General features: G+C 45.5%; 13 protein-coding genes and 5 pseudogenes across 21 annotated transcripts; 9 read left to right on the top strand and 9 right to left on the bottom strand.

Annotated features, from left to right (window-relative positions):
• Positions 1-4,804: 4,804 nt before the first annotated feature.
• LOC123424394 (nicotianamine synthase-like 5 protein) lies at positions 4,805-8,629 on the top strand. 4 transcript variants are annotated; one of them, XR_006621672.1, is made up of 4 exons: positions 4,809-5,098; positions 7,068-7,123; positions 7,806-8,088; positions 8,195-8,629. XR_006621672.1 is itself a non-coding variant. In XM_045107998.1 (2 exons), the coding sequence occupies exon 2, from the start codon at positions 5,680-5,682 to the stop codon at positions 6,526-6,528; it is 849 nt and encodes a 282-aa protein (XP_044963933.1). In that variant the 5' UTR covers positions 4,814-5,098; positions 5,635-5,679; the 3' UTR covers positions 6,529-6,697. The 4 variants fall into 4 exon arrangements, 1 of the variants encoding a protein (XP_044963933.1); XR_006621671.1 differs by having other exon boundaries at positions 4,805-5,098; positions 7,068-8,088; XR_006621673.1 differs by lacking the exon at positions 7,068-7,123 and having other exon boundaries at positions 4,811-5,098.
• Positions 8,630-8,841: 212 nt separating this feature from the next.
• LOC123424393 lies at positions 8,842-11,847 on the top strand. The gene is made up of 9 exons (XM_045107997.1): positions 8,842-9,048; positions 9,345-9,460; positions 9,620-9,792; positions 10,215-10,308; positions 10,538-10,648; positions 10,761-10,850; positions 11,069-11,154; positions 11,284-11,348; positions 11,438-11,847. Exons 1-9 carry the CDS (start codon positions 8,880-8,882, stop codon positions 11,545-11,547), a joined length of 1,014 nt encoding a protein of 337 aa, XP_044963932.1. The 5' UTR covers positions 8,842-8,879; the 3' UTR covers positions 11,548-11,847.
• A 3,003-nt stretch (positions 11,848-14,850) lies between these two features.
• On the bottom strand, positions 14,851-18,294 carry LOC123429133 (annotated as a pseudogene). The gene is made up of 5 exons (XR_006622622.1): positions 18,144-18,294; positions 17,696-17,838; positions 17,435-17,564; positions 15,612-15,803; positions 14,851-15,332 (listed from the first exon to the last, which is right to left on the bottom strand). The product of XR_006622622.1 is annotated as a protein usf-like (transcript).
• A 37,733-nt stretch (positions 18,295-56,027) lies between these two features.
• Positions 56,028-57,043, bottom strand: LOC123429132. Its single transcript, XM_045113195.1, has one exon. It carries the CDS (start codon positions 56,829-56,831, stop codon positions 56,232-56,234), a length of 600 nt encoding a protein of 199 aa, XP_044969130.1. The 5' UTR covers positions 56,832-57,043; the 3' UTR covers positions 56,028-56,231.
• A 5,276-nt stretch (positions 57,044-62,319) lies between these two features.
• On the top strand, positions 62,320-63,809 carry LOC123429131 (putative serpin-Z5). The gene is made up of 3 exons (XM_045113194.1): positions 62,320-62,390; positions 62,550-62,934; positions 63,015-63,809. Exons 1-3 carry the CDS (start codon positions 62,320-62,322, stop codon positions 63,807-63,809), a joined length of 1,251 nt encoding a protein of 416 aa, XP_044969129.1.
• Positions 63,810-70,779: 6,970 nt separating this feature from the next.
• On the top strand, positions 70,780-74,164 carry LOC123424392 (probable carbohydrate esterase At4g34215). The gene is made up of 2 exons (XM_045107996.1): positions 70,780-71,502; positions 73,696-74,164. The coding sequence occupies exons 1-2, from the start codon at positions 70,801-70,803 to the stop codon at positions 73,906-73,908; spliced, it is 915 nt and encodes a 304-aa protein (XP_044963931.1). The 5' UTR covers positions 70,780-70,800; the 3' UTR covers positions 73,909-74,164.
• A 4,535-nt stretch (positions 74,165-78,699) lies between these two features.
• Positions 78,700-84,119, bottom strand: LOC123424391 (asparagine-rich protein). Of its 2 annotated transcripts, none has more exons than XM_045107994.1 (7): positions 83,773-84,119; positions 82,470-82,834; positions 81,809-81,887; positions 80,903-80,994; positions 80,673-80,815; positions 79,929-80,006; positions 78,700-79,130 (listed from the first exon to the last, which is right to left on the bottom strand). In XM_045107994.1, the coding sequence occupies exons 1-7, from the start codon at positions 83,975-83,977 to the stop codon at positions 79,085-79,087; spliced, it is 1,008 nt and encodes a 335-aa protein (XP_044963929.1). In that variant the 5' UTR covers positions 83,978-84,119; the 3' UTR covers positions 78,700-79,084. The 2 variants fall into 2 exon arrangements, with proteins under 2 accessions (XP_044963929.1, XP_044963930.1); XM_045107995.1 differs by having other exon boundaries at positions 82,470-82,806; positions 83,773-83,856.
• Positions 84,120-84,885: 766 nt separating this feature from the next.
• Positions 84,886-89,961, bottom strand: LOC123424390 (ATP sulfurylase 2-like). Its single transcript, XM_045107992.1, has 5 exons — positions 89,313-89,961; positions 87,059-87,464; positions 86,721-86,981; positions 85,638-85,724; positions 84,886-85,535 (listed from the first exon to the last, which is right to left on the bottom strand). Exons 1-5 carry the CDS (start codon positions 89,867-89,869, stop codon positions 85,401-85,403), a joined length of 1,446 nt encoding a protein of 481 aa, XP_044963927.1. The 5' UTR covers positions 89,870-89,961; the 3' UTR covers positions 84,886-85,400.
• Positions 89,962-92,248: 2,287 nt separating this feature from the next.
• On the bottom strand, positions 92,249-93,265 carry LOC123424895 (annotated as a pseudogene).
• Positions 93,266-96,767: 3,502 nt separating this feature from the next.
• On the top strand, positions 96,768-102,166 carry LOC123424894 (annotated as a pseudogene).
• Positions 102,167-102,777: 611 nt separating this feature from the next.
• On the bottom strand, positions 102,778-112,529 carry LOC123424389 (annotated as a pseudogene).
• Positions 112,530-115,137: 2,608 nt separating this feature from the next.
• Positions 115,138-118,704, top strand: LOC123424388 (annotated as a pseudogene).
• Positions 118,705-119,441: 737 nt separating this feature from the next.
• Positions 119,442-123,954, bottom strand: LOC123424891 (transcription factor E2FC-like). Its single transcript, XM_045108582.1, has 13 exons — positions 123,592-123,954; positions 122,378-122,519; positions 122,157-122,195; positions 121,994-122,079; positions 121,780-121,868; positions 121,648-121,702; positions 121,018-121,070; positions 120,886-120,936; positions 120,760-120,808; positions 120,613-120,678; positions 120,435-120,529; positions 120,140-120,359; positions 119,442-120,056 (listed from the first exon to the last, which is right to left on the bottom strand). Exons 1-13 carry the CDS (start codon positions 123,952-123,954, stop codon positions 119,991-119,993), a joined length of 1,374 nt encoding a protein of 457 aa, XP_044964517.1. The 3' UTR covers positions 119,442-119,990.
• A 5,471-nt stretch (positions 123,955-129,425) lies between these two features.
• LOC123424386 (7-deoxyloganetin glucosyltransferase-like) lies at positions 129,426-172,724 on the top strand. Of its 3 annotated transcripts, XM_045107988.1 has the most exons (4): positions 129,426-129,518; positions 129,603-129,676; positions 170,833-171,358; positions 171,533-172,724. In XM_045107988.1, the coding sequence occupies exons 2-4, from the start codon at positions 129,674-129,676 to the stop codon at positions 172,495-172,497; spliced, it is 1,494 nt and encodes a 497-aa protein (XP_044963923.1). In that variant the 5' UTR covers positions 129,426-129,518; positions 129,603-129,673; the 3' UTR covers positions 172,498-172,724. The 3 variants fall into 3 exon arrangements, with proteins under 3 accessions (XP_044963923.1, XP_044963924.1, XP_044963921.1); XM_045107989.1 differs by lacking the exon at positions 129,426-129,518 and having other exon boundaries at positions 129,527-129,676; XM_045107986.1 differs by lacking the exons at positions 129,426-129,518; positions 129,603-129,676 and having other exon boundaries at positions 169,091-171,358.
• A 1,378-nt stretch (positions 172,725-174,102) lies between these two features.
• LOC123424385 (ABC transporter B family member 25, mitochondrial-like) lies at positions 174,103-191,806 on the top strand. The gene is made up of 20 exons (XM_045107985.1): positions 174,103-174,483; positions 175,337-175,546; positions 176,210-176,396; positions 176,564-176,625; positions 177,177-177,220; positions 177,497-177,599; positions 177,744-177,851; positions 177,996-178,079; positions 178,190-178,250; positions 178,630-178,775; positions 179,067-179,183; positions 179,295-179,380; positions 188,856-188,944; positions 189,157-189,212; positions 189,342-189,422; positions 190,324-190,389; positions 190,482-190,574; positions 190,680-190,744; positions 190,973-191,108; positions 191,340-191,806. The coding sequence occupies exons 1-20, from the start codon at positions 174,118-174,120 to the stop codon at positions 191,454-191,456; spliced, it is 2,277 nt and encodes a 758-aa protein (XP_044963920.1). The 5' UTR covers positions 174,103-174,117; the 3' UTR covers positions 191,457-191,806.
• A 421-nt stretch (positions 191,807-192,227) lies between these two features.
• LOC123424387 (7-deoxyloganetin glucosyltransferase-like) lies at positions 192,228-194,318 on the bottom strand. Of its 2 annotated transcripts, none has more exons than XM_045107990.1 (2): positions 193,569-194,318; positions 192,228-193,489 (listed from the first exon to the last, which is right to left on the bottom strand). In XM_045107990.1, the coding sequence occupies exons 1-2, from the start codon at positions 194,080-194,082 to the stop codon at positions 192,537-192,539; spliced, it is 1,467 nt and encodes a 488-aa protein (XP_044963925.1). In that variant the 5' UTR covers positions 194,083-194,318; the 3' UTR covers positions 192,228-192,536. The 2 variants fall into 2 exon arrangements, with proteins under 2 accessions (XP_044963925.1, XP_044963926.1); XM_045107991.1 differs by having other exon boundaries at positions 192,228-193,481; positions 193,543-194,169.
• An 18,199-nt stretch (positions 194,319-212,517) lies between these two features.
• On the bottom strand, positions 212,518-214,347 carry LOC123424384 (acetylserotonin O-methyltransferase 1-like). The gene is made up of 2 exons (XM_045107984.1): positions 213,492-214,347; positions 212,518-213,132 (listed from the first exon to the last, which is right to left on the bottom strand). Exons 1-2 carry the CDS (start codon positions 214,287-214,289, stop codon positions 212,830-212,832), a joined length of 1,101 nt encoding a protein of 366 aa, XP_044963919.1. The 5' UTR covers positions 214,290-214,347; the 3' UTR covers positions 212,518-212,829.
• Positions 214,348-236,738: 22,391 nt separating this feature from the next.
• On the top strand, positions 236,739-238,469 carry LOC123429130 (bisdemethoxycurcumin synthase-like). Its single transcript, XM_045113193.1, has 2 exons — positions 236,739-236,989; positions 237,369-238,469. Exons 1-2 carry the CDS (start codon positions 236,830-236,832, stop codon positions 238,340-238,342), a joined length of 1,134 nt encoding a protein of 377 aa, XP_044969128.1. The 5' UTR covers positions 236,739-236,829; the 3' UTR covers positions 238,343-238,469.
• The last annotated feature ends 49,889 nt before the right edge of the window (positions 238,470-288,358 follow it).

Genomic DNA, 288,358 nt, shown 5'->3' with positions numbered 1-288,358 from the left:
TGCCTTTCTAGCTCTTCCTAGTTTTATTTTGTTGGGCATCAACTTGAACTCTCTCTGCACTTTATTCCTAAATGTAGTGAGATCCATTTTTTGGTTGTCTCTAAACTCGTCAATGAATTTCTGTGTAAGCATCTTAACTGTCAGACACTTAGAATCAAAGTGTTTTTGACATGTGTGATTGCCATTGTACTATTTTATTACAATGCTTCCAGTCCTATTGTCTTTTGAAGCTTTAAGTACCCAAGGGCATCGCTGAGAACAAACAACATTAAGCCTCTCACTCTCATTTCTTACTTTGGAAATTTTAACTCTGTTCCTCACAGTGTAGGCATCAAGTGCCATCCTCAACTCCTTCATCTCACCAAACACAAGCCCTACCCTGAACACTGGATTGTTCATGTCAACTTCTGGATTGTAGGCCCTAAATCTGTAGTTGAGCTTCTCAAGTTCTGCTTTAGACAGGTTGAGACCATCATCATCCAAAAGGTCATCCTCTGGTATATATCCTTCATGCTCATTGTTATCACCAAGTGCTGCATCTATATTCTCAATGAATATATCATCATCCATGTCTTCCACGTCATAGTCACTCTCATCAAAATCAGAATCAGTTTCCTCTACATGCTCCCCTTCCTCTCTCTCCTCTCCTTGCTCTACATGTTCATCTTCATCTCTCTCCTCTCCTTGCTCTACATTTGCATCTGCTATTCCCTCTCCATGCTCTTCTTCACTTCTGCCCTCTCCATTCTCTTCTTCACTTCTACCATCTCCATGCCCTCCTTCCTCTCCCCCTTCAGCTCCTCCTGAAATAATTACATCTGGCAGAGGGGGGCCATCTTTGATCACATCTTCATAAAATCTTCTGATCTTGTTCTCCTCATCAACTATCACCAGCAGAGTCTTAGCTTCCTTACTTGCATTGACCATAGCAGCAATAACCTCTTCACTATTTACACAAACAAGACCATCAACAATGTCCTTGTCTGGCAAGCACCAGCATACTTGCAAATCAGGAAAACCATGCGAGTAATCCAACCTGTCCAAACAGTACTTCACCATTGAGAGTGACCATGTGTTTGCATGACAGTAATCAAAGGTTGCAATCGTGTTGTAAAGGTAGGATCTATTCATTCCTTCACCAATGAATATGCCATTATGCTCAAACTCTACTGAGAACAAAAGACTTTCTTCTCCTGAGGTAACTGAAAAAATGAAAAGCAATATTCAGACAGGAAACAGAGCACATATGTAGGAAAAAATGAAAAGCAATATTCAGACTTAGACAAGAAACATAGCACATATGTAGGAAAAAATGAAAAGCAATATTCCATTTCCATGAAGCAAACTAAGTTAAACCAAGAATAAATTACTGTGATATATTTCCCCTGTTCAAAACTGAGAGGCAAATGGAGCACTTCTAATCACAGTAATTTAGACAGAAACAGGGTCAGAACAGGGGTCAATATTCAGACTTAGACAGTAATTTAGACAGAAACAGGGTCTGTTTGTTATGACCCCTGTTTCTCTGCCCTCTCCAAGCACTTCTAATCACAGAAACAGGGTCAGAACAGGGCCTGTTGCTATCTTGATCAGAACAACAAAAAGATCAAAACAACAACAAAACTCTACCTACAAAACCAGGGGTCATAACAGGGGTCAATATTCAGACTTAGACAGAAACTTAGACAGAAACAGGGTCAGTTAAAACTGAACATGTTCAGACAGAAACAGGGGTGAGCTAAAAACTGTAAATTTGTTGGCCGATTGTTGTCAAACAGTTCAAATATCATATATTTGAATCATTTTACACACTTGGATCAGAAGCAATAATAAATCCCCCACTAATTTTACCCTAAAGCGACCCCAACCCTTGATCTTGATCACCACCTCGTAAAGCCAAAATCCGTCCTTCCTTCAACCTCCTACAACAATAATCCATCCTGCGCAGCTAATCTACCACCAAAAACAACAAACTTTTCGGCCTAAAATCGGTTCCACCCCCGTGTGCAAGAGGTCTGCCGCCGTGTGCAAGAGGGGAGGGAGATCAAGATCCATACCATACTCTCGAGGGAACAGCCCCGGTTCCCGGAGGAGCGGCTCCATGCCGCGTCGACCGACGGTGCCGACACCAATGCCGCCGACGGAGAAGGAGACCGAGGCAGCAGCGTCGGAGGCAGCAATGTCGGAACGGAGGGTTTTTGGGGCAGCTGCGAAATAGACCGAGACAGAGGAACGGGGGGGGGGGGATCTATGGAACGAGACAGAAGAAGAGGGGGGGTTTTGAAAAATGCGATTGTGGGCCTCCTTCCGACATTGCTGCCGCCGCGGCGCGTTTCGGACACTGTTGTCCATAAATGGTACGACGTCTTAATTACTGTACCATTTTTCTGGGGTTTTTTTGTTTTTGTATGAATCCGTTAACAAGCCGAAAGTTTATGCACTGGAGCTGTAATTATCTCCTAAAGAAACTCAGCAAATGACCACGTAAGTGAGGGTGCACGCAACGAGCGATTTTTCTTAGGCAACATGCGTGTGGCATGCAGTTTCTCCTTTTTTTTCTTGATATTGCTCACACGTGTGAGCGTTAAATGAGTCTTGTCACACGTTTCGTGTGGTGTGTAAGAGAAAAAACCATATGTCTATGTGTGAGCAAAACAGTTTACGCCTACACGTCTGGCCTCTTGCCTCGTGGTCCGCATGTCCGGCCTGCCACCTCGCAGTTCCGCGTGCTCCGTGTGGCAGTTGTCATGATTGTTGAACCGTGGCAACTGTTTGTTTAACTGCAGTTGTCATGTCTAAACAACTACAGTTGCCATGGCTGCTCAACTGCACTCGTCATATCTGAACAACTGCATTGTCATTTCAAACTAAAAAGACATGGCAACTGACAGATGTGTGAGCACGCGACGGCAGTTTCACTCAATTGCCACGTAACACTGGAAAAGACATAGCAACTGACAGATGTGTGAACGCGCGACGACAGTTCCACTCAGTTATCATATAACACTAAAAAGGCATGACAACTGACACACGTGCGGGCGTGTGGACGCAACACTAGTTTCGCCGCATGTTGGGTTGACACCAAAAATTATGAAGGTTCGTACAAACACGCATTTGATGCACTAGTAGAAGTTTTAGGCCCTTTCCCCTTCTCTTCTCTTAATCTTATTTTATTTTATTTTATCTTCTACTTTTTTGTTTCTTTTTTCCTTACTTTGTCACGTTTCATGATTTTCCTTTCCTTTTTGCTTTCTTGAGTTTCTATTGGAGGTTTCCTTTATTTCTTTCAGTTTTCTACGTGAACATCTTATGAAATACGTAAGTAACTTATTTCAACAATATGATAAACATTTTCAGAATACATGATGAAACTATTTTCAATATGACTTACATTTTATAATACACACGGACCATTTTAATGAACAATAAACATGTTTTCATACATCAAAAGCATTAGTTAAATTCATGAAAAACGTAAGACATGACGAACACATTATAAGTTCATGATGAAGATTTTTAACACGCCATTGAAATGCGTTCTTTAAGACACCGTGGATTTTTTTAATACACGTGTCAACATTTGTTAAGACATGATGAGATGACATTTTTTACGAGAACATCTTTTTAAATTATAGTATGCATTTTAAAATACACAAAGTTTATCCTACTGACACAAATTTCTTTCTAAAATGTAAACATATTTTAAAAATGGGTTAACATTGTCAAAACACTTGAAGAATTTAAAATGTGTTAAAATCTAAAATTACATGAACACTTTTACAAGTACATGAATATATATAGGCGTTTTTTTTAAGTTACACGTGTAATATTTAAGATGGGTGTACACTTTTTAAAATGTGTATATCTTTGAATAAACAAGTTTGTACCAATAAATATAGGAATACAAGCAATGCTAGAAACAAAAACGGAAACCACCGCTAGTGAAATGCGTCGCAATCCATTAGATCAATGTGCCTCAAGTCGCTGAGCCTGGGATGTGAACATCGACTCCTCCTCCACTCAGACAATGATCATCGTCAATCGGTATTGGGACCCAATTGAAAAATTCGTTTCCTCTCCTCCTCGATGGTCACGCAATGATTCTAGTGGCTAGCTTGAGTTGGGTCCTCTTTGCAACACATGTTGTTCTCCCCACTATTGCATGCAACATGCGCAACCCATATACCGACCGACTCCTCCTCCACTCACGCAACGATCATCGTCGAATCGATACTAGGTCCCAATTGAAAATTTTGATTCCTCTCCTCCTCGATGGTCAAGCCATGATCCCAATGGCCAGCTTGAGTTTGGTTCTCTCTGCAACGCATGCCATTCTCACCACTATTGCTTGCAACATGCATAAATCCTATACCAACGATGACTCGCTCCTCCCATCATTTGAGCCCATACTTGGATCCACGACAAAGCGTTGAATCCTCGCCAAACACGATTGCACAACGTTCAGACCTATCATAGGGGAACCAAGCTTGAGAACGCCGACGTGCTCCCATGCTCGGAGAGGGGCTCATCGGAGATGGATGATCGACAAGTAGGGGTGTGCCGGTGGAAGGGAGGTGGAGTCACGAGAGTCTCGGGAACTGTTCGTATAAAATTATGAGTTATTAAATTGTCTATATGTCGTAAAAATAGAGCATGTTTTTTTTTCAAGTCTGAAAAACTAGAGTACATACTGTCACTTTTTTTCCGGGCGTTCGTGTCCATCCAGCTCCAGCTCAACTCTGATGGACGATTCCTGTTTTCAATAAAAAAAATTAAGAAAAATGGACGATTCCACGTGCACGAGGCCTTTCGTCGAGCTCGGTTTCTTTCTCCTGTCCCAATTCCTTTCTCCAGTCTCCGTCTCTACCAGTCAAAGAAGTCTCCCCGATCTGAACTCCGGCCACCACCTGCAGCGCGAGGGAGCTCCGGCCGCCCCCCTGCCCCGGCCGCGACGCAGCCGGTGGCCTTCTCCGCTTCGGGGGCCCGGGAACGTCGCCGTCCTCCTCCCCACGCCGGAGAGAAACTCGTGCGGCCGCGGACGGCTGAAGGGGGGCTCGCGGTGGAGCTGGAGCAGACGCCGGCCGGCCGGCTGCCACAGGTAAGGCCGGTGCTACCGAAGCCTTTTTCAGTGCCCGCATCCATTTCCAGTTCAGTCGGTTTTCCACCATCCATTTCCATTGTCTCTATATGCAGATTCACATAGAGACTGGCTTAGATCTACCGGCTTAGACAAAGGAAAATCACATTCAACTTAGGCAGCAGAGTAGATCCTAAGAATTTATTTTGTGAAGAACAAATATATTCCCAGTGCTACCCCCGACTCAGTATTCAATGCCCGAGACTAAATTTTTTATCTACCTATGTCCCAAATTTAGTATTGTGAAGCTACCTACAAAATCATGAGCTGGTCAACAGACGCATGTCGGAAATTGGACGCATGAAACAGGCCATCATGTCTCCGCAAGCATGAAGCGCGCCACGCATAGGATTTCCTTGCTATAGTACATACTGACCCCTCGCCCTCCAGAGCGCATCAAACTGCTCAATCAATTGCAATTCCATTGATTTTTCCCTCATATTATATCAAGCATCAGCTCCATCATACCACTACAGTCTACATTTCTTTCCTTCTAGAAAAGCACTACAACACCAGCCATACCTACTTGGCAATCAAGTGACATGGAGGCCGAAAACGGCGAGGTGGCTGCTCTGGTCGAGAAGATCACCGGTCTCCACGCCGCCATCTCCAAGCTCCCGTCACTAAGCCCGTCTCCTCAAGTCGACGCGCTCTTCACCGAGCTGGTCGCGGCGTGCGTCCCATCAAGCCCGGTGGACGTGACCAAGCTCGGCCCGGAGGCGCAGGAGATGCGGCAGGACCTCATCCGCCTCTGCTCGGCCGCCGAGGGGCTGCTCGAGGCGCACTACTCCGACATGCTCACCGCGTTGGACAGCCCGCTCGACCACCTCGGCCGCTTCCCTTACTTTGACAACTACGTCAACCTCAGCAAGCTCGAGCACGATCTTCTGGCAGGTCACGTGGCGGCCCCGGCCCGCGTGGCGTTCATCGGGTCGGGGCCACTGCCGTTCAGCTCGCTCTTCCTCGCGACGTACCACCTGCGGGACACCCGGTTCGACAACTACGACCGGTGCAGCGTGGCGAACGGCCGGGCGATGAAGTTGGTCGGCGCGGCGGACGAGGGCGTGCGATCACGCATGGCGTTCCACACGGCCGAAGTCACGAACCTCACGGCTGAGCTCGGCACTTACGACGTGGTTTTCCTGGCCGCGCTCGTGGGAATGACGTCCGAGGAGAAGGCCGACGCCATAGCGCACTTGGGGAAGCACATGGCAGATGGGGCGGTGCTCGTGGCGCGAAGCGCGCACGGGGCGCGAGCGTTCCTGTATCCTGTAGTGGAGCTGGACGATGTCGGGCGTGGCGGGTTCCAAGTGCTGGCGGTGCACCACCCTGCAGGCGATGAGGTGTTCAACTCATTCATAGTTGCCCGGAAGGTGAAAATGAGTGCTTAAATTAAGAAAAGGGTGAGCCTGTCTGCTTGTGCAAATGGTGTCTCACATTGATAATAACCAGATGATACCCTGCACATTGATGGGGGTACTTGCAGTATGTTTCAATGAGGTCTGGTTGTATCAAATATGAGTATTCGGCTTAATAATATCAGCGAATATGTTTCGGTTATTGGTATTGTCATCTATCTGTCAGCCTACCCAGATTATGTTTTTCTTTCCTACTCGGTGAATAAGATTATTAGCGATTGAAGTTTAAAGGATAAATTCTGCACCATACCAGATTCAAGCCAATATTTGCCTTGCATTAGCAACTCTCCACATAACTTGGTATTTTAGTGAGAAAATTGATATTCAGCTTTATTACGAACACTTGAATATAATGCAAATGAATACAAGGTCTAGTTTTCGTAAATAATGGAATGAGGACATGGAAATCCACCAAGAAACTGTACTTCGTTCATGACATGAACCTGAACTTCTGGCAAGGTTAGTGTCAACTGTGGCAACACATTTTCTTTTGATGATGTGCAATTGTGCAGACAGGGAGGAGATGTCATTCATGTAAGACAGGGAGGTGTCAACCTGCTGCTGAGTGGTAGGTACCTTAATACCCTCTACAACCCTGTGGTTGGCCTCGTCGAAGTCCATGAGAAGTATCAGCAAGGCACAAGTAACCGTTGATGAAAATCTCTGTTAAAATAAATAAATCAAAACTGCAATGATTCAAGAACAGCTCAATCACCTGGTGAAGGTCAAGTTTTTCAGTTCTTTAAAACTCATGCAACTTCTATTTTTGAAAACGTGCACATCTCCCTCATATAAGAGTTTTTGGTAGACATAGAGTTGAAAAGAATCATTGGATCAACAGACAGATACGCAGAACAGAACAAGGCATGGCTGAGTTAGTTTGTTCTAAAAATGATTGCTCTTGTGAGTTGAATAATTGTTCAGGAGAAGTTTTTTGCTAGCTGGACCAGTCAATAAAGTTAAAAAGGAAGAGAAAAAAAAACTGATTGTCTATCCTCCCTGCATAAATGTCTTGTGCTGTTGAGGATTACAGTTTTTTTTTTTGCTGTTGCATGGTGAATCATGAAGGAATCTATAGCTCGGTGTGTTGAGAAGGTTCTGTTTAGTTTGTTTTTGCCGGGTTGTGGGTTTTGATCTGCCGTGTGCTATTCTTAGACTCTATGGAATTGGTGGATGCTTGTGAGTATTATAACTGTTCCTAATTTTACTTGTCACTATTGCTTGAACGCTTTCATATTATGATCCTTAAGGGCTTGTTGGGTTGCAAGGGGCTTGAAGAGGGTTGGAGTGGATTGGAGAGGATTAAATTCCCCCTCAAGCCCCTCCCAACCTCTTCAATCCTCTTCAAGGGAGGTTTAACCGAACAAGGCCTAAATGTGAGTTGCTGTGATGAATCGGCAACTCAGTTGATGGATCGGGTTGCCCCTTGCTGCTTCAGAAGGGGGTATATAAAAGAGTGGAAGACACTCTGTATATATCGTTTGCTCGAAAGGATGCTAAGAATGGCAAATCCATCTTCTGGAATTTAACATTGTAAGACTTCTTCACCTCTAGCTGATCTATCTTTTCCATGCCTTACTCCATTTGCTTCTGTATATGATTATGTATTCATGTATTCCAGCTGTCTATTTTCCTGCAGGTGACTTGTTGCGGCTCCGTGCTCTTCTGAAGCCGGGGAAGATGCACACCAAGAAGGAACGCCCGGTGGAAAACAAACAGCAGAATCTGAGTCGACGAAAAAAAATGTTCTGTGGCAATGCGGAGGACGTTAAGGCGGTCGATTCTTCCCGAGCCGCGCAAATCTCTTCTTGCACGGAATGCTGCCTCTCCTCGCGAGCACGGCCGCGATTTTTACCGGGGGTACTAGCAGCTATGATGTTGGTTCCCTGTATTGAAATGCTGTCCTTAGTTCCTGGCAGTAGTAGTTCCTGGTAGCTAGAGGGGAAAATGCTGAATTCCATGCCTACTTGTACTTGTATCTCGCTGCAACCTGTCCTGGCATGTGTGTAAAATATTATTACTTTTTTTTCAGAAATACATATAATGCAATCAAAAGTGACACCACCCTTTTGTACATGCTGATCTGGCTGAATGTTTTTGTTTTCGGAAATGCTAAAAATTTGACATCAATCAAACTTTTTTGATGGCAAATTCTTGGCAAACAAAAAAAGAATGAATGTGGGCTGTAATTGTTAGTCTCTGGTTAACATCTGGGCAAAACTTGGCCCGGCCTGGCCCAACCAAAGTAGCCACCTTTATCCATCCTTGTCGACCGATCCAATTTCCTTCCAGCCCCCATCCCAGCTCCCAACCGCCGGCGACATATGGATGCCGCCGCCGCCTCCGCCCTGGTCCCCTCCAGGACCCCAAGCCCCCGTCTCCCGGCGTCCACCACTGCCTCCCGCCCCTCCTCCGTCAGACCCTTTGCCGCTCGCCTTCCAGCTCGGCCCCTCTCCCTCCCCCGCCGCGCGGCCGTCGCCGCCGCCTCCCTCGGTAACCTCCTCACCGGACCTTGCCTCTTCTACATAAGCTAGTAGCAAATTCACCTGTATGTGCCAATTTACGGTCTTGAGTTATGGCGGAGTGATTTGTCGAGGGTAATGGAACAGATTTAGCTGGTAAATTAAGTTACTACTGTACTTAGCTTCCGCTTGCTCAAGGTTATAGTAGTATAACTAATGGATGCTGGTCTTGTGTCGCCGTCTTTATCTCCAAGTGTTAAAATCTTTCCATGGTGATGCTTGCAACTAATTGACCTTGTACATTTCGTTCTTCGTTGCTGCTGCTAGGGGTGTCTAACGATACAGGTGTCATGACGCCCGGCACCAACGTTGTTACCCAGAACGATCTACTGATCGTCGGCCCAGGTGTGCTTGGCCGGCTGGTAGCTGAGAAGTGGCTGAAGGTACTATCAATAATCAATAACTGTGGTTGATAACATCTCTTACATGAATATTTTTCCTCCTTGGGTGTTTTTTGTAAGGCTATATTTCTAGGTGAAGATGGAAAACTGAAGCCGCATTGTCCGTTCCTCTAATTAAGTGATCAACTTTGTCTTCTATAGGAACATCCAGGTTGCAAAGTTTTTGGCCAGACTGCAAGCACGGATCATCACAGCGAGCTAACTGATATCGGCATCATTCCCTCCTTGAAGGGATCCACTATTCCTCAAAAGGCCCCATATGTTATTTTCTGCGCTCCTCCATCTCGCTCTGATGATTACCCCGGCGATTTGAGGTAAGCGAGTGCGATTGTAATGATGACTCCATGCAGTAGATTTGGTGCCAATTTCCAGTTTGTGGACACTGCCTGATGTCTGGGCTGTTTGGGTTGAGGTCTCACATCCGTGTAGAAACTAAATTCTGTTCCATGGATTATTGGATAGTTTCTTGCACGCACTTTGTAAAGATCTGTTATTACTAGTATTATATGCAGATGGGTGCCACCAACCTTTTTCTGATGTCAGCACACCCCTGTGCATCATCAATTTGGTTAGTAGGATTTTTTCATTGTTCATGAACTGCACTAGCTTTGTAAGAAAAATGCTAAGTTGTGCATCTCTATGAACTGATAGAAAGTAACTAGACTAGTTTCATTATGCTAAATAAATTTCATATCATGGATATGTGATGTATCCTCATTTCAGAAAATTCATGCAGAACGGCTGCCTCAAATTGGAGCGGTGAAGGTTCTTTCTTGTTTACATCGAGTACTGCTCTCTATGACTGTAGTGACAACAGATTGTGCAACGAGGTATTGCTGCTAGACTGCATATTCTGCGGAGACCATATTTGCCTACTACTAGCTTTGGGTCTTTTGGTTGATAAGAGTTCCAGTAAATGATAGAATAAATCCACAAGTCATTGTAATGTAGTGTACAACTTCAGATTTGTTACAGCTTACAGCAGAAGCATTTCTTGTTTTATTTTGCAAGTAGAAGCATTTCACTGTTTTGACCACATTTTTTCTCTTCCTTGTTCAGGATTGTCCATCTATTCCAGTTGGCAGGGGTCCTCGTACTGATGTTCTTCTTAGAGCAGAAAATGTTGTTCTGGAGGCAGGAGGCTGTGTTCTCAGGCTAGCAGGACTTTATATATCCTCCACTTATGAATATTGGCTATTTAAAAGTGCAAACATGAACACAGAGCTTTTATACAATATAAGATGAATATAACTCGTACAGTATCTCCTTGACTTGGACACACAAAATAGATAGAGGTGCTCATTATTTCTGGTTGAGGAAGGGAACACTGGACTCACGACCAGATCATATTATCAATCAGATCCATTATGAGGTTAAATGAGCACAGAAATTTATTCCAGATTTATCATTAAATACCTATTTTTGTCGATCATATCATAGCAATAATCTGAATTTATTGATTTGTTAAGCAAAGTATGACAGATGAAACTAACTGGAACAATCTGACTTTATTGATTAATTAAGCAAAGTACGTCAGATCAATCAGCATCGTGTGTCGTTGTAATGTAATGTTATGTTATGTATGTTCAGGATGCTGCGTCCCTTGCAATTGCCATCATGAAAAAGAAACCTCGGGGTCGTGTCTTTCTGGGCTGTGACAATAAGCCTCTTTCCAGGTTAGTGCTAAGCCCCTTACATCAACTGGTAGTGATCTAGCTCGATTCTGTCGGCGTGTCATGGCTGTACTGATAGCTGAACGGGCAACTCGTTCTTTCAATTAAAATACATGAATTTGGACTTTGCAGGCAAGAGATAATGGACGCTGTTAACAAAAGTGGGAAGTTCGACACGGAGTTCCAAGGTTTCACCGGTTAGTTTCCTTCCTGCTCCAGTGTGACATGTTTCGGTTCATATACATCACCGTTTCTGGCAGTAATCTTCAACCGATCTTTACCTCAGGTACCGACGGTCCATTGGGGAAGAGGATGGAGAATTCGAAAACCCGGGCCGATATCGGGTGGGAGCCCAAATACCCGAGCTTCACAGAGTTCCTCGGCGTCGACAGTTAGTACCCAGTCGCACATGTTGAGCAATTTTCCTTCTTGGCCTGAGTGAATCGGAATGCCAAGGGGATCGTAGGGATGTGTTTGTTGCACCACTGGTTTTGTTGCCCCAGCACAGCAGTTTTAGAAACTTTGCAAACGCTGCACAATAGTGTTGTAGCGCGGTGTATATCTGTTCTGTTAGGTGGTCATCCTCTGTTTGATTTTCCGATCACTCGGTTCTGAACTTAACTCGCGTTCGTATGTTTGTTTTTCTTCCGGTTTGATGCTCGTTTATCCACATTTCCGAGTACGCTTGTTCTGAAAGTCGTGCCCACTGATTTTGCTTTCGCATTGCATCATTGCCGGAACTTTGTTTTGAAGCGCATTTTATAGGTTTTCATCGTTTTGAAATAAAATCATATGGTCGATTTCAATGTTTTTTTTTTGTCAAACCGGTACCACTCTTACTGATTTTACGTTTTGGCCGAAACCATGTAAAGTTGAGTTGCAGCGCTTTCAGACAGTGACATCCCACCAACACAATGAGAAAAACTTGTCCCGCAAAAAAGAAAAAGAAAAAAAGACTGTGAGAAAAACTTGAAAAAAAAAGTATTTTGTGCATGAGCACTTGCAAGGTTGCAACAGGGATGTGATGACAACCTTTGCTGATTTCTCCCAACATTTTCAAGTTGCAACATGAGTGTGGTCAAACCCTCTGGTTTTTTCTTCTGTTATTAGTACTATCTAATTGCTGGCATGTGGGTCCCATTCGCCATAGCGCCTGCCGACTGCCGCCCAGCTCGCTAGCCGTGTTGGACCCGTGCGCCTGGATGTCAGTGCTGCTGCTGCTGCTAGTAAACAACAAAGTGCTCTGCTTCCACCCCTCTTCCGCTTTCTCCATAGTGGAAGCAACAGAAGAGACGCACACATCTCAATAAGTTGAGAGAATCACCTCACTTTCTCTGCTCAAGGGAAAGGGGGCCGTCGCCACTCGCCATGGGGTCGGGATCTTGCTGCTGCATCGGCTGCGGCAACGGTGGCCACGACGACGGCGGCGGCGGCGATGGTGGCGGCGTCGGGCTGGACCCCAAGGGGTTCCTTCTGGCCATGCTGATCGCCCTCGTCCTCTTCATGCTCTGCCACCGCCCCCAGCCCCGCCGCAACAACTACCTCGTCTACCGCTGCTAGCCAGATGAGAGTCACCTCCGGCGGTGGTCCGGTGGATGCTCATGCTCGAGGTTTGACCGTGGATCGATGATGCCCAAGTGAGAAAAAAAGGTCCCTTTCCTCTCCCTCACCCCTGCTCTGCTTCCAAGTCCCAACGTTGCTCAATCCTTTGTAATAATATAGTGGAAACGTAATTAGCTGGGATTTACTACCGCTTTCAAGTTTGGTCATCAACCACCATGTCACACAAGTGTGCATGTAGCACGAGAAGCAAGTGCAGGTCGACGATATAAATGCTGAAAGATTTTGGACTCGTGCTTGTTTCCCTGCCCCTTTTTCTTCTAGTTGCACTTCTTTGTGCACAAGAGAGAACCTTTGTCTCTGAATTCGTGGTTGCACCTTCCTTCAGAAACTATTGATGGTCTAGTTTGATTCAGGCTGCAACTTTTTTGTGTGCTTGATGATCTAGTTTACAGTTGTTCACCCAGCTTAGGAACGAAGGACTGAATCGTCAAGCAAGTAAAAATATGTGTTAATTAAATGAGCCAACGCACCCCATTCCTCATGTGCTTGTACGTTTCGATAAATTCCAATAACTCCTATTTTATGCTGTAAATAAACTCTGGCTCATGTTGGTCAGCTTGATCGCGCTCCTTCCTTTTTTTTAGCCTCCACATCGTGCTCCTTCCTGGCCAAAGAAATGGATGTTGATGCTTTTGTTCTACGCTAAATTAAATGGCTTGGGAATTGCCTGGGAATTTGTTTTGTTCGGCAAACAAATTCTTGTTTCCACGATCGAACCGAACTACACATTCCTGGCCGCTTTCACACGCACGCCTGAAGGAAAAAAGAGAATGGAGGCTGCGAAACGGCGACGACGACGTGTGTTACTCTGTCCACACCATACGTACTGCCTGCCGTTGGCAAAAAGTTGGAAGAAGCAAATGCAACTCATTATCGATTCAGCCGCCATTCCTGACACGTTAATCAACTGTTGCATGTGCACCATCTTCTTCTTTTTTTTGTGGAGATTTTTCCGAGTAAAACAATGCAGACTACGCATGTTATCATCGGGATGAGCGTCGCCTTCCACCAAAAGAATATTTCATCTTGATAATAAGACACACATACGTACGTACGTCAGACCTTGCAAACCAATCATAATCATAGGTCGCTGTTGTGCGGACGCATTTCCGGATGCCGCGCGCGCGCACGCGAGCTAATAAGCAAGCTGGATGGCACGCACATAGCGAGCAGGGCCGATGAGATTCATGGCGCCTCGCCGTGCACGTCGAGCTGCCGGACGTGCCGACCTGCCTGCCGACGTGCGCGGCAACGTGGAGACTGGAGACCGGCCGCCGCTTTTGCTCCTCCGGGAACCGGGAAACATCTCGTCGCCGGCCGCCGGCCCACGAGGAGGGGCCTCGGGATTCGGTTCGCCGGGGCCGATCAGGTTTGAGAAAGCTAAAGAATCTTCGGTCACGATCTGAGCCGAGCAAAGTGAGCCTTCTCTGCATCTTCTGGGATCCAGCAGACCGAAGGGTGTAAAAAGAGAAAAGAATGTATCGCCTGCGTGGCATGCACGAATCAGCAGTAATAAAATCGGAGGAAAGACTAGACGGGGTAAAACGTGTCACAAACTAACTGCTCTAAATGGAGTGCAAATTTAGGATTTTCGCTGAATCGGGTAATATCTGTTTCTAACGGGAATCTTGGGGGCGAATGGAATTCACTAGAAAAATTGTGTTGATAGATTTTGTTCCAAGTTTTAAAACATAATGCACGCAGAATCTGTCTCGTTTTAACTTTGACCAAATTTATAGAAAGAAAAAACAAATCAACATCTTCGATACCATTTTGGGATTATTTGTGTTTTGTATCTAAAATAAGTGATTCAAGTTTGCACTAGCTTAATACAAAGTTAGTATAAAATTTAGTCATTTATTTTAAATTGGAGAAAGTATATATATATATATATATATATATATATATATATATATATATATATATATATATATATATTTGCTATATAAACCTGGTCAAAATTACAATGTTTGACTTATGACCGCAAAATGCTTTGCAAGAATAATGGAAGCCGCGAGACTCTTGAAGATCCAAAAACACGACAACCATGAATTTTGGAAAAGAAACTCTCAGAACCACGATCCAAAATGCTTTCCAAGGAAAACTGAAGGCCGAGAAACTCTCAGAACCATCCAAAAACATGTAGCCTACAATCACAAGAATAAACAGGACAAATTCACACCGAGTTAGCTCAGCATCCACAAAATCGTAACGATGACGATCGAGTTCGCATAGCATAACACAAGCAAACTTCTCTGAACTGGAGGATGACTGCATGTTGTATCGTACGTACGTACTGAACATCTTATTCTGGTGAGTCGTGCCTCGAGTCCATGTACACAATCAGATTCAGACTGTGTGGTAATACGGCTCAGATATATATATCACAGGAAACGACCCATCCAAGTAGCGAAGCGGGACCATGCCAGGTCAATGGCGCCCTGATTCTCGAGAGCCTCAGGTGATGCGTTCATGAAGGCATGAGAGCATCCAGGGTATATGTGCACTTCATGTGGCACCCCACAAGACTTGAGCTTCTCCTCCAACGACTTGGCCGCCTGATACATCACCATAGCAATTGTTATCTATTGTTATTACGTAGTGTTATATATATGCACATAAACTTTGAATTGACAAATTATTTTTTACTCCCTCGGTTTCGAAATAAGTGTCTTAACTTTATATTAGCTCTAGTAAAACATTATACTATGTCTGAAACACTTATTTTGAGACAGAAGGAGTAGTTTCTGACTCCCTATGGAAAACAAATAAGCCAGCATGGCTCCATATTGACTTATTAAAGATGACCTAGAAATCAGTTAAAGAGAAGGTCTTACGGTCACATCAGCAAACCCGACATAAGTGTCAAGCTCCGCAAAATGAGCCTGGATTGGAGCGAGAGCCTTGGAAGGATCAGCAAGCTCTGACGATGGCGTCCCGTAGAAAGCAACAACACAATCGACCTCTCGGACCAAAACTCCACTCGCAATTGCCAGAGCACCCCCCATGCAGTAACCAGTAACGCCAACCTAATTAAATACAATAGACAAAATATATATATAAATGGCACGATATAATTAAGCTACCAAAATAAAACTCATCTGCAGATGCCTTGTTTTCAACGAAACAAAAACATGACATATACGTGTGTTGCCATTGCATCGTAAGCGGCCTCCTCCTCCTGTGGCAAGACCTCTGGGGGCGACGAGGGAACGGCGTGGTTGACGTGCACGTCGTGGCGGCGCTCTTCCTCGTGCTCTAACGCAATCCAACGCTTTCAGTTGGGGGAGTTTGGCGCCCAGCCACGCATCGCGCTGCTCTGGCGTAAGGAGCTCGCGATGCCGACAAACCTCCTTGGTGTGCACGGCACCGTTGGAATGGGAATGCGTTGCGGGTCCAGATGTTAGCCGTGCGGCATGCTGACATCTGGATATTGGAGCCGCCAGCATTACTGCGTGCCACCGCGTCTCATGGACTAGGATGTACAACCATTACCGCTCACGTGGTGGCCCACCACGTTGAGCTGGCAGTGGCGGAGGAGGCGCGCTGGAAGAGCTTGCACCGCCGTTGAACTTTTGCTTCCCCTTCCCGTCAAAGAAGCCCATGGTGCGCTTGGGTTTCTGATCACTGACAAGGGAGCACACAGATGTGGACGGGGGATGGAAGTGGATGAGGCCGCTCCTCCTCTCCGGCACGCTTGCATTAAAAAGGACGGCTACACTGCACTTCTACCCACTGCGAGGCGGGCCTGAGGTAGGTGACCGTGTTTAATATGACCGGCGGGCGGTAGTTGGGCGGTCGATGGATGGGCCCCCGACGGACAGTGAGAGGGCGTGCATCGTGTCCGTGTGGACGTAAATCAAACACAAATTTGGGTTTAAAATGCATCTAGACGGACACCGAGCAGACATTGTTTGGATTTGGATCCGTGTGTTAGGCTGACACATTTGTCCGTTTCGATCCAAACAGACACGTGCGGACGAATTGGGTCGCTGCGTTGGAATTGCCCTTCATGCTTTTTTCCATCAAAATTGCCACTCATACACTCACAGTTAATACCATAAGAGGCTCAGTCAACATATGTGTCCTTCTGTTGGCTTTTCGCCCTCAGGATCGAACACACGATCACCCAGCGCTCACGCAAACACCGGGACCAGAACACACGCACGCGAACGCAGCAACACAAAGATGGCCAGAGGCACGTGTCGTGCCTCGTAATAATCTCTTTATTGCTTTTCACGTTTTTCTGGTGTTACAAAACTGAGCGTATACACGCATATATATATACCTATAGCCCTACAACTAACAAACCGACTCAACCTGGACTTTCAAATACAATACGGACACACACCTAAAAAACCTACCAGGACACGGACTACTACTCTTGCCTAAGCAAAACTTACTAAGACTAGGGCTAGCACTCCTATCCGGACACAACATGCAAGACTCCAATAATGTTTGGATTACCCAACACCTTTAACATGAGAAGCATAGGGTGGGCAAAATCAGATATCAAACAGGCAAAATATACTCACGCTTTCTACCTCTAGCACTTACCAAGATGATCTGCATGTCACCCAGAATCATACAATTTGTGCAAATATAACATACAAACAAAACATTGAAACGAGAGCAAAGGGGGAAAACAAAGTAAACCTACCTTAGATGATCCATTTTGCTTGAGCCATTTAACTGAAGCCTGAATGTCCTTGATCGCGCCCTGCCAGTCTAGCCCTTCCACCAGATGCCGAGCCTCGGCAGCATCCAAAGCGACCTTCCCACGGTACAAACTGAAAAGAGACGTGTAAACAACAACGCCGATTTGGCCAAGCGATGACCTTCCTAGACGATCGATAAAATGGTGCAAAGAAAGAAGCAGCTAGCAGACATAATCATCATATATATATATATATATATATACTCTGGAATAAGTGCTCTGTATCCACCGCCGATTTGGGAGGCGTGGATGGCGTGATTCTTGATATCATTGTTGACCCCCCACCACTCTTGCAACACTACAACTCCAGGGGCATTCTGCTTGCCGACAACATAGGCGTCGAAGGTCTGCAGCAGAGAGCAGATGTACAATACAGCATCACACATCAGTTCAGCAGTAAGATACAGAGCAGAAGCACCATGAAATCCAAGACCAGTCATGCACTCATGCTATAGCTCAAGCTTATAATCCTATTTCCTTGGCAAACAATGGATGAACAAAGCAATTTACAGCACACAAGCATGCATACACAGCTAGCCAGGTCGCTGGATGGAGTAAGCTGATATATATGTAGCTGGACGAACCATCAGATCAGATGAGGGCAGGTGAAGGATGGCCTGAGGAGGCTGGAGGGAGGCCCGGGGTTGCTCACCGTGTTCTCGCGCTGGATCTGGAATTTCTGGAACTGGCCGGCGTCGTTGGCGGCGGCCATGGCGGCTCGGGGCTGGACACGGGCCGGGGTGGTCGGGTCGGGAGGCGCTCCGGAGCAGTAGCCGCGCTGTGGCCATCGCGACGCCAACTTTGCTCCTCTCTTTCAATGGGCGCGAGTGGGAGTCGGCACCACCTGGATCCTGGACCACGACATAGCAGGCTTTGTTGGTTGGTCCACCCAGCTATCATGCATCAACAAAACCTGCAGCGTAGCGTTGAAGGGAGACGATGTGAACGTCACAACAGCGGCTACTATTCTCCAACAGCTAGCAGCCTCCTAAGTGAAAGCGGTTGAAAAGCAAAAATGCCGAATGGAGAACGAGCTCCATGGAGGCCTTACTTTGAAAACACCAAACTTCAAACTTTTCTGTTTCCAAAAAGCCTGGAAAAAGTACACATATACCTGGATACATAATGTATATGTGTGCAAATTTTCAGGTCAAAATACGTTCAAATGATGGCTAGACAAAAAAAGTCAAATATGTAGCTTTTTAGCATATCGGTAATCCATCTCTGAGCACGGGCTCATATGAACCCGATGAACAGTACCACGTTTTGTACTACAAAAAATGTTTTTTTTTTGTGGTGCAAGATGCTCCTATGTGTGAAGTCCCTGCAAAATTTTATGAAGTTTGGACATTCGAGGAGCTCGCGGCAAAAAAGACAAAATCAATTTTCTAAAGTTTCTCACACATTCGAAATTTGTCGATTTTACCGCGAGCTCCATAATTGTCCGAACTTCACAAAAATTTGCAGGAAGTTCATACATAGTAGCATCTTGCATAAATGTGTATTTATTTTCAGATTTTTTTGAAACCGAATAGTTTGAATTTTGATTTTTTTAAATAAAGGCCTTCATGAAGCTCGGTCTTCAAAGCGCCCTACTCGTTGAAAAGGATGAACATATAATGTTTCATATATAGTACTTCCTTCGTAAAGAAATATAAAAACATTTATAGATCACTATAGTAATCTTCATGAAGATTCGAAAGTGGTACAAGGGGCAGCTGTGCAGGAATACGATCTCCCACAAAAATCCGAAGTACAAAGTACAAATGGTAAATGCATGAATAATGATCTAACCCTTGATCCAGTTTTGGGAACCTTTTAGAAGGTTCTAGACCGTTTTGCACTTTATTGTTTTTTTTCAGCGCTCCCTTTTTAAAAACATGTTTGGAATTTAAAAAAATTCTCACAGATTTCATAATTTGTTCTTGCTTTCCAAAATTGTTTGAGATTTTCAAATATGTGTTTGAAATTTCACTAATTATTCCCGTTTTTAAAAATTGTGTACAATTCAAAAAATATTTGTGCCTAACAAAAATATTTGTAATTTTAAAAATGCTCCTGTCTTTCTAAAAGCATAATTGTTTTTGCGGGTACTAAAAGCATAATTTGAAACTTGAATGACACTGGAAGAACCTTCCACTGATTTTATATTAATACACCCAAAAAATTATTTTTTACGTGATTGAGCGGGGAACTGAGGGAACTCTCGACCAACAAGAAGGAACAAGGTTCATTCGAAGATCCGACATGTCATTGTTACTGATGGCAACTATGTGTGCTTGCCGAAACTGTTGAACATTTGTTATTTCACTGCCCCTTCAGCATGGACATTGGGGATTAATTGGCCATCAATGGGAACAGACTGAATTTGTTGCATGGTGGCAGAAATTCTTGGACGAGGCCCATGTTCATGTATATATTTTTCTCACTCCTACCACACATAACCAGTTAGGGGCTTGTGCCCTTCATTACCTCTTTTGTAGGTTGAGTCCTCTGTCATTTTTCAAATTTTTGTTCACAAGTTCAAAAAATGTTCTTGTTTTGAAATTTTGTTTGGGAATTTTCAAAAAATATTCAGTTTTTTCAAGATGTGTGGAGTAAATTCAAATTTTCACTCTTTATTATAAATACATTTTTATTTTTTCGAATAAAATAGAAAAGATAACTAAAACCGGTAGAAAATAAATAAAAAACATAATGACACACTTGCTAGGATCCCACTTGCTCACTTAGGAAAACAGGAAAATTTGGTCGCTTAGAACCTCCTTGCCTGCACAGGGAAGTGGCACAGTGATCCTGCTCATTAGCGGTCGCTCCTATGCGTCAATGCGTTGTTTGACGCGGCGAGCATCGTACAAGAGCTCCCATAACCTAGAGTCACCAAATACCTCACTTGGGGCGTGTTCAGAGCTCCTCCAATTTCTGACTCCACTAACTCTACTGATGAAAATGACCCAAACAGATGTGCCTCTAGAAGCCAAATTCTAAAAGCTAAGCCCAGGAGCAGTGCAAAAATGAGAAACTCGCTTGACCCAAGTCCACCGAAATGTGAATGTGGAGTTTTCTCAATTTATGACCAACTGCTACTCAGGATGGGAATGGGCTGGGTCGGCCCGTTGGGTCACTGACCCGATCCAAAAAATCAAGGCCAATAGGTTAAGTGGGTCGGCCTCAAAACATATATGGTCCGATGTAACCAACACCGTGCAACCCAATGGGTCACATGGGTCGACCCAGTCAGGTTATCTATGTGCCCTAGCCCCTGTCGATCTCTCCGGCTTCAGCCGCCCCCCGGGTCCCCCCGACCATCTCCGTCGCCGCCCTCGATCATCTCTGTCGTCGTCCTCTCGCGGTGGTCACACTCGACCATCGCTGTCGCTGCTGAACGCCCCCGACCATCTCTGGTGACTGCTGCAGCCGGACGCCCCCGAGCATCTGTGTCGCCGTCGTCGTCGGACGCCCCGGAGTATATCTGCTGTCGCCGGCGTTTCGCCTCGAGTAACTTCTATTTATTTTGTATTATCATGCATGTTTAGGTAATTATTTGATGTCTTGTTATAATATCAATTAGAAAATGATCTATGTGTATACATAGCTAAAAAACCGTGAAACTATAGATGACTTTTGGGTCAGTCCCGATGTATCTAATGGGCCAACAATGCCACATAATTTTGTTAGAATTGGTCGACCCATGGCCCCCTGAAACTGACTTTGAGGCCACGGGGTCAGGTCCAAGGCCAGGTCCGGACCGGCCTATTCCCAATTTGAACTGCTACCGCCAGACGTACCGATTGGTTGCCTTTATTAACAAAAGCAATCCCTTGAATCGTACAGTCCTCCGCCTCGACTGAATCGATACCCCCCTCCTCTCTCGACATCATTCCTCTCTTCTTCTTGTCCCGAGCGCTAACCCTATCTAATGTCGTGATCCACGCGGCAGTACGTCGCCGACAACAGTTCCTACCGGACGAAAGAACTAGCTGTTCTAAGCCCATCCCCGCTAGATCCCGTCGATGCACCCCAAAGACGCAACATCCAAGACGAGGATAGGCTTTGGTAGTACACACCCCCAAGGGCCCAACCGTGAGGCCATTGACACCGGTGGTCACATCACTGGATCAGTGGCGAAGCCAGATTTGGATATGGCCGTTGATGGAAACTCGGGACAAATACATACATACTCCCGCTAGCCAAATCCAAGGTGCCTTGGGCTGGTCCAGCCGGCCCATTATGCTGCCAGCTATGGTGGTGATGGGAGACGCTAGCCGCACCCACTATTTTTCGCATTAAGCGAGACCGTAGGATTGCTCGCTAAACCATGTACAGTAATTGGACCAGCCCATTTTACGCGCACATTTAAATGAAAAAGGGTATGAAAATGGGAGAGGCGGGGTCGACGATGGTATTCTGACAAATTGCTCACTCTACCAGTCACTGCCCCCACACCTCAAAAAAGAAAATGCTAGTCACTTCTCCCGTGTCTTGCACATGATCACCAATAGGCGCTTTGTGTACTTGAGGCTAATGAAGCCAGTTTTCCTTTATTTTTTTTTGTTTTTGACATGGTTTTCTTCATTTTTTCTTTTTTATTCTCCATTTTATTTGGTATTATTTTTTCTTCTCCATTTTTTTCTTTTTTTCTTCTCCATTTTGTAAGGGTTTATTTTTTCTTCTCCATTTTTCTTCTTATATTTGTTTTAGTTTTCACAATACATTTTTTTTATGTCGGACATATTTTTCTAATACAAAATTTATATTTTTAATACACGTTCAACATTTTTTTTTGCGTCGAAATTTCAGAGCTTTATTGATGAAAGGTGTTTATTTTTTCTATACACCAACGGAAATAATGGGCTCAGTATACATGGACATACTCGGCTGAGCTGGGCCCACTTCCGAACCTTCCATCCATGTCGACATCCGCACCTCATCTCGTGGCAAGCTTTTCTTCAGAAAAAAAAATCTCGTGGCAAGCTTTTCTCAAAAAAAAATAAAAAAATCTCGTGGCAAGCGTACCAACGACCAAACAGTCGCCGCAGAGTCAACCGAACCGAAGCAGTGCCGCCGGCCTCTCCATCACCGCGTCATCCTCGCGAAATAGTCTCGGTAGCATTGCTGCACCTCCATGTCCACCGCGCGGCGCCTGGCCACCACGAGGTACACCATCACGGACACAACAACGGCGGCGACTGCCGCCACTGGCCCGAGCACCGCGAGCAGTATAACCAGCCACGATGACGACGACGACGTGCTGTGCCGCCGTGGCCCGTCGCCAACGACATCGCCGTCAGCTAAACTGTCCACGGTCAGCTCCCAGTCATGGACTCCCACGACGAGGTCCCGGACCGTGGAGGCGTAGAACCCCACCAGCGCGGCCTGGGCGGGCAGGCGGCCGGCGAGGTCGAGCGGCGCGTCGAAGAGGAGGGCCGCTGTGTCGTTGACTGGCGAGTCTTCGGCGGCCGTGTCGTGGGCGTAGACCGATAGGCGGTGCGCGGCGGCGTTGTACTCGATCCGCACGGCGAGCTGGCTGGTGTTGGCACCGGAGGACGAACGGTTGGGCGTGACGGTGACGTTCAGGCCGACGCCCGGCGGTGGCCGCGGCCCGTACGAGCTCACGGAGCCGACCTCAACGGTGGCGATGCCGTTGGTGGCGTTCGTCACTGCAGCGGCGGCGACGGGCACGGCCGTGCCGTTCGTGCCGCGGCGTGGCCCGTGCCTGTCGTTCCTGATGTTGAGCGGCGGGAAGCTGTCGAGGAGCACCACGAACGACACGGCGTCGGAGCCGCCGTCGTCCAGGTCCACCGTGAAGCTCGTGTTGAAGGACGCCTCCTCGCGGACGCCGTCAGCGTCGGCGGCTACACGCCAGAGCGCGACGGGGCGCGAGAGGAGCACGAAGCCCTCGGACTGGTTGAATTCCGGGAAGAGCTGCGCGTCGAAGAGGAACGTGGCCGGCGCCAGCATGGAGGAGTTTGTGGCCACCACGACGCCGTCCGTGGTCGCCTTGCCGTCGAACACCGGGAAGCTGTAGTAACTGTAGCCGGAGAAGGACGACGCCACGGCGGCGGAGAGCTGTGCCAGCAGAAGCAGAAGCAGGGGAGCTTGTCGGGAGCGTGGCGCCATGCATGCATGCATCCACGTCTTCGATGTGCTAAGTAGGTCTACGCATGCAGTGGCCATGGCCCATGGACTCATTTTTTATAGCCACATCCATTCGCCATGGGTAGGTGTTAGAGATCGCTACCGAAGTGTCAAACTTGAGCGAGCGCGGGTGCGTTAGGCCGTAGGCGCGAATCCATGCAACCCGTAGTATGTACAACTTGCCGTGGGCTCGTGCCTCTACTTTCCATCGTGGAAATGAATGGAGGAGGCGATGGCAGTGGCGTGCACTTGGACACGCGACAAGAGCATATCCTTTGGCCCAGGACAAACATAGTGTTAGCACGTACGCACAAGATGATATGCTCATTATGTAGGTGGTCAGGTCAGATCACACCTGATTCAGGCTCTAGCTTCGCAGAGTCGACTGCCTGAATATTCGTGGAATCATCGACTGGACATGATCCGATCCACACCATGCATTGGCACCGGCAGTCCTACTAGTCTCGGCCGCGACCGGCCAACCAATCTTGCCATGACACGAGATACGACTAGCAAGCCGGGAAATGAAAAACTATATCCCTAGCTTCATGGTACGGCTAATTTCATGCGTGTCATTTTCAACGCCCGCTAGCTAGTTGATTAGCTTCGAGTGACTATCTCTCACCACCAACCACAACTGTACTACGTACCAATGTCGTTGTTCCAGTACCACTATCTTTCGTCTCCACAGCCACCTTTCGGCTACGGCCAACAGCGTCGTCAACGCTGTCCAACATCGCCAACTCCATATACTTTCATAACAGGAGAGCCGTAGCACCATCAGAACGCCATGCATCGACGTCGATATGCTGAACGTTCCAGTGCACCCGGTGGCCATGGATTTGAGTAGCTGATGTGTAGGTGGCGTAGCCAGGGGGGAAGGTGTCAAACCCGGGCGAGAGAGAACATATGCGCGAGTCAGCGGCAAGTGCGTTAGGCCGTAGTACGTTGCAAATTATATAACACGTAAATGTCAACGACGCGAACCCAGTACCACTTCCCCACTAGTAGAAAAAGGTCCTTTTATCCCGCTTTATAAGGGCCTTCTGTCTCGGTTTTGGAACCGGGACAAAAAGATCTTTACTAATGCCCTTTGCCTTTAGTCCCGGTTCTTACACGAACCGGAACAGTTGGGCCTCCACGTGGCCGCTGCGGCCAGGCCAGGCAGTGAGGCCTTTAGTCCCGGTTAATGACACCAACCGGGACCAAAAGGCATCCACGCGTCAGCACCTTGCTGGAGTTGAGGTTTTTTTAAAGGGGCTGGTTTAGGGGGTTAATTTAGGTTGTTATTAGCTAGCTAATAGAGAAAAGTGTCATCTCTTATATATCTCCGTGTTTGGTCATCCGTCGTGCTTTGTCGAACATATTTACAAAATGTAGACACGAGTTACATGCACATATATGCATCTTTTTTACACTATATCATTTCATATCATTTTCGTCGAATGGCAATAGTATTCTAATCGATCATCTAACAACTCATCATCAACTTAATCATATACCAAGTTATCATATGATACACATAAAATAAAACAGAAACATCATAATATATATATAGTCATCATATGCATCATGCATCGTAATTAATCGATCATGTCAAGTAATAATATAAATTAGAATAACTTGTCTCTCATAAGACTTAGTCCTTGCTCTTAGATATAATGTCATAAAACAGAATAACACATATGGCTCCATGATGAATCACAGAGATCCAACGGTCTCCAGCTTGTGGCTTGCGAACCTTCTTTATTTCTCTCCATGCTTCAATTTGGAGTCTTTTTGATCTTGATTTCAAGTTAATCAAGTATGGAGCATATAACTCAGCCCTCAGTGGGCTTCTAATTCTCATTTGACCTTGTGGGTCCATTAACGGAGGCACTACATCATGTGGCAGTTGCTGTTGAAGAACATAATAATAATCTAGTTAACAATGTAATCAACACCATTTATGCAATAGTGGAGCGTACTTAATTAGGAAACTCTTACCAAGACATTTCGGCGAATGTCATCTGGACTTAACCTATGCACTAGTGGCATGTAAAATGAATAATTTTGGCCAATTCCAAAATGATACGGGAAGGTATCCCTAGAAGCCAGAACACTAGCAACAAGAAAGTGGAGAAGATGGTCCTTTTCCTCCCAAGTTAGATGTGATCCATACGTGTAGTGTGTCGTGTCAATTAATTTTCGTAATTCAGTCGAAACAACGAAATAAGCTGTAAATTATAATTTAACAAATTTAGTATATAGATGAACACCAACTATTTCTAAATATAAATGCAAATTACTTCACATGGAGGTAAAACAGGAAGCATATCATCGACAACCACCCAAATTTTGTAATAATTTAATGTTTCAAAAATACTTAGAAATTTTGTAATTGTCCACAAGATGTGGGCATTATATAAACCATTCAAAACGACCACATGTGCTACGATCATTGAAAGTACAATTTGGGTTGTTGTTGTTATTTGTACAACATGTAACATGATATAATTATAGCTATGCCCAATAACTAGGAACCTGCAACGTGTGGCCAAAGTTTTAATAGACGATGAACATCACATGACATGTAAATTGCGAGAGGAAAACAGGTTGACTACACCAACTATTTATAAATATAAATGCAAATTACTTGACAAATATGGTTGAGAAACTCACATGGGGGTAAAACAGGAAGCATATCATCGACAACCACCCAAATGTCGATGTTGTCTGGCATATTATCTTCAGGATCAAGATCGAAGGTGATTTCCATTCCCTTCTGAAATCCATATGCCTTGCAAAGATCTTCCCACTTTGGCACCCAAATTATGTTTGAAAAACTGAATTAAATACTTGGATAACAAATGTGTGACCATGTATAGTCCTCAGCTTAACGCTACTCGTCTCAATTCTCTCGTGGTCTTCGAAACCGAGCATCTCCAACACATATCTTCTTGCATGGCAAGGGAGGTACATATCGCCGTTCTCGTCAAGCTTCATGCTGAAGAACCTATCGTCTCGCAGGTGAGGCATGTCGCACATACCACGAGAGTCGCCGCAATATTCACACTCGCAATATCCATCGTCAGACATTTCTTGTTTTAATGTGGTAAATGTGTGTAAACAACAATATAATTGTGACACACTATATATATCGAAAAAATTGAACATCTATATATAATAACTCTTCATGCTCGCATCATGCATCATCATATATAACAACAAGTCCTACTAATTAATCGTCATCATACATAGTTAAATAAAGTGTCACGATTATATATAACAACAAGTCGACGTCGATGCGGGAACTACTTCTATATATAGTTAAATAAAGTAGTTTTATTAATTAAATCAACTAGTTCAACTACTAAGCACGAGTGCGGACGTTTGGAGCTCGGCCTCCATGGAGGCCAAAATTTTTGAATAATTCAAAATTCAAATTTTTCGTTTCAAAAAAATCTGAATAAAAATATGGAAGTAAAGAAAGATGTTATGTGTATGTGTGCAAAAATTTAGGATAAAATACCTTGAAATACGATCTGCACAAAAAAGACAAATTCATGGCCTGAAACGATGAATAGTGTCATGTGTAAAAAAGCCACAGATTTGTCTTTTTTGCACAGCCCTCATTTCAATGTATTTTTTTCTGAAAATTTACACACATGTGTGTTACGCCTTCACTTATCCCTGTATTTGTTTTTTCAGAATTTGTTGAAATATAAAAATACGAATTTTCTTGAAATTTGAGTTTCAAATTTAAAGCCTCCATGGAGCTCGGGAGCCAAAAGAAAATTCCGACCAAGCACTTATTATAAATAAATAAAGTAGTAATTACTAAAAAACAAACTACTTCTATATATAGTAAAATAAATTAGTTTATTAAATCAACTATCTAGTTCAACTATATATGAAGCACTTACTATAAATAAAATAAAGTAGTACTTACTAAAAATAAACAAGTTTAACTATAGTTCTATTATTTTTCTAACTAATTATATTAAACACTTTCTCTTCTTATTTTTTCCTTTTTCCTTTATTCTAAATATGAACATATTTATAAATGACTTTGATCATGCACAATTTTTCTATACATACATAATATGAACATATACATAAATTGAAAAAGAAAATACTATCAACAAAAAAACATTAAAATTCTATGAACAAAATTACAACAGAAAAAAAATCATAAAAATTCTATGAACAGAAAAAAATCATAAGTCCATATAACAAGGTTTGAGATTGAAATTGAGATTGAGATTGAGATTGAGATTGAAATGTTTGTGGCCAACAGTATTCTCAAGTATACATTGGCTATCACACACAAGTCCATATAACATGTTCTGTTTGCATATTTTTTGTCTTTTTTCGTGATAGTTGTATATGCATCAGTTTTCTTCAACATTTAGTATTTGTTGCATGTCTATTTCCGAGAAGTGTTCATGAAGCCGATGAACACTCCATCCACCAGGTTCATTCAAGATGTTCGGTACTCGGTTGAACTGACATTTTTTCTTTTCTGGTGATCAAACCAGTCCACATGCGGATCAAAGAACTATCAGCGTTCAAAATATGAACATATACATAAATTGACAAAAAAAATACTGTCGTGGTTTTGTCACGGCAGATGTCCTCGTGAAAGGACTTAGTATGGGGACCATCGCCTTTGGTGGCGACTCAAAGGGGTTGAACTGGAGGAACGCGGCGGGTTACCCAGGTTCGGCCCCTCGCGTGGAGGTAATAGCCTACGTCCTGCTTGGCGTGTATTGATGTGGATTTAATTACAAGAAAGGCGTAACTCGCCTAACCTAGCACTCGATGATTTCTAACCTATCTATCCCCCTCCAAACTCGCCTTTATATAGAGGTCGAGGCTTTAGGGTTTTACAAGAGTCCCTTCCTCTTTACAAATCATGACCACCGCGGTCTCTGAGTCGCCGTCTTGCAAAACCCAGAGACCTTCCATAAATCATAACCATCCTGCGGCCTTGAACCGCCCAGGCTGAGGCCCAACTAGCCCCAAAGGATGAATCGCCTTACTAGTAACCCGGCCCATATTGGCGGGTCACTTAATAAGCAATATCCCCAACATTAGGCCCCAAATTGACTTGAATCTTCATGCCAATGCTTCTGTTTTAGTTGAAGGTGATTCACTCCTTCGTGTTCCTCCATATGCCAGAAATTTTAACTCGCCAGCCGGTACCGGAAAAAATCTTTGAGCCGCCAATGCATTTCCCGTCAGCACCTTCCTTAGCCCTCGATTTTCGGGAGATTCAACACAATCCCAACGGATCTTTTAGTGCATCATTATCCCAAAATTTTCGGACGTTATCATGACGAATCTTTTATTCCCAAACGGTTCCCGCTCACGGCGCCTCGATTCCAGCGCCCGTCCTGATAAATAGGCGGAAGGGACAGGGCTGACACTGGCCACCTACCAGTCTCGTCAGTCCCCCCCATTATCGCAACAGAAGACCGCACCGCTTCCCGAGGGTTTCGCCGCCGGCCGCAACCTCCGCCCCCGTTCGAGGAGCTCCAGCGCCGCCCGCAAGCCGTCGCCGTCGTCAAGCTTCACACCTTGGTCAATCCGTCCGCCGTTATTGTCCATCGCACCATCACCGACAACCTCGCCGTTTGCCCCGAGCTCCGCCGCCGCCGAAGGCCTCTTCGTTCGTCGGGACCCCCACGCTTCCCCGGCAATCTTCGTCACCGCCGGTCTTCTTCGACCGAGAGCATCAGGTTAGGTCCTCATTCCCCCTCTTAGGAGTAGGTTTATTCTTTGCTCGTATCTTCGCCATTGCCGTAGCTTTGAAGCTTTCCGCTCGTAGTCGTTTATCTCCCTCGAATCCATGAGTCCGAGCGCCGCTAGGGTAGCCAGTGCTTCGAATAATTTTAACCATTCGCTGTTCTTGCGATTTTCTGAATACAATACCTTCTCCAAACGAGGGGCATTACCTGATAATATATTGTTCATGCTCAGCCATATTCGTAGGTCTTATATCTGTTCGGCAGATCCATTCCTCATTCACTGTTTGTAAAAAACTGTTTGTAACCTTCGTCCCCCCCTTAGTGCTTCAGAACGAGTAGACCTTACCATCCATAGTAATATTGCCTTTGGAAATAGCCCTGCTTCGATAAGTCGCCACATCAACCCAACCCGGCCTCTTAGTCTGACGGGTTAATATGAACTGATCCCGATTCACACAGTAGATGTTCGAGACATGTAATACCATACTTCTACCTACTTGTAGCATGGGCGCCGTTTTCAAGAGCGATTGGCTTCCTACCAAAGTTGATGACGCTGTTCTAGCTAATTATGTGAAAGCCGGCTGTTTGGATCCTCAAGATGTCATTGGATGGCGCACCGGGTTGGGAGAATATCTCCCCAACCCCAAAGAAGGGGAAATAGTAGTCTTTGTGGAACACTTGGAACGGGGTTTTAAGCCGCCCGGATCCAAATTTCTTAGGGACGCTTTGACCTTCATGAATGTCCGACTCCAGGATTTGGGACCCAATTCCATAAGCAACCTAAGTCAGTTCCAAGTCCTTTGCGAAGCTTATCTACGGATCGAGCCTTCCGTTCCCCTATTCTGGCACTTTTTCCATCTGAATCGCCAGACGGAATTCCACAACGACCCCAGTTTGGAACTCGGCGGTGTCAACGTCCAGCGCCGTAGGGACAGTCCGTTTCCTTCACTCACCATGCCTAGCCATCCCAAGGGCTGGGGTGAATCTTGGTTTTATTGTAAAGAAACGTCCCCTGCTAGTGAGAACAAACTTCTAGGCTACAGGCCAACCCGCCTTCCAGTTAACTTCAAGCTCCTCGACAAGCTCACCGAGGAAGAAGAATCGGAGTTCATCCCAATTTTGTGTGAACTGAGATCCCTGACGAACAATGGTCTTACCGGGGTTGACCTGATCCGCTGCTGGGTCGAATGGCGGATTCTTCCTCTGAGCCGCCGAGATGGTCTAATGTGTGAATTTGACGGCACTCTGGATCATCCCCAATGCTACTTTCACACAACATTAACGGAGAAAGACATCGTCGCCATCATCAAAAAACTGACCGGCGAGCCCGCAGGAAAGTGCGGCCAAATCGGCCTTAAGCCTTTCTGCAAGATCAACCCGGCGCCCAAGGTAACCAAAGCTAACCCGCCCTTGATTTTTATTCCTTCTGTTTTATTGTCATTATAACTTCATGGCATATATCTTTCCAGAAAGGCGACAAGTTCTGGTCTAGGAGACCCAAAAAGCAAGCCATGAAGACTGCTAAGCCGCCCTCCAAGAAAAACAAGGGCAAAGGTAAATCTGCCGCGGCCGAGCCATCTGAAGTCGACGAATCTCAAGCCGGCGACGCACTTTCAGAGGTACAAATCCGTCCCCTTTTCACTCGCCACTTATTACTTTTGACCTCTTATTCATATCTCCCATTCTTCTTGTAACAGAATGAAGATAACGAAAGCCAAGAGGACTCCGTCGAGGTAATTTCTGTTTCCTCCGATTCATCTCCTTCCCCGCCTAAGCCGGCCCGGCGAATATGTGGGAAAGTCCCCTTCTCACATCCAGATGCCCATTTAGACCCAAATTTCTTATTGAAGAGAACACAGCACGCCTCAAACCGGAAGACACGAAGCCACTCCGGCGATCTAATATCTGGCTTGCCAGCAACAAACAAAAGAAAACCAAGCGAGGTACCCTTTTTTATATAAGAACAACCATTGTTCGTGCTGCTTTCGATTACATCTGCAACCCGCCTGCATTATTAATGTATAATTCCTGCAGAATTCTCCCCCCTCTTCCGGCGACTCAGCAATGTCAACACTTCCACCAATGATTCGAGTTCCGGGGTAAGTCTTTTGCCTTGAATTTTTGAGAGTAATGATCTTTTTCAATTCCTTAACTCCCTTATCTCCTTTGGTTAGGGCACAAGCCAAAAAAAGGAAAACCAGTGGATCAATCCCTGACGCAACTTCCGAACTTCCAAGGAAATCAACTCCGACTCAAGAGGATCCGGGTCAAGCTGAGCCGGCCATGCAAGTGGATCTTCCTGAGTCGCCGAAAGGAACAGCGGAAGCCCCTGAATCGCCAAACATATTGACAACAGCGGATGACCCAGACGTTGTAGTCATTACTGGTTCTGGTTTTTCCAAGCCGACGGCGACAGTTCTGTCCAAACACGTCGCATCCTCCTCTCAAGCAATCCCCGAGTCTGGGCTCTCCAAGGCGAAGCTTTCCGACTATGCAAATCTGGAGTTTAAAGAACTCTGTTCTGGCTTCACAAGTCGCCTGGAAGCGAGCTATGAGATGGAGAAAAATCTGCTGAAGATGTTAAACGATAAACATGAGGTGAACTTTATACTCTATATCATTCCCAGTAACCCCCAAGGGTCGGGTCATCAGTAAAAGATGAGCCGGGTCTTTTTTTTAAAAAAAACTTCGCGACCAGTAACCCCCAAGGGCCGGGTCATCAGTAAAATGATGAGCCGGGTCTCGATTTCTGTATAATTTTCCTTGAGAAATTATACATTAGCCCCCAAGTGCCAGGGGTATTGCCTTGCAATAATTCTGAGACTTGTCTTTGTTTTAAACTTTTAAATAGGAAAACCTTGCCCAGACCGAACTAGCGCTGGGCGACTTAAGGAAAAACTTAGCTGATCAACAAGATGCCCGAACTCAGTCGGAAAATAAGTATAAATTGGCTCTGGTTGAACTGGAAAAGCTCAAAGCCGAGTTAGAAAAAACTCAAGCTGACCAAAACACGGCTTTGAAGAGAGCAGAAAAAGCTGAAGCAAAGCTGGCGACTGTCCAACAGGAGTTGTCCGGCTTAAAACGTCATATCTCTAACATGACGCAAGCCATCTTCGGTAAGCCTTACCTAAATCTCCAATCTTATCCCCTCCTTTGGGCCAAATTCCTGACGTTAAGTTACCGGTTTATCAAATTCCAGGTCCAAGAGTCGCCAACCTGCAAGAAGACTGTGTGTTGATGCTGAAGGCGATCTATACGCTGACAGAGCAACTGTACACAGGCAGTGTGTTGACAGTCAAAGCTGTAATGGGCGCAAAAGAGCCGATTACTTCCATCAAGAAAGTACTAGGATGTCTATCCACACTTCCTCCCCAGATTGGCGAGTTAACTCGGTCAGCCGCCCGGAAGGGCGTCCTGACGGCCCTGAGTCGCTGCTTAGCGTATGCTCCGGAGATTAATTTGGAAGAAGTAGCCGCCGGCTTCCCTCAGCTCAAAGACGATGGCTCGGAATTCGTGGAAGAGGATTACCAGAAAGTTGTCAAGGATTCTAGGTTGGCTGCAACCCAACTCGCCGCCAGTCTTGATTTAACGAAGTATCAGGCGGCTTATGACGGTAAGAATAAGAAAATCAGCCCGCCAACCTTCGTGGTGACCAACCTAATTCCTCGGCGACCCAAGAATCCCTTCGACTGGGAAGCAGACCTGGCATCAATCTTGACCGATGAAGACGATTTTGCTTCTTTGTCCAGGTGCAATTGGGTCTTGGGCGATTTACAAATCGAAGCTGGTCAGAGCTCACGCCAGGACTTAGCGGAGTAGACTTTTCTTGAATTTGGCCCGCGAGCCATGTAATAGTCAGTACTATCTTTTGATGACATCTTCTGCAAGAAAAACACTTATACCGCTTTTGAGGCGGTTTGAAATATTTGGTCCGCCCTTATAAGAATCTTCTGCAATGCTTAATCCGCCAAGGATAAAACCTTGAACACATCATCTGTGAAAATTTCCAAGATTAAACCATAACACGAGTAATTTTGTCGGCTCATACGATCGCGACAGGGGGAGGCGAGTCAGAAGGCTCGTGCACCCACCCTAAATGCGGGTTTCGTCGGCTCATACGGTCGCGACAGGGGGAGGCGAGTCAGAAGGCTCGTGCACCCATCCTAAATGCGGGTTTCGTCGGCTCATACGGTCGCGACAGGGGGAGGCGAGTCAGAAGGCTCGTGCACCCACCCTAAATGCAGGTTTCGTCGGCTCATACGGTCGCGACAGGGGGAGGCGAGTCAGAAGGCTCGTGCACCCACCCTAAATGCAGGTTTCGTCGGCTCATACGGTCGCGACAGGGGGAGGCGAGTCAGAAAGCTCGTGCACCCACCCTAAATGCAGGTTTCGTCGGCTCATACGGTCGCGACAAGGGGAGGCGAGTCAGAAAGCTCGTGCACCCACCCTAAATGCAGGTTTCGTCGGCTCATACGGTCGCGACAGGGGGAGGCGAGTCAGAAAGCTCGTGCACCCACCCTAAATGCAGGTTTCGTCCGCTCATACGGTCGCGACAGGGGGAGGCGAGTCAGAAAGCTCGTGCACCCACCCTAAATGCAGGTTTCGTCGGCTCATACGGTCGCGACAGGGGGAGGCGAGTCAGAAAGCTCGTGCACCCACCCTAAATGCAGGTTTCGTCGGCTCATACGGTCGTGACAGGGGGAGGCGAGTCAGAAAGCTCGTGCACCCACCCTAAATGCAAGTTTCGTCAGCTCATACGGTCGCGACAAGGGGAGGCGAGTCAGAAAGCTCGTGCACCCACCCTAAATGCATGTTCTGTCGGCTCATAAGGTCGCAACAGGATGACACAAATTGCTCTTTTTAAGGAAGAAGCCCCCAAGTCCGAGAACATTTTATTACTTCATAATGAAACTGAAAAACTTACAAAGCATGGAGTTTTTAAGAACTCAAGTGTAGTAAGGCCGCAAATGGGCAATATTCCAAGGGCGAGTTGACTCAGCCTCTGTAGTCGGTCGATCAGGCCGAAGATCCATCAAGTAGTAAGAGCCATTGCGGAGGTTCTTGCTGACGACGAAAGGCCCTTCCCAAGGGGGCGAAAGCTTGTGCATGCCTGCCCGATCCTGTATCATACGAAGTACCAAGTCGCCCTCCTGGAAAGCCCGACTCTTAACCCGGCGACTATGATAACGCCGCAGATCTTGCTGATAGATGGCCGATCGAGCCGCCGCTAAGTCACGCGCCTCTTCCAAGGCATCCAAGGAGTCCTGACGTGCCAACTCGTTATCCTGCTCCACATATGCGGCGACTCTAAGAGAATCATGTCTTATGTCGGTAGGAAGGACAACTTCTGCTCCATAGACCAAAAAGAAAGGGGTGAACCCTGTGGACCGATTCGGGGTCGTCCGGATGCTCCATAATACCGAAGGTAGTTCCTCAACCCAACACCCTGGGGTCCTTTCCAGGAGGACCATGAGGCGAGGTTTAATCCCTCGTAGGACTTCCTGATTCGCCCGCTCTGCTTGCCCGTTTGACTGCGGGTGAGCAAGTGCAGAAATATCAAGTCGGATATGTTCACGGCGACAGAAATCCAGCATCGCTCCTTGGGACAAGTTAGTACCATTGTCCGTGATAATACTGTGTGGATATCCAAAACGGAAAATCAGCTTTTTCAGAAATTTGACCGCAGTCTCCGCATCGCAAGCTCCAACAGGTTCCGCCTCAACCCATTTAGTGAACTTATCAACCGCCACCAATAAGTGAGTTTTCTTGTTAGAGGACATCTTAAAGGGACCGACCATGTCCAGCCCCCAGACCGCGAAAGGCCAAGTAATGGGAATCATCCTCAATTCTTGAGCCGGCACATGAGCCTGTTTCCCATATCGTTGGCACCCCTCACACCGCCGTACTATATCTTCTGCATCTGCATGAGCCGTCAACCAGAAGAAACCATGTCGAAAAGCTTTTGATACCAAAGAACGTGACCCGGCGTGATGCCCGCAGTCTCCAGAATGAATGTCATTTAGGATTACGCATCCTTCCTTGGAAGAAACGCACCGCTGAAAGACCCCTGAAGCACTTCGTTTATATAGCTCGCCATTAATGATGACCATGGACTTGCTACGTCGAACGATCTGGCGGGCCAAAACTTCGTCGGTGGGTAACTCGCCACGAGCGAGATAAGCCAGATAAGGAAGAGCCCAATCCGGAGTGGCATGGAGAGCCGCCACAAGCTGAGACTCGGGATCTGGTATCGCCAATTCCTCCTCCATGGGTACAGTCACCGACGGTTTATGCAAAACATCCAAGAAAACATTAGGGGGGACCGGTTTTCTCTGTGAGCCGAGTCGCGAGAGGGCATCGGCTGCTTCGTTGAGTCGCCGATCAACGTGATCAACCTGGTACCCATGAAAATAGCCCGCCACGTCAGATACAGCTCGCCTGTAAGCCGCCATCATAGGATCCCGAGAGTCCCAGGTACCCGAAACCTGTTGCGCCACCAAATCTGAATCCCCAAAGCATCTGACTTGGGTTAGGTTCATCTCTTTTGCCAGTCGCAAACCGTGAAGCAGGGCTTCATATTCTGCCGCATTATTTGTGCAAGGGAACATGAGGCGGAGAACATAGCAGAACTTATCTCCTTGAGGGGATATCAACACCACACCAGCCCCCGAGCCCTCCAACTGCCTGGATCCATCAAAGTAAATAGTCCAATAGGTAAGGTCAGGCCGATCTTCCGGAGCCTGAAGCTCCGTCCAATCGTTAACGAAATCAACTAGTGCCTGGGACTTGATGGCCGTGCGGGGGGCATATTGTATGTGATGCGACCTAAGCTCTATCGCCCATTTGGCGATTCGCCCTGTTGCCTCCCGATTTTGGATGACGTCACCGAGGGGCGCGGAACTGACCACGGTGATCGGGTGCTCCTGGAAATAATGTTTAAGCTTTCGACTCGCCATGAACACCCCATAGACCAGTTTCTGCCAATGTGGGTATCGCTGTTTGGAAAGAGTTAACACCTCACTGATAAAGTACACCGGGCGTTGCACCGGGTATTCCTTTCCTTCCTCCTTTCTTTCGACGACCACAGCCACGCTGACCGCTTTGGAATTCGCGGCGATATACAGGGGCATGGGCTCCTTTTCAGTGGGAACCGCCAGGACCGGCGGGTTAACCAATTGATGCTTCAAGGCCTGAAGCACCTCGTCTGCCTCCTCTGTCCATACGAATCGGTCGGACTTCCTCAACAATTGATAAAGAGGAATCGCCTTTTCTCCGAGGCGGCTCACGAAACGACTTAGAGCCGCAATGCGACCCGCCAATCGCTGAACTTGATTAACATTCGTCGGCTTGCCGAGGGAAGTAACCGCTTCAATTTTGTCCGGGTTAGCCTCGATGCCGCGCTCCGATACCAAGAAACCCAGTAGTTTTCCCGCAGGTACGCCGAAAACGCATTTGGTAGGATTTAGCTTCATCTGATATACCCGTAAATTATCAAACGTTTCCTTAAGGTCTTCTAGAAGTGTTTCCTCCCGGCGGGTCTTGATCACAATGTCGTCAACATAAGCATGGACGTTGCGGCCGATTTGGTTATGAAGACAATTCTGGATGCAGCGTTGATAAGTCGCCCCTGCGCTCTTGAGCCCGAACGGTATGGACACATAGCAAAAGGCCCCGAAGGGGGTTATGAAGGCCGTCTTCTCCTGATCTTCCACAGCCATTTTAATCTGATGATAACCTGAATAAGCGTCCAAAAAGCACAATCGTTCGCATCCCGCCACCGAGTCAATGATTTGGTCGATGCGGGGAAGAGCGAAAGGATCCTTGGGACAAGCTCTGTTGAGGTCCGTATAGTCAATACACATACGGAACGTGCCATTCTTCTTGAGTACTAACACCGGGTTAGCCAGCCATTTGGGATGAAAGACTTCCGCGATGAACCCGGCGGCTAAAAGACGGGCGACTTCCTCTCCAATCGCCTTCCGTCGCTCCTCGTTAAACCTGCGAAGGTATTGTTGGACAGGTTTGCATTTTGGGTCAATATTAAGATGGTGCTCAGCGAATTCTCTCGGTACACCCGGCATGTCAGAGGGTTTCCATGTGAAGATGTCCCGATTCTCACGGATGAATTCGATGAGCGCGCTTTCCTATTTGGGATCCAGACCCGTCCCAATGGTGAACTGCTTGGATGAATCGCCAGGAATGAAGTCTATTGTCTTAGTATCCTTCGTCGGCTTGAATTTGAGGGGCGACTCAGAATCTGTAGTCGGCTTCTTAAGTGGTGACATGTCTGCCGGGTCAACATTGGCCCGATGGTGTTTGAGCTCTTCCGCCGCACAGGCGACCTCCGCATAATCCGCGTCCCCTTCCTCGCACTCCTTTGCGATTCTTCTATCTCCATCGATCGTGATGGGTCCTTTGGGACCCGGCATTTTTAGTTTGAGGTAGACGTAGCACGGGCGGGCCATGAAACGGGCGTAAGCCGGTCGCTCGAACAACGCGTGGTATGGGCTTTTCAGTTTGACCACCTCGAAGATTAGGGATTCCGACCTGTAATTCTGTGCAGTCCCAAATGCCACTGAGAGCCTGACCCGGCCTATGGGATAAGCCGACTTGCCCGGGACAATGCCATGGAAAACCGTGGTTGAAGGCATCAAGTCTTTTTCCGATAGATTCATCCTCCGAAAGGTGTCGAAGTATAGGATATTAATGCTGCTTCCACCATCCATCAATACCTTTGACAAGGTGTAACCCCCCACTTGGGGAGCCACGACTAATGCCAGGTCACCCGGGTTATCTATTCTTGGCGGGTGATCCTCTCTGCTCCACGATATGGTCTGCTCGGACCAATGGAGATACCTGGGAATCGTCGGCTCAGTTACGCTATACGCCCGGTGATTTACCTTTTTATCACGCCTGCAAGCATTAGTGGTGAAAACGTGGTACTGCCCATTACTTAGCTGTTTGGGATTGCTGCGGAAGCCCCCGTTGTCATCCTGGTCCTGTGGAGCCCCCTGTGGGGGCGGCTGTTGGAAAACTCCCGGCGGGTTGTACCGCCGTTGGTGGCGCACCGGGTACTGGCCGCCGCCCGGGTGCGGGCCTCCCTGAGCCTCCTGTTCGGGAAAGCTGCCGAAGGGGTTGTGCCTTTGGTTGGGCGTGGCGAGTTTGTCCTGGCGACGGTTCGGATCTTTGCTTTGGCTCTTCTTGATTGCCTCGGCCCGAAATTCTCGCATCACGAAACAGTTCTCCCACGAGTGGCCCGCCGGGCCGTCGGCCGTGGCGTGGTGCGGGCAAGGGCCTTTGAGCAGCTCTTCATAATTACGCGGCCTTTTCCCACTGAAGCCTCGATTCTTCTTTTTGCCGTCGTTGGCGTTGGTGTTGGTAACCAAATCCGAGGGCTCCTCTTGTGACCTACGCTTGCCGTTGGTCCCCTGGTTGTGACGGTTGCGGCCTTGGTGGCGGGTGTTGTTTTTGGTCGAATCGCCCTTCTTGGGCGAGTTACTCTTTCCATCCTTGCCGGGATCCTTGGTATCATCGGCCTCGGCGTACCTAGTGAGGGTGTCCATCAGTTCGCCCATATCCTGAACTTTCCGTTTGAGTCGCCCCAATTTCTGGACCAGCGGTTCATAGTGGCAGTTGTGCTCGAGGATAAGCACAGCTTACGCTGCCGTGATGCCATCCGATGAATGGATAATTTCCGCGACTCGCCGCGACCAATGGTGCGCCGACTCATCCGGGCGTTGTACGCAGTGTTGTAAGTCGACGATCGTCATCGGCCGTTTACAGGTTCCCCGGAAGTTTCTGATGAAACGCTCTTTCAGCTCGGCCCAGGACTGGATAGAATTGGGGGGTAAGTTTTTCAACCAAGTGCGCGCTGATCCCTCGAGCATCATGGTGAAGTACCTGGCACAAACCGCCTCGTTTACGTCGAGCATGTCCATGGCGATCTCATAGCCCTCGATCCATGATGTTGGTTCGAGATCTGGTGTGTAATTAGGCACCTTTCTTGGTCCTTTGAAATCCTTGGGCATTCTTTTGTTTCGAAGGGCTAGGGACAAGCAGGGCACCCCAACTCGCCCTCCGGTCCCTGCGAGGGGAGTCTGGGCCTCTTGAATGTTGGGTGGATCCCTGCCCGGCGGGTTCCGCTCGGGCGGGTTGTCCTGCGGGAAGTGTCGCGGGGCACTGTTTACGGCTGGCTGATCCTCCGGCCTACTCCTCGTGTAGCTCGCCTGGGGGGTGGAGTGCAATCTCTCAGGGCTGTGCGAGAACTGCGCGTTTTGGACCACCGCCGTTTTCAACATCTCGATGGCGTTCCTTGCTTCAATCTCAGCTGGGGTGTTGCCGTGGATCGGAAGAGACTCCAAATGGCGAGTTGCGGCAAGCACGTTATCCACCGGGTTAGAGAAGTGGCCTCAAGGGGTACGGAAACGAGGAATTTGACCCTCAGTCGGCTGAATCGGCGGGTTAGGAGGGCGGCCCGGTCCTCCTGCTGGGGCGGCTCCCATCCCGGGTGTTTGGGGAGTGTCGAACAGGCGAGTCGGATTGAGGTCATGGGGCAGGCGGCCCTGGTGTCTCCGCTGATGGACGGCGTCGGACGCGCGCTGCTGTCTTTCAAGTCGCCAGTTGTCGGTGTTCAATCGCATCCTTTCGGCCGTAATCTGGGCTTGTCGAGTTTCCATCCTGGCGGACTCCGTCTCAGCATCCTGATGGGCCTTTGCCACCGCCTCCCTCAACTTTGCTAACTCTGCGTTTATCTCTTCTTGGTTCTCTGGCGTGAGGGGGGTTGACATTAGTCTCGTGATTTCCGCCGCTAAATCCACCAGGACTGCTGACGCACTCCTGGATGTCCCGCCGGTTCCATCGCCTCCGGCAGGGTTCTGTGCGGGTTGAGTCGCCCCGGCCATGTAGATGGCGATCTGGCGGCGGGTTCGATCGAGGATTTCTGGATCCATGGCCAATGACAAGCCTCCGAGACCGTCTCCGTGGAGGGACTGGATGGAATCTGAATCGCCCATGGATGATTCATCGTCAGAGTTGACCGGGGTGACCTCCTGAGCCGCCGCGCGCTCTGGCTCCTCCGATCCCTGCGTGAACCCCACAAAGACCTGGTGGGTCAGATTCCGTGTTATGACTGGATGGAAGTACCTGGCCGGCTCAACGATGTCGGAGGAGATGTCCGGCTCAGGAACAGATGACCCGATCATGCCGATGAAGACATTGATCTTGCCGAAGGGGACCCTGTAGCCTGATTCGAGAGAATTCGCTTCAGGTCCCCATCGTTGGTTGTCGATGTAGGCTATGCCGCGTCGGCTCCAAGTCATGAGCGCTGTCGCATAACTCCCAAACCCTGGTAGGGCTCCCTTTGAGAACTCAACTCCACCGTGCGTAGGCCCCAAGGTGGGCGCCAACTGTCGTGGTTTTGTCACGGCAGATGTCCTCGTGAAAGGACTTAGTATGGGGACCATCGCCTTTGGTGGCGACTCAAAGGGGTTGAACTGGAGGAACGCGGCGGGTTACCCAGGTTCGGCCCCTCGCGTGGAGGTAATAGCCTACGTCCTGCTTGGCATGTATTGATGTGGATTTGATTACAAGAAAGGCGTAACTCGCCTAACCTAGCACTCGATGATTTCTAACCTATCTATCCCCCTCCAAACTCGCCTTTATATAGAGGTCGAGGCTTTAGGGTTTTACAAGAGTCCCTTCCTCTTTACAAATCGTGACCACCGCGGTCTCTGAGTCGCCGTTTTGCAAAACCCAAAGACCTTCCATAAATCATAACCATCCTGCGGCCTTGAACCGCCCAGGCTGAGGCCCAACTAGCCCCAAAGGATGAATCGCCTTACTAGTAACCCGACCCATATTGGGCGGGTCACTTAATAAGCAATATCCCCAACAAATACTATGAACAAAAAAATCATTAAAATTCTATGAACAAAATTACAACAGAAAAAAATCATAAAAATTCTATGAACAGAAAAAATCATAAAAATTTGACATATTCGATCTTTGCATATATATGAACATACAAACATGCATATTCAACAATAATATCACCAAAAAAAATCTTTTAACAGAAAAAAAATCTTTGCTCACGGCGACGGCGAGGTGCGGCGCAGGGCGGGGCGGCGCGGCGACGGTCGACGGTGAGGTGGGGCGCGGGCCGGGGCGGGGCGGCGACGGGTAGGGGGCGGCGGCGTTGCGGGGCACGGGGCGCGGGGCGGGGGGCGGCGACGGCGTCGGGGCGGTGCGGGACGGCGCGGGGCGACGACGACGATGGCGACGCGGCGAGACGGGCAGCCTGACGGCGTCGGGATCGAATGGAGAGAGGGGGAGAGATCAAAATTTCTAAACTGTCGCTTATATAGCTCCACCTTTAGTCCCGGTTGGTGGCACCAACCGGGACCAAAGGTCTCTTTTCAGCAACCCAAAGGGCGGGAAACAGAGGCATTGGTACCGGTTGGTGGCTCAAATCGGGACCAAAGGTCTCTTTTCAGCAGCCCAAAGGGCGGGAAGCAGAGGCATTGGTACCGGTTGGTGGCACCAACCGGGACTAAAGGGTGGCTCAAACCGGGACCAAAGGCCTTGCGCGGTGCGGTGCTATGTTTAGTCCCACCTCGCTAGTCGAGAAGGGCTCGGAGTGGTTTATAAGCCGTGCCGAACCAACCACTTCGAGCTCCTCTCTACTGCAGGCTTACGGGCCTAAATTCACTCTCTGTGCTTGTGAGTCTATTGGGCCTACTGCGGGCCTGCATCCTCACCCTAGTAATGGGTTTCTAGTCGTATGTAGGCCGTGTAGGTGGCACTGTTTTTATTTTTTTTTTCCTGTTTTTTGCATTCTTTTTTGTTTCTAATTACTTATTTATTTTATTTTACAATAATTCTTTTTGCTATTAAAGTTTGTAACAAAATTATAATTACTTATTTATTTTCTTTTATGATAATTCTTTTTGCTTTTAATGTTTTGAACAAAATTCTAATTACTTATTTATTTTCTTTTATGATAATTCTTTTTGCGATGAAACTTTGTAGCAAAATTCTATACAATTTTAGTTTCAATAATACAAGAGGCAAAAACTGGATGCACTTCGTGTACAAAACGGACAATTTCTTTGGAAGTATCAGGGTTTCATACAGAAACTCGTGTGTTACAATGGGATTTCATTTTTTAAAACTTATTTGAACTTTATAGTTTTTCTGTGTTCAAAATGCACCGTTCAAAGCCACATCATCAATTTACAACCCTTTCTGATTTCATTTGTTATTTTTCATGCATTTAGTGATTATTTTGAGCTATAAGACCATGAAATTGAAAAGCATTTGAAATGAACTCTGAAAAGGTTCCAAGTTGGCATGGTATCATCATTTCACCCACATAGCATGTGCGAGAAAGTTGAGAGGGTTACGGCAAAAACTGGATGCACTTCGTGTACAAAACAGACAATCTCTTTGGAAGTATCACGGTTTCATACGGAAACTCGTCTCTTACAAAGAGATTTCATTTTCTTGAACTTATTTGAACTCCATAGTTTTTCTGTGTTCAAAATGCACCATTCAAAGCCACATCATCAATTTACAACCCATTCTGACTTCATTTGTTATTTTTCATGCATTTACTGATTATTTTGAGCTATAAGACCATGAAATTGAAAAGCATTTGAAATAAACTCTGAAAAGGTTCCAAGTTGGCATGGTATCATCATTTCACCCACATATCATGTGCGAGAAAGTTGAGAGGGTTACGGCAAAAACTGGATGCACTTCGTGTACAAAATGGACAATCTCTTTGGAAGTATCACGGTTTCATACAGAAACTCGTGTGTTACAAAGGGATTTCATTTTTTTGAACTTATCTGAACTCCATAGATTTTCTGTGTTCAAAATGCACCATTCAAATGCACATCATCAATTTACAACCCTTTCTGACTTCATTTGTTATTTTTCATTCATTTACTGATTATTTTGAGCTATAAGACCATGAAATTGAAAAGCATTTGAAATAAACTCTGAAAAGGTTCCAAGTTGGCATGGTATCATCATTTCACCCACATAGCATGTGCGAGAAAGTTGAGAGGGTTACGGCAAAAACTGGATGCACTTCGTGTACAAAACAGACAATCTCTTTGGAAGTATCAGGGTTTCATAGAGAAACTCGTCTGTTATAAAGGGATTTCATTTTTTTGAACTTATTTGAAATCCAAAGTTTGTCTGTGTTCAAAATGCACCATTCAAAGGCACATCATCAATTTACAACCCTTTCTGACTTCATTTGTTATTTTTCATGCATTTACTGATTATTTTGAGCTATAAGACCATGAAATTGAAAAGCATTTGAAATGAACTCTGAAAAGGTTCCAAGTTTGCATGGTATCACCATTTCACCCACATAGCATGTGCGAGAAAGTTGAGAGGGTTACGGCAAAAACTGGATGCACTTCGTGTACATAACGGACAATCTCTTTGGAAGTATCAGGGTTTCATACGGAAACTCGTCTGTTACAAAGGGATTTCATTTTTTAAAACTTATTTGAAATCCAAAGTTTTTCTGTGTTCAAAATGCACCATTCAAAGGCACATCATCAATTTACAACCCTTTCTGACTTCATTTGTTATTTTTCATGCATTTACTGATTATTTTGAGCTATAAGACCATGAAATTGAAAAGCATTTGAAATAAACTCTGAAAAGGTTCCAAGTTGGCATGGTATCATCATTTCACCCCCATAGCATGTGCGAGAAAGTTGAGAGGGTTACGGCAAAAACTGGATGCACTTCGTGTACAAAACAAACAATCTCTCTCAAAGTATGAGGGTTTCAAACGAGAACTCATCCGTTAGAATGGGATTTCATTTTTTTTGAACTTAATTAACTCCATACATTTTGTGTGTTCAAAATGCACCATTCAAAGGCACATAACAAATATCTAGCACAAGGAGAAAAAGGAGAAGCGACCCCACAACAAGAGACGACATTCTTCTTCTCTCATATATGGTGGACACTAGCTCACCTGATTTTTCAACCGTCCATGATGGTCGCTACTCCTACTTCTCCTAGTGCATAACAAATATCTAGCACAAGGAGATGAAGGAGAAACGACCCCACAGCAACAGTCGACATTCTTCTTCTCTCATATATGGTGGACACTCTCTCACCTGATTTTTCGACCGTCGATGATGGTCGCTACTCCTTCTTCCCCTAGTGCATAACAAATATCTAGCACAAAGAGAAGAAGGAGAAGCGATCCCCACAACAACAGTCGGCATTCTTCTTCTCTCATGTATGGTGGACACTCCCTCACTTGATTTTTCGACCGTCGATGATGGTCGCTATTCCTTCTTTCCCTAATGCATAACAAATATCTAGCACAAGGAGAAGAAGGAAAAGCGACCCCCACAACAAAAGTGGTTCCGCGGCACGCCATGTGGTTCCGCTGCATGCCACGTGGTTCCACTGCACGCCACGTGTGACTAATGGTCTTTCATTTTTAAATGACTGTTTTAATCAAAAACAGATCTGTTACAAAAGGGATTTCATTCTTTGAACTTATTTGAACTGAAGACTTTTTGTATATATATGTGGTCGAAATGCATGATACCATGAAGTTAGAAAGGGCTAAACCATTCAAAAGTAGCAAAAGAAGTTAGGAAGATCTAAACCATTCAAATTTGGAAACTATAATGACACAAACAGAAACTAGACATATATAAATTGGTCCAAGCAGTACATGATACTAGTCCAAACAATACATAATAATAGCTACCATAGATATATATACAAGTGTTCGACGTTGAGAACACTACTCGTCTGAATCGTCTGAATCAGAATGTCCACCTTATTCGAGGTGACGCTGGCCATAGTTGACGACTCGAATCTTGCGGTACAACTCGTATGAAATGTATGCATCTTTTGCTGCATACTCAATGTTGATACGATCAAGTGGGGCCTTCTCCCAAAGTTTGTGCTGAGACTTTGGGAAATTGGTCTTCATATTACCATACTCCTCTCGATCAAGGCAACTTCCATATGAGCCATCAAAGTCCTGGCATGTCGAAGCCTGAATACCGTTTGGAGATCAATGAGGCAACCAGTTGGTATCTCAATACCGAAGTTGTACCTCATATTCATCTTATCGTTCGTTATGTCAACGGTAGCAAAAGTGATGCCGCTGCAAAGGAAGTCCATGAGTTCTGGACAATGCTTGTCACTACTGCAACAGAAACAAATTAAAATGGAACAAATGTTACATACTGCTGCAATAAGGAAACACGTATCACTACAACTGAAGATAACATTATCTTTAGGATTCAAATGGAACATATTGCTATCCTATGCAATTCGCATACCTATGAATTGATCAAGAAACCGTAAATTAACTATGACATATATATATATTCTCCCATGGTTTTGCAAATATTCAATAAACTAGACATATTGCATATTGCTATCCAATGGAACCTAGAGAGATCACTATAGCTATCCAATGGAACCTAGAGAGATCACTAGCTATATGCAATTTTCATGACTATGACATATCATATTGCTATCCAATGGAACCTAGAGAGATCACTAGCTATATGCAATTTTCATAACCTTGGATCAAAGAACGCTGCATAAAATTGTATCACTACAACTATGATTTCAATGGAACATATTGAACCGATCAGATTTTTCTGATTGTGGAACACTATTCCAATCAGATTGTGTTCCCTTCAACTAATCAAAATTGTTTCACTACAACTATTTGAAGCAAACCAACTATGATTCCAATGGAACATATTAAACACTAGTTGATTCTAATAAGATTTTTCAGATTATGGAACACTATTCCAATCAGATTGTGTTCCCCTTCAACTAATCAAAATTGTTTCACTACAACTATTTGAAGGGAACCAACTATGATTGAAACAAATAAACTTACAATGTCATTACCTTGGATCAAAGAAAGCCTCAAAACTTACCTCGCCCATTGGAAGATCAAGACATGGTGTTTGAAACATAGTTGGATGATGGAAACACCGCGTTGATCGGCCGTGTACTCCAGATCAAGCCCCAAGAACTTCTCATGATCCACTGCGGCGTCAAGCCATCGTTCCTTCAACTGTCCAAGAAAATGCGACACCTCCCTGCTCTTGTTCGTGTACACGACATCGAGCTTGGTCTTGCCATGTGCGAGCACTTCTCCAAAGCGAGTTGGAATGCTGGAAGAAGAGAAGGGAAGAAGAGAGGGGAAGAACAGAGCAAGAGCGAGAGAGGAAGAAGAACAGAGAAATGGCTACGCGACAGAGACTCTGCTTCGGTTCTGGTTTTGGGAAGCGGGATGCAAACCGTTTGGGCCTTTAGTCCCAGGTTGAGCCACCAACCGGGACTAAAGAGGGATACCAACGGTTGCCACCACTACGGCAGGCCACGTGTCAGACCTTTAGTCCCGGGTTGAGCCACCAACCGGGACTAAAGGGGGATACGAACGGTTGCCACCATCGCGGAACACCATGTGTCAGTCGCAATATCTTTAGTCCCAGTTTTTGGCGCGAACCGGGGCTAATGCATTGAACCGAACCGGGGCTATTAGCCCGCTAGGGCCTGGCAGCTAGAACCGGGACCAATGCCTGGCATTGGTCCCGGTTTTAGTTTGAACCAGGGCTAATATGGTTTTGGGCTTCGACCGAAAGACCTATTTTATACTAGTGCCCATGGGCTCGTCACCTAGTTGCCTCCGTCGCGAGCATCTACACTCTTACTCTGCAGGGTCACTAACCGAACAAAAAAAGGAAATAGACAGGAGAGACAAGGATGATCTAATCAGACTCTTCAAATCCTCCTAACGGCATCTACAACCTTGCGTCTCAAACCGTTTTCATACGCTTAGACGGTCCGTCCGGTCGCAAAAAATTGATCCGGATGGGTGTCTCAAACGATCCTCAAACGTCCAGACTGACCGACATCCCTCATGATTATGGGATGCTCGGGCGCGCCTGTCTCACGCAGAATCGTCCGGAAACCCAATGGTACGATATGCACCTTCTCCGTCGCGTGGTATGAACATCGCGTCGCGTCGCTCCGGCTCATCGCCCGAGACCAAATCCGGCTATTTAAGCTGGCCGACGTCCCCCGACCCTAGCCCATCCACCTCCTTCCGCTCTGTGCCACCACCCGAGCCCGTTGAAAGATCATCACCTATGTGATGCTCACATGGGAGCGCCGGAGCCAGATCCGATGAGGAGATTCAGGCTAGGTGCGCTACCCGCATTGTTGTCGAACTGCCTCCGGACTCGCCGGAGTCGGGCGAGGAGTAGCAGCCGGAGGACTGGGAGGGAGAGAGCAGTCGGAGGCGATTTAGATGGCTGATCCGGAGGAGGACAAGGCGGACCAACCTGCTTTGGGGTTAAACATGGCTGAGGCGAAGGCAAAGTTCGCCGTCGCCCAAGCCGAGGAGACGGCGAAGTAGCATGCCATCCTGAAGTCCATCCAGGATGAGCCCTATGTGGAAGTCAACCAACAAATTCTCCGGCAGAAGCAGGCGGAGGCCGACGAACTCGAGTCAGATATGGAGGAGGAGGAGGCCGAAGCGGAGCAGCCGAAGGCGCCGGAGAGGGGCCCATATACCTGCCGAAGGGCACGAAGATAGTCCACATCTTCGACGAGGATTAGCTTGGTGATCTACATATCATGTAGGTTGTTTTTTTTTACGTTTGCACGCTTTTATATGGATTTAAGAATATAGTATGAGGTGTCCGCATGCAGTTGTGCTAATGTAAGGCGTGCTCGGTCACTCCACGTAGATGCGCCCAGCGCATCCGCGGACGTTTGAGGGATCATATTTGTTATGTGCGGTTGTAGATGGTCTTAGATGTTCATGTTATCTCGCACTTCTTATAGTCTGTCCATATATGTGGACGATATGAGGGGTCGCGGGTGTCTCGGGCAATGCGTCATGTAGGATTTGGCCCATGCTGAACCACATGTTTTATTTCTATATTCTTTCTCTCTGTTAGTTCCAACCCAAACATGGATATGCACAACTACAAATCTCTTCAAACTCGAAACAACTTTTTTGGGGATTTTCTAAAAAAATAAATATTACAAGAAAAAAAGCTTCATATTCACCATTCAACATAAAAATAACTAAAAAGGAGAGTGTGGAAACACTAAACTAAAAAATATCTATTAAAAATAGTTCAACTAATCAGGTAGTCACCCTCAACTAGAAATTTCTGAAATTTGAAACACAAATTCGAGTTCAAACATTATTAATCAAAATACTCTCACCATAATTTGCACCACAAGTGTTGCAAACTTGCAATAAAACATTGGCAACACGTTGAACTTCACAAGTAAGGAAAGAAATACAAAATCTGGTGAACATTACGAACATTGACAACAAAACTAAATGCTCTAAGCCTAAAATTGCACCCAAAGATACAAACCTTGCAGCATAACAGTGGCAACAAGTAATGGTTAGTCTAACATCGCAAATATATGAACTGGTGAACTAGTAAATATTATAAAGACATGGTTATAAAGATAAACTACAAGTTATATACACGAATAGTACAACTAATAAAAAAGAATTCTATGATTTATATATAAAGCAGATATTAAAATTGGTACTAAACACAAACTAAGGACTTATTAGGGTTTAATTAGATACAGAACACAAATTAAAATGGATTAAGAGAAAGAAAAAGAGGGCCTTTTAGGGTTTACTCAACAGTAAAAACCAATAGATTTAAAATTAGTAGGACCTACAAACTCACTATCACAACAACAATCTCAAAAAATTAGACCTAAACAACTAGCATTATAGATGACTATGGGAGAGATAAGAGGACGAGACGACCATAGCGAGGCAGAGTAACGCAGAGAGGAGAAGCAATTAGGATAGGAGGGGAAGTGACGGAACCGGGGAGAGAAACAAATAACTATGGAAGCGATGAGGAGACGGTCCAGCTCCGAGATGCGGGTTGGGCTCTACCGATAAGAGCATCTCTAGCAGATCCCGTATATCGTCGACCTACAAAAGTCGTTTCCAGTTTGCAGCAAAACGTTTTTGCGGGCCGGTGTGGGCGGCGGCCGAGCAGACCCCTATACGGGTCCGTTTTGCGGGGTCTGTTCGGCTGTCGCCCACGCCGGTCCGCAAATCTATTATTTAAATTTCAATTTCGAGCATGAAAACACATTTATTTGCTTCATTATTTTCTTTCAAGGCATTGGATACATAATAATTCACCAAATCTTTGCTAAATAGTAAGACCAAAGAAAACAAGAATCACAATTAGGCCTTTTAGAAGATATCCAACTCACATAACTCCTCCCACTAGTTGGCCCAACATCTTCTTCATGCATACGTTGTTGATCTGTGGATTCTTGATCTTACATTCTTCATTCTTCGACTTTAATTCTAAAGAATTAGACGGTGTTTCTCCTCTAATTTCTTTTCTAATTGCACATGCAGCCGCATCGTTAGCCTCAATTATACTAAGGAGTGCAGGAACATCTATTAAGTTTCTTCTATCAATAAATTGATGTATTCTTTTTCCCAATGCCAAAATGAGCATCCTGTTGGGTAACGTAGCATAAATTCAAAATTTTCCTACGCATATTCAGATCTTCCTATGGAGAGACCAGGAACGAGAGAGGGGTAAGAGCATCTTCATACCTTTGAAGATCGCTAAGCGGAAGCGTTGCTAGAACGCGGTTGATGGAGTCGTACTCGCAGCGATTCCGATCTAGTGCCGAACTATGACACCTCCGCGTTCAACACACGTGCAGCCCGGTGACGTCTCCCGCACCTTGATCCAGCAAGGAGGAGGGAGAGGTTGGGGAAGAACTCTAGCAGCACGACGGCGTGGTATCGATGGAGAGACGAGGTCTTCCGGCAGGGCTTCGCCAAGCACCGGCAGAGAGGAGGAGGAAGAAGGGCAGGGCTGCGCCGAGGGAGAGGGAGAAGTCTGTCTCCCAAGGGACAAAGCCCCTCTCTATTTATAGGAGGAGGGGGAGGGGGTGCGCCACCCCTAGGGTTCCCCCCTAGGTGGTGCGGCAGCCACCAGATGGGAAAGGGGGGCGGCGGCTAGGGTGGGAGGGGGTGGCGCACCACCTGGTGGGCCTAAGGCCCACCTATGCCTAGGGTTGCCCCCTCTCCCCACCACTTGCGCATTGGGCTGGGTGTGGGAGGCGCACCAGCCCACCTAGGGGCTGGTTCCCTCCCGCACTTGGCCCATCTAGCCTCTTGGGGTCGTTTCCCCCTTTCGGTGGACCCCCGGGGCCACCTCCGGTGGTCCCGGTGGTCCCGGTACGTTACCGGTGACGCCCGAAACACTTCCGGTGTCCAAAACCATCCGTCCTATATATCAATCTTTACCTCCGGACCATTCTGGAGCTCCTCGTGACGTCCGGGATCTCATCCGGGACTCCAAACAACTTTCGGTAACCTCGTATAACAATCTTATAACCCTAGCGTCATCGAACCTTAAGTGTGTAGACCCTACGGGTTCGGGAGACAGGCAGACATGACCGAGACGCCTCTCCGGACAATAACCATCAGCGGGGTCTGGATAGGCATGGTGGCTCCCACTTGCTCCACGATGATCTCATCGGATGAACCACAATGTCAAGGATTCAATCAATCCCATATATGATTCCCTTTGTCTGTCGGTATAGAACTTGCCCGAGATTCGATCGTCGGTATACCTATACCTTGTTCAATCTCGTTACCGATAAGTCTCTTTACTCGTTCCGTAGCATGTAATCGTGTGACTAACTCCTTAGTCACATTGAGCTCATGATGATGTTCTACCGAGTGGGTCCAGAGATACCTCTCCGTCACACGGAGTGACAAATCCCGATCTCGATTCGTACCAACCCAACAGACACTATCAGAGATACCCGTAGTGCACCTTTATAGTCACCCAGTTACGTTGTGACGTTTCATACACCCAAAGCACTCCTACGGCATCCGGGAGTTGCACAATCTCACGGTCGAAGGAAAAGACACTTGACATTAGAAAAGCTTTAGCATACGAACAATACGATCTAGTGCTATGCTTAGGATTGGGTCTTGTCCATCACATCATTCTCCCAATGATGTGATCCCGTTATCAATGACATGTAATGCCCATGATGAGGAAACCATGATCATCTATTGACTAACGAGCTAGCCAACTAGAGACTTGCTAGGGACACATTGTGATCTATTTATTCACACATGTATTACTGTTTCCTGTTAATACAATTATAGCATGAACAATAGACTATTATCATGAACAAGGAAATATTATAATAACCATTTTATTATTGCCTCTAGGGCATATTTCCAACACATCCACCTTCCTACACACATGAACACCTCAATAAGCTACCGAAACTTAACCAAATAAGTGGACAAAGCCGAACAGAAAGAAGAACATACCCCTTCGTTACTGCATTTAAAGAATACCCATCCGAGGTGTTGTCGCGTGCTAGATGCGAGCCGCAACACTGTTTGTGTGCAGTCGTCGCACTCTATGAGCGGCATAGGCAAGCCGGCGAGCCGTTGCGCGAGAACCAAGCCCGGGCGACTGCCGGAAGAGTCTTTGCCGGCAAACTGACAACGACGACTAGAGGTTGAACCAGTACCTGCATGCGGCGCTGGCGCTTTGCCGGGGCTGTGATGCCAATCCATGGCTTGGCGCATCCTCCTGTGGCTGGACATGCCAAATTCGGTGGCTGCGACAAACAAGCCGTTGATCTACAGCTTTTCGGTCAGCCGAGGCACGAGGGAGAGGCGGAGGTCAATCTCGGGCGTGTGGTGGCCCGCCGGCGTGATCCCGGCGGCTGATATGGCCGGAATTGAAGGCGACAGCCAGGCGGGGGAAAGCGGGAGCTAAAATGTCCCACCAACCAACCGCTCCGGATATATATAGGGCACCGACGGGGCGAGAGGGAGAACCTGTGTTTTCGCGGGTTGGGGTGGGTAATTTGCCGCCCCCGCAAAAAAAATTACGGGTCGGATGCGTTTGCAGGGTCTGGTCGGGTAGTTTTTTCCTGTATTTTGACGGTTATTTTTTGTGTCAAGGCATTATACGGGATGTGCTAGAGATACTCTAATGGGCGACACAACCGATCCCAACAAGTGATTCGAGTGACCAAAAATTGGGTTAAGTCGATTAGAAAAAAAGCAAAACAAAAGACACCATAGCAAGAGAAATAATAATAATAATGCACGAATCTCAAAGCAGCATGGAACTGACAGAAAATCGATTGGGCCAAATATAAAGGTCAGGTGTCTTAGATATAGCTAAAGCGGGTGTGTCTAATAGTTAGTCAGCGAGGCCGAACTGAGCCACTCACGCAAAGCTCTCAAAACTATGCTAAAACACGCCCTTAGGGCTCAGGGCTCCTTTGATACAAAGGAATTTCATTGAATTTTTGAAGAATTTGGATCCTTAGGATTTTTTCCTACGATGGTCATTTGATTCGTAGGATTGAAACCCTTTGAAATTTTTTCATAGGATTCATTTAAACTACATTTTGGAGGAAAAGTTTCATCCACTCAAACGTCCTTGTAGAATTTCTTTGTTTTTCCTGTGCTATCAAACACACTTCCAAATTCTATATTGTAGAAAAGAACATGTCACTTTATTCCTACGTTTTTCCTATTCATGCATTTTGAGAATCCTACGAATCAAAGAGGCCCTTAAAGTTACTCCGACTGATTACAAAGGAATTTCATTGAATTTTTAGAGGATTTGGATCCTTAGGATTTTTTTCTACGATGGTTGTTTGATTCGTAGGATTGAAATTTTTTCATAGAATTCATTTGTACAACATTTTGAAGAAAAAGTTTCATCCACTCAAACCTTGTTGTAGAATTTTTTTTGTTTTTCCTGTGCCATCAAACACATTTTCAAATTCTATATTGTAGAAAAGGACGTGCCACTCTATTTCTATGTTTTTTCTATTCCTGCATTTTGAGAATCCTACGAATCAGAAAGGCCCTTAAAGTTACTCCGACTGATTACAAAACCAAAGCAGATCCCATTTTACAATCTGTGCAATACCTGGATCTACCGAAGCAGATCTCACCTACAGTAGTACGGAGTAGTAAGTTATCGCATACACACGCAAGCAAGCACGCATGTGCACTGTTTAGTTGCACGTCGGCCACGTCTCAGGGATGTATCACGGATTCTTTTGGGTCCAGTGCGGCCGGCAGTGTAGGGCGGAAAAAGTTTATTTTAAACGTGAATTCGTAGAGACCCGCCGAAACGAATCCTGAAGTCGAAATTTCGATCGATTGCATCCTAAACTATGCAATCCCAGTCTAAATTAAACTCTTACGTCGTTTGGCAAGGATTGCCAAAAGATGACCCGGATTGATGCCATTTGTACTATTTCTCGTTGGACCAGCCCACTTTCATTTTCTTCTTCAAAACGTGTATTTTTTTCTTGTTTAAAACTGCAAAAAATAAACACCCGCGGCGACCTGAACCTGAAACCTGGCCGACGTAAGCAACCATAAGTACGTACACGCGCCACTGTACGTACGAATTAAAAAAAAATTTGAAAAAAATCATGCCTTAAATAAGAAAATGGGCAAAAGAAATAAGAAAAGAAACAAATTAAAAAAAATCACGCCTTAAAAAAATGAATTGAAAAAAATCTTGCCTTGAAAAAGCAAATTGAACAAAACTTCACGCCTTTAAAAAACGATTTGAAAAAGTTCACGCCTTACATGTACTTAAATTTTTTTAATACATTGTATACATTTTTTAATGTTCCAGACATTATTTTGAAATATATGAACATTTCTCAAATGCAACGTACATTTTTTTTCTTGTTACTGTTTATTTTCTCTTATATTATAAATGTTTTATTGCGTGTTGCCAAATTATTTCGAAATTAAAATTCACGGATTTTCGAAAACATGTGAAGTCCGCTGGTTATTTTATATGTAGGAAGCACTTCAAATAAAAATGAAAAAATAATTCTTTGTACAGTACGGATCAAATGCGGCGTATTGTGCAGCGCGTGCACAAGCTATCAAGGCTAAAATCGATCCAGTTGCTTCTTGTATTTGCACGCATCAGCTTATCTAAATTAATTAGCTTTGCTCATATGTCGTGTGTTCCGGTGGAACCAAGTTTACTTACATGCAATCCCGTACAGCTGAAAAGTACTCGACCAAGTCACTGCGTACAGGACCTGTGCCAATAATGCATTTTTTTTAACGAAACAAAACCGAAGTGAGCCGGTTCAGCGGGAAAGGATGTGTGCCCTTTGAAAAAAAAGAAAAAAATAAAACGGGCCGACCCACCAGACGAACCCCGCTTGACACAGTCTGAGGGTTCGATTTAGACCGGGATTGCATAGTTCAGGGTGCAATCGTCCGGGATTTTGAATTTGCGGTTCATTTCGTTCGACCAATATAAGTTCAAGGTTTAAATTGGACTTTTTCCATGTAGGGCTGAAGTGGGTGGACACGACGCGCGAGTCGAGCATGTTCACGATGGACAGGCGCGTGACGCAACGGGGACCGGAACTGCGGCGCCGCTTGTGGTTCCAATGGACACGGATGTATATAAACATATTTTAGAGTGTAGATTACTCATTTTGCTTCGTATGTACACTTCTAGTAAAATATCTTAAAAGACTTATATTTAGGAACGAAGAGCATATATATATATGCATGGAGCTACGTTCTTGTTTAATATTTTTCAAATACTTTTACAAAAAATTTTAATTTATTTTTGTAGAGTGTTTTTCGTAATACAAATATTTTGAATATTTTCAAGTATAAATAGAAGTACAAAAAATGCAAAAAATGAATATAGAAAGCGTAAAAATAACAGAGAAAAGAGGCTATGCCCTACCGAACGCGTGGGCCGGTCCATCTCACCCGCCCCTTCAGCGACTCAGAAGCTAGACTCGCTAAAAACGAGATATTGGGGTGGGAAGTGCATGGATGTACCCGTGTACTCCCTCCGTTCCAAAATATAAGACCTTTTAAAGATTTCATTAAAAGACTACATACGAAGCAAAATGAGTGAATCTATACTCTAAAATATGTCTATGTACATCCGTATGTAGTTTATAGTGCAATCTCTAAAAGGTCTTATATTTAGGAACAGAGGGAGTACATATGAACCCATTTCAAAAATATATTTCTAAATGCTTAAAAAACCTAAAAAAAGTTACACAGGCTCCTCTCCATGTTTTATATGCGTGCATAAAGTTCATGAAAAAATAACTCTGTGTGGCCTGAGTAAAAAAAGACAAAAAATTATGTCGCAAAACGCCATATAAAAGCACTGAAAATTGTCTTTTTTTGCATAGACAAAGCAAATGACATTTTTTCATAAAACTCTGTGCCGCGCACACACATCTGCGGACATGTATGCTTGAAATTTTCTATTGAATTTTCTAACATTTTAAAACATGCTTAAAATGCTTCAATGTTGATAGTTACTTCATCTAAAGTTTCTTAAAACCTTAAAATGCTTCAATGTTGATGTAACCAGCGACGGATCTGGGGGGGGGGGGGGGGGGTGGTTTCAATATTGATAATTACTTCATCTAAAGTTTCTTAAAACATGAAAGCTTTGCCTCCTTCATGCATTCATTACGGCTCCGTCCCTGTAGCGTTAGCGTGCTTAATTAGTACTAATCTTATGGATCTTGACTCTCGATGCAAGAAATTTCTTGAAATGCACTCCTTACTTTCTCGGAACCGAATGATACCACCCCTTCCAATAAAATTTGTACCACTAGTCTTATACTTAAACTAAGAGAAAACTAATCCAAGAATATATATCAATCGCGCACTGTAAAAGTGAAAAAGGAGACTGTAAAGAGAAGAAGAGAAGAGTTAGGTGGGTGGGAAAGCGGGTGAGCGGTCGCGGTCACGGCAGGTAGTTGTAGAGCGCGTATCCGACGGTGCACCCGTAGAAGAGCAGGCCGGAGACGGCGAGGACGGAGAGCGCGAAGGTGGCGCCGACGGCGAGCGGGATGTTGCAGGAGAGGATCCCGAACTTGAGCTGGATGGCGTCGATCATGGAGAGCAGCAGGAAGAAGGTGCCCATGATGGAGCAGGCGGCGGCCAGCAGCATCATGGGCCGCGCGTACCGCAGCACGGCGCGGCGGCGCTCCCTCGGCCCGGCCGCGCGCCACGCCGGCATCTCCTCGCAGTCGTCGGTCATGACCGGCTTCTGCTCGCCGTCCCCGTAGAAGTCGTCGCCGGCGGCCAGCAGCGTGACGGACAGCTTCATGCCCTGCGCCACCAGGCTGGACAGCAGGTAGAAGCCGAAGGAGAGGATCTCGAAGAGGAAGAAGTTGCGGGCGATGTCGTCCCCGGCGACGCAGTTGGGCGGCACGGTGGAGGACGGCGTGATGGTCCCCGTGATGCCGATGAAGACGGCGACGGTGAGGAAGGTGTTGGCCGACACGATGCCCTCCAGCGCCTTCACGTGCACGTCCGGGTTCCGCCGCCGCACCGTCGGCATCTTCTCCTTGGCTTCTCCTCGATCGGCACGGCGCCGCCGGTGCCTAGCTAGCTCAGCAGCTGTTCCCCAGTTGCTAGCTGCTACCTTCCAAGCTATGCATACAGTGGACGCGTGTAGAAGATGAGGTGAGAGAGAGGAGCTATAGCGGTGCACGTACGAGTGTGGGTGTGAGTGAGTGAGCTGGACGAGCCTCTTCAGCTCATGGGTGGCTCAACTACTCCGGGTTAATTGATCAATTATATACAATTTATTTCACCTAAAAGAAATAATCAAATGTAATACTGGACGTTGCTGGATCTACTTTTGAGAGTCGTACATCTTGCGTAAATTGAACGGAAATGCCACTACACCTGTAATGCACTTGCTAGGATTATTATTTAAGCTCCACAGAACGTGCAACTGCTACTACTGGTGTGTGGGTGTGGCAAACCTGAAAGGCGCAAAGGATCGATTTAGGACAGCACGCATGGACGGAGTGGACATCCAATCGAGTCGAGTTGATAGCGGCATTCTACCCACCCGACCGGCCATGCTGCGGGTGGCATGCATGCATGCATGTAGCCCTGGTAGCTCCGGCTAGCTAGCTAGCTGCTCGTCCTCTACTCACAGGATTGTTCCTGCAGCTCATGCATGCATGATTGCGCCGGAGTCCAGCCACGCCTCACTTTGCAGTAGGTGATTGGAAAACTAACAAGAGCATTTCTAACAGACTTCGTATAATCGTTGAAACTGTAAAATTTCAATGATTATATGAATTTGAATCTTTTTTCATGTCAGAGTGGATATTGTAAACGCGTTCCGATCCGTAAATGTTTGCGGTGATCCGTAAACGCGCCCCTCAACCGCTATATCTGCGGGTTCGGCCGCTGCATTCGGATCGAAACCCTACCCCTCTGCCGTCGTGAAAAATCCTCACACCTCACCGCTGGCGCCTCAGATTCACCGCCGCGCGTCTTCATTCCGTCGCCTAGCCGCTCCAATCCACCGTCCAAGATGGCCAACTCCGGCGGCCGTGGCAACAACGACCTCGAGAGGGTTTGTCCCGTCAGATCCGACGTCGCGCGGAAGCGCGTCGCCCGCCGTTACACATAGTGGGGCCCGCCGCCGCTACTCTGTCGCGAGACAGAGGAGTACGACCGCACACGCGGCTGCCACTTCTCCGGCAGCTCGTTCGAGGCATCGAGCTCGCGCTCCTCCCCCCTCCCGGTGAAGAGGGTACTAGAGGAGCTCCCGTCGGTGAAGATGGAGCCGGAGGCCGAGGCGGGCCCGGACAGACGTGCCGGGGGCTTCGTCGGACCGGAGGACTTCCTCCCCCCGACGGAGGCGAACAACCTTTTGCCCGCGCTGCTAGCGCGTAGCGCGCGGGTAACGGAAGAGGACCGTCAGCGCCGCCGAAGAGACAAGGAGATTGATACCGTGCTCTACGAGCAGGGTGTCGCATGGGCTCTTGCCTTGGGCGATAAGGTCGAGGAGTGGTGCCGTAAAGCCACTGTGCAGGAGCGTATCTACGTCGAGCTTTCCGACGACGACAACGACTGAGCGCTGCCGCATCTACTACTGCATCATTGGATTGGGCGCACAAAGAATCGCGTGCCACGATGGCTTCAGGTTCAGGTGCTCCAGCTGCGTTACAAGCAAGGCACGAAGCGAGGCCGCCCCTTGCCCGTGCAGCAGGAGCGGCAGCCGGTGCCGATCTACTCCATGTGCGTCTTCCTCCATGACACGCGGGACGGGCTGTGGCGGCTCATCGACATGATCGCTCGCGACCCTGAATTTGTGCGCAAGCACCTGCCGAGGAGCGACATCGAGGTCGGCGACTTCCTGCTGCCTGAATTCAAGGTCACCTTCACCATGACGATGAACGGCATTCTCCGGGCCATGGGCCTCAAGGAGGCTTTTGAGCAGGCGAAGGCCGATCTATCCGCCAAGACGGAGGATGGCATGGAAGAAAGGATGAGGCTGGAGCAGGTGGTCCATAGGGCCACAACTGAGGTGAATGAGGAAGGCACCGAGGCCACGGCTGCCACCATGGTGAACACTTGCTTGTCTAGTCAAGACACACACCTCCACCACCATGGTGAACCATTGAGGTGAATGAGGAGTTTTCTGTTTCTGTTTCTGTTGTTGATCATGTAAGTCCTGCAGGTTCTAAAGAGTCTTGGCTGCATTTGCCTATGTTTGTTCAATAGAGACATAGAGAGTTCAGTTCAGAGAATCATTTAGACCTTGATAAACACTAGTGCTAAAATGTCCAGAAATAGAGATTTCATAGATTTCATTTATTCTTGAGGATAAATTGTTCACAGATATAGAGTTGAGAGATTCATTTAGACTTTGATAAATCACTAGTTTTTAAAATGTTCAGGGCAAGAGAGTTGAGAGATTTCATTTAGACTAAGAGAAATGCTAGTGCTAAAATCTTCAGAAACAGAGAGTTCGGAGATTTCGTTTAGACTAAGAGAAACACTAGTGCTAAAATATTCAGAAATAGAGAGTTCGGAGATATCATTTAGACTAGGAGAAACACTAGTGCTAAATTGTTTGGAGATTCATTTGAACTTAGAGAAAATACTAGTTTAAAAATGTTCAGAGGTAGAGAGTTCAGAGATTCATTGTTACTGTCGAATATGCTAAAACAAATTCAGTTTTTGTGTATGCATTTGTTTTCCCAGATTCCCCCCTACACATTTTTTAATGGACAGATTCACACATTAGATGGAGGAAGTACTAGTTTGAGAGGCTGTGACTTGTGAGAGTTGGGAGCGAGCAGAGATGTTTTACCATGTAGTTCGACTTACAGAAAACCACACTCTTGAGTATGAGAGTTCAGAGTTTTTGCAAGAGTTGGGAGTAGAAATATTAAGAAATTTCTTAATATTCCTAGATAGTAGTGGGCTTAATAGTAGTGTCGTTCCTAGGCCTTGAGATTTATTAAGAAATGAGTTTTCATAATACCAAATTTGCATAGAAATATATCAAATCATTATATTAAATTGGTTTAATTAGATTTATCATGAAATGATTTCCCATTCCTTTTATATCATGGATGTCGATATATTTGGTCTAGACTTTATCAAAATTAGAGAAATTTGACTTATAATAAAACTAATACTCCTTATATTTTGGATCTGATGAAATATTTAATTTGGCAGGTAGGTGAGATGATAGAGTATGTTTTATTCTCATTTATAAGTAGGTGATTTGGTGGGCCTTTTGTGGTGTAATTCTATCTGAAGAAATTTCTGTATCGTTGACCGTGTGTATTATATTGGTACTACAGTACCTGATGTTAGGGTATCTTGGTGCCATTTAAAAAAAATAAAGTTTCAAGGAAAAAAATATGTGGAAACTTGTATGCATTCACTAAGAAACCATGACATTTGGTTTTGAAAAAAATCAAAAAATAATGTAATTTGTAAGTTGTACAAAAATAGCAAAATTCCAGCCAAAAAAGAAGCCCTTTTGAAATACATATTTGTCTTTTTTAACGCCATGTGTGAATATTGCAGATATGTACTATGCATGCGTGTGTTTAAAAAATCAGCTTTTTGCATTGTACAAAAATGATTTTTGGAAATGGGGCACAAAGGTGCCTGTGCACCATTGCTAATTATGGCTTGCGCCACCGGCTACTAAGAGCACCGTCTTGCTCCCACAAGTATTATCTCTAGGGCATCTCGAAAACGAACCCTCAAATCGCTTGTAATAGTCTGGATAACACAATCCAGACATGTTTGGTCATCTAACGCGGGTCTGTATCGCTTCGTCAACCTGTTTAGACATTTTTTTGGCGAAGTCAAAATAAATTTGGAGGGCTTTGCGGGAGTTCATACAGCTGTCACATAGGACTAGGACACCCCCGCCAACCCCAAACCCCTCCCAATACCACTCTCGGACCCGTGCTTCCATCCTTCCATCTTTCTTTGCATCTGTTTCCGTTAACATGTAAATCTCAGTAAGAATGTAAGGTCCTCATGTCTCTGATTACTTTGTTAATTTCAAATGTACATTGTTTAGTGAAATGAATACATTTTTTATTGACGTTTAAATGGATGATGAGCATAGTTTCGTAGCCGAATATCTACACTTCAGTTACGACTGAATGAATCATTGGAAGACGTATAATTCAAAAAATCCATGAATTATACGTGTTTAGATTGGAATTTCAAAGCGAAACAATTTTTTAACACAACTTTCGTAAGTGTGATTTCGTGATGAAATTTTACATGCACAAAAAAATGTTTCTTAAAGTATGCCACAATAAAAATTCAGAATTTCTTGGAATGTTTTTCTATTTCTTTAATTTTACTGTACACACCAGTAAAATTTGTGCCCAGTGTAGAAACTCAACGTTCGTCTGAAGTAATTGGTACCAGGAAGTGGCGCTGCTGCATGCGGCTGGTTCTATATATCTCCCTGGTTCCGCAGTGGTGATGTCGTTGTTGACGTGGAATGAGGTCTTCCTGCGTCGCCCTCGTTCCTGTGATGCTTTGTTTCTGTATCACCGGGAGGTGTGAGAAATAATTGTGTGTCATCAGATCTGGTTCCCCGGGTATGACTGTTTTTCTCCAAGTTTGCCACGGTTGTGTTGTCCCACAGGGTCAACGACCTATTGTGCATATTGGTTCTCCAATTTTATCTGAAAGGAACTCTCCGAGACTGTTTTTCTCCCCGTAGTTGCTTCTACAAGCTCCCAGATTAAGCCGAGTTTGCTTCATTGAGACGGAGGCCCGGAAAAGCAACGAGAGATTTCCTCATTGCGCGTCACCAATAGATGCAAGTGGAGTAGACTTTCGCATTCTCAGTGACTTCGATGTATTTCTCTACCAAAGAGCAATGCTACATCTACGTAAATGTTTACGTATGTTTACGTGATAGTCTGACTTGGCAATAACTGATTGGATTAAAAGGAGCGAGAATGAGGCCCACCCACCCTTGAAAATCAGGGAGGGCATGTTTAGATTAGTTGGAAGGTTTAGTAAACTTATGTAGGCTTTAGTAGGTCTAGCATTTTCGGCTGTAAAAATGTCTTTGGTTTTTTCAAAAGGAAAAAATGGTATCAGGACTGGGATGTCAGAACATCTCCTCCTGTAAAGAAATATAAGTATCTTAATTATTACTAATACCAAGATAGGTCAACAAGACCCTGTTAGAAGAATGCACAACAGTTATGGCAGGTGGGTGAGACCGGGAGACGACGGTGGAGATAGAGAGAGGTAGAGACAACACCAGTATGATAGTAGGCAGTTAGCACCGAATTATCATCATGTGTGAACTGCGCTTGCTCCTCCAGTGTGAAGCTGCCTTCATTAACTCCCTCCCGTGTGCGTGGAATACGCGTTAAGCAAACCCAGACTTATATTGATCTCTAAAAAAGAAAACAAACTCCCGTGTGAACGTCCAAGGCAAGAGTGGTGATCAGATGGGTATAAAACGAGTAGCACTAGTGCATGACCTGATCAAAACGCAGATAACACGGCAAGACAAGATGGAACCTGTCAAGGAGTTCGCGGTCCGCTGCTTGACGGTGCTGGCCCGATGGCTGTGCCCGGGGGCCGACGACGATCACGCCGCCATGGCCCGGAGGCTCGGCATGTTGCCCGAGGGCGAGGTTGATCACGACGAGTACGTCGACCTGTTCCAAGCCCGATGGTTCGGGGCCGAGAGCGCCCCCATAGACCGATGTGCCGAGGCTGACCACGCCGCCATAGCCCGATGTGCCGAGGCCGACCGCGCCGCCGCCGGCGACAGCCTGCATGCGTTCACCCTCCGCCTGAGCAAGCGCCTCGCCGACGGCGTCGGCAGGAGCGGCAACTTGGTCTTCTCGCCGCTGTCCGTCTACGTGGCGCTGTCGCTATGGGCCAGCGGCGCGCGCGAGCGCACCCTTGCCGAGCTGCTCGGCGTCCTCGGAGCGCCTTCGCTGGACGTCCTCATCGGGCACGTCTGCACGCTGGCCGAGCAGGCCCTCGCCGACCGGCCTCAGACCGGCGACTCGCGCGTCAGCTTCGCGTGCGGGGTGTGGCACGACATCACCGCGCCCCTCTGCCCGGCCTACCGCGACGTCGCCACCCAGTGGTACAAGGCCGTCAACTTCCATCAACAGGTCAGTGAATCTGGGAGGATTCGCCACCTATACGATTGATCTGTGGCATGTAGATATATGATTGTTGTTTGCACGTGCAGCCGGAGGAGGCAAGGGAGCGGATCAACGCATGGGTGGCAGCGTTGACGAACGACCTCATCCCCTCCATGATCGGCCGGGACGCGCCGTCCAGCCTCACCGACCTGATGCTCGTCAACGCCATGTACTTAAAGGGCAAGTGGAACAAGCCATTCGACGAGGAACGCCATCTGTTTCACCGCCTCGACCGCACCGCCGTCGACGCGCCCTTCATGCGCGGCTTCGGCATGCATAGAATCGCTTGCCACAACGGCTTCAAGGTTCTCCAGCTGCGCTACAAGCAACAAGGCCGCCCCTTGCCCGCACAGCTGCAACCGGCACCGATCTACTCGATGTGCGTCTTCCTCCCCGACGCGCGCGACGGGCTGCGTTGGTTGGCCGGCCAGATCGCATGCGACCCTGGCTTTTTCCGCAAGCACCTGCCGAGGAGCGACGTCGAGGTCGACGACTTCCGGTTGCCTACATTCAAGGTCAGCTTCGGCATGACGATGAACGACATTCTTCGGGACATGGGGCTCAAGGAGGCTTTTGAGCCGGGGAAGGCCGACGACGGCGCAGGGGTGAGAAGGAGGCTGGCATTGCAGCAGGTGATCCACCGGTCCGTCATCGAGGTGAACGCGGAAGGCACCGAGGCCGCGGATGCCACCGTGATGGTAAAGTGCAGCACGACTGGTGCCCTGCCTTCGCCGCGGCGTGTGGACTTCGTCGCTAACCATCCTTTTGCCTTCTTTGTGATTGAGGAGGTTTGTGGTGCGATCCTCTATGCGGGTCACGTTGTTGACCCCACGATCAAGTGAAGGAGGGAGGGAGGCCTATTTCATTCACAAAATTACTACTCCATGTTCCCCTTTTTGCCACAATACTTCATTTTCCATGTTAAATGCCGGTTTCATTCACAGGAATTTCAAAATGTAGGAATAGAGGGACATGTTAAACCCCGAATATTGCAGGATGGTAAGGGTGTTTGATTGTGCACGGGCAGGACCCACTGGTCATCACTAGTGGAAAACGGGCCTTTGGCCTGGACCCTTTAGTCCCGGCCTGCCTCTGGGCCGGGACTAAAGGCCCTGCCACTTCGCCCCAATTCTCAATGCCTCCCTCGAGGCTTTAGTCCCGGCCCGTAAGGAGCCTTTAGTCCCGGTTCGTGTCTTAAACTGGGACTAAAGGGCTACGCGGTGGGCAGCCCGCATGTGCGCCACCTTTAGTCCTATTTAAATTATATGAAAACTAATTCCCGAACACCAAACGAGGCATCACGTTAATCTCCCGAACACCTAAACCCTAAAACCCTAAAACCCAAAAATAATTTCATTAAAAAAAACCCGAAAATAAGCAAAATCTGAAAATCTTTAATCCCGGCCCGTGTAACGAACCGGGACTAAAGGTCCTGCCCGTGGAGCGCTACGAGGCGCCCACGTGGAGCACCTTTAGACCCGGCTTGTAAAAAGGCCGGGACTAAAGGTTAGGCCTTTAGTCCCGTTCCTTTAGTCCCGGTTGGTGAACCGGGACTAAAGCCCCTTACGGGCCGGGACTAAAGGCCCCGTCCCCACTAGTGCATAGATGTGAAAAAAATATATGAAATGACACCTCTCCCACGTCTTTTTTATAGAAAATAAAGGGGGGTTTCGCCAAATAATAAGCCACATACCCTCGTCTCCGTCGTCCGGTCGCTAACAGCAGCACACCTAGTCAGCCGCACGCGCATACACACAACCGTGATTTTCATCGTATTTACACACCCGACCAACTTGTTGCCCATTTTAATATATACCGTAAATTTTAGCACAAAAGTGGCCATTTGTAACAAGTTTTAGCATCAGTTGGTGTAATGGATTCCTAAAAAACATAAGATTATTTTCAAACAGGTTGGAGTGGATGAAAAATTACCTACAAAATGTAACGAAAATAAATCGTAAGAAAAATTCGCATAGTTTGCAATCCTATTTTGCACCAACATGTTGGTGGGCCCGACTCATGATTCCCCAAACATGTTTTTTCAATACTATTTTGCAAATCTGAGGCATGTTGATAAACTAGATTTCAGATCCGAATACAAGTCGAAGACACTGAAGCGGAAGAAGCCATTTCGAGGAGGGAGTCATAGAGCTCGGCTTTAAAGAGCAATTCAGGAGCTACTGACGACGTACTAGACTAAGGGGTGTTAACCTTGACGGCTTGTTGTCCATGGACCGGGCTGATGAACCGCAAACTACTAAAAGGAAGGACTACCAAAGCTATGATCCTCTGCGTAAGAAAGATGGAAACTTCTGAAGACTTCATGTACTCCTCAAGGAGTGTTTTAGTAGTTGGCATGTTTATCCTTACACCACTGTAAAAAGGTTCCTAAGACAACATATGTATAAGAGACCCTTTGATAAAACTGTGTGCGATGTACATCAATCTGTGTGCCATATAACATAAAAAAAGCGTGTGCAATTGTGTGCGATGTCACGCAAACAGTTGTTGCAAAAATTATGTGTGTGATGTTGCCTACTATTGCACACGGTTTAACAAAACATAAACGTGTGTGATGTTTTCCACACCGTTTTTACAAATGATTTGTGTGTGATGTAGTCTATCATTGCACACAGTTATTATCATTCAACCGTATGTGATGACATGCACACAATTTTTTGCAAAAAGTGTGTGTATGACTCATTGCACACGATATTAGAAAAGTAAATGTGTGTGATGTCTTATACACATTTTTTGCATACATTATGTGTGATGTAGTCTATCATCGCACACACTTTCGTAAATGGTATGGGGTGTGACCTAAAGTTATTATTTTCTCAAGAATAATGGTTTTTGCAATAAGTTTGAAGGTGAACTGACATTTCTTCTCGTTCGACTTTTTTCTACACTTAACATGCACCATAGAATCCCTCATGTTAAAATTTGGCACTTTTCAGAGCTCATGGGCTATATTTTAGTCATTAACTGCATTTCTAGTCATTCAATGGATATAATTTAAATTTGAACTATGAGTGCATGAAACAATACACAAAAATGATTTGAGTATATTTGTATGCCTCATACAAGATTTTTATGCCTCATACAAGAAATATATATATATATATTTATAAGATATATGTTGCAAGAATCAACAAAGAATATGGAGTTTATTGGTATTTAAATTATAGAAATTATAAATGAAGCCTGAAAAATATGAAACTTGGCATATTGTCATATGACCTCAGTATGATGTGGTAAAAAATTGAGAAGGTTTCACTTTTATTATGTACATCCTTTAAAATCACTATCTCCGAGGAACGATCATGGTTTCGAAAGTGAATGCACCAAGTTGGTGATGAACTAATATTTTCCTTCATCATTTTACCTTGATTTTTTATATAGATAAAACTTTATATATTTGAATTTACTAAGACACACCATAGAATTCTCTATATTAGAATTTGGCACTTTTCTGAGCTTATTTTATATAGTTGAGTCATTAACTACATTTCTTATCATTTAAGGCATACATTCAAGTTTGAACTACGAGTACAGAAAACGATATTCAAAAATGATTTGAAAAATCATATTTAGGGCATTGAGTATATGTGTATGCCTCATACAAGAAATAAATATAAAATTTAAATATCTACGTGGCAAGAATCAATCGTGAACTTGAAATTTATTGGTATTTTCATTCTAGAAAATGTAAATGATGTTCAATAATATGAAACTTGATATGTTATCACTATATGACCTGAGTATACTGTAGTAAAAAAATGAAAAGGTTTTCACATATTTTTATGTGTAAAAAAAAGTCAAATGCTAAGAAAGCACACATGTGTGTACTGAATTATTATTGGTGAAAAGATTGAAGCCTTGGATCGATGACATGGCATCAATCCATCCTTCCATACTTCACACCAAAGACAAATATCTAGCCTTATCTCATCCTTATCTCTTCACCACGTACTCTACCGCATCCACACATATATCTAGATAGCATCAATCCAACCTCTTGTAAAATATGGACATGACGCACACTTCAATCATGACATGGTTGGCGGGGCGGACGACGCCTCCTACAAGCTCTGACTGAGAGCAGGACACAACAAGGCAGGGAGCACTCGGCGCCGGGCAGCCATGCATGAAGTAGATGCCCTGAACGTCATGTGGCTCATCGTCGAGCGTAGACGCGACCACGAGCACGAAGTGGCCATCCATCTCCGGGAGCTCTGTCCAGCATCACAACTGCTTCAACGGGTTATGCGGCCCGGAAGATAGCGTCATGTAGGCGCAGTTAGTGGCCATATAAGCTAGCTTCCCGTGCGTCTTTTCTCCAAGAATCCATCCACTAGGTTGTCCCCTACCTAGTTTGTCGATAGTACTAATTTAATCTTGTTTTTGTATGTTTAAGTATGATGTCTCTAGCCATCTAATCTATTCTTCATTCTCCTCATCCATCGACATTCCCTAAGGCATCAAACTTCCTCTTCTAATAATTTTTGAGAAAAAATATGCATAGTTAGTGTAAGAACTAGTTTCAAGTAGGACAATTGAGTATGTAGTATAAAAAAATTCATAACAAATAGAATTGTTTTTCAAAAAATATCAACTTTTTTGCATGGTAGATAATTTAGTGTGTGAGGTACGCATCAAATTTCAAATTATTTGGACATATGAGTAGCTGTTAACAAAAAAGGATAAATTGGGTAAGAACTATACATGAATAGTAAATTTTTACCGACCCCAAATTTGTCTCTTTCGCCAAGGGCTACTAAAATGTCCAAATGATCTGAAATTTGGAGCGCACCTCATGCACCAAATTCTCTAACATGCAATTTTTTTGTAAAATTTTGAATTTCTCTAGTGTTTGTTTTGAATGTTTTATGCATCATAGGTGCAAATAAGCATGGTCATCGAATTACTACTCTGTGTAGTCATGTATTTTTTGACCTTGTCACGTTTTTGTCTTGACTTTGAGGATGATATAAAATAAGAAATCTTAGCAGGTTTGAGAGTTGATGTCATCGATGAACAAGAGACTGAAGAAACTTTACGACATAATTAGATGTGATTGCTTGTTGTATGTGTTGGCTATTTGTGTGATGTGAGATAGTACGTTTGTACTTGTTTATGTTGTATGACAAAGTTTGGAAAGAAATCATATAGTAAATTTTGAATGTGCATGTTTTGTGTTATGTTTCTTTAAGAAAAGGTGACAATAGTAAATTAATTCGTGTCTGACTGATTTTAGAACTAATTAACGCATCCTTAAGATCACACATTACACCCATTTTGGGTAGTATGAATGTGAGCAATGACCCCCCAATATTGCACATAATTTCTTGGATTCAATTGTGTGTGATGACATTTACATCACACACAGTTTTTTTATTTTTAATCATGTGCAATGACTCATGCATTACATATAATTTTTGTAAAATAACGATGTGCGATGCTAATCCAAATTACACACAGTTTTTATGTTGAATTGTGTGGGATGTATCCCCCAATCAGAAACAGCTTTCGTATCGTGTGCGATGGACCCCCTCCCTATCACACACACAAGCAAGGTGACGATTTGAAAATGCGTCACTGAAAGGGGTTAAAACTCGTTTGAATAGGACATCGCTGCACCAGTCCTAGATGGAAAACGATCATATGTGTAACCTAGGTACCCCCGGTGCATATATAAGCCCGAGTTTTGTCTTTAGAGGCACATAGACCGGCTTTAGGGTTTAGAACACAATCATCCGATCTCAAGGTAGATCATCTTGCACTTTGTACCTAATCCAATCAATACAATGGAAGCGTGTCATAGGATTTTATCTCCCCGAGAGGGCCCGAACCTAAGTAAAACATTGTCCCCTTTGTCTCATGTTCACCATCGTTCCTAGATCACCTGCCCCCCCCCCTCCCGAGATACATTGGTTTTATCACCAACGGAGCCCAAATGGTTTTTCTTCTTCGTTGTGATGTAACTAAATTGGTAGGGAATCAATAAATGTTAGATTGTAAGAATATATTAATACTAACGCTGAAAATTTTGGTGGTCTTCTTCACATTTTTACAATGTTACAAGTAACTATTGAATTCAAGTTTGTCTAGAAGTATGCCATGGATACTTACTGGTAATGGCATGGATGTGGAATTATGGTTATGAGAGAAAGTAATAAAGTTACCAATTAAAGGAAGGGGCCTTGTTTTGAAGTCTAGATAAAACCTATCTACATAGGAATACATTGGAGATAAAAGTACCGAGCTACCAATACGGTTGTTAATGGTCCATGAAAGCTTAAGATGGTTAGTTTTTGAATTGTCTAGTGGTATTAGCCAATACGCTTGTTTGATACTGTGAATTAGTTGTGTGATCCATGTTTGTATTCAATCTCAGGTTTTGGTTGCTTGGGTTTGATGTCGTCCGTTTTGGTAAGTCAAACTATAACAGGTTCTGTTCAACAATTATCTTCTAATGGGAAGCCATTAGAGGCAAAGGTTGCTCATGGGAATGTCACAAAACATTTCAGGTGACATCAGACGGGATTATAAGATGAGAACCAATAACAATACCTTTTATATTTTGTTGGACTCTAGAGCATAGGTAATCAAAATAGTATTGATTTTACACTTGAATTCGAAGTCTATCATAATCTTCTTTTGCTTTTGTTCCTAATCAGTTCCAAGTGTCTTCACATTCTTCCATACCTGCCTATGTACTGATAACTTGTTTCTCTGTTTAGACCAAAGTTGGATAAACTTGATAGGATAGTAGACTTCATACATAAGCTTGAATGAGCTTGTATTGAAATGATGGAGTATCGGAAATTCCGGAAGGATTTTGCACTTCTTAGCATCAAGGGACATACATGATCCCCTCCTCGACGACCTTGGCCCGCTTGTACGGCTCCCCTACTTGCGTCCCAATTTTTTTGTTCAACTCTACCAACCTTCCCTCTTAGATCTTATTAATTCTTGGTGCTTTTTTCCATTCCCGAATCTCGTCCTTAGGCATGTGAATTTTTTCTTAGAAGTTTGAATTGTCAAATATTTGACAACGCCAAAATTGTGCGGAGATGTATCGTGTGTAGGACAGAAATGACTAGAACCGTGACAGTAGATTAAGCTTTGCATGATCAACTATTTTTTGGACGTACAGAGAGTTCAACCACACATATGGATCTTGTCAATTTCTGAGAATGTTCTCTCATGCGCCAAGGAAGTGCTATGCCTTATGCTGAAAACCCAAAACCGTGATGTCACATTAATACCGTCAATACCGTGATATTTGTTTTTATTAAGAACTTTTTTGTTGCGTCATAGAGAAATACGATGTATCCCTGTGTAAACCAATACTCTGTAAGACGTTTCAGATCACTAAAGTACCCACTGGGTCCCATAATATAAAAACAACTTATATTGTGAGACAATATTATGACATGTGACAAAGGGAGTAGTTTACATAGGGATACTCTTTTTAAAAATATTATTACTAGGAGTATGTTTTATTGGAATGCAAAAAATACCACTCCCTTCATTTCAAAATAAGTATTTTAACTTTATATTAATTCTAGTATAAAATTATACTATTAAATTTGAGACAGTTATTTTGGGACGGAGAGAGTATTAGTATGTTTGATTGGAATTTGGAATGCAAAACCTCTTAAAGGCATCCATGAGCAGAGCAAAGCAGAGTGTCGAGAGAGAGGAGCGAAACCCAAAGGAAAGAAACGTCCGATCCGAGTCAACCAACCAACCACCACCGTGCATGTGCTCCCAACAAAAACCCGCCCAACCCGTCCACCTCGGCCCGGCAATCCCCGATAAACAATAATGAAGCCGCCGGCGCGGCGGCCGCTGCTGGGCGCGCTGGCGGCGGCGGCGGCGTTCTCCTGCCTGCTCCTCCTCGCCCCGCCGCCCCTCCTCTTCCCCTCCTCCTCCTCCTCCACCAACCACGCCCCCACCTCGCCCTACGCGCACCGCCCCAAGCTGCTCTTCCTCCTGGCGGGGCAGTCCAACATGGCCGGCCGGGGCGCGCCCACCTCGCCCCTCCCTCCCCCATACCTCCCCCACCCACGCCTGCTCCGCCTCGCCGCCGACCGCCGCTGGGTCGCCGCGTCCCCGCCGCTCCACGCCGACATCGACACCCACAAGACCTGCGGCCTCGGCCCCGCCATGCCCTTCGCGCACCGCCTCCTCCTCTCCTCCCCCTCCTCCGCCAACCCCGCGCCCTCCTCCGTCTCGGGGCCCGCCGGCGAGGAAGATGGCCGGCTGGTGCTCGGCCTCGTCCCCTGCGCCGTCGGCGGCACCAGGATCTGGATGTGGGCCAGGGGGGAACCTCTCTACGAGGCCGCCGTCGCCAGGACGCGCGCCGCGGTGGCTGGCGGCGGCGGGGAGCTCGGCGCCGTGCTGTGGTTCCAGGGCGAGAGCGACACCATCGAGGTCGACGACGCCCGCGCCTACGGCGGCAAGATGGAGCGCCTCGTCGCCGATCTCAGGGAAGATCTCGGCTTGCCCAATCTGCTCGTCATCCAGGTCAGCGCAAACACTTTCCATGTGCTGGCGTTAGCTGAAATTCAGCTCACGCATTAAAGTTAGCTCCTTTTTCACCAACACGCCACTGCAAAATTAACGTTTTGGTATGAAGAAATGTTAAACTTGTCAAGCAGTGTAAGATGGTGTTCTTACTACACTGTTTCATTACACATTCATGACGACTCTGGCTTGGTAAATCACTTACAGAACTTACACTAGCTGGGAGAAGTAACCTTTCAGGATTACTTACTAACTAATGAACCCAATCACCATAAAAGTACCGCAACTTTCCTAGGAATTCTCGTACACAATGTCCACCTCATTGGCCATCATTGTTGTACCACTGGTCCTCTGTATATTGTTTCTAGTCGCTACGTATATGGAAATCAGTCAGCGGCACATCGAGACTCTGAAATCACTATGACATGGACATAGAACTAAGTTAGCACTTAGCAGTACCTCATATCTCACATGTTTGAGTAAATCAACTAGAGGATTACTAGTGGATTGTTATATTAACTAAAGAAACATCGCCAAAATCTATTAGAATTGATTAAATGAAAGCTTCTTGAGTTCCACATGGCCATCAATGAAATGACTTATATATTAACTGAAGATAGAGACTTGGGTTGAAACATCACCAAGATCTATTACAAATGATTAAATCGAAGCTTCTTGAGTTCCACATGGGCATTAATGGGAATGCTTCAACCACTCAAACTAATATTGTGACAGTCTTAAGTATGATGAGGGAATGACAAGTTATTGATTCCCTGGAGTCAGTTAGCTTGCACCGTGGAATTTGATCTCAGTCATGCTGTGTCCAATCCAACGATTCGAAGTTGTGCTAGGATTTTGGACCGCTGCGGGATACGTGACTTATGACCTACTCTGCCTCATCTCAGTGATGAGCCTGCCAGGTAGACTGGCCCATGCTCCATCAGAATTGGGAAAGACAATAGCTTTTAAGCTACCAGTCCTTCCACAAACAATATCTCATGTGGTCCTACCTAAAGTCGGCAGCTCGCTGCATTTAAAATGGCACTATATCATAGTGCCAAACACCACCAAATTAGTGCTACCACTCATGGAAGAAAAGAAAAATCAGATGTACATAGAGATAGAATTGTTGTGTCTACATTGCCCATAACTTGAAGCATTGTGCACCAATCTATCTTGCCAAACTATTTTTGGATATGCATTCCCCCAAAGCGACAGCATACCACCTTGTGCCAACATGTCTTTTATATTGCCATCGATTTTCTTGCCTTTGACTCCATGTGGTTATCTGTATGGTCTTTCAGAGCAGATAACATGACTCCTGACTAGTTCAATATGTTTCTGATAATACCATATATGATAGACAATTTATATTATAGCCCTGATCCGAACATCTAACATTATAAACAAGGGCATGTTACCAGCAAGTACCAGGTAGTGATTTTTCACTCCATTGCTTGTCTAGAATCTGTGAGCCTGATGTTTATTTGTGAATGTCAAGTCGGCATCTAGTATCGGAGAATGCTCTCATTTTCACTACACAACACCGAAACATAACAGAACTAGATGGTGCAAGACAAGATTTATATTTGTTTCCAAAAGGCCAAATAATGGCCTGCACTGCACATTCGTGCACACTAATTTATGTGCTTGAAAAGTCTGTCAGTTGTACTAGCATAGTTTCACAAAGCATGAACAGAAGTAATTCTTTTTTACAGCTATACAAAAGTGATCTTGATTCTACACTCTTCAATTCACTTGTAAAGAAACATTTTAGAAACATATTAGTGCATTTTTTCTTTGTTAGTCCATAGTAAGAAATAAGAATCTCGTATAATGTTTATTTGTGAATGTCGAGTTGGTCGCATCTAGTATCGGAGATCGATGCTCTCATTTTCACAATACAAAATCGAAACATAACAGAACTAGATGGTGCAAGGCAATATTTATATTTGTTTCCACAAGGCATAATAATGGTCTGCGCATTCATGCACACTAATTATGTGCTTGAAAAGTCTGTCAGTTATATACTAGCATAGTTTCACAAAGCTTGTACAGAAGTGATCTTGATTCTACACTCCTCAATTCACTTACAAAATATTTTACAAACATATTAGATTATTCGTGCATTTTTTCTTTGTTAGTCCATAGTAAGAAACAAGAATCTCGTATAATGATTCTTCTTCGTTCCAGGTTGGTCTTGCATCAGGGGAGGGGAATTACACAGACATCGTAAGGGATGCTCAGAAAAGTATCAATCTTCCCAATGTGATTCTTGTCGATGCCATGGGCCTGCCGCTCAGCGACGATCAGCTGCACCTCTCCACAGAAGCTCAACTCCGGCTCGGTGAAATGTTAGCGCAAGCCTATCTTGAATTCGAGTCATCCAGAGATCCCAGGCTATAGCATCAATAACATTGCTTGATTTGTTAGTTATAGATACAATTATTCTTTGAGAACATCCTGTTGTAGAGTGTAGATGAATGTACAAACAAGGGAAGATGTGCCCACCAGCGCTCTGTCGCTCACTATACTGCAATAAAAGGATTCTGGTAGAAATTTAGCTCAAACTGTTGTTCAAGTGGTGTACATTGGGGAGAAGAGAACAAAGCCGTGTGTGTTGGAATAAAGCTGAAGAGCATTTGTGGTGGGATTCAGATAACATCCGCATTTCAATTTTATCATGTTCGCTATTTTTTGTCATTCAGCAGTTCCGAGGCAGGGTATAAAATTCCTTATGAAAGCACTGTGCATACATTTGACACCAGTGAAAAACCGTCAAATTCAATTCAGAAATTTCATCCGTACTTTCTGAAACCAAATTGCAACTTCCTTTCAGAGCCTCCTTACAGACATGATGATCTTTTTGTGATATAAGACTGCTTGTGAATACCTTAATTTTACATTCAAAATTCAAGCATCTAAAAAAGATTCCCCTGTGATTGTTTGAATAGTTACTTACTGCTCTGATATGACATGTTAGCCTTTATAAACACTACAAGGTCGGTAACTAAACAGACACCTTGTATGTTTTAGAACATGTCTGAAACTAGTCACAGGTTTCATAATTTTCTAAAATTACGATCTATCAACGGGACAAAAGTTACGAACTAGGATTACGCACTACTGGGAAAAGACTTATAGGAGGGTGTTGGCTTCCTTGCTTCTCCCACACTAAGGCCAGTTTAATAGAGGGAGGATGAGTAGCCAATGTAGGCGAGGTTGTCGGTGGCGGAGCACAAGGATGGGGACCGGCTCCGGCTGGATCTCGTGGAATGGGGGTGGAGCTCCTTCCCCTTGGACGGGCTGGGTATAGCGCTGAAGAGCAACATCTCCTTGGGGACAAAGCCAGCGACTGCCCTATAAGTGCTCTTGAGCCTGTAAACAGTAATTCAATGCACACCAAAACCATTTTAGAAGCTCAAGTTACTGTGGATCTACTAGAGTTGCACTTAAATTGAGTTCAAACCAGCGAGCTAATGATGTTGTACGTTTTAGGGCTCTAACATTGGTATATTTATCAGGCTAGCTGTTCATTGCGGTACTACTATAGTTCTACTAACATGGCTGCGAATAACAGTTACATATGAATAGTGGCTTCAAATATCGGAAATGAATGTCTGCACATTGTTTCCTGCTTGCAATTCGTCCATATTAACTTCTGTACAAACTATGAACCACATGTTGCCAACAATTATTAACATATTTGTTTGAAGAAAAAACACATTAAAATGAGCAAGACATTTATCCCTGTAATTTCTCCATTTCTTACAATCTCCACACACACACACACGCACGCACACACACACATGCGCGCGCGCGCGCACACACACACAAAAAGCCTATCCGGGTGAAAAAGTACAGGAATCAACTTCTGGTGCATCCAGCAACCAAACGGTAGTAGGGCTGATGGATTCTACCTCATGCATCACATGATCGAGTTCAGAAGGGATAGAAAACGCTTTCGCATGTCATCTAATTCCAGTGATGTCGAGATTCTCAGCTGGGCCACAAGCATAGGAAGCACATCGGATCATCGAATCCGAGCTGAGTTTTATCACATCCAGTGTGAACTTGCCCAGGTGATCATGAATCAGATTATCAAACAAGGAGGGATGTTCTACCATGGGCCAATGAGGCGGGAGACTGTCCGAGATGTGCTAGTCGCTCAGGGTCTGGACATGAATCCTTTCAAGAAGCTCGGGTGCTTCATCCCTAAATATGAAGATTCGAACTTCGACATGGAATAGTATTTGACGATGACAATGTGTGTGTTCAATTATAATTAATACTACTAGTCTTTATATGAACTACCGTACATCGCTCTAGTTAATTAGTTTGTGTACGAGGAACTTTGTTATTTATATATGTTTATTGCTTGTGTTTATATTAATATGATGATGATGATGATGTTGATCATGATTATCATGATGATTTGTTATTATGATCATGATTGGTTATTATATCATTGGGGGAAGGAAAGCGGATTAGATTCATGTGTGGATGAATCTTCGACGTTGGGTTCATTAGCCCAGATGTTGTAAATGAATGGTCGGTACGCCACAATACCTAAGAGACCGATGATAACTTGCTAAAGTCGTTACTTCTACATCACGGAGAAAGAGAGGACACTTCTCTCTATTAGCTAGCTAACACAATATGAAACCCCTATATTAACCCTCCAAAAACCCCAACACCCCCTCCCCCCCCCCCCCCCATTCAAAAAAAAACCACCTCCTGGTCCCGGTTGGTATTACCAACCGGGACTATAGGCTCTCCTGCCTGGGCTCCCTGTAGAGGCGACGTGAAGGCCCTTCTGTCCCGGTTGGTAAAGGAACCGGGACTAAAGGTTTTGGGCTTTATTCCCGACCCTTTAGTCCCGGTTCCGGAACCGAGGCTAATGGGCCTCTAGAACCGGGACAAATGGGTCATTTTCTACTAGTGACTGATGACTTCCCGATTAAAATAGGACTACATCAAGGGTCAACTTTGAGCCCTTATATTTTTGCCTTGGTGATGGATGAGTTCACAAGGGATATATAAGGAGATATCCCGTGGTGTATGCTCTTTGCGGACGATGTGGTGCTAGTCGATGATAGTCGAACGGGGTCATGAGGAAGTTAGAGTTATGGAGATAAGCCTTGGAATCGAAAGGTTTTAGACTTAGTAGAACTAAACCCGAGTACATGAGGTGCGGTTTGAGTACTACTAGGCACGAGGAGGAGGAAAGCTTTTGTGGGCAGGTGGTGCCGTAGCATTGACTCCGCAGCATTGACCACATGAAAGCTTTTGTCCACATAAAATCACATGAAACAAGTTCTTGTCACTTTAATTGATGACTCATGCAGCATATTTGTATTTTCTTATGCAACTGATTACATGTATCATCGTCCCTTTAGCTGGCTATTATGACACAACTTCAAGACAGAGCACCAGACCTGCTGCTCTCTGCACTCCCCTATTTCTCTCACATGCTCATGCTCCTTGCCCTTCACGTGGACACCACAACTTCCACCAAGTAGGGGATCCCAACAATGCAAGATTCTTTCATAGAAAACAAATGTCAGATGTGCATATTTTGCTATCTCAACCATTTACAATCCTTCAAATGATTCTCTATATTTCTCCTACAGCCTACGTTGCCAAACTTCAACATGGTTCAAATCTTAGAAGAACTAAACCATGATCACCTTCTCACTGTATTTGCTTGATTCTTTGATACACACATAAAACAATTAAAATCTCTGCTGGTGAGATTCTTTGTATTTATCATAACACGGTCAATCAAGAAGAACTATGATCACCTTCTCACCGTAATAAGGAACAAAATGCAGTGCCACACCGTCGGTGGCAACGAATGCAACCTCGGCTTGCAACCATTGATGCAAACCCCACAATCCAAGGAAGAACCATGATGTCATGAAAGAAATCACAATAAGTATTTTCTTGCCATATAAAAAGAATTCTTTAGTTTTTTCTTAGTTTTGGCTTTAGTTGAATGCCCATCCATTACTACGGTCATCTAAGTTTTTATTTGCCATACGTAAAAACATAATGCATGTTAAATCTCACATGTGTAAAAAAAGATAGATACTGATGTTAAAAAAACATAAAACCCACGTCACTTCAAATGCATTTCCATAAAAAGTGTAATTCAACGATGTATGAACTAACTACCTCTTAGGCTCTTATAAAATAAGAGTACTTTTGACACTAATGTAGTGTTATAATCGTTTTTATATTATGAGACGAAGGGAGTAGCTGCTTTTTTTTTTGGAAGGGATCAGAAAAAATGGCAACTTGGATACTTATTCTGATGTAAATATATATGTCGTTAAAAACTGAAATGTGATCATGTTGGATATTTTTCTCATCAGTAGTTCTGAAGCAGGGTATGAACTTCCTTACTGAAAGCACCGTGCATACATTGGGCACCAGGGAAAAACATCTAAATCAGTTCAGAAATTTCATCCATAATTTCTTAAACCAATTTTCAATATCCTTTCAAAGCCTGCTACCATACCGGACAACATGAGTTCTTTTGTAATATCAAGACTGCTTGTGAATACCCCTTAATTTCACTCAAAATTCAAGCATGGAAAATAGATCAGCCAGCTACGAGATTCCCTGCATACGCTCGAATCTTTACTTTGATATGGCATGTTAGCCTTCATAAACACTACAGGGTGGGTAACTAAGCAGATGACGTATATGTTTTAGAACAGGTTCAAAAGCCAGTCACATGCTTCATATAATTTTCTAAGATGACTAATATCACGGAACGACGATATACGAGAGAGACTTGGGGTAGCACCGATTGAAGAGAAGCTGGTCCAGCATCGTCTCAGATGGTTTGGACATAATATATTCAGCGGAGGCCATCGGAAGCGCCGGTGCATAGCAGACGGATAAAGCGTGCTGAGAATGTTAAGAGGGGTCGTGGTAGACCAAACTTGACATGGGAAGAGTCCGTTAAGAGAGACCTGAAGGTTTGAAATATCGATAAAGACTTAGCCATGAACAAGGGTGCATGAAAGTTAGCTATCCACGTTCCAGAGCCATGACTTGGTTTCAAGATCTTATGGGTTTCAACTCTAGCCTACCCCAACTTGTTTGGGACTGAAAGGCTTGGTTGTTGTTGTTGTTTGTTGTTGACTAACATCACGGAAAGAAAACTGCGAGCCAGAATAACAGATCTTCACAGGGCGAAGCGATTCAGAATACAATAAAATCCAGCATTGCTGCTTGAAATAGATCCAGCATTACATTCCATCATAGCTGCCAAATGTAGCAAAGAAACCAATCAATTGTTCCCACACACACACACCAAAAAAAAAAAATTGGTACACTTCAACATACAGGAAACATTTTATTCTAGTGTTCGGCGTAAACAAAAGCAAACTCACACAAACAATATTAGACTGAGACAAAACATCTTTAACAGCAAAGTAAGCACTGCAGGGCCAAACCACAAACATAACAACAATCCTGGTGGCGGCAGCAGACGGTCAGCTGGGGCACAACCAGGAGACTCCACACCACTTGAATAACTTGAGTCGCAAAAGTACAAGCAAAGCTATTATTATAGCGCACCCGGATGAACCGAAGACTCTTTCGGAGTTTTGCATCTGAAACACAGGAGATTTATTCTCCGGTCAAAACCAGCTTCCGTGAAACAGAGAAAGTAGGCATTGAGAATGGTTAAAATGATAAAAACGGGATTGATGCTGAACCATCATTACATGGAAAACATAAATCTATATTTAATCGGAGTCCTAGCAAATTTCTTTCTACACATGGCACAGATTTCGGTTGAGTTAGATGTTAATCAGACTTGATATGGCTAAGATTATTGGGTCTAACTTGACCAAATGACACCTATGCTGCTGACATGGAGGATGTGCGGCTATGTTGTTCGAACGATCCATGCAGCAAGATAGACAATGACAGGAGGAGCGCACATTGCTGATGCGGCCAAGTGGTTTTTTTAATACAAGATATGACTTTCTATATGTGGTTACGAGAAATGAGAAGTCCAATGTATAGTTTTGTGATATTTTAGCCATTACAGCGGTTTTGTAAAAAATAGCTCTACCTCAAATTAGGAATTATTAGGATTATATTAGTGACCATATATCCACTATCAAATTAAGCAACGAATTAACCGATCTATCTTTGCTTCCCCTTCTCTTGAGGTGCGGCTGCCAGCAAGGCACCACCCTCCATCTTGAGTCCAGGATAAACTCAAACAGTAGGACCTACACAACCCCTATCTACCCCACCACTTAGCAAATGCATTATATCAAGAGGAAGAAATGAATCTAAGGGCTACCCCACAAGAAAATTCAGCAATTTGATGTCCATTGAAGCAAAGAGGCGAGGACCTGAGCCACAAAGTTGAACAAAAAAGAGGATAAACATAGTACCTGTTACAAAATGCACGAGATGCGTAATTATGATTGCTGCAGTTGTTGCACAACCAGTCTCCTTCACGCCATTTTGCTCTGATAAAGTGCAAAAACATATGTACTCAGCTAGCTTATTCATGTCCAGTACAAGATTAATAATAAATACTACTTGCAAAAGGAGCAACACTTTTCAGCATGTATCCATTTGTGAATGAATAGTCAACCAAGATTGTGATGTGGGACTGCATATAGTTCAACTAAACAGTTGGTCCAAAACAACTAGAGAGTATCCGGTACCCATTTCACTTTTATTGTACTACCAACATAAAAGTGACATGCAAATAGCAAGAAAATACGGAGAGAGAAAAGTAAACTGACTTAATTTTTTTAACCACTCCCAAAAATTTTTTTTGAACACAGCCTATCTTTTTAACAACCGCCATTTCTCAAAATTTCTGAACCACATATATGTATGTATAATTTCCTTTCACCTGCCACCTATAATTTTATATTTAACAGCCACGGATTCACAATATTTTCTCTCCAGTTCTCATAAAAAAAGTGTGACTATCTTCAAACATGCAACCCTATTCCAAATTCAAATTAGCTATGTTTAATTATAGGGGCTCATATTTGAACTGCCCTCCATTTGCCATTACACTGTAGGTTATTGTACCAATTAAGATAGCATTCATTCTAAGACAAGTATGGTAACCTACTACATGTGTAATATGAGCATCTATGATTTATGAGAAGTATTACCCTTTCCCAACTACACCAGACATCCCTGGAACTTGTCCAGAGGGTAATGCCATTGAGTTTCCATTGTCATATGCAGAATAAGTTGTCTGGCCATTATTGTTTCCAGCTCCTTGACCCATAAATAAATTATCTGAGCCTGCTGTCTTCAATCAGATTGGAAATTAATCAATGCCATATGATAATTAGGCAAACAAGCAATGACAAATAAAAAAAGGCCCACAAGTACATACTGAAAGTGGATAATTAGCATTTCCTGGGTTCAGCCTTTTATTATCCCAGTCATTAGCAAGCTCCTCTGATGCCAACCGCTTATTACCTAATGCTGAAACAAGAAAAAATTTCAGTATAACTATTAGATTACATGTTGATCCCAGTTACGAAATGTAATAAGAGAGTTATCACTGTGAGACTGCATGAAGCACAAGAAAGAATGTGTAATGTAGTTGAGTACAAATAAATGATAAACTAAGTTACATAAATCATTAATGCTGCAATAAAAGAAGAGATTTCAGGATAACTATTGGACTTCATGTTGTCAATCACAAAATGTAACAACAGAGCCACTGTGATACTACATGAAGCACAAGAAAGAATACAGAATGGGGTTAAGCAAATAACGATAGAACTAAGTTAGATAAATCACTATGGCAGCCAAGCCAACAAATCCAGAAAATAATAACAAAAACTAAGTTAGATAAATCACTATAGCAGCCAAGCCAACAAATCCAGGAAATGATAACAAAAACCAAGTTAGATAAATCACTCTGGCAGCCAAGCCAACAAATCCAGAAAATAATAACAAAAAAACAGAATATGGCTATTATCAACTTCTTTTTCGAGAGTATTACCAACTTATGTTGAACGCAGAGAAATTGTAGAAAGAAACATCTGCCTACAGTCACCCGTTAATCAGCAGATCATAGATGTATCACATGTGAAAAATAGTACTTTTGAATGTGCATGTACTACTAGACTAATTAACCTATTTCTGGTGGCAAAGAATAACACAAACTTTTGAAAAGGCAAGTATATAAGATAGTTCCCTGCTCACTGGAATTCGGGAGGAGTAAATTTTTTTCATCAGTTAAGAGTACAAGTTCAAAAAAAATTAGGAAATTAGAACAGAGATGTCTTACTTGAAGAACTATCTGCTCCTGTGGATTTCATGGTTGTAGAGGCCATGCCTGATGGGACAGGTGCATTACACTCTTTACACTGGAAAAGATAGAATAGCAAGGAATACGGTCAATCACATTGTACACTCACTATGAAAAGGCATACTGCAGAGAAACCTAAACTAGAGTTCATGTCTAAGTTCAGTTTGAGGTTGCTGTACTATGTTGTTGCTTAACTAATTTTGTAATCTACTGCAGAAAAACTGGCCACAAAGCAGAAAAAAGGTGGTTAATCAAACAGTGAAATACGCAAAAGCGAGTTCGAAAAGCTAGATTATCATAACCCACTGCAATGCCAAACGAGCCTAAATAGGCAGCGAACAACAGGGGAGGAAAGTTATCTGTGTAATATGCAAGTAAACAAAGAACAATTTTAAGAATAAATGCAGAAGTCAGTGAAGGAACTTAGATGATAAGAAAAGCAACAAGATCGGACATATTAAAGGCTCTAATGATGACCTGAGAAGTGGCAGTATCAGGGCTAAACTAGAGTTAGCCACAATCAGCATAATACATAAAGCATATTCTTATTACAGTTCAGAAGGCAGGACAACATTTACCAACAACCATTATGATTGAGAATTAAGATATGACATTCAAGTAATATTTAACAGGTGATCACCTGAGCACGAGATGAGTAGTTATGGAATCCACAGCTGCAGAGCCAGTCACCACTACGCCAGTCCTTTGGAACACCTTGAAACTGATTAGTGCTGTTGCCGGCGAACTGCCAAAGAGACGATTGCATACCATATCTAGCAGCCACCCCATAAGGCCAGTTTGCGTTTGCAAGTAGCTGCTGCTGCATAGCTGGATTGCCAAAGTTCATCTTATAGCCAGCATTGGCAATCTCCTGTACCCTGGCCATATAATCTGCATACGCTGGCATCATTCCTCCCATTGATAATTGTGGCATGGCTGCTTCCTCCTTGGGCAGGTTGCACTTCTTGCAGTTCTTTCTGGATGCATAATTATTGTTACTGCAACCTATTCATCCATTTGCCGCATAAACCGACCACCACCACACCAGGCAGCACGACAACGCACATCCGAAGTACACGCACACCACCAACCAGCCATCCCGCACAACACCCAAAAAAAGAAATAAGCACACACACACTAGTCATTTACTCAGTAAAACTGATGGTACTTGTCTAATATCATCTACAAACATACACATTCAACGAGTAAAATGAACAGAATCAGTAATCACAAGTTATATAAAACACGAAAGGTAAGCAATTACTCCCTACAGACGTTCCAGGCTCGCCCCATGACAAATGATGTGCTCTGTACCCGAGCCACAAGAAGCAAAACAGCACCGATAAAAATGCATTCGCCCTTCAGTACGAACCTCTTACCCAGGTCCTCCAAACCATTACATGTAAATACGCTACGCTAAAGCCTTGTTAGTAATGCAGCAGTTACTGTGATCATAGGTTGTAACAAGGACAAACCCGCCTAAACAAGATAATTCAAAGTGGAACATACACAAATGCTACATCCATTAAACCTCCAACCGAGGGAGATCGCCACATGCTTAAATTAAGCAGGCACCCCCGAGAGGCATTGGCGCCCATCTCGTACCGCACCCTATGACATGATACAATACATCTCGTACCACACCCTATGACATGATACAATACATCTCGAGCCTACACCGTCGCCCCCAGGCGAGCTCCACCAGCCTGGCTGGTTTCCCTTTGCACTTGATTCTCAGCTCTGCATAATAAGCCTAGAAGGGGAAGAAGGAAAGCTAGGGACACCGGTCAGATCACTAGGCGCAACCTACCGTTACAGGTACGGCGGTGATTTTATTTTTTTTGTTCGCCTAAGACCATTGGAACAGCGACGAAGGAAGGAAGGAAGAAGAGAGGATGTGCTTGTACCTAGCTAGCTATAGCTACAGGGGGGGTGAGGCGTACCGTTGCAGATCCAGTCGCCGGCGCGTGGGAGCCACTTGGAGTCGCGCGGGGTGTTGGGGTCGACGAGGAGGCGCGACTGCTTGCAGCGGTTGCAGAGGGAGCGGAAGGCGTAGTTGCGGTTGCCGCACCCGCCGCAGTACCAGTCGCCCTCCCTCCCCCCGCCGCCGCCGCCCGACCCGCCCGACGAGGACCCCGCGCCGGCCATCGCTCCCCAGGCTCCCGGCGGCGGTGGCGGATTTGATTTGGGATTTGGGAGTGGGGAGGAGATTTGGGGGTGGCACGGAACGGAAGGGATCCGGGGAGGTGGGAGAGGGGTATATTCTCTTCTTTTCTCTCTGTCCCTCTCCGCTCCGGCCTCGCCACGCCACTGTGTACTCTCTACTCTGTAGGGTTCAAAATTTATTTATTTTTCTTTTAACCAAATCAGTATTTTATTTTATTTATTAGTCCCTCTGTAATGGAATTACTTGATCCAGACGTATTTTAGTTTTAGATACATTCATTCTTTTTTATTTTAACGACGACGAGTAATTTCGGACGGAAGGAGTAGTTTATTTTGACGCCTCCCCTTGATTTTTGCATCCATACAAAAAACATGCTGTATTTTAGACCTAATTAGTGTTTTAAACTAGAGGTTAGCCCCTCCACTATTTTTACAAGAAGAATTTATAATTATATATCTTCGTGTCGTTTTGTCTCCCGGACCGGTTGTGGTTGATGATCCATTTTAACCTCCATATCCGCATGGAGATCCTTTAAAGTAAATATCAAGATAATATTCTGCAACCTTTTTTTGGCCGCACAACTTGCAGCCACCACTGGAGGACATGTTTGGTTGCCCTACTCACTTTGCCACACTTTTTATGCTACAAGTTTTGTGGTGGCCTTCTCTCTCTCAACCAAAAAAAAACACAAGTTTTATGGTGTTCAAATTGGTCGCCACACTTACGGCAAAAGTTGGTTAGCAACGGAGTCTATGATAAACGGTGTATGTGAGCACGAAAGTGTGGCATATGCTATGTGGTAGTAAAGTGTGACAAAGTGTGGATGCCGACCAAACATGTCCTTGGTTACACTCCAACACACTTTCCGGTAATAGTCCGATGCCATCACTTACTAAAAACTCAACATATTCGCAGGTTCTTTGATAATCAGGAGTTTTTTTTTACATACTGGATCTTGAGGCTTCGTCGAATATAGTACAAAAACTAATTTGATAAGTTGGATTATCATCATCTAATCCATCGCCATGCCAACTCTGCCACTCCGGTGTGTCATAATATGGAGATTAATTGTAGTCTGATCTTGGATGAGCTCCCACAATTGCAATGAACTTCTTTATTGGCTAGTTCGACTGTCAGAGTCGTCACACGATAATGATAAAATTCACACGGTTACAGCTCAACCTGTCAACAGTTTTGAGTTCCGGTGCCAAGCTTCAAAATCTCTCTTTCTATTTTGAAAGAAAAAATTTGAACAATGGAGGATCTGATGGCATCGACAAACTAACAACCTACAAAAAAAAACTGAAAAGAAAGGGCGGAAAAAAAGGAACGGTTTAAAAATCCCCTGCGTTCACCATTTCTGACTGGTGAACAAATGATCGCAAAGCCATGTATCAGATTGTCTCATACAGTAGCGGCGGCGGGGGCGGTAGCACCTTCGGTTTGCAAGCTATTGTAGTAGTCAACAAGAACCTTCCACCCACCAGGGCACATGAAACCATCAGGAGGGTTCTCTCCAGTTTTGGCGAAAGTGCGCATCTGATTGATTTGCAGGTCAAATTGTTAGCAGCAGATAATTACCTTCAGTTTGAAAGCATAAAGCATTGGTTCCTTGACAATAAATTTGATAGAAGCGCGTACCTTGGTTCCTGAGATGAACAGAAAATCTTGACTGCGTGAAGGTTCGAAGAAAGCCATCTTCTTTGCCACCGTATCGTATGCTGCTACCTGTAGCAAATCAAATTTATGTAAGAATCTAACAGAAAGTAGCAAGAGGCACAAATGACTAATACACCCAAGAGCTGATAAAACGCTGAAGATAGGCCTTCAGGCCGGGCATTACAGTTAAAAGTTGGAAAAGTTTAATGAATTATAAGCACGGGACTTGATCAACAACAACAACAACAACCAAGCCTTTCAGTCCCAAACAAGTTGGGGTAGGCTAGAGTTGAAACCCATAAGATCTCGAAGCCAAGTCATGGCTCTGGAACGTGGATAGCTAACTTCCACGCACCCCTGTCCATGGCTAAGTCTTTGTCGATATTCCAAACCTTCAGGTCTCTCTTAACGGACTCCTCCCATGTCAAGTTTGGTCTACCACGACCCCTCTTAACATTCTCAGCACGCTTTATCCGTCCGCTATGCACCGGCGCTTCCGGTGGCCTCCGTTGAATATGTCCAAACCATCTGAGACGATGCTGGACCAGCTTCTCTTCAATCGGTACTACCCCAAGTCTCTCTCGTATATCGTCATTCCGTACCCGATCCTTCCTTGTGTGGCCACATATCCATCTCAACATGTGCATCTCTGCTACACCTAACTGTTGGATATGTCGTCTCTTGGTTGGCCAACACTCCGCGCCATACAACATCGCAGGTTGGATAGCTGTCCTATAAAACCTGCCTTTTAGCTTTTGTGGCACTCTCTTGTCACAGAGTACGCCAGAAGCTTGGCGCCACTTCATCCACCCAGCCTTGATTTGATGGCCCACGTCTTCATCGATATCGCCATCCTTCTGCAACATGGACCCCAAATATCGAAACGTGTCTCTCTCCGGTACCACCTGCCCACCAAGGCTAACCTCTCCATCCTCGTGCCTAGTAGCACTAAAACTGCACCTCATGTATTCAGTTTTAGTTCTACTAAGCACGGGACTTGATCAAACAAAATAAAATCAGGATGACTTTAATAAATCTGGAAGTAGGCCTCTGTGCATCAAATACCTTGAAGGGCAATATGTTGAGTTTCTCCAAACCGGGAGCCATGCTTAGGACCTTCTTCCCATGGTCTGGGTTGTACAGATCTCTCTTCTCTGTTGGATGGCCCATCCCAGCTGGATCACGACCCACTATGTAGAAATTAGCACCGGCATTAATGCGTGCCTTTGCATGCCACTGCACTTCTGTTGGGCCAGCATAATGCATTGGAGAGGGAAATATAGACACAATAGTGGTTTCAGGGTCAAGGACTCCATCTTCTAAGACCTGTCATGCAGTAGGACTTAAGGTTTGCATTTTGCATTACCCAAACTGACAACAATCTTTGTAAACAAAATCATTACCTTGCTGTGTTGTTCCATTCTAACAGGCAGTGGGACATCATCAGCTTTTGTGAAACCACCCAAGGGGTGTAGCAATAGAATGGGGTTCTTGAAACCCATTTCCAAGAGACGTCTTCTAGTGTCATTCATTAACAATGCGTGCCCATTGTGGACTGGATTTCTCAATTGGAATGCAAATACAGCATCAGCCCCACGCTTGTCGAATTCATCCCTAAGTTGCTGGGGTGAAAGCCTGTAATGGTCGAGGCCATCGTTATATTTAATGGGTTGCAACACCTCCAGATCACCACCAATCAGCCAGTTCCCAGCTGGTGCTATCGCCTCATCGACATAAGGTAAACCAGGCGCAGTTGTCCCCCATGTTCTTGCAATCCTTTCTTCTTTATTGTGAGGGTATATTTCAACACTGATAAAATGATAATGTAAATATCAGTAAATAACCTCATTAGAACCGGACGCAAAAGCAATGCCACAACGAACAATTTTCACTAGTCATGAAAGTGCTGTCACAACGTTAGTTAAGTTTCATCATGGTATATGATCATATATATGATTGGCGGCTACTACCATACCAGTTAAAGCAACTTCAAAAGGGAACTGTTCTAAAGTGGAATCATAAAGGAGAACAGAGGGTAACAATAACATGGATTTGTAAACTAAATCTAAAAAAAGCTCATCATGATTACTACTTCATGATCCACAAGTAAATCCAAACAAAAAGCTTCTTATGGATGTGAGGAAAATGCACATAAATGTGTTTTTGTACAATCAGATTTATTATAAAGTTTTTTGGTTAGATAGCCCAAAATATTTATGTGTTGAAGTTAATCAAAAAGGTTATGATGGTGTGCTTAGGCATATTCATCGCTAGCATGTCAGAGACAGAAATGTCTTGGGCATAACATCACTTCAGGAGGATCAAAGCAGGAAGTGACTTAACTTCACTCGATATTTACCCTAAAGTAAAGCTATGCTGAGCTTAATTCAATCAAACCATATAGAAGCTATTTGTACAAGGTCCAGGAAGCGGTGCCCACTGCCCAGCTCCCTGGCCAGTGGCTGTTTTTTGTCCAAAATTCAGAACTCGAACTTTTTATTGTTTTGGTATGATTTTTGAACTACACGACGGGATAAATGTAACTACAATGGTAATTCAGAGGTACTGCAAAGAAATGACTACTTAGGATTCAGATATGTTTAGATGGTCTGGAACAGAAATAGTTCAGATTACAGTTCAATGGGTTGACTTAACAGTGCTGATGGGATTTTTTCGTTCTCAAGAGAAGGGCAAAAAAAAATTGTCACAAGGAGAACATCACATGTGTCAATTTGTACTTTTGTATTCAGCGCACAAAAAAAAAATGCTCCCATAATCACCTAATAATGAATAAGCACAGACACCTTTAACTTTAAAATCAACAGTTATTTCATTTCTACTTTATAAAAAGAAGAAGAATTGGCCAGACACATCATGTTACATCCAAAACAGTGAACAAAGAAATGCTGTAGCAATTGATGACTGATCGCATAGGTAACATGGGGCTACTAAAATATAGTTGTTAATTAACCACGAGGTCAAATACACATCACAAGGCAATCCTTATGCAATCACTATGAGAGTGACATGAAAGCGACAGCACCGTCAAGGATAGCAACAACTTTTTGTTCAAACATTCTCATCCACTGAGGTTTTGCTAAGATGCTATGGTCCCCAAACCTGCTAAAATGTGGACTAAAACGAACAGACAGCAAAGCTAAGATGCTTCTTTAAATTTTTCCCACAATGATAAGATGCTAAATTCCCCCACAATGGAAGGACAGGAGAGTTTTGGGGCGACGAAAAAGACAACAGAGGGATCATATTCACTGGTTGTGAACTTGCGATAAAGTTTCGTAAGTGAAAAGATAATTAGCTGAGCAGACATTCCATCCTACATTCTCTTAATTATAGGAATATATCGAATCATCCTACATTCTCTTAATTATAGGAATATATCGAATCATCAAAACTGGCGTTTACGAGGCCACAAAGTACACGCCCATCGTAAGAATCATCGGATTGTCAATTTGTGCACCATCGGTAAACATGAAGGAATTCTGCCATGTTTTCTTTGTTATTTTTACAGGAAAGCTGCAGCAAATGTTTTCGGTCGAACCAAGAACCATGAAAATGGGCAACCGTAACGTAATCCACACAATAATAACAGCAGAAGGAACTGAGAGGCAGAGATGAGAGGAGGAGGCAGGAGCGGACCTGCGGAGGACGGCGAGGAGCTCGCCGTCGGGCCCGGCGAGCGCGACGTCGGGCGCCGCGCCGATGCGGTCCTTGTCGGCGTCGTCGACGGCGAGCACGATGGGGAGCGACATGTTGGCGAAGCCGCCGGATGGGAGGCGGAGCGAGTTAAAGTGGAGGCACTGGAGGTACTCGTGCTCGCGCATGAAGCCGCGCAGCGGGGACGCCCAGCCCTCGGCGAGCACGTGCGCCCACTCCACGTCGACGGGCGCGAGCCGCACCCGCGGCAGCGCCTCGGCCTCGGCCCGCAGCGCCGCGCGGCGCTCGGGCGGGGCCACGAGGTTCACCAGCGCGCCGCCGTCCGGGTCGATGAGGGAGCTGCGGATGGCCGACATGCTGCGGCGGGGCCCGGTGCGCGGCGGGGATGCGGTGGCGAGGCGGAGGCGGGGGTGGGGGTGGAGACGGAGTGGGTGCGTGAGTGAGGCTGTGGCGGAGGCGGAGGCGGAGGCGCGGCGGCGCGGGATGGGGGTGGAGGAGGGGTGGTGGAGGTGGGTGGGAGTGAGGAGGTGGACGGCCATGGCTGCCCGCTAGGTGTTCGACCGACGGTGCGGGTGCGGGCGCGGCCTCCGAGCGCGCACGGGTAAGTTGATTTCTTTTTGTCTAGTCTATCTATCTATCTATTGGCCATGTGGAGTATTTATATTGTGTGGGCATGACATGGGTTGGATTTGATTTTGACCACACCATGTTGTGTTTGACCCCCAAATTGTTTGGAAATGTTTTTTATGGGATTATTAAAGAAGGGGCAGGATTCAAGGGCCTGCCAAGATCAAGGGGGTGTGATTGAGGATTTGGCATCTTTGACCCTGGTTCTTTTGGAAATGAGTTAATTGAGTATTCGACCCTGCATTTCTAGTTGTCACTAGTAATCGTGCACGTGCAACGCACGTATAATCTTAAAAAAAAGGTTTACAACACACGAAAGATTAACATGAGATACGTGTAATCTTAGAAAAAAGGTTTGCAGCACACGAAAGATTATCATGAGATAGTAGAATACTTAGTTTTGAGCAACACATAGCCACATAAGTTACATGTTGAGAGAAAATACAAATTACTAAGCTGGTAGTACATAATTTATTTCCACACCTTTGGCTAGTGAGCACTCTATCATACAAGGGGAAAACAGAGAAAATTCAGTGACATGCATGTTGCTTCTTGCTTGTACACATAAATCATAGTTCCTCGGAATGTTCAGCAGCAACTTTTTTGTTAACATGTAACATAATCTTAAGATTGTTACGAGTGTTCTTTGAAATGAGGATCATTGTGTTTTATGCTCATCAAAGTGTCGTGAAGTCACGGCTATCAGCAAATAGATTAAACTTATCTGTGTCTAGGTCAGATCTAGAGTGTCACATGTATCCACAGGGTAGACATATCGTCTATTGAATGCCGTGACAATAGCAATTTCCATTTTTTCATCCCATAACCCCAAGAACGCATGGATAGTTGTACCATCCGAACGACGGACTTGAACCTGTAGTGAGAAAGGCTCAGTACATACAATGATCAATCACCATCATATCATAACAGATGAAAACATACACCGAGTTTCACTAACCACAAAATTATCATCTCTGATTCTGTTATTCTCAAATTCCACTACAAAATCTCTAATGTGCATGAAGCAGCAGAAATATATACAGTGCAAACCTTCAACTTCAGGTATGACAATGTTCCGACGGAGATTAACCGACTAAGATGCAGAGTTAATTATCACGCCTTAAAGCTCGTACCTGATATTGAAGAAATGGCTAATAAGCTGGCAACAAAGATGAGGAACCGAACTGGCAGCGGGAATCCATACATGTAAGCTGCAGTGAATACAACAAAGAGGGCATGTGATCTGAAAGTTTGTTTGACATTACGCACTCACCTTTGCAACGTCAGGTGCGGGTCGGCGATATGGCAGTGACACCCGGCTCTGGAAATATATATACATCAGGGTGATTTCCTCTCATTACATCTATCAAAAGGGTCAAGTCTTTAGATACGTGCCTACAAACATGCCAGAGTACAAGCAGTATATTTCCCTAATGAAATATGAAATACTTACACATATGATTCTGCTCCCAGGTTTATTCTCTAATGAATAACTTGAACATAGGGGGGGAGAGGTCGTCACCTTACTTGGTAGAAAACAGGGGGAACCAAATTAAACCCAAGCAACCGGAAGAGCTTGGCAACTTCACATACCGCACAAATTCCATGCCATCATCTCTGCCAATATCTTCAAAGGAGGATACTAAACCTATCAAAGGAAATATAGAACCTGAGATTAATGTGGGGTCAAGCCGAAACTTGTTGAATCTTAACAATTATGCAACAATTTCAAATGATGCCCTTAAGTGTGCCTTTTTGTCCATTGATCCAAGAACAAGGCTTGCCTATCAGTGAAATTACATAAATAATTTAACATATTCATATACAGATCACCGGACTAAGGACCTTCTAGATTGTAACTTGTAAGAATAGATTAAGGCTGGAACATATCATGGACCCTTGGAATACATTTTTTTAATGTTTAAATGGACTATTATTGACACAAGTAGATTTAGTCCATTAAAATTGAAATCGGTGAATTTAAAATAAAGAACATCACATAAGATTGGATCTCATCAGTGCAAGTTTGGTAAGCAGAACTCAGGACAACTTTCTCAGTAAGGATAGGAAGCATGGCGCCATTCCATGAATCAATCGGGGATGTGGATGTAAATAGTGTCCGTTCCATCCCCTAATAGACATTAATCCTGCTGGTCCTCGACATCTTCATTTTGTCATGCTACCGTCAGGATACTTTTTTCATGTTTATTAATGGAAGTGAGCCAGGAAAGACCCTGCACATCAAATGTCTTGAAAACTGACTGCTACCTTCACGTTTAACTGCAGTGCCTGAAGATAAATCCTGTGAACTGACGGGAAATACAGTCACAATGTCCAATAAAGATATCCCTGGGGCAGAGGTCCAGGCTTACAACGATGAAATCCCCATTAAGTTAGGTCAACTTGACGGTGATCGCATTGGCTCCCTTGCCAGTGTCCTTACTGAACCACTTCAACATGAAGATTCTTGTTCTGGGGATTCGAGAAGACTAACCAATAGTAGTAAGTTGTTGCTACTGAAAGAAAACATAGCCAGGAAGCTTGAAAAGACTGAGCTTGAGATTGATTCTGTGGTCGGCATGTGCATCCAATATCTCCTGTCATCCATGGCAGTTATGACCAGAGCTTTGGAGGATAGCGCCATACAAACCCTACCTTTGCTCTTCTCTAGCCAAAATTCCTGCAATTACAAAGCACACAAAATATAAGCCATTTAGCACTAAAAATAGTCCTAGCCCCTGAAGATAAAAAGGGAACCAAGATAGTTTTCGGTGCTGAAATTGTTTCAAATTTCAGAGAATAATTAAATCAGGCATTCAGGCTCCAATTTGTGACGTATTGTTGCACTAATTAACTTTGAAACGACTCATATGTCAATATTTGGCTAGGATAAACAGATATGTGGATTAAGACATCAGACTCGGTAAATAACAATGATTCAAGCACAAAACTAATTGGCCAAAATCATATAGACAAGCTCATGAGGGGTCTTGTTTGCGTTGCCAAAAAAATTCATAGACAAGCACATGGAAAGGGACCTATATTTATGTAGAAGAATATCTGACCTTGATGCCGTCGTCGAAAGAGACAGGCCTGGAGAGCCTCGCGTAGATCTCCTTGGTGCCGGCCCGGTGGCGACGGCGCCTGCCCTCCTCGCCCCCGCCCTCTACGTACCGATGAGGTGGCGGTAGTTCTCCGACAGCTTGGCCTCCCACACGAAGTCTGCCCCCCGCAGCGCCGCGGAACGCGTGGTTGAGCCGCGCGAGGCGGCATATCTCCGGCGCGTCGAGCCGGAGCAGCACCTGCATTGCCCAAGCTCCCAGTTGGCATGGCTCTGTCGGGCGCGTCCAAGCTGCCTGCCGGCTCGTTGCACCTCCGCCTTGCGTCGCCTGCTTATTCCTTGGACGGCTCCCCGCACCTCCGTCTCGCCTCCTTCGGCCCCGGTCGGCTAGGCCCTGCACCTCCGCCTCGCCTACTTTCACCTAGAGCCGGACTCAGTTCACCCCGCTTGCCAATCCGCCGACGACGGCGGGGATGGATGCGCGGGGCCGGCGCAGGGGCCGGCGGCGGCGGGGATGGATGCACGAGGGGGGGCGCAGGGGCCGGCGGCGGCGGGGATGGATGCGCGGGGCGGGCGCAGGGGCCGGCGGCGGCGGGGATGGATGCGCGGGGGCGGGCGCAGGGGCTGGCGGCGGCGGGGATGATGGGCAACGTTGGAACAGCGGGGTGGGGCGGTGGGCCGGCGGCGGCGGGGACGCTGCAGGCCAGGGGAGGGGGAGGAGGAGGAGGCGGACGGGGAGGGGGAGGAGGAGGCTGATTCTGTGGGATTAGATAGGCACTCGTGATTACAGTTTCCTAATTGACCATGCATTCATTTTCCTTTGAGGAGGAGGTGGAGCACGGTCAGCCTTACTTTAATTGGTAAATGCACACGGTGGTGCTGCGTGGATGGTGGAAGGCCGTTAGATTTTTATTTGTTGTCTAATTGTGTGGTGGTGATTGGTATTTGTTTTTGTGGGGTAATAGGTGTGTATACCTAGTGAAGTTTACGTTTGATCTTTTATTAGTAGTATAGATACCTCGGGTGATTGGTTTGTGATCGAAATCAATCTTATCTGTCATTCGGTCATGATTTACAAAAACGTCGTTTGAGTGTGACATTTGGTTGGTCGGTCGGTCGGAAATGCACAAAATGTTGATTGTACTGCTATGATGGGTAGGGTCACACTTGAAACGGAAGCACGCGTCCATCAATTCGGGACGTGCGTGTCAGTCTCAATACGATGAGCAAAACATGAAACCATAATGTCACCATAAAAGAATAATGGAATGTTTGAATCAACGGAAGATTTGCAGATCTTTAATTTCACGAGGAAGGTGGCCTTCTTCTTCTTGAACAAATTTATTTGTTTATCTTTTCTACACATATGGTGATTGATATGTGTACATGAACGCACCAAACTCACTACTTGTACAAATAGAATTAGGATTCTTGATCCCTCTCAATCCGTATTTCAGTTCAATGATCTAGGGAGGTGTTTTCAGAGTCGTCTCTGAATCGTTGCCCTCTCAGGATATTTTCGGATTCATTTTTTATGATGTGTCTTTCTATATGAAATTGGTTATTTTGGATGTGTGATGACCCTTGTTTAACATCCATGTTTGAATGGTCAAGGCACCCAACTTATAGCTAGTAAATTTGCGGGTTCTATTCCTGCTGGAAGTACACGAATGCGAAAACATGAACCACAAAGGAAAAACATGGTAATGTTATAATTCATCGGGGCATAATTAAAACCACGCCTACAATGGGAGTCTCTATCTAATTTCGATTCATTTCTTATTAGTGTTGTTAAAACATCATACTGATTTTGACAAACAACACAGAGTAATCCACCATGTGTTTGGTTGGAGGCACCCCTGATTTAATCGTTTGTTTTTAGCCGATGATGTAAGAGTTATTTGAAATATTAAAGCTAGCGATGATCTTCTTTTCGTAAAAAAAAGGAAAGATAAAGAGCCACGATTGAGGTTGACACAACTGGAAGATAAGAGAATAGCATATGTATGATTTGCACATCCCTAAACTAAGACGCAAATACACGAGAAGAATATGGAAATAGATACTCCAAGTCCTTTATAATTTGCAAAAAGATCATTCATAGCTCCTTCAAAAAAGGAAAATGATCCATCTGCATCCAACTTGAAGTGGTGTTTTCATTTTGTTCATATCAGCTAAAAATGCAAGTTGCATTTTTCACCGGACTAAATTACACTTTATGGATCTGCCAGGTATAAGAGCTGAGGAGCAAGGGGCAACATTAGAAAAAACGAAGTTCCTAAGAGCTAAGAGCAAGTATAGTAGGATGACATAAACAGGTGAGTTGCCACATAAATTTGTGACGAGGTTGATGGGGGAGAAGGGGGGCAAGAAAAGGGACGGGTAGCAAATTTATATTGTATCGAGTGTAGCAGAGAATTCATCACACTTTGTAAGAGAAAGTGGGGCCAAGCATTAATGGCATGATAGTTCATATAACTAGCAACAATTGCATGAGTGGGATTTTAGATTGGTTATAGATGATGCGGCACAAAGCGAAAGTACCTTTTTCAATTCGAGCTCAAATGCTCCTAGTATGAACAATTAAATTAAAAGCTCTAACTTCTTATTGGAAAACATTAAAGAATGTGTAGAGTGTTTGCCAAGTTTCATCATGGAATTACATCTGTGCAAATCATGGCAAAAAAGTCAAAACCAGAGCTAAATATACGTTTGAAAGTACCATTTTAGAGCATTGTTTTTTTTGGAGCTGGGAGTTTTTGGAGCATACGTTTGAAAGTCAACATTGGTGAACAGAGGCATGAGTACTTCATGGAGCAAGACCAAGATCAACAACAAATTGAGCAACTGATGGAGCATAAGAGGAATGAAGAGATTGACAAGTTCAGGAAAAATAGGGAAAAAGGAGAGAAATACAAGACAACTAAAAGGAAACTTCTAGAGCTAATGGCTCAAGATTTCACTGACACTCACAGTGACACAGATTTACTAGCAGATGAGGATATAATTGCTAGGCTTGAGGTAATGAAGAAGCAGGGCCGGCCCTGGCGTATGGCCGGCGGGGCGACGGCCTAGGGCCCATAGAGGAGGGGGGCCCATAATATAGTATGTATATCATCACATGCTAGGCCCAGCCAAAAAATTCACGTGAGAAACCTGTTCGTCAGTCCGTCAGAATCCCTGCCTCGACGCACGTCAGTCCGCCTTGGTCATACGGCGCCTCGGCCAGTTGGCCGGCTTGTCGCCGGCTCGCCGCCGCGCGCCGCACGTGCGTCTGCGGCTCGGCGGCTCAGCAGTCAGGTTAGTCAGGTACTACGGCAGTCAGGTTAATCTCCCACACTCCCACCCAGACTCGATCGATCTATCAGGCCCTGTCTACAATCAACTGATCAACTGAGAATTTCATGCTACTTTATTAGGTTGCTTCTTTGATCAGCCCTGGGTGAGAATCACTGAATCAGGTGCTACAATCGATCAGGCCTGCAACCGATTTTCTGGACAGTCAAAAAACAGGAACGAGTTCTTTGGCTTGGACCTGCATCCATTCATCCAAATTCTGAAATTTAGTATTAGAAGAGTAATCAACATCGGAATTCAACACTAGTACGTAGTCTATCCATCACCTTTATTTAGTAAATAGTAATTCAAGTACTTTTCCATGTATGTCTAGGGTTTCAATCATTTGATGTATAAATTTCTAATTCTTTGTATTCTCTATTTTTCTTTTCTTCATAATTGTAGGGTCTGTCATGTTGCCTAAGAAGCAATTATCGGGTGCTGAAAAAAGAAAAAAAAGAAAGAAAGTGATCTGAAAATTCAACCATTGAAGGGTTCTTTGAATAGGTACTTTACATCCTCTAGCAACGTTGATGCGAGTGAACAACAAGGGCAAATAAGTAATCCCGAGCATGTCGATTCACATATTGAGGTCAATGAAGATGGCGCAAATAGAGGGGAGCAAACAGATTTTGAAGTTGATGCTGACAGTACAATGCAGGAAAATTTGCAGTCTTCTGCTAATAATGAACATGAAGATTCCCTTTCGTTTATTTTTGATCCAAGAACATGGGAAATTCTTGACAATACCAAAAGGGATATTTTAATTGAGAAGGGACCTATTAGAGAACCAAATCTGGAGTTTGAGAAGGACATCATTGGTAGACATTTTTCATATGCTTTCTACTCCAGAAAATTAAGTAATGGTGAGTTTGTTGACAGAAAGTGGTTGGTTTATCATAAAGCTGCGAACAAAGTATATTGTTTTTGTTGCAAGTTGTTCAAATCAAAGCAGAGCAAGTCTATGCTAGCATGTGATGGATTGAATGACTGGAAGCGTTTGAGTGTGCGACTCAAAGAACATGAGAACAGCGTTGAGCATTTAACAAACATGAATACATGGAATGAAGTTACGTTGAGACTAAGCAAAAACAAGACAATTGATGATGATATGCAAAGGGAGATTGCAAAGGAGAAGGAGCGTTGGAGACAAGTATTGGTAAGAATAGTTTCTGCTGTGAAGTTTCTTGCAAAACATACTTTGGCATTTCGTGGATGAAATGAGAAGTTATATCAAGATAATAATGGTAATTTTTTGGGCACGATTGAAATGATTGCTGAATTTGATCCTGTTTTGCAAGAACATATTCGGCGCATTCAAAGTAATGAAATTCATCATCACTATCTTGGCCACAAAATCCAGAATGAGTTGATCTCAGTTCTTGCCGATGTTGTGAGAAAGGTTAGTTTAAAGATCATTAAAGATGCCAAGTATTTCTCGGTTATCTTGGATTGTACCCCGGATGTGAGCCATGAAGAACAAATGACTCTCATTGTGCGTTGTGTCAATATGTCAAGCAACATTCCGAGAGTGGAGGAGTTTTTCCTAGAGTTCCTAAAGGTTGAGGACACATCGGGATTGGGGCTTTTGAATGTATTATTGGATACATTGAGTTCCTTTGATTTGAATGTTGCTGATGTGAGGGGTCAAGGTTATGACAATGGTTCCAATATGAGGGACAATACCAAGGTGTGCAGAGTCGCTTGCTTAAAGAAAACCCCAAAGCGTTGTATATGCCATGTGCTTGTCATAGTTTGAATCTCACTCTTTGTGATATGGCAAAATATTGCAAACAAGCTATTACATTCTTTGGTATTATACAACGAATATATGTATTGTTTTCACGTTTTACTAAAAGGTGGAAGATTTTGCTTGACAATCTTCAAAAAGGAACAAAACTAACTCTCAAGCCTTTGTCCAATACTCGTTGGGAAAGTCGAATAAAGAGTGTGCAACCTATTAGGTACCAAACTATCCATGTAAGATCAGCTTTGAAGGAACTGGAGGAGACTTCTACTGATGACCCAGCTGCTGTAAGTGATGCTCAATCTTTGGTCAGTGCACTTGAGAATTTTGAAACTTTACTTGGCATGGTTATTTTGCATGATGTTTTGTTCTCTGTAAATATGGTGAGCCAAAAGTTGCAGGAAAAGATGGTATGCATTGATGCTACTATAAAACACATTCAAGGTGTCATATCATATTTTCAGAAGTACAGAAATGAAGGATTTCAATCTAGTATTGAGATAGCAAAAGCCATTGCATCTGATATGGACATAGAGCCAGAATTTCCTACAAAACGTCAAAGGAAAAGAAAGAGGCATTATGATGAAACCAATGATCAAGATGAGGAAATACAGTTGTCAGCTATGGAATCCTTCAGAGTTACTTACTTTCTAGTCATCGTTGACAAGGAAATTCTATCATTGACCACTCGCTTTGATCAGTTGAAGAAATTTGAAAATTTATTTGGTTTCTTGTTCAATTCAAAAAATATGAAGTCCTTGGATGATACCAATTTACGGGAATGTTGCACTACTTTTGCAAAAGCTTTTTCAGATGATAACTCATGTGATGTTGATCTTGATGATTTTGTCTCCGAGTTAAAAGTGTTGCAGGCAACTTTGCCAGATGGTTTGATGTCAGCTCTTGAGATTCTTCAATTTGTTATGGCTGTAGATTGCTATCCAAATGTCTCTATTGCATATCGGATCCTCTTAACAGTGCTCGTGACTGTAACCTCCGCTGAAAGAAGTTTCTCTAAATTGAAACTACTAAAAAATTATTTGAGGTCTACTATGTTGCAAGATAGATTGAATGGCTTGGCTATGTGCTGCATTGAGAAGGATATCTTGGACAATGTTGATCTTGATTGTGCCCTTAATTACTTTGCATCAAGAAACGCCCGAAGAAACTTTTTCTAAAGAAACTTTTTCCGAAGAATTAAATTCTTATTTGAGGTAATCATGTTATTTTAGTTTCATTTCTCTATCTTCTATTATTATTGTTGATTAAGTAAGTTGAAATTTTATTATTATTATTATTGATAGAATCAGTCAATTATTATAGTTAAATTTTAAAGTAAAAATATATGATTTTAGAATATAGGGGCCCATGTTGTGGAGTTCGCCTAGGGCATCCTGAAACACAGGGCCGGCCCTGTGAAGAAGCATAGAGATGATCCACTTCGTCACATTGAAGGGGACACTGATGTGGATGAACCTTATGAAGCAGATGAGGAGGAGGAGGAGGCAGCAGAGGAGGATGAGGAGGAAGGGAGCAACATAAGTAGTAGAGGAAGAAAAAGAAAGGGGCCAACCACAAGATCACATACTAGTTTAGATGAAATTGTTGAGGCACATTGGTTGCCTTCATTTGATGAGGAGAGCAATCCTGGTGATCTATGTGAGGAGGACAACGATTGGGCTAAAAAACCATGTGTTAAGCTTCCAGATGATAGGAAGAGCAGGGCTAAAAACAAGAAGCCCAGAGTTTGGTATGATGATCAAAGGGAGAACCCAAAAGATCAATTTATGAAGAAACTTTGTTTCCTATATGTGACCCAGTTCAGGAGGGCGCTTCTTTTCACATCTCACAGAATAGGGATTATGCCTTTCACATGAGCTATTCGGACAGGATTATAGTCGTCTGCACATTTGAGGGTTGTCCATTTTTTTAGTGCAGCTTCTCAGATTACACTTGAGAGGACTTTCTATATAAAGAAACTAAACTTGCACCATAGTTTCCCAGTGGTAGGAGAAAGCACAAAAGTGACTGCTAAGTGGTTGGCACCTGAATGTGAGCAACAGCTGAGGACAGACCCTAGCACACTTGTCGAGACTATAATTTCAAACTTGAAGCAAAAGCATGGAATAGAAGTATCTATACATATGGCCTATAGAGAAAGAAAGATAGCTAAAAATGTAGTCCTATGAGATCAGAAGGCACAATACCACAGGATAAGGGATTACCTAGATGTTGTGCTAGAAACCAATCCAGGTAGTAGATGCATTGTGATAACAAAGCATCTGAAACAACACCCTAGCAATAACCCAAGATTCCATGGCTTCTTCATGTGCCTCAATGCTTGCAAAGAGGGTTTCCTTAATGGATGCGGGCCATTTATAGGTATTACCCACTACTTTGTTTGTAATTAACATGTGCATACCCACTAGTTTGTTTATAATTAACTCGTGATGTGGTGTGATAGGTGTTGATGGTTGCTTTATAAAGTTGACAAGAGGGCAACAAATCTCGGCTGCCACTGGAAGAGATGGAAATAATAACATATTTCCCATTGCGTTTGCAATAGTGGACAAGGAAAACACTTCAATCTAGTCTTGGTTTGTTACTCAATTAAAATATGCCATTGGTGGTGACTCGGGCAAATATGGCTACTACACAAGCTAGTCTTGGTTTCTTACTCAATTAAAATTTGCAATTTCTTATCATTTCATACACGGCACTGTGGTAGTATTCTCAAATTGTAGTTCGTTCAAACATGGCCTTCTTGCAGTCGTAAACATTGTATTCCCCAATTACCCACAAAGATTCCGCCTTAGACATATTTATCAGAATTTTCAAACAGTTGGGTTTAGAGGGGAGAGTTGAAGAAATACATGTATCATGCAAGTTATTCCTATACCGAGCATGGTTATGTAACAACAATGGAAGGCATGAAAAAGGAGTGTGATCCAGCTTGGAAATGGCTTTCTAGGATACCAAAATAGGCATGCAATGGACAACAACTGCAAAACTGACTTGGTAGTCAACAACATAAGTGAAGTTTTTAACAAGATGATACTTGATGTCAGAGGCAAACCCATTAGAACTATAGTAGATGGGATCAGAACAATGTTGTTAGTGAAGTTCAATGCAAATAGGATAAAGACTAAGACTGCTAAGTTACAGATAGGCCCAACATATGCTGAGAAGTTAGAGGAATCAAAACATCCTTCTAAGGTTTTGTGAGTCTATCAAAGCTGGACCTGATCTCTTTCAAGTGACAAGTGGAGAAAGCACATATGCAGTTAACTTGTTGTTGCATACATGTGGTTGTAGGAAGTGAGACATGTGTGGAGTTCCTTGCAATCATGTTGTTTCCGTGATCAACAATTCAAAACTACACCCAGAAGATTTTGTTAATGATTTCTTCAAGAAACCCATGTATAAGGCAGCATACAATCCAATAGTTTTCCCTGTGCCTGGGCCTGATTTGTGGCCAAAGACTAAAACCCCTGACATTAAACCACCAGTTTTCAAAGAGAAGTCGAAAACAAAGAGACAAAGAGGAGAAAGAGCACGTTTGAAAAGCCAGCTCCAAAGGATACATCTAGGATGGGCACTATCACTTGTAGCATAGATACACTAGTTGCAACCACGCTCTTAAACCAGCCCCAGCAATGAGAATTAACCAACATCAGGTAATTGTTTTTCCAGCTTTCTCTATATTAATCTCAAATAGCAGTTTCAAACATTTCTATGTTGTAATTGCAGGAAAACAGAGGAGCTAATACACCAACAAATGTTTCTTCTCCTGCTGCTGCTCTCAGGACACCCAGGAGAAGAGCTCCTTCTTCTGCTGCTGCTCCAACTACAGCTCCTGCTCCAAGGCCAGCTAGGACAGCTCCTGCTGCTGCTCCAACTACATCTCCTGCTCCAAGGCCACCTAGGACAGCTCTTGTTGTTGCTCCCATGCCAGCTAGGACAACTCCTACTGTTGTTGCTACTGCTCACAGGGCAGCAAGGAGAGCTCCTTCTGCTCCTACTGCAGTCCAGCTCTTCCTGCTACAAGAGCAACAAAAAAGCTAAAATAACAATGGCATCAACAGGGACTTCTACTTCTATTGCTGATGTTGGTCCAAGTTCCTCCACTGCTGCTGGGTCAAGAGGAAGAACACAAGTTCATGCCCCCAAAAGCTTCAGGTAGTGGAAGAGTGAGGAAGCCATCCTATAAGATGTCTGAATGGTTCAACTGTTCTAATTAAGGGAATCAAGTGAGGTTGTGTTAATTTGTGTTGGGCTGTGATCAAAAGTGTATGTTGCTTGTAGTCAGCTCATGATGTTGAAAACATCTATATTTTGGTCACTACTTGTGTTTGGTTGTTCATGTTGAAACCTGCTTGTTTTGGTTGTCATGAGACCTTTGATGTAAGGTATCTAGTGGATTTGATGGTTACTTTGATGCTTCTGCCTTGCTTATGTGTGACTATTGTTTTGTTACTGTTTGGTAATATGTGTGCCTCCAATTCATCACATAATTCATCACATAACACTACAAACTGACTTAACAAACAACATACAAGCCATGCTTCATAGCTACAAAAGTAACCTATGATGGGATTCAAAGTTCACACATTGCAAGCCATAGTTCAAAAGCTTAAATAAAGATAATGACCCACATGGTCATGTCACATGAAAAATTACTCTTCATCACAAATATACTTGATCTCCTTAAGCTTGTTCTTGTTATTTTCACCTGCTTTCTTCAGGTCAGCAATGCAGCACTCCATAGCACTCTTCTCAATGCTCCACTCCTCCTTATCTTTCATCATCTCAGCAATGCATCCATCCAGCTTCTCCTTCTCTTTCTTCAGGTCAGCCCAGCACCACTTCAGAGACCTGTTATCAGTGCTCATCTTTTCCTTCTCTTTAAGATGATTGTGCTTCATATTTCTAATGCAATTGCCTTGAGCAACATGAATGAACTTCAACTGGTCAACATCAGCACTCAATTTAGTGATATCAGCATCCTTTACAACAAGTTGTTCATTCATGTTTCCCATGTTGCTGTCCACACTGATTGTAATGTTCTCAACATGCTTCTGATGATCTGGTTGTGGTAGTTTATCATGTGAATTAAGGAGGTTGTTCACATCTTCCATAAGCTTCTCATAAGTCTCCTACAACTCGTTTTTCTGCTCTGTGAGATTGTGGACAGTAGATGAGATCCAGTCATGCCATCCTATTATCATGCTTGCTTTGCTCATACATAAGCCAAAGTTTGTGAAGATTATTCTGCAAGTGCTCTGGCTGTTGGGGAACGTCGCATGGGAAACAAAAATTTTCCTACGCGCACGAAGACCTATCATGGTGATGTCCATCTACGAGAGGGGATGAGTGATCTACGTACCCTTGTAGATCGTACAGCAGAAGCGATTAGAGATCGCGGTTGATGTAGTGGAACGTCCTCACGTCCCTCGATCCGCCCCGCGAACAATCCCGCGATCAGTCCCACGATCTAGTACCGAACGGACGGCACCTCCGCGTTCAGCACACGTACAGCTCGACGATGATCTCGGCCTTCTTGATCCAGCAAGAGAGACGGAGAGGTAGAAGAGTTCTCCGGCAGCGTGACGGCGCTCCGGAGGTTGGTGATGATCTTGTCTCAGCAGGGCTCCGCCCGAGCTCCGCAGAAACACGATCTAGAGGAAAAACTATGGAGGTATGTGGTCGGGCAGCCGTGAGAAAGTCGTCTCAAATCAGCCCTAAAACCTCCGTATATATAGGTGGGAGGGAGGGGAGGAGGCAGCCTCAAAACCTAAAGGTTTGGCCGAAATTGGAGGTGGAGGAGTCCTACTCCAATCCTACTTGGAGTAGGATTCCACCTTCCCACTTGGAAACTCTTTCCACCTTGTGTTTTTTCCTTCTCAAACCTTATGGGCCTTAGTGGGAACTTATTCCAGCCCACTAGGGGCTGGTTTATCTCTTCCCATAGCCCATGAGACCCCTTGGGGCGTGACACCCCTCCCGATGGTCCCCGGCACCCCTCCCGGCACTCCCGTACACTACCGATGAGCCCGAAACTTTTCCGGTAATGCCCGGAAACTTTCCGGTAACCAAATGAGGTCATCCTATATATCAATCTTCGTCTCCGGACCATTCCGGAAACCCTCGTGACGTCCGTGATCCCATCCGGGACTCCGAACAACATTCGGTAACCAACCATATAACTCAAATACGCATAAAACATCGTCGAACCTTAAGTGTGCAGACCCTGCGGGTTCGAGAACTATGTAGACATGACCCGAGTGACTCCTCGGTCAATATCCAATAGCGGGACCTGGATGCCCATATTGAATCCTACATATTCTACGAAGATCTTATCGTTTGAACCTCAGTGCCAAGGATTCATATAATCCCGTATGTCATTCCCTTTGTCCTTCGGTATGTTACTTGCCCGAGATTCGATCGTCAGTATCCGCATACCTATTTCAATCTCGTTTACTGGCAAGTCTCTTTACTCGTTCCGTAATACAAGATCCCGCAACTTACACTAAGTCACATTGCTTGCAAGGCTTGTGTGTGATGTTGTATTACCGAGTGGGCCCCGAGATACCTCTCCGTCACACGGAGTGACAAATCCCAGTCTTGATCCATACTAACTCAACTAACACCTTCGGAGATACCTGTAGAGCATCTTTATAGTCACCCAGTTACGTTGCGACGTTTGATACACACAAAGCATTCCTCCGGTGTCAGTGAGTTATATGATCTCATGGTCATAGGAATAAATACTTGACACGCAGAAAACAGTAGCAACAAAATGACACGATCAACATGCTACGTCTATTAGTTTGGGTCTAGTCCATCACATGATTCTCCTAATGATGTGATCCCGTTATCAAGTGACAACACTTGCCTATGGCCAGGAAACCTTGACCATCTTTGATCAACGAGCTAGTCAACTAGAGGCTTACTAGGGACAGTGTTTTGTCTATGTATCCACACAAGTATTGTGTTTCCAATCAATACAATTATAGCATGGATAATAAACGATTATCATGAACTAAGAAATATAATAATAACTAATTTATTATTGCCTCTAGGGCATATTTCCAACAGTCTCCCACTTGCACTAGAGTCAATAATCTAGTTCACATCACCATGTGATTCCAACGAATCCAACACCCATATAGTTATGGGGTCTGATCATGTCTTGCTTGTGAGAGAGGTTTTAGTCAACGGTTCTGAAACTTTCAGATCCGTGCGTTCTTTACAAATCTTTATGTCATCTTATAGATTCTGCTACTACGTGCTATTCGGAAATGCTCCAAATATCTACTCTACTATACGAATCCGTTTCACTACTCATAGTTATTCGGATTAGTGTCAAAGCTTGCATTGACGTAACCCTTTACGACAAACTCTTTAACCACCTCCCTAATCGAGAAAAATTCCTTAGCCCATTAGTTACTAAGGATAAATTTCGACCACTGCTAGTGATTCAATCATGGATCACTCTCTGTACCTCTCAACATACTTTGAGTCAAGGCACACATCGGGTGCGGTACACAGCATGGCATACTTTAGATTCTACGGCTAAGGCATAGAAGACGACCTTCGTCTATTCTCTTTATTCTGCCGTGGTCGGGTTTTGAGTCTTACACAAATTCACACCTTACAACGCAACCAAGAACTCCTTCTTTGCTGATCTATTTTGAACTCCTTCAAAACTTGTCAAGGAATGCTTCTTGTTGAAACTTCCATTAAGCGCTTTCGATCTATCTCCATAGATCTTTGATGCTCAACGTTCAAGTAGCTCAATCCAGGTATTCCTTTGAAAATTCCTTTCAAACAACCTTGTATGCTTTACAGAAATTCTACATTACTTCTGATCCACAATATGTCAACCACATATACTTATCAGAAATTCTATAGTGCTCCCACTCACTTCTTTGGAAATACAAGTTTCTCATAAACCTTGTACAAACCCAAAATCTTTGACCATCTCATCAAAGTGTATATTCCAACTCCGAGATGCTTGCACCAGTCCATTGAAGGATCACTGGAGCTTGCATACTTGCTAGTATCTTTAGGATCGACAAAACCTTCTGGTTGTATCACATACAATGTTTTCTCAAGGAAACCGTCGAGAAAACAATGTTTTGACATCCTACGTGCAATATTTCATAAATAATGCATCAACAACTAACATAATTCTAACAGACCTTTAGCATCGCTACGAGTGAGAAAGTCTCATCATAGTCAACTGTTTGATCTTGTCGAAAACATCTTTGCGACAAGTCGAGCTTTTTCTTAATAGTGACTTATCACCATCATCGTCTGTCTTCTTTTAAAGATCCATCTTTACTCAATAGTCTTATGACCATCAAGTAGTTCTTTCAAAGTCTACACTTTGTTTTCATACATGGATCCTCTCTCGGATTTCTTGGCTTCCAGCCATTTGTCAGAATCTGGGCCCACCATCGCTTTCTCCATAACTCGTAGGTTCACTGTTGCTCAGCAACATGACCTCCAAGACAGGGTTACCGTACTACTCTGCAGCAGTACGCGACCTTGTCGACCTACGAGGTTTGTAGTAACTTTATTCGAAGCTCAATGATCATCATCATCAGCTTCCACTTCAATTGGTGTAGGCGCCACATGAACAACTTCTTGCGCCCTGCTACACACTGGTTGAAGTGATGGTTCAATAACCTCATCAAGTTCTACTACCCTCCCACTCAATTCTTTCGAGAGAAACCTTTCCTCGAGAAAGGATCCATTTCTAGAAACAAACACTTTGCTTTTGGATCTGAGATAGGAGATGTACCCAACTGTTTTGGATATCCTATGAAGATGCATTTATCCGCTTTGGGTTCGAGCTTATCAGACTGAAACTTTTTCACATAAGTGTCGAAGCCCCAAACTTTCAAGAAACGACAGTTTAGATTTCTCTAAACCTCAGTCTATACTGTGTCATCTCAACGGAAATACGCGGTGCCCTATTTAAAGTGAGTGCGGTTGTCTCTAATGCATAACCCATAAACGATAGTGGTAATTCGATAAGAGACATCATAGTATGCACCATACCAAATAGTGTGTGGCTATGACGTTCAGACACATCATCACACTATGATGTTCCAGGTGGCATGAACTGCGAAACAATGTCCACATTGTCTTAACTGCGTACCAAAACTCGTAACTGAGATATTCATTTCCATGATCATATCGTAGACAGTTTATCCTCTTGTTACGATGAACTTCACTCTGAAACGGAATTGAACTTTTCAACATTTCACACTTGTGATTCATTAAGTAAATACTCCTGTATCTACTCAAATCGTCAGTGAAGTAAGAACATAATGATATCCACTACGTGCCTCAGCACCCATTGGACTGCATACATCAAAATGTATCACTTCCAACAAGTTACTATCTTATTTCATCTCAATGAAAACAAGGCCTTGCTCATGTGGTATGATTTGCATGTCACTAGTGATTCGAAATCAGGTGAGTACAAAGATCCATCAGCATGGAGCCTCTTCATGCAATTTATACTAACATGACTCAAGCGGCAGTGCCACAAGTAAGTGGTACTATCATCATTTAACTCGTATCTTTTGGCACCAATGTGTAACACTACAATCGAGATTCAATAAACCATTGAAGGTGATTATTCAAGCAAATAGAGTAACCATTATTCCTTTTGAATGAATAATCCTATTGCAATAAACACGATCCAATCATGTTCATGCTTAACGCAAGCACCAAATAACAATTATTTAGGTTCAACACCAATCCCGATGGTAAAGGGGGCGTGTGACGTTTGATCATATCAACCTTGGAAACACTTCCAACACGTATCGTCACCTCGCCTTTAGCTAGTCTCCGTTTATGCTGTAGCTTTCATTTCGCGTTACTAATCACTTAGCAACCGAACCAGTATCCAATACCCTCGTGCTACTAGGAGTACTAGTAAAGTACACATCAACATTATGTATATCAAATATACTTCTCTCGACTTTTGCCAGCCTTCTTATCTACCAAGTATCTAGAGTTGCTCCGCCTCAGTGAATGTTCCCCTTATTACAGAAGCACTTAGTCTCGGGTTTGGGTTTAATCTTGGGTCTCTTCATTAGTGCAGCAACTGTTTTGCCGTTTCACGAAGTATCCCTTCTAGCCCTCGCCTTTCTTGAAACTTAGTGGTTTTTCAAACCATCAACTATTGATGCTCCTTCTTGATTTCTACTTTCGCAGTGTCAAACGTCGCGAATCTCTCAAAGATCATTGTATCTATCCTTGATATGTTATAGTTCATCACGAAGCTCTCAAAGCTTGGTGGCAGTGACTTTAGGAGAACCATCACTATCTCATCTGGAAGATTAGCTCCCACTTGATTCAAGTGATTGTCGTACTCAGACAATCTGAGCACACGCTCAACGATTGAGCTTTTCTCCTTTACTTTGTGGTCAAAGAATTTTGTTGGAGGTCTCGTACCTCTTAACAAGGGCACAAGCATGAAATCACAATTTCATCTCTTTAGAACATCACTTATGTTCCGTGACGTTTAAAACGTTTTCGGTGCCTTGCTTCTAAGCCATTAAGTACTTTGCACTGAACTATCGTGTAGTCATCAGAAACGTGTATGTCGGATGCTCACAGCATCCACAGACGACGCTCGAGGTGCAGCACACCGAGTGGTGCATTAAGGACATAAGCCTTCTACGCAGCAACGAGGACAATCCTCGGTTTTACAGACTCAGTCTGCAAAGTTTGCTACTATCAATTTTCAACTAAATTTTCTCTAGGAACATAAAAAAACAGTAGAGCTATAGCGCAAGCTACATCGTAATTCGCAAAGACCATTAGACTATGTTCATGACAATTAGTTCAATTAATCATATTACTTAAGAACTCCCACTCAAAAAGTACATCTCTCTAGTCATTTGAGTGGTACATGATCCAAATCCACTATCTCAAGTCCGATCATCACGTGAGTCGAGAATAGTTTCAGTGGTAAGCATCCCTATGCTAATCATATCAACTATACGATTCATGCTCGACCTTTCGGTCTCATGTGTTCCGAGGCCATGTCTGCACATGCTAGGCTCGTCAAGCTTAACCCGAGTGTTCTGCGTGTGCAACTGTTTTGCACCCGTTGTATGTGAACGTTGAGTCTATCACACCCGATCATCACGTGGTGTCTCGAAACGAAGAACTGTCGCAACGGTGCACAGTCGGGGAGAACACAATTTCGTCTTGAAATTTTAGTGAGAGATCACCTCATAATGCTACCGTCGTTCTAAGCAAAATAAGGTGCATAAAAGGATTAACATCACATGCAATTCATAAGTGACATGATATGGCCATCATCACGTGCTTCTTGATCTCCATCACCAAAGCACCGACACGATCTTCTTGTCACCGGCGCCACACCATGATCATCCATCAACGTGTTGCCATCGGGGTTGTCGTGCTACTTATGCTATTACTACTAAAGCTACATCCTAGCAAAATAGTAAACGCATCTGCAAGCACAAACGTTAGTATAAAGACAACCCTATGGCTCCTGCCGGTTGCCGTACCATCGACGTGCAAGTCGATATTTCTATTACAACATGATCATCTCATACATCCAATATATCACATCACATCGTTGGCCATATCACATCACAATCATACCCTGCAAAAACAAGTTAGACGTCCTCTAATTTTGTTGTTGCATGTTTTACGTGGTGACCGAGGGTATCTAGTAGGATCGCATCTTACTTACGCAAACACCACAACGGAGATATATGAGTTGCTATTTAACCTCATCCAAGGACCTCCTCGGTCAAATCCGATTCAACTAAAGTTGGAGAAACAGTCACTTGCCAGTCATCTTTGAGCAAAGGGGGTTACTCGTAACGATGAAACCAGTCTCTCGTAAGCGTACGAGTAATGTCGGTCCAAGCCGCTTCAATCCAACAATACCGCGGAATCAAGAAAAGACTAAGGAGGGCAGCAAAACGCACATCACCGCCCACAAAAACTTTTGTGTTCTACTCGAGAAGACATCTACGCATGAACCTAGCTCTGATACCACTGTTGGGGAACGTCGCATGGGAAACAAAAATTTTCCTACGCGCACGAAGACCTATCATGGTGATGTCCATCTACGAGAGGGGATGAGTGATCTACGTACCCTTGTAGATCGTACAGCAGAAGCGATTAGAGATCGCGGTTGATGTAGTGGAACGTCCTCACGTCCCTCGATCCGCCCCGCGAACAATCCCGCGATCAGTCCCACGATCTAGTACCGAACGGACGGCACCTCCGCGTTCAGCACACGTACAGCTCGACGATGATCTCGGCCTTCTTGATCCAGCAAGAGAGACGGAGAGGTAGAAGAGTTCTCCGGCAGCGTGACGGCGCTCCGGAGGTTGGTGATGATCTTGTCTCAGCAGGGCTCCGCCCGAGCTCCGCAGAAACACGATCTAGAGGAAAAACTATGGAGGTATGTGGTCGGGCAGCCGTGAGAAAGTCGTCTCAAATCAGCCCTAAAACCTCCGTATATATAGGTGGGAGGGAGGGGAGGAGGCAGCCTCAAAACCTAAAGGTTTGGCCGAAATTGGAGGTGGAGGAGTCCTACTCCAATCCTACTTGGAGTAGGATTCCACCTTCCCACTTGGAAACTCTTTCCACCTTGTGTTTTTTCCTTCTCAAACCTTATGGGCCTTAGTGGGAACTTATTCCAGCCCACTAGGGGCTGGTTTATCTCTTCCCATAGCCCATGAGACCCCTTGGGGCGTGACACCCCTCCCGATGGTCCCCGGCACCCCTCCCGGCACTCCCGTACACTACCGATGAGCCCGAAACTTTTCCGGTAATGCCCGGAAACTTTCCGGTAACCAAATGAGGTCATCCTATATATCAATCTTCGTCTCCGGACCATTCCGGAAACCCTCGTGACGTCCGTGATCCCATCCGGGACTCCGAACAACATTCGGTAACCAACCATATAACTCAAATACGCATAAAACATCGTCGAACCTTAAGTGTGCAGACCCTGCGGGTTCGAGAACTATGTAGACATGACCCGAGTGACTCCTCGGTCAATATCCAATAGCGGGACCTGGATGCCCATATTGAATCCTACATATTCTACGAAGATCTTATCGTTTGAACCTCAGTGCCAAGGATTCATATAATCCCGTATGTCATTCCCTTTGTCCTTCGGTATGTTACTTGCCCGAGATTCGATCGTCAGTATCCGCATACCTATTTCAATCTCGTTTACTGGCAAGTCTCTTTACTCGTTCCGTAATACAAGATCCCGCAACTTACACTAAGTCACATTGCTTGCAAGGCTTGTGTGTGATGTTGTATTACCGAGTGGGCCCCGAGATACCTCTCCGTCACACGGAGTGACAAATCCCAGTCTTGATCCATACTAACTCAACTAACACCTTCGGAGATACCTGTAGAGCATCTTTATAGTCACCCAGTTACGTTGCGACGTTTGATACACACAAAGCATTCCTCCGGTGTCAGTGAGTTATATGATCTCATGGTCATAGGAATAAATACTTGACACGCAGAAAACAGTAGCAACAAAATGACACGATCAACATGCTACGTCTATTAGTTTGGGTCTAGTCCATCACATGATTCTCCTAATGATGTGATCCCGTTATCAAGTGACAACACTTGCCTATGGCCAGGAAACCTTGACCATCTTTGATCAACGAGCTAGTCAACTAGAGGCTTACTAGGGACAGTGTTTTGTCTATGTATCCACACAAGTATTGTGTTTCCAATCAATACAATTATAGCATGGATAATAAACGATTATCATGAACTAAGAAATATAATAATAACTAATTTATTATTGCCTCTAGGGCATATTTCCAACACTGGCCACTCCTCATCTACCCACTGAACTACACCACAATCGCTTGCTTGCTGCAAAACAATCAGTAGGAATATATTTACTCTAAAGATGAACACTGAACAACAAAGATGAACAATGAAGAGTGAAGATGAACAATGAACAATGAAGATGAACACTGAACAGTCCAGATGAACAATCCAACTGTTCTGCTAAAATATTGGCTATTAACTAAAAAAGTAAAACTTGCTCCAACTTACATCAAGTGAACAAGCGAGGAACCTCCTCCCAGTGCTAATCCCTTCGAATGCAACCAACTTCTCGGCCGACTTGCCATGCTCACACATCACCATCAAATCATCGTCAACACCAGCACAGTTAGGGTCCTCGATTGTACTTGGAATCTAGATTCAACATGCAAGTTCAAATCGAGCCAGACCAAAAAAAAGCCCCCATTCGAAACCCTAGAGCGAACAGAGTTTAACCCTAGACATCACTGACCTTGATAGGGGATCCACATGAGGAGATGTACTGGGCGGCGAACTCGTCGCTGCTGTCGATGTCGTTCCACGAAACCATGGCGGCCGGTGGCCGGCGGTGAGCAGGGGCGAGTGAGGAGAGGGGCTCAGAGTGAGAGTCAGGGGAGCTGGAGAGGGGGGGGGCTGTCTGACCAGGAGCGACCGGTGCGGCGTCCCGACTGTTTTGGTTCAAAGGGCGTCGTCTGTCAAGCCGTTAGGCCATGTCGGCATTTTCGGGGCCCACCTGTCGGAGAAGAGCTCAAACGAAGCTAATCGACCAATCAGTGTATTTTGCAACGGCTTAAGAGATTTTCCGTGTTTTTTGCAACAGATTAACGAGTTGGTAGTTTCCCGCAAAGTAGCTAGACGCAAATGTGGTGGTTCTTTACAATTGACTCTTTCAATTTAGTGTCAATTGTATATAGAGCATCCCTATTCTGCATAATTAAATTGAACTGAAATTAAATTAAATTAACTTCATCTGAAAATCATTGTGTATTTGAATGCACATTCAGAAAGCTGAATTTGCATTAGTTAGTACTCCCTCCGATTGAATGGTTTTAGTTTAAGTATGAACTAAAACTGCGTCATTTCTTTTGGTTCGGAGGGAGTATTATTTTGCCACCTTTTCTTCCGTTGAACCAGAAAAACCCAATTCCTCTCCTTTGAACTCTCATGCACTCCCCTCACCCTTTCACCGTCATTGTAATGCTATTGGTGTGCATGCCTACCACAATTGCAGGACCGGGCCGATAAAATTCGAGGCCCTGTGCGAAACTAAAAGATAGGGCCCCACCGCACTAAAAAAAATTACTCACAAGCAATTATAATGTATACGTACCTTGTAAAAAATGACTAATTATAATTTATATGTATCTCGCAAAAAATGACTATTGGCTACCTGTTTTGAAGTCGTGAAGCACCTGAGGGATGGAAGCCATGAAGCAGCCGTTGTCATGAAAGTCATGAGGCAGTCAATCCTCTCGTGAGGAACAACTGTTGATGTAAAACACTCTCGCTAGGAACTGTCACCGTGTGCCCGTGTCGTCCGTCGCCGATCGATCTAATGATCTTAAAGACTGTCGTCGATCGATGTGACGATCCCGTTTTCTATAGGTTGTAGCCAGAGGCGGAGTCAGGGTTTCGATATAAAGGGATGTGTCGGAAAACAACATTCATGGAAGAAATTTTTATATAAAATGAACAAATAGTTTTCATCTATAGAATGCGCAAACGGCAGGATGGATTAAACCAATGACTACCTAAACTTATGGTAAATTAGCGCATTCGTGAAACTTCTGTTTGTTTTTTTATATAAAAACTTTTAACAACGTTGATTGAGGAAACAAAATGCATTATAGTAGAAATTAATTATTTCCGAACCAACAAACTGAAGATCAAAAAAGATTGAATGGCTAACCCAAGAAATTAGAGGCTCTTCGCGTATGTCAATCGGATGGGGAATGAATTTGGAAAACTGAGATGGCGACGTGAGCGCGCAGCCGCACGCTGCCATCGAATTTCTCCAGCCCTGGATGTAGCGACGGGGAACCAAGTGCTTTTGCCTTTTCCGATTGATCCAAGTCCAGAGCCATGTTCAAAAAAGAAAAAGTCCAGAGCCCCGATGACCCCCTTTCTGATCGATCCGGCAGCAGCCTGGCTCGACGCCTCGACTCATGCGCACACCAGCGGCCCGGGAACATGCGAGGCCTAGCGAAAGGAAGACCATTTAAAAACAAAATACATACCAGGCCTATATAAAAATTCGGGGGCCCAAAATTTATGGGCCCTGTGCGGGCCGCACATCCTGCACAACTATAGGCCCGGCCCTGCACAATTGAGCAAGCATCCCATGTGTTGGCGCATCTCTAGGTTCACAAGGCAACTAGTAGTTCAGTAACTTTGTATTGTTCATTCCAACATCGACGGTCCCCGCAAAGCAAAGAAAAATCCAATATGCACGGAGTTGAGTGGTTCATGAATCTAGAATTTCTCCGGAGAATTCTAGGTGGTGAAGAAGTTGATGTCAAGAGACTAAGTAAGGTTCTAGAACACAGGAGCCGAGCGATTCAAGAATGAAATAATTTTAACTGGCGAATCGCAGTATAGAAACTTGGTTTTCAACTTACCGGCCGGATGAGAAGTATGTTGCTAACCTGGTAAGTTGTGACGTGGCGAGGAAGAGAAAAACGTTCAGTCTGCAGGCGAACACGGTAAAGAAACACCTAGCTTGTTCGTTGGTCGTACATTTGCGTTAGGTCTGACCATGCAACAACTAGAATTACTGCTACATGGATCCAACCACGATTGAGCTGGTTAATTTTATCGGCATAAATGCTTAATGTTTTGGCAGTCAATAGTGTGTCTAGTCAGCAGTGACGGTGGCATCCCAACTCCGACGTGGACAGCTGAAATGTAAATTCGGAATGTCCAATACACTACCAGCTTCCAAACTAACCTGCTAGCTAGAATTCCAAAGATTTGCATTACTCAGTCATCTGCCTCTTCCACGGACGAAAATGCCAGGATGCTGCATGTGCTTCATCTTCGTCAAAGCTTTTATGTAGACCACGGCTCAATGGGTGCAAGTATATATCCACTTACTCTACTCAGTTACCCCTACTTTGTAGACTAGTTTTGTACCAAGATTTTTGTGGCTTGGTTGATCTATGGATTGCCTGGCTCTCACCTGCCGCGCCGCGGTGTTGATCTTCCTGTTCCTGCCGTTTGGTGCATCCGACGACCAGCTTGTCCACGGCAAGCCGCTCTTTCCCGGCAATACCATCGTCTCCGATGGCGGTGCTTTTGCCTTGGGCTTCTTCTCCCCAAACAACTCCACCAGTGCTCCGTCCAAGTTGTACCTTGGCATATGGTACAACGACATCCCAGAGCTCACCGTGGTGTGGGTCGCCAACCGAGAAACCCCGGCCATCAACATCACTTCCTCTTCACAGGTGCTCTCACTCACCAACACCTCAAATCTTATTCTCTCTAATGGAGATGGCAGCGGCCGTGTCCTTTGGACGACTAACGTGACCTCTGCCATAGGTTCATCTGCCCCTGTGGCGGTGCTTTTGAACACCGGCAACCTCGTTATCCGGTCATCAAACGGCACCACGTTGTGGCAGAGCTTCGACCACCACACCGACACGTACCTCCCTGGTATGAAGCTCCGGGTCAAGTACAATGCCCGTGATGGCGGTGACCGCCTCGTATCCTGGAAAGGCCCCGGCGACCCCTCGCCGGGCCGCTTCTCTTATGGATTTGATCCCAGCACATTCCTCCAGATATTCGTCTGGGACGGGAAGCGCCCGGTGTTGCGCAGCGCCCCATGGACAGGGGACCTTGTGATGAGCGAGGGCCGATACCAATTGGCGAACGCCAGCACAAGGATCATCATGTACCATGCCGTCGTTGACAACGATGAGGAGATCTACGTCACATATAGCCTCTCCGATGGAGCTCCGCACACAAGGTTTGTGCTGACCTACTCCGGCGAGGTCCAAATCCAGAGCTGGAACAACGGGATGTTGGCGTGGGAAGTCCTCGTGAAGTGGCCCTCCGTTGAATGCAGCCTATACGGCTATTGCGGTTCGTACGGCTACTGTGATCTGACGGCAACGCCTATCCCAACGTGCAAGTGCCTAGATGGTTTCGAGCCGACTAGCACTGAGGAGTGGGCCGGTGGTAGGTTCTCTATGCATGGGATGCCGGCGGAAGGAGCCGTTGGGCAGGTGTGGTGATAGTTTCTTGGCCTTGCCGGGGATGAAGCCGCCCGACAAGTTCACACTCGTTGGCGGGGGTAAGAGTACATTCGAGGAGTGCGCGGCAGAATGCAGCCGCAACTGCTCCTGTGTGGCATACGCACACGCTAACATGATCAGTAGCAGGTCTGGAGGAAACGTGACAAGGTGCTTGGTTTGGGGTGGAGAGTTGGTTGACACAGAAAAGCTTGGCCAAGTGTTTGGTGGAAACATGCTCTATCTCCGACTTGCTGGCCTAGATGTGGCAGATGGTACCAATTCTCTCCCTGTACTACGTTTGTTACAAAAGTACTTCTGCTGTTTGCCATGTTTATGCTATGTATGTATTGCACAGGTAAAAGGACAGAGACCAATGCGGTGAGGATTGCGCTACCAGTTTTAGCAACTGTCATGGTACTCCTATGCATAGCCTTTGCATGGTTCAAATTTAAAGGTGCATTTAACCCCTAACACCCCCCCCCCCCCCCCCCTCCAAAAAAATGAGATATTCCAGCTGACTTTGCAATTCATATTTACTAATGTGTTGTACCATTGGACTACAAAATCTTGACATCATTTGGACGCGTAGAACTAGAGCAAATAACCCTTATACGAGTTTAGTTTACTTAACCAAATGATGTAATCACAATGAATTTATAAAACAAAGAATGATTATGTATTACTTACCATGCTAAGAATTCAAGGTATCGATGATATAGGGGATCCTAATTGAGTGCACATGCACTATGGGGTTGCAGGGGTAGGGTTGAGAGGAGGATTCTAAGGAAACTATGTGTATTTTTCTAACTCCCCCACCCCCACCACCCGCGGGCGCCGCGCGTGCGTCGGGTTTATTACTTTTCATAGCAACGGAAGTGCCTCATGAGTTTTGTTTGTTTGGTTTTGTAAGTTCATAAGGGGGGTATTAGTCGAACATCAGCGGTTCCAAGGATCAAAAATAATATTTCATTCCCTTATTATTTCTATTTCCATGATATACTCATCAAGAATAAATTATTATAATATTGTGGAAGCAGGTAAGAGCGAAGAGTGGAGAAAACGCAAAAAATTATCATTGGGTAAACTTGATGAAGGATACACTCCCCATGATCATGAATTTCCGTTTGTAAGATTTGAGGAAATTGCCATAGCAACTCACAACTTTTGTGAAACATGTAAGATTGGACATGGAGGCTTTGGCAAAGTTTACAAGGTAACATATTAAAAAAACTATATTATTCATTGTAATATCAACATAATTTAGTGCTTCATGCATCTAGGATTTTACCTTCAAATTTTCTAGGGAATGTTAGGTGGTCAAGAAGTTGCTATCAAAAGGCTTAGTAAGGATTCTCAACAAGGAACAAAGGAATTCAGCAATGAAGTAATTCTAATTGCCAAATTGCAACATAGAAACTTGGTTCAACTCCTCGGGTGTTGCGCGGATGGAGATGAAAAGTTATTGATTTATGAGTATATGCCTAACAAGAGCTTGGATGCTACCCTATTTGGTACATATTAGCAACACACCATCATATCCTATAACAACTCGAAACATTAATTTTCTTACGTTCCCTCTATTGATAGATGACTCAAGAAAATTGTTATTGGATTGGTCAACACGGTTTAATATAATCAAAGGGATAGCAAGGGGGATTCTTTATCTCCACCAAGATTCAAGACTGACAATAATTCACAGAGACTTGAAAGCTGGAAATATTTTGCTAGATGCAGAGATGAAACCCAAGATAGCGGATTTTGGTATGGCGAGGATCTTTGGCGATAACCAACAAAATGCAAATACTCAACGCGTAGTTGGGACCTAGTGAGTATCCATTGAAAGAAATATCATACTAACTTATTCTATTGTAAAAAATACTGTCAATTTAGTAACTCTTGCAACTAAACTGACTAAGCAGTGGATACATGGCTCCTGAGTATGCAATGGAAGGCCTCTTCTCTACCAAGTCTGATGTATACAGCTTCGGTGTGTTACTATTAGAAGTTGTAACTGGCATTAGAAGAAACTCTAATAGTCAAACCATGGGTTTCCCTAGCCTCATAGTCTATGTGAGTACACACAACACTTCTCACAAGTTTCATTTTGAAAAGTGGATTTAGTTTTGCGAACATTTTTTATTTGGATTAACGAAAACAAAAAAATTATGACCTTCTTGGTTGTTTCAGTCATGGAATATGTGGAAAGAAGGGCGGACAGAGGAGTTACCAGACTCATCTATCATGGATACATGTTCACTAGATGAAGTTGTACTTTGCATCCATCTAGCACTCTTGTGTGTCGAGGAGAACCCAGATGACAGGCCACTTATGTCATATGTTGTGTTCATCATAGAGAATGGAAGCACCACACTTCCAGACCCCAATCGTCCGGCCGCCTACTTCGCGCGACGAAGAACTGAAATTCAGCAAATTGGTGAAGATATTCAGACTTCCGCAAACAGTTTTACTATTACCGAAATAGAGGGACGTTGAAATAACAATTCTTTTGTTTCCATAGATGTATCGAGCATTGCCGAAAGAATGTATGTCTCTGTCAAAATGGCCATGCATTGTGTGTTGTTCAGAAGTCGTTATTTTTTAATGGATTTTTTATTCCATTTTGGGCCTGATAGCAGTCTCAGTAAAAATAGTACTCCCTCCTTTCCGGTTTATAGGGCTACTCATCAATCATCAGGAGCGACTATGCAAACATAGCAAATTGTTCTCATTATGTTCCTTCTATAGGAATTGGATTTCCTCATAAATTTCTCTAGAAAAGTCAAAATACCTCTTAAACTCAAGGTGCTTATACGATCCGATAAATAGTATTCTAACCAAAGACAAGTTATGGAGTTATCTCCGAAAAGGTGACAAGAGTTGCCATATTGACCATCTCTTCCTGAAATGTTTTACAGGTAAAGCTGATTTGGAATGTTTTAAAATGTGCCTTAAATCTAGTACGTAGTACTTCATCATTTTCCTTTCTTTCGAGAAATGGCCAAGATCATGCATGGTGTACCCTTGTGCATACTGATATCTCAACACATGAAAACAAAAATACAACCTGCACATATTGCTAGTATGAGAGATCAGACTGTAGGCGTCGAGAAGATGTCGTGTCAAGATATGGCAACAGGCAAGGAGACGCAGGTGGAACACACACCAATGAACGGCGCAACATGAGCTACGCGGGAGCCCACCGCGACCGAAAGAAAGGCTGGAACAGAATCTAAGATAATGGTTCATGATGAATCATATCAACCAACACAGCTCAACCAATGATCAGTATGAAGAATCGACCTTTGTTGATATGCTACCAGCAATCTAGGTTGCCAGTCAGGATATACATCCGATGCCGCTCTTCAATGGGGGAGAAGACCAGATAACAACACAACACAACACACACCGACTGATGGATGCTGGCCTTCCTCTGAACTGTGTTGCCTTCCTATCTTGGTATACACACACACAGTCCCTCTAAGGAAGGTCGGTATAATGGATGGCTCAGTTACTGAGACTATCCCATGTATAGATGTACCAGGAAGAGGTACCATCCTGCCAATGTACAACATCTACTGCCTACAGTATACTCTCTCTGCTTTGCCAGTCAGCCGAAAGTCCGGAACAGAGCATGCGCCTGGGGGAATGGAATCTGCGGTTACCCAATGGAAGACTCCGTTGAAGGTGGGCCTACTGATCCAGGCTCCAGTTCCTTCATCAATGCGAATGTGCATTGTGTGGAATCATTGCTATTTCGCCACGTAAGAGGCGGACCAAGTCTAAGTGGCCCATGTTTCAGTCATGGTAGCATCAACGTCAGAAGCGAGCCAGTAATCAGCATCAATCTGCAAAAAAGAAAAAAGTACGGTGATTATCGAGCAGCCTTGATTAGTTGGGTCTGTGATATTGTTTTAATAGCATTCCTTACATCAGTATCTGGCGGTACGATTCTCAGAATGCCAGACATCAGTTCATGTGTACTGGATGGTTCCGATGTATCCTTGCCGATTGTGTCCCCCTCTCCCTTTTCAGGAGCTTGACTTGGATGACCATCCACCGGCCGTGGAGCATCAGAACCTCCAGCTGCGGATGCATGATCCAAATTGTCTTGTGCCACCTGCTCTGGGTTGGATACCTCCTGATGGTCACTGGCAGAAAATAGCAGCTTTCATTAGTACTATTGAGCGTGAGTTCTACAATAAGCGATTTGCGGCAGTTTATACCTTAACAAATAGCAATCAATGGGACCCATTGAACTTCTCAAGAGAAGCCGGTAATGCTTTTCTTGAGATTCCAGGTCCTTGCAGATGTCCATATCCTGGTAAAATGAAGTAGTGTCAACAACCAGACAGATCGATCAGCTATAACCACAGAGCTGAAAGGTAACTATAGATTGCTTACCGCATTAGGATCTGGAACCTCAACACATGTTCCATGAGGAGCATTTATTGCAATAAGAGTGGATCCCTGCAATCAGTGTGGCAGTTGTTGAAATGCCTTTGTGATTACAAGAAGAAGAAACAGACATGAAGCAAGGAACTTTCTTACCTGTAAGTGAGGAATCTTACAAATATCTTCCTTGGAAAGATACAACCACCTAAACAGAAATACATAAGGACTCGGTTGACTGTAGCAACAAATATTATTTGTGAACATAAGAGACGACAATCTTACTTTTTTTTGTCCCTATTTAGTCTGAGCGCCCGCAGCTTCTCTTGTGCTTCCCTGCAGAATCAGTAACTATTCATCAAAAAAGAGAGCAGCGATCAGGTATTTTTGTTGTTTCGGTGAAAAGAAGAAACTTACTGTATTTCCTCATCTAACCTGCATTCTTCATCGCGTGATGAGTGTAGTTCCTCCTGTAATATAATCAAATGAAACTTCATACAAAAGTTTAGGCCAGTAATGCTAATGTTCAGGTCGACTGGCTTGCTGTCAGAAGATGGGCCTGCTAATTTGCATTTTGTTTCATCAGGGAAAAAAGGGGCATTGCATTTTGCAGACAATACAGTGAACTTTGAGAAAGGCAGAAGCCATCAGCCAAACGAAGTGTGCTTAAGATAGATTAATGGAATTCTGATATATGCTTTATTCCTTCTGGTTATCTTCGATATATTCATATTGATTTGGATATTTCCTAGAACTTTAATATGTCTACAAGACAGCAGGCTTGCATCCACTAAATCATCGGTACATACTATTCACTACAGAAACACTTTGTTGCTACACACATGGTCTGATTAGTCATAGAGTAATTTACGATTAGGAAACTAAATGCAACTGTAGAAAAATGAGCAAACAAACGTCCCTCTATAATAATGAAAAATAAACTAATGCATAATAATGCACGCACAGTGTATGTATATAAAGCATGAATATAGCAACCAAAACATAAAAACAGAAATGAAGATCATACAGTTGAATAGTATAGTGTACCTTCAATGCAGAAGTTTGGCGCTCCACCTCCTTAGGCAGTAACATGTCAAATCCCCTTTCAATGTATTTATTTCATCAGTAAAAAGCTACGACAGGGGAAATGAATTAAAAGCAGAAACATGTGACACTTACTTCCAACGAATCATATTCTTCAGACCCTTTTCAATTAAATCTACACCTTCTAGGACATTTGTTATATCATATATCCTCCGCTTTTGCACCTACAGAAATTAATGAAACTAAAAGACATTAAGGCACGAAACTCCAGACAATGAAAAAAGAACAGACACCAGCGAGGCTGAGACGGTACAAAGCAAATTTCATTTTGCTATATACTAAACCAGACCTCCAGTATCTCAACTGCTTTATTTAAATCAAGGGATCCATCTTCTGCTCCTTTAAGCAGGTTGATGAATTTCTTTGTCAGCAGACCTGGCAAGAAGAAGATAATAAGCACCAAACATACATCATCACTTTTTTAACTTTGGAAGAACAACAGCATACTTCACCTAGTGAACTGTCATAGCGGCAGTTGTTTGCTGCATCTCCTGAAAGTAAAATTGGTGCCGTCAATAATAAACTATTATAGTAACCAACTTGGTTGAATAATAAATGACTATTATAGTAACCAACTTGGTTGAATAATAAACTGGAATTATTATCATCAAATCACCAAAGTGACGCACATCGAATATTATGTAAACTGGCTTAAGTGTAACCAAGAGCGCACCTTCAATTAATCCATGTGGTTTTCTTGCTCGCTTTATACCTTTTGTTGGTCCAGTGGTACTCTCCTTATGATGCCCTTGACTAATCTCTCCCTTCCCAGCTTCAGACTGGGCATTTTCTATTTTAATTTCCTGCTCATTTTCCTAAATCATGTGAAGAAGATACATGAAGATGTTGGTAACACTTATAGTATCATAGTAGAACACTAACTCGCTAACATTCTGCAGCTAATTGCCTAACCATATTGGAACACTGTGTCATTTCTAAGGATGAATTATGACATCCATGAGTCTTGAAATGGACGGCATGCTGTGCTAACTTGCTAAATTTTTTAGAATGAGGATATAATCAAAGGAATTCAGCAAGCACAAGCCCTCATTCCAAGGGTGGAGTTAGGATATAAACACTACAAAACCACAGTTTCGACAATTTCTATAAGAAACTGTGAACAGCATTGCACTATAAGTTCAGTACCAGGACAGTCTTATCTCATAAGGCCAGGTACAAAAGATCTTAAACCTTCATTCTGAAAATCATCCAAAGACATTATATGCTGCTACAACTCACTTTACACATTCAAGGTGAGACTAAAATCATCACTGCAACTATACTTAGACAACCTGGGTCACCACAACCGAAGATACACACAGAACATGTTACTATGGCCAATTCTAAGCTGAAGAGAAAGATAAGCTGCATAGAAGAGGTAAATGAGGATGCATATATATAAACTAAAGCTCACATACAGAAGGCTGCTTTACTAAATAGTCTTCATCTGAGATGTTCCTCCAAAACAGAGCATGTCAATCGGATGTCGGTTTCATGTTTGGAGTGCAGGTTTGTTCGAACACTGCAAGAATTTAATCTAACACGGCGATCGTTACTACGCACATTGGCCGTATAGGTACCCGTGGGAACACACAATTGTTGCCCTTAGTCATGGCAGAGCTGACTGGATACATTACCACCACCGAAAGGACCAGTCCAGCCCACTGTCAATTGATTCAGCTGCCAGAAAACCCTCCTGGACGAAATCTGAAGCTGAACATAACAGACCTACGATCCGGATTCATGGCGCCTGGAACTGAATGATCGAATGTGCCAACAATCACTAGAATCCGTCGGGATTTCTCGAGCAAGCAACGCGGCACCACCGCAATCAGGATAGGAACAGACTGAAACAGCAATGCAGAATGCACATTTCGATTGACTTACCGGGGCCTTGGACTTGGGCCTCCCTCTTCTCCTGGCCGGCGGCACGACGGGATCGTGCGCCGGATGAGGCGGCCTCGGCGGCAGCAGCAGCTGCGCGGGGGCAGCGTGGGGCGGCGCGGCGGCAGCAGCGGGAGGGGGCGGCGGCGTCGGGGGCCGAGCGGCGATGTAGCGGGGCCCGGGGACCCGCGGGAAGTGTACGGGGATGGGTGACGGGGCGCGGAAGTAGTGGACGTGCGCCTGCGCGGCGGGGACGGCGCCCCCCGGCGGCGCCGGCGCGGGGCATCGGAGGTAGACCTGCGGCGGGAGCGGGGGTGGGTTGGCGGGGCGCGGCCGCGGGAGCGGGAGGCTGGGGGAGCCGTCCATGGATTGGCGGGTGGGGAGGGGCGGCGGCGAGCGGCGAGCGGCGAGGCGGAGGTAGGTTTTGGCCCGGCCGCGGCGGGGCGGGGCGGGGCGGCGAGGTGGGGGAGGGGAAGCGGGAAGCTTTGGCTTCGTGGGGAAGGAGGAGAGGGAGGGAAAAGGCGAAGAGGGAAAACCAACTCAACAACTCTAGCCTTGTTTCTCTCTCTTTCTCTCCCTCTCTCTCCTCTTTCTCTCTCTTGTTCTTGGTCTTGTGGTTTTCCATGGGCTTTATAGAGGTTTTGGGGATCATGTTTTGGGCAAGTATTTCTTGTCGAGATCATCCGCGGTGTAAAACGACGCGCGTATCGTTATCTTGCGCGTCGGCGAATAAGGAAGGCGGGCTGGAGACGCGTGTTTCTTGCCGAAATTCGTACGAGTTTACCGTTGGAGGTTGAAATGATACCGTTGAAAGGCGAAAGTCGTAATGTTACAGTTGTTGCGTTCGGTGGAATAATAAATGAGGCTATCGGAGGACGGCTTAGGGTAAGGGGGGGGGGGGGCTTGCGAGGGAGGGAAAGTATTGCGTTCTCCGCCTTGACACGGTTTGTATTACAACTCTGAAACAATTGGCCGAGTAATGCCGGCGACCTAGAAAAAATCATAGAATTAAAATAACTTCTTCTCTTAGATGAGGTGGATGTTCGAGACGTGTTGACGCAACTAGATAATGGGTGACGATTTGTTCGAAACTTCGGACATAAAGTGGCAAGAGTAGATAATAGTAGGCGTGCCTCATGTGACCATGACCGCAAAACGACGTATGGACATCCATCCCGTAGTACGTGAGCCGGATCGTGACGATAACGTACATAAAGTCTATTGCACATATCTTGTTGCTCATGGTATCCATGTTTTGCGTGTTATAAGAAATATTACTAGAAACGGGGCATGAACCCGACAAATATTTTGGGCATCGACCAAACGATTTGAAATTTACGAACCAATTTTTTTTAAAATGCATGAGGAGCGGGTATACAATAAACTACCGAAAAAATCGGATCGGGCGGAGAGGGAGCGAGCGGGGTGGGGCTTCCCTTTGCCCCGCCGGTGCTGCAGCCGGTTCCCTCTCCCTTCGCCTGTTGGACCGGTGGCGGGAGGGAGGTGGAACCTCGGATCTGTGGTGGATTCGCATTAGGGTTGAGGAAGATCCCGTCAAGGCCGCTGCAGCGACGTCTCGCCTGAATAAGTTTCCTCGGACCAGGGGCCAGCGGAGTGGGGATCCCCGGATCTCGTGGAGGTCGCGGGCTATGGTGTTTGGATGTCAACTGGCACTGGCCGGTTGGGTCTTCGGATGAGAAGGGGTTGTGTGGCGACAAAGATTCTTCATCTTCTTCATCAGTATGATTTTTCGTTGTTGTTCTTCCTCTTGCTTTGGGTTGTTGCTGGAGGCACATCCTGCTTTGCCCGGTTGATTGGCCCGGCCGCGGCGCCAGAATCGGATCCTAGTTCTTTTTCATCTGGAAGGGACATATATAGCGGTGCTTAAAGCCACATATGGCGAAGGCTGGTGCACGAGTGTTGGATGCACATGTGTGTCCTTGCCCTTTCGGCGTCGGTGCGAAGGAATGGGAAGCTACTCGATGGCGATTGAGCCATGGTTGATGATGATAACCTGTTCGAATCTGGTTGCAGATTCTTGTGTTGCAGAGGTCTTCTCGTAAGGTTCAGGAATGATGACACGGAGCTTCGAAGATCTTCATGTTTTATTTAGGATGCTCTTTGCATTCCTGGTTTTTTATGTGTGTGTTAGGGTGTGTTTGTACGGATCAAGAACTTTGTATTATTTGATGATTTGAATGCAAGCATACTTTCTCAAAGAAATGATAAAAGAATACATAAGACTGGGTATTTATCACGGGAGGAATTTAATAAACGTATCCACCGTTGGTGATCGCTCGATCGGATCGCGTAGAGATGTTGGTGGCCGGCTTGCAGAGCATCGGATCCCAGCTATTCAGTCACGTGGCGTGTGGTGCCGGTCCAGGGTGCACCGCGACAGGCGTCCCGATGCTCTGTCTCGTTGTTGCGCGGGGCCCACCGCGCTGGTGTATGTGGGCCGCGTCCAGGCCAGCGCCGGCAGGGAGCAGACACGCGGGCGAAGCGGGAACGGAGCAGGGTTGGAGGAGCGGCCGAAACTGATACGCGGCGAGGCCATGAGCGGGACCCGCCGACAGGGCTGGGCCCACATGTCATGCGGATACCTCCGGCTCCGGGTGATACTCCAGTCCAGGAACGCGTGCTGCGATCGAGAGCTTTTTCTTCTCCTTTCCGTGAAGGCATGGCCCCGGCCCCACATGTCACGTATACGTCGGTGAAACTGGATCCTACGGTCACCGTGCCTCTTTTTTTTTTTCTCTCTTCTTCACCAAAGGAAGAGAAAAAAAAGGAGTTTCTGTTTTATCGGATGTCCCCGAATTTGTATGGATTATCGGAGTTTTTTTGCTTTTTGCGGGGAGTTCATTTGCTATTACATGCAAAACTTAAAAAAAAAACTATTATATATTGCTCCCTTGGTTTTTAAATATAAGTTTTTTTTAGAGGTTTTCATTAAGAGACTACATACGGATGTATATACACATATTTTAGAATATAAGTTCATCCATTTTGTTTTGTATGTAGTCTTCTAATGAAATTTCTAAAAAGACTTATACTTAGAAACAAAGGGGGTAGATGGTATCAATGGTTGTCATAACAAGAGCACATATGCTGAAATTGCATCGAAAGTGTGGGTAAAAACGACGAATGTTTACGGAAATAATGAACTAGAGCGAACACACCTTCAATTCAATAGATGGTCTAACAAACGAAACGAAACTCCATCCCAGCATTAATACTCTCTCCGTCCCAAAATAAATGACTCAATTTTATAACAATTTTAATATAAAAGTTGAGTCATTTATTTTGAAACAGATGGAGTATATTGTAACAAAAAGCGGGCACCACCAACACACCTCGTGTTGGTTGCTTGGCCCAGTCCATGTACAATTTTATACGTTTATTTTTTTTCCGGATTAAATTACTTTTTATATTTTTTACATTGTTATTATTTTCTTTTTTACACCTAGTTTTCTAGCAGTTTTCTTATTTTCAATTTATTTATTTTCCATTGTTTTGTGCATGAACTTTTTCTAAATGCATGATGAAATTTTTTTTACAAAATATACGACGAACTTGTTTACCATCCGTGATGGAAATTTTATAATTATATGAATATATTTTTTACAATATGCAACAAATATAATAAATATGGTTATAAATTAAAATGCAAATGCATGGTGAATTTATTTTGAAATATTGCAAGACATTCTATAATATGTGACGAACATATTTACGCACATGAACGTAAAACTTTTGTAATTATTTTTTGTAATCCATGTTTTACCATTATTTGAACAAAAAACATTTTTAAAATCTATGAATAGAACGTTAAGGAAACACCCAGATTATAGGACTTCTAGAGGGGTTCTACAAATTTGTAGGGGTTCCAACAAACATGCATATCTTTACCTATTAATAAAACAATTAGTACTTCTGTCGTCCGTCATTAACATTGCCCATAAAATTGATGAAAATTACCCACAATTGCCACTTATAAGTCATAGAAAACGTTTCAAACAGGAAAATCTCCTGACTGGACCGGCCCATGTAGGCACTTTCTATATTACGCTCGGGGCATTGGAAAAAGCTGCAGCACCTATTTGGGCCGGCCCATGCGTGGCCGCCTGTTCTTTTAGTTTAGTTTTTTTATTTTACTTTTCAGTTCCATTTGTTTCTACTTTAAATAATTTAGAACTTCAAATAACTTTTCTTAAATTTAAGAAATTGAGAATTTTCAAATAAAATATTAAAAAACATATTTTTTTTTAAATTCAAAAACTACTCAGCAGTTTTGAAAAATGTTTGCATATACAAAAAAATGTTTAAATTTTTAGAAAATGTCTGTAAAATGAAAAAAGTTAATAATTTTAAACAAAAGTCCGTGTAAAAATCTTAAAAACAGTTCGCGCCTCTGTTTTTAGTCTCATTTTTTATTTTTATTTTCTGTTTAATTTTTTAAAATTTAAATAATATAGACTTTTGAAAATTTTTTGCAACTTATAAAACTGAGAATTTATAGAAAACATAAAATGTTTGTAAATTCAAAGAATGCTCGGGATATTTGTAAAAGTATTCCCATATTGAAAAAAATGTTCATAATTTTGAGAACAATGTTGGTGAAAACAATAAAAGTCCATGATTTTAAGAAACAAGTTTGTGTATTATTTTTTGGGTGCAATTGAAAAAAATGTTTGCTAATTCAAAAAATGTTCATGCATTTCAAGAAATGTCCTACAGTTTGAAGGACGTAATATGATCAGAATCCTTAAAGATTATAGTTAGTTTTCTCACGTTGCAACGCACGGGCCCTTTTGCTAGTCTGAACTATTAAAAGCACAAGAGGACAAATCTAACTATAAATCTGGACCGTCTGATTACATCATCAACGGTCTAAAAACGTTGTTAACAAAACTAGACAGTTTTCGTTAGCGGTAATTGCCCATCCCCCGCTCGCCCAGGTCGTCCGCCCCCGCCCGCATCTCTCGCTTGCAAAAGAGAAACTGTACTGGTAGATCCGTAGCCTACCCAACCACTCCCCCGATCCATTCCTCTTCCTCCATCCTGCCATGGGCGCCGCCACCACCGTCGGTACGACCTCGGCGCCCCTCTCTCACTGCGCCACCGTGCCTCCCCTCTCCCCATCCCCTCACCTTTTCTACCTAACCTAGGCCTCAGATCGAGACCGGTCAGGAGATCCCCATGGCGCGCTAACTCACGGCCGCAGCGTGTTTTCCGATCAGCGTCGTCGTTAAGGGCTTCGAGGTCGCGCGTCGGGAGAGGAGGCGACCTCCGCGTGGTTCTACGCCAAGGCCGGCAACGGAGGGTCGCTCGGCCGTCCTCCTCCTCCTCCTCATCTACGTCCATGGCGCTCACCACACACGGTACCGCGCGCACTTGGCCTCTCCTGTTGCGAATCCCACTCTTGAATCGACCTCCATGACTGATGTTTGTTGCCTCGTGCGCTGGTTGCCTGCAGGGGTGGTGCTGCCGGAGGACAAGATGGCCTTCAACGCCACGACCAGACGGAGGTCGGGTAGCTGGACGCCCGCCGACCCCAACCCCTGTGTTTGGGAGACGCCTGCCTGCTGCTCCTTTACGTGTGGAGGTGGAGGAGTGGATGGAGGGAGCAGGAGGATGGAGGAAAGTGCGCGCCCGGCCATACCGCCATTGTCATCCCTCCAACAGGCCGCCGCAACCGCGCCACTCGCCGCATTCCTGCTCCCCCACAGGCCCGAGGTGTATCGATGCTCCTCCATGCGCGCCGCAGCTCCCTCTTTCTCTTTCCGCCTCTGCCCCCGCCTTCCCGCGCTCTCGCTTCAGCGTCCCTGCCGCTTGTCGAGCGCGCCTCGCTCCGGCCGCAGCCCCCACACCGCTGTCGCCCCAAGCGTGCCGCTGTCATGCTCAAGCCCCTCCATGAGAGCCCGCAGAGTGTAGCCACTCCTCTAATGTTATCTGAATTTGAAAAGTACATTCTGTATATTAAATTTGACAGTCTGAAATTTGTGTGTTCGCAGGTGGTCCACATCAGCTGGCCTCCTGCATGCATTGGAAGAGTAGCTACCAGCTGTTGTAGGAATGGGAAAAAATGGTAACTCACGCATTTAATTTCTATATCCTGATGCATCTTTGCTCTGAAATGATTGAAAGAAAAAACAGATAATTTATGTTCCAACTAGAGCGGTTCAAGTTCTTGCAGGGTTTTAGAACAAGATACACTTTACATGGATGAACCAAGCAGATTTTGCCAAGTATGCGTCACCTATTATTCAATCCAAGGACAAATAAATTTTGGATTTTCTTCACTGAGTATTTCTGTTGGAAAGAGATGGCATTGGCCAGTATGAGGTGCTGTCAGTCCTGCACATTACGGCGATGATGCCTTTGTCCCAAGAGAATTCCTTGCTCCTCCCCAATACGTGGGCTCAAGGGATACCACACCAAAGTATCTAAAGGTCCATATTTTCGACATGTACTACTGACTATTTCTCTGCTGCAGAATCATAAAGAAGTTCTCAGTTTCAGTTTTCTGAATCTTTTTTAGAGAAACAAACGATCTTCAGTAAAGGTATTCCGCAAGGCATCCGGGGTACTTGGAGTGTGCTATGCAGCATATTCTTTCCATTTTTTATTGGTTTTGCTAATGCTCAGCTAGCTGAGACTCAACTAACGCTCAGCTAGCTCCAGAGCCGTCCAATTGTCCTGCTATTTTAGGATTGGTAGATTCGTCCGTCGTCTGTCGTCGCTCGTTGTTCTTTGCTAGGCTGATCGATTGTTGTCTGCGTGAGGAAGTTATTCGTGGGCTGGTTGTTTTTTGTGGGCTGTTGGCATGTCCAGCCACGGTTGTGGAAATTCTTGTGGGCTTACTTGGGCGTTGACGCTGGTTTTTGTTTTGGGCTTAACTGGGTTAGCTTTGCAGGTTACCCAGGAGTGAGGGTTAGCTGTCAATTTTTTTTGGGTACGTTTTTTACTTTTTCTTGCGTTGTCATCTGTGTGTTTAGGGTTATTCAGATTTGTAGTTGATTTTTTCCTCGGTCCTGCTGTACCGCTATTTCTTAGTATCTTAATCATGTGTTTTGTTTTCTGGTCCAAGTTAAGCTATAAATAGATACAAAGCTATTTTTACGCAGTCAAATATAATGAGTGGTAGAAATTCTCTTCAAAAGCGATTGGTGCAGAAGTAACCACCCATGAGCGGTCTATAATTTCCAACATGCATTATATAAACACATGTGGATAATTTGATCCATCTCTGCGAGAATAACACAGTGAAGTAGAGAGAAATCAAGAGAGGTGATGTGAACTTTTCTTCCCCGGCAACGGCACCAGAAGAATGCTGCTAGCACTCTCCGGCAATTGAAACTACAAGAATGTTGTTGATGCCCACCAGCGCGTGGGATCGTAGCAGTTTTCAAGGGTAGAATATTCGATCCAAATTTGTTGGTATGTCTATAGGAGGTGAGAGGATACCCTCAAGTATTAGCAGCTGCATATGTCAGATTTAACCACACCTGAAAGATTAGTATCTGCAAGCAAGGTATCAGTAGCAAAGTAGTATGATAACAACGGTGTCAGAAACGATCTGTTGATACGGCAGACTATTTCTAACGATTGTATCAATGGCGCCAAGTTGACTCGTTGACAGAAGTTGTCAGTTCCCGTCAATGACCAGCGAACCAAAATTGTAGCAGGTAGCAGCAGTGTAACGAGCAATAGCAGCGGCAAGGAACAGTAGTAGTGACAACAGTAGCAAGCGACAGTAGTAGCAACAGTAGCAGCAGAGCAAGACAAGTAACAGCAGTAGCAACAGTAATAACAGCAGCAGAGCAAGATAAGTAACAGCAGTAGCAACGGTAGGACAAACTCGTAGGCAATGAGTCGGTGATTCGTTTGGATGATATTTATCATGCAACAGTTATAACACGAAGAGATATGTGGCTAGCTCCCGTTCGTCAATGTGATGTAGGCATGCATTTCGTTTGTCGTCATACGTGCTTAGAAAAAAGAACTTGCATGACATCTATTGTCCATCCCTCCCGTGGCAGCGGGGTTCAAAAGGAAACTACGGGATATTAAGGTTCTTCTTTTAATAAAGAAAAGGACCAACGCATTAGCACTTGGTGAACACGTGAACTTCTCAAACTATGGTCATCACCGGGAGTGGTTCCGATTATTGTCACTCCGGGGTTGCCGGATCATAACACATAATAGGTAACTACAACTTGCAAGATCGGATCTAAAACACATATATATTGGTGACAACATAATAATTTCAGATCTGAAATCATGGCACTCGGGCCCTAGTGACAAGCATTAAGCATGGCAAAATAGTACCAACATCAATCTCAGAACATAGTGGATAGTAGGGATCAATCCCCATCAAAACTAACTCGATTACATCATAGATCTCATCCTACTCGTGGCTTGCAAAGAAAGCTAATATAACAAAGCCTACGAATAGATTACTCATGAACGCCGAAGAGCTTCATGGAATTGGAGAGGGAAGAAGGTTGATGATGACGATGACGATGATATCCCCTCTCCGGAGCCCAAGACGGACTCCGGATCTGCCCTCCAGATGAAGAACACACCTGAGAGTCCAAGAAAGAAGGCAAAACAGCTATATAGAGCCCCTCCCTCGAGTCGAGCAATGAACAAGTAAGTAGAGACAAGGAAGATCCTCCACAATCCGGTAATGCTTTTTCTCAATTCAATGCGGAGCGATATCAATGTACTACCTATACTTCCTTTATCTCAATTCAAGTCAAGGCAGGCTATCTTTGTTATCAAGAAACAAAGCTGTCTCTAGTGATTGATCCGTTTGCTCTCGCCCTTCGGCTAGGGAGCTGACTCTCATGTGGATCAAGAAATATCTCCGTAGTGCTCAGGACAGGCTGTGAGCATCTTATCTGCTTGGATCACGTAACATCTTCATTTCTTTTGAGGTGGTGGCGCCGCCTTCGTATCGTAAACGCGACGAAAACTTTTTTTTATTTTTTCTGGGACGAAAGTGAACTTATAGACCTGAGGTTGGGGGCGGTAGAGCCGTGTGGGCCCCACAAGCCTGCCCACCGCCACCAGGGGGTGGTGGCGGAGCCAGGGCTTGTGGCCCACTGGCCCACCCCCTCAGGTGGAACTTGGCGCAGATATTTTTTTTATTTTCCAAAACTGTTCCCCGTAAATTTTCAGGACGTTTGGAGAACTTTGATTTCTGCACAAAAATAACACCAAGGCAATTCTGCTGAAAACAACGTCAGTCCAGGTTAGTTCCATTCAAATCATGCAAATTAGAGTTCAAAACAAGGACAAAAGAGTTTGGAAAAGTAGATACGATGAAGACGTATCAAGATGCCACTTTTCTAAAAAAATAATCAGCGCGACTTCATGTCTGCATTGGGTCTTTTTTTATTAGTCGTTTCGTAGGTTTTGATTATGTGGTTTACGCAACATGAATCAATCTTGTTTTTTTAATAATTTTTTATTTTTATGTGATTTTGTTTTAGAAGATTAGTTTATGGCTTTGTTATATTAGCTTTCTTTGCAAGCCACGAGTTTAAATTAGATGCGATTTTACTAGACTAGATAGTACGCACACTTTAACAAATTAGTAATTAGGAGACCAACAAGCACTTTGTCTTTTTACCAGTCTTTACCCTACTTCCCTTACTTGCTGGTGTTCATCCCACTTGTGAAACGATCTCCATTGCTGATGTTTGCCTCTTGCGTTGGTTGCGTGCAGGGGAGGTGCTACCGGAGCTCAAGGTGGCCTTTGACGCCATAGCTGTAGTGCCCCAGATGTAAAGCTTTCCTTTTTTGTAACCTTCCATGTGGGACTACCTTGACTTTGTCATGAGAGCTATCTATGCATGTGTGATTTCATGTGTCACCTTGTGTTCTTCCTTGCATGCATGCATCCATGTCATACCATTCTTACCATGCCTTGTGTGGCTTGCATCTATACCTTGTCATGTCTTAGAGTGGGTCTTGTAGTTTCATTGTGTTGATGGTGTGTGGTGTGAAAAAGTGTGTGCTAGGTATTTTCAAAGCCCATTGCAATTTCAAACCCTTTCCCTTTCCTATTATCTCTTGTTCAAAATTCCATCTTCCCAAAAGCTACTTTAAAATGTCTTGTGCTTAGAGATTATTGTGGAGATGATGATGTGATGATTTGGAATCTTATTCTTGGTCTTGGGGTTGAATATAAATCACAAAACAGATTAAATAAATGCTGTTTTGGATTTATGAAAGTAGCCCATAAATGCTGGAGGTATTTTATTTAAATAGCTGGTTCATTTTCGGGTCCAGGGCAATTTTTCATTTGATTTTATCCCTTTTATTTTGTCCTGTGCCTATTTTTCTTTCTCTGTTTTATTCTTTTAAAAGGAAATGGACAGGGGGCTCTATTTCCCTATGTGGCGCGCTAAGTGGGCTCCCTCCCACCTAGCGGCCCACTTCTCCTTCCTCCCTCGCAGCCCGTCGCGCGTCCGTCGTCGTCCACCTCCTTTCCAGCGAGGCAGTGGGTCCCCCCTGCCATTCTCTCTCTCCCATTCCCTCTGTTCCACCGGAGAGAGCACGCGCACATGGCCACCGCGCGCCCCTCGCTTCCCCTCTCGCCCTATAAAGAGCCTTGGCGTCCGTGCCTCGGCTAGGGTTCCCCCTTCCGCCGCCGCTCCACCCAAATCTCATCTCCCTCCTCTCTGCATCGTCGCAGCAAGGTAAGCGAGGCGGATCCACCATGGCCGACGGTTGAAGGAGGTCGCCGTCGTCGCTGTGGTACCTCTTCCTCCACGGCGAGAGTTCCAGGAGCTCGTGGGCCTCTCCACGGGCTCGTTCCCGCCGCTAGATCGGCTTCCCCGACCCTGCTTCGTCTTCTTCCTGGAGGCCCTCCTTCTCCGACGAGCTCCGCCGCTACGCGCCCTTCTTCCTGCTACTTCCTCTACGGGCGCTTCTTCCTCGACCCGTACGTGAGGTAGTACTCCTCCCCCCTCCTCCCTGTGCTAGATCGAGCACCGAAGCCGTAGATTCGTTGCGCGCGTTGCCTCTGTCGTCGGAGCCGCTGGTCACCGTCGACACGCCGTTGTAGCGCCCCTCGGGAGTAGTTAGGACTTGGAATGGGTTCATGTGGGTGTGGGCCTCCTCCCCTCCACGAGCCGGAGCTGTATTTGGCTCGCATCGCCGGCGAGACCCCTCCCCTGTTTCGGTCAGTCGCCGGTAGCAGATGAGCAGGGGGGTAACCTCTTCTGTTCCTCAGCGCGTAGTGGTTCAGACGCCGTTTCATAGCCCAGTGGTAACTAGCGTAGCGTGCCTGATGGAGGGCGTGGGTTCGATTCCCCCCTCGGCACTCTTTTGTGTTTTGCTGTTTTAAAATTTCACAGTAGCAACAGTGACAGGTTACCCTGTTTTCTTCCCCTAACCCGTCGAAACAGTGGCAGTGGTGTAGTGGCTAGGAGTTGTTGCTGTGTATCATAGGTACTGGGTTCGATTCCCAGGAGCCCTGATGCATATTTCTGTTTCTTTTGCTTTCCTTTTATTTTTGTACTTCCTTTTTCTTATGCATAGACAACAAGGTGTCCTATGTAATATTTTCCTGCTAGTGTAGATGGGTGCAGATTGTATTGTGTGTGTGTTTTGCACACACTAGTATAGTGATAGATGGTGTTGGTGGCTCAGGTGATATGTGTGTGTATGTGGTCTTGTTAGTTTATGTTGATGGTGTGATTGCAAATAGGCATGTGTGCATAGGGGTTGTAAGTGAAGTTGATGGTGTAGGTATGGAGATGTGTTTGTAGTGAGTGTAGACCACTTGTGGTACCTACTAAAAGTGTTTGAGAGGTGATGCTTCCAAGTTACTTGCTTAGTATTCCCCCCCCCCCCTCATGTTGTTCTTGGGTTTAAGAGCATGAAGTTGTTGTGAATGATGTGGAGTATATGTGTGTGTGTGTGGAACTTCCCCACCTTTGCAAAACTATGCACCCTCACATGTCTATATGTGAGAGGGCATGGTGTTTGTGTGTGGGGATAGTTTGGTAGATGTGCTTGTGATGTTGATGTGCATGACACAAACATGGGGTTCAAACCCCCATGTCACTTTGTCATTGTGCACATGAACCCAACCTTTGTAGCTGTTATCTTAGTAGGATACCTTATGGAGTTGACATATTCAGTTTTGTTGCAAGTTTGATCTTTGATTCCATGGAATAGGTGAAGCCCAAGGGCATGAATTTTTGTGTGATAGTAGTAGGGGTTTTGATCTACACTATAGTGGAGTCAATTATCACCTGGGGTAATGTGTGTGCAAATTATGCCTAGACAAAGTGGGCATGCGGCTGAAAAAGTCCAGATTAGTGAAAACTGAAATTTCACTAAGTCTGGGATTCTGAAAACATTTTCTTCCCCTATAGATGAGGATGTGCTGGTCATTCTGTTGAGAACTAGCTTTAGTTTAGTGCTAGGATTTTGAACCTGGTATGTTTGTGAAGCTTCCTGTCAAATTTCAAATCATTTGGAGTCCAGTAGGTTGTGTTTTGGTTGCTGTCAAAAAGCTTCAGAACAAAGACAGAAACTCAGGTGCAGGAATTTTCACCAAGTCCCTGAGATCTGATGGTTTTGGAAAAGTTTGTGGCCTTGTATCTTCTAGAGTTTAATTCCTTTTGCTGTGATTCTTGCTGGTGCTTTAGTGTTCTTGGTGGGCAACAGCCAAATATATTATTTGTCATGTTTGGAGACCTGTAGCTATGTTGCATGTAGCTCCCAAAGTGCTAAGATGCAGATTATGGCGGAATTATGTAGTGTTGTCATTTTGATCTTCGTGTGTGCTTAGTTGGTGTTGTGGTGTTCTCCCTTGCTCCAATCCATTCATGCTGGGTTGTTACTTGTCTTCGCAACCTGGGAATACCAGATTTGTGCCAATTGTGAGTGTGGTGTTGATTCTTCCACGTAGAGCTTCATATCTTGTTTCGTTGATTTCCGTTGATCCGTAGCTCCGTTTGCAATGTTCTTTATATGGTTTTGCACCGTTTTCACGAGCTGCATCTGTTCATGTCATTATCATGCATGTCAAAATATCTTAGTGTACAGTTCTGTCCAGAAACTTGCAGTAGTTTATTTTGCTTGTGCTAGTGATAGAAATAGTGGTGCATGCTCAATTTCCTTCTCATGCATCATGTGATTGTTGCATCTTGTGGGATGCTGTTCATTGGTTGTTATTCTCATGTTGGGTAGCACCGGGATCGGAGAACGAATACGTGGAGTCAGGAGAGTACGTGCATGACGAACCAGAACCATTTCAAGCTGAGGATATCACAGGCAAGATGATATGACCTTGATTCCATCTCTAGACTTGTTATGTTAGTTTCGTTTCCATGTCATATTGCTCGCTGCCTACCACTGAAATTAAATTGCCTCTTGAAATGCCATGAGCCCAAACACGGTTCTCCTTCCTAGCAAACTTGAGTGGCTAAGTAGGCTTGCTTAGCTATTAATGTTAGCATTGCTAGTTGCAGGTGCTTTGCCTCATGTGATAACATGAGCTTGATATGATTATCTTAAATCCTGTTATTTAATTAATGCACCTATATACTTGGTAAATGACGGGAGGTCTAGCCTTTTGCCGGGTGCTTTGTTCCGTTAATGTCGCCTTAGTTACCGGTTACCGGTGTTTGGTTCCATAATGATCCCTCCTAACACGTTCGGGGTTGTTATGGGGACCCCCTTGATAAATCGCTTAGTGCTAAGGCTTGTCCGGCAGGACCCAACATTGGTGTTAATTTGCTAATAACTTAATAATAATCTGCATAGGGAGTAGCTACCCCTAGAACTTTAATCAACAACCCGGGCCAGTGCTCCTCATGAGTGTTGGTCCAAATTAGAGCACTGTGCGGGGCCAACTCAGGGCAACTTGAGAGATTTCTATCAGGCCACCGTACGCGTGGCTCATCCGTCGTGTCCTGAGACTGAGATACGCGGCTCTTATCAGGGTCGTCGACACGTCGGGAGGTCCTGCTAGCCTTGCCTTACCTTAGCGGTATATCTTGCGTATAGGAATCCCAGTGAAGCTTTGGTTTCCCCCAGAGTTGAGGTTTTCCTCTAAGGAATCCGACGAGATCACGAGATTCGTGATAGAGGATGCCTTTGCGGCCTGTGTTCATTTGTGATGGACTAGTTGGAGCACCCCTACAGGGTTTAATCTTTCGGAAAGCCGTGCCCGCGGTTATGTGGCAACTTGGAATATTTTGTTAACATCCGGTATTAGATAACTTAAACATAAGCTAATAAAATTGCCAACTGTGTGCGTAACCGTGACTGTCCCTTCGAAGATCTCTCTTCGATCGAGAACACGGTGGGGTTATGAATGCCGTAGGTAGGGGTTCAGGATCACTTAGTGATCAAGTAAATCCCGACCGCTAGCGTAGACCACCTTTCCTTCTACTTTGCGTAAGTTAGCCACTTAATCAAGCATAGGATGCTGCAGCCTGATACACTTTTGTTGGAATTATGCCCTAGAGGCAATAATAAATGTATAGTTATTATTATAATTCCTGTATCAAGATAATAGTTTATTATCCATGCTATAATTGTATTGAATGAAGACTCATTTACATGTGTGTATACATAGACAAAACACCGTCCCTAGCATGCCTCTAGTTGGCTAGCCAGTTGATCGATGATAGTCAGTGTCTTCTGATTATGAACAAGGTGTTGTTGCTTGATAACTGGATCACGTCATTAGGAGAATCACGTGATGGACTAGACCCAAACTAATAGACGTAGCATGTTGATCGTGTTATTTTGTTGCTACTGTTTTCTGCGTGTCAAGTATTCATTCCTATGACCATGAGATCATATAACTCACTGACACCGGAGGAATGCTTTGTGTGTATCAAACGTCGCAACGTAACTGGGTGACTATAAAGATGCTCTACAGGTATCTCCGAAGGTGTTAGTTGAGTTAGTATGGATCAAGACTGGGATTTGTCACTCCGTGTGACGGAGAGGTATCTCGGGGCCCACTCGGTAATACAACATCACACACAAGCCTTGCAAGCAATGTGACTTAGTGTAAGTTACGGGATCTTGTATTACGGAACGAGTAAAGAGACTTGCCGGTAAACGAGATTGAAATAGGTATACGGATACCGACGATCGAATCTCGGGCAAGTAACATACCGAAGGACAAAGGGAATGACATACGGGATTATACGAATCCTTGGCACTGAGGTTCAAACGATAAGGTCTTCGTAGAATATGTAGGATCCAATATGGGCATCCAGGTCCTGCTATTGGATATTGACCGAGGAGTCTCTCGGGTCATGTCTACATAGTTCTCGAACCCGCAGGGTCTGCACACTTAAGGTTCGACGTTGTTTTATGCGTATTTGAGTTATATGGTTGGTTACCGAATGTTGTTCGGAGTCCCGGATGAGATCACGGACGTCACGAGGGTTTCCGGAATAGTCCGGAAACGAAGATTGATATATAGGATGACCTCATTTGATTACCGGAAGGTTTTCGGAGTTACCGGGAATGTACCGGGAATGACGAATGGGTTTCGGGAGTTCACCGGAGGGGGGCAACCCACTCCGGGGAAGCCCATAGGCATTTGGTGGGGTCACACCAATCCCCTATGCGCCAAGAGAGAAAAAATCAAAGGAAAGGAAAAAAAAGGAAGAAGTGGGAAGGGGGAAGGACTCCCTCCCACCAAACCAAGTAGGACTCGGTTTGGGGGGGGCGGAGAGTCCTCCCCCCTGGCTCGGCCGACCCCTTGGGGATCCCTTGGACCCCAAGGCAAGGTCCCCCTCCCTCCTCCTATATATATGGGGCTTTTAGGGCAGATTTGAGACGACTTTCTCACGGCTGCCCGACCACATACCTCCATAGTTTTTCCTCTAGATCGTGTTTCTGCGGAGCTCGGGCGGAGCCCTGCTGAGACAAGATCATCACCAACCTCCGGAGCGCCGTCACGCTGCCGGAGAACTCTTCTACCTCTCCATCTCTCTTGCTGGATCAAGAAGGCCGAGATCATCGTCGAGCTGTACGTGTGCTGAACGCGGAGGTGCCGTCCGTTCGGTACTAGATCGTGGGACTGATCGCGGGATTGTTCGCGGGGCGGATCGAGGGACGTGAGGACGTTCCACTACATCAACCGCGTTCTCTAACGCTTCTGCTGTACGATCTACAAGGGTACGTAGATCACTCATCCCCTCTCGTAGATGGACATCACCATGATAGGTCTTCGTGCGCGTAGGAAATTTTTTGTTTCCCATGCGACGTTCCCCTACAGTGGCATCATGAGCTAGGTTCATGCGTAGATGTCTTCTCGAGTAGAACACAAAAGTTTTTGTGGGCGGTGATGTGCGTTTTGCTGCCCTCCTTAGTCTTTTCTTGATTCCGCGGTATTGTTGGATTGAAGCGGCTTGGACCGACATTACTCGTACGCTTACGAGAGACTGGTTTCATCGTTACGAGTAACCCCCTTTGCTCAAAGATGACTGGCAAGTGACGGTTTCTCCAACTTTAGTTGAATCGGATTTGACCGAGGAGGTCCTTGGATGAGGTTAAATAGCAACTCATATATCTCCGTTGTGGTGTTTGCGTAAGTAAGATGCGATCCTACTAGATACCCTTGGTCACCACGTAAAACATGCAACAACAAAATTAGAGGACGTCTAACTTGTTTTTGCAGGGTATGATTGTGATGTGATATGGCCAATGATGTGATGTGATATATTGGATGTATGAGATGATCATGTTGTAATAGAAATATCGACTTGCACGTCGATGGTACGGCAACCGGCAGGAGCCATAGGGTTGTCTTTATACTAACATATTTGTGCTTGCAGATGCGTTTACTATTTTGCTAGGATGTAGCTTTAGTAGTAATAGCATAAGTAGCACGACAACCCCGATGGCAACACGTTGATGGATGATCATGGTGTGGCGCCGGTGACAAGAAGATCGTGCCGGTGCTTTGGTGATGGAGATCAAGAAGCACGTGATGATGGCCATATCATGTCACTTATGAATTGCATGTGATGTTAATCCTTTTATGCACCTTATTTTGCTTAGAACGACGGTAGCATTATGAGGTGATCTCTCACTAAAATTTCAAGACGAAATTGTGTTCTCCCCGACTGTGCACCGTTGCTACAGTTCGTCGTTTCGAGACACCACGTGATGATCGGGTGTGATAGACTCAACGTTCACATACAACGGGTGCAAAACAGTTGCGCACGCAGAACACTCGGGTTAAGCTTGACGAGCCTAGCATGTGCAGACATGGCCTCGAAACACATGAGACCGAAAGGTCGATCATGAATCATATAGTTGATATGATTAGCATAGGGATGCTTACCACTGAAACTACTCTCAACTCACGTGATGATCGGACTTGGGATAGTGTAAGTGGATCATGAATCACTCGAATGACTAGAGAGATGTACTTTTTGAGTGGGAGTTTAGCATATAATTTGATTAAGTTGAACTCTAATTATCTTGAACATAGTCTAAGTCCACTTTGAATATATTTGTGTTGTAGATCATGGCTCACGCAAGTGTCATCCTGAATTTTAATGCGTTCCTAGAGAAAGCTAAGTTGAAAGATGATGGAAGCAACTTTGTAGACTGGGCTCGTAATCTTAAGCTAATCTTACAAGCTGGAAATAAGGATTATGTCCTTAATGCTGCGCTAGGAGATGAACCACCCGCTACGGCTGATCAGGATGTTAAGAACGCTTGGTTAGCACGTAAGGAGGACTACTCAATAGTTCAATGTGCAGTCTTGTATGGCTTAGAACCGGGACTTCAACGTCGCTTTGAGCATCATGGAGCATTTGAGATGTTCCAGGAGTTGAAGTTTATCTTTCAGAAGAACGCCCGGATCGAGAGGTATGAGACCTCCGATAAATTCTATGCTTGCAAGATGGAGGAAAACTCGTCTGTCAGTGAACATGTGCTCAAAATGTCTGGGTACTCAAACCGTCTAGCTGAACTGGGGATTGAACTCCCGCAAGAAGCTATCACTGACAGAATCCTTCAATCACTGCCGCCAAGCTATAAAGGCTTTGTGTTGAACTACAACATGCAAGGGATGAACAAGTCTCCCGGCGAGTTGTTTGCTATGCTGAAAGTCGCAGAGTCTGAACTCCGTAAAGAGCATCAAGTGTTGATGGTGAGCAAGACCACTAGTTCCAAGAGAAACGGCAAAGGCAAGAAGGGCAATTCGAAGAAGAGCGGCAAGCCTGATGCCAATCCGCCGAAGAAACCCAAGGCTGGACCTAAGCCTGAAACAGAGTGCTTCTATTGCAAGGGTATGGGTCACTGGAAGCGCAATTGCCCCAAGTATCTGGCAGATAAGAAGGCGGGCAAAGAAAAATCAGGTATATTTGATATACATGTTATTGATGTGTACTTAACCGGCTCTCGTAGTAGTGCCTGGGTATTTGATACCGGTTCTGTTGCTCACATTTGCAACTCAAAGCAGGAACTGCGGAATAGACGAAGGCTGGCGAAAGACGAAGTGACGATGCGCGTAGGAAACGGTTCCAAGGTTGATGCAATCGCCGTCGGCACAGTGTCACTTCAACTACCATCGGGATTAGTGATGAACTTAAATCATTGTTATTTAGTGCCTGCGTTGAGCATGAACATTATATCTGGATCTTGTTTATTGCGAGACGGTTACTCTTTTAAGTCTGAGAATAATGGTTGTTCTATTTCTATGAGTAACATCTTTTATGGTCATGCACCGAATGTGAGAGGATTGTTCATATTGAATCTTGATAGAGATACGCATATACATAACATTGAGACCAAAAGAGTTAGAGTGAACAATGATAGCGCCATATTTTTGTGGCACTGCCGCTTGGGTCATATTGGTGTAAAGCGCATGAAGAAACTCCATGCTGATGGACTTTTGGAGTCACTTGACTTTGATTCACTTGACACATGCGAACCATGCCTCATGGGCAAGATGACTAAGACTCCGTTCTCCGGAACATTGGAGCGTGCAAGTGACTTGTTGGAAATCATACATACCGATGTGTGTGGTCCAATGAGCGTGGAGGCACGCGGCGGATATCGTTATTTTCTCACCTTCACTGACGATTTAAGTAGATATGGTTATGTCTACTTGATGAAACACAAGTCTGAAACATTTGAAAAGTTCAAGCAATTTCAGAGTGAAGTGGAAAATCATCGTAACAAGAAGATCAAGTTCCTACGGTCTGATCGTGGGGGTGAATATCTGAGTTTCGAGTTTGGTACTCACTTAAGACAATGTGGAATTGTTTCACAGTTAACACCGCCTGGAACACCACAGCGTAATGGTGTGTCCGAACGTCGTAATCGTACTTTGTTAGAAATGGTGCGATCTATGATGTCTCTTACTGATTTGCCGTTATCGTTTTGGGGTTATGCATTAGAAACAGCTGCATTCACTTTAAATAGGGCACCATCGAAATCCGTTGAGACGACACCATACGAACTGTGGTATGGCAAAAGGCCAAAGTTGTCGTTTCTTAAAGTTTGGGGATGTGATGCTTATGTCAAAAAGCTTCAGCCTGAAAAGCTGGAACCCAAAGCGGAAAAGTGTGTCTTCATAGGTTACCCAAAAGAGACAGTTGGGTACACCTTCTATCTCAAATCCAAGGGCAAAGTGTTTGTTGCTAAGAACGGAACTTTTCTCGAGAAGGAGTTTCTCTCGAGAGAATTGAGTGGGAGGAAGATAGAACTTGACGAGGTTGTCGAACCTCTCATCCCTCTGGATGGTGGCGCAGGGCAAGGGGAACCTCTGTCATTGCGACGCCGGTTGAGGAGGAAGTTAATGATGATGATCATGAAACTCCAGTTCAAGTTTCTGTTGAACCACGCAGGTCGACGAGATCACGCGCTGCTCCAGAGTGGTACGGTAATCCCGTCTTATCAATCATGTTGTTAGACAACAATGAACCTGCAAATTATGAAGAAGCGATGGTGGGCCCAGATTCCAACAAATGGCTAGAAGCCATTAAATCCGAGATAGGATCCATGTATGAGAACAAAGTATGGACTTTGGAGATACTGCCTGAGGGCCGCAAGGCTATTCAGAACAAATGGATCTTTAAGAAGAAGACGGACGCTGACGGTAATGTGACCGTTTATAAAGCTCGACTTGTGGCAAAGGGTTTTTTCACAAGTTCCAGGAATTGACTACGATGAGACTTTCTCTCCCGTAGCGATGCTTAAGTCCGTCAGAATCATGTTAGCAATAGCTGCATTTTTCGATTATGAAATCTGGCAGATGGATGTCAAAACGGCGTTCCTTAACGGTTTCCTTAAGGAAGAGTTGTATATGATGCAACCCGAAGGTTTTGTCGATCCTAAAAATGCCGACAAGGTGTGCAAGCTCCAGCGATCCATTTATGGACTGGTGCAAGCATCTCGGAGTTGGAACAAACGCTTTGATGAGGTGATCAAAGCATTTGGGTTTATACAAGTGGTTGGAGAATCTTGTATTTACAAGAAAGTGAGTGGGAGCTCTGTGGCGTTTCTAATATTATATGTGGATGACATATTACTGATTGGAAACAACGTAGAGCTTTTGGAGAGCATAAAAGGTTACTTGAATAAAAGTTTCTCTATGAAGGACCTAGGAGAAGCTGCTTACATTCTAGGCATTAAGATCTATAGGGATAGATCAAAACGCCTAATAGGACTTTCACAAAGCACATACCTTGATAAAATTTTGAAGAGGTTCAAAATGGAACAATCCAAGAAAGGGTTCTTGCCAGTGTTACAAGGTACGAGATTGAGTAAGACTCAGTGCCCAGCAACTGATGACGATAGAGAGCATATGCGCTCCGTCCCCTATGCTTCAGCCATAGGCTCTATCATGTATGCAATGCTGTGCACTAGACCGGATGTTAGCCTGGCCATAAGTATGGCAGGTAGGTTCCAGAGTAATCCAGGAGTGGATCACTGGACGGCGGTCAAGAATATCCTGAAGTACCTCAAAAGGACTAAGGAGATGTTTCTCGTGTATGGAGGTGACGAAGAGCTCGCCGTAAAAGGTTACGTCGATGCAAGCTTTGACACAGATCCGGACGACTCTAAGTCGCAAACCGGATACGTATTTATTCTTAATGGGGGTGCAGTAAGCTGGTGCAGTTCCAAGCAAAGCGTCGTAGCAGATTCTACAAGTGAAGCGGAGTACATGGCTGCCTCGGAGGCGGCTAAGGAGGGTGTCTGGATGAAGCAGTTCATGACGGATCTTGGAGTGGTGCCAAGTGCACTGGATCCAATGACCCTGTTCTGTGACAACACTGGTGCCATTGCCTTAGCAAAGGAACCAAGGTTTCACAAGAAAACCAGACACATCAAACGACGCTTCAACCTCATCCGCGACTACGTCGAGGAGGAGGACGTAAATATATGCAAAGTGCACACGGATCTGAATGTAGCAGACCCGCTGACTAAACCTCTTCCACGGCCAAAACATGATCGACACCAGAACTGTATGGGTGTTAGATTTATTACAATGTAATTCACATGGTGATGTGAGGGCTAGATTATTGACTCTAGTGCAAGTGGGAGACTGTTGGAATTATGCCCTAGAGGCAATAATAAATGTATAGTTATTATTATAATTCCTGTATCAAGATAATAGTTTATTATCCATGCTATAATTGTATTGAATGAAGACTCATTTACATGTGTGGATACATAGACAAAACACCGTCCCTAGCATGCCTCTAGTTGGCTAGCCAGTTGATCGATGATAGTCAGTGTCTTCTGATTATGAACAAGGTGTTGTTGCTTGATAACTGGATCACGTCATTAGGAGAATCACGTGATGGACTAGACCCAAACTAATAGACGTAGCATGTTGATCGTGTTATTTTGTTGCTACTGTTTTCTGCGTGTCAAGTATTCATTCCTATGACCATGAGATCATATAACTCACTGACACCGGAGGAATGCTTTGTGTGTATCAAACGTCGCAACGTAACTGGGTGACTATAAAGATGCTCTACAGGTATCTCCGAAGGTGTTAGTTGAGTTAGTATGGATCAAGACTGGGATTTGTCACTCCGTGTGACGGAGAGGTATCTCGGGGCCCACTCGGTAATACAACATCATACACAAGCCTTGCAAGCAATGTGACTTAGTGTAAGTTACGGGATCTTGTATTACAGAACGAGTAAAGAGACTTGCCGGTAAACGAGATTGAAATAGGTATACGGATACTGACGATCGAATCTCGGGCAAGTAACATACCGAAGGACAAAGGGAATGACATACGGGATTATATGAATCCTTGGCACTTAGGTTCAAACGATAAGATCTTCGTAGAATATGTAGGATCCAATATGGGCATCCAGGTCCCGCTATTGGATATTGACCGAGGAGTCTCTCGGGTCATGTCTAAATAGTTCTCGAACCCGCAGGGTCTGCACACTTAAGGTTCGACGTTGTTTTATGCGTATTTGAGTTATATGGTTGGTTACCGAATGTTGTTCGGAGTCCCGGATGAGATCACGGACGTCACGAGGGTTTCCGGAATAGTCCGGAAACGAAGATTGATATATAGGATGACCTCATTTGATTACCGGAAGGTTTTCGGAGTTACCGGGAATGTACCGGGAATGACGAATGGGTTCCGGGAGTTCACCGGAGGGGGGCAACCCACTCCGGGGAAGCCCATAGGCATTTGGTGGGGTCACACCAGCCCTTAGTGGGCTGGTGGGACAGCCCACCAATCCCCTATGCGCCAAGAGAGAAAAAACCAAAGGAAAGGAAAAAAAAGGAAGAAGTGGGAAGGGGGAAGGACTCCCTCCCACCAAACCAAGTAGGACTCGGTTTGGGGGGGGGGGAGAGTCCTCCCCCCTGGCTCGGCCGACCCCTTGGGGATCCCTTGGACCCCAAGGCAAGGTCCCCCTCCCTCCTCCTATATATATGGGGCTTTTAGGGCAGATTTGAGACGACTTTCTCACGGCTGCCCGACCACATACCTCCATAGTTTTTCCTCTAGATCGTGTTTCTGCGGAGCTCGGGCGGAGCCCTGCTGAGACAAGATCATCACCAACCTCCGGAGCGCCGTCACGCTGCCGGAGAACTCTTCTACCTCTCCGTCTCTCTTGCTGGATCAAGAAGGCCGAGATCATCGTCGAGCTGTACGTGTGCTGAACGCGGAGGTGCCGTCCGTTCGGTACTAGATCGTGGGACTGATCGCGGGATTGTTCGCGGGGCGGATCGAGGGACGTGAGGACGTTCCACTACATCAACCGCGTTCTCTAACGCTTCTGCTGTACGATCTACAAGGGTACATAGATCACTCATCCCCTCTCGTAGATGGACATCACCATGATAGGTCTTCGTGCGCGTAGGAAAATTTTTGTTTCCCATGCGACGTTCCCCTACAACTTCTCCCTTACCCTACCCAATAACATGACTAGTTCTGGCACCAAGGTCTTAGATTGCTGAGTCCCCGTGGCTCACGGATTCCTCCGAAACTCCCAGCAGGTATGTTGAGGCATAGTTTATGCCTAAGTAATTTTGGTGATTGATGACAGTACCGTACAGGACTAATCGTGTGTGTCAAGGTTTCAGGTAACACTCGTCAACGGCACAAGACGACACGTCTCCTCTCTTCTGGAACGGAAGCACGGCGCTCTCTACGATTCTCTTTATTTGAGTCATAGGAAAGCCGTACTATTAAGAGGGGATCCGTAGTGGAAAGGTTTGGGTGGAATCTATCTTTACACACGCACACTTCACATTCTCCCTTTCCTTATCTTTTGGAGCGGCCCTCGCCTATTCGTCTCGATTATCTCTGCAAAATGGTCCCCAGCGGTAGTACCGCTGGACTGCTAGCGGTAGTACCGCTGCATCGAGCGGTAGTACCGCCCCTGGTCAGCAGTAGTACCGCTCCAGGTGTTTTGTTCCACCTACCTAGCGGTAGTTCGTGGACGGACCCTTTTGCGAAGACTTTCCCGACGGTAGTAGTGCTTGTGCACTACCAAGGGGCCAGCGGTAGTACCGCTGGAGGCCCAGCGGTAGTACCGCTGGTGTCAGCGGTAGTACCGCTGGTGTCAGCGGTAGTATCGCCAGGCAGCGGTAGTACCGCTCCGGCACAGCGGTAGTACCGCTGGTACTCGGGCAGAGAGTGGGAAAACGGTCTGATTTCACCCCCCCCACTATATAAAGGGTTCTTCTAGCTGAGGAACCCTATCTCTTACCTCTCTAAGCTCCATTGTTGCTCCACAAGCTCTAAAGTGCCCGATCTATCTCCCTAGCCAATCAAACTTGTTGATTCTTTAGGGATTGGTTGAGAAGGCCTAGATCCACACTTCCACCAAGAGAAAAGTTGATTCCCCCACCAATCCCTTGCGGATCTTGTTACTCTTGGGTGTTTGAGCATCCTAGACGGTTGAGGTCACCTCGAAGCCATATTCCATTGTGGTGAAGCTTCGTGGTTTAGTTGGGAGCCTCCAAGCTTTGTGTGGAGTTGCCCCAACCTTGTTTGTAAAGGTTCGGTCGCCGCCTTCAAGGGCACCTATAGTGGAATCACGGTACCTTGCATCGTGCGAGGGCGTGAGGAGAATACGGTGGCCTTAGTGGATTTTTGGGGAGCATTGTGCCTCCACACCGCTCCAACGGAGACGTACTTCCTGTCAAAGGGAAGGAACTTCGGTAACACATCCTCGTCTCCATCGGTTCCACTTGTGGTTATCTCTAACCTTTACTTTGTATTTGCTTACGCTTGTGACTATATCTTACTTGTCTTAATAGCTCTTGTTGTTAGCTTCTATAGGGTTCACCTCATTGTCATATTATTTGTGAACCCGTATAGTGTTTACCTTAACTTGTTAAGATTAATTAAAAAGTGGTCGTTGTCTATTCACCCCCCCCCCCCTCTAGTCAACCATATCGATCCTTTCAATTGGTAGCAGAGGCAGGTTTCTTTATTAAGGGTTTAACCACCCGAAGAGTATGGAAGGTGGAGAGGAAGTTAACCGTGGGCAACCCGAGGACATGGACTTGACTTTGGTCACAAGGGACGACTTGAATACGGCTATGGCAGCCCTCAAGACGTCCTTGACGAGCGAAGTCAAAACCATGCTTAAAGAATTAATTGATGGTCTTAAAAGTTCACCCGAACCGACTTTAGTGGTTAAACCCACCATTTCCGATTCGGAGGCCAACTCCTCTAAGGAAGCGGCTAAAGGTATGCAACCTGCTTCACCTCACGAAAAGGATGGGACTGGAACATATGCTTCGGTTCCACCTCCCATGACATATGGAGGACCCGTTCTCGCACCTCGTCTTAATCCTGTTGGTCCTCCTCCTAAACTTGTGAAAGGTGACTTTGCTAACTGGGTATTTTCTATTAAGTCTCATTTGAATCACAGCTCAACAAACTTGTGGAGAATTATCGAGCAAGGATATTATCCCCATGACCCAAGCAACCTCACTCCAAGAGAAGATGCAGACAATCAATATAATCACTCTGCGTTGTTTATTCTCCAGTCTGCTGTGCCACCTGAAGATCTTCCCCACTTGCGTCCCTTCACATTGGCCAAGGATTGTTGGGAGCATATTATGGTATTGTACAAGGGAAGCTCAAGTATTCAACGATCCAACTATGAAGTGATACTTGATAAGGCCGATGAGTTTGTGATGAAGGAAGACGAGGACCCTCGTGATCTCTATCAGAGGGTGACTGCTATTGCTGTGGCACTAAAGGATCATGGGAGTAAGGATGTGGATGATACATGGGTCAAGCGCAAGTTTCTCAAAGCCATCATGCCTTTCAATAAAGCCATGACATCTGTCATTCGTCAGCGGCCAGACTTCCACTCCTTGTCTTCCAGTGAAGTGTTGGATGAGTTCATTGCAATGTCAATCATGAACGAAACAGCCGACAATGCACTTGCTCGTGTCCGATCAAAAACCACTTCACCCAACCTTGCGTTGAAAGCAAGAGCAATGCTTGAAGAAGAAGAAGATGAGGAAGAGGAGAGCTGCCCTGAAGACACAAAGTATGCTTATCATGAGCACATGGATCTTGCATCAAGGCAATTCTGGGGAAATAAAAGGAACTCAAGACCCACCTTCAACAAGAACAACTCGAGTGGATTCAGACCCAAACAACGAGTGAGGACATGTTATAACTGTGGCAACGTGAGTCACTTCGTGGCAGAATGTCCCTATGAGAAGAGGGAAGACAACGGAGGCAAGCTCATTCGCAAAGACAAAACCAAATCATTTCCAATCAAGAACAACTTTGTGAAGAAACCTCACCCAAAAGGGATGGTGGCCCTGGAGGAGTATCCTTCTGATGATGATGGCGATGATGATGATATAGTGGCAACGGCAACTGTTGCTATCGCCACTACCTCTTCCCAGAAGGTGTCTCTCTTCAACGCCCCCAACGAGAACCACATCACCAAGTGCCTCATGGCAAAAGGTACCAATCAGGTAACTCCCATCATTAAGACCAACATTACTTCTGCTCCTTCATTGTTAAATTGTGTAGAAGGTAGTGATGTTGGAGAACTTAATGAGCATGATCTTGATAAGTTTCTATGCACTATTAAGGGAGAACCAAAGAAGCACTTTGTTGCTCTCTTGGAACAACTGGGTGAGGCCACTGACCTCATTGAGTCTCATGAGGAGACCATCTCCGAGCTTCAGGGACATAGCCGTGACTATGCCAATTAAATTGCCGAATTATCTAGTGCTCTAGAAGAAGAGCGCACTCTTCGTTTGGCTCTTGAGGAGTCATATAACGATGACTGCGCTAAAATGCAAAAGAAACTAGATCATGATGTTGTTCTTACTCGCATGCTTAAATCTGAAAAGTATGCTCTTGAAGTTGGCCGTGACAGACTCAAGGAAGAGTTTGACATACTTGACAAGGCCCACAAAGCCTTGAAAGGTGTTCATTCCTCTCTGAAAGAGTCTCATGATCAACTCCAAGCAAAGCTTACCAAGGAGATCTCTACTTGTCCTCCCTTTGTGTTGATTGATAATACTTGTGCAACTAACCCTTGTTGTGAGCATGTTCATCTTGTGGAGGAAAATGCCAAGTTAAAGGAGAAACTTGAGAAGGGCCTTGTGGCATGCAGACAAGGTGACAAGAGTCTGAACGATCTTTTGAGCACTCAAAAGGGTGTTGTAGGAAAGGAAGGACTTGGACTTACCTCCAAGTCAAAAGGTAAAAGGAAGAACAAGGACAAACAATCTCTCACCCTCATGGACATCTTTGTCAAAGAGGGTGAGGGGACTCAGAAGGTGAACAGGAACAAGGTGGACTATGGGAACCCCAAGAAGGGCAAAACCGCTCCTACTAACACAGCCGGCAAACTCAATTCCTCTTATGTGTTATGTTGTGCTAGTGATGGGCATGTTTATGCCAAATTTGTTGGTTCCTACGATGAAGATATTTAATGGGCTATCTGGGTTCCTAAGACCCTTGTCTCTAACATGAAAGGACCCATTAAAAAATGGGTACCTAAAACCAAGCCTTGATCTATTGCAGGAGTTTGCTTCCGGTGGGGTGTCATGGTTGCTCGATAGTGGAGCAACAAATCATATGACCGGAAGCAAGGACTTAGTGGTGGATGTGCATCCTTCTCCATCTATGCCCACCCATGTCCAATTCGCCGATGCATCCTCGTCAAAGGTATTGGGATTTGCTAAGGTGGTCGTCTCTCAAGATTTATCTATTGAGAAGGTCATGCTTGTTGAGTCACTTGCCTACAATGTACTTTCGGTTCGTCAACTTGCAATCATGGGGTTTTCCACATTCTTTAATATCGACAATGTGGTCCTCCTAAGGAGCAAGACTCTTAAAGTAGCCTATGTTGGACATGTCGAAAATGGTCTCTATGTGGTGAACTTCTCGAAGCGACCCACTAAGACTGCGACATGTTTAATGGCTAAAGTTGACGTGGGCTGGCTTTGGCATCGCCGTTTAGCTCATGTCAATATGAGATCTTTGCAAAGTCTTCTGACAGGGGACCATGTTCGTGGACTAACAAATGTGAGCTTTGCTAAAGATCGTGTTTGCAGTGCTTGCATTGAAGGAAAGATTCATGAAACTGCTCATCGTCCAATGACTCTTATCTACACTAAGAGGCCATTGGAACTTCTCCATATGGATCTGTTTGGTCCTCCAACATTTGATAGTCTTGGAGGAAGAAAATATTGCTTAGTGATTGTTGACGACTACTCAAGATATACCTGGGTATATTTCTTCAAAAGGAAGAGTGAAACTCAACAAACGGTCATCAACTTTGCTAATGAAGCGCAACGTCAACATGAAGCAAAGATCTTGATGATTAGGAGTGACAACGGCACCGAGTTCAAGAACTACACCCTAGATGAGTTTCTAGGTGATGAGGGAATAAAGAACCAATATTCTGCACCATATACCCCTTAGCAAAATGGCGTGGCAGAAAGGAAGAACCGGACCTTGATAGACGCTGCAAGAACAATGATGGCAGAATTCAAATCTCCATACAACTTCTGGGCAGAGGCCATCAACACAGCATGTCATGCGTCCAATCGGCTCTACATCCGCAAAGGCTTGAACAAGACTCCGTATGAGATTCTAACTGGAAACAAACCCAATCTCAAGTACTTCCGGGTATTCGGTTGTAAGTGTTTCATTCTTAAAAAGGGAGCTCGGTTAGCTAAATTTGATTCTAGAGCACATGAGGGTATCTTTGTTGGTTATGCTACAAACTCTCATGCTTACCGTGTCCTCAACAAGTCCACCGGACTAATTGAGGAGACGTGTAACGTAGAGTTTGACGAAAATAATGGCTCCCAAGTGGAGCAAAGTGGTCTTTGTGATATAGGTGATGAAATTCCTCCCGAAGCCATAAGAAGAATGGGGATTGGTCAAATACTCCCCATTCAGGAACCCCTTGTGGCCGAAGGAGAAGGACAATGCTCTACTCAAGTGAAGCCATCACCCCCACAAGCCCCACACGCTTCCGATGAACAAAGAGAAGACTCTCAACAAGTTGATCAAGCTCACGGTCAAGATCAATTGCCTAACAATGGTGATATGCCCCATGATATTCAAGCACTACTGCAAGACCCTGAACCAGCACAAGATCAAGATCAAGAGCAACCACTAATACAAGATCAAACTAGTGAACCTGCTCAAGTCGAAGGACAAGATGATCAGGAGACTGTCTCACAATTCCCGTCTGGAGCTCCAACAACCGGCTCAAGACGCAAGGGCAAACAAAAGATACAAGTCGATGCTCCCCCGTTATCTAATGAAGAACTCTTGGAGCGTCGAGCAGCCAAGAATGCGAACAAGCTGAAAGCCAAGTCACATCTTATGAAGAATGTTCTTGGTAGTTTAAAAAGGGGAGTATCTACCCGTCAACAGCTTTGGAATTATTGTGAGCATCACGCGTTTGTCTCGTATTGTGAACCTCAACAGGTACAGGAAGCGCTCGATGATGAGGATTGGCTTATGCCCATGCACGAAGAACTTAACAACTTCGAGCGCAACCAAGTCTGGGATTTAGTGCCTCGACCAACGAAGGAACATAATGTCATTGGGACCAAATGGATATTTAAGAACAAGCAAGATGCAAATGGAATTGTGATTCGAAACAAGGCAAGATTGGTGGATCAAGGCTACTCCCAAGTCGAGGGTATCGACTACGGTGAAACCTTTGCCCCTGTTGCTCGTCTAGAATCTATTCCCATGTTACTTGCTTTTGCTTCTCATCATAACTTCAAATTACAACAAATGGATGTGAAAAGTGCATTTCTTAATGGTCCTTTGAATGAGTTGGTATATGTCAAACAACCCCCGGGATTCGAACATCCCAAGCTCCCCAATCATGTGTACAAACTCAATAAGGCACTCTATGGCCTTAAACAAGCCCCACGCGCGTGGTATGAGTACCTTACTGAGTTGTTACAAGATCGTGGGTTTGAAATTGGGAAGATTGATCCCACTCTTTTTACTAAGAGGGTTAAAGGGGATTTGTTCATATGCCAACTATATGTTGATGATATTATCTTTGGCTCTCCTAACATTTCATTCAATGAAGAATTTGCTGCGCTAATGACTGAGAAGTTTGAGATGTCCATGATGGGAGAGTTGAAGTTTTTCCTCGGGTTCGAGATTAAACAAGGGCTAGAAGGGACATTCATCAAACAAGCCAAGTACACTCAAGACATGCTCAAACGGTTCGAGCTCGAAGATGTCAAACCGGTCAAGTTCCCCATGCCAACCAGATGCAAGCTTGACAGTGATCCCAATGGTAAAGCAGTGGATCAAAAGGTATACCGCTCCATGATTGGATCCCTCCTTTACCTCTGTGCATCTAGACCGGATATTATGTTGAGTGTAGGGATATGTGCACGGTTTCAATCCACACCAAAAGAAAGTCATTACATGGCTGTCAAACGAATCTTTCGATATTTGGCTCATACCCCAAACTTTGGCCTCTGGTATCCCAAAGGAGCAAACTTCAATCTAGTTGGCTATTCTGACTCAGATTGGGCTGGAGATTGTGTGGAGAGGAAGTCAACATCTGGAGGGTGCCAATTCCTTGGTCGCTCTTTGGTAAGTTGGTCTTCAAAGAAGCAGAACTGTGTCTCCTTATCATCCACCGAAGCTGAGTATGTGGCAGCTGCAAGTTGTTGTGCACAATTGCTATGGATGAGGCAAACTTTAAAGGATTATGGTGTCACTTGTGACAAAGTGCCTCTTCTATGTGACAATCAAAGCGCCATCAAGATTTTTCCCTCAACCCAGTGCAACATAGAAAAACCAAACATATTGATATTCGTCATCACTTCATCCGTGAACATATCAAGCTAGGTGATATTGAGGTTCACTTCATCCACACTGAAGAGCAACTTGCAGATATTTTCACCAAGCCACTAGATGAAGCAAGGTTCCGGGAGTTAAGGCATGAGCTAAATATCATTGATTCAAGTAATGTGGATTGAAACTAGGCATGTTGCACCTCACTTTACATTTCATCTTGGTCTAGATGTAGGCATGGACATAGGGGGAGTGTTGTTCTCTCAATGAACTCTCCCCCCCCCATTATGCGTAAATCAATCTAGTCTTTCACTTTAGCCATTGTCAAATGGCACTTGTGCTTCAAAGACGAGCATTGGTCATGAACCCAAGGATAATTCTTCGCGGTGTCATACCATTGTCTCAAACATAGGTGGCCTCGGCCACCGCCCCTCCATCCTCTCTTGCGTATAAAGGAGAGGATATACAATGACAAATCAGTACATTTTCTTGGATGTCATCCCTTTTTACTCACTTGTCATGTGCCCAAGTTTTCCTTTTACTTAGCCGTGTTGAAACATGTACAGCGGTACTACCGCCAGGGTAGCGGTACTACCGCCAGGACCCCAGCGGTACTACCGCCAGGGGTAGCGGTACTACCGCCAGGTTTCAAAATCTAACACAACCAGCTAGAAAATTTCTAGGGTTTCAAGGGGGAGCGGTACTACCGCCAGGACCCCAGCGGTACTACCGCCAGGGCCACAACGGTACTACCGCTGGCCCGTACCCCTTGGGCTATATAAAGGGAGGGGGAGCCCGATTTTTGCATCTGTTTCTTCTTCCTCGCGGCTTCTCCCTCCCCTAGCCCGAAAACCCCCTGTTTGGATCTCACTTCGTGGAGCTCCTTCTCCCCGTTGGTGTGGAAGGGTTGCTTCATCTCTTCTTCCTACTCCAAGAGCCATGAATCCCGGTAAAGCTCCTCCCTTCTTCTATTTGGTTGTTCTTCGTGTTCTAGGGTTAGGAGCATTGGGGATTGGATTCATCTTGTTGATCCTATGGCTAGTTATTGGATGGCATGAAGGAAATATTTGAGGGGAGTATAGGTCCGATGGTTTGTTGTTGTGATTGCTGCCATGCTCTAGGATTTCATCGTCTTAGATCGAATACTTGAACTTTTGGATTAGATCTAAAACGTGCTCTCTCTTGCCTAGGCATGTTTGTACCTCTTGTTACTATGTGTTCCTCATGACAGTAGGGCTGGGGTGTACGTCTTAGTGTTCATATTCAGTCCATGCCCTCGAAAACGAGTTTTATATGTCAGATCTGAAAGTCAAACTCCCCAGCGGTACTACCGCCAGGGGGTAACGGTACTACCGCTAGGACCCCAGCGGTACTACCGCCAGGGATAGCGGTACTACCGCTATGACCCCCAGCGGTACTACCGCCAGGGGTGGCGGTACTACCGCCAGGAGCACTCACGGTGTATTTTTTTGTGTTTTATGCTTGGCAATGCATGTTTACTTTTTCTGCGTTTTCAAGATTCATTGCCATGACTTTTCTTGTCGCCTCTTTTTCGCTTTGTGGTCTGTGTCACAGGTGGCTCTACTCGCCGTTCGAACCCCCCACGGGACACGGCGTCCAAACAGTTTCGCAACACAGAGGCGGCCGAGGGGTCTGCCACGTCTGGTCTGCCTCCCAAGAAGAAGTCCTTCAAGAAGGTCGCTCACAAGGACAAGAGGGTCAATATCCGTACAATGTCCCCCAAGGACTTTCTACACTTTCGCACCAAGAACCCCTATCTCAAGGAGAGGAAAGTGATCGATGGGGTTGAAAATGTCTGGGCAAAGGACCAGTGTAGGATCTATCGGGATGTGGTTGCTTCATTCAAGAAGAACCATGTCTCTGTTCAGTGGATTGATCTGGCACATCTTCAGCGGAACATGGACTACTTTGGTGATGCCCTCTCTCTGGTTGACAAACTGGGCATCAAAGACATCATCACCTTCAAGACGGACTTTGATCCCACTGCAGTGGCTCAGTTTTATGTCACAGTCCATTTCTCTCCTGATGCGCAGCGTTCCATGATCTGGATGACTGGGTCGAAGAAGATGACCGGTTCCTGGACTGAGTTCATGCAGTTCCTTCACATTGACTTTCAGGGTGCTGACACTCCTCTTGGGCTGCGTCCTCATGCTGCAGCCCCCACCGATAGGGCCCCCGCAAAGGACAGACTGCAGTCACTGTATCTGAGAAAGGGGGTGCTTCCCAAGCACCTGGACATCATGCATCGGATCTTTCGCAACACCCTCTTCCCTCGGAGTGGTAACTTTGATGAGGTCCATGGATACTTGGCTGAGATGCTGTTACTGTGTGAGGAGGCTATGTCTCAGGAGTCTGCTCAGCTGGATATTTCAGATGTGATGTTCACAGAGCTCTGGAACTGCATCATCAATCGTAAGGTTCCTATCTACGGGCCTTACCTGTTCGCATACATTTGCCATAAGTGGGAACAGGCTTTTCCGGATGAGGTGCTCTACGCACAGTCTGATTACATTGTGCATGACCCGATCAGGCTTCGCGTCAAGGACAAGTGGGCCAACCCATCTACATCCTCTCAGCACATGGATATAGATACAGAGACCGCTGCTGACAGAGGAACTGCCTCTCAGTCCCGCTCGTTTGCCATGCCATCTTGGGCGATCAAACTGCAGGACAAGATGAAGACACTTTTCTGTATGCATGCCAAGGGTCAGTACCAGACACATGTGTCTCAGAAGCAGAGCCGCCAGAGGCATAAGCGTGTTCTCAGGACCTTGGATGTGGACATCTCCAGCGGCTCAGAGGACGACATCACTCCTGAGGCCACTTGGATGCAGGCTCAGGGGTACCAGTGGTCTGGCGATGAGGCAGAAGAGGAGGAGCAGACCGACCAGGAGGGGACAGACGAGTCTGGTGATCCTGAAGACGAGGAGTAGTTACCTGTGGCATTAGGTGTGCCCGTTTTTGGTGTCTTGTGCCAAAGGGAGAGAGAGTCTAGGATTTGCTTTCATTTCGAACTTTGCATTGCTTTGCTTTATCTCGTATGGTTTGCTTCGAACTTGGTTTGATTCTCGTTTGCTATCTTTTGTGAGACATGATCTTATGTGAGATTTATTTCCATCATATGCTGTGAGTCATATGTCCCGTATTGTCATATATCTCTATCTTTTTGTTCTCATATTATTCTCTGTGCAAATCTGGTATTGTCATCAATCCACCAAAAAGGGGGAGATTGTTGAGGCATAGTTTATGCCTAAGTAATTTTGGTGATTGATGACAGTACCGTACAGGACTAATCGTGTGTGTCAAGGTTTCAGGTAACACTCGTCAACGGCACAAGACGACACGTCTCCTCTCTTCTGGAACGGAAGCACGGCGCTCTCTACGATTCTCTTTATTTGAGTCATAGGAAAGCCGTACTATTAAGAGGGGATCCGTAGTGGAAAGGTTTGGGTGGAATCTATCTTTACACACGCACACTTCACATTCTCCCTTTCCTTATCTTTTGGAGCGGCCCTCGCCTATTCGTCTCGATTATCTCTGCAAAATGGTCCCCAGCGGTAGTACCGCTGGTGCCAGCGGTAGTACCGCTGGACTGCTAGCGGTAGTACCGCTGCATCCAGCGGTAGTACCGCTAGCCAGCGGTAGTACCGCCCCTGGTCAGCAGTAGTACCGCTCCAGGTGTTTTGTTCCACCTACCTAGCGGTAGTTCGTGGACGGACCCTTTTGCGAAGACTTTCCCGACGGTAGTAGTGCTTGTGCACTACCAAGGGGCCAGCGGTAGTACCGCTGGAGGCCCAGCGGTAGTACCACTGGTGTCAACGGTAGTAACGCTGGAGGCCCAGCGGTAGTACCGCCAGGCAGCGGTACTACCGCTGGTACTCGGGCAGAGAGTGGGAAAACGGTCTGATTTCCCCCCCCCTCCATTGTTGCTCCACAAGCTCTAAAGTGCCTGATCTCTCTCCCTAGCCAATCAAACTTGTTGATTCTTTAGGGATTGGTTGAGAAGGCCTAGATCCACACTTCCACCAAGAGAAAAGTTGATTCCCCCACCAATCCCTTGCGGATCTTGTTACTCTTGGGTGTTTGAGCATCCTAGACGGTTGAGGTCACCTCGAAGCCATATTCCATTGTGGTGAAGCTTCGTGGTTTAGTTGGGAGCCTCCAAGCTTTGTGTGGAGTTGCCCCAACCTTGTTTGTAAAGGTTCGGTCGCCGCCTTCAAAGGCACCTATAGTGGAATCACGGTACCTTGCATCGTGCGAGGGCGTGAGGAGAATACGGTGGCCTTAGTGGATTTTTGGGGAGCATTGTGCCTCCACACCGCTCCAACGGAGACGTACTTCCTGTCAAAGGGAAGGAACTTCGGTAACACATCCTCGTCTCCATCGGTTCCACTTGTGGTTATCTCTAACCTTTACTTTGTATTTGCTTATGCTTGTGACTATATCTTACTTATCTTAATAGCTCTTGTTGTTAGCTTCTATAGGGTTCACCTCATTGTCATATTATTTGTGAACCCGTATAGTGTTTACCTTAACTTGTTAAGATTAATTAAAAAGTGGTCGTTGTCTATTCACCCCCCTCTAGCCAACCATATCGATCCTTTCAAGGTACAGGTACCCCAGAGACAGATGATCCTGACGGCACCCAGCTGGCATGGCAGTACGACGAGGAGACAGACCGCCTCTACGTGAACTATCCATAGGACTGAGGCGTGGTCGTGATCATGGGCCTGCAGCGGGGTAGCATAGCATTTTCCATGTTTTGTAGTCCGTAGCGGAACTACCTTGATTGTATCTGTGTTGTACTCTGAGTTATTAATAAGAAGACAGTTGAATCCCGAATTGTCTACTTGTATTATTATTTGTGCTATGTTACTTGCTTGCGAAACGCTTAGATGCGCTTCTTTCCTATTCGGAGCCTCGACCCCCAGATCGGAAAGGACCGCATCTTGGTCGTTACAACAGCCTTACAGAGGTTGGGCAGCTGGAGGCCCACAGACCCCAACCATTGTTGCTGGGAGGGGTTTCCTGCTCCTTCTCGGACCTGAGGGTCTAGTCCATTCACCTGTGGAGGTGGAGGAGAGGATGAAGGGACCAGGAAGGGGGAGGACGCTGGCCATGTCTGCTCGAACCTCTGGCTCTGCATTCGTCGTCGTCCTCCTCCCTCAACAAGAGGAGGAGTAGCTCCGTCTTTCATTGGTGTACGCCTCATGCTCTAACATCTTTGCTTTTTTCCCCAATGGATGCATAATTCTTTTTTTGCTATCTTTCGTGTTTACAATCGTCAAAAAACTTCTCTCCAAGGGGTGTATGTACTTCTATTTTCATTTTACATTGATTGATTGTGCAATATTAAAAGGTTTGTTTGCTTAGCTGATTGATCGTCATGCACAGTAGTTGCCAAAAAAGAAAATAAAACGGATAAGTAGTACAACAAGGATAAAAGTGCTATGGTATATTAGCTTCCATGGCAAGTCACCAGTTTAAATTAGTTGTGATTTACTAGACTAGACAGTACATTAATAATTTTATCAACCGGCCAACAAGCACTTCGTCTGTTGGTTAGTATTTTGTTGGTGTTCATCCAGAGTGTGAGTATATGGAATCTGCACTGAACTTGTAGCAGTTGAAAACACCATATACTGTCATTGTTGTTAGGCAGATATTTGTGTTCATTAGATGGATCAATTAATTTTCACCTTTATTGGCATTAAAGAGCCCTTATCAATCTGTCATTGTTGTGCTGATGGTCTTTCTTCTGATTTTCAATACACACATGACCTCTACTACATAGTCTAGCCTTAATTAATTTGACACTTAAAATTGTTCTTTGTATTAGATAGATTACTCATTTTTGTACTTCATGCTATCTGAGGATGCAACTGGGTTATATTGTTGTTGGGTGCTTGTATAGGTAACTGGAGATCCTATAGGGAAAGTTAAAGTTGTTTTTAGCATGCATGAGAGGAAGACCACCCTCTCCAACATCGTCATCCTGGTGCTCATTGGTGATTACTGCTATGGTGTCATCGGCCAGGCAAGCAAACTCGAGCTGCTTCTTCCTTCTCTTTAGTCATGATAAGGTGTAGTTGTTAGGCTATTGTACTCTACTAAAAAAACTACATTTAAAGGTCATGCTTATTTTGTTGGACTGTTATCCTTGTAAAAGTGGTACCTATTTTATGTTTTCTTCAAGTATTAATCAATTTTCATTCTGGATAATGATTGTTACACAACTTAACTGCACCTAACAAAGGACTGGGGGGAAGTGCTTGTCTCTGCACTCAGGGGTGTACTGGTGGGAGAAAACCATGCCATGTCCCCGCCCACCGCCGCCCCCTGCTCGCCCCGCCCACCGCCGCCCCCTGCTCGCCCCCCCACCGACGCCCCCTGCTCGCCCCGCCCACCGCTGCTTAAAGTAGAACCCTTCATTCCGAGTTAATGATAATGCTTCATGTGCAGACGCTTTTTCCTCTTAGCCCTATGGCTTGGTCGATGCTTTTATGTCTACCAGTGCTTCGTGTGTTGATGGAAGGCGTACTAAGGATCTAGCGACATCTTCATGCATAATGCATAACGATAATTTTTTAATGGAGAATTATATGAGCCACTTCTCATTATGATAGTATATATTGTACCTACCAGCACGAGTTTATCTTGCCCTCTCTTAGAATGGTGTTGACAATCTACATTCACCGTAAATTATGTTGTCTTATAGCATTTTAGATTGACACATCGGCGGTTTACACGAATACGGATATCAAGCATGCAAACCAGTTGATGATGTTACGATATTCCTTCGAGCCTGAGATAAGTATGCAAATCCATTGACGATATTTGAGGGGAATGAAGTAAGAGCTGCAGCTGCATGTGCTTGTTCTCTTAGCGCCTCTTCTTTGCCAAATAACATAAGCAACCACTCGCTCAGTCACTACATACCCATTGGCATTTAACATTGTTCCTTCTTTCACTCCCTTTTCAAAACTTTACCATACTGTGTTCTATTTTAAGTTTACATTGATACGTGCTTTGCACGATGTGGAGAAAGTATTAAATCAAGTTCTACATCATCCAACAATCCGTCTTCATGTTGCTCTTCTACCATGACTCGTTCATCTCTGCTTTTCTATTCTCTGACCCTATCATGGGTTCCATGTTTTTCAGCTTTCTCGATCTCATTTCTAGGTAGGCATAACATATTACTTGTGTATTTGCTGAAAGGGAGATGATTACCTCAACTAAGAATGAGCACATGCATGTGTCATACAATGTGGTTCTAGATATTCATTGTTTTCATCCCATATAAATCAGTTGGCAACCTGATGAACGAGGAAATTCATTCCATTACACGTGCGTTGCACGGGCAATGTTACTAGTATAAATGTGATATAATATATCAGGGTCACCAAACCATAGACGGCAAGAGAAAGCCATGTGAGTTTACCATTCAGACTGGGAATGTGTCATTTAGGGTCTGCACCATGGTCACCGCAGCAACTGGCGTGGGGCTGATTCAACTTGCAAAAGCTAAGCATTAATTCTGCCTATTATTAGATTTGACTTGGAAAAACAAGACATGTTTGATTGTCGGAAACACCTATTTATACTATTTTTTCATATCTTACGTAAACTCGTTTGACTAAAGGCCACTTTGTAGCACATAATTTTATGTAGGAATATGAAAAAAATGAATTTGAGTGCCATGACATCCTAAATCTTATGAGAATCTAAGAATGTCCTTTGAATACAAGACATGCTTCTTGATATCAATTTTGTACAAACATGGGGGAGGGGAGATTAGAAAGTTTTCTTGAGTAACCTCTAGTTACCAATTGTATGGAACTAAGGTATAGAAAAAGTATAATACTTGCTTTTATTGATCTGGTTTATTTGATCCCAATTGTCTCTACAAGAGAAAAACTTGTGGACTAAAATTCTCCAAAGTTTATATGAATATCATTCAATTAAAAGACACTAAAGGTGAAAATATTTTTATATTGAATTTCACGCTAAACCTAAGCACACAAAAAATATCGGGTTGATCACAAAACAATTATGACCTTCATATGTTATGTCACATTTATACATGCTTGTATCCATAGTACATCTAAATATCTATAGAACTTGGTAGAATGTTTTAGTGTATGGACCTATTAAATCACTTGAGACAGGTTACTACTTAATAACAAGACTGTCATGCACTCATTTAGTGCTAATGCTAGGGCATTGATGACCCATAAGTATTGGAGATTAAACATAGTCCTTTTCAATAACTACGAGTGTCGAACCGACAAGAAGCAGAAGGAATTGACAAGCCGTTTTCAGCAAGGTTTCACTACAAGTGTTGTTAGCTAGTTTGATAGCAAGATAATTTGTAAAAAAGTAGCAAGTAAGGGCATCTTCAAACCGGACCATCAAACCGCTCGCAGTCAATGTTAGTGTGTAAACGTCATATCTATATAAACAAACTGACGTGTATATTTTTTAGGGATACCCGTATGGTTTCAATGGGTTCGAATCAGTGCGGTCAATGTAAGTTTTTTTCTTAAATTTGCAAAAATTACGCAAAATATAATGATAGTAATAAATAAAAAGTTGAAATACTAGTGTGCTATAAATATTGTACATATAAAATATAACTTATTTAGCATAATGTTCAAGTAATTTTAAATATTATTAATACTTATTTTTAGACAAATCATACAAATTAAATTGTATTTATTGTTATAAAAATGTTTCTATAGTTTATAATATCATAAAGAAAAATCACAATTTGGAATTCTATTTTTAATTATACAAAAAATTATATATTTATATGCACATTTTGTAATTCCTAAGTTTGTTGTTTAAGAATTTTTTACATAACAAAAAATATTCATAACAATGCAAAATTTAAAATTATTTTATTATTATAAATATTTACATCTGAACATATTTCAGTTACGTAAAAGTTATGAATATGTGTCACGAGTGAAAGTTATTAGAAGCAAATATGAATAAAAGTGAGAATATTTATAAAAATTACTTGGACAATTTATAAATAAGGTATGCTATTTGTCAATATTATATCTTTGATACACGAATATTTAACTTTTTTATTACCGTGATCATATTGACAAAGTTTTTACTAGTTTCTAATAATACTAACATGTCTTCCTCGACAAACATTAAGAGTCTTTATCAACGCGGAGTATGACAAAATTTGGAGGCCGAGTTGCTAGCTAATTATGCTTATTTTTCAAGGCAGAAAGGCTGCAATTTTTATTGTTTAGTTTTTCTTTGTGCTGACATATGTGGACCCGTTTTCATGGTGACATTTATAAAAAAAGCCATTTGTTCTAAGCGAGTCCCATGCCACGTGCGCATATTGGTTAAAATATAGTGACACATCAACGCATTATACGTCTATGAATGAGATTATCACCGTATATGCACCCTTGTGCCAAGTTCTAGAACCAATTGGACGTATTTTTCAAGTTCAGGCATTAAAGTGAACACCGGTGACAAGTTTAAGCACTAGTAGTGATATTACCTCTACTTGTAACTATAGGACATCATAAACTAGAAAAGTGGCCCGCCCAATGTGAGGGCAATGTCTTACTTCCAATTAACCATTTCACGTTTACCTCTCAACATCAATGGCAATAAATCTGTACTTAGGGACGACTGGCTTTTTCCCCCAGAGAGTGAGCCAAAGTATTACTTCCTCCGTTCATAAATATAAGACCTTTTAGAGATTATACTATAAACTACATACAGACGTACATAGATATATATTAGAGTATAGATTTATTTATTTTGCTTCGTATGTAGTCTTCTCGTCAAATATCTAAAAAGTCTTATATTTTGGAACGGAGGGAGTAGTTGTCAAGTCGTGAGAGTATAACTAATGTTGCTCATCTGTGTTAGTGAAACGAAAATGCTTCAAGATTGAAAGAAAATCTACATGTATTATTGAACATATATCATTGCTATCCGGAGATAGTTCGACATAACTAATGTTGCTACCCAAAGAGGCAAAGAAGAAAATGCTGATAGGGTCTGTTGAAATTTTGAAGGCCGGAAACACCAGTGTAATCTACTCCCTCCGTTCCTAAATATAAGTCTTTTAAGAGATTTCACTAGATGACTACATACGAAGCAAAATGAATGAATCTACATTCTAAATTATGTCTATATACATCCGTATGTAATCCTTTAGTAGAATCTCTAAAAAGACTTATATTTATAAACGGAGGGAGTAGATGGATAATTTTTTTTAACCGGCTGGATGCCGAAAGACCCGCTGGAGACACGGCCTCACACACTCACCGCCGGGAAAGGGTGGTGAAAGGGTGGTGATGCTATTATTTCTACACTAGGGCAATATCGTCGCCTCGCTGCCCCAAATTAAACATGGAGACTCTAAAGAAAACCAGAAAAGCATTCAGCCATGCCGCTGCACGCCAGGTCCGAGATTGATGTCGAGCTCGCCGCCATAAAAAAAACCATGCACTGACGCTCTCTTCTACAATGACCTAGCTAGGAACGTCCGTGTTGAAGATCTCCGCGTTGCAACACCAGCCAGGTCATTACTTTTTTATGAAAAAAACAGGAGTAAGCTTCTAGTACCAAATACAAATGATTTTTTCATCCATTTCGAAATTAAGAAATACAATTTCATTAAGTTTCAAAAAGTGGGTTCACATGTACCCGTACTCCGAAAACTCCATGCCAAGGCCGATCATGAAAATGAGCCGTTTGAGTGCATAATTATATTATACGCAACGACATTGGACCACCTCATAATTTTTATAATATACTCCCTCCGTTCCATAATGTCGGATATTTTTTGACACTACTGTAGTGTGAAAAAGCATCTTATATTACGGGACGGAGGAGTACAGCACATATTTGCTAGTTAAATCAAACATCGAAAAATCTGTGCCTGACTTATGTTCCCATCCGGAGAGAATATGCTGGTAACATCAAGGGGAAGGGGGAAACCAGACGTAGTGGGATGTAGGCTTTAGTTGTTTTGGTACTTTTTTACTACATCTTATTATAAGAAAAAAGGAAACAAAATAGTGATTGTGGGAGACTTAGGGTATGTTTGATTTGGAAATGAAGTGGAATATAATGTCATGGTTTCATTCCATCGGAATGGGTCAGTTCGTTCATGTGTTTGGTTGAGATCAATAGGAGGAATGGAATGGTTACTTTCCAATGTTTGGTTGTAGAGCACGATGAGTGGGTGGCTGAACGCCTCAAACTGAGGTCGCCACGAGAGAACAGCCCCTCGATCTCGCGACCGTGTCGGCCCTCCAGGCGACCATCCGCGCCCTGACCCTTCCTCCTCCATCTCTCCCTCACCCCTCCCTCCTCGCCGCCGCGCAGGCGCCCGCTGCCGGGCCTGGCCCGGGCAACGCTGGCGGCGGCGGCCCCTGGCCATTCCCCTTTCGGTTGCTCTCCGGCGTGGGGCAGAGTAGCGCCGGGGGGGGGGGGGTGTTCCTAGGCGGCGGAGTCCGGCGTGGCGACAGGGTATCCTGGTGCAGCGAGGGAGATCAGTTTGGCAGCGGCGGCGGCGTTGGTGGCGGGGTGGCGCGGCGGTGCCCGCTCGGCCTAGATCTGGGCCCTTTGGGTCCCATCTGGGTCTGGGCGGGCTGACGGCAGGGCGGGTCGGTAGCATGGCTTCCAGGAGACGGGGAGCGGCGATGGACAATGGGGTGCTGGCGGCGATTGCGTCACCCTGTTGCGGCATGGCTGACGGGGCTTAGAGGGCCCGATTCGGGCCTGGACGGGCCGGGGGTGGCCTGGTATCCCTGCTGCTGCGTCCGAACGGCGACCGCGACGGTGCCGGAGGCACATGCCTCCTGCACGACGGCGGTGGAGGTGGTTCCCTCCCGCGCGGCTACGGTGTTGCTGCTCCCGTCGCCCAACGCTCCTCTCATCGTCCTCTTGGCCTCACGGTGGTGATCTCAATGAGACGATGTGGGTGGCGTCGCGACCACGGTGGTGCATGCTGGTGGGCGGCGAGTTGGTTGGTTGGCTCCGGTCCAGTTGGACGATGGGGTTTGGAGTGCGGGAGAAATCCTTGTCGGTTCTTCCGGCTCCGATGCGGTGACGTGTGTGGGTGCCATCATTCCTTCCCAGAGGGTGTCGGTGGTCTCCATCTACCACTCCCCTACGCGTGCCGGGGAAAACCCTAGGACACGTCCAGGCAGCAGCGTCATCGCAGTCCTTGTTGGAGTTGCTGCTTGGTACGCGGAGGATCGGAGCCTTGGATCGTGGTGGGTTGATTCTGGAGGACGTAGCCATTGCAGATCATCCACGTTTTGTCGAGCTACCGATGTTGGCATTGTTTCTTCTCCTTTTTTTTTCTTTTGGGCTCGATGTGTTGCTCGACCCAGCGTTTGCTCTATGATCTGTGTTGGTTGCTTTGAAATACAAAGCCGAAGGAAACCCTTTTTCGTCAAGATTTGTAGAGCATATTATGTGTTCTAGGAGTCTAGGACCTAAAACTGGTTCCTAAAGTAACTTCTAATTTTTACTACAAATGATCCGAAGTTGCCTACAACACTATGAATTTTCTACCATTGATGTTGAATTGTCTAAGAGTGTTAGAGAAATTCTAGCAGACCCCGCAAAAATTCGACCCGTAAAACGCGTTTGCGATTTCATAAAGATCGCGTTTGCGGGTCGAAAACATGCGCGGCCGAACATAACCCGTATCAAAACCTGCATAATTTAAAAAAACACTTTCGCGGGAGAAATTGCACAAACATAGTTCATCACATACTACATAGTTCATCACATGATCAACAAACTACAAACATAGTTATACTACATACTACGTTTAACTAGTAATAGAGGGGTCAGATCTGACGGCGGCAAGGTCGCGGCAAATGGACGACGCCGTGGAAGAGCCGGACGCTCAATCCTCTTCGTCGGAGCTGCACAGGTCGACGTACTTCGCCACCTGCTCCACGCGGATGTGGTGCCACTCCCCAGCCTTCTCGTTGGCTGCGACCGCCTGCTGCCACTGGAGGGCTTCGAGCTCCGCGGCGTGGTGCCGACGCTCCGCCTCCTCGCGTACGCTCCGCTCGGCGATGGCGGCAGCAACGGCGTTGAAGTCCACGACGTTCACCCGGACGCGCCGCTCGCGCTCCGGGTCCCTCTCACGGCAGGATCTGCTGCCGGAGCCGCGTCCGGAGCTCCACATTCGCCCCTCCATGGCTCGCGGCGGCGGGGGATAGGGTTTGGACCCGCAAAATGGTCGCAGAACCGCAGTTATACTGCTCGGGGCATGCGATTTGCGGGCTACGGTAAAAAAAATTGCTGGCCGGGCGAGTATGCGGGCTCTGTTCTGGTCGGAAAATTGGGCCGAGCCCGCATACTCACCGGAATTTTTGTGGACCGGGCGTTTTGCATGGTCTGCTAGAGTTGCTCTTACAATATATAACATAATTTTGATGAGCTCGCCATGAAATATCTAAAAAGTGAAGATCGATCCTAATGTCAGCCTCCAATCCGGAGTTCTAGATTTCTGTATTTTTTTCGTAAATGGTGTGAGTTCATGCCTACCTTTTCACACCAAACCTTTAATTATCTTGTTGAGTAAGGCTCGTAAAGAGGGAGGCGAAGGACCATGTCAAGTTTGAGGAGAGGGGAGGACATGACCGTAGGTTATTTTACTTTTCAAAGGCACTCAAAGTGGGATGCTTCCTAATCGGGTGAGTGCTCTCCTATACTATTGAGCACCATCAATAAGGAGGGATACATCCACACCATAGGAAGAAAAGAACATGCCCTCCAACCTGTTGAGCTTCTTCATAATGGTTGCGCACCCCTTTGGACTCCTTATTTCACAACGTGTGAGAGTGGATCAAAATAGTAAGCAACTGACAAAGAAAGGGGGGGGGGGGGGGGTGCCCGCGGGAATGTGCTCAATAAATACAAGAATTGTCCTTACTGATTCTTTTTTTTTTAGGCCAGACAAATGCTCGAAAAAAAAATAGCAAGAGCTTCATATTACTAGCTTGCTCAATGTCATGTTTGGTGAATAGAGTAGTGTGATTGACAAATTAAACAATAAAAATGCCATGATCCCCTTAGTGACGGAACATCCCTTTCACATGTCACCCCCCCTTAGTTATCTCAACTGGATGGAAATGTTTTTTTTTCATCAAAAAATATGACAATTTGCAGCCTGTATGAAACCAGAAAAATGAGAGAAGTATGATTAAAATGCATACATGTCTCAATTTTTTTTAGAAAAGGAGGATATACCCTCGGCCTCTGCATCTGGACGATGCATACAACCATTTTATTAACTATTCTCAAAAACCTTACAAAACAATGCATCGGTAAGCCTGAAGCCACCATCTTGGCAACACATGCCTCTACTTCTATCCTCATGATGAAGGTGTGCCGAATGTCCGAGCCTAATACCAAACAGGCATCGCACCAAACCGTAACATCTAAAGCCGGATGGCCCAGCCCAGCCACATACCGGGACTGGGTCCAAACCGGTCCGGCGCACATGCCGTCGCCGCCGTCTTCCACCAACCAATCTTCAGAACTGGTACTGATGCAACGACCTTGCCAGGCCTGCCGTCGATGCCACCATGGTGCCAGACAGCTCCACCATCCTGCACGTATTCATCCACACGCGGCCGTGGGCGAAACTCCGCAACACCATGCCGCCGGGATCCGCCATCGGCCTAGCGGTGAATGTAACACCCCTCTTCCTCTTGTCCCCTCCAGCCAACACTCGCTCCAAAACGATGCCCCCAGGAGGGAGAACGACACCGAAAGCATCGTCATCGTCCGATCCGGTAGACCCAGATCTAGGGTTTCCCCCGGAACATCCCAGTCAAGTTGTCGTGACCTGCAACGACGATGCCTCGAGAAGGGAGTGGCGCCCGAGACGCCGCCATCGTCCGCCAAGACCGCAGTTGGCACGATTTTCACCGGAAGCCACGTCGTCCCGATCTCGTGGCTGGCTGGAACCGCGCGGAGCCTCGCCATGAGGACGTACGCCGCCGTCGGTACTCCGGCAGAGATCCTTCATCCCCTCACCAGTCCCTCCACGCGCCGCCGGTCGGCGCAAGGCCACCCCACGGCAGATCCGATTCGGGCGTTGGATCCGTAGCCACCACCGCCACCATATCCACACAGATCAGCCAACCCTGTCGGAAGGGGCACTGCCACCACCGCCGTCCTTCAGGGCCGCCACTCCGCCGGACATGGAGCTTAGGCCACCGCCACGTAGCATAGGGTCGCCGCCCTAGCCGCCGCCCTCGGACTCCCACGTGAGATGCCCCTGCCGCCTCAGATGGGATCCCACAACAACCATCCACCCTGGTGCCTTCGGGCGACACGAGGGTTCACTGGCCCCTAGCGTCGCCCAGGGGAGGTGACGCCAGGGGATACTATTATCATGTATGTCTCAAATGGACATACCTTTTTATGAATAAGCTTCTATCCAACCCTACCTTCTCGGGTTTTTTTCATGCTTTTTCAATAAGAAATGGAATTTTCACTAAGTTTCAAAATATGGGTTCACACGGACCAGGTTCCCATCATTAATTACCTCTCACTACTTGTCATAAAAGTGGCCGTTTGAGTTGACCTAATGATATTATCCGCAACAACATTGATTCAGCATATAGTTTAAGATGCATATGTCTCCGTTCTATTTTTGTAGAGAACATATGCTAAATTTTCTAGGCCGATAACATGTATCTTTCTTTGCTTAGAGAATGTTTTATTGTAATGATGTGGATGCCCTTAATGATGGTGTTAGATCGTATTATTTGTGTGGGCCATTTCTTAGGTTATATATCAGCATTTTATAGTGGCCTGGAAAAGAATGGAAGATAGAGCACACTGTTACCATGTTGGTAACAGCAATGAGTAAAAACAAAAGAATGAACAAAAATACTTATTATGGGAGAGTTAACTTTTTTTCCTTCACAAAATGAAATGTGCAATTATCTCCAAACACACATGCAGTAAGTTATATAGTAGCCTCAGCAACAAAGTTAATTATAGATTATTCTTCACACATCTGAGGTTGGTACCCTGGAAACAATTTAAATACTCAGCAATCACCTTTCGTTCAGTGAGCATGGTTGAAGAACCTGGTTCTGTTGCACAAAACTTGTAGCTGGAGCATTTTATGGACAATATCCATTACTACTTTAGTAAAGGCAAACGACATGACGGGTTATATATACACTTATACTGGATGGCTACTGACCACTTAATCCAATAATACATGCACATTCTCATCCACCCATTGTGCTCTATTTGTCCAACTGTCCCATCTTTTTTAGACTATACGTGCAGCAATTCTCAGTTTCTCACACTCAGTCGCTATATATATGCACTTTGTGATTGCCCGTACAAGCAGAGAAGCTCACACTTCGATCTCGAGCTGCATTTCTACTTCCATTCAGGGAGACGACATGGGTGCTGCTCCCACGAACAAGATGCCACACCCACACGCTGTGTTCGTGCCGTTCCCGGCTCAGGGGCACATCACGCCGATGATGAAGCTGGCAAAGATCTTTCACTGCAAGGGCTTCCATGTCACCTTCGTCAACACCGAGTATAACCACCGCCGCCTCGTCCGTTCCCGCGGTCCTGACGCGGTGGTCGGCCTTCCGGACTTCCACTTCGCCACCATTCCTGATGGTTTGCCCCCGTCCGACGCCGATGCCACGCAGGACATACCATCCCTCTGCTATTCCACCATGACCAACTGCCTCCCCCACCTAAAGAACCTGCTCCGCGACCTGAACGGCGCAGCCGGGGTGCCGCAGGTGACGTGTGTCATGGCAGACGCCGTCATGAGCTTTTGTTTGGACGCCGCGGCAGAGCTCAGCGTGCCTTGCGCGCTGTTCTGGACTGCCAGCGCCTGCGGCTTCATGGGCTACCACAACTTCCGGTTCCTCCTGGACGAGGGCCTTGCCCCTCTCAAAGGTATGCATTGCATGCAGGCGCAAGTTTGTACTATACCTCTGTACCAAAATATAAGACTCTTCTGCAATTTGATTTGAACCGCAAAAACGTCTTATACTCCGTATTTTGGTAGGGAGGGAGTAGCAGGTAGCATTGCATGTATGTGATGTTGTGCGATCTTATTTATTTGAGCAGACGAAGAGCAAGTGAAGAACGGGTACTTGGACACGCAGGTGACGCAGGCACGCGGGATGAGCAAACACATGCGTCTCCGAGACTTCCCAACCTTCTTCCGCACGACGGATCGTGGCGACGTGATGTTCAACTTCCTGATGCACGAGGTCGAGCAATCGAGCCGTGCGGCCGCCGTCATCCTCAACACCTTTGACGAGCTCGAGCAGACGGCGCTCGATGCCATGTGTGCCATCCTCTCCCTGCCCGTCTACACCATCGGCCCGCTTAACTTCCTCGCCGGGCAGGTGGTTCCCGACGACGGCGCCCAGCTCGCCATGATACGCCCCAGCCTTTGGAGAGAAGACCACTCCTGTCTCGAGTGGCTCCGGGGCAGGGAGCCACGGTCCGTCGTGTACGTCAACTTCGGGAGCATAACCACCATGTCCATCCAAGAGCTGGTGGAGTTCGCGTGGGGTCTGGCCAACTGCGGCTACGACTTTCTGTGGATCGTCAGGAATGACCTGGTGAAGGGTGATGCCGCCGTGGTACCTCCGGAGTTCCTGGAGGCGACAGAGGGCAGGTGCCTACTAGCGAGCTGGTGCGAACAAGAGGCGGTGCTGCGGCATGAGGCGGTGGGCACCTTCTTGACGCACTGCGGATGGAACTCGACCATGGAGGGGCTGAGCGCAGGGGTGCCAATGCTGTGCTGGCCCTTCTTCGCCGAGCAGCAGACCAACGCCCGCTACGCGTGCGTGGAATGGGGTGTCGGGATGGAGGTCGGCGATGACGTGCGCCGGGGGGTGGTCGAGGCGAGGATACGGGAGGTGATGGGGGGAGGAGGGGTGGGAAGGGAGATGAGGCGGAAGGCGGCGGAGTGGAGCGAGATGGCCGTTCGTGTGACAACACAACCTGGTGGCAGGTCGCTGGCTAATCTTGAGAGTCTGCTCAAGGATGTACTGCTGGTCGCCACTAGGAATGCTGGGTAGAATTTGGGATTCGAGATGCATGTGGATCCAACCGACAGGTTGGGAGAAAGGCGAATTTGAGTTTCTGCATGGGCTCTTGATCCAATAAGGCGTGAACTTGGCTACGAGGTTAGCATCGTTTGGTTGGGTTGTGGCCGTATGAGAAGTTATCCATTGTAGGTTAATTAGTTGGTTGTGCTAGGGAAATGATGAAATGATGTCTCGCCGAATCATATTGTCGTGTGTACATGTAATATATTTTCAATTATGTTTGTGAGATCTGATGCTTTGAAAAGAATATGACTACGTGTATCAGTCGTTGGAGAGGTAAGGTGGTGTACCGCCTTGGTGTTCGCCCCCGCCGCCGGCCGCCTGGTTGCCTGCTAGGTCGCCGCCGCCAGGACTTCCCCGAGCTCCCTAGCCTCCTCGCCGGAAGCCGGCGGCCGACATCCTCCTGCGCCCGCACGCTGCCCCCTCATCCTCCTGCGCCCGCATGCCATCTTCCTCGCGCCCGCACACCACCCACGGGCCTCGTGTCACCGACCCGTCAGCCCAGCGGTTGATGACGGAAATGGATAAGCCAAGGGGCGTTAGGTAAAACGAAACGTTTTTTAACTTAACAATGGACTGCGTGTTGAATACAGAAAACAATAGGGGCTTTTTTGTAAAACGGCCTCGGCGGGTTTTTCGACAGAAGCGGTAGCCTCTTTATTATTATTAGGTAAAGTTTGGTTTTACGGGGTCGGCTAGAAATGTTTTAAGAGCATCTCTAGCAGACCCCGTATAAGTGATCAAACCCGTAAAAAGATGCGTTTTACAGTTTTGATCGTAAAAAGTGTACAAAACAGAAACAGTAAAAGTGGCCCAACCCGTAAATTTTTAAAGGGGCACGATAAAGCCACACCCGAAACCCTTATTTTTGAAGGTCGGAAGGCCGATTATAGGGGCCCCGTATACCGGTCAAACCTCGTCGGAGCAAACGCGCCGTCGCGAAGTTTGCGGGAATCCGCCCTAAACTTGCGGGAATTCATCACCGCACGCCGGAAAAGGCCGCTGGACGCCGCAATCGATCGTCGCCGGTTTGAATTGGACGAGCTCGACCTCGCCATGACCTCCCATGAACTCAGCCAGGCCGCCAGAATCCTCCCAGCGCGGCAGGCAAAGGGGCACGGCTCGGCCGACGCGGCTGGCAATGGAGCAAGTCGCTGATGACGGAGGCGACGAGGCATGGCCGACGGGGGACAAGGCGTGGCCGACGAGGTTGGGCGCGACCGGCGTGGTGATGGGGCGTGGCAGACGGGTGACGCGGAATGGCTGACGAGCGACGGGGCACGGCCGACGGGCGATGGGGCGCATCCGACTGGAGGAACCGAGGAAGGGGTGGCAGCCGTCGGACCGAAGGAAAGAGCTCTTTACCGTAGTTTTACAAAGTTTTTTTATAGTTTTTGTTTTTCGATCCATATCTCAGTTATTACAGTTTGCGTTTTTACATGGTCTGCCAGAGATGCTCTAAGCATACCAAATTTATGAACACCACAAACCGGATCTGCGCCGCTCATTGCACATCCAACGGCCCATGACACCGCATCGCAGCACGATCGCATCTGGACTAGCCTCAGCAGTCAGCAGCAGACGGGATCCATGTCCAACCCGCCGCGCCCGCGAAATGCCCAGCTGCGCCTCCCAAGGTTGACCGGCCTTCCCCCGTTTCCCTCTCCCACACCGTCGCCGGCCGGGGAGGGCCACCGCCGCGCTATGCGGCCCCGCGCCCGCATGCTCGCCGCGAGGCACCTCCTCCGCGGCTCCCGCTTCCAGCTCCCCGCGGCGCTCCGGCGGCCCGGCGGGACCAACGGTCCGCCCGCGCCGACGCTTCCCCTCGGACGCTTCGGGCCGAGCTGCAGGGCCTCTCCTGGGACTGGGGGACGCGCCCCCTTCGGCCGCCCCCACCTTCTGCTCCCGGGCTCGGCCTTCCCGCCGCGGTGGTGCGCGTGGCCTCTCCGTAACCTGGTGAGCTCCTGCGGTCTGCCTCGTCCCATTTTTTTTTTAATCATCGACGCTGAGATGCACATATATTGGATTCGTAGATAAATGTACGGTGTCAATGTTTTGCCGAAGCAAGTGTGAATTTCCCAGTAAATCAGTAGCCAGGAATAGATTCAGTTAGTGGGAGCTGTTGATTGGGCTTCAGTTTTATGATGTCACAGAAAAATGTACAGTATCAATTTTTTACTGAAACAAGTGATAATTTCCCAGTAAATCAGTAGTCGGGGATAGATCCATAGATATCTGCATCAATCATTTACTGAGATGCATAGATGACGGATCCATGGATATATACAGTACCAGTGTTTTACTGAATAATTTCACAATGAAACAGTAGCGGGCAATAGGAGGGTGATTTTTTAATGCTATCTTTGCGCTTCAGTTTCTTGTCTAGTGGTTGCCAAGGGGTGAATATAGAAGCTTCAGTGCAGCCTTATTTCCACATACAAAGTTTTCTCTGTTGAGAACCTGAGACAACCTGCAACCTGCATGCACTCAACTTTCCAGTGTGTTTCTGTATGAAAATCAGTTTCTGGATTAATTTGTCAAAGCCCAAAAATGAAGTACAAGTGTGGAGCACATTGCATTTCTCTCTCTACTTCCTCTGATCCTATGAACTGTAACTGCACTTACCCTGCCTTTTTTTAGCTCCAACTGAAAATATGGTTAATCAAGTATTGTTTTGTGGTTGGTTCATGACATCAATGGTTGACAAAACGATAGAAAGAGGTCGATGCATCTGTTCTGTTTCTTTTCTTCATAAAAGGTACTATTTCTTTGTCAAATTATGGTTTTGTGATCCTTGCTTGTTTTTTAGAGAGCCAATGCCTTCTCCACTTCTGCCAATGCTACGGCTGGGAAAACGGCTGATGACGACGTGCATAAAGATGCCCCAAAGAAGGACATCGATGATCAGATAGCAGATATTCAGATCCTTCAAAACCTTTGGAAGTACTTAAGGATGAACAATAGCCGTGATTTCAACATCAGGATTGTGTTGTCATTGGGCCTCTTAGTCGGCGCGAAGGTAGATGTTACTGGTGGAAATTGTTACCTATACAAATATTGTTCGAGCTAAAATAATGCAACCCACTTTTGTTAGCAAAGGCTTTTGTTTCTGTTGTACTCATTAAGTACTAGCGATCTGTGATATATTAGTAACCCCATTTGGGCTAACACTTTTTTGTAGAGTCTACCATTGACCATCATGCAGTAGGCGCAAGATTGATAGTCTCCTTGCCTCACTTCGTTGGAATGCAGTGCATTTGCATTACTCATAGTGTACTGAAATTCTTGGCTTCTATACAAATGATCCTTTTGACCTATTCTGATGCAATGTGGTAAATTCAGATGCATCCTGTTTGTTGGATGCATATTTCTTTTGAAAACAAAATAGGTAGCGTCTTCTTGTTTAATTGTTCAACAAGGTCTCAAATAGAAATAGTCAACTATCGTCATTCTTAAATCAAAGGAAAAAATATTGCCCTTGCAGTTATGATATATGCCATGATGAACTTAAAACATGGAAGTTGTTACATGAAGTTTTTCTTTTTCTTTTTCTTTTGTAATTTTCATTGGGTGGAAGGGCTCCCCATCTGAATTGATCTCATTTCAAAAAGAGAATTGATCCAGGGTTACATGAAGCTTTCAACTTTATCACCTGACCTTTTGTATTTACAATGAACACCAGGTTATAAATGTTCAAGTGCCTTTCTTGTTTAAGCTTGCTATCGATTGGCTTGCAGCACTTGGTGGCGCTGAAGCCTCACTGGCATCATTTACAGATGCTAATGCAACCCTGTTGGCTCTCTTTGCAAGCCCAGCAGCAGTTCTGATTGGATATGGTATTGCGCGGTCAGGAGTATCAGCTTGTACAGGTAAATTTTGTTAAAGAACTTGGTTATCAATGTTTTCTTATGCCTGAAAAGCTGTCGAAAGAAACTCTGCATTTTCTAAGTTCTCTCTTTCTGCTCTCCTTTCATAACATATACAACTATGATTTATGCATTATGGCAAATATTTATGGTAATTTTTCTGTTTCCAGAACTGCGGAATGCTTTATTTTCAAAAGTTACCTGGAGAGCCATCCGTTCAGTCTCTAGGATGGTAAATGCTGAACCCTTTAATTTCCATGGTATCACTTTTTAGTGAAGTTGTCTAAGTACTGTAGCTGTCCAGAATTTTAGATATTTCAACACAGTATGGATATATATTGAATGAAGTATCTTATTTTCTTGCTATACAATGCTGTTCCTATACGTCCTTATATTCGTGAAGCTGAAAAAAGGTTACTAGGAGTGGTATCTGTACATTCTTTTGCTCGAACCTGCACCTAAGTGCGTGTCATTTTCATTAAAAGAAAAATGTCCAAATGGGGCAAGGTCTATCTGGCAGTAAGAAAAAATTGAAAGCAAGCAAAAGAAAGCTAAAGGCCTAACTGAAACTAGAAAAGCTAGAAAAGGGAAAAGAACCATTTGAAGATCTTGCACTTCGCTGGAGCCAAACTATTTGCATCTGTACTTCTGTGAGGATCGAGTGTCATCTGTACATTTGTAGCCACTTTCAGTTTTAGATGGACCTGTCCTGCACAACTATTTCGATATTTATCTGTGGACACTTTAAGTATTACTTCAGTTTATTAACTTTCCGTGTTGCAGGTGTTTTCTCACTTGCATGAGCTTGATCTTCGTTATCATCTAAGGTATCTGTGAATGCGCTGGTTCATGCCATCATGTCTGCTTCGATGTTTTCCTTGATTCATTGATTGTCCACACTATATTCTGTGCGGCCAGTAAGGTGCCTTCCTGCTAGCAATTAATCGGCCCTAGGTCTAACTGCTACTTGTGTAAATCATCATTGTGGAAACACGTTATAAGAATTCAACACTTACAGTTATTATGTAGTTGCTGAGTTTTGATATTTACGAGCTGGGAATTATTTGATTTTTTATGTTCCTTTGCCTGTTTATGTTTTTCAGCCGGCAAACTGGAGCTCTAAATCGCATAATTGACAGAGGCAGCAATGCAATAAATTTCATTCTTACAGTGACAGTGTTCAATATTGTTCCCACAATACTAGAGGTACTCACAGTTATTTCTCCAACGGTTACCATCCATCAGTTGTGCATACTGTGATATTGCTGTTGCTTTTGGTAATTGATGCCACTTATTCTCGGAATGTTTGCTTGAGCTCTGTCTGTGTTGTGTTTTGTTTCTTATTTACAGATTGGTATGGTGTCAAGTATACTTGCCTACAAGTTTGGCTCCACTTTTGCTTGGATTACTTCAGTTTCAGTCGCTACTTATGTTGTTTTCACTTTGGCTTTGACACAGGTGTGAATGCTGTACTTTGTCATCGCAGCTGTAGTCTTAGGATATTCTTGCTTACATAAATGCTCAATCTAATATATCTAATGATCACTTTTGTATCATGTCTTACTCTGATTCCTCTCATCGCTGTCTGTTTCATTACGACAGTGGCGGACCAAGTTCAGGACAGCCATGAATAAAGCTGATAATGCTTCTAGTGCAGTGGCAGTTGACTCCCTTCTGAATTACGAGGTCATCCCATGGTTATCCCATCCATTAATCTTGTGTCTGGTCCATTTCTCTAATCCTCAATATCTTAATTCAAGCATTTTCGTACGTATCTTTACTCTGATTGTCTACAGACTGTCAAATACTTCAACAATGAGCAATTTGAAGTTCAGAAGTATGACAAATATTTAAAGAGTGAGTACATGTCTCCATTCATTCCTGGGAGAGATGTCATCATAGAGTGAAAAATGCACAGCTATTCGCCTATTTGACCAACCAGCGTTACATATATGTTCACCTTAATTTCTAACAAAACTATGGATACTGAAGAATTATAGTTTGATACATATGAAATTTCTGATATCTATGTTTCACATCTGTGTATGTTGAAACCTGGTATTTAAAAAGTAAAACTAAGTAAGATTAATATTTAAGAAAGTGTCAAATAGAACATTAAGTTATGCTGCAACATTAGGTGAATCTTAACTGGCGATTAACATTGCATACACCATAAGTTAATTTTGTTTGATATCTTTGATATATTAACTAGTTTTTTTTGTAATAATGTGCTCAGGATATGAAGATGCTGCACTGAAAGCCCAAAGTAGCCTTGCCTACTTGAACTTTGGGCAAAACGTTATATTTAGTTTGACATTATCCACAGCAATGGTTTTGAGCTCATATGGTGTAATGAGTGGTGCTCTGACTGTCGGTGATTTGGTAATTCTTTATGTCAACCATTTGTGTTTTATATCTTCTATCGTTTCATTTCTGTGATCACTTTGACATACTGAGGTAGCAACCCATGCACACCAAAGTGGAAAGATATGTAACTGTGGTAAAATAATGTTTTCCCTGTATTACCTCAGTTTGTTAGAAGTGAAAAAGTGTAACTGGAAAATAAAATTCTTTAAAAATTGACTTGACATGAAGCTTCAGTTTTTTTTGGTTTTCTGCCTTTCTTAGTCTTGCAGTTGCATTTGATTGATGTATTGAAATCTTGCCATACAGGTCATGGTTAATGGACTTCTATTCCAGCTCTCAATACCTCTGAACTTCCTTGGTAGTGTATATCGAGAATCTAGACAAAGCCTTATTGACATGAAGTCCATGTTTCAATTGCTTGAGGTAAAAGCTTTGCAGTCATAGACTCGTATTGCCTAGTGCCTAATGGCATGCAGTTTTAATTTTAAAACCATAGTCTCAAAGACCTTAGAACTATTCATTCTGTCTTTTCAGGAAAAACCTGGAATAAAGGATGAGCTTCATGCACAACCTTTGCATTTCAAGGGAGGATGCATTGAATTCGAGAATGTCCATTTTGGGTAAGTTTTCTCCTCTGTTAGCTTGTTAAGTGCCGCTAAGTGCTTATGCTATTTCCGAAAAGAATACGACATAAGTAGCAAGTTTCAAAGCATATCAACACTAAGGAGCTTATCTTCTTCCAACCAATGGTAATCAATACTATGGTACTTTTTTTTCCGGTATACTTGGTTCCATTGGGAAAACGTGAAAGGACACTCAAATTTTCCCTGTAAAGTGATTTTCTCTTTCCTGAAACTTCTTTTAGCAGTGAATTTATTAGTAAAATCAAGGTCATGTAACTTCTGTGAGTCGTGGCCTATCGAGGAAGCTTTGCTGGGGCGCGACAAAGAGACAGAGAGGCACGGAGGAGGTAGGAGGTGCATCGAAACAGGTGGAGCAGCACACCACTGCATCGAAGAGGCAGTGGCTCTGTTCATTAGCTTCTTTTGGGCAGGACCTGTGAACAACGCGAAGTGCAGGATTGGGTCGATTAGGTTAGGCATGGACTCTTGGTGGCTGCGTCTTTTGGTGACCTGTTCATTTTGGAGGGCTTAGTGTGCTGGCTGTTAAGCTGGAGAGTTATAGATTTTTCATGGGCTTGTGTGAGCTTTTGTTTTCGGTTAATTCAGTTCTCACACGGCAACAACTAAATTCACTGAACTAAATTCGGTTTCTTGCGAACAATAGTCAAATAATAAACCATAAAAAAAGATGATTTGGTCAATTGGGTTCAATTCAGTTTACGATTTCTCACGTTTTATGTCCACCCTGTTAGGAATAAGCAACTTAGTATTCCCATGAGGCCATAGGCCAATATATATACATGTACAGGTTATGGACTATATGCAGGAAAACCCCTTATATATTGGGATAAATACAAAAGGGTACATGAGTTGTATTATAACTCTAACACCCCCCCTCAAACTCATGGTGGATGAACAACACTGAGTTTGGAGAGATAAAAGCCATGTTGTGCTCTAGTCTGGGCCTTCGTCAGGAAATCCGCCAATTGTAACTCGGAAGGCACATACTGAAGAGCAACAACCTGATCCTGCACAGCAGTGCGCACATAGAAAGCATCAACACCAATATGCTTGGTGAGCTCATGCTTCACAGGATCGCGCGCAATGCTAATAGCACCTGTACTGTCAGATAAAAGCAGAGTCGGTGTAGTGACAGAAACACCAAAATCCTGAAGTAACCACCGTAACCAAGTCACCTCTGCCGTCAAAAGAGCCATCGCTCGCAACTCAGCCTCTGCACTCGAACGGGAAACTGCAATCTGTTTCTTCGTCTTCCAGGCAATGAGAGAACCACCAAGAAAAACACAGTAAGCAGAAAGTGAACGGCGATCGGAAGGATCACTAGCCCACGTAGCATCCGAATAGGCCTGAAGCTGTAAAGAACTGGAGCGAGAAAAGAATAAACGATGAGAGATCGTGCCCCGAAGATATCGGAGAACACGGAGGAGATGACTATAGTGAACCGATGTGGGAGTAGAGACAAACTGACTCAGAATATGAACCGGATAAGAAATATCCGGACGAGTGACAGCTAGATAAACAAGACTGCCAACAAGATGACGATAGCGCGTTGGGTCAGGCAGGGGATCACCATCAGTAGCAGAGAGGTGAACATTGAGCTTCATAGGAGTCTCAACAATACGCTCATCAGTAAGAGCAGCACGAGCAAGAAGATCCTGGATATACTTTTCCTGGGATATAAAAAAACCATCAGAGGTAGAAGAGACTTCAATCCCAAGAAAATAGCGAAGAGGTCCAAGATCAGACATAAGGAACTGCTCACTAAGACGAGCCTTGACAAAGGCAATATACTCAGGGTCATCCCCAGTGATGACCATGTCATCAACATAAAGAAGAAGAAGAGTCCGACCACGAGGAGAAAGGTGAATAAATAATGCTGGATCATGAACACTGGGTGAAAAACCAGCGGCAGTCACCACAGAGGAAAAACGCTCAAACCAGGCTCGGGGGGCTTGCTTAAGGCCATAGAGAGAGCGACGAAGACGGCATACCATGCCATCAGGAACAGAATACCCAGGTGGAGGCTGCATGTACACCTCCTCACGCAGCTCACCATTAAGAAAAGCGTTCTTAACATCAAGCTGAGAGATAGACCAATGGCGTGTAGAGGCCACGGCAAGAAGTGTACGAACAGTGGTCATATGAGCCACAGGAGCAAAAGTCTCGTCATAATCACGACCATGCTCCTGCTGAAAACCACGAGCCACAAGACGAGCTTTGTGACGCTCAAGAGAACCATCGGAGCGAGTCTTTACTTTGTAGACCCACTTACAAGTGATGGGACGGACTCCAGGAGGAAGGGAAACAAGATCCCACGTACCTGTGCGTTCAAGAGCAGCAATCTCCTCAGCCATCGCAAACTGCCATTCAGGATGAGCAACAGCTTGATGATAAGTAGTCGGCTCAAGAACAGCAGCTCCAGCGGTGGAAAAGCCTAAGCGATCAACAGGCGGACGAGGACGAGAACGCAAGCCATAAGTAGGCTGAGACGAGGATGACGGCACATCCAGAGAAGCATCCACATAACGTGAACGACGAGTGTAACACTGAGGAAAAGATGGAACAATGGAAGGAGGAATCGCTAAAGTAGAATCAGAGAGTGGCGACGAAGAAGTCACCGGAGATGAAGGTGTAGAATCCGGTGACATGCTAGACGAGGAGACCGTGGAAGATGGTGGCGACAAATCGACTGGAGGTGGAGAAGCAGAGGGAGCAGAATGAGTAGGCAAAGGCTCGACGAGTGTGATAGGCGTGTCAGGAAAAGTGAGAAAAGAGATATCCTCGACTGAAAAAGTCGAGGAAGATGAGCGTGGGTAGAAGGGACGAGACTCATCAAAAGTCACATCCCGAGAGATACGTATCCGACGACCGATAGGATCCCAACAACGATAGCCCTTATGCTCATCACTGTAGCCTAAGAAGACACACTCAACAGACTGAGCGGTCAGTTTGGTGCGTTCGCGGGGGGCAAGAAGAACATAGCAAACACAACCAAACAAGCGAAGCGTCGAATAATCGGGAGACCGATCAAAAAGACACTCGAAAGGAACACCACCCTGTAGAGCAGCGGAAGGCTGGAAATTGATGAGATAGGTGGAGGTGGAGACGGCCTCAGCCCAAAAATGCGGCGGGAGAGAGGCAGCAATCATCAATGCACGAGCCGTCTCAAGAAGATGACGATGCTTGCGCTCAGCCACGCCATTCTGAGCATGAGCACCAGGACAAGAGAATTGAGAGAGAGTCCCTTGCTCAGCAAGAACACCACGCAACATCTTAGAGATATACTCGCCAGAGGAGTCAGCACGAAACACACGAATGGGAGAAGAGAACTGAGTATGAACCATGGCAGCAAAACGCTTATAAATGGACAACACCTCACTACGAGAAGTCATGAAATAAAGCCATGTGTAACGAGAGAAGTCATCTATGAAAATAATATAGTATTTATGACCCCCTTTCGAATCGAAGGGAGCCGGACCCCATACATCGGAATGGACTAAATCAAAAGGACGCTTAGACACTGACTCACTATGTGGATATGGTAACTGAATCTGCTTGCCAAGACGACAACCCTGACACTCTAAGGAGGCATCTCCTGAGACAGACCCCAGAAGACCTCGACGAACTAACGACGACAAACGAGAACCACACAGATGACCAAGGCGATGATGCCACTGCTGGAAAGAACCAGTAGCCGAGGCGACCAAAGCGGAAGAACTGGCGAGAGAATGGGCGGAGGAAGGAACATGAAGCCAGTCCACCTCCCAAAGGCCCTCAGAATCACGGCGGCGAGGGCCAGCCCCAACCAGAGTGTGCGTGCGACGGTCCTGGACAGAACAAGAGTCAAGATCAAGGATGACACGACAACCAGAATCAGCAAGTTGAGCAGCGGAAAACAAATTCATGGTAAGTCGAGGAACATGAGCAACATCAGGAACAGAATAAGGAGTGGTAAGAGTGCCTCTACTAACGACAGGAAGGGGAGTACCATCAGCGGTGAGGACATGAACAGGAGAATCAAGCGAACGAAGAGAGGACAGAGTGGAAGAATTAGAAGTCATATGAAAGGAAGCTCCAGAGTCCAGAACCCATGGGGATGTACCTGACTGTGTAGAAGGTGGTTGCTCAGTGCGGGAAGCCTTAGTCACAGAACCAGCAGTACCCGTTGAGGAAGAACCTGAAGCAGCGAGCAGACGCTTAAGTCTCAGAATATCCTGCTCAGTCAAAGCGATGGCTGAAGCTGTCGAGGTAGATGACGAAGTCGCTGGAGATGGTGATCGCGCCTTGCGCAAGTGTTTCTTCTTCGTGTAGCAGTTCGGCTCAATATGACCATCATTGTTGCAGTAGTTACAATGTGGACGGGGGCGACCTGAGCCGCCAGAAGGAGTGGGCAAGAGCGGCGGAGCAGTCGAGCGAGAAGGGGTCGGTGCAGCAGGTGGTGTAGAAAAAGTCCGAGCAGCGAGCACCGAGGGAACCTCCAGCAAACCAGCACCACGTAAGCGAGTCTCCTCAGCACGAATCTCAGAAAGCGCCTCCATGAGAGAAATACGGCCACGAGCAAACAACTGAGCACGCCGGGGCTCAAACTCCTTACGGAGCGGAGACAGGAACTCGTAGACGCGATGAAACTCCAAGTCGGCCTGTACAGCCTGGCAACAGGGGCAAGTATGACAACCAGCACTGCGGAGAGAATCAAGCTGGCGCCAGATAGCAGAACTCTGTGCATAGAAGTCATCCACAGTAGAGTCACCCTGATGAAGAGCATGCTCCTGACGGACCACGGAGAGGTATAAGGCATCACCAGAGGGCTCATAGCGCTGACGAAGGCGGGTCCACATCTCAAAGACAGTAGGAAGGCCCAGAAACTCAGAAGCAAACTGAGGCAGAACACTAGCAGTGAGAACAGCGGCAGCACGAGCATCATCATCAAGCCACTGGGTGTAACTGGACAGAGCATCACGATACACCTGAAGAGCCTCCTCATAAGCCAAGACCTTCTCATCATAAGCACTCACAGCGGCCTCATCAGCAAGCTGAGTCGTATCCTTTGCGGCCTGAGAAGCATCCGCAGGAAGAGCCGGTGGGATCGGCGGGGTGGGAGCCATGGGAGGAACCGGACATGGCGGACAAGAGACCTCGCCGGAAAGAAAGCCCCATAGGCGGATGCCACGCATGAGAATGCGCATGAAGCCAGTGAACTCGGTGTAGTTAGTGCCATCAAAAATCACTGGACAACGAGGAACAACAACGTAGCCGGATGCAGCAGACATTTTTTTTTTTTTTGGTCAACGAAACGCGTCAGACAACAGGACGCGATCTGGCGATGGGGGAGCGGCCTCGAGCTGGGAGAGCCTGAGAAGCGATCTGGTGCGGATGGAGTCGAGGGCCAGGGGCGGCGCGATCTGAGGAGATGGGACGCGGCCGCCTCTGCTGGTGGAAGCCGCCTGTGCCTCTAACAGCCTGGAACCGCTGGGATCGGGACAGGCCGAGGCTTCAAGATCCAGCACCGCAACGGGATCGTGGCGGGTCGCGTCGGGAGGAGGCGGCGGCCTCGAGTCGGGACGTCGCCTGGAGCCGCTGGGATCGGGGCGGGCCGGGGCTTCGAGATCCAGGAGCTTCGACGGGGGCGGCTGGATCACGGGAGGGTCGGGATCCTGCGGGAGATGGAGCCGGCGGGATTGGATCGAGATCCAGTAGCTTCGACGGGGGCGGCTGGATCACGGGAGTGACGGGATCCTGCGGGAGCCGGCGGGATTGGAGCAGGGACGAGTGGCCGGCGGCTGTGACGGGAAGAGAGGCCGGCGGCCGTGATGGAAAGAGGAACCAGCACGAGTTGCGCGTGCGAAAAAGAACCTAGGGCTCTAATACCATGTTAGGAATAAGCAACTTAGTATTCCCATGAGGCCATAGGCCAATATATATACATGTACAGGTTATGGACTATATGCAGGAAAACCCCTTATATATTGGGATAAATACAAAAGGGTACATGAGTTGTATTATAACTCTAACACACCCCTGCTATTTCAAATTAATCTGTGCAGCTTCCAACTTCTCTTAGTTAACATTTAAAAAAAAAGCGTTTTCCTCTGTATTTCACATGCCTCCTTGAATTATTCGGTCATACAGTACTTATTAATACAACAACAACAACAACAAAGCCTTTAGTCCCAAACAAGTTGGGGTAGGCTAGAAGTGAAACCCATAAGGTCTCGCGACCAACTCATGGTTCTGGCACATGGATAGCAAGCTTCCACGCATCCCTGACCATGGCTAGTTCTTTGGTGATGCTCCAATCCTTTAGATCTCTCTTTAAAGACTCTTCCCATGTCAAGTTTGGTCTACCCTGACCTCTCTTGACATTATCAGTATGCTTTAGCCGGTCGCTATGCACTGGGGCTTCTGGAGGCCTGTGCTGAATATGTCCAAACCATCTCAGACGATGTTGGACAAGCTTCTCTTCAATTGGCGCTACCCCAACTCAATCTCGTATATCATCATTCCGGATTCGGTCCTTCCTTGTGTGGCCATACATCCATCTCAACATGGCATCTCCGCCACACCTAGCTGTTGCACATGTCGCCTTTTAGTCGACCAACAATCAACTACAACATTGCGGGTCGAACCGCCATCCTATAGAACTTGCCTTTTAGCTTTTGTGGCACCCTCTTGTCATAGAGAATGCCAGAAGCTTGGCGCCACTTCATCCATCCGGCTTTAATTCGATGGTTCACATCTTCATCGATATCCCCATCCTTTTGCAACATTGACCCCAAATAACGAAAGGTGTCCTTCTGAGGTAGCACCTGCCCATCAAGGCTAACATCCCCCTTCTCGTGCTTAGTAGTACTGAAAGCGGACCTCATGTACTCGGTCTTAGTCCTACTAAGTCTAAAACCTTTCGATTCCAAGGTTTGCCTCCATAACTCCAACTTCTTGTTGACCCCCGTCCGACTATCATCGACTAGCACCACATCGTCTGCAAAGAGCATACACCATGGGATATCTCCTTGTATATCCCTTGTGACCTCATCCATCACCTAGGCAAAAAGATAAGGGCTCAAAGCTGACCCCTGATGTAATCCTATCTTAATCGGGAAGTCATCAGTGTCGCCATCACTTGTTTGAACACTTGTCACAACATTATCGTATATGTCCTTAGATGAGGGTAATGTACTTTGATGGGACTTTGTGTTTCTCCAAGGCCCACCACATAACATTCCGCGGTATCTTATCATAGGCCTTCTCCAAGTCGATGAACACCATATGCATGTCCTTCTTTTGCTCCCTATATCTCTCCATAAGTTGTCATACCAAGAAAATGGCTTCCATGGTCGACCTCCCAGGCATGAAACCAAACTGATTTTTGGCCACACTTGTTATTCTTCTTAAGCGGTGCTCAATGACTCTCTCCCATAGCTTCCTTGTATGGCTCATCAATTTAATTCCACAATAATTAGTACAACTCTGAACATCCCCCTTGTTCTTGAAGATCGATACTAATATACTCCGTCTCCATTCTTCTGGCATCTTGTTTGCTCGAAAAATGAGGTTGAAAAGTTTGGTTAGCCATACTATCGCTATGTCTCCGAGGCCTCTCCACACCTCAATGGGGATACAATCAGGGCCCATCGCCTTGCCTCCTTTCACCCTCTTTAAAGCCTCCTTGACCTCCGACTCCTGGATTCGCCGCACAAAACGCCTGTTGGTATCATCAAAGGAGTCGTCCAGATCAATGGTAGAGCTCTCACTCTCCCCATTGAACAATACTTATTAATACTATAATAAAATCAGTCTTGGACTAGGGAAGGAGATATTCACGATTACTGACGGTTTCATTATGGGCTATGAGTTACTAGGGATTTGCACATACACAACTAAAACTTCATCTATTTTTCACATCCTTTAATTAGCTAAACTCTGAGAAATAGTTATGGTAAGGTTCACCTTGTGGCTTTGCTTCCCCTTTCCCCTCCTCTAGCTCTCCCGTGGGCGGCAGGAGGCAACCTGCCACCGCTGGCCCCTGACCCTCCTCTTCCTCCTTTCCTCTCTCGGCCGTCACGGCGCACTGGTGGGCGCAACCTGCCTGGTGTGGGCTGCGGCAGGGAGCTTTCTCTCTCTCACGTGGCAAGATCGAGGCAGGTCGATCTGACCTCGCCGGTGCGCGACGCTGTGTGGGGCACGGCGGCGCTGGGGCGCGACAAGCGGCGGTGGCATGGAGGGTTGCACGAGGGCGGATGCGTGCTTGTGATGGCTGTGGTGGCGGGCGCCCGACTCATCGGATCTGTGCGACGCTCGTGGTGGTGGCGCCTCTGTTGGTCCAATCCCGGCGGAGCGGTGGCTTTGGGTAGGTGAGGTTGGGCTCGGTCCGGGTCTTGCTCGCGGGCAGTGAGGTTCCTCCCCTTGTGGGCACGGAGGACGGCGGTGGCGGTCATGACATCACTGTGTTGGTGGGCGGATCGATGTCGTAAGCCATGGACATGGCGTCGTGTGAGCTGGGCTAGCTCATCGGGAGCCGTCTGAAAACACACAGGTACTGTCCTCCCACTTGGACTGGCTGGGGACGCAGTCGCTCTCTACCATGGATGCACTGACCCAGACTCGGTGGCTGATGCCGGGCTATGAGTGGATGGAGTGCCTCTGCTCTTCCTACTATGGTTGATACGCCGTGAAGTGGGCGGCTGGCAGTCTCTCGGGCCTTGGATGGTGGTCTGCACAGGGGGCTTTCCGGCAGACACCATGTTGGCAGTGGTGGCTGTCTCTTGCTCGTGTGGGCGGTGAGGGTGTAGTGGAGGGTGCCTGGGGCTCGCTCTCTGTCGTTCGCAATGGTGATGCTCACATCCGGATCTAGAGACTTGTCATGACTGTCCAGGATGCCTCGTGGTGGCATGGGGAGCTGCTGAGCAAAAGCTCAGCCCTTTAGCGCTGACTGCAGCGATGCTTGTGGGTGCCGTTCTCCTCTTGAGGATGTTGTCGTGGTTCTCCTCTCCGTGCCAGGGTTCCGGGTGAAGACCCTCGTCCGTCTCGGACTCATCAGCGGCGATGCTTTGCGCCGTCTCCTAAGGGCGTTCTTGTGGAGCTTAGGTGTACTTGGATGTGTCATGGCGCTGTATTCAGGCCTGCCTATGTTATTTTTCGGCAGCGTAACCGCGTGCGTTTAGGCTATCCGGCTATCTCAGGATCTGCTTTGTAAGAGGTCTTCCTCACTACCTTGTATTGTTCGGTTGTGTACTTTCTTCTATGCTTTATCTATGAAGCGGGGTGAGAGCCTGTTTGAAGCAAAATGTGTCCTAACTAACAAGCATTAAATTAAGATGTTTTATTAAGACAACCAAGGCTTTAAACACAATATGTTAATATGACGCATGAGATAGTATAGGCTGTAATTCGAACAATCTTATTCTGTGCCATATTTATTTAATGGGTAGCTCAGAGATTTGATTTATACCAGGTATGTACCAGAAAGGAAAATTCTTAATGGGGCCACTTTCACTGTACCAGCAGGAAAGAGTGTGGCAATTGTTGGAACTAGTGGCAGCGGTAAAGCTAATCTTATTTACGTAACTAATGTTAGTTAGCTTATGTTTGTGTTACCAAAATGTTTATGTTTGACTTCTGCATTTTATATGTGTCCAAATGTTGTCTAATGGGTTTACAGTACATAGTGTTTAATCTTTGTTTTAATGTGAACCATAAAAGAATTGTTACTTATGGGTGAGTGATTGTTCATTAACTAGTCCTATCTTCTACAGGAAAATCAACCATACTTAGACTTCTCTTTAGATTTTTTGATACAACTTCAGGATCTGTAAGAACACACCCATCAATCTCCCTTTTGATTTCATGCTCATGAATTGATGCCCCTGAAGGCTTCTCAATTTGTCATGTACTTTAAAGTTTCTATTCTTGTGATACCTTTGTTCTCTCTTCCTGGCAGATACGAATAGACGGCCAAGATATTCGGGGAGTCACACTGGAGAGTCTTCGGAAGTCTCTTGGTGTTGTGCCACAGGATACGGTTAGCCACCTGATACTCTATTCTCTGTCAACTCTTTAATTTATCCTACTTCTGTTGTCCTCTTATGGGATCTACTAACTTGTGCTGTAGTATCAAAATGCATTCCTATATGATTTACTTTTGGAAAGGAAAAAAATTGCATTTATTAAATTCTGTTGTAGAAAGCCAAGCTTCCATGTAAAACCATCGTACAAAAGAATAGCTTTCGCATCACATGGGCTTCTCCACCACATCTGCTTCTGTTGAAGCCATAACCCACACATAGGGATGTAGAGCGGCACCCGATCCGCCCCGCTTCCAAGTTAAAATATCTCAGGTTAGTTATAATTTTTTCACCAGATTTATCTTAGTTTGAACTAATATTATGTCATGCGGGCTTATGCGGGATGCCCACCTACACCCGTACCCACAAACAGGGCCTAAGAACTTCTGCTAGCTATCATTGTCGTACATTTTCTCATTTTTTATTGGGAACCAAATATGAATCCTTTTTTATTGAAATACAAATTGAAGTATCACTACGTGTGGGATAAGGAATCTATTTAACACATGGGGAGGGCCAATGGACAATTGAGAACTGAGCCATAGTCCAGTAGTAACTGGTAAGGACATGCTGGCGTGTTCTTGCCTACTAGGGTCCTACTCCTTTCAAGAGTGAATTCTGGTATCTCATGGTTATTTCGACCTAAATTAGGCTCATCCCTTGTTGGACATCCACGGGGCTTCAGCATTGTTGGACTAGTTTAAAAGGTTCAAATATATAATTGAAAAGATATGGTGCTCCTGTATGCAAACTTTCTTCAGCGTCGTAAAATCTTGGAATAGATTGGATTTGTTTTTTCTTTAGTGAATCAGGTCAATTAATTTTTTCTCCAAACTTACACCATTAATACCATTACAGGTACTTTTCAATGACACGATTAAGCATAATATACAATATGGGCTGTTATCAGCAAATGATGAAGAGGTAAAATGTTCTTTCAATCAATATGGGAGTGTTATAGCATGGTCAAATGTTTTTTGTGAAGCTAATGTATTCTTTTCCAATTTTCCATACAGGTTTACGATGCTGCTCGACGTGCCTCTATCCATGATACAATTATGAACTTTCCTGAAAAGTATGACACGGTTGTGGGAGAGCGCGGATTGAAGGTAAGACAGGGCTCGTGTTGTGCAAAATCAGGAAATGTTGTAACCTTTTGTTGTATGACAACAGCTCAGCATATCTCAACAACTGTGGTTTGACTGTTTTGGCAGTTAAGTGGTGGTGAGAAACAACGACTCTCAATTGCTCGTGTATTCTTGAAGGAGCCTCACATTCTGTGAGTTTCTCTCATACATTTTCTGTCGAATAGGAGACTATATCTGTCTAGGGGACTCGTCTATGCTTTCATTGTGTATATAAGTACGACCGAGTCTCCTCTTTCTTGTCGCACAGAGGGCTGGCAGGGGAGCCCATATTCAGATACTTATTAAACAATTTTTTGAGTGCAAAAATGGGCCTAGGAATTTCCCTCACCGAATTAACTTTCTTACCTGATTCGTACCAGGTTATGTGATGAAGCTACAAGCGCACTGGATAGCACCACTGAATCATCGATTTTGAATTCTCTAATGTCTTTATCCATCGATCGAACCTCAATATTTATTGCTCATCGACTCACAACTGCAATGCTATGCGACGAGGTATTTCACATTTCTGCACATACATAGACAGTACAGCATACATATCTGTAAAAATAATTTGACTTGTTGCTATATTGACAATCAGTATCTGAATACCAAGCCAGGTTTACAGCCATAAAAGTTGCTATTGCAACTTGCTATGGGCTAAACTCCATTATACTTCAAATCCATCTATTGAAAATCATTCACTTCCATAATTCCCATGTAAGTAATCATTCATGTGATTTTCAGATCATTGTCTTCGAGAATGGAACAGTAGTGGAACAAGGACCACATGATCTCCTCCTGTCGAAGCACGGGCGGTATGCCGAACTTTGGTCCCAGCAGAATACCACTGAAGCCAGTTGATGCTTCTGCTTTTGGTACATAAGTCTGATAGACCCAATACGTTTTCCCTTTGCATGGGAAAACAATGCATAGCCATGTTTCAATGGATGCAGGTTTTTATTTATCTGCCTTGTAAATGTACTTCTTGAGATTTCAGATACAGGGGAAGTAGAAATTTACTGTTGAGGGGGAAATTCTCCATTTTAGAGAACCGAGAGGCTAAATTTTCCTGTACAGACATCTAACAGTACCGGCATATGTCCATATGTTGATGTAATAATTCTTGTACTACATGGAACAAGTAAATAATTCTTGTGCAGCATATAATGTAGGAACATACTAACATTCACATATTCAATTACTTCCAGTTACATACCTGTCTGATCTACTGTGTGCCTCATCTTGGTTTTTTGCTGTCATATTTTGGGTGACCCTGACTGCCTGCATGTCTCTCGGGTCAGTCATCGGGGACTGAAGAAATCATTCTGGTCAAAGGACTTGCACCGTTCCACAAGCTTTGTCCTGCCGGTATGGCAATGCGGCGGCGGCATGGTGATATATAGGTAAATGCAAGCAATCTATGCATCTTTGTTTTCCTGATTGTCTTAAGCTGCATGAACATTGGTGCTTTGCGCAGCTAGCCAGCCACCATATATCTCTCAACACTGAAACCACACCACACAATAGTCTGAACACTGAATCACCTGTTGATCTTTAGGTTGTGCATTGCATTCGTAGGGTGCAGACATAAACATAAAAATGAGTATATAATAGCATCCTGCTTTCTCTAGATTCCATCAATGCATATATTTGTTGGCTTTTCTAGCCAAGAAATTCATATGGACTACCATGTTGCACCCACTTGCCACACACAAATTTATGCTTTTATCGACCTATTTAAACTTGAAAGACAGTTTCCAAAGATTAGCGGGTAAATGGTAGAAGGCTAACTGCTATTGAGATTGGTAAATGTAGATTAAAATTTCTATAAACTTGGTCAAAGTTTACAATGTTTGACTTTGAAAACAAAACTTATATGCACTATAGTTGTGCAAAGAATGACTATATACCCAGCTTAATTATTTGTTATTGGCGATCTGATCACTTCAGTACATCTTTGAGCAGACTCTCAAGGTTGGCCAACGACCGGCCACCAGGCTGCGCGGTCGAGCGAGAAGCGACCTCCTTCCACTCTGCCGCCCTCCTCCGCATCTCCCTTCCTACTTCTCCCCCTCCCATCACCTCCCTTATCCTCGCCTCGACCACCACCCGACGCACATCATCGCCGACCTCCATCCCAACGCCCCACTCCACACACGCATAGCGGCTGTTTGTCTGCTGCTCGGCGAAGAAGGGCCAGCAGAGCATCGGCACGCCGGCGCCGAGCCCCTCCATCATGGAGTTCCACCCGCAGTGCGTCAAGAAGGCGCCCACCGCCTCGTGACGCATGACCGCCTCCTGCTCGCACCAGCTTGCCAGGAGGCATCTGCCCTTGGTGGCCTCGATGAACTCGGGAGGCAGCACGGCGGCATCGCCCTTCACCAGGTCGTTCCTCACGATCCAGAGGAAGTCGTAGCCGCAGTTGGCCAGTCCCCACGCGAACTCCACCAGCTCCTGCTTCGACATGGTGGTCACGCTCCCGTAGTTGACGTACACCACGGACCGCGGCTCCCTGCCCTGGAGCCACTCGAGACATGACTGATCTTCTCTCCAGAGGCTGGAGCGCATCGCCGCGAGCTCGCTTCCGCCGCCATCGCCTTCTGAGACCAGCTGCTGGGTGAGGAAGTTAAGCGGGCCGATGGTGTAGACGGGCACGGGGAGGATGGCGCGCATGGCGTCGAGCGCCGTCTGCTCGAGCTCGTCAATGGTGTTGATGACGATGGCGGTCGCGCGATCCGACTGCTCGACCTCGTGCAGCAGGAAGTTGAAGAGGATGTCGCTGCGGTCCGTGGTGCGGACGAAGGAGGAGAAGTCTCGGAGGCGCATGTGCTTGCTCATCCCACGTGCCTGCGTCACCGGCGTGTCCAGGTACCCGTTCTTCACTTGCTCTTCGTCTGCACACATCAATCAACACAAGTTATACGGATCCCAAGGACATGGTTGATACGTATTGCAAACATGGCATGCATATACCTTTGAGAGGGGTGAGGCCCTCGTCTAGGAGGAACCGGAAGTTGCGGTAGCCCATGAAGCCGCAGGCGCTGGCAGTCCAGAACAGCGCGCACGGCACGCCGAGCTCCGCGGCCGCGTCCACGCAGAAGCTCATGACGCCGTCACCCACGACGCAGCTGACCGACGGCGCCCCAACGGCGGCGTTGAGGTCGCGGAGCAGGTTCTTCAAATGGGGGAGGCAGGTGGTCATGGTGTAGTAGCAAAGGGACGGCGGGTCCTGCGTGGCGTCAGCGTCGGCGTCTGCTTTGGACGTGGGCAGGCCGTCTGGGATGGTGGCGAAGCGGAAGTCCGGGAGGCCGGCCACGGCGTCGGGGCCGCGGGAGCGGACAAGGCGGCGCTGGTTGTACTCGGTGTTGACAAAGGTGACATGGAAGCCCTTGCGGTGGAGGACCTTGGCTAGCTTCATCATCGGCGTGACGTGCCCCTGCGCCGGGAACGGCACGAAGACGGCGTGCGGCTTGTCGTTGGTGGCCATTGTCGCCGCCTGAAATTGTGCCTTCAGTGGCAATGGCACAGCGCATGTATATATATATCTCGAGCAGATGAGAGTCACAGTGTCCAACTTGGCCTGAAATTGTGCGTTTTGGACTGACAGTCGCCACCAAACGCGACTCGCAAGCAAGTCACTTCGTACTGATGCTGACGCTTGTGTACACGCGCAGCTGTGAATTTTCTGAAACAAACATGTGTACGTACGTAGTAGCTTCACTCTAGAAGACTAGTCGCAACTGACTTGAATTCTAACACCACTCATGGTGCGTGATAGCGGATAAGCACGTGCATTTTTTTACCTCCTACGCAACTACTAGCTTCCTAGTAGCTTCACTTGGTCTATGTTTTGAGGGTTTTATTTTTGACGGGAAGCTTCACTTTGTCTTTTGCAGGGAAGGGGAAGCTTCATTTTCTTTCAATATGTCTTCCCATGTCCGGCAGTAAGCTTACCAGACTATCGTAAGCCCCGGAGCTAAATGGGCAGTGCTAGGCGCCCGCGCGTCGGCCCGAGGGCTCGCGCCGGTCGCGCAGCAGCCGTCAGATCAGGGCCCCCTGGCCGTCAGATCTGGTCGCGCGGAGCCCCCACCCGCCCGCCATCCTCGCGTGAGCCGACGTCCCAGCACGCGCCTCGCCTGCGCCGACGCCCCAGCATGCGCCGACCGTCCTCGCCCGCGCCGACGCCCCAGCACGATCCGAACGTTTCGGAAACCCCAGGGTCCAATTACGGGGGACTCGTCAAAACTCGTAGTTTAGCCTATTCTGGTCAGGTTTGTATGCTATTACTCACTGATTTTGGGTCCTCCTGCGATACGAACGTTTCGGGAACCCCGGGTCCGGTTAAGAAGAACTTGTCAAAACTCACAGTTTTGGCCTATTTCGGCCAGTTTTCTATGCTATTAGTCACTGATTTTGGGTCCCGCTGTGATCCGAACGTCTTGGAAACCGCGGGGTCCGGTTACGGGAAACTCGTCAAAACTCACAGTTTGCGCCAATTCCGGTCAGTTTTGTATGTTATTAGTAACTGATTTTGGATCCCGATGTGATCCAAAAGTTTTGGAAACCCTTGGGTCCGATTACGGGGAACTCGTCAAAACTTGCAGTTTTAGCCTATTCCGGATAGTTTTGTATGTGTCACTAATTTTGGGTCCCGATGTGATCCGAATGTTTCGGGAACCCTTGGTCCGGTTACGTGAAACTCGTCAAAACTCATAGTTTTGGCCTATTCCACGTAGTTTTCTATGCTATTAGTCACTTATTTTGGGTCCCGCTGTGATCCGAACGTTTTCGGAACCTCGGAGTACGGTTACGGGGAACTCGTCAAAAGTCGCAGTTTTGGCGTATTCCGGCCAGTTTTTTTTTATCATATTAGTCACTAATTTTGGGTCCCGGTGCGATCCGAACGTTTCGGGAACCCTGAGGTCCGGTTATGAGGAACTCGGTAAAACTCACAGTTTAGCTTATTCTGGCGAGTTTGTATGCACTCACTCATTTTGGGTACCGTTGCGACCGAACATTTCGGGAACCCCGGGGTCCGGTTACGTGGATCTCGTTAAAACTCACAGTTTTGGCGTATTCTAGCCAGATTTGTATGCTATTAGTCACTGATTTTGGGTCCTCCTGCGATCCGAACGTTTCGGGAACTCCGGGGTCAGGTTACGGGGAACTCGTCAAAACTCACAGTTTTAGCCTATTCTGGCCAGGTTTGTATGCTATTAGTCACTGATTTTGGGTCGTGCTGCGATCCGAACGTTTTGGAAACCGCGGGGTCCGGTTACGGGGAACTCGTCAAAACTCACAGTTTGGGCCAATTCCGGTCAGTATTGTATGTTATTAGTAACTGATTTTGGGTCCCGATGTGATCCGAAATTTTCGGGAACCCCTGGGTCCGGTTACGGGGAACTCGTCAAAACTTGCAGTTTTGGCCTATTCCGATTAGTTTTGTATGTGTCACTAATTTTGGGTCCCGATGTGATCCGAATGTTTCCGGAACCCTTGGTCCGGTTACGGGAAACTCGCCAAAACTCATAATTTTGGTCTATTCCGGATAGTTTCCTATGCTATTAGTCACTGATTTAGGGTCTCGCTGTGATCCGAACGTATCCGTAACCTCGGGGTCCGGTTACGGGGAACTCGTGAAAAGTCGCAGTTTTGGCCTATTCCGGCCAGTTTTTTTATCATATTAGTCATTGATTTTGGGTCCCGATGCGATCCGAACGTTTCGAGAACCCCGGGGTCCGGTTACGGGGAACTCGTCAAAACTCGCAGTTTAGCTTATTCTCGCGAGCTTGTATGCTATTACACACTGATTTTGGATACCGTTGCGATCCGAACGTTTCGGGAACCCCGGGGTCCGATTACGTGGATCTCGTTAAAACTCACAGTTAATTTTTCCGTATTCTGGACATATTTGCATGCTATTAGTCACTGATTTTGGGTCCTCCTGCGATCCGAACATATTGGAACCCCGAGGTCCTGTTACGGGGAACTCGTCAAATCTCACAGTTTTAGCCTATTCTGGCCAGGTTTGTATGCTATTAGTCACTGATTTTTGGTCATTCCGCGATTCGAACATTTCGGGAACCCTAGGGTTAGGTTACGAAGAACTCGTCAAAACTTGCAGTTTTGGCCTATTCCGGCCAGTTTTCTATGCTATTAGTCACTGTTTTTGGGTCCCGCCCTGATCCAAACGTTTCTGGAACTCCGGGGTCCGGTTACGGGGAACTCGTCAAAACTCGCAGTTTTGGCCTATTCTCGCCAGTTTTGTATGCTACTAATCACTGATTTTGGATCCTGTTGCGATCCGAATTTTTCAGAAACTCCGGGGTCCGGTTATGGGGAACTCGTCAAAACTCGCAGTTTTAGCCTACACCAGTCAGTTTTGCACGCTATTAACACCGATTTTGGGCCCCGCTGTGATCCGAACGTTTCGGGAACCTCAGGGTCCGATTACGGGGAACTCATCAAAACTCGCAGTTTTGGCCTATTCCGGCAAGTTTTGTATGCTATTAGTCTCTGATTTTGGGTCCCGATGTGATCCAAATGTTTTGGGAACCCTTGGGTCCTGTTATAAGGAACTCGTAAAAACTCACAGTTTCTACCTATTTCGGCCAGTTTTGTATGCTATTTGTCACTGATTTTGGGTCCCGTTGTGATCTCAACGTTTCGGGAACTTCGGGGTCCGCTTACGGGGAACTCGTCAAAACTCGCAGTTTTTGCCTATTGTGGCCAGGTTTGTATGCTATTAGTCACTAATTTTGGGTCCCGCTGTGATCCGAACGTTTTGGGAACCTCGGGTCCGCTTACGGGGAACTCGTCAACCTCGCAGTTTTGGCCTATTCCAGCTAGTTTTGTATGCTATTAGTCACTAATTTTGTGTCCCGGCGTGATCCGAATGTTTCGGGAACCCTTGGTGGGGTAACGGGGAACTCGTCAAAACTCGCAGTTTTGGCCTATTGCGGCCAGTTTTGTATGTTATTGGTCACTGCTTTTGGATCCCGTTGTGATCCGAACGTTTCGAGAAACTCGGGGTTCGGTTACGGGGAACTCGTCAAAACTCGCAGAATTGGCGTATTCCGGCTGGTTTTGTAAGCTATTACTCACTGATTTTGGGTCCGATGTGATCTGAATGTTTCGAGAACCCTTGGGTCTGGTTACGGGGAACTCGTCAGAACTCGAAGTTTTGTCCTACTCGGGACAGTTTTGTATGCTATTAGTCACTGATTTTGGGTCCCGCTGTGATCCGAACATTTCGGGAACTCCGGGGTCAGGTTACGGAGAACTCGTCAAAACTCTCAATTTTGGCCTATTGTCGCCAATTTTGTATGCTATTAGTCACTGATTTTGGGACGTGCTGCGATCCGAACGTTTTGGAAACCGCGGGGTCCGGTTAGGGCGAACTCGTCAAAACTCGCAGTTTGGGCCAATTCCGTTCAGTTTTGTATGTTATTAGTAACTGATTTTGGGTCCCGATGTGATCCGACATTTTCGGGAACCCTTGGGTCCGGTTACGGGGAGCTCGTCAAAACTTGTAGTTTTGGCCTATTCTGGTTAGTTTTGTATGTGTCACTAATTTTGGGTCCTGATGTGATCCGAATGTTTCGGGAACCCTTGGTCCGGTTACGGGGAACTCGTCAAAAGTCGCAGTGTTGGCTTATTCCGGCCAGTTTTTTTTATCATATTAGTCATTGATTTTGGGTCCCGATGCGATCCGAATGTTTTGGGAATCCCGGGGTCCGGTTATGGGGAACTCGTCAAAACTCGCAGTTTAGCTTATTCTGGCGACTTTGTATGCTATTACTCATTGATTTTGGGTACCGTTGCAATCCAAACGTTTCGGGAACCCCGGGGTCCGGTTATATGGAACTCGTCAAAACTCACCGTTTTGGCGTATTCTGGACAGATTTGTATGCTATTAGTCGCTGATTTTGGGTCCTCCTGCGATCCCAACGTATCGGAACCCCGAGGTCCGGTTACAGGGAACTCGCCAAAACTCACAGTTTTAGCCTATTCTGGCCAGGTTTGTATGCTATTAGTCACTGATTTTTGGTCATTCTGCGATCCATACATTTCGGGAACCCTCGGGTTAGGTTACGAAGAACTCGTCAAAACTTGCAGTTTTGCCCTATTCTGGCCAGTTTTCTATGCTATTATTCAGTGATTTTGCGTCCCGATGTGATCCAAACGTTTCTGGAACCCGAGGGTCCAATTACGGGGGACTCGTCAAAACTCGTACTTTTGGCCTATTATGGCCAGTTTTGTATGCTATTAATCCCTGATTTTGGATCCTCCTGCGATCCGAATGTTTCAGGAACTCCGGGGTCCGGTTACGGGGAACTCGTCAAAACTCGTAGTTTTAGCCTATACCGGCCAGTTTTGTATGCTATTAACACCGATTTTGGGTCCGGCTGTGATCCGAACGTTTCGGGAACCCCGGGGTCTGATTACGGGGAACTCGTCAAAACTCGCAGTTTTGGCCTATTCCCGCAAGTTTTGTATGCTATTAGTCACTGATTTTGGGTCCCGATGTAATCTGAATGTTTTGGGAACCCTTGGGTCCGGTTATAAGGAACTCGTAAAAACTCGCAGTTTCTGCCTATTTTGGCCAGTTTTGTATGCTATTTGTCACTGATTTTGGATCCCGTTGTGATCCGAACGTTTCGGGAACTTCGTGGTCCGGTTAGGGGAAACACGTCAAAACTCGCAGTTTTGGCCTACTGTGGGTAGGTATGTATGCTATTAGTCACTAATTTTGGGTCCCGCTGTGATTCGAACGTTTTGGGAACCCCGGGGTCCACTTACGGGGAACTCGTCAACCTCGCAGTTCTGGCCTATTCCGGCCAGTTTTGTATGCTATTAGTCATTGATTTTTGGTCCCGGTGTGATCGGAATGTTTCGGGAACCCTTGGTGGGGAAACGGGGAACTCGTCAAAACTCGCAGTTTTGGCCTATTGCGGCCAGTTTCGTATGTTATTAGTCACTGATTTTGGATCCCGTTGTGATCCGAACGTTTCAAGAAACTCGGGGTTCAGTTAAGGGGAACTCGTCAAAACTTGCAGAATTGGCGTATTCCGGCCGGTTGGGTCCGATGTGATGTGAATATTTCGGGAATCCTTGGGTTCGGTTACGGGGAACTCGTCAGAACTCGAAGTTTTGTCCTATGCGGACAATTTTGTATGCTATTAGTGAGTGATTTTGGGTCCCGGTGTGATCCGAACGTTTCGGGAACCTCGGGGTCCGGTTACGGGTAACTCGTTAATACTCGCAGTTTGGGCCTATCTCCGGTTAGTTTTGTATGCTATTAGTCACTTATTTTGGGTCCCGATGTGATCCGAATGTTTCTGGAACCCTTGGTCCGGTTACGTGGAACTCGACGAAACTCGCAGTTTTGTGCTTATTACGGCCAGTTTGCTATCCTATTAGTCATTGATTTTGGTTCCAGATGTGATCCGAACGTTTCGGGAACCTTGGGTTTCGGTTATGGAGAACTCGTCAAAACTCGTAGTTTTGGCCTATTTTGGCGTGTTTGTATGCTATTACTCACTGATTTTGGTCCCACTGTGATCCGGATGTTTCGGAAACCCCGGGGTCCGGTTACGTGTAACTCGTCAAAACTCGCAGTTTTGGCCTATTGCGGCCAGGTTTTATGCTATTAGTCCGTGATTTTGGGTCCTCGTGCGATCAGAACGTTTCGGAAACCCCAGGGTCCAATTACGGGGGACTCGTCAAAACTCGTAGTTTAGACTATTCTGGTCAGGTTTGTATGCTATTACTCACTGATTTTGGGTCCTCCTGTGATCCGAACGTTTCGGGAACCCCGGGGTCCGGTTAAAAAGAACTCGTCAAAAGTCACAGTTCTGGCCTATTCCGGCCAGTTTTCTATGCTATTAGTCACTGATTTTGGATCCCGCTGTGATCCGAACGTTTCGGGAACTCCGGGGTCAGGTTACGGGGACCTCGTCAAAATTCGCAGTTTTGGCCTATTATCGCCAGTTTTGTATGCTATTAGTCACTGATTTTGGTTCCTGCTGCGATCCGAACGTTTTGGGAACTGCGGGGTCCAGTTACGGGGAACTCGTCAAAACTCGCAGTTTGGGCCAATTTCGGTCAGTTTTGTATATTATTAGTAACTGATTTTGGGTCCCGATGTGACCCGAAAGTTTCGGAAACCCTTGGGTACGATTACAGGGAACTCGTCAAAACTCATAGTTTTGGCCTATTCCGGGTAGTTTTCTACGCTATTAGTCACTGATTTTGGGTACCGTTGTGATCCAAACGTTTCCGGAACCTCGGGGTCCGGTTACGGGGAACTCGTCAAAAGTCGCAGTTTTGGCCTATTCTCGCCAGTTTTTTTTATCATATTAGTCATTGATTTTGGGTCCCGATGCGATCCGTACGTTTCGGGAACCCCGATGTCTGGTTATGGGGAACTCGTCAAAACTCGCACTTTAGCTTAATCTGGCGAGTTTATGTGCTATAGCTCATTGATTTTGGGTACCGTTGCGATCCGAACGTTTCGGGAACCCAGGGTCCGGTTACGTGGAACTCGTCAACCTCGCAGTTTTGGCCTATTCGAGCCAGTTTCGTATGCTATTAGTCACTGATTTTGGGTCCCGGTGTGATCCGAATGTTTCGGAAACCCTTGGTGGGGTAACGGGAACTCGTCAAAACTCGTAGTTTTGGCCTATTGCGGCCAGTTTTGTATGTTATTTTTCATTGGTTTTGGATCCCATTGTGATCCAACATTCCGAGAAACTCGGGGTCCGGTTACGGGGAACTCGTCAAAACTCGCAGAATTGGCATATTCCGGCCAGTTTTGTATGCTATTACTCACTGATTTTGGGTCCGATGTGATCTGAATGTTTCGGTAACCCTTGGGTCCGGTTACGGGGAACTCGTCAGAACTCGAAGTTTTGTCCTATCCGGGACAGTTTTGTATGCCATTAGTCACTGATTTTGGGCCCCGCTGTGATCCGACAGTTTCGGGAACCTCGGGGTCCGGTTACGGGTAACTCGTCAAAACTCGCAGTTTGGGCCTATCTCCGGTCAGTTTTGTATGCTATTAGTCACTGATTTGGGTCCCAATGTGATCCGAATGTTTCGGGAACCCTTGGTCCGGTTACGTGGAACTCGTCGAAACTCGCAGTTTTGGCCTATTCCGGCCAGTTTTCTATCCTATTAGTCATTGATTTTGGGTCCAAATGCGATCCTAACGTTTCGTGAACCTTGTGTTCCGGTTATGAAGAACTCGTTAAAACTCCCAGTTTTCGCCTATTTTGGCGTGTTTGTATGCTATTACTCACTGATTTTGGCTCCGTTGCGATCCGAATGTTTCGGAAACCCCGGGGTCCGGTTACGTGGAACTCGTCAAAACTCGCAGTTTTGGCCTATTCTGGCGAGGTTTTATGCTATTAGTCAGTGATTTTGGGTCCTCGTGCGATCCTAACGTTTCGGAAACCCGAGGGTCCAATTACGAGAGACTCGTCAAAACTCGTAGTTTAGCCTATTCTGGTCAGGTTTGTATGCTATTACTCACTGATTTTGGGTCCTTCTGCGATACGAACGTTTTGGGAACACCGGGGCCCGGTTAAGAAGAACTCGTCAAAACTCACAGTTTTGGCCTATTCCGACCAGTTTTCTATGCTATTAGTCACTGATTTTGGGTCCCGCTTTGATCCGAACGTTTCAGGAACTCCGGGGTCAGGTTACGGGGAACTCGTCAAAACTCGCAGTTTTGGCCTATTCTCGCCAGTTTTGTATGCTATTAGTCACTTATTTTGGGTCCTGCTGCGATCCGAACATTTTGGAAACCGCGGGGTCCGGTTAAGGGGAACTGGTCAAAACTCACAGTTTGGGCCAATTCCGGTCAGTATTGTATGTTATTAGTAACTGATTTTGGGTCCCGATGTGATCCGAAATTTTCGGGAACCCCTTGGTCTGGTTACGGGGAACTCGTCAAAACTTGCAGTTTTGGCCTATTCCGATTAGTTCTGTATGTGTCACTAATTTTAGGTCCCGATGTGATCCAAATGTTTCGGGAACCCTTGGTCCGGTTACGGGAAAATCGTCAAAACTCATAGTTTTGCCTATCCTGGTTAGTTTCCTATGCTATTAGTCACTGATTTAGGGTCCCGTTGTGATCCGAACGTTTCCGTAACCTCGGGGTCCGGTTACGGGGAACTCGTCAAGAATCGCAGTTTTGGCCTATTCCGGCCAGTTTTTTTATCGTATTAGTCATTGATTTTGGGTCCCGATGCGATACGAGTGTTTCGGGAACCCCGGGGTCCGGTTATGGGAAACTCGTCAAAACTCGCAGTTTAGTATATTCTCGCGAGTTTGTATGCTATTACACACTGATTTTGGGTACCGTTGCGATCCGAACGTTTCGGGAACCCCGGGGTCCGATTACGTGGATCTCGTTAAAACTCACAGTTTTGCCATATTCTGGACAGATTTGTATGCTATTAGTCACAGATTTTGGGTCCTCCTGCGATCCGAACGTTTCGGAACCCCGAGGTCCGTTTACGGGGAACTCGTCAAAACTCACAGTTTTTGCCTATTCTGGCCAGGTTTGTATGCTATTAGTCACTGATTTTTGGTCATTCTGCGATCCGAATGTTTCGGGAACCCTGGTGTTAGGTTAGGAAGAACTCGTCAAAACTCGCAGTTTTGGCTTATTCCGGCCGGTTTTGTATTCTATTACTCACAGATTTTGGGTCCGATGTGATCTGAATGTTTCGGGAACCCTTGGGTCCGGTTACGGGGAACTCGTCAGAACTCGAAGTTTTGTCCTATCCGGGACAGTTTTGTATGCTATTAGTTACTGATTTTGGGTCCCGCTGTGACCCGAACGTTTCGAGAACCTTGGGGTCCGGTTACGGGTAACTCGTCAAAACTCACAGTTTGGGCCTATCTCCGGTCAGTTTTGTATGCTATTAGTCACTGATTTTGGGTCCCGATGTGATCCGAATGTTTCTCGAACCCTTGGTACGGTTACGTGGAACTCGTCGAAATTCGTAGTATTGGCCTATTCCGGCCCGTTTTCTACCCTATTAGTTATTGATTTTGGGTCCAGATGTGATCCGAACGTTTCATGAACCCTGGGTTCCGGTTATACAGAACTCGTCAAAACTCGCAGTTTTGGCCTATTTTGGCGTGTTTGTATGCTATTACTCACTGATTTTGGTCCCGCTGCGAAACGAATGTTTCGGACACCCCGGGGTCCGGTTACGTGGAACTCGTCAAAACTCGCAGTTTTGGCCTATTCTGGCGAGGTTTTATGCTATTAGTTAGTGATTTTGGATTCTCGTGCGATCCAAACGTTTCGGAAACCCGAGGGTCCAATTACGGGGGACTCGTCAAAACTCGTAGTTTAGCCTATTCTGGTCAGGTTTTTATGCTATTACTCACTGATTTTGGGTCCTTCCGCGATACGAACGTTTCGGGAAACCCCGGGGTCCGGTTAAGAAAAACTCTTCAAAACTCACAGTTTTGCCCTATTCCGGCCAGTTTTCTATGCTATTAGTCACTGATTTTGGGTCCCGCTGTGATCCGAACGTTTCGGGAACTCCGGGGTCAGGTTACGGGGAACTCGTCAAAACTCGCAGTTTTGGCCTATTCTCGCCAGTTTTGTATGCTATTAGTCACTGATTTTGGGTCGTGCTGCGATCCGAACGTTTTGGAAACCGCGGGGTCCGGTTAAGGGGAACTCGTCAAAACTCACAGTTTGGGCCAATTCCGGTCAGTATTGTATGTTATTAGTAACTGATTTTGGGTCCCGATGTGATCCGAAATTTTCGGGAACCCCTTGGTCTGGTTACGGGGAACTCGTCAAAACTTGCAGTTTTGGCCTATTCCGATTAGTTCTGTATGTGTCACTAATTTTAGGTCCCGATGTGATCCGAATGTTTCGGGAACCCTTGGTCCGGTTACGGGAAAATCGTCAAAACTCATAGTTTTGCCTATCCTGGTTAGTTTCCTATGCTATTAGTCACTGATTTAAGGTCCCGCTGTGATCCGAACGTTTCCGTAACCTCGTGGTCCGGTTACGGGGAACTCGTCAAAAGTCACAGTTTTGGCCTATTCCGGCCAGTTTTTTTTATCATATTAGTCATTGATTTTGGGTCCCGATGCGATTCGAACGTTTCGGGAACCCCGGGGTCCGGTTATGGGGAACTCGTCAAAACTCGCAGTTTAGCTTATTCTCGCGAGTTTGTATGTTATTACACACTGATTTTGCGTACCGTTGCGATCCAAACGTTTCGGGAACCCCGGGGTCCGATTACGTGGATCTCGTTAAAACTCATAGTTTTGCCATATTCTGGACAGATTTGTATGCTATTAGTCACTGATTTTGGGTCCTCCTGCGATCCGAACGTTTCGGAACCTCGAGGTCCGTTTTCGGGGAACTCGTCAAAACTCACAGTTTTTGCCTATTCTGGCCAGATTTGTATGCTATTTGTCACTGATTTTTGGTCATTCTGCGATCCGAACGTTTCGGGAACCCTGGTGTTAGGTTACGAAGAACTCGTCAAAACTCGCAGTTTTGGCCTATTCCGGCCGGTTTTGTATTCTATTACTCACTGATTTTGGGTCCGATGTGATCTGAATGTTTCGGGAACCCTTGGGTTCGGTTACGGGGAACTCGTCAGAACTCGAAGTTTTGTCCTATCCGGGACAGTTTTGTATGCTATTAGTTACTGATTTTGGGTCCCACTGTGACCCGAACGTTTCGAGAACCTTGGGGTCCGGTTACGGGTAACTCGTCAAAACTCAGAGTTTGGGCCTATCTCCGGTCAGTTTTGTATGCTATTAGTCACTGATTTTGGGTCCCGATGTGATCCGAATGTTTCTCGAACCCTTGGTACGGTTACGTGGAACTCGTCGAAATTCGTAGTATTGGCCTATTCCGGCCCGTTTTCTACCCTATTAGTTATTGATTTTGGGTCCAGATGTGATCCGAACGTTTCATGAACCCTGGGTTCCGGTTATACAGAACTCGTCAAAACTCGCAGTTTTGGCCTATTTTGGCGTGTTTGTATGCTATTACTCACTGATTTTGGTCCCGCTGCGAAACGAATGTTTCGGACACCCCGGGGTCCGGTTACGTGGAACTCGTCAAAACTCGCAGTTTTGGCCTATTCTGGCGAGGTTTTATGCTATTAGTTAGTGATTTTGGATTCTCGTGCGATCCAAACGTTTCGGAAACCCGAGGGTCCAATTACGGGGGACTCGTCAAAACTCGTAGTTTAGCCTATTCTGGTCAGGTTTTTATGCTATTACTCACTGATTTTGGGTCCTTCCGCGATACGAACGTTTCGGGAAACCCCGGGGTCCGGTTAAGAAAAACTCTTCAAAACTCACAGTTTTGCCCTATTCCGGCCAGTTTTCTATGCTATTAGTCACTGATTTTGGGTCCCGCTGTGATCCGAACGTTTCGGGAACTCCGGGGTCAGGTTACGGGGAACTCGTCAAAACTCGCAGTTTTGGCCTATTCTCGCCAGTTTTGTATGCTATTAGTCACTGATTTTGGGTCGTGCTGCGATCCGAACGTTTTGGAAACCGCGGGGTCCGGTTAAGGGGAACTCGTCAAAACTCACAGTTTGGGCCAATTCCGGTCAGTATTGTATGTTATTAGTAACTGATTTTGGGTCCCGATGTGATCCGAAATTTTCGGGAACCCCTTGGTCTGGTTACGGGGAACTCGTCAAAACTTGCAGTTTTGGCCTATTCCGATTAGTTCTGTATGTGTCACTAATTTTAGGTCCCGATGTGATCCGAATGTTTCGGGAACCCTTGGTCCGGTTACGGGAAAATCGTCAAAACTCATAGTTTTGCCTATCCTGGTTAGTTTCCTATGCTATTAGTCACTGATTTAAGGTCCCGCTGTGATCCGAACGTTTCCGTAACCTCGTGGTCCGGTTACGGGGAACTCGTCAAAAGTCACAGTTTTGGCCTATTCCGGCCAGTTTTTTTTATCATATTAGTCATTGATTTTGGGTCCCGATGCGATTCGAACGTTTCGGGAACCCCGGGGTCCGGTTATGGGGAACTCGTCAAAACTCGCAGTTTAGCTTATTCTCGCGAGTTTGTATGTTATTACACACTGATTTTGCGTACCGTTGCGATCCAAACGTTTCGGGAACCCCGGGGTCCGATTACGTGGATCTCGTTAAAACTCATAGTTTTGCCATATTCTGGACAGATTTGTATGCTATTAGTCACTGATTTTGGGTCCTCCTGCGATCCGAACGTTTCGGAACCTCGAGGTCCGTTTTCGGGGAACTCGTCAAAACTCACAGTTTTTGCCTATTCTGGCCAGATTTGTATGCTATTTGTCACTGATTTTTGGTCATTCTGCGATCCGAACGTTTCGGGAACCCTGGTGTTAGGTTACGAAGAACTCGTCAAAACTCGCAGTTTTGGCCTATTCCGGCCGGTTTTGTATTCTATTACTCACTGATTTTGGGTCCGATGTGATCTGAATGTTTCGGGAACCCTTGGGTTCGGTTACGGGGAACTCGTCAGAACTCGAAGTTTTGTCCTATCCGGGACAGTTTTGTATGCTATTAGTTACTGATTTTGGGTCCCACTGTGACCCGAACGTTTCGAGAACCTTGGGGTCCGGTTACGGGTAACTCGTCAAAACTCAGAGTTTGGGCCTATCTCCGGTCAGTTTTGTATGCTATTAGTCACTGATTTTGGGTCCCGATGTGATCCGAATGTTTCTCGAACCCTTGGTACGGTTACGTGGAACTCGTCGAAATTCGTAGTATTGGCCTATTCCGGCCCGTTTTCTACCCTATTAGTTATTGATTTTGGGTCCAGATGTGATCCGAACGTTTCATGAACCCTGGGTTCCGGTTATACAGAACTCGTCAAAACTCGCAGTTTTGGCCTATTTTGGCGTGTTTGTATGCTATTACTCACTGATTTTGGTCCCGCTGCGAAACGAATGTTTCGGACACCCCGGGGTCCGGTTACGTGGAACTCGTCAAAACTTACAGTTTTGGCCTATTCTAGCCAGGTTTTATGCTATTAGTTAGTGATTTTGGATTCTCGTGCGATCCAAACGTTTCGGAAACCCGAGGGTCCAATTACGGGGGACTCGTCAAAACTCGTAGTTTAGCCTATTCTGGTCAGGTTTTTATGCTATTACTCACTGATTTTGGGTCCTTCCGCGATACGAACGTTTCGGGAAACCCCGGGGTCCGGTTAAGAAAAACTCTTCAAAACTCACAGTTTTGCCCTATTCCGGCCAGTTTTCTATGCTATTAGTCACTGATTTTGGGTCCCGCTGTGATCCGAACGTTTCGGGAACTCCGGGGTCAGGTTACGGGGAACTCGTCAAAACTCGCAGTTTTGGCCTATTCTCGCCAGTTTTGTATGCTATTAGTCACTGATTTTGGGTCGTGCTGCGATCCGAACGTTTTGGAAACCGCGGGGTCCGGTTACGGGGAACTCGTCAAAACTCACAGTTTGGGCCAATTCCGGTCAGTATTGTATGTTATTAGTAACTGATTTTGGGTCCCGATGTGATCCGAAATTTTCGGGAACCCCTGGGTCCGGTTACGGGGAACTCGTCAAAACTTGCAGTTTTGGCCTATTCCGATTAGTTTTGTATGTGTCACTAATTTTGGGTCCCGATGTGATCCGAATGTTTCCGGAACCCTTGGTCCGGTTACGGGAAACTCGCCAAAACTCATAATTTTGGTCTATTCCGGATAGTTTCCTATGCTATTAGTCACTGATTTAGGGTCTCGCTGTGATCCGAACGTATCCGTAACCTCGGGGTCCGGTTACGGGGAACTCGTGAAAAGTCGCAGTTTTGGCCTATTCCGGCCAGTTTTTTTATCATATTAGTCATTGATTTTGGGTCCCGATGCGATCCGAACGTTTCGAGAACCCCGGGGTCCGGTTACGGGGAACTCGTCAAAACTCGCAGTTTAGCTTATTCTCGCGAGCTTGTATGCTATTACACACTGATTTTGGATACCGTTGCGATCCGAACGTTTCGGGAACCCCGGGGTCCGATTACGTGGATCTCGTTAAAACTCACAGTTAATTTTTCCGTATTCTGGACATATTTGCATGCTATTAGTCACTGATTTTGGGTCCTCCTGCGATCCGAACATATTGGAACCCCGAGGTCCTGTTACGGGGAACTCGTCAAATCTCACAGCTTTAGCCTATTCTGGCCAGGTTTGTATGCTATTAGTCACTGAGTTTTGGTCATTCTGCGATCCGAACGTTTCGGGAACCCTGGGGTTAGGTTAGGAAGAACTCGTCAAAACTCGCAATTTTGGCCTATTCCGGTCAGTTTTCTATGCTATTAGTCACTGACTTTGGGTCCCGCTGTGATCGAAACGTTTCTCGAACTCCGGGGTCCGGTTACGGGGAACTCGTCAAAACTCGCGGTTTTGGCCTATTCTGGCCAGTTTTGTATGCTATTAATCATTGATTTTTGGTCCTGCTGCGATTCGACTCTTTCAGGAACTCCGGGGTCCGGTTACGGGGAACTCATCAAAACTCGCAGTTTTAGCCTAAACCGTCCAACTTTGTACGCTATTAACACCAATTTTGGGTCCCGCTGTGATCCGAACGTTTCGGGAACCCCCGGGGTCCGATTACGGGGAACTCATCAAAACTCGCAGTTTTGGCCTATTCCGGCAAGTTTTGTATGCTTTTAGTCACTGATTTTGGGTCCCGATGTGATCTGAATGTTTTGGGAACCTTGGGTTTGGTTATAAGGAACTGATAAAAACTCGCTGTTTCTGCCTATTTCGGCCAGTTTTGTATGCTATTTGTCACTGATTTTGGGTCCCGTTGTGATCCAAACGTTTCAGAAACCTCGTGGTCCGGTTACAGGGAACTCACCAAAACTCGCAGTTTTGACCTATTGTGGCTAGGTTTGTATGCTATTAGTCACTAATTTTGGGTCCCGCTGTGATCCGAACATTTTGGGAACCCCGGGGTCCTCTTACGGGGAACTCGTCAAACTCGCAGTTTGGCCTATTCCGGCCAGTTTTGTATGCTATTAGTCACTGATTTTGGGTCCCGGTGTGATCCAAATGTTTCGGGAACCCTTGGTGGGGTAACGGGGAACTCGTCAAAACTCGCAGTTTTGGCCTATTGCGGCCAGTTTTGTATGTTATTAGTCACTGATTTTGGATCCCATTGTGATCCGAATGTTTTGAGAAACTCGGGGTCCGGTTACGGGGAACTTGTTAAAACTCACAGAATTGGCGTATTTCGGCCGGTTTTGTATGCTATTACTCACTGAGTTTGGGTCCGATGTGATCTGAATGTTTCGGGAACCCTTGGGTCTGGTTACGGGGAACTCGTCAGAACTCGAAGTTTTGTCCTATTCGGGACAGTTTTGTATGCTATTAGTCACTGATTTTGGGTCCCGTTATGATCCAAACGTTTCGGGAACCTCGGGGTCCGGTTACGGGTAACTCGTCAAAACTCCGGTGCTCACCCAGCGCCTTCCAGCGCTCGAGGTGGGCGGCCTCCTGCTCCGGCGTCGCGGCGAACTAGACGGGGGGCGCGCTCACCCACTCGCGGTACTGGCCCGTCCACGTGTAGGCCTCCTCCGGCCAAGGGGGTGGAGGCGGGGAGCGCTTCCGCGTCGTCGGCTTGGGCTGGATGGGCGGCGACGGTGGCGGTGCCGGCACAAACAACGGGGTGTGGACGGAGTCCCCCGCCGCCGACAGAGCGAGGGCTTGCTCCAGCCCATCCCAGCGCGCGTCCTCCTCGAGGCGGCTAGCCTTCAGCGCCTGTCGCAGGGCCTCCTCGAGGGCGGCCTGGTACTCCGCCTCCCCCTCCATGTCCTCCGGCGGTACCTGCGGGGGCGGCGATGGGAACGACGGTGGGACGGCATCGACACCCGAGCGTCGTTGCTCCTCGTGTTCGAGGGCGAACCAAGCCTCCCAGTTCGGAAGTCGGCGGCGTACTCAGGCAGCCGACACTGCTCCGGCGTGAGCTGCGTGCGGCGCCGACGCACCTCGTCGTCGTGCGCCCGCTGGTTCCGGGGAACCGCCGGCACCGGGATCCGCTGCGGATCCAGGTGCCAATGGTGCGGCAGTGTGACGTCGGGGTAGGGGAGGGGCTGCCTGTACTCCCCTAGTGCCACCGCGCTTGGTGCACCGAGATGTGCAGGCGCCGGTGTTCAGGGAGGAAACGCGCCGACGGTGGAGGAGGAGGGGGAGGGGGAGCATGGGAGGACGAGGCGCCGGGGGTGCCCTTGCTCTTGCCCTTGCCATTGTTGCTGCGGAAGATGCCCATGACGGGCTAGGGTTTCCTGTCGCCGGCGAGGAAGCAAAGGGAGTGGTGGGGGCCAGATGTGGACGGGAGAAGTGGATGAGGCCGCCCCCCGCCGCACGCCTGCTCAAAAAAGGACGCTTCCTGAGGTTGACAAGTGGGCCCGCTGTCCGTGGTCTTCATAAATAAGATGACCGATGGCGGTTGGGTGGCCTACAGGTGGGGACGTGGCGGACGCCGAGGAGACGCGCGGCGCGTCCGCGCCGACGCATTCCAGGCGCAATTTTGAGACGGAAATGGGTCGACGCGGACGCGAGGCGGATGCGATTTGCGTTTGAGTCGGCGCGTCGGGCCTCCACTTTTGTCCGCGCCGATCCAAACGGACGCAGACGGACGAAATAGGTCGCCCCATTGAAGTTTCTCTTAGCCCACTCTAGATCATACAGAGTATCTAGCTAATGTTGGAACATTTTTTTTAAACTGTATTTGAGGCACTAAATTTTAGAGGATATGCTAGATGATTAATCCCATAAACGAAAATTTTCTCCCCGATTATAGTTTTTTGGGAATCTGGTAGAGATGCCGTAACGAAGTGCCCTATACATGAGTCAGGATGGCCATGGCTGCCTGAATTACTAAAGAATACTCCCTCCGCCCCAAAATAAGTGTCTCAACTTTATACTAATTCTAGTACAAAATTGTACTAAGCTCAAGACACTTATTTTAAGACGGAGGGAGTAAGATACAAACATGTATAGGTATGCAGGTAAACCCCGACCATACAAGGGCCCGTTTGATTACCTGCACCATTTTTTTGAGATTGCATGCATGGAAAAAAAGGACCAGGCTGAGTGCAGTAGTTAGATCCAACCTCGATTGGTGCCCCTACTCTATTGTCAGATTCTTTCCCATCAGAGTGTTGTTTTCTTCTGGAGAGTTACACTTGTAGAACCTATGGACACTGGTCCAGTTTTAGCATAAGAAAACACTTCCAGCCACTGTTACATGTATTTTTTATATTATTTATTCTAAAAATACAAAATATCACCTATATCATGCTATCTTCTAATATCTTGTACAACTATCAACGTCAGCAGGGTTACACCCTTAATAGTATTGTTGGAGGGACATGTGAAGTTTTCTTTATGTTGTACTCCCTCCGTTCCTAAATATAAATCTTTCTAGAGATTTCTTTAGTGGAGTATATACGAATGTATATAGACATACTTTAAAATGTAGATTCATTTATTTTGTTCGGTATGTAGACTCCTAGTGAAATGTCTTAAAAGACTTATATTTAGGAACGGAGGGAGTAGAAATTATTATTATTTGTGTAAGAACCATGTACTTCGTTGGTTACTCATTGAGGGGAAGTTTCCACTTGCTACAAGCCCTTGCAGTTGGGGGGCCAACTCAGTGTTAGGCTATACACCTAGCAGCGAGCAGTTCTCTCTCAAAAAAAAAAAAAACTAGCAGCGAGCAAGACGGCCGACAACCTATATGTTTACTCATCAGTGATAGTCAACAAAGCCACCACCGGGGGGTTGCCAAGCAGTCCTTCAGTGGAGTCCGGCCAGATACTAGTTTTCTGCAGTAGTGGTGTAAGTATTGCAGTATGTTTTTCCAGTAAATCATATGATTCTCCAACAGTACCGCAAAGAAACCAAACGAGAGTGGCTATTTCAACCACAAGTATTTTCCTATGAACAAGATAGAATCAGAACAACAACGAATATTCTAATATCATAAAAATATTGTAGCCTTGGTTGGAGTAACAAGACCAAATCATCGATCTCACCATGATATATAGTTACATAAAATATAGTGACAATTTCTATAGACAATTATGCTTAGTATAGGTTTTGAAATGACAACACATACACATAGACTTCCTGCATACATACATAGTGTAGGCCTTCAGGTATGGGTGCAACTTATTGGGCCAATTAATATGGTATAGGTCACCGGCTTTTCATGGGTAGATCTCAATTACTGAGTAGGGACCCAATATTGGCAGGATTTTATAATCATCACTGAAGCCAGCATCAGAAAATATCATCTTCCACTCAATTTCGTTTCGTTCCACCCCGGTGATGTACATCATGAACAAGTTTTGTATGGCTTCCATCTCATTGATTTTCCTGTCACCGTTTGCAGATCCTCTTACCATATCAATAATGATTACCTTTCCTCCAGCATTTCTAGCAGGGATGGCTTCCTTGCAATGTTTAAGTATTTTGACGCAATCGTCGTGGCCCCAGTCATGCAAAATGTTCTAGGAGATATAGAGAAATAGTTTAGAAGAAAAGAGAGAAAACAATTTAGTGCAAGAAGAAAAGGAAAACAATTTAGTGTTGTATATATAATGTATCCCTGTTACTAAATATGGGTATATATATGTGTCTTTTCTTATAGCTAGTGGCCCCTGGATATCTAATTAAGTACTGTGAAGAGAGGGACTAATACTACCATTTTAGTTTCTCTCCTTTTTGGACACTCGACCTTTATCACAATGGAAATAAGTGTTGCATTTTTGGACACTTGTACTTGTCAAACAGTTAATATGAGTATACGACAAGTGTTGAGTGAGACACACTGATGAAACCGCACACTTGATATGATATGGATGGGTACCTTGAGTAAGACAGCATCGGCTGATGGAATGGATTGAAACATGTCACCGGCGACGAAACTCAGAATGTCATCACCGGCGGCTGCCTGCCCGGAAACGACAACGTGAGGAAGGTCCATCACGGTGCACTTGATGCGCGGGAACGCCTTGGCGATCACTTGTGTGCCCGCGCCATTGCCGCCGCCGACATCGACGAGCGATCTGAGGCCGCGGAAGATACGGCCCTTGTCCACAATAATGACCTCGAGGAAGACCTGGCTATCCGCGGCCATGGAGTTGTTGAGGACGTTCTTGAAGCCGGCGTCCTTGCTGACCATTTCCCACTGGGAGCAGCCATGTGCGAGCTCGAAGAGGGAGCCGGCGCCGGCGGCCTCGGGCTCGGTCCTGAACCAGGCGGGCATGCTGAAGAAGGAGGAGACGACGAGAGGGTTCACAAGGAAGGGCACTATGGGGGAGAGGTTACACCAACCGACGAGGATGCGGCAGGCCGTGGTTAGCCCGTACACCATGGTGTCGTCGTCATCCCCGGCGTTGGGGGTGGCGGTGAAGATGCCCGAGGTGGTAAGCAGTTTCATCACGCGCTGGAGGTCGGCGACCTTGCCCGGATGTACCTTCGTGTCGGTCACAATGTCGGCGAGGGTAGCGGTGCCGCCCCGGCAGTGGATGGCGTCAGGGATGCCTAGATCGACGACACACCTGAGCGACATGGATTTGATGTAACCGAGCAGGTGGTTTTGGAGCCCGGCAAGAGCTTCGAGCAACTCCTGCGGGCTCACTTCGGCCAAGAGCTTAAGCGTCATGTTGCCTAGGGCTTATGCTAGCCAACTTCACTGCAAATGAAGATCGATGTGCGTGTACTCCTCCTTAGCCTTGCCAACGGCTTTTATACAACTGCCAACTGGTTAGTGTTGGAACATATTGTCCGCAGTCCGCACTTCTTAACTGTACCCTTGACTAATACTACCTCCATTCCTAAATATAAAGGGAGTAGAAAACTAGAAAATACCCCACGTTGCTGAAATTGATTGACAAAAAATTGAATTGATAACATGAGAATCTAAATTTAAAATACATATGAACTATTAATTATATTTAATTATGTATTGTTGTAATGATATTTGTTTAATATAAGAAGAATGATTGAATGGAAACCATTTTCATGCATGGTTGAATGTTGTGGTGGATCTTTTTCCTACATGATTGCAGGTTGGGGTGGGACTTATCACATTCATAATTGTATGATGAGGTAACATATTTACATGTTGAATAAGTTAGTGGGGATGACTCCCTTAGGTATATAAAATGTAGAGTTAGAGCATCTATAGTTGCATCCCTCAAATCCTCCATATAACGCCCGGGTGTACAAGCAAGTCAACATGCCGGAACAAAATGACCACCTAGTCGGACCCCTCCCCCCCCCCCCCCCCCCCCAACCCAAACGTCTCGGTTGTTTGGCACCCCACAAGCCCATCCTATATGCGAAATGGATATGGGGTGATACGAAGGCCCGGATGCGGCTGCAATGTAGGAACATCCCAGGATAGCACAGTCTGACCACATATACTCCCCTCTATCATCAACTCCAACCAAACCTTAGAGTAGTGTGACCATTCCGCTCGCATTCCATACTGCTCCGCTCCCCTCCCCTCACCATCATGGACAACTCCGACAGCGGATCCAACAATGAGTCTGATCCTGTTCGATAGGATGCGTCCCTCAAGGAGAAATCAATCTTCACCCCGGACAATGAGGAGCTCACTCTCTGCATTGCCCTATGTCGGTAGTGGATGCATAGGCTCTAGGGCTCAAGCTCCACAGCCTCCCTTCTGGATGGAGGGGCAGCTGCAGATTCGCTCCCACCCTCATCAGCTAGTCATGGTCCGCGGCCTCCACGCTTAGGCGGCGGGGTGACTAATGGCTCCCGGCACGTCTGGCCCATACTCCTCCCGGACAACGGTTGGTGCTGCTGCAGGCCCCGTCGAGCCCACGATCATGTATACTAAATTCGAAGGCACGGGCCACTCGCCGTGCGAAGCATAAGACCAAGGTGGATCCAACTGATCTGGCTGCGGGTTGTGCAAATATGCGTCCGAGCCGCTTCCGCCTGCTAACTCATACAACAACCTTCTTGACCGGTTCTTGACCTCGGCTTAGATGGACGCCTACCATCGCCGCAAAAATGTCAATGCATGGTGCCTCAACATCTAGTAGTCCAAGCGGCTCTCCAGGCAGAGGATGTTCTACGCAGGGAAACCCTGTGCCTCGCCATGTTGTAGACCCACAATTCTTGGCTCTTCTCGGGCTCCCCTCCTCTTTTGTCGACACAACACCAACACTGACGATGATGATGGTGCCCCTCCGGCCACAGACACCTACGGCGACTACTACCGCCGCCCTAGAGATGCCAAGAGAAGGGCCATGCAAGGAAATGGGGTGATTTCTAGTACCACTTCCGAATCAAAATAGTCTTTTAATTAAGGTTAGTTCAACCTTAGTTCAAAACTACAACATTTTTTATGGATAGGAGGGAGTAGTATCCATTTCTAGATCATATTTTTCTGTCGAACAATCTATGTCTGGTTTTATGTTGAACTTACTATGTCGAGTTTTGATGTTGCACATGCTACGTACGATACTATGAATGCTATGTACATATTGATCTAAGTTGCGGTATTTTCACGTTGCATCGATTGCATGGATTTAACAATTTCCATATGTGTGAACCCGGATATTTGAGGTGTGACGTGTGCTGTCCGTGGAGATATAGGGGCACAAATGAGCCTATTCCAGTTGTAGATGCTCTTAGAGACATAGATCTTGAAGGTACGAGAGGGTCCATTTCTTAGCTGGGAGGTTCAACATGACGTCTTTTTTTGCGGGTAGGTTCAAGGTATCAACAGTTTTTACTTCGGATTCTGGTGAACGGATAATCATCCAGTCCTCCTCTTTTCAGACAAGTGGTTATATTTCTATTTTTATTTTCCGTCGGCTAAAAAGAAGAAAGTGCTACTTTATTTTTAGGTGGCAAACTTGTTGGTACATAAAAAATCCTAAGATACTATGCTTTAATGCTATTAGCATTGATTTTTTTTATTTTGTGCAAATAGGAGTCTAATTTTAGTGGCACATTGATCATGTAATCTATGTGTATCACATGGGTGATAGATATTAATAGAACAACATAAAAATATGTCATCAATGGTATTTGAATTGTTGCCACTAGAGTAGGGTGGATTGACTTAATTAGTTGCCCCTCATTGTACTTGCAATTAACTCAAAAAGTTGGATAGGGAGCGCTGGCATAATAATTCTCGCCCACTCTCTCCTATAGGAAACAAAGAAATAATCAGCTTCATTCTTTCTTTGTTTCTTATATATATTCATTTTGATATGGTAACTCATAAAATATTTTGAGGGGGATAGCATTGAAACATACTACATGATTGAGAAGATATATGGGGCTCCATATGAAAATAAGAGGTGAATTATGTTGATGTAAAAAAAGAGGTGAATTGTAATATGTCTTACTGGAAAAAAAATCAACATACTACCCGCACATATTCAAGTATCCTATTTTTTTGGAGCTATCAGTTCAACATGTCTGATTTGGTATATTCGGGACCGCAAGTAATCAACCCATTGAGTGAGAGGGGCAAAAAAACGTAACTACCTCTAATTTAATTCGACCACTACTTGCTACCTGTCCACTAAAACGCAAACCTAGTACGATGCCTTATTTTGTTCAAACAAATCGATGAGACCGAAGTGCATCTTGTGACACCGGATGGCACATGTGGTTCGCCGACATCAAACTGATTAAAAGGAAGACTAGTAGTATCCCAGGAAGAGGACATCATGTTGATGGAACTAGTCAATATGCTGGTGGGAGGGAGTAGTGTTCATATGCAGTTAAGCGTCATGTTGTTAGGAATTAAGTTCACTGCAAATGGAAGTATTTATGTACGTGTATAGTCCTTGGCCCTGCATAGAACCTGCCCCCTCCCTTACATATATGCCGAACTCATTTTTAGAAATTGCATAAATAATCCATATATCGAGATGGAACATCAATTCTAAGATCAATAAAATCCGAGGAGTTGAAAACAAAATTAAAGGAATCCTTCTAATTAATCAATAAATAATAAGAAACAAAATACACCACTTATTTAGATGGGTCTGCATTACACGAATATACTTTTTATAAGTTGTATGATCAATAGTATGGCCTCACTTAGAGTGCATTGTTACCATAGTCAAATAAGATTAACACTTAATAGAATGCAGCACTGCGGCGTCATTCTGACTACCTTCAGCGCCCTTACTTTCTAGACATTACAACCTGATTTATAGATTGAGTTAGATGTAGAGGTACGATTTCATGCTGAGCCTCGATCTGGTGATTCTAAAGGGTGAGTATATGTACACCTAGTGAAGTTAAAGCCCAAGAATAACCTTCGTCACTTCGGTGCTATTTACAGGCTATTTGCTGTGGAAGGTGGCATCGTAGGTAGCGTCGACATACAGCTTAGAGGATTTCTTACTGACCTAAGAATCTTGGAGTTCTACTACTTGCGCAAACATAGTACCGTGTATGCGATGATGATGATCATGAGGGCATGCCACGTCTAAGCTGCATTTGGTGTTTACCAAAATGAAAGAAAGACACGAAACACACTGCAATTGTCAATTCTTGGTATTTTGTAGTGTGGACACCGAAGAAATTAGTTGTGATGATTTAAGTGACCACTAATAAACCATCACTGCTATACAGTATTCTAGATGCAATATTTCAGAATGACCATCATTAGTTATATTTTGATATGACCACTAACTGCTACCTGTCTATTAAATAGAGCAACATGAGTTGGCTGGTAAACAACAAAATCATCGGTTCATGAAGACATAAATGTACACAGCTGCATGTATTAGCACGTTCAAACAAGTGAGACCGCAGTTTTACAATAAGCGCAACAACCACGTACTCCTACATTCGGTGGATCAATTATATGCTTTGACGGCTTTGGATCTCATTTGGAGACACTGGAGTTGTGTAATGAATGTACTTCCGGTTGTTCAAGTGAATCAATTATGTTAAAATGGACATGCGTTTCTAAAAGTGTGCTAGTAGCAGCTGGTTGTCGTATTTTGAAATATGGCATTATGCTTTAATTTTAACCTTATGTCACCCTGTTTGTAGCAACAAAATTGTTATGCCAAAGATAATTTTAAACACGACACTTCCTTCAAAAAATAATCACCGTATATGGGTTGTTCACACTTCAATATCTCGTGCTTCGAATTACATGTGGCCTTAAGAATAAGTATTATGATTATCCAGTGTCCATTTGTAGACCTATTATGAAGCATTTCACCCATTTTAAGTTTACGACCTGTATGTTTTGTCTTAAATCTAAGCTTTCACGGTTTGATCAAGCTTGTATCCCCAATATCAAATAGATACACAATGGAAACATATTTTTTATAGACCTATTGATATTGCAGATGCTGATTATTTTCTATATTAAACATAGAATCTTAGGACGAAATTTGTGGGAGATATATTTTGAAATGGATGTAGCAGAATACGTAGTACTCCTACTCCATTATTGACTTGACTGTCACTAGCTAACCAACTAGCGACTACAAATGCTAGGATCTAGGACCCCACATAAATGGTACGAGGACGATGCAGACATCCCGAGTCCATATCGAGATGGTCCATGGTGAGATTGTAGACTTATCATGGACAAGGACGCTGCACCAAAGTAGACTTATCACTCATCCAGATAATCTATCCGTATGCACAACATTAACGAAGCATGGACTTGGTCAGCAAGATGATGTACGCTATCGACACCTACATACATAGCTAGGCACGGTAGTACTGAGACTAGGGAGATGTGATATTTGCGAAACATCAATTGATTGTATTATCCACAGTGGGGAACCAAGGTTTACGAATCAGTAGAAACTACTGTACGTCACTTCATGATAATCACCTGCACACAACGAACAAACTTTTGCTTTGTCCCTAATGAGTCAGGAAAGTTATCCAGTTTTTTTTTTATCTTAGTAGTTATATTAATTGTAAATGTATGGTGTGGTAGGAATTGATAAATAATATAATGATTCAAATTGTAGTGATAGTAAAGCAAGTATTCGAGGATGAAAGCAATGCAAATAAATTGGATCAGGTGGAGTCTAAAGTATATCTGGAAGTTGAAGCTGAAGTTAACCGAGCATTTATCACTTTGGCACTATTTACGTGATTTTTTGTGGAAGGTGACATGGTAGGTCGTGTGGACATACGGGTTAGAGAATTTCTTAAGGACCCTAGAAGTATATATATGTGCCCAAGCTGACGCTCATTTAGAAAGAAACACATTGTCCGATGAAACATGTGGTTTGATAGTTAGGAGGGTGGTTGTACCTCTAGCCAACCAGCTGGATTTTTTTGGAAGTTTACAGGTACATAAACATTTATTTACACTATCATCTTAATATGGGCAGATAAATTATAAACTAACATACTGAACTGTTTATATCCCATTGCAACGCACAAGCATTGTCTTAATTATACCAAAGAAAATCAGGAGAGATATAGAACTGGCAGAAGGGCGATGGTAAAAGGAGGGTGGAATGAAAAAAAAAAGTCTTACATCTTTTTATGATATTATAAAAGTAGAGCTAACGTACGATAGAAACTCTAAAATGACGACACTAAAGGTTTATTTACTTGAAGATTTTAAAATATAGGGTAGGAGATGTAACTCCGTTCTGTCAACTTCCTGTTCGTATAAGTCTAGGATATTGTTTGTTTGTTTTACATTTAGATTTTCATTTAACTGAACAGGCCGACTCGGCAGTTGTGATCACACGACAGAATACATTGTGTTGAGCCATCATTGACAGTATGATCGTCTCTTCTTGGCTAACTGTTGTTGCTTGAAATTAAAGATGACACACCAGGTCCATGTGTGAGCACTATGATCCATGGAGTATTATTAACTTTTTATGCATTTGATTTCGCCTAGCAACCTAAAAAAAGCTAGTATCCGACTTTACCTTACATAATAGGTCGGTGGGAGCTGGTGCTGTTCAAAAAAAAAATTTATTATTAAAAATTTCTAGTAATAGTGGTATTGGTATATATAATTGTTTTAGTGTTGTTTGCCGTACTGTGTAGTCGACTGTTCAAACACGTCTGACAAGTGCATTATTTTTGCACCTCCTTCAATGAGCAGTTGCTGGGATATTTGCTGTTGGAAATGCAGATGAAAAATCCTTTAACTTGTTTGGTGGACTTTTTCGTGCAAGTACAAAATTGAAAATGATATGTTTACCCTAGTGATATGTAACTGTGTTTGATCATGTTGTTAGTTGGCAAATTGACACAAATATGAATGCAATCGTATAGCTTTGTGGTATATTATTTTCCATTTGCTAGCCAAATTTGTGGTCGATGTTTGACCCAAAATGAGTGGTCGATATTATTTACTCATATGTCCAAATGATTTGAAATTTAGAGCACAGCTCACGCACCAAATTATCTTTCATTCCAAAATTGGATATTTTAATTGCTAAGTATTTTCTATGAAATGGATATCCGCCACATTTACTGTTATTTCGTTCAGAGAAGCATGACCACACTTTTTGTCCAAAGCGGCCTATAACCATGCATTAAGTAGAGATGTCCAAGAGGAAGAAGACGTATGTAAAGGATGATTGAGATACCGGAAAATAGACTAGTGGCAAGGATAAGTTGTGGAATGTTATGCCAACAGACACTAATTAATTAGCGTACAAGCAACACACTCCATACGGAAAATTTTCATTATTGCAATCACTATGTGATCTTGACCTTACTTCCTAACTAACTTGCTGCTGCTAAGAGCAAATAATTGCGTACTAATTGAAACACCGCCTAATTTTTTTACTTATTTCTCTTGTAATAATTTTAAGAAGAATGACATACATAAGATAGATACGGATTTTGTAAGAAGAATTTGAAGGATCTTGTAAGAATTTTTCTTAGTTGGTGCATTGTCTTTGCACATTCTCCTCCAAACCAATTCAGACGACATGGATCTAGGTACACACCCTCTCCTTCCGCGTTTGGCATGCTATGTTATTTTTTTCGTAAAGTAGCTCGCAAAAAGACGTAAGCAAAAATCCTTCATTAGATTGAGACTATTTTGCGAAGGCAAAATTATTAAATGCCACGTTGAATTTTAGCTTCACGTCAACAATGACTAGACCATTGAAATGAGTTTATTTTTCGCCTAATTTGTGTTCCGAGCAGAAAAATGGAATTGTAGAAACAATCATTAAGCCACACTAGTGGGGACAGGGCCTATAGCCCCGGCCCGTAAGGGGCTTTAGTCCCGGTTCACCAACCGGGACTAAAGGGGCGGGACTAAAGGCCTAACCTTTAGTCTCGGCCCTGTTCCAAGCCGGGACCAAAGGTGCTCCACGTGGGCGCCTCGGAGCGCCCTCAGGGGCAGGCCCTTTAGTCCCGGATCTTAACACGGACCGGGACTAAAGAGTTTCTACAGATTTTGTTTATTTTAGGGTTTTAGGGTTTTAGGGTTTAGGTGTTCGGGAGATTAACGTGATGCCTCGTTTGGTGTTCGGGAATTAGTTTTCATATAATTCTAAATAGAAATAATTATGCATATATATAAGATTAACTTATCTTACAAGCGAGCATATATATACAATTATATGGAGATCTGAATTATCGGGACTAAAGCCCGTCTATTCGATTACATGGACCAACATCAGTAATGGCCCCTAGCTACACTAAATCGTCCTTTGTCATCTATAGCTTCCGTCCTCAGAAAGGTCACAAGCTCCTCTGCAACAGCAATCGCGCGTTGCTCTGGTAGGGACTTCTCCCTCATGGCCGTGTACTATATAAGAAGAGGAGATGAATATGAATATCTATCATGATAACAAAGAATGACGGGTAAAAATAGAGGTGTGAATGTTCATTGCTTACGTCGTATCTGTGATCCTTGTGCTGAGAGGTAAACCTGCGAATGGTCTCGCAAACATAGTATCCGCATAGATGCGTCCCCCGTGGCTGCTGGTCGCACTTTACGAGAATAGAATATATATAATCAAAATAATAATCTAGCATCATAAATGTATTGAAAATAGAAGTATATCATACTACTACTTACCTGAGCCGCTCTAAAGGTCAGCTTCTCAGGCTCGATACCGGGAGTCACGCACTTGAACCGCTTCCAAACCCTACCCGACAAGGAAAATGATTTGCTATGTTTTTCATTAATTGATATATCAGAAAATCATCGAAAGAGACCGATAGAGCGCAAGAATGATTGAAATTACCCTTGGAGCATGTCCTGCAGGCTTTGGAACTGTTCCAAGGGTCTCAATAATGGGTCGAAGGCATCAACTCTTCCCTTATCAATTTGAATGTCCAACAGAATTCAATGAAAGCTGCACATGTATATATATATATATATATAAGTCAGTAACTTATCAATTACACTTATAAGTGAATGGACACAACAGAGTAAAGACCCTCACCTGAAGTTGTATGGAAACAGTATGTGGTCATAGAAATTTTGATCTGTTAGAAACCTTAGAAGGTTTTACTCTGTCTCCTTGGGTTTATCAGTTAGCGTCGCTATATGTATTTTATCTGGGTCAATAAACCCAATATTTAGGATGTTCCTACTTTTACATTCCAGAATCTTCATTCTGCATAATAGAGTACAAGTTTTATGTAGACAATGAATTGAAATAACTAAACAAGTTATATGTAGACAACGAATTGAAAAACTTACACACAATAGCAACTCATAAGCGATTTGTCGAGGGCGTCGGCATTGTACATCTGGAAGAGTTCATCCAAGTCTATATGGATTTCTTCGGGGCGGACGTAGTACTCCCATGGGACACTCACCACGATCATAGTTCTTCCATTCTTTGATTCACTTAAGTACCATGTATGCAAGTAACACATATTTGTTGGGAGATCATCTTTGCTGACCAAAGGCGCTCCCATGACAAATTGTGGCTTAGGGGTTACCACAGCCTTGGGTAACCTGTCGTCTTGGGAAGCCAGAACGTCTTCAACCGGGATACCCCATTCATCCGCCCACTTCTTTGCTAATTCCAAATCTTGCCCCTGCACCAGAGTGGGGACATTCTCGGGTAACACCCTGAGGGGTGGGATCGACTGTTTGGCCTGTTGTCCAAGCTGAGGAACGTCTGATCTTTTTTTGCTTGTAGTTGAACTTGATTTGCTCCCACTTGCACTTGCACGTGATCTGCTCTTTTTCCCTTCCTTCTGCGATGTGCGTGTATAGTCATCACGCTTATGGTGTAAGTTATACTGTGATGGAAGGTTCGTGAAGTATTTTGCATATGCTATTTGCGTCTCGGTGTATTCCGGGCGGGGCTCGGGTTCCTTCTTTTTCATCTGCGCATCATAATGTTCCTTTGCTATCCTGGCGTTTTCCTCGGCGGTACGATCATAAGGTCTGATAGGAAGATTAGCATGATGTACCTTTGGGAGGGGCGACATTTTGCGCTTTGGGGAGCTCCATCGCTTAGAAATCATCGACTGAGCGTTCTTGCTGGCACGCTTCCGCTTAGTATCCGGAGCGGGCGGCGGCGGAGACAGACGACCCAAGTCCGGCGGCGGTGATCGAGATGGACTCGTGTTGTGCTGGCTGTCATGTGGAGGGCTTGGAGGTGTAGATGACCTGCGACGACTCGGAGGCGGTGTTGTCCTTGGGGCCGAGCCTGGAAGCTTGATGTAGTTCTTGTCCCATAGGATGACTCCACCCAGTACTTCTCCGAGTGTCCTCTCATCTTCGGGTCCAGCTATGTCGAGCTCCATATCATGAAACCCCGCCATGATTTCTTCCACCCCGACTTTAGCAAAGCCAGCTGGAATCTCACGGCCATGCCAGCGTGCATCAGGGCCAGAAGGTAAAGCTTGTCCGACGGCCACCTTCATGGATATGTTCTTGAATTTCGGATGGAGTTCACATGATGTTGACTCCTTGATTCCATCCACGGGGTAGCCGGGACCGCCCTCTATCATTCTTCGTGCATCGTCGGGCGGGGCCTCAGATTCAGCCACGCTGCTTTTCCGCTTAGATGGGGCGCCGGTAATATCGAGTGCAGGATCTTCCTGGCGCGCTACTCCTCTAAGCTCATCAATATGCTTCTGTTGCTCGTTAATCCTGGGAAGCAACTGGTTGAACTTGTCATTCTCCTCATCCTGCTGTCGCTTCTTTGCTCTCGCTCGGCTTCTGTAAGTGTCTTGGTCTCTGGCAAACCCAAGCCACCACGGGTAAGAAGGACCGAAGCCTCGCGTTCGTCCTCCATGTTCGTCATTGCCGAGGACCAGTGTGAGCAAATATTTCTCTCTATCTGCAGTGAACTGTCTTTTTCCCTCCTTAATTTCTTTCACTATCTTTTTCCAATTCTCCCTGGGTATCCTAAGACCGTCACTGCAGATGAGGTCCCCAGTTTTTTCGTCGTACGAACCACCATGCGCAAGGAACCAATTTCTTGCTCTCAATTCCCACTCATCACGGAGTGGTTCAGGTATGATGCCTTTAGCTAGCAGATCTTGCTCTTTCTTATCCCACTTTGGGATGGCAGTCTCATAGCCCCCTGGCCCCAGCTTGTGGTGATATTTCTTCTTGTCGGCATTTTTCTTGTTCTTTTCTGATAATGCCTGGGCATCTTCTGACTCCTTGTACTCTTGAAATGCCTTCCAGTGATTCGCCTGCTTGGCTAGATACCCCTCGAATACTGGCACTTTCTTTGTCTTCAGATAGTTTTTCCATAGCTTCTTCTTTCAGCTACGGAACAGTTCGGCCATCTTCTTTAGAGTCCACTGCTTGACTTTGGCCCTCAGTTTTTTTGCGGCGTCTTCATTCTCACATTCTGGCAGGTTGAAATGTGACATGAGATCATTCCAAAGATTATCTTTGTACCTTTCGGCGACATAGTCACTATCGGCTGCCCTTTGCGCTTGTTCCACTCCCGAACGCTGATCGGGACGTGATCCCTAACGAGAACTCCGCATTGCTTCTTGAATGTGTCAGCAGCATTCTTAGGAAGCTTGGGTTCGCCCGTAGGCAATATCACCTCAAAGGTGTAATGCGTCTGTGCATCCAACTTTCTAGTCGGGCCTCGTTTCGTAGCTTTGCTCGATGTGGAGGCCTCAGAGGGAGAAACATTCGTCAAATGAATGTATATGTATACAATATAGAACTATCTCCAATATTTTTCACATATTACAAGTGATTGTCAAACTTCATATGTATACCTCACCGGACTTTATTATTTCTCCACCGGCTTCTCCATCAGTGGAGCTATCACCTTCTCCGTCATTGGACCTATCTCCTGCCCGTTCGGCTTCATCTTCGTGTCGGTCGACCTCCATTCCATATCCGAAGGGGTTTAGATATGACGACGGAGATTCAGCTGGTTCAACGTCGGGGCCGTCTTTGATTATATCTTCGAGAAGTTCTTCCTCTTCGAGGTTCCTGATATGTGGATCCATAGTTCTATAAAAAACGGACATTTGATTAACTAATAACCTAACAAACTATATAAGAGGGGTTGGAAACTTCGAAGTCCCGGGTCTTGGCTAGAACCTAAACTCTAAAATATGTCTAACGGATTCTCTTAACCTTTAAGGATTTAACAAAATGGCGACATTCTAGATGTGTAGAAAATGATCCTATTTTTTCTGATCTCATCTACCCTTCTATATGTCACATTGTCTAGTGTCAAAGGACTTTGTTGAACTTTGTACCAAAAAAGAATTATTCTATCAGGAACTCCGTTCCAAAACAACTTTAGTCCCGGGTCGTGGCTCCACCCGGGACTCCTAGATTTCTGCATAGTATTCAAAGTAGGAGTACTTTTCCAATTTGAGTATTCAATAAGCAAAACCAAATCGTAAAATAAAGTAGTATTCAAATTAGCATGCATTCAATTATAAGCAAAACTACATCATCTCTTGTGTCCGTACATCGTCGAGTATTATCACTAATACTCCTCGAATACTATCATACATATAGCATCACTGATACAGCTAGAACCGTAGCGCCCGACGGGTATCGTCGCGGGCGGTGGACACCCAAAGAGAAGGAACCATCACAGGATCATAGCTCCAGTGAGATCCCTGAAGAACCTGCCAGGTATGCTCGAACCTGCCCTCCAACGCAACCATGTAGCGACGGACGTGCTCATCCTCCTTGCTGACATGGTGACGTACCACCTCCGCAGTGTCCGGAAGCCTCGGCACCGTCACTGGCCCACGCGACCGCCACCAAACAAGGATCGGGTCAACAACGGGCTGGCTCCTCACCAACCTACGCCCCTCGGAAGGTAGCACCTCCCAATACCAGTCGGGCGGAGCCCAGTCCCGGACATGGCCCCTCTGATCAAGCAGGTGTCCTCCGCCGAGTCGACGACGAGGATGCGGGATAGGCATCGTAAAATGAACTAAAAAAATTAACTAGTTCTATTAATTTTCTTGCTAAAAATAAACTAATTGTATATATAGTAAAATAAAGTACTTTTATTAAATCAACTAGTTCAACTATATATTAATTAACACTAACTACCTAACCCTAATAACACAAATTTAAATAACACAAAAATAACAAAAATAACCTATTTAACACTAACCTGCCTAACCCTAAATTCACCAAATATTCTACAAATAATAGTTAAGCATATACAATAGCAAAATTAAGCAATAATCTAAAAAACACTAATTAAGCATCTATATACGTAGAAATGTCTTCTTCTTCTTTATTCTTCTTCTTCTTCTTCTTTCTTATTTTATTCTCCGCTTCTTCTTCAACTTCTCTTCTTCTACTTCTCTTCTTCTACTTCTCCTCTTCTTCTATTTTCCTCTTCTTCTCCTCTCGTCCTCTTCTTATTCTCTTTTTTCTTCTTTTCTTCTCCTCCTCTTCTTATTTTCCTTTTTCCTAATCTTATTTTCTTATTTTTGTTCATCTTTCTTCTTCTTGTAACCCTAACCTAATTCTAAATATTACCAACCCTAATAATCTAGCACAAACCTAATAACAATAGGAATTAAATGACAAAAAAAATATTTTCTTCTTTTCTTCTCCTTTTTCTTCTTTTCTTCTCCTTTTTCTTCTTTTCTTCTCCTTTTTCTTCTTCTACTTCTCCTCCTCACCGGGGACGGCGGCGGTGGCGTCCCCCCGGCGAGTCGTCCTTCGTACGTGTTGGGGAGGAGGGGCGGGGGGCTTACCGGCCGGAGTGGGAGGGGAGGGCATCGACAACGGCGAGGAGGACGGCAGGCGGCGGCGAGGAGGACGGCGGGCAGCCTGGCGGCGTCGAGTTCGTCGGTGCCGCGCCGGGCAGGAGAGTCCGAGGAAGAAGAGAACGATTTGGGTTGGAAATTTCCAGCTCCCGCTTATATAGTAGGATCTTTAGTCCCGGTTCGGGGCTTGAACCGGGACTAAAGACACCCTTTAGTCCCGGTTCGGGGCTTGAACCGGGACTAAAGACACCCTTTAGTCCCGGGTGGAGCCACGACCCGAGACTAAAGACCCTTTTTCGGCAGACCAAAAGGCGGGAAGCACGGGCCTTTAGTTCCGGGTCGGGGCTCGAGCAGGGACTAAAGAGACCCTTTAGTCCCGGGTGGAGCCACGACCCGGGACTAAAGGCCCGTGCTCGGCATGCGGCAGGCGAGGGGCTTTAGTCCCGGGTCGTGGCTCCACCCGGGACTGAAGCCCCTTCGCTGGCTGCACGATAAGTTTAGTCCCACCTCGCCCAGCGAGGGGCGCTGACACTAGTTTATAAGCCCCGTCGCAACATCTTCATCGAGCTCCTCTCTAAAGCGGGCTTACGGGCCTAAACAAACTATAAATCTAAAAATTGAAACTATATTTGAAATTATGGAGAAAATTAAACCTGAATTCAAAGTGAAGTCACTTTGAATTTAGGTTTAAGTTTCTCTATAAATTCTCATATAGTTTCAATTTTTTTCTATTTTCAAAATTAACTATTTTGTTATTTTCAATTAAAAGCTATGTTTATTAAAATTCTTTTTGCATATTTGAGAATTTGACAAAACTATGATAATGAAAAGTGTTTGAAATTGAATAAATAATTCAAGACTATTTTCTATTTTCAAAATTAATTATTTTGACTATCCAAACTATTAACTATTTTGTTATTTTCAATTAAAAACTATGTTTATTAAAATTCTTTTTGCATATTTGAGAATTTGACAAAACTATGATTATGAAAAGTGTTTGAAATTGAATAAATAATTCAAAACTATTTTATATTTTCAAAATTAATTATTTTGACTATCCAAACTATTAACTATTTTGTTATTTTCAACTAAAAACTATGTTTATTAAAAATCTTTTTGCATATTTGAGAATTTGACAAAACTATGATAATGAAAAGTGTTTGAAATTGAATAAATAATTCAAAACTATTTTATATTTTCAAAATTAATTATTTTGACTATCCAAACTATTCTTTGGTATTTTTCGTGCATTTACTTTTTTTTTTTTTTGAGCTAGTTGACCCTAAAATTGAAAAGCACTATAAATGAACTCTGAAAATGTTGAAAGTTGGCATGCTATCATCATTTCACCCACATAGAATGTGTTAAAAAGTTGAGAGGGCTACGACAAAAACTGAATGCACTTTGTGTACAAAACGAACAATCTCTCTCGAAGTATCAGCGTTTCGAACGAGAACTCTTCTCTTACAAAGAGTTTACATTTTTTTGAACTTATTTGAACTCCATATTTTTTGTGTGTTCAAAATGCACCATTCAAAGGCACATCACAAAATTTCAACAATTTCTGACTTCATTTGGTATTCTTCATGCATTTACTTATTTTTTTTGAGCTAGTTGACCCTAAAATTGAAAAGCACTACAAATGAACTCTGAAAATGTTGAAATTTGGCATGGTATCATCATTTCACCCACATAGAATGTGTTAAAAAGTTGAGAGGGCTACGACAAAAACTGGATGCACTTCGTGTACAAAACGGACAATCTCTCTCGAAGTATGAGTGTTTCGAACGAGAACTCATCTCTTACAAAGGGATTTTATTTTTTTGAACTTATTTGAACTCCATAATTTTTGTGTGTTCAAAATGCACCATCCAAAGGCACATCACAAATTTTCAACAATTTCTAACTTCATTTGGTATTCTTCGTGCATTTACTTATTTTTTTTAGCTAGTTGACCCTAAAATTGAAAAGCACTACAAATGAACTCTGAAAATGTTGAAAGTTGGCATGGTATCATAATTTCACCCACATAGCATGTATTAAAAAGTTGAGAGGGCTACGACAAAAACTGGATGCACTTCGTGTACAAAACGGACAATCTCTCTCGAAGTATGAGTGTTTCGAACGAGAACTCATCTCTTACAAAGGGATTTCATTTTTTTGAACTTATTTGAACTCCATAATTTTTGTGTGTTCAAAATGCACCATTCAAAGGCACGTCACAAATTTTCAACAATTTCTGACTTCATTTGGTATTCTTCGTGCATTTACTTTTTTTTAGCTAGTTGACCCTAAAATTAAAAAGCACTACAAATGAACTCTGAAAATGTTGAAAGTTGGCATGCTATCATCATTTCATCCACATAGCATGTGTTAAAAAGTTGAGATTGCTACGACAAAATCTGGATGCACTTTCTGTACAAAACGGACAATCTCTCTCGAAGTATCAGGGTTTCGAACGAGAACTCATCTTTTACAAAGGGATTTCATTTTTTTGAACTTATTTGAACTCCATACTTTTTGTGTGTTCAAAATGCACCATTCAGAGGCACATCACAAATTTTCAACAATTTCTGACTTAATTTGGTATATTTCGTGCATTTACTTATTTTTTTGAGCTAGTTGACGGTAAAATTGAAAAGCACTACAAATGAACTCTGAAAATGTTGAAAGTTGGCATGCTATCATCATTTCACCCACATAGCATGTTTTAAAAATTTGAGAGGGCTACGAAAAAAACTGGATGCACTTCGTGTACAAAACGGACAATCTCTCTCGAAGTATCAACGTTTCAAACGAGAACTCATCTCTTACAAAGGTTTATTAAAATTCTTTTTGCATATTTGAGAATTTGACAAAACTATGAAAATGAAAAGTGTTTGAAATTGAATAAATAATTCAAAACTAAAAGGTTTAGTACATTCCATACATGCATTACATGAAAGGATTAATACATTATTACATTATTGCACCAATATTCCTATCTATTATTTCTGTTTTCTTCTGGGTCGTAGCCATGGAGAATCTTCATCATTCAGTAGGATGCTTGGGTCAGTTTTCACTTTGAAGGGCGGAATTTCATGAAACTTATTATAATCTACTGACATGTCTGTCTTGTCGTCTACTCCCACGATGTTTCTTTTCCCTGAAAGAACTATGTGGCGTTTTGGCTCATCGGACGATATCTTCTTTTGTTGATTTCTTTTTCTCATTTTTGTAGACATGTCCTTCACATAGAAAACCTGAGCGACATCATTGGCTAGGACAAATGGTTCGTCCATGTACGCAAGATTGTTGAGATCCACTATTGTCATGCCGTACTTTTGGTCTACAACTACTCCGCCTCCTGTCAGCTTCACCCATTTGCACCGAAACAAAGGGATCTTAAAAGTAGGTCCATAGTCAAGTTCCCATATCTCCTCTATGTACCCGTAATATGTTTCCAAACAGTGCCCATTCTCGTCTGTTGCATCAAAGAGGACACCACTATTTTGGTTGGTGCTCTTTTTATCTTGGGCAACCGTGTAAAATGTATTCCCATTTATCTCATACCCTTGGAAAGTACATATAGTCGAAAATGGTGGCCTGGCCAAATAGTGCAGCTGATCTCTAACGGTGTCGTCATTCATGAGATGTGTCTGCAACCAACTGCCGAAAGTCTTCTCGTGTTCCCCTTTAATCCAAGAGTCAGCCTTCCCCGGGTTTTCGGAGCGTAGAATATTCTTGTGTCTTACGATATATGGAGCCACCACGGTGGAATTGTGTAGAACTGTGTAGTGTGCTTGAGAGAAAGAATGCCCGTCCATACATACTTTTGCTTTCCTTCCTAGTGTGCCTTTTCCTGTCAGCCTACCCTCATACCGAGATTCAGGAACACCAACCGGCTTAAGGTCAGGAAGAAAGTCCACACAAAACTCAGTGACCTCCTCTGTTCCATAGCCCTTGGAGATGCTTCCTTCTGGCCTAGCACGGTTACGAACATATTTCTTTAAGACTCCCATGAACCTCTCGAAGGGGAACATATTGTGTAGAAACACAGGACCGAGAATTCTAATCTCTTCGACTAGGTGAACTAGGAGGTGTGTCATTATATTGAAGAAGGATGGCGGGAACAACTCAAAGCTGACCAGACATTGGACCACATCAATCTGTAACCCTGATAGACTTTCTCGATCGATTACCTTCTGAGAAATTGCACTGAGGAATGCGCGAACATTTTCCGGTGGAATTCCCCTCAATCAACCGGAAGCAATTGCGTCATAAGCACGTGGCAGTCCTGAGACTTTAGGTTTTGGAATTTTTTATCTTTCATATTTACGATTCCTTTATATTCACGAGAAGCCAGTTGGGACCATGATACTGAAAAGGACTTCAAAGAAGATTTCCTTCTCTTCCTTAGTAAGAGCGTAGCTGGCACGCCCTTGAAACTGCCCTGGATGCATGCCATCTCTTCCTTTATGATGTTCCTGGTCCTCCCGTGCTTCCGGTGTATCTTTTGACTTCCCATACAAGCCCAGGAAGCCTAGAATATTCACGCAGAGATTCTTCGTCAGGTGCATCACGTCGATTGCCGAGCGGACCTCATGGACTTCCCTGTAGGGTAGCTCCCAAAATATAGATTTCTTCTTCCACATGGGTACGCGCTTATCAGGGCCGTTAGGAACAGGTTGGCTGCCAGGACCCTTTCCAAAGATTACTTTTAAATCTTTGACCATATCAAATATTTCAGCACCAGTACGGATGACAGGCTTCCCCCGGGGTTCTGCCTTGCCATTGAAATGCTTGCCTTTTTTCTTTAAGGGATGCTTGGGCGGAAGAAAACGACGATTGTACGGGTACACATTCTTCCTACATTTGTCCAGATATATACTTTCTGTCTGATCCAAACAGTGCGTGCATGCATTGTATCCCTTGTTTGGCTGTCCTGAAATGTTATTAAGAGCAGGCCAATCATTGATGGTTATGAAAAGCAACGCTCGAAGGTCAAATTCCTCTTGTTTGTGCTCGTCACACACACGTATACCTGGTTCGGCCTACAGCTGTAAAAGTTCATCAACTAATGGCCTTAGGTACACATCAATATCGTTGCCGGGTTGCTTTGGACCTTGGATAAGCAGTGGCATCATAATGAACTTCCGCTTCATGCACAACCAAGGAGGAAGGTTGTAGATACATAGAGTAACGGGCCAGGTGCTGTGACTGCAACTCTGCTCCCCAAAAGGATTCATGCCATCTGTACTCAGACCTAACCATAAGTTCCTTGCGTCAGCTGCAAATCTCGGGAACTCTCTCTCGATTTTTCTCCACTGCCGACCATCAGCAGTGTGCCTCAACTTATCGTCTTTCATACGATCTTCCATGTGCCATCGCAACAACTTCGCATGATCTTTATTTTTGAACAGACGTTTCAACCGTGGTATTATAGGAGCATACCACATCACCTTGGCAGGAACCCTCTTCCTGGGTGGCTCGCCCTCAATATCAACAGGGTCATCTTTTCTGATCTTATACCGTAATGCAGTGCATACCGGGCATTTATCCATATTCTCGTACTTCTCACCGCGGTAGAGGATGCAGTCATTAGGGCATGCATGTATCTTCTGCACGTCTAATCCTAGAGGGCACACAAGCTTCTTTGCTCCGTACGTGCTGGCGGGCAATTCGTTCTTTCTTGGAAGCATCTTCTTCATCAGTACCAGCAACTTTTCGAATGATGAGTCAGTCACACCGGTCTCTGCCTTCCACTTCAGCAATTCCAGTGTGCTACCCAGCTTCTTCTGGCCATCTTCACAAGTTGGGTACAACAATTTGTTGTGGTCCTGTAACATCTGCTCGAACTGCAACCTCTCCTTTTCTGTGTCGCAACCTCGCCGTGCATCAGAAATGACCCGGCCAAGATCATCAGCGGGCTCATCTGGTTCCCGTTATTCATCCTGATCTTCTTCTTCATTGTCTTCCATTGCGGTATCAGCATACTCAGGGAACATAGATCGGTAGTTGTCATCATCGTTCTCTTCTTCTTCATCGTCGTCTTCCATCATAACCCCTCTTTCTCCGTGCTTGGTCCAAACATTATAGCCCGACATAAAACCGGACCGAAGCAGGTGGCTCTGAATGACTCTTGAGGAAGTGTAATCCTTCTCATTCCGACATTCAACACATGGACAAAACATATAGCCACCACCATGCTTGTTCGCATCGGCTGCATCTCGAAAAGAATGCACGCCTTCTCTGTAAGCGGCTGTGCGTCGATCACCGTACATCCATGGATGGCTCATCTGCGTTATACGACAGTATATCAAATACAATCACGATCCTAAAAATTAGTACCGCACGGTCTAAACGAGGAAATATAGTTGCTAACCTTTTAGAATAAGTAGAAATAAAGAGGAAGAGGTTTAAGCGTGGCTCGGGCATCTCATATCGTAGTTGTGTTCGGTGAACTGAAGCGGCATCGCTCTAACACACATTTCAACAAACACCTCTAGTGCATCCAAGAAAAATGGAGAGCTAGCACACACCCACACTCTTTCATCCAAGAAAAATGCAAGGAAGAGGGGAGAGGGGGGCTGTGGCCAATATATATAGGCAGAGAACTTTAGTCCCGGTTTGAGACACAAACCGGGACTAAAGGTGGCGCACATGCGGGCTACACACCGCGTAGCCCTTTAGTCCCGGTTTGAGACACAAACCGGGACTAAAGGCTCCTTACGGGCCGGGACCAAAGCCTCGTGGGCGGCATTGTGATTTGGGGCGACGTGGCCGGGCCTTTAGTCCCGGTCCAGATCCAGGCCAAAGGCCCGTTTTCCACTAGTGCCACTGGCTTCTTGGCGTAAGTGATGATGTAATAATATGCAATCTAGCCATGTGAGAGTCCCATTGAACAATGCTCCATATGTTCTGTTATGCCCTTGGCCACTTGAACTGAACTGCGCTCTTTTTGTGATACAAACTCATTTTCTTTTCTTTCTAACTGTTAAATGATGGTTGGTGTTGTGGATGATTCTATTGACTTTTCTTGGTTACTATTGTGGATTTTAAAAGAAAGGAAAGAATGGATTTGAGGCACTCGCGAGGAACTAGTCTGGTGAAGTGGGAAAGACAAGATCACTAACAGGAGAAGCCCAATTTTATGGGAGAAGGGAAACATACACTTGTCAAACTTCCCAATATACAGAGATTAATTAATCCCAAACATTACAGGGGTAAGAGAGCTACAACTTTGTACCATAAATAGATGTTTTGGGTTCTCTTGCCAGAGTTCCATGACTTTCCTGCTACATTTAGGGATAAAACTCTCTTGTGCCGGCACCGGTGTGGAACACCGGTGGCAGAAATTACCGGCACAACTTCGGCTTGTACAAGTTGTGTAAGAGCATCTACAGTCGGGCGCTTTAAACCCGTCTCTAATGTTTGGGCGGACGGACCGTTTCGTGACTGGTCAAAAAATCCAACCCATTCGAACATCTCAAATCGGCCTCAAACGTCTGGGCTATCCGGTGCCTTTCATAACCAGTTTAAATGTACAATGGATATGAGGTGGCCCGGGTGTGCATAGGCGCGTCCGCCACGTCTGCCCGTACCCCATGTCGTCCCCACCAAAAATCTCAATCCGTCCCCTTCCAAACCATAGCCCACTGCACTCTCCTCTTTCGCCCCGTCTCCTCCTCTCTTCTCTCTGATTTAGATTGAATGCAACGACATCCTGTGAGATGTCGAGCTCTGGCAGCCACTCATGCTCCGACCTCGACGTTGAAGAGGAGCTGGCCCTCTGCATTTCGTTGGAGCGGTCCAAACTAGACATGGGGGCAGCTCCGGTAGCGATTCGCCCTTCGAGCTCACCGTCGAGGAGGATCTGGCCCTCCGCATTGCACTGGAGCGGTCCAAGTTGGACAACGGGGCAGCTCCGAATCTGCACCCTCGTCGCTCCATGCCAGCGCAACATGGACGCCAGAGTAGGCCCCTCCCAGCCCACATGGCAGCTCTGGGAGAACTATGCAGCCCGTTCCGCCCCCACGTCATTCCCTTCATCCACCGCCGGTCGCAAATCCGTGCGCCACCGCCGCGGGTTGCCGGCGGATCCAGACGAGGATGAAATACTCCTTGTTTGCGTCTATCGCCGGTCGCCGATGATGATGAAGACGTAAGCTCCAGGGGCGGAGACAGGGAGGCGAGCAGGGGCCTGCCCCCCCCCCCCCCCCCCCCCAACGATCGACAAAATTTGAACCATGTAGTGTACGTTTGACTCATATGTGCAAGTACTTATGTAATTACCCAACCCATTGGCGGTCATATCCAAATCCTGGCTCCGCCACTGGTAAGCTCGCTGGCTGCGGAGGAAGAAGGCCAACGTGCTTCAGCTTGCCATGGACGAGGATGTAATTTTAATTTTTCTTGGAGATATTCTTGTAATTCTAAATCTCTTTTAATATAGAGTCTCAGGCTTTTCTGAAAAAACTGAGAGTGGATTTTCAGCTCCCGGATGCCTGAGCACCCTCTATGAACAGTAAAATAAAAAAAAATAGAAAACAAAATAAGAAAAATCTAAAACTTTGTAGCATCAAAGATGATGAAAGTTTGTAGGTGTTTGCAAGTTTTCATGTCAAAAAACTATTCGAGGAGCTCTACACACGGAAAATATTTCAATGCTTGAAGTTTTGAGCACTTTTTAGCTGTAATCTGAAACTTGTTTGTACATCTTTCTGTACATGATATTTTAACATGAAAACTTGTAGGAACCTACAAAGTTTGATCATCGTTGATGCTGCAAAGTTTTTGATTTTTTTGATTTTGTTTTCAATTTTTTTTGATTTTACTGTTCATAGAGGGTGCCTACGCATCCGCCGCTAGCACACCTTTCTCAAAACTAGAGATAGGTCGTTGAAAGCTTGACCAAACAAACTATAAAAGCAAGAGCAAAGAGAGCCCCTTAGACGCATCAGCAGGTTCAACATTCCAAGTGCACCCAGCAAAGAAGGTAAACGTACTTACGGTAGTACTCTCATCAGTCGGCCAAGGCTGCAAGAACCAACGGAAAGATGGGCATGCGGCAGCACGGGGAAGGCCCTGCGGCGATGCTCGCCATCGGCACGGCGAACCCGACGAACCTCCTACCCCAAGACGTGTTCGCCGACAACTTCTTCCGCATGACCAAGAGCGACCACCTCACTCAACTCAAGGAAAAGATGAACAGAATCTGTAAGCACAAATTCATGCATCCATTATTCCCTTGGATTAACAGTACTAATCTGCATGTTTGTTTAGATAACAGATTTGCAAATTCACGTTCCCCTGATCCCGAAATAAAACTGAACACAGTAATATAATAGAAAATATAACATAGAGTTCAATGTTTCTCCCTCCGTTCCTAAATACAAGTCTTTTTAGATGTTTCATTAGGGGACTACATACGGATGTATATAGACATATTTTAGAATGTAGATTCACTCATTTTGTTTCGTATATATGTAGTCTCCTAGTGAAATCTTTAAAATGACTTATATTTAGGAACGGAGGGAGTAGATCTCTTAGATATAGCATCAACTAAGGTTTAGCAAGACTGTTTTCGTAATTGCAGGTGAGAAAACGGGCATCGAGAAGCGCCACTTCCACCTGACCGAGGACACACTTGGCGTGCACCCGGAGTTCCTCGACAGGGACCTGCCATCCCTCGACGCTCGCATAGAGATGGCCGCCACCGCCGTGCCAAAGCTCGCGCAGTCGGCCGCGACGAAGGCCATCGCCGAGTGGGGTCGCCCGGCCACCGACATCACCCACCTCGTCTTCAGCACCTACTCCGCGTGGGAGGCACCCAGCGCCGACCTCAAGCTCGCCACGCTCCTCGGCCTCCCTCCCACCGTCTGCCGCACCATCCTCAGCCTCCACGGCTGCTACGGCGGCGGCAGGGCGCTCCACCTCGCCAAGGAGCTCGCCGAGAACAACCGCGGGGCGCGGGTCCTCGTGGCCTGCGCCGAGACGACGCTTGTCTGCCTCGGTAGCCCCGACGGGGCCAACCTTGTTGGCTACGCCTTGTTTGGGGATGGTGCCGGTGCCGTCATCGTCGGCGCCGGCCCCTTCGGCGAAGGCGAGCGCCCGCTGTTCGAGATGGTCTCCGCCACGCAGACCACGATCCCGAGGACCGAGCACGTGCTGGGCATGCAGGCCACGGCGGGCGGCATAGACTTCCACCTCGCCATCCAGGTGCCGATGCTGATCGGGCAGAACGTCGAGCGGTGCCTCCTCGACGCCTTTGGTGACGACGCTCCTTGCGACTGGAACGAGCTCTTCTGGGCGGTGCACCCAGGTGGCCGTCCCATCCTGGATAACATAGACACGGTGCTCAAACTGGATACCGGTAAATTGGCGGCCAGCCGGCATGTGCTCCGCGAGTACGGGAACATGAGCGGTGCCACCATCGTCTTCGTGCTTGACGAGCTGCGCCGGCGTCGCAAGGAGGAGGATAATGGCCACCTGCTGCCGGAGTGGGGCGCCATGCTCGCATTCGGGCCAGGAATCACCATCGAGACCATGGTGCTGCGCTCTCCACGCTGATGGATGCTGTCGGTTGATATCAGGGAGTACTCTACAAAGATACTCATATATACTATTCCCTGCGGTCGTTCAAAATACTCCCTCCGTTTCTTAAATATAAGTCTTTTAAGCTATTTCACTAAAGGTCTACATACGAAGCAAAATGATTGAATCTATACTCTAAAATATGTCTATATACATCCGTATGTAATCCACTAGTGAAATCTCTACAAAGACTTATACTCCCTCCGTCCCAAAATAAGTGTCTCAAGCTTAATACAATTTTATACTAGAGCTAATACAAAGTTAAGACACTTATTTTGGGACGAAGGGAGTATGTGTTAAGTTTAACCTAACACCACGACACTTATTTTGGTCTACAGGGAGTACCATATACGTACTTATACTTTCCTGTGGGCGTGTGTAAAAGTGCATGCATACGTCAGTTAACGACATGTCAATAAAATGCAAATTGATTTTTCTACTATGATAATGATTGTTGTGATCATTTTTTTTATTTCATATAAACTTTGCCCCACTTTATGAACAAACTTGCCTCCTATGCTTGCATGTTGGTTCCGTCCCTGCACTCCACGATGATGTACTATAAAAATATATAGGACGAGTGATCAAGTACTTGGGCCTAAAAAAATTATGACCTCCAAAAGGAGATGTATCTACATTTATGGTTGTATTGCTAAGGACATGTCAATAATAGGCAAATTTATATATTGAATATTGACATTCAAATATGTCTTTGTGCGTAGTCACTAATGTAAAAGGAGATGCATCAGTAAAGAAAAGCTTATGCTTCCCCATAAGTCGGATATCCTTGGAGAGGTTTTTTGCCCCCAACTTAAGGCCAGTTTACAGGAACTGTTGGTGAGGTTTCTTGCCCCAACTTCCCGTAAACGAGGTTATTTTAAAGATAGGGGAACTGTTGGATTTTCTCTAAGTGTAAGCCAAGCAACATCCCCTAAAACACACGGTAACCCACATGGCCCTCGGCTCATACTAGAATATGCCAGAAAGCGTTTGAAAAACAATCGGCTTAGACAATATTCTCTGCTTACTCCGTGAAAAAAAACTCAACTTATACCCTACGCTCGACAAACTTCCTTCCGAAGAGTCCAAAGTCCTTTGCACCCTGAGAGATTTGGCACAGTGCACTCTTGCTCTGTTCACTCTTATTAGTCAGCTATCAATAGTAACATAACAATGGTATTATGGCCACTACTCATGGAAATTGCGTTTGGAGCTCTGCCTCCATAGAGGCTTTCAATTTGAAATTCAAATTTCATGAAAACTCATATTTTTACATTTCAAAAAAACCTGAAAAAATCCAGAGATAAGTGAGGGTGTAACACACATGTGTGTAAATTTTCAGAAAAAATACATTGAAATGAGGGTGATACAAAAAAGACAAATCTGAGGATTTTTAACACATGACACTATTCATCGTTCCAGGTCATGATTTTTTCTTTTTTATGCAGATCGTATTTCATGGTATTTCATCCTAAAATATTACACACATACGCATACCATCCTAATTTACTTGCATACTTTTTTCAGATTTTTTTTGAAACAAAAAAGTTTGAATTTTAATTTTTTCAAAAATTTCGGCCTGCATGCATGGAGGTTGAGCTCTAAACGTTTGTTTTCGCCTCTTTTATTCAAGGAACATAGTTGATCACCATTACAAGTCTCAGCTTCTCGTGTATACTTTTGAGGGTTCATTACATGATGAACGTCAAGTTGCTGTCAAAAGAACTTCTATTCGCTCACCCACCAGTTGCAAAGAAGAATGTGAAAAGGAAGTTCGTCCTACGACAGTGCTTCAGCATATGAATATATTAAAACTTGTGGGATGTTGCACTTGCTTGCACTGAAGAAACAGAGTCATTTCATGTTTATGAAGTAATGCGAAACTGCCGTTTGCACGACCAAACATAATCTAGGCAGCATCACGTAACTGGATCACATGGGCGGGGGAGATGGTGGTAGGGGACAGTGTGCTTCCTTTTTGAAAGCGTGTGCGAAGGGATCCGTTGCATTTTTCGTATATGGTAGGGGTGCTAGTCTGCTAGATGGCACTAACAAGCGCCCTAGCGCTCGCTAGCCACATCCTAAATACAAATTCCAGTGATGTTCGCCATATGAGGAGTGAATTTTTTTCTCAAAAGGATGCAATGAAATTTTTATTCTAAATAATGGTCAGTGAAAAAACTGTTTGCACTGTATGTATTTTTATCGATGGAAAACTATGTCGTTTTGTAATGCAATCCTGGCATTGGATGACGAAGGATGTATTGACGCTTTTATTTTACCAGGCGTGCCCTGAAAGATGATCATAGAGTAACTCAGAGGCATCTTCGAGATATCGGTGCTTCATATGTCACATCTATTTCTACAGCGCATCTAATCGACCGCTCCTGCATATACATACGGTGAAAACGGAAAATAGCAACCGCAATGGTGGGAAAAGCACCCGCAAAGGAACAGCAGGACGATCACCACAACGGCAAAATCTAGACGACACCGAATGGACAATTGCATGTCCCCTTCACTCCATCTTTCTGTGTATGTATATTTTTACAGGTTAACAATTGCATTTTTCAGGAAAGAGGAGAGATATACTGCTTCCCTGGCCAATGCGCTTACAGATTGTTGAAGGGATTGCCCAAGGTCTCCTTTATCTACACAAGCAAGGATTAGAGCAGCCCATGGTTCACCATGGCACGACTAGTTGTTGGCGGGTGGCTGTTCTGGCCCTGCTGATCCTGGAGCACCATGTCTTCAATTTGCTTTATCTCGGCCTTCTCGATCTTGACATTGACGAGTTCCGGTCTTCCTCTTGGAGATTTCCGCAGTTTAGCGCATGGTGTCATTGGATATCTAGCTAGATGGGAATAGATTCGGTCGTATGCGCCCTTCTCTCTGACCAGTGTGGCTTCATCAGGGCGTGACGCGAAGCTTCATTTATTAGTACTGCCATGGATTTTTATGCAAAATTTCACTGTAATCATCACTGTAAGTAGACCATATTTTATGCAAAATTCACAAGATTCATGGATTTTTCTAGTTTGCTAGCTACTTTCGCACATTTAAATGACTCTATGTCGATTTCCCTGAAGTAATTCGAATTTTAACTACAAAGTGAATGATAGCTCCGTCGTAAAATTTGAAAAAAACTATTTTTAGGGGCACTAGTTGTCATTACATGGGAGAACCACTTAGAGTTTTGAGAGATTCAACCCCTTGCCATGAATAGCCATGTCAGCCATTTTGACCCTTTTTTAAAAAAAATGAAACAAAAATAATACAAGTTCAAAAAATGCAATACTTTCGCATTGAGTCCTTTTATGTGTACTAGTTGCAAGGAAAAATACCAAAATTTCAATATGACAAATTTGAAGAAAAAAAATCCTTCACGAAACGGGCTATAGTGTATGAACATTCATGGCTTTCAAGTCAAATGAGTAAGGTAATGGTCATATTCGTTGCATAGTCTATTATAATATGCCCAAATAAAACACATAGGTGCATATAGACATTACAAACAATGTTCCCAAATAGAGATTCCATCTTTTTTACAAAAAAGGCAGTTTTCATTTTCTATGTGTCAAAAATAGGTATGGGTATTTTTTGTGAAGCAAGTGCAAAAAATACGGTGCAAAACGACATCACTCCAATTATCGCAGTAAATAGACCATGATTTTCCGAAAGTAATTCAAATTTGACTGCAAGTGTGTGTTAGCTCCGTCGTATAAATTAGAATAAACTATTTTTTGGTGCAGGAGTAGTTGTTACATGGGAGAGCCACTTAGAATTTTGAGAGATCAGCCACTTGCCATGAATAGCCATGCCGATCATTGTGACCCCTTTTTTTGCGGATTATATTGCCCCATTTTAAAAAGAATGAAATAAAAATAATAAAAGTTAAAAAATGCAATCATTTAGCATGCACCACTTTTATGTGTACTATTAGCAAGGAGAAATATCAAACTGCCCCTGCACCAACGACAACCACACACCCCTGCCCCAGTTCGCCATGGTCGCCCACTCTCTCTTCCTTGCAACCATAGTTCTCCCGCCGACGCACCGGTCTAGCTAGCTTGGCCGTTTGCTCATCGAGCTCTCCGTGAGCCAGTGGCCGCACAAGAGACGAGACACTCGTCGGCGTGGTCAAGTGCTGCTGGCTCCCTCCTCTCGTGGTGGCCGTCATGTGCTTGGGTTCGCGGCCAAGCAAGCAAGCAGCAGCGCCGGCTAGCAACCAAGCATGTAAGCAGCAAGAGCAGCAGCGCCGGCTTGCGAGGGAGCAAGCAGCAGGAGTAACAGTAGCGCCGCCGGCTAGCAAGGAAGCAAGGAGCATGCAGTATGCGAAAATGGAGTCTTGAAAATAAGTGACTCAAAAATAAATCAGTTTTTTGTGAGAACTAAATGACACTCACAAATGGAGTCTTGAAAATAGATAAGTGTGCTCCCACACTTAGTCTAATGTAACTGCTTGCTATATTATGTTGCTGACAGTTCTTCTATAAAATCTAAACCCATTATAGTCTTCCCCGCATTTAGTTAATTGACTCTATTACTTAAATAAACAAATATGTTTTACCAAACCATGCATTAGAGTTACACATGAGCTCGATAAGAAATATGATGATACATCGCCTATAAAATTACATCACAAGGCATTGTGGACGGATGATCATCGAGATCGGAGCTATGATGCAACACCTAGATAGTTCGGCTAGGGGTTAAAACACTCACTCCTCTCACATCACACGACATGGCAAGGAAATTTTACCCCGATTCAGGCCACCATTGAGGCGTAAAACCCACCTCCTCCTCTTGTATTTTTCGTGTGTACTAATCTAGTAGACTTTCCACTAGCCTTTACAAGTGGTTGATCCCTCCCTATATATACCAACTCTGAGTGACCTCCTCCAGCCACCATCGGTTGACTCCTGTGACACCCCCCCCCCCCCCCCCCAACCACCACCACCCTCACACACACGCCCCCTCGGGGATGGATTGCAGTTGGTGCAAACCTTGAGATATCACGTCACCTTGCTCTGGCTGCGTCATGTTGACGTTCATGTCAGCAGACTCCGACATATCTTATTCTCCTTTGCCATATCTTAAGCCCAACTAAACCGTCCCTCTTGCGTTCCATCGGGCTATCCGGAGGCGATCAACTTGAGCAGTCTCACCGTGATCGTCATCATACTGCTTCCCCCATAATAAAATGCATTCCCAATGTAACCTTTGCTAAAATGTACTTCCTCCGTTCTAAAATGAATGACTCAAAAATGACTCAGTTTCTTACTAACTTTAGTACAAAGTAGAGTCATTTTTAAGTCACTTATCTTGGGATGGAGGGAGTATGATTTAGTTCAGCGAAATATCTTTCGAACAATAGAGGTCGAAAGTAAAGGATGTGGAACGGTATTAAAAGGGGACAGGGTGATATGGGGAATGTACACATCAGCCATCTTAGTTTGTCCCACATGAGAGTCTGAACCAACAATTTATATATAACATCTAAGACTACTCACTATATATGTTATTAGTCTAAGTTACTATCTTCATAGTGGATAGTAACATAGAGGTAGTAACATTGAGCCTTTCATTTACGAGCCTATAGACTCATCTTGCCTCGGTATCCGCTATGTTACTCCTACTATGAGTAACATGCTAAGTTACTCAATTTCTCTCTCTTCTCATTAATTAGTTGCCACATCATATTTCTTTATGTACTACCTATGTTACTCCTATTGTGGGTACTACCTATGTTACTATCTATGTACTACCTATGTTGCCACGTCATATTTCTTTATGTACCATCTATGTTACTACCTATGTTACTCCCATTGTGGGTAGTCAGAATAGATACGTACCAAAATCAAATAACGTCAGAATAAACTATAAATGGCCAGTAATAGAAGAATACAAAAAAAAGTTTACTTGCGATGTTCTTTATGTACAAGATTTTTGAAAAATTGAAAAACTCTATATAATAGCTCTTCAATAAAAAATACTCCCTCCGTTGCTAAATATAAGTCTTTTAAGGATTCAACTAGAAGACTACATACATAGCAAAATGAGTGAATCTATACTCTAAAGTGTGTCTAGATATATCTGTATGTAGTCTTTTAATGAAACATTTAAAAAGACTTATATTTAGGAACGGAGGGAGTAATATTATAAACATATCAAAATAAATTGAAATATAAGTACATCTAAGAATCCAGCTGCGCAGATTTGCATGTCACCTCTCTGCAAATTCGGCAGTAATATCTTGAATATTGGCATCAAGTGATACCATTGGTGGAATGAATCACTGACTGAGCACTCTCATGAGATCTTGACATTGCCAACGTGTATAATCTAATGATAAAAATAGGTGGATACTAATGTTTGATCCCCATAATAGCCATAGTATATTTTCAATGCTCAATACCATCATCGGGCCACACAAGTATGGCAGTTTTTTAAAAAAAAAACTTAGTTGAGCATAGGAGGAGCTAAGCTCAAATCTGTATAGGAGGTAGTGAGGCTCGAATCTGCTTAGCCCACCAACATGTGGTGCTAACTGGTAAGATTCTGGGCCCTTATCTGGCAGATAATATTGTAAATGCACGGTCTTGCCGTTGCTTCTTCTAACTGTTCCCCTTTTAACTGGTTGCTCGCCATGATATAAGCACTTGCAGAGTCTCGCCCGCAACCAGCAGCGAGCTCGGCGGCGAACACCGGGACCGGATCTCCGCGCCCCCAATCGCAGAACCGTTCGCGTCGCCTCCAGGGGGCGACTCGGGCGCCCTAGCTGCCGCCGCCCTCGACCTCCCTCCTCCCCTGCTTCCCCGCCGCCGCCGGAGGAGGCCGGCGGACGGCGGGCCTTCCTCCCTTCTTCACGAAGGGATCCTCTGGCTGAGATGCGACGGTGTTCCTGAGCGTACGGCATGGAGGCGGTGTTGGCGCGCTCGGACGGCGGCCCGATGGGATCCTGGCAGCGTTGCGGGGGCTGCCGGCGGATCTGGGGTTAACAACCCCAGATCGGTTCTCCTTCTCGGATGATGCTGGTTCTAAACATGATGGTGGCGCCATCCCCTTCGTCGGGGATGACGGTCAGGTGGTGGGTCCTTGTGGCGTTGCCGGTGGCGGCGGATCTTGGGATCCCGCTCCCGGGGACGTCGCAGGATGTGGTGGCCCGTGCAGGAGACATGGGTTCTTCGAACAGATCTAGGTAAAAGCTTGCTTTCGGCTACTGCCAAAGCCGGCGATGGCGGCGTTGTCTACGTCGTTTCCTTCCTGAAGGCATCGTCGAGGAGAAGTTCAAGGCCACTCTTTGCTACCTCCGGGGGAAACCCTAGATCAGTAGATCCGATGACAGCAATGCTCTGGTGTTGTTTCCCTCTTGGGGGCGTCATTCATGGAGGTACACACGGGTTCGAGGGATCATTGGTCGACATCAACGATGGAGCGGCATTCCTTGTGACACATCGACGTCGTGGAGTCTCGGCGGCGAGGCGCAGCAAAGTCTCGATGACGGATGCGTGATGATGAGCGCGCGTAGGGAGGAGGCGCTGTCTGGCGTCGTGGGGGCATCGACCACAGGCCTTGCAAGGTCGATGTGTCAATAACTCTTCTGGAGATGGATTGATGAAAAGCGGCGGCGACGACCTATGAGGGTGCGTTGGACCGGTTTGTGCCCCTAACCCGGTATGTGGCTCGGTCGGGGCCTCCGGCTTTAGATGTTAGGCTAGGTGAGAGGTCTGGGTATGTGGCTCACACTTTTTGCACCCCTTCATCATTGGATAGGAGTAGCGACAGATATTGTCAAGAGGGCGGCTTTAGATATATTGATGTATTGCTTTGTAAGATCTTTATGAATAATTAATAAAATGGATGCATGCATCTTCCAGATGCAGAGGCCGGGGGTCATCCTCCTTTTCTAAAAAAAACTGGTTGCTCGCCATGACCTTTTTTTATAATGAGGAAACGAGCCCCCAACCTCTGCATCAATCGATGCATACAGTCATATTATTTAATATAATTCAAAATAGTATCTTAGGTCCACATAGCTCAAAAGCCCACAGTGCAAATGAAATAAAACAAAAAATTGTAAAAAGTTGCCACATCCGGCGTAACTAAACTTAGACTACGATGCCTATACATCCAGCCTATTATTAGCACATCATCCAAATCGGTTGAAGATAACCCGTGCGGCCATCTCACATCGGCTGCACCCAATATCCATAAGATCCCTGGAGTCCGCATGACTGAGTAACGACCACGTACGGATCCAAGGTGTTGCTCTGAAGATTACCTGTAAAAAATTGTTGAAGTTCTTGCCATTAAATATCATGTCGTTCCTGGTATTCCATATAGCCCAAAACAAAGCGCATATCCCAATCCTGATAAGTTTCGATATTTTAACGTGCACTCCATTGAGCTACGTTGTAAATATTGCGCCAATACTTGTAGGTGGACTGATATTGAAAGTTATTTGAATAGTTCTTCATAATAATTTTGCAAGAGGACATTCTATGAAAATGTGTCTTATTGTTTCATTTTGCTCACAATAGCAACAATTAGATCGACCTCTCCATCTACGCTTAAGTAAGTTATCTTTGGTTAATATGACACCTTTGTGTATAAACCACATAAAGATTTTAATTCTTATGGGCAGTTTGATATTCCAAATAGGTAATGATCTGGGCAAAATTCCAGTATTAATCAGATGTGAGTACATGAACTTTACTGAGAATACACAATTCTTAGTTAAAGTCCACCTAACAGTATCTGAGTGTTCAGATAAATGCACCTGCATTAGTCTTTCAACCAGATGCAATCATGCATTCCAGCGAGCTCCTACTAAAGCACGTCTGAAATGCATATTAAGGGGTATGGATTATAGTACTGTGGATACATACTCCTCTTTGCGTTGTGCAATGTTATATAACATGGGGTATTGAAGTGCCAAAGGTGTGTCCCCCAGCCAAGTGTCTTCCCAAAACCTTGTTGAGGCACCATTACCAACTATAAATTTGACTCTTTGGAAAAAGTTCATCTAATGACCTGAGTTTGACGCCATGATGAGATGAGCTATCACGTCATTAATGTAGCTAACTAGTGGTTCCGTTAGGTTGTAGGCTGTCAAACAACGGAGTCTGTATCAATAACGTCAAGCATCACGCAAAAGGATACGTATCAAAATCTAATCGTGTACGGGCAGACTACAGTGAATAACAGTTGGCACGAACGCAAATGGCCAATAACTAAAAAACCAATACCAAATAAGTTTACAAGATTATTGGTACAAGTGGAAAACTCTACCTACTAGTACTAGAATAAGAGATAATATAATAAACATGAAAAATCTAATACTAAAACAAACATGTAAGAAAATCTAGTTGCACACATGTGTGGGTCACCATGCTAACACTATTATGAAAAACCCTAGCAGCAGGGCAAGATAATTCCCTAGATGTAGCGTGGGTATCGACGCTACAACTTATATTTAGCAGCTGTAGGGTGCTTTGCAGGGTAGCACTACCAATAATATTTGGTTGGGTGACCATAGCAGTAGTGTGGGATAGACAGCCATGCTACCGCTATGAATTTACGTATAGCGGGGGTAAGAAGATGGCGCCACGTATAGCGGGGGCAAGAAGATGGCGTCACTGGTAAGTGGAACCCATATTCTGGTTATACATATATGTAGTAGTAGCATATGTGGCAGGACACGTGTTACTATTATGTTATTAGTTGCAGCGTGGGTGATATACCCGACACTGCTACGCCCTGCGCTAGAGGTATTGTGAAGACAACTTAATATTAGCGCGGGGCAACCTTGCAGACGCTGCTACTGTGTCTTACCAGTAGTATGTCTTGATTGGCGCTACAACTACTTAACAGTAGCGCAACAATCTACCCCGCGCTTCACTAAGTTTCTATCTATAGCGTTTTTTTTAGTAGTGTAATTGATATATGTTCAACATTATCTGTAAAATACAGTATAATAGCTTGAATATGGTCGTCAACTGATAACATTGATTGAGTCAAATACCGACAGGGTACTCACATGATGACATGAGGTCTTGACATTGCCAATGTGTGTAATCTAATGATCCAGTTAGATGTTGATTAATGTTGGATCCCACGGAAGGAGGACCAATGATGCTACACATTAAACTAGTCTCAGCAATATCTTTTGAATGCTCAGTAAGGATCAACCGGTTACAAAAGGACGGCCGATGATATTACAAAGGCACAGTATGGCAGTTCCTTGTTATAGTCGATCTTGGTTGGAAAAGTACGCATTTGACGCCATGATGAGATGAGATGGTGAACGTAGCTAGCTAGTGGTTTAGTCAGCTGGTCGTTTCTAAGTCGACGGAACGGTACCGCTCGAAAGTCCTAATAACTTCTGGTCATACCAAGTCAGCATCAACACGCACTTGCACATGTACACAGTACTTGTGCTGTGCAGGCAGCTCGATCAGTTGGTCGTCTACATGCACCGTCACCCAAATCCTGGCAGGCCGGCACGTGCCTGGGCTACAGCATCCCTACCCTGCCCCCCCCCCCTCCCCCCTCCCCCCAACAGCCCTCTAGGCCGTCTTGTTTTCATCGGGCGAACGAAATTTTGCCAGCCGCGCCCTCAGATCTTTATTTTTCGTCTGTTTGAACCGAAATTACATCCGATGAACCCAAACTGAACCCAACACACCTGGAGTCATCTGATGGCACCGGCGAAGCGAAAAGACGTGTGGACCCGCACTGTCGGCGACACCGGTGGAGTTTCCCGCTCTTTTTCGATCACTAGTGGGGACAGAGCCTATAGCCCCGGCCCGTAAGGGGCTTTAGTCCCGGTTCACCAACCGGTTCACCAACCGGGACTAAAGGGGCAGGACTAAACGCCTAACCTTTAGTCCCGGCCCTGTTCCAAGCCGGGACCAAAGGTGCTCCACGTGGACGCCTCGGAGCGCCCTCAGGGGCAAGCCCTTTAGTCCCGGGTCTTAACACGGACCGAGACTAAAGAGTTTCTGCAGATTTTGTTTATTTTTATGTTTTAGGGTTTTAAGGTTTAGGTGTTCGGGAGATTAACGTGATGCCTCGTTTGGTGTTCGGGAATTAGTTTTCATATAATTCTAAATAGAAATAATTATGCATATCTATATAAGATTAACTTATCTTACAAGCGAGCATATATATACAATTATATGGAGATCTGAATTATCGGGACTAGAGCCCGTCTATTCGATTACATGGACCAACATCAGTAATGGCCCCTAACTACACTAAATCGTCATTTGTCATCTATAGCTTCCGTCCTCAGAAAGGTCGTAAGCTCCTCTGCAACAGCAATCACGCGTTGCTCTGGTGGAACTTCTCCCTCATGGCATTGTACTATATAAGAAGAGGAGATGAATATGAATATCAATTATGATAACAAAGAATGACGGGTAAAAATAGAGGTGTGAATGTTCATTGCTTACGTCGTATCTGTGATCCTTGCGCTCAGAGGTAAACGTGTGAATGGTCTCGCAAACATAGTATCCGCATAGATGCGTCCCCCGTGGCTGCTGGTCGCACTTTACGAGAATAGAATATATATAATCAAAATAATAATCTAGCATCATAAATGTATTGAAAATAGAAGTATATAATACTACTACTTACCTGAGCCGCTCTAAAGGTCAACTTCTCAGGCTCGATACCGGGAGTCACGCACTTGAACCGCTTCCAAACCCTGCCCGACAAGGAAAATGATTTGCTGAGTTTTTCATTAATTGATATATCAGAAAATCATCGAAAAGACCGATAGAGCGCAAGAATGATTGAAATTACCCTTGGAGCATGTCCTGCAGGCTTTGGAACTGTTCCAAGGGTCTCGATAATGGGTCGAAGGCATCAACTCTTCCCTTATCAATTTGAATGTCCAACAGAATCCAATGGAAGCTGCACATGTATATATATATATATGTGTGTGTGTGTGTGTCAGTAACTTATCAATTACACTTATAAGTAAATGGACACAACAGAGTAAAGACCCTCACCTGAAGTTGTATGGAAACAGTATGTGGTCACAGAAATTTTGATCTGTTAGAAACCTTAGAAGGTTTTCCTCCGTCTCCTTGGGTTTATCAGTTAGCGTCGCTATATGTATTTTATCTGGGTTAATAAACCCAATATTTAGGATGTTCCTATTTTTACAATCCAGAATCTTCATTCTGCATAATAGAGTACAAGTTATATGTAGACAATGAATTGAAATAACTAAACAAGTTATATGTAGACAACGAATTGAAAAACTTACAGACAATAGCAACTCATAAGCGATTTGTCGAGGGCGTCGGCATTGTACATCTCGAAGAGTTCATCAAAGTCGATATGGATTTCTTCAGGGCGGCCGTAGTACTCCCGTGGGACACTCACCACGATCATCGTTCTCCCATTCTTTGATTCACTTAAGTACCATGTATGCAAGTAACGCATATTTGTTGGGAGGTCATCTTTGCTGACCAAAGGCGCTCCCATGAAAAATTGTGGCTTAGGGGCTACCACAGCCTTGGGTAACCTGTCGTATTGGGAAGCCAGAACGTCTTCAACCGGGATACCCCATTCATCCGCCCACTTCTTTGCTAATTCCAAATCTTACGCCTGCACCAGAGGGGGGACATTCTCGGGTAACACCCTAAGGGGTGGGATCGACTGTTTGGCCTGTTGTCCAAGCTGAGGAACGTCTGATCTTTTTTTGCTTGTAGTTGAACTTGATTTGCTCCCACTTGCACGTGATCTGCTCTTTTTCACTTCCTTCTGCAATGTGCGTGTATAGTCATCAGGCTTATGGTGTAAGTCATACTGTGATGGAAGGTTCGTGAAGTATTTTGCAAATGCTATTTGCTTCTCGGTGTATTCCGAGCGGGGCTCGGGTTCCTTCTTTTTCATCTGCGCATCATGATGTTCCTTTGCTATCCTGGCGTTTTCCTCGGCGGTACGATCATAAGGTATGATAGGAAGATTAGCATGAGGTACCTTTGGGAGGGGCGACAGTTTGCGCTTTGGGGAGCTCCGTCGCTTAGAAATCATCGGCGGAGCGTTCATGCTGGCATGCTTCCGCTTAGTATCCGGAGCGGGCGGCGGCGGAGACGGGCGACCCAAGTCCGGCGGCGGTGATCGAGATGGACTCGTGTTGTGCTGGCCGTCGTCATGTGGAGGGCTTGGAGGTGATGGAGGTGTAGGTGACCTGCGACGACTCAGAGGCGGTGTTGTCCTTAGGGCCGAGCCTGGAAGCTTGATGTAGTTCTTGTCCCATAGGATGACTCCACCCAGTACTTCTCCGAGTGTCCTCTCATCTTCGGGTCCATCTATGTCGAGCTCCATATCATGAAACCCCCCCATGATTTCATCCACCCCGACTTTAGCAAAGCCAGCTGGAATCTCACGGCCATGCCAGCGTGCATCAGGGCCAGAAGGTAAAGCTTGTCCGACGAACACCTTCATGGATATGTTCTTGAATTTCTGATGGAGTTCACATGATGTTGACTCCTTGATTCCATCCACGGGGTGGCCGGGACCGCCCTCTATCATTCTTCGTGCATCGTCGGGCGGGGCCTCAGATTCAGCCACGCTGCTTTTCTGCTTAGATGGGGCGCCGGTAATATCGAGTGCAGGATCTTCCTGGCGCGGTACTCCTCTAAGCTCATCAATCTGCTTCTGTTGCTCGTTAATCCTGGCAAACAACTGGTTGAACTTGTCATTCTCCTCATCCTGTTGTCGCTTCTTTGCTCTCGCTCGGCTTCTGTAAGTGTCTTGATCTCTGGCAAACCCAAGCCACCACGGGTAAGAAGGACCGAAGCCTCGCGTTCGTCCTCCATGTTCGTCATTGCCGAGGACCAGTGTGAGCAAATCTTTCTCTCTATCTGCAGTGAACTGACTTTTTCCCTCCTTAATTTCTTTCACTATCTTTTTCCAATTCTCCCTGGGTATCCTAAGACCGTCACTACAGATGAGGTCCCCTGTTTCTTCGTCGTACGAACCACCATGCTCAAGGAACCAATTTCTTGCTCTCAATTTCCACTCATCACGGAGTGGTTCAGGTATGATGCCTTTAGCTAGCAGATCTTGCTCTTTCTTATCCCACTTTGGGATGGAAGTCTCATAGCCCCCTGGCCCCAGCTTGTGGTGATATTTCTTCTTGTCGGCATTTTTCTTGTTCTTTTCTGATAATGCCTGGGCACCTTCTCACTCCTTGTACTCTTGAAATGCCTTTCAGTGATTCGCCTGCTTGGCTAGATACCCCTCGAATACTGGCACTTTCTTTGTCTTCAGATAGTTTTTCCATAGCTTCTTCTTCCAGCTACGGAACAGTTCGGCCATCTTCTTTAGGGTGTGTTTGGTTGCTGTCATCGGCTGGAATGTCACGGGTCGGACCCGTTCCTAGTCCTCGTTCCTGCGTTTGGTTTACCAACTGGAACAGAACCCACTCATTCCACTTTAGGGAATATTCCACTCAGATCCGGAACGTGCTAGTACCACGAAATTGATGGAATCACACGGAACGGCTCGTCTTCTCGCGCTCCTCGTCGCCGCTCGTCGCCTGCTCGCGCTGCTCGTCGCCGCCCACCCGCGCTGCTCGTCGCCGCCCACCCGCGCTGCGCCTGTCGGGGCCGCCGTGCCCTCGCCTGGGCCGCCGCCCACTCGCGCCCTCGCCGGGGCCGCCGCGCCCTCGCCGGGGCCGCCGCCCACCCGTGCTGCGCCTGTCGGGGCCGCCGCGCCATCGCCGGGGCCGCCGCGCCCTCGTTGCCGCGCTGCGCCGGGTGCGCGACCTGGACTCGCCGCCGTCCCTCTCCCTCCCTCTCTGCTGCCGCGCCGCGCCACCGGCCCCCTCCCTCTCTGTTGCCGCGCCGCGCCGCCGGCCCTCTCCCTTCCTCTCTGCTGCGTCGCCGCCGGCGCTCTCCCTTCCATTTTACATTCCATGCCTCCCAACCAAACACTCGAACGGAACCATCCCGTTCCACTTTCTTGCTCGTACCAAACACAGGAACGGAACCGACCCGTTCCTCTGGAATGGAACCATTCCATTCCATGACAGTTGGTTCTCCAACCAAACACACCCTTAGAGTCCACTGCTTGACTTTGGCCCTCAGTTTTTTTGCGGCGTCTTCATTCTCACATTCTGACAGGTTGAAATGTGACATGAGATCATTCCAAAGATTATCTTTGTACCTTTCGGCGACATAGTCACTATCGGCTGCCCCTTTGCGCTTGTTCCACTCCCGAACGCTGATCTCATGTCCAACAGAATCAACTCTTCCCTTATCAATTTGAATGTCCAACAGAATCCAATGGAAGCTGCACATGTATATATATATATATATATATATTTGTGTGTGTGTGTCAGTAACTTATCAATTACACTTATAAGTGAATGGACACAACAGAGTAAAGACCCTCACCTGAAGTTGTATGGAAACAGTATGTGGTCACAGAAATTTTGATCTGTTAGAAACCTTAGAAGGTTTTCCTCCGTCTCCTTGGGTTTATCAGTTAGCGTCGCTATATGTATTTTATCTGGGTTAATAAACCCAATATTTAGGATGTTCCTATTTTTACAATCCAGAATCTTCATTCTGCATAATAGAGTACAAGTTATATGTAGACAATGAATTGAAATAACTAAACAAGTTATATGTAGACAACGAATTGAAAAACTTACAGACAATAGCAACTCATAAGCGATTTGTCGAGGGCGTCGGCATTGTACATCTCGAAGAGTTCATCAAAATCGATATGGATTTCTTCGGGGCGGCCGTAGTACTCCCGTGGGACACTCACCACGATCATCGTTCTCCCATTCTTTGATTCACTTAAGTACCATGTATGCAAGTAACGCATATTTGTTGGGAGGTCATCTTTGCTGACCAAAGGCGCTCCCATGAAAAATTGTGGCTTAGGGGCTACCACAGCCTTGGGTAACCTGTCGTATTAGGAAGCCAGAACGTCTTCAACCGGGATACCCCATTCATCCGCCCACTTCTTTGCTAATTCCAAATCTTACGCCTACACCAGAGGGGGGACATTCTCGGGTAACACCCTAAGGGGTGGGATCGACTGTTTGGCCTGTTGTCCAAGCTGAGGAACGTCTGATCTTTTTTTGCTTGTAGTTGAACTTGATTTGCTCCCACTTGCACGTGATCTGCTCTTTTTCACTTCCTTCTGCAATGTGCGTGTATAGTCATCAGGCTTATGGTGTAAGTCATACTGTGATGGAAGGTTCGTGAAGTATTTTGCAAATGCTATTTGCTTCTCGGTGTATTCCGGGCGGGGCTCGGGTTCCTTCTTTTTCATCTGCGCATCATGATGTTCCTTTGCTATCCTGGCGTTTTCCTCGGCGGTACGATCATAAGGTATGATAGGAAGATTAGCATGAGGTACCTTTGGGAGGGGCGACAGTTTGCGCTTTGGGGAGCTCCGTCGCTTAGAAATCATCGGCGGAGCGTTCATGCTGGCATGCTTCCGCTTAGTATCCGGAGCGGGCGGCGGCGGAGACGGGCGACCCAAGTCCGGCGGCGGTGATCGAGATGGACTCGTGTTGTGCTGGCCGTCGTCATGTGGAGGGCTTGGAGGTGATGGAGGTGTAGGTGACCTGCGACGACTCAGAGGCGGTGTTGTCCTTAGGGCCGAGCCTGGAAGCTTGATGTAGTTCTTGTCCCATAGGATGACTCCACCCAGTACTTCTCCGAGTGTCCTCTCATCTTCGGGTCCATCTATGTCGAGCTCCATATCATGAAACCCCCCCATGATTTCATCCACCCCGACTTTAGCAAAGCCAGCTGGAATCTCACGGCCATGCCAGCGTGCATCAGGGCCAGAAGGTAAAGCTTGTCCGACGAACACCTTCATGGATATGTTCTTGAATTTCTGATGGAGTTCACATGATGTTGACTCCTTGATTCCATCCACGGGGTGGCCGGGACCGCCCTCTATCATTCTTCGTGCATCGTCGGGCGGGGCCTCAGATTCAGCCACGCTGCTTTTCTGCTTAGATGGGGCGCCGGTAATATCGAGTGCAGGATCTTCCTGGCGCGGTACTCCTCTAAGCTCATCAATCTGCTTCTGTTGCTCGTTAATCCTGGCAAACAACTGGTTGAACTTGTCATTCTCCTCATCCTGTTGTCGCTTCTTTGCTCTCGCTCGGCTTCTGTAAGTGTCTTGATCTCTGGCAAACCCAAGCCACCACGGGTAAGAAGGACCGAAGCCTCGCGTTCGTCCTCCATGTTCGTCATTGCCGAGGACCAGTGTGAGCAAATCTTTCTCTCTATCTGCAGTGAACTGACTTTTTCCCTCCTTAATTTCTTTCACTATCTTTTTCCAATTCTCCCTGGGTATCCTAAGACCGTCACTACAGATGAGGTCCCCTGTTTCTTCGTCGTACGAACCACCATGCTCAAGGAACCAATTTCTTGCTCTCAATTTCCACTCATCACGGAGTGGTTCAGGTATGATGCCTTTAGCTAGCAGATCTTGCTCTTTCTTATCCCACTTTGGGATGGAAGTCTCATAGCCCCCTGGCCCCAGCTTGTGGTGATATTTCTTCTTGTCGGCATTTTTCTTGTTCTTTTCTGATAATGCCTGGGCACCTTCTCACTCCTTGTACTCTTGAAATGCCTTTCAGTGATTCGCCTGCTTGGCTAGATACCCCTCGAATACTGGCACTTTCTTTGTCTTCAGATAGTTTTTCCATAGCTTCTTCTTCCAGCTACGGAACAGTTCGGCCATCTTCTTTAGGGTGTGTTTGGTTGCTGTCATCGGCTGGAATGTCACGGGTCGGACCCGTTCCTAGTCCTCGTTCCTGCGTTTGGTTTACCAACTGGAACAGAACCCACTCATTCCACTTTAGGGAATATTCCACTCAGATCCGGAACGTGCTAGTACCACGAAATTGATGGAATCACACGGAACGGCTCGTCTTCTCGCGCTCCTCGTCGCCGCTCGTCGCCTGCTCGCGCTGCTCGTCGCCGCCCACCCGCGCTGCTCGTCGCCGCCCACCCGCGCTGCGCCTGTCGGGGCCGCCGTGCCCTCGCCTGGGCCGCCGCCCACTCGCGCCCTCGCCGGGGCCGCCGCGCCCTCGCCGGGGCCGCCGCCCACCCGTGCTGCGCCTGTCGGGGCCGCCGCGCCATCGCCGGGGCCGCCGCGCCCTCGTTGCCGCGCTGCGCCGGGTGCGCGACCTGGACTCGCCGCCGTCCCTCTCCCTCCCTCTCTGCTGCCGCGCCGCGCCACCGGCCCCCTCCCTCTCTGTTGCCGCGCCGCGCCGCCGGCCCTCTCCCTTCCTCTCTGCTGCGTCGCCGCCGGCGCTCTCCCTTCCATTTTACATTCCATGCCTCCCAACCAAACACTCGAACGGAACCATCCCGTTCCACTTTCTTGCTCGTACCAAACACAGGAACGGAACCGACCCGTTCCTCTGGAATGGAACCATTCCATTCCATGACAGTTGGTTCTCCAACCAAACACACCCTTAGAGTCCACTGCTTGACTTTGGCCCTCAGTTTTTTTGCGGCGTCTTCATTCTCACATTCTGACAGGTTGAAATGTGACATGAGATCATTCCAAAGATTATCTTTGTACCTTTCGGCGACATAGTCACTATCGGCTGCCCCTTTGCACTTGTTCCACTCCCGAACGCTGATCTCATGTCCAACAGAATCAACTCTTCCCTTATCAATTTGAATGTCCAACAGAATCCAATGGAAGCTGCACATGTATATATATATATAAATATATATATATATATATATATATATATATATATATATATATATATATATGTGTGTGTGTGTGTGTGTGTGTGTGTGTCAGTAACTTATCAATTACACTTATAAGTGAATGGACACAACAGAGTAAAGACCCTCACCTGAAGTTGTATGGAAACAGTATGTGGTCACAGAAATTTTGATCTGTTAGAAACCTTAGAAGGTTTTCCTCCGTCTCCTTGGGTTTATCAGTTAGCGTAGCTATATGTATTTTATCTGGGTTAATAAACCCAATATTTAGGATGTTCCTATTTTTACAATCCAGAATCTTCATTCTGCATAATAGAGTACAAGTTATATGTAGACAATGAATTGAAATAACTAAACAAGTTATATGTAGACAACGAATTGAAAAACTTACAGACAATAGCAACTCATAAGCGATTTGTCGAGGGCGTCGGCATTGTACATCTCGAAGAGTTCATCAAAATCGATATGGATTTCTTCGGGGCGGCCGTAGTACTCCCGTGGGACACTCACCACGATCATCGTTCTCCCATTCTTTGATTCACTTAAGTACCATGTATGCAAGTAACGCATATTTGTTGGGAGGTCATCTTTGCTGACCAAAGGCGCTCCCATGAAAAATTGTGGCTTAGGGGCTACCACAGCCTTGGGTAACCTGTCGTATTAGGAAGCCAGAACGTCTTCAACCGGGATACCCCATTCATCCGCCCACTTCTTTGCTAATTCCAAATCTTACGCCTACACCAGAGGGGGGACATTCTCGGGTAACACCCTAAGGGGTGGGATCGACTGTTTGGCCTGTTGTCCAAGCTGAGGAACGTCTGATCTTTTTTTGCTTGTAGTTGAACTTGATTTGCTCCCACTTGCACGTGATCTGCTCTTTTTCACTTCCTTCTGCAATGTGCGTGTATAGTCATCAGGCTTATGGTGTAAGTCATACTGTGATGGAAGGTTCGTGAAGTATTTTGCAAATGCTATTTGCTTCTCGGTGTATTCCGGGCGGGGCTCGGGTTCCTTCTTTTTCATCTGCGCATCATGATGTTCCTTTGCTATCCTGGCGTTTTCCTCGGCGGTACGATCATAAGGTATGATAGGAAGATTAGCATGAGGTACCTTTGGGAGGGGCGACAGTTTGCGCTTTGGGGAGCTCCGTCGCTTAGAAATCATCGGCGGAGCGTTCATGCTGGCATGCTTCCGCTTAGTATCCGGAGCGGGCGGCGGCGGAGACGGGCGACCCAAGTCCGGCGGCGGTGATCGAGATGGACTCGTGTTGTGCTGGCCGTCGTCATGTGGAGGGCTTGGAGGTGATGGAGGTGTAGGTGACCTGCGACGACTCAGAGGCGGTGTTGTCCTTAGGGCCGAGCCTGGAAGCTTGATGTAGTTCTTGTCCCATAGGATGACTCCACCCAGTACTTCTCCGAGTGTCCTCTCATCTTCGGGTCCATCTATGTCGAGCTCCATATCATGAAACCCCCCCATGATTTCATCCACCCCGACTTTAGCAAAGCCAGCTGGAATCTCACGGCCATGCCAGCGTGCATCAGGGCCAGAAGGTAAAGCTTGTCCGACGAACACCTTCATGGATATGTTCTTGAATTTCTGATGGAGTTCACATGATGTTGACTCCTTGATTCCATCCACGGGGTGGCCGGGACCGCCCTCTATCATTCTTCGTGCATCGTCGGGCGGGGCCTCAGATTCAGCCACGCTGCTTTTCTGCTTAGATGGGGCGCCGGTAATATCGAGTGCAGGATCTTCCTGGCGCGGTACTCCTCTAAGCTCATCAATCTGCTTCTGTTGCTCGTTAATCCTGGCAAACAACTGGTTGAACTTGTCATTCTCCTCATCCTGTTGTCGCTTCTTTGCTCTCGCTCGGCTTCTGTAAGTGTCTTGATCTCTGGCAAACCCAAGCCACCACGGGTAAGAAGGACCGAAGCCTCGCGTTCGTCCTCCATGTTCGTCATTGCCGAGGACCAGTGTGAGCAAATCTTTCTCTCTATCTGCAGTGAACTGACTTTTTCCCTCCTTAATTTCTTTCACTATCTTTTTCCAATTCTCCCTGGGTATCCTAAGACCGTCACTACAGATGAGGTCCCCTGTTTCTTCGTCGTACGAACCACCATGCTCAAGGAACCAATTTCTTGCTCTCAATTTCCACTCATCACGGAGTGGTTCAGGTATGATGCCTTTAGCTAGCAGATCTTGCTCTTTCTTATCCCACTTTGGGATGGAAGTCTCATAGCCCCCTGGCCCCAGCTTGTGGTGATATTTCTTCTTGTCGGCATTTTTCTTGTTCTTTTCTGATAATGCCTGGGCACCTTCTCACTCCTTGTACTCTTGAAATGCCTTTCAGTGATTCGCCTGCTTGGCTAGATACCCCTCGAATACTGGCACTTTCTTTGTCTTCAGATAGTTTTTCCATAGCTTCTTCTTCCAGCTACGGAACAGTTCGGCCATCTTCTTTAGGGTGTGTTTGGTTGCTGTCATCGGCTGGAATGTCACGGGTCGGACCCGTTCCTAGTCCTCGTTCCTGCGTTTGGTTTACCAACTGGAACAGAACCCACTCATTCCACTTTAGGGAATATTCCACTCAGATCCGGAACGTGCTAGTACCACGAAATTGATGGAATCACACGGAACGGCTCGTCTTCTCGCGCTCCTCGTCGCCGCTCGTCGCCTGCTCGCGCTGCTCGTCGCCGCCCACCCGCGCTGCTCGTCGCCGCCCACCCGCGCTGCGCCTGTCGGGGCCGCCGTGCCCTCGCCTGGGCCGCCGCCCACTCGCGCCCTCGCCGGGGCCGCCGCCCACCCGTGCTGCGCCTGTCGGGGCCGCCGCGCCATCGCCGGGGCCGCCGCGCCCTCGTTGCCGCGCTGCGCCGGGTGCGCGACCTGGACTCGCCGCCGTCCCTCTCCCTCCCTCTCTGCTGCCGCGCCGCGCCACCGGCCCCCTCCCTCTCTGTTGCCGCGCCGCGCCGCCGGCCCTCTCCCTTCCTCTCTGCTGCGTCGCCGCCGGCGCTCTCCCTTCCATTTTACATTCCATGCCTCCCAACCAAACACTCGAACGGAACCATCCCGTTCCACTTTCTTGCTCGTACCAAACACAGGAACGGAACCGACCCGTTCCTCTGGAATGGAACCATTCCATTCCATGACAGTTGGTTCTCCAACCAAACACACCCTTAGAGTCCACTGCTTGACTTTGGCCCTCAGTTTTTTTGCGGCGTCTTCATTCTCACATTCTGACAGGTTGAAATGTGACATGAGATCATTCCAAAGATTATCTTTGTACCTTTCGGCGACATAGTCACTATCGGCTGCCCCTTTGCACTTGTTCCACTCCCGAACGCTGATCTCATGTCCAACAGAATCAACTCTTCCCTTATCAATTTGAATGTCCAACAGAATCCAATGGAAGCTGCACATGTATATATATATATATATATATATATATATATATATATATATATATATATATGTGTGTGTGTGTGTGTGTGTGTGTGTGTGTCAGTAACTTATCAATTACACTTATAAGTGAATGGACACAACAGAGTAAAGACCCTCACCTGAAGTTGTATGGAAACAGTATGTGGTCACAGAAATTTTGATCTGTTAGAAACCTTAGAAGGTTTTCCTCCGTCTCCTTGGGTTTATCAGTTAGCGTCGCTATATGTATTTTATCTGGGTTAATAAACCCAATATTTAGGATGTTCCTATTTTTACAATCCAGAATCTTCATTCTGCATAATAGAGTACAAGTTATATGTAGACAATGAGTTGAAATAACTAAACAAGTTATATGTAGACAACGAATTGAAAAACTTACAGACAATAGCAACTCATAAGCGATTTGTCGAGGGCGTCGGCATTGTACATCTCGAAGAGTTCATCAAAGTCGATATGGATTTCTTCAGGGCGGCCGTAGTACTCCCGTGGGACACTCACCACGATCATCGTTCTCCCATTCTTTGATTCACTTAAGTACCATGTATGCAAGTAACGCATATTTGTTGGGAGGTCATCTTTGCTGACCAAAGGCGCTCCCATGAAAAATTGTGGCTTAGGGGCTACCACAGCCTTGGGTAACCTGTCGTATTGGGAAGCCAGAACGTCTTCAACCGGGATACCCCATTCATCCGCCCACTTCTTTGCTAATTCCAAATCTTACGCCTGCACCAGAGGGGGGACATTCTCGGGTAACACCCTAAGGGGTGGGATCGACTGTTTGGCCTGTTGTCCAAGCTGAGGAACGTCTGATCTTTTTTTGCTTGTAGTTGAACTTGATTTGCTCCCACTTGCACGTGATCTGCTCTTTTTCACTTCCTTCTGCAATGTGCGTGTATAGTCATCAGGCTTATGGTGTAAGTCATACTGTGATGGAAGGTTCGTGAAGTATTTTGCAAATGCTATTTGCTTCTCGGTGTATTCCGAGCGGGGCTCGGGTTCCTTCTTTTTCATCTGCGCATCATGATGTTCCTTTGCTATCCTGGCGTTTTCCTCGGCGGTACGATCATAAGGTATGATAGGAAGATTAGCATGAGGTACCTTTGGGAGGGGCGACAGTTTGCGCTTTGGGGAGCTCCGTCGCTTAGAAATCATCGGCGGAGCGTTCATGCTGGCATGCTTCCGCTTAGTATCCGGAGCGGGCGGCGGCGGAGACGGGCGACCCAAGTCCGGCGGCGGTGATCGAGATGGACTCGTGTTGTGCTGGCCGTCGTCATGTGGAGGGCTTGGAGGTGATGGAGGTGTAGGTGACCTGCGACGACTCAGAGGCGGTGTTGTCCTTAGGGCCGAGCCTGGAAGCTTGATGTAGTTCTTGTCCCATAGGATGACTCCACCCAGTACTTCTCCGAGTGTCCTCTCATCTTCGGGTCCATCTATGTCGAGCTCCATATCATGAAACCCCCCCATGATTTCATCCACCCCGACTTTAGCAAAGCCAGCTGGAATCTCACGGCCATGCCAGCGTGCATCAGGGCCAGAAGGTAAAGCTTGTCCGACGAACACCTTCATGGATATGTTCTTGAATTTCTGATGGAGTTCACATGATGTTGACTCCTTGATTCCATCCACGGGGTGGCCGGGACCGCCCTCTATCATTCTTCGTGCATCGTCGGGCGGGGCCTCAGATTCAGCCACGCTGCTTTTCTGCTTAGATGGGGCGCCGGTAATATCGAGTGCAGGATCTTCCTGGCGCGGTACTCCTCTAAGCTCATCAATCTGCTTCTGTTGCTCGTTAATCCTGGCAAACAACTGGTTGAACTTGTCATTCTCCTCATCCTGTTGTCGCTTCTTTGCTCTCGCTCGGCTTCTGTAAGTGTCTTGATCTCTGGCAAACCCAAGCCACCACGGGTAAGAAGGACCGAAGCCTCGCGTTCGTCCTCCATGTTCGTCATTGCCGAGGACCAGTGTGAGCAAATCTTTCTCTCTATCTGCAGTGAACTGACTTTTTCCCTCCTTAATTTCTTTCACTATCTTTTTCCAATTCTCCCTGGGTATCCTAAGACCGTCACTACAGATGAGGTCCCCTGTTTCTTCGTCGTACGAACCACCATGCTCAAGGAACCAATTTCTTGCTCTCAATTTCCACTCATCACGGAGTGGTTCAGGTATGATGCCTTTAGCTAGCAGATCTTGCTCTTTCTTATCCCACTTTGGGATGGAAGTCTCATAGCCCCCTGGCCCCAGCTTGTGGTGATATTTCTTCTTGTCGGCATTTTTCTTGTTCTTTTCTGATAATGCCTGGGCACCTTCTCACTCCTTGTACTCTTGAAATGCCTTTCAGTGATTCGCCTGCTTGGCTAGATACCCCTCGAATACTGGCACTTTCTTTGTCTTCAGATAGTTTTTCCATAGCTTCTTCTTCCAGCTACGGAACAGTTCGGCCATCTTCTTTAGGGTGTGTTTGGTTGCTGTCATCGGCTGGAATGTCACGGGTCGGACCCGTTCCTAGTCCTCGTTCCTGCGTTTGGTTTACCAACTGGAACAGAACCCACTCATTCCACTTTAGGGAATATTCCACTCAGATCCGGAACGTGCTAGTACCACGAAATTGATGGAATCACACGGAACGGCTCGTCTTCTCGCGCTCCTCGTCGCCGCTCGTCGCCTGCTCGCGCTGCACGTCGCCGCCCACCCGCGCTGCGCCTGTCGGGGCCGCCGTGCCCTCGCCTGGGCCGCCGCGCCCTCGCCGGGGCCGCCGCCCACCCGTGCTGCGCCTATCGGGGCCGCCGCGCCATCGCCGGGGCCGCCGCGCCTCGTTGCCGCGCTGCGCCGGGTGCGCGACCTGGACTCGCCGCCGTCCCTCTCCCTCCCTCTCTGCTGCCGCGCCGCGCCACCGGCCCCCTCCCTCTCTGTTGCCGCACCGTGCCGCCGGCCCTCTCCCTTCCTCTCTGCTGCGTCGCCGCCGGCGCTCTCCCTTCCATTTTACATTCCATGCCTCCCAACCAAACACTCGAACGGAACCATCCCGTTCCACTTTCTTGCTCGTACCAAACACAGGAACGGAACCGACCCGTTCCTCTGGAATGGAACCATTCCATTCCATGACAGTTGGTTCTCCAACCAAACACACCCTTAGAGTCCACTGCTTGACTTTGGCCCTCAGTTTTTTTGCGGCGTCTTCATTCTCACATTCTGACAGGTTGAAATGTGACATGAGATCATTCCAAAGATTATCTTTGTACCTTTCGGCGACATAGTCACTATCGGCTGCCCCTTTGCGCTTGTTCCACTCCCGAACGCTGATCTCATGTCCAACAGAATCAACTCTTCCCTTATCAATTTGAATGTCCAACAGAATCCAATGGAAGCTGCACATGTATATATATATATGTGTGTGTGTGTGTGTGTGTGTGTGTGTGTGTCAGTAACTTATCAATTACACTTATAAGTGAATAGACACAACAGAGTAAAGACCCTCACCTGAAGTTGTATGGAAACAGTATGTGGTCACAGAAATTTTGATCTGTTAGAAACCTTAGAAGGTTTTCCTCCGTCTCCTTGGGTTTATCAGTTAGCGTCGCTATATGTATTTTATCTGGGTTAATAAACCCAATATTTAGGATGTTCCTATTTTTACAATCCAGAATCTTCATTCTGCATAATAGAGTACAAGTTATATGTAGACAATGAATTGAAATAACTAAACAAGTTATATGTAGACAACGAATTGAAAAACTTACAGACAATAGCAACTCATAAGCGATTTGTCGAGGGCGTCGGCATTGTACATCTCGAAGAGTTCATCAAAGTCGATATGGATTTCTTCAGGGCGGCCGTAGTACTCCCGTGGGACACTCACCACGATCATCGTTCTCCCATTCTTTGATTCACTTAAGTACCATGTATGCAAGTAACGCATATTTGTTGGGAGGTCATCTTTGCTGACCAAAGGCGCTCCCATGAAAAATTGTGGCTTAGGGGCTACCACAGCCTTGGGTAACCTGTCGTATTGGGAAGCCAGAACGTCTTCAACCGGGATACCCCATTCATCCGCCCACTTCTTTGCTAATTCCAAATCTTACGCCTGCACCAGAGGGGGGACATTCTCAGGTAACACCCTAAGGGGTGGGATCGACTGTTTGGCCTGTTGTCCAAGCTGAGGAACGTCTGATCTTTTTTTGCTTGTAGTTGAACTTGATTTGCTCCCACTTGCACGTGATCTGCTCTTTTTCACTTCCTTCTGCAATGTGCGTGTATAGTCATCAGGCTTATGGTGTAAGTCATACTGTGATGGAAGGTTCGTGAAGTATTTTGCAAATGCTATTTGCTTCTCGGTGTATTCCGAGCGGGGCTCGGGTTCCTTCTTTTTCATCTGCGCATCATGATGTTCCTTTGCTATCCTGGCGTTTTCCTCGGCGGTACGATCATAAGGTATGATAGGAAGATTAGCATGAGGTACCTTTGGGAGGGGAGACAGTTTGCGCTTTGGGGAGCTCCGTCGCTTAGAAATCATCGGCGGAGCGTTCATGCTGGCATGCTTCCGCTTAGTATCCGGAGCGGGCGGCGGCGGAGACGGGCGACCCAAGTCCGGCGGCGGTGATCGAGATGGACTCGTGTTGTGCTGGCCGTCGTCATGTGGAGGGCTTGGAGGTGATGGAGGTGTAGGTGACCTGCGACGACTCAGAGGCGGTGTTGTCCTTAGGGCCGAGCCTGGAAGCTTGATGTAGTTCTTGTCCCATAGGATGACTCCACCCAGTACTTCTCCGAGTGTCCTCTCATCTTCGGGTCCATCTATGTCGAGCTCCATATCATGAAACCCCCCCATGATTTCATCCACCCCGACTTTAGCAAAGCCAGCTGGAATCTCACGGCCATGCCAGCGTGCATCAGGGCCAGAAGGTAAAGCTTGTCCGACGAACACCTTCATGGATATGTTCTTGAATTTCTGATGGAGTTCACATGATGTTGACTCCTTGATTCCATCCACGGGGTGGCCGGGACCGCCCTCTATCATTCTTCGTGCATCGTCGGGCGGGGCCTCAGATTCAGCCACGCTGCTTTTCTGCTTAGATGGGGCGCCGGTAATATCGAGTGCAGGATCTTCCTGGCGCGGTACTCCTCTAAGCTCATCAATCTGCTTCTGTTGCTCGTTAATCCTGGCAAACAACTGGTTGAACTTGTCATTCTCCTCATCCTGTTGTCGCTTCTTTGCTCTCGCTCGGCTTCTGTAAGTGTCTTGATCTCTGGCAAACCCAAGCCACCACGGGTAAGAAGGACCGAAGCCTCGCGTTCGTCCTCCATGTTCGTCATTGCCGAGGACCAGTGTGAGCAAATCTTTCTCTCTATCTGCAGTGAACTGACTTTTTCCCTCCTTAATTTCTTTCACTATCTTTTTCCAATTCTCCCTGGGTATCCTAAGACCGTCACTACAGATGAGGTCCCCTGTTTCTTCGTCGTACGAACCACCATGCTCAAGGAACCAATTTCTTGCTCTCAATTTCCACTCATCACGGAGTGGTTCAGGTATGATGCCTTTAGCTAGCAGATCTTGCTCTTTCTTATCCCACTTTGGGATGGAAGTCTCATAGCCCCCTGGCCCCAGCTTGTGGTGATATTTCTTCTTGTCGGCATTTTTCTTGTTCTTTTCTGATAATGCCTGGGCACCTTCTCACTCCTTGTACTCTTGAAATGCCTTTCAGTGATTCGCCTGCTTGGCTAGATACCCCTCGAATACTGGCACTTTCTTTGTCTTCAGATAGTTTTTCCATAGCTTCTTCTTCCAGCTACGGAACAGTTCGGCCATCTTCTTTAGGGTGTGTTTGGTTGCTGTCATCGGCTGGAATGTCACGGGTCGGACCCGTTCCTAGTCCTCGTTCCTGCGTTTGGTTTACCAACTGGAACAGAACCCACTCATTCCACTTTAGGGAATATTCCACTCAGATCCGGAACGTGCTAGTACCACGAAATTGATGGAATCACACGGAACGGCTCGTCTTCTCGCGCTCCTCGTCGCCGCTCGTCGCCTGCTCGCGCTGCTCGTCGCCGCCCACCCGCGCTGCTCGTCGCCGCCCACCCGCGCTGCGCCTGTCGGGGCCGCCGTGCCCTCGCCTGGGCCGCCGCCCACTCGCGCCCTCGCCGGGGCCGCCGCCCACCCGTGCTGCGCCTGTCGGGGCCGCCGCGCCATCGCCGGGGCCGCCGCGCCCTCGTTGCCGCGCTGCGCCGGGTGCACGACCTGGACTCGCCGCTGTCCCTCTCCCTCCCTCTCTGCTGCCGCGCCGCGCCACCGGCCCCCTCCCTCTCTGTTGCCGCACCGCGCCGCCGGCCCTCTCCCTTCCTCTCTGCTGCGTCGCCGCCGGCGCTCTCCCTTCCATTTTACATTCCATGCCCCCCAACCAAACACTCGAACGGAACCATCCCGTTCCACTTTCTTGCTCGTACCAAACACAGGAACGGAACCGACCCGTTCCTATGGAATGGAACCATTCCATTCCATGACAGTTGGTTCTCCAACCAAACACACCCTTAGAGTCCACTGCTTGACTTTGGCCCTCAGTTTTTTTGCGGCATCTTCATTCTCACATTCTGACAGGTTGAAATGTGACATGAGATCATTCCAAAGATTATCTTTGTACCTTTCGGCGACATAGTCACTATCGGCTGCCCCTTTGCGCTTGTTCCACTCCCGAACGCTGATCGGCACGTGATCCCTAACGAGAACTCCGCATTGCTTCTTGAATGTGTCAGCAGCATTCTTAGGAAGCTTGGGTTCGCCCGTAGGCAATATCACCTCAAAGGTGTAATGCGTCCGTGCATCCAACTTTCTAGTCGGGCCTCGTTTCGTAGCTTTGCTCGATGTGGAGGCCTAAGAGGGAGAAACATTCGTCAAATGAATGTATATGTATACAATATAGAGCTATCTCCAATATTTTTCACATATTACAAGTGATTGTCGAACTTCATATGTATACCTCACCGGACTTTATTATTTCTCCACCGGCTTCTCCACTGGCTTCTCCATCAGTGGAACTATCACCTTATCCGTCATTGGACCTATCTCCTGCCCCATCGGCTTCATCTTCGTGTCGGTCAACCTCCATTCCATATCCGGAGGGGTTTAGATATGACGACGGAGATTCAGCTGGTTCAACGTCACGGCCATCTTTGATTATATCTTCGAGAAGTTCTTCCTCTTCGAGGTTCCTGATATGTGGATCCATAGTTCTGCAAAAAACGGACATTTGATTAACTAATAAACTAACAAACTATATAAGAGGGGTTGGAAACTTCGAAGTGTCGTTTTATATAGGAGGACCTTTAGTCCCGTGTCTTGGCTAGAACCTAAACTCTAAAATATGTCTAACGGATTCTCTTAACCTTTAAGGATTTAACAAAATGGCGACATTCTAGATGTGTAGAAAATGATCCTATTTTTCCTGATCTCATCTACCCTTCTATATGTCACATTGTCTAGTGTCAAAGGACTTTGTTGAACTTTGTACCAAAAAAGAATTATTCTATCAAGAACTCCGTTCCAAAACAACTTTAGTCCTGAGTCGTGGCTCCACCCGGGACTCCTAGATTTCTGCATAGTATTCAAAGTATGAGTACTTTTCCAATTTGAGCATTCAATAAGCAAAACCAAATCGTAAAATAAAGTAGTATTCAAATTAGCATGCATTCAATTATAAGCAAAACTACATCATCTCTTTTGTCCGTACATCGTCGAATATTATCACTAATACTCCTCGAATACTATCATACATATAGCATCACTGATACAGCTAGAACCGTAGCGCCCGATGGGTATCGTCGCGGGCGGTGGACACCCAAAGAGAAGGAACCATGACAGGATCATAGCTCCAGTGAGATCCCTGAAGAACCTGCCAGGTATGCTCGAACCTGCCCTCCAACGCAACCATGTAGCGACGGACGTACTCATCCTCCTCGCTGACACGGTGACGTACCACCTCCGCGGTGTCCGGAAGCATCGGCACCATCACTGGCCCACGCGACCGCCACCAAACAAGGATCGGGTCAACAACGGGCTGGCTCCTCACCAACCTACGCCCCCTGGAAGGTAGCACCTCCCAATACCAGCCGGGCGGAGCCCAGTCCCGGACATGGCCCCTCTGATCAAGCAGGTGTCCTCCGCCGAGTCGACAACGAGGATGCGGGATAGGCATCGTAAAATGAACTAAAAAAATAAACTAGTTCTATTAATTTTCTTGCTAAAAATAAACTAATTGTATATATAGTAAAATAAACTATTAACACTTAAGCATATACAATAGCAAAATTAAGCAATAATCTAAGAAACACTAATTAAGCATCTATATTCGTAGAAATGTCTTCTTCTTCTTCTTCTTCTTTCTTATTTTCTTCTCTGCTTCTTCTTCAACTTGTCTTATTCTACTTCTCTTCTTCTACTTCTCCTCTTCTTCTATTTTTCCTCTTCTTCTCTTCTTCTCCTCTCCTCCTCTTCTTATTTTCCTTTTTCCTAATCTTATTTTCTTATTTATGTTCATCTTTCTTCTTCTTGTAACCCTAACCTAATTCTAAATATTACTAACCCTAATAATCTAGCACAAACCTAATAACAATAGGAATTAAATGACAAAAAAATATTTTCTTCTCCTTTTTCTTCTTTTCTTCTCCTTTTTCTTCTTTTCTTCCCTTTTTCTTATTTTCTTCTCCTTTTTCTTCTTTTCTTCTCCTTTTTCTTCTTTTCTTCTCCTTTTTCTTCCTTTCTTCCCTTTTCTTCTTTTCTTCTCCTTTTTCTTCTTTTCTTCACATTTTTCTTCTTTTCTTCTCCTTTTTCTTCTTTTCTTCCCTTTTTCTTCTTTTCTTCTCCTTTCTCTTCTTTTCTTCTCCTTTTTCTTCTTTTCTTCTCCTTTTTCTTCTTTTCTTCTACCGGTCGGAGTGTTGGGGAGGAGGGGGCGGGGGGCTTACCGGCCGGAGTGGGAGGGGAGGGCGTCGACGACGGCGAGGAGGACGGCAGACGGTGCCGAGGAGGACGGCGGTGGCAAGGAGGACGATGGCGACGAGGAGGAGGACCGCAGGCGGCGGCGAGGAGGACGGCGGGCAGCCTGGCGGCGTCGCGCGAGTTCGTGTCGCGCCGGGCAGGAGAGAGTCTGAGGAAGAAGAGAAATGGCGATTTGGGTTGGAAATTTCCAACTCCCGCTTATATAGTAGGATCTGTTGGGGAACGTCGCATGGGAAACAAAAAATTTCCTACGCGCACGAAGACCTATCATGGTGATGTCCATCTACGAGAGGGGATGAGTGATCTACGTACCCTTGTAGATCGTACAGCAGAAGCGTTAGAGAACGCGGTTGATGTAGTGGAACATCCTCACGTCCCTCGATCCGCCCCGCGAACAATCCCGCGATCAGTCCCACGATCTAGTACCGAACGGACGGCACCTCCGCGTTCAGCACACGTACAGCTCGACGATGATCTCGGCCTTCTTGATCCAGCAAGAGAGACGGAGAGGTAGAAGAGTTCTCCGGCAGCGTGACGGCGCTCCGGAGGTTGGTGATGATCTTGTCTCAGCAGGGCTCCGCCCGAGCTCCGCAGAAACGCGATATAGAGGAAAAACTATGGAGATATGTGGTGGGGCAGCCGTGAGAAAGTCGTCTCAAATTTGCCCTAAAAGCCCCATATATATAGGAGGAGGGAGGGGGACCTTGCCTTGGGGTCCAAGGGACTCCCAAGGGGTCGGCCGAGCCAAGGGGGGGAGGACTCCCCCCCCCCCCCAAACCGAGTTGGACTTGGTTTGGTGGGAGGAGTCCCCCTCCCTTCCCACTTCTTCCCTCTTTTTTTTTTCTTTTCCTTTGATTTCCTTCTCTTGGCGCATAGGCCCCCTTGGGGCTGTCCCACCAGCCCACTAAGGGCTGGTGTATCTCCCCAAAGCCTATGGGCTTCCCCGGGGTGGGTTGCCCCCTCCCCCCCCCCCGGTGAACTCCCGGAACCCATTCGTCATTCCCGGTAACTTCGAAAACCTTCCGGTAATCAAATGAGGTCATCCTATATATCAATCTTCGTTTCCGGACCATTCCGGAAACCCTCGTGACGTCCGTGATCTCATCCGGGACTCCGAACAACATTCGGTAACCAACCATATAACTCAAATACGCATAAAACAACGTCGAACCTTAAGTTGCAGACCCTGCGGGTTCGAGAACTATGTAGACATGACCCGAGAGACTCCTCGGTCAATATCCAATAGCGGGACCTGGATGCCCATATTGGATCCCACATATTCTACGAAGATCTTATCGTTTGAACCTCGGTGCCAAGGATTCGTATAATCCCGTATGTCATTCCCTTTGTCCTTCGGTATGTTACTTACCCGAGATTCGATCGTCAGTATCCGCATACCTATTTCAATCTCGTTTACCGGCAAGTCTCTTTACTCGTTCCGTAATACAAGATCCCGCAACTTACACTAAGTTACATTGCTTGCAAGGCTTGTGTGTGATGTCGTATTACCGAGTGGGCCCCGAGATACCTCTCCGTCACACGGAGTGACAAATCCCAGTCTTGATCCATACTAACTCAACTAACACCTTCGGAGATACCTGTAGAGCATCTTTATAATCACCCAGTTACGTTGCGACATTTGATACACACAAAGCATTCCTCCGGTGTCAGTGAGTTATATGATCTCATGGTCATAGGAATAAATACTTGACACGCAGAAAACAGTAGCAACAAAATGGCACGATCAACATGCTACGTCTATTAGTTTGGGTCTAGTCCATCATGTGATTCTCCCAATGACGTGATCCAGTTATCAAGCAACAACACCTTGTTCATAATCAGAAGACACTGACTATCATAGATCAACTGGCTAGCCAACTAGAGGCATGCTAGGGACGGTGTTTTGTCTATGTATCCACACATGTAAATGAGTCTTCATTCAATATAATTATAGCATGGATAATAAACTATTATCTTGATACATGAATTATAATAATAACTATACATTTATTATTGCCTCTAGGGCATAATTCCAACAGGATCCTTGGTCCTGGTTCGGGGCTCGAACCGGGACTAAAGACACCCTTTAGTCCCGGGTGGAGCTACGACCCGGGACTAAAGGCCCTTTTTCGGCCAACCAAAAGGCGGGAAGCAGGGGACTTTAGTCCCGGGTCGGGGCTCGAGCCGGGACTAAAGACACCTGTCTTTAGTCCCGGGTGGAGCCATGACCCGGGACTAAAGGCCCGTGCTCGGCAGGCGGCACGCGAGGGGCTTTAGTCCCGGGTCGTGGCTCCACCGGGACTAAAGCCCCTCCGCTGGCTGCACTATAAGTTTAGTCCCACCTCGCCCAGCGAGGGGGACTAACACTAGTTTATAAGCCCCGTCGCAGCATCTCCATCGAGCTCCTCTCTAAAGCAGGCTTACGGGCCTAAACTGACTGTAAATTTAAAAATTGAAACTATATTTGAAATTATGAAGAAAATTAAACCTGAATTCAAAGTGAGGTCACTTTGAATTTAGGTTTAATTTTCTCTATAAATTCTCATATTGTTTCAATTTTTTTCTATTTTCAAAATTAACTATTTTGTTATTTTCAATTAAAAACTATGTTTATTAAAATTCTTTTTGCATATTTGAGAATTTGACAAAACTATGATAATGAAAAGTGTTTGAAATTGAATAAATAATTCAAAACTATTTTCTACTTTCAAAATTAATTATTTTGACTATCCAAACCATTAATTATTTTTTTATTTTCAATTAAAAACTATGTTTATTAAAATTCTTTTTGCATATTTGAGAATTTGACAAAACTATGATAATGAAAAGTGTTTGAAATTGAATAAATAATTCAAAAATATTTTATATATTCAAAATTAATTATTTTGACTATCCAAACTATTAACTATTTTGTTATTTTCAATTAAAAACTATGTTTATTAAAATTCTTTTTGCATATTTGAGAATTTGACAAAACTATGATAATGAAAAGTGTTTGAAATTGAATAAATAATTCAAAGCTATTTTCTATTTTCAAAATTAATTATTGTGACTATCCAAACTATTAACTATTTTTTTATTTTCAATTAAAAACTATGTTTATTAAAATTCTTTTTGCATATTTGAGAATTTGACAAAACTATGATAATGAAAAGTTTTTGAAATTGAATAAATAATTCAAAACTATTTTCTATTTTAAAAATTAATTATTTTGACTATCCAAACTATTAACTATTTTGTTATTTTCAATTAAAAACTATGTTTATTAAAATTCTTTTTGCATATTTGAGAATTTGACAAAACTATGATAATGAAAAGTGTTTGGAATTGAATAAATAATTCAAAACTATTTTCTATTTTCAAAATTAATTATTTTGACTATCCAAACTATTAACTATTTTGTTATTTTCAATTAAAAACTATGTTTATTAAAATTCTTTTTGCATATTTGAGAATTTGACAAAAACTATGATAATGAACTCCATACTTTTTGTGTGTTCAAAATGCACCATTCAAAGGCACATCACCAAATTTCAACAATTTCTGACTTCATTTGGTATTATTCGTGTATTTACTTTTTTTTTGAGCTAGTTGACCCTGAAATTGAAAAGCACTACAAATGAACTCTGGAAATGTTGAAAGTTGGCATGCTATCATCATTTCACCCACATAGCATTTGTTAAAAAGTTGAGAGGGCTACGACAAAAACTGGATGCACTTCGTGTACAAAACGGACAATCTCTCTCGAAGTATGAGGGTTTCGAACGAGAACTCGTCTCTTACAAAGGGATTTCATTTTTTTGAACTTATTTGAACTCCATACTTTTTGTGTGTCCAAAATGCACCATTCAAAGGCACATCACAAAATTTCAACAATTTCTCACTTCATTTGGTATTCTTCGTGCATTTACTTTTTTTTGAGCTAGTTGACCCTGAAATTGAAAAGCACTACAAATGAACTCTGAAAATGTTGAAAGTTAGCATGCTATCATCATTTCACCCACATAGCATGTGTTAAAAAGTTGAGAGGGCTACGAAAAAAACTGGATGCACTTCGTGTACAAAACGGACAATCTCTCTCGAAGTATCAGGGTTTCGAACGAGAACTCATCTCTTACAAAGGGATTTCATTTTTTTGAACTTATTTGAACTCCATACTTTTTGTGTGGTTCAAAATGCACCATTCAAAGGCACATCACAAAATTTCAACAATTTCTGACTTCATTTGGTATTCTTCGTGCATTTACTTATTATTTTTTGAGCTAGTTGACCCTGAAATTTAAAAGCACTACAAATGAACTCTTAAAATGTTGAAAGTTGGCATGCTATCATCATTTCACCCACATAGCATGTGTTAAAAAGTTGAGAGGGCTACGCCGTTGTTACATTATTGCACCAATATTCCTATCTATTATTTCTGTTTTCTTCTAGGTCGTAGCCATGGAAAATCTTCATCATTCAGTAGGATGCTTGGGTCAGTTTTCACTTTGAAGGGCGGAATTTCATGAAACTTATTATAATCTATTGACATGTTTGTCTTGTCATCTACTCCCATGATGTTTCTTTTCCCTGAAAGAACTATGTGGCGTTTTGGCTCATCGGACGATATCTTCTTTTGCTGATTTCTTTTTCTCGTTTTTGTAGACATGTCCTTCACATAGAAAACCTAAGCGATATCATTGGCTAGGACAAATGGTTCGTCCATGTACGCAAGATTGTTGAGATCCACTGTTGTCTTGCCGTACTTTTGGTCTACAACTACCCCCCTCCTGTCAGCTTCACCCATTTGCACCGAAACAAAGGGATCTTAAAAGTAGGTCCATAGTCAAGTTCCCATATCTCCTCTATGTACCCGTAATATGTTTCCAAACAGTGCCCATTCTCGTCTGTTGCATCAAAGCGGACACCACTATTTTGGTTGGTGCTCTTTTTATCTTAGGCAACCGTGTAAAATGTATTTCCATTTATCTCATACCCTTGGAAAGTACATATAGTCGAAGATGGTGGCCTGGCCAATGGTGTCGTCATTCATGAGATGTGTCTGCAACCAACTGCCGAAAGTCTTCTCGTGTTCCCCTTTAATCCAAGAGTTAGCCTTCCCCGGGTTTTCGGAGCGTAGAATATTCTTGTGTCTCACGATATACGGAGCCACCACGGTGGAATTGTGTAGAACTGCGTAGTGTGCTTGAGAGAAAGAATGCCCGTCCATACATACTTTTGCTTTCCTTCCTAGTGTGCCTTTTCCTGTCAGCCTACCCTCATACCGAGATTCAGGAACACCAACCGGCTTAAGGTCAGGAAGAAAGTCCACACAAAACTCAACGACCTCCTCCGTTCCACAGCCCTTGGAGATGCTTCCTTCTGGCCTAGCACGGTTACGAACATATTTCTTTAAGACTCCCATGAACCTCTCGAAGGGGAACATATTGTGTAGAAACACAGGACCGAGAATTCTAATCTCTTCGACTAGGTGAACTAGGAGGTGTGTCATTATATTGAAGAAGGATGGCGGGAACAACAACTCAAAGCTGACCAGACATTGGACCACATCAATCTGTAACCCTGATAGACTTTCTCGATCGATTACCTTTTGAGAAATTGCATTGAGGAATGTAGATACCTTCACAATTGCCAGGCGAACATTTTCCGGTAGAATTCCCCTCAATGCAACCGGAAGCAATTGCGTCATAAGCACGTGGCAGTCATGAGACTTTGGGTTTTGGAATTTTTTGTCTGTCATATTTATGATTCCCTTTATATTCGACAAGAAGCCAGTCGGGACCTTGATACTGAAAAGGACTTCAAAGAAGATTTCCTTCTCTTCCTTAGTAAGAGCGTAGCTGGCATGCCCTTGAAACTGCCCTGGATGCATGCCATCTCTTCCTTTATGACGTTCCTGGTCCTCCCGTGCTTCTGGTGTATCTTTTGACTTCCCATACATGTCCAGGAAGCCTAGAATATTCACACAGAGATTCTTCGTCAGGTGCATCACGTCGATTGCCGAGCGGACCTAATGGACTTCCCAGTAGGGTAGCTCCCAAAATATAGATTTCTTCTTCCACATGGGTATGCGCTTATCAGGGCCGTTAGGAACAGGTTGGCTGCCAGGACCCTTTCCAAAGATTACTTTTAAATCTTTGACCATATCAAATATTTCAGCACCAGTACGGATGACAGGCTTCCCCTGGGGTTCTGCCTTGCCATTGAAATGCTTGCCTTTTTACTTTAAGGGATGGTTGGGCGGAAGAAAACGACGATTGTACGGGTACACATTCTTCCTACATTTATCCACATATATACTTTCCGTCTGATCCAATTAGTGCGTGCATGCATTGTATCCCTTGTTTGACTGTCCTGAAATGTTACTAAGAGCAGGCCAATCATTGATGGTTACGAAAAGCAACGCTCGAAGGTCAAATTCCTCTTGTTTGTGCTCGTCCCACACACGTACACCTGGTTCGGCCCACAGCTGTAAAAGTTCATCAACTAATGGCCTTAGGTACACATCAATATCGTTACCGGGTTGCTTTGGACCTTGGATAAGCACTGGCATCATAATGAACTTCCGCTTCATGCACAACCCAGGAGGAAGGTTGTAGATACATAGAGTAACGGGCCAGGTGCTGTGACTGCAACTCTGCTCCCCAAAAGGATTCATGCCATCTGTATTCAGACCTAACCATAAGTTCTTTGCGTCAGCTGCAAATCTCGGGAACTCTCTCTCGATTTGTCTCCACTGCCGACCATCAGCGGTGTGCCTCAACTTATCGTCTTTCATACGATCTTCCATGTGCCATCGCAACAACTTCGCAAGATCTTTATTTCTGAACAGACGTTTCAACCGTGGTATTATAGGAGCATACCGCATCACCTTGGCAGGAACCCTCTTCCTGGGTGGCTCGCCCTCAATATCATCAGGGTCATCTTTTCTGATCTTATACCGCAATGCAGTGCATACCGGGCATTTATCCATATTCTCGTACTTCTCACCGCAGTAGAGGATGCAGTCATTAGGGCATGCATGTATCTTCTGCACGTCTAACCCTAGAGGGCAGACAAGCTTCTTTGCTTCGTACGTGCTCGTGGGTAATTCGTTCTTTCTTGGAAGCATCTTCTTCATGAGTACCAGCAATTTTTCGAATGACGAGTCAGTCACACCGGTCTCTGCCTTCCACTTCAGCAATTCCAGTGTGCTATCCAGCTTCTTTTGGCCATCTTCACAAGTTGGGTACAACAATTTGTTGTGGTCCTGTCACATCTGCTCGAACTGCAACCTCTCCTTTTCTGTATCGCAACCTCGCCGTGCATCAGAAATGACTCGGCCAAGATCATCAGCGGGCTCATCTGGTTCCCGTTCTTCATCCTGATTTTCTTCTTCATTGTCTTCCATTGCGGTATCAGCATACTCAGGGAACATAGATCGGTAGTTGTCATCATCGTTCTCTTCTTCTTCATCGTTGTCTTCCATCATAACCCATCTTTCTCCGTGCTTGGTCCAAACATTATAGCCCGACATAAAACCGGACCGAAGCAGGTGGCTCTGAATGACTCTTGAGGAAGTGTAATCCTTCTCATTCCAACATTCAACACATGGACAAAACATATAGCCACCACCATGCTTGTTCGCATCGGCTGCATCTCGAAAAGAATGCACGCCTTCTCTGTAAGCGGCTGTGCGTCGATCACCGTACATCCATGGATGGCTCATCTGCGTTATACGACAGTATATCAAATACAATCACGATCCTAAAAATTAGTATCGCACGGTCTAAACGAGGAAATATAGTTGCTAACTTTTTAGAATAAGTAGAAATAAAGAGGAAGAGGTTTAAGCGTGGCTCGGGCATCTCATATCGTAGTTGTGTTTGGTGAACTGAAGCGGCATCGCTTTAACACACATTTCAACAAACACCTCTAGTGCATAAAAAATGGAGAGCTAGCACACACCCACACTCTTCCATCCAAGAAAAATGCAAGGAAGAGGGGAGAGGGGGGCTGTGCTATATATAGGCAGAGGACTTTAGTCCCGGTTTGAGACACAAACCGGGACTAAAGGTGGGGCACATGCGGGCTGCACATCGCGTAGCCCTTTAGTCCCAGTTTGAGACACAAGCCGGGACTAAAGGCTCCATACGGGACGGGACCAAAGCCTCGTGGGCGGCATTGCGATTTGGGGCAACGTGGCCGGGGCTTTAGTCCCGGCCCAGAGGGAGGCCGGGACTAAAGGGTCCAGGCCAAAGGCCCGTTTTCCACTAGTGGTTGTTCACTTCCTTTTCCTCCCAACCATTCCCCGCCCCCCAGCTCCCGCCTTTTTCCACAGATCCCTCTGCCATGCCACCGAAGAAGTACGTCGCCCCTCGCCTAGCCACCGATCCCCAGCCAAAGCTGAGGAAGCCGAGGGCGCCGATGCCAAGGTTCCCGGGCTTGACAAACGCCCAGTGAAAGGCCGACCTTGATCGCCGGGTGACGGTCACCAATGACCAACGAAATAGGCTCAACATGAAGAAGGCAGGGACGCGGCGGCGGAGCAGGAGGAGTCGTCTCGCGCGACCATGGTGAACGAGCGACATATTATTCCGCCTCAACAGACAGGCCAGGACCCACAAGGTGAGTGGGGTAGCCCACAGAGCATCACCGGCCAGCTTTTCGTCGCCGGTGTGGGGGTTCGTACACTCGCCTGAATACATCGGCGGTGACGCGCTCGGTGGCTTTAACCCTAACATCACCTTCCCGCATGGCTTTGCGTCGTGGCCCTCCGTATTCATCAGCCCCAACCCGCGCATGCCCTCCGCGTTCACCGCCAGCCTCGCCACCCAGTACAGCTACTCCCAACGTACTCAGGCTTGCCTACGATGACTGTGCGCCATGGATCCCTTCCCTTTGCACAAAGCTCGTCGCAGTTCAGCAGCGCCGACACCAAGATGGATGAGATCATCACAAACGGCTCAGCCTCCGCCGCTTCGTGCCCCGGGTTCCGCACACAAAAGGAGATGTTGGACAACGCCTGCGACACAGAAGATGTCAAGCACGACGATGTCGAGGAGGAGGTGGAAGAGGAACAACCGGCGGCGCCAGTAACCAAAGGTAGAAAGAAGGGGCGGTTGTCCAACACCAAGCTGGCCGAGCCTCGTGTCAATTGGATGCCAAAGGAAGATGAGTGCCGCGCCGAAGCATGGAAGACTGTCATCATCCACACAATCACCGACGCGTATCAGAATGTTGAAACCTATAGGAAAAGGATCAAGTCGTCGTTCGACGAGCGCAAGATGGTCGACCCCGAGTTATCCAGCATTCACATGGATCACAGCGAGAAGGTCATGGCCAACCATTGGGCGACCAACCAGCTAGCCTGCAACAAGTGACATGGGATTCAGGAGGAGGTCATTGCTCTCCCGGAGAGCGGGTGCCAACGTCGGGCATCAGGTATGTCCATAGCATTCTTGCCCAGCTCTTCGCCGTATACTTTGCGAACAATTGTTCTTCGTCTATGAAGATGGTCCAAATGTGCGACATATTTCGCCACGATAACAACAACCTCGAGTTCAAGTTCCTTCATGTCTTCATAAGAATTGAGTCATGTGAGAAATGGACAGAGGTCCGGCTCGCTCTCGCCAAGACCAAGGACGATGTCTACAACATGTACGCGTCTATCTCGGGGGCGGCAGGAGGGCACCCTAAAGGAAAAAAAGAGAGCCAAGGCCGCAAGGGACTCGGCGCCCGCTGTCGAACGGCTGCAGTCATTGATAGAATAGTGCATTGCCGATGCCAGGAGTCACTCCACCAAGAGGGAGGAGAAATCTGAGGCGAGGTGGTCGGCGTTGATGACGAAGCAGGACATCAAGCTCGACCTTCTCAGGACCAACGTCGCTGCCAAGAAGAGGAACACTGACCTTGTGTTCCCGGGCCATGGGGAGCTTCCCATTCGATCCCGTTTTTCCCGGGGCCTGGGGGCTTCCGCAGCCGTGGTCGGAACAGCGGCAGCCGGGCATGGGGGCGCCACTTTCGTCGGGCTCCGTGGAAGGGGAGACCGAGGTGGTTGTTTCTGCCCTTGCGCAACGGGTCGTGATAAGTGATGGGCCGGTTGGGATGGGCTCGATTCAGCAGGACATGGGCAGGATCTGGAGTCTGCCCCCCGGGGCCTTCTTGGACCTCCCGAAGCAGCCCACTAGTAGGAGAAAGCTTAGTAGTAGTGTTGGTTTTACCCTTAGCAGTAGTGCTGGGGGCAGTGCTACTACTAACGCGCTACAGCTAACCTGTTAGCAGTAGCGCTGGAATTAAAGTGCTACTGGTACCTACTTTAGCAGTAGCGCCGGAATAAATAAAGCGCTACTGCTAATATTCGAGCGCTACTGCTAATATTTCTGTTTTCAATATTTAATTCCCGTCGTATTTATGCCCCCCTACGTATTTGTGCATGCTTTAAACAGTAGTTTCATCGTATCGTAATGAACATGCATTATTCTCATCATATCATACACATAAAGTAGTCTCGTCATTTATACCATCATCATCATTATCCAACACAAATATCACTAGATCTCAAAAATAGTGATACACACAAGTCATGGCACACTCACAAGTTTCATCAACCCTATCTAAACCTTCATGTAGAAGAGAAGAGAGATCAGCATGAGCAAGACCGTGACTATGTAGTACTTCTTGAGCCACCAGTTTTGCTTCGTCTCTTGCCGTAGCATGCACCTCAAGTAACTATTTTCCGTTTCGGCTCTACTGTCGAACCCTCTGTGGCTAGCGCCCGGATACCTGTCCACCTGGGTCTGAGCGTCTGTCCAGTGGTCGTACACTCCTAGAACCCTCCCAATAAATACGGCGTACCAGTCCTTCGCCGTCTCCGATCTATGTACTTGCATCGTAAGTTGATTAACAACGATATATAATATGCAACATAATATACTTGAGAAACACAAAAGAGGCATAGTCAGAAGAATACAAGCAGTAAACACAAATAACGAAGTTCTTCATACACAAACTAATTAACTAGAGCGATGTATACGCTAGTTCATAGAAAGCCGGTAGTACTAATTATAAACACGCATTGTCATCGTCAATCACTCCTAGTTGACTGCCATAGCACTTGCGCGCTGACTTTGGCGCCATTGGCTCTAATTTTGTGGGGTGCATCGCCGTGACCATAATTTATCCGGTGCCAAGCTCGTTTAGTTTTCTTGTCCTCTTCGGCTTCGGTCCTTCACCAGGTATGCCAACATCATCGCCGGTATTGGTCTCATTGCCACCCTGCATCCGCATCTCTAGTTGATCTAGGTAATCGAAATAATGATTTGCTTCCTCAAACTGGTCTTCTTCATGGCGACCAGAACACCCGGCTTCATTGTGGCTAGACATATTAGTTTTCTACGAGTATTTAAGTATAATATTTGATTTATAGGCCGAATAACATTAATAATAAAAGGGGGACTACATTTGGTCAGAATGTTGATTCAATCCCCTTTCCAGCAATTCTCGGGCACTCGATATGTCCTAGTTTCTAGCACAAGTCATGCCGAAATTCACTGAAAATTTCGGCATGACCTTTGCTAAAAATGGACATATGGAGCGCCTAAAATTTGCTGGAACAGAAATAAATCAACATTCCGGCAAAACATAGGCCACTCGGACATTCTGGGAAAACTGAGGATATTTTTAATTTGCATGACCATGGCAGAAACAACCAACATTACTAAACAAAGTACTTAATTAACACAAAATAATATGTGATGAATTAACAAAAACTTAGCAAGCAAAATTAATACCAATAGCAATCAAATGACAACAAATAAAAGTAAACAGATTTAACCTAGCACACTAGCTAACCTATTTCTTCTTCTCCTCCTCCTCTTCTTCCTTTTCTTATCTTCTTCTTCTTCTTCTTCTTCTTTCTTATTTTCTTCTCCGCTTCTTCTTCTTCTATTTTTCTTCAACTTATCTTCTTCTACTTCTCCTCTTCTTCTATTTTCCTCTTCTTCTCCTCTCCTCCTCTTCTTATCCTCCTTTTTCTTCTTTTCTTCTCCTCCTCTTCTTATTTTCCTTTTTCCTAATCTTATTTTCTTATTTTTGTTCATCTTTCTTCTTGTTCTAACCCTAACCTAATTCTAAATATTACTAACCCTAATAATCTAGCACAAACCTAATAACAATAGGAATTAAATGACAAAAAAAATCTTCTTCTCCTCCTCTTCTTCTTCCTTTTCTTCTCCTCTTCTTCTACTCCTCTTCCTCTTCTTCTACTTCTCCTCCTCCTCTTCTTCTACTTCTCCTCCTATTCTTCTCCTGATCTCTAGCTACACCATAGCATGGGGAGGAGGGGGCGGGGGGCTTACCGGAGTGGGAGGGGAGGGGGTCGACCGGCGGTGCTTGGAGCGGGGGGGGGGGGTGGGGGGGGCGAGGACGCGCGCAGGGACAGGCAGGGAGGGCTCCAGAGGGCGGCGGCGGCGACAGAGGAGCGCACGGGGGAGTGGGGGAGAGGGAAGGAGTGAAGGGAAAGGAGGTCTCGAACATGAGGGTTCTGCACGACTAAACTTAGTAGCATCGAAGTCTGCGGCGTGTCCGTCGCCTCTTCTTCGCCATGTCCGAACTCTGCTTCTTCGTCGTGTCCAGATTCTTCTTTGTCGCCATGTCCGGACTCTTCCCCACCGCCGTGTCCGGACTCTTCCCCGCCACCGTGTTCAGACTCTTCACCGCCACCGTGTCCGGCGCCATCGTCTTCGTGTCGATCGGTCATCTCTTCGTCTAGTCCCATGTCGTTATTCCCTGCCATGTGGACGTCGTCATCATCATCTTCACTTATCCATCGAGTATAGCGATCCATGAAACCATTGATCAGCAAGTGGGCCTTCAAACTGCCACTATCAAAAGGATCAAAAATTACTCCTTCTTTGCATTTTGTACACGAACATCTAATCCTAGTCCGTTTATTTGCATACATGCCTATCACCGCGGATTGCAAGTATCGCTACACCTTCCTTCCACTCACATTCATGACTGCACGGTATAACAAGCAAAAAGGTTATAAACAAAATGCATGCATGCATCAAAGTCATATAAAAATTTGGCATGACCTTGCCTAAAAATAGGACATATCGAGTTTGCTCAAAATTTGCCGAAACGATAATAAATCGACATTTCAGCAAAACAAAAGCAACTCACGAGGCATGTCACTCACACAAATCCCTTCATATCGCAAACACACATATTCCCATTATTGAAATGCACAACTTCTTACTCACGTATATCCCGAGAGATTGCGCATAGCTAAATCAATAGCTAGATCTAGTTGTGTTCTGAGGAGAGGTGACTCTAGCTAACTAGTGGAGAGGGAGAGAGACGACCTAGCTAGGTAGATCTATATGTATGCAAGGGGGGAGAGGGTGTGTGTGGGTGAAAGGGGGAGAGAGGTGTGTGTATGGAGAGAGTTAGAAGAGGCAATTTATGGAGGAGAATTAGGGTGGACGGGGCATTAATGGGGAGAGAAGAGAGGTAGAAGGATGAGAGAAGAAGGGAAACAATGATGGGGAAGTAACTTAGAGAGAAGAGAGGAGAAAGGAGGGGAGAGGGCAAAGGGGGGAGGAAGGGGAAGAAGGGGTGTGTGGATGAAAGCTGCCCACAACCATGCGTACGAGTAGCGCTTTTTTAGAGCAGCGCTACTGCTAAGTGGGGCCCAATAGAAGTAGTGTTGATTTCCCAAGAGTGTACTGCTATTCTACTTAGCAGTAGCGCTTTTCACAAGCACGCGCTGCTACTACTGCTATCATCGGTGGACTCGTTGGGCCCCGTTTAGCAGTAGCGCTAGCTTTTTACATATCCAGCGCTACTGCTGAGGCCATTACCAGTAGTGCTGGGCAGATCCAGCGCTACTGCTACTTAGCAGTAGCGCTTGCCATATTCCAGTGCTACTACTAGGCTCCTACCTATAAGGTTTTCCCTACTAGTGGCCCATCCTTCAAATCTGGATTATGAGGGATCCAACAATTCGTGGTTGGGCTCGGAGGCGACTTCGGAGGAGGTTAGGTTACTAGGGCATTCGGCTTGTTCTCTCAAACGCATCTCCTCTTCTCCTCCCTTGCTCAAGACCTTCGCAGTGGTGCTCCCCTGACAGGACGGGGCGCCAACGTCGAAGTGGAGTACCCGGCTGACGCACGAAGGGCGAAGATCGGTAGGTCGGCGGCTGGCGGCAGTCGCATGCTGGCGAACGTCGGGAGCATGATCTTCATGACTAGCTCTCTCAGGGGCGTGATTCCAGGGAGGACGGTGGCGGTGGTTTCCACCAAGGTCGTGAAGGGGGCGGCAATGGTAGATTTGAGCAAAATAGCGGAGGGGCTAGTGGCTTCTTCCAATAGGGCCAAGGTGGCTCGGGCTATGGGGCTCAAGGTAGCGGTGGGGAAGCTGCGTTGCGCAGTCGGGCACTGGCAGCTGTGGCTACCGTGATGGAGCCCCGAACTGATAGGGCTGAGGAGGGTCTTCATTGTGATGGCGTGATGGCACGTGGGGGGGGGGGGGGGGGGAGGGGCTGGGACTCGCGGGGCAGTCGCGGCAACGACCATCTGTCCCCTCCTCCCCGGGGCTGGTAGGCAGACCGCCTCCCATTGCCTCCTCCTCGAGCGGACCATCCTCAGGCCTCCCATGGTCCTCAAGGGCTGTTGACCCTTGGCAGGGCAGGCTAACCTCCAAGGCGGGGAAGTTGGCATTGATCAAATCCTCCATGCCTAGCCTGCCTATGTTCGCCATGGGCATGTGATGACGAGATGATGAATATACTTCTTACTCCTCGTTGGTTACCCCAAATGGAGGGTTCAGATGTAGTCAGCAGCAAGTGTTTCCTTACACAGAGACTGTAAGGTTATCGAACCAGGAGGACTCTGAGGATCAACAAGTAGGTGTCCCCTACCCTGTCGCTAGCAGAAGACGTGGACATGCATACACACACAAATAACTTTGCTCCCAACGAGTACAGAGAGGTTGTCAATCTCTCCGGCTTTGTAGTTTGCAAAGGATCAAAACACAAGCGGGAATAGTGATAGTGATTGCAACGAAAAAGCACAAGGAGAAAAGGCACTTAACTCAACCCGATGTAGCTGAGTTCACTGGATCATCATCGTTGATGGCTTCGATGTGAAGATGTGAAAACCATCGGTGCCCAAATCAAGCAAGAATGACCTCCCGACACCAGCTGGTCATCTCTGTTGGCAATTCACACAAGGAAAAAATGCATGCTCGTGCTCGCCATCTTCTGTCGGAAGCTTCCATGCCAAAAAATAAGTAAAATAGTGCTAAACAAAATTACCAGTTGCTCACATTTGTTCATGGAGAAGACAATCCTATACTTGCTAAAAGAAAATATTTGTTTTGATTGCAAGACCACTACCACGATATTAATTATTCCAGCAAGTAATTTTCTTTTCGTCTGTAACATCAAGGGAAATGATTGACCAAATAAGAATCTATTAATACATTAACCAACTATAATCAAGAATCTATGGTACACATATATGACTAACAGTGAATCGCTAATCAGGCCACGTGGCGAGCGCCATGCATGCTTTGCTTGCATGTGGGTTGTAGGAATAAGCTTCTTGGCATTGTTCCATCCAGCATATAAACTCTAGAACCACTTCCGTATATATGCAGGAGAGGAGAAAAACATATAAACATATGAAGTCACGTGGAAGTAAACATAGGAACATGAAAATAACACAGGAGACAAGTATAACTTTTTTGGAGTACTGACATGTAGTACGAACTCACCTGCGCCAAAGATTCAACAGAATAACATCTGATGGCCCCGCACCCAAGGCATATCTTGATTCGTTTGCTGCCCATGACGTCCACGCCACACTCCTCGCCTCTGAACAGGAACTTACCCAGTCAGCAGGTCAGAAAGTTGGAAATTAACCTCGGCGGTGATGGAAGAGGAAATGGGTTGTCAGGTGAAGACACAATCCCAGAAACAATGATTCTTAAATAAAACCTCAACATCTATTAAGTAACATGCACTTGTACTTACAATCAAGACACTTATATGCAAGCTCGTGGCTGAAGAACAAAATTCGAAAAAATAACAACATAAGCATTTGAGATAGAGAAGAGAGGGAAGGAGGACAATAGCATACCATCAATTTTGCCTTTGCAACATGGGTCACAGGCGGGAGATCTCATGATCATGGGGTTTGCACGGACAGAGAAACAATGACATAGAAGGGGACTCCTTAAAAGAAATTGACATAAAAGGGGAGGATTTCCTTGACGGAGGCAAATGACGCCATCTGCTACAGCCTGCATTTAGATAGGCCAAATAGAGGTGTTGGTGATGTCGAACATGACCTGTCTCCGGACGATGGGCAACATGACTATGTGACACTCATTACCCTCCTGCTCCAGATGCTTGTCCTGCCACCCGCGGCGCCTGCCTGCCTCGGCCTCTAACGATCGTCGCCCCTACAGGTCCTCCACCAGCGCGGCATGCCGCAGCACCACCTGGTAGCCTCCTCGGTCTCCGTCTACGCCGCGAGCAGGCTCGCCCTGGCGCCGGGCTGCCCCTCGACCTCCATGTCGCGCCGGACGCGCGCGCATTCAAGCCGTAGGGACGGCGACAGAGCAGGAGAGGGGGGCGGGGGCGTCGGACTCCGTGGTCGCGATGGACACGCGCATCGAGGGGCTGCGCCACGACCTTCATCCCGCCCGGGACGGGCGCGCATCCGAGCAATAGGGACGGCGGCAGAGCAGGAGATGGGGGCGGGGGCGTCGGACTCCATGGTCATGACGGACACGCGTACCGAGGGGCAGCACTGGCGACGGCCTTGGAGCGTCCGGACGCGCGCGCATCCGAGCAGTAGGGACGACGGCGGAGCAAGAGATGGTGGCGGGGGCGTCGGAGCAGGAGATGGGGGCGGGGTGGCGGCGGATGGAACCCTAGACCAGGGTCGGGACTCGAAGGAAGATATGGAGGGCAGGGGGCACGGGCGGGTGGGATGCGATGACGAAAAAAACGGTGACGAAAAAAATTAGGCAGCGGTGGACGAAAATGAACCGGTGAGGACCGGCTACCAACAGCCCCTTTATATAGAAACTCTATCCATCATCCAGGGTGTAGAATAGTTTATTCTTCACCCGAGATAATCTTACGATCAATTTACAAATAAATTATATTTAAAATACAAATAGTTACATTTATATTAAATCACTACGTAAAATCGGACAAAAGAAAAACAAAAATATAGGTCACAAGATCAAAATATTGAATTTATTGTATTTTTTGCACTATTTTTGTATGTTCATAATTTTACGTGACATAAAATATTTTTACATTGATTATATCTTTTACGGTGTCCTTTTACGTATAAAATAAGATAAAATTTACGAAACGTAAAATTACGATGCATTGATGTTAAAATAGAGGGGTGAGGAATAACTATTCCTCACCCAGGAGGGTCCCGCTATTCGTCACCCTGGGTGAGAAATAGTTATTCTTCACCCCTTCTATTTAACATCAATGCACCGTAATTTTACGTTCCGTAAATTTTAACTTATTTTATACATAAAAAGAGATCATAAGAAATTTTATAATCACCGTAAAAAATATTTTTGATACGTAAAATTACGAATGTAAAAACATAGTGAAAACTATACATAAAGTGCATTTTTTCTGATTTTATGGCCTATATTTTTGTTTTTTATGCCAAATTTTACATACTGGGTCAATTTGAATGTAACTATTTGTTAATTATAAAACAATCGTAAGATTACCTCGGATGAAAAATAACTTATTCTACACCCTGGATGATGAATTTCCTATATATATATATATATAATGTTTGGGACACCTAGGTGCCTGGGCACCTAGGCCTGTTATGGCAAGCCATTTTCATTGGTGCATTACGTGCATTCAATTAAATAACACCTTTCCATTTTTCATTTGCATGCATTAACACCTCTCAATACTTAATGATTGCTTTCCAAAAAGAATATTATGTTGATTTCCCAGCAATAATCCCTTTCCAAATATTATGTTCATGTATGATACCTAATGAAAATGTACACGTAAGTATAGTCAAAAAATGTACACATAAGTGGATTATTATATCTAATAAAAATATACACATACCATAAATATGACTTAAGAAAGAATATACATATATCCATGTTATTATATGTACTAAGAACATATACATACCCGATGTATTATACTAAATAAAGATATACCTTCAGTGTCTCAAATAAGTACAAACAAGACATAACAAATATGCCTAAAAATATTTTTCTAAAGTTCTACTTTTCAAGGTATCTAGTATTAAAAAAAAGTAAGACCGTGTGACACTTTTGACGGCTATCTATACAAATTAAGATGATCAAATATTTCTATACAAATTAACGTGACCAAATAACATAAAATATGATCCTATTTATTTTTTTACGTATAGGAATATATGATACCCACGCATGAATTTTTCCTACATACATATATCCACCAATGATTCTCTTTAGTTTTACAAATGTATGTTACATATACCCACATACGATCCTATGTCATTATTGTATCAAGGTATATAATCATAAATTTTATGTTGAGGTATTGAATTTGATGAGTACGACACATACAAAAAAAATATTGCCTACCCTATGTGTATATCTACACAAAAATCTAATGCTTACATACTAAAATAAGTGAATCCATACATACATAATGGATATGTACTACATATTCTAGGTATATACATACAAAAAATATAATGCGTCACATACTAAATATTTTAGGTACATACATATGAAAAAAACTAATGAATGTGTACCAAATAAACGAATCCGTACATACCT

The sequence above is a fragment of the Hordeum vulgare genome, chromosome 2H, assembly GCF_904849725.1.
Source record: "Hordeum vulgare subsp. vulgare chromosome 2H, MorexV3_pseudomolecules_assembly, whole genome shotgun sequence".
NCBI classification, from domain to species: domain Eukaryota; kingdom Viridiplantae; phylum Streptophyta; class Magnoliopsida; order Poales; family Poaceae; genus Hordeum; species Hordeum vulgare.
Note: the sequence above shows the minus strand (reverse complement) of the source record. Positions and strands in the feature narration are given on the sequence as shown.

Bases quoted from the DNA above. Each gene is read 5' to 3' on its own strand.
- LOC123424394 (XM_045107998.1), top strand. From the start codon at position 5,680: ATGGAGGCCGAAAACGGCGAGGTGGCTGCTCTGGTCGAGAAGATCACC.
- LOC123424393 (XM_045107997.1), top strand. From the start codon at position 8,880: ATGGATGCCGCCGCCGCCTCCGCCCTGGTCCCCTCCAGGACCCCAAGC. The intron at 9,049-9,344 runs GTAACCTCCTCA...TGCTGCTGCTAG, and splicing joins CGTCGCCGCCGCCTCCCTCG to GGGTGTCTAACGATACAGGT. The intron at 10,649-10,760 runs ATATCCTCCACT...ACTTGGACACAC, and splicing joins TCAGGCTAGCAGGACTTTAT to AAAATAGATAGAGGTGCTCA.
- LOC123429132 (XM_045113195.1), bottom strand. From the start codon at position 56,831: ATGCCGACGGTGCGGCGGCGGAACCCGGACGTGCACGTGAAGGCGCTG.
- LOC123429131 (XM_045113194.1), top strand. From the start codon at position 62,320: ATGGAACCTGTCAAGGAGTTCGCGGTCCGCTGCTTGACGGTGCTGGCC. The intron at 62,391-62,549 runs CGACGATCACGC...CATAGCCCGATG, and splicing joins TGGCTGTGCCCGGGGGCCGA to TGCCGAGGCCGACCGCGCCG. The intron at 62,935-63,014 runs GTCAGTGAATCT...TTGCACGTGCAG, and splicing joins CCGTCAACTTCCATCAACAG to CCGGAGGAGGCAAGGGAGCG.
- LOC123424392 (XM_045107996.1), top strand. From the start codon at position 70,801: ATGAAGCCGCCGGCGCGGCGGCCGCTGCTGGGCGCGCTGGCGGCGGCG. The intron at 71,503-73,695 runs GTCAGCGCAAAC...TCTTCGTTCCAG, and splicing joins CCAATCTGCTCGTCATCCAG to GTTGGTCTTGCATCAGGGGA.
- LOC123424391 (XM_045107994.1), bottom strand. From the start codon at position 83,977: ATGGCCGGCGCGGGGTCCTCGTCGGGCGGGTCGGGCGGCGGCGGCGGG. The intron at 81,888-82,469 runs GTGATCACCTGT...TATCTTTTCCAG, and splicing joins ACTACTCATCTCGTGCTCAG to TGTAAAGAGTGTAATGCACC. The intron at 80,995-81,808 runs GTAAGACATCTC...TTCTTGTTTCAG, and splicing joins AGGAGCAGATAGTTCTTCAA to CATTAGGTAATAAGCGGTTG.
- LOC123424390 (XM_045107992.1), bottom strand. From the start codon at position 89,869: ATGGCCGTCCACCTCCTCACTCCCACCCACCTCCACCACCCCTCCTCC. The intron at 87,465-89,312 runs GTCCGCTCCTGC...TCATTTTATCAG, and splicing joins CTCCTCGCCGTCCTCCGCAG to TGTTGAAATATACCCTCACA. The intron at 85,536-85,637 runs GTACGCGCTTCT...CAAATCAATCAG, and splicing joins TGTTCATCTCAGGAACCAAG to ATGCGCACTTTCGCCAAAAC.
- LOC123424891 (XM_045108582.1), bottom strand. From the start codon at position 123,954: ATGGACGGCTCCCCCAGCCTCCCGCTCCCGCGGCCGCGCCCCGCCAAC. The intron at 122,520-123,591 runs GTAAGTCAATCG...CACATGATTTAG, and splicing joins GGCCCAAGTCCAAGGCCCCG to GAAAATGAGCAGGAAATTAA. The intron at 122,196-122,377 runs GTGCGCTCTTGG...TTTTACTTTCAG, and splicing joins ACCACATGGATTAATTGAAG to GAGATGCAGCAAACAACTGC.
- LOC123424386 (XM_045107986.1), top strand. From the start codon at position 170,758: ATGCACTTTGTGATTGCCCGTACAAGCAGAGAAGCTCACACTTCGATC. The intron at 171,359-171,532 runs GTATGCATTGCA...TTATTTGAGCAG, and splicing joins GGGCCTTGCCCCTCTCAAAG to ACGAAGAGCAAGTGAAGAAC.
- LOC123424385 (XM_045107985.1), top strand. From the start codon at position 174,118: ATGTCCAACCCGCCGCGCCCGCGAAATGCCCAGCTGCGCCTCCCAAGG. The intron at 178,080-178,189 runs GTCATCCCATGG...GATTGTCTACAG, and splicing joins ACTCCCTTCTGAATTACGAG to ACTGTCAAATACTTCAACAA. The intron at 188,945-189,156 runs GTAAAGCTAATC...TATCTTCTACAG, and splicing joins TGTTGGAACTAGTGGCAGCG to GAAAATCAACCATACTTAGA.
- LOC123424387 (XM_045107991.1), bottom strand. From the start codon at position 194,082: ATGGCCACCAACGACAAGCCGCACGCCGTCTTCGTGCCGTTCCCGGCG. The intron at 193,482-193,542 runs GTATCAACCATG...GCAGACGAAGAG, and splicing joins GCATGCCATGTTTGCAATAC to CAAGTGAAGAACGGGTACCT.
- LOC123424384 (XM_045107984.1), bottom strand. From the start codon at position 214,289: ATGACGCTTAAGCTCTTGGCCGAAGTGAGCCCGCAGGAGTTGCTCGAA. The intron at 213,133-213,491 runs GTACCCATCCAT...TATATCTCCTAG, and splicing joins CCGATGCTGTCTTACTCAAG to AACATTTTGCATGACTGGGG.
- LOC123429130 (XM_045113193.1), top strand. From the start codon at position 236,830: ATGGGCATGCGGCAGCACGGGGAAGGCCCTGCGGCGATGCTCGCCATC. The intron at 236,990-237,368 runs GTAAGCACAAAT...TCGTAATTGCAG, and splicing joins GGAAAAGATGAACAGAATCT to GTGAGAAAACGGGCATCGAG.